The sequence below is a fragment of the Oncorhynchus gorbuscha genome, linkage group LG02 (genome assembly GCF_021184085.1).
Source record: "Oncorhynchus gorbuscha isolate QuinsamMale2020 ecotype Even-year linkage group LG02, OgorEven_v1.0, whole genome shotgun sequence".
Taxonomy (NCBI): domain Eukaryota; kingdom Metazoa; phylum Chordata; class Actinopteri; order Salmoniformes; family Salmonidae; genus Oncorhynchus; species Oncorhynchus gorbuscha.
Window position 1 is genome coordinate 106,490,573 of NC_060174.1, and position 282,500 is coordinate 106,773,072.

Here is a 282,500-nt window from a genome sequence, read left to right on the forward strand (position 1 = left end):
AAACGTAATAATATAGGTGAGTGAAAAAAATGAGGTCTACTATCGAAACGGAATTAACCTCTCCAGAGGAACCATGGGAAATGGCTTTGCTGCTCTAGTCCTCTTCTATCCCGGAGGGACTCCCTCGGCCCTAGAGCTCTGTCCTAATCTCTCTGGAAGCCCTCTCACAGACCCGCGCTTTGGTTCATGCGTAGCTGTTGGCCGAGTTAAACGGGAATATAGAGACAAATGTCAAACTTTATGCCGTGTATTAAACAACAGCAGGATAGAAGCAACGTTAGCTGCAGTGGGATTGGAAATGCGTTAAGCTTCACAGGCCGAAGGCCTACAGAGCTCAATGCGGCGTGTCATACTGGACATACAGAATACAACAGAGCTCGATGCGGCACGGTTAGGCCATGCCGTGTGTCATACTGGACATACAGAATACAACAGAGCTCGATGCGGCATGGTTAGGCCATGCCGTGTGTCATACTGGACATACAGAATACAACAGAGCTCGATGCGGCATGGTTAGGCCATGCAGTGTGTCATACTGGACATACAGAATACAACAGAGCTCGATGCGGCATGGTTAGGCCATGCAGTGTGTCATACTGGACATACAGAATACAACAGAGCTCAATGCGGCATGGTTAGGCCATGCCGTGTGTCATACTGGACATACAGAATACAACAGAGCTCGATGCGGCAAGGTTAGGCCATGCCGTGTGTCATACTGGACATACAGAATACAACAGAGCTCGATGCGGCACGGTTAGGCCATGCAGTGTGTCATACTGGACATACAGAATACAACAGAGCTCGATGCGGCATGGTTAGGCCATGCAGTGTGTCATACTGGACATACAGAATACAACAGAGCTCGATGTGGCATGGTTAGGCCATACAGTGTGTCATACTGGACATATAGAATACAACAGAGCTCGATGTGGCATGGTTAGGCCATACAGTGTGTCGTACTGGACATACAGAATACACCACAAAGTACCAGTAACTAAATATATAGGCCCTAGTGCAAGAAGGCGTGGTTATCCATGTCGTTTGTTTTAACACGGACAGGTATGCGGTTTACGACTGATTCGACAACAATTCGTTTTCACAAAAAAAAAAGTAATTTAGCGAGGCTAAATAAATGTTGGCCTTATTAATTGTATTAGTTTACAGATCCGTCCGTATAGGCCGATGGTCTTGAGCAATAGAGAATGATTTCAATTAATACCTGCATGCCTTCAATATTCAAACCCATCAGCCCCGGTTCTCGTTTGTATAAATGTACACATTTGAGTTTGGATTGCTCCAATATATTTACGTTTTCCGAATGAGGTAGCGTAAAATACAATCTTGATAAGTGACATAGATCTAGTTTTTTTCACATAGTTTTTCTCTTATTTGTAGGCCTTCTCCACTTAGGCATTCTTATTGAGCTTAAAGGGGGCGGCAGGTAGCCTAGTGGTTAGCGCGTTGGACTAGTAACCGAAAGGTTTAAGATCGAATCCTTGAGCTGACACGGTACACATCTGTCGTTCTGCCCCTGAACAAGGCAGTTAAATCCACTGTTCCCAGGCCGTCATTGAAAATAAGAATTTGTTATTGCCTTGTTAAATAAAGTTACAAATAAAAATAGGCTACTCTATTGTGCTCTTGTTTATTTAGGCCTACTAATTGACACTTTGGCAAGGATAATAGATTAGGCCTATTAATAAATAGAACAAAATAACCACATTACAGGGAAATCCTATTTGGAGTAACAAGTTCTACTGAACGCGACAGTAAAATGACTGAAGTCGGTGTTTATACCTATTCAATGATCAACATTCCGTAGAAACGGATTGGTCGATATTCTTTCGGTTTTAATGATTAGTCTCAACAGGAGACACTGGTTGATGTGTCCAATTAGCCTATACATGCAATCAGTAGGAATCATGAAGTAGGCCAGTGTCTGCATGCATACGTTACTGTATATTTTTCTCTCTCACGCGTCTGTATATCGAATGTTTATTTCCAACAGGCCTACAATAATTTGAATACGAATAGCTAAATTGGGAAAGCATAGGAAATACAAGTCAAAATATAAAATGTAAAATAAATGTTCCTGCTGTTTATGCCTAATAAATAAACTAGTTAGGCTACATTTCATTGGGCCACAGTTAATCTGTTTTGTTGTTTATTAAAAAATATATATATATATACTTTTGAAAATGTATTGTAACAAACAGAATCATGTATTAAAATGTTTCTGGTAGAAAACATTTCATGCAGAAAGTGAATATGTTTAAGTAGCTCGACAAGGAGGCCGCTGGCAATAGCCAAGCCGAGCTTCTATTAATGCTCAGCAAACGTTTATTTTCTAGGCTAGACCTATTACTTTGTTTATCGAGCTAAAAACAAGAACGGGCTGCAACTAAAGCAATGTTGAGCGTAAAGTCATGTAAACACAAATACAAATTGGCTCATTTTAGACGAAGGCCTATAAAAACTGAGCTGCGAGCATAAATGACGAAATGTTGCGTTTTGAACAGGTTTAAATCAAATTAAATAACGTATTTATCAGCGGTATATAGTGTGTGGTTTGAAACGGAGGGTAAATATTGTCTAATAGCGTTTAAATATGTGCAGCTGACAAATTAAGCTATTAAAAGCAATATGCGTATCTGCTCCAAGCATAATTGCTTTTAAGTGAGATGTGTGCTTTATTGAGGAATTCTAATGATAGCTATATGCCTACCAAAAAACCTAAAACACATGTTTTATATTATTCTTATTGTATTATCTTTCCAAAATGAATTGTAACTGCTTGCATAGTTTATATTGTTAGTGTCTCATAATATTTTGCCCAACATGTAGAGTAGACTACTATATAAAATAGAAAGTAAAACCTATTAAATATTTTCCCCCACGACGAAATGTCTAGCCTCTATCTTCTTATTAACCATGAATTTAATAAAATAAAATGTTATCCATACATTCCACTAAACATTAATATTCAGAAGCATTTGTTTACGCTGTTCTCAACCTTCCAAAAGGCGGGTTTGTTTGAACACCCCCCTCATGGCATATGCGCATCCTGTATCGAGTTGCTGTCGAGGATTCGCTGGCGTGACGTCACCGAGACACGCGAAAGGTCTCCAGAAGAAAACCCGGAGCAACGCAGGGAAGCTATCAAAGCGCATATTTGGACACAACATATGCCAGCAATTAAGTGGATATGTTTCACACCTGCATGTGGACATATTAACGACTCGTTTTTTCTGTCTTTGCTGGGAATTAACTGGTGAGTAGGCTATTCGAGTTGTGTGGAAAATATATGCCGTTCAATGTGTTTACTATAAGAACGAACGATCAGGCTGTGAGCGTCTGGAGCGATATGCATGAGAGCGTTTGTGTTTGCGCGGCAGTTCTGTAGAGCAGACAGTTGTGTTTTACAAGAGGCATTAGATAGTCTGCGAGATCGCTGAACATAACCATCCAAACGGACTAGAAATCACGCAGTCGTAACACATTGGTGGACTGGTGTAGCCTCTCCTGTTCTTGTCAAGTGGATGCATCGAGGCTTCGAGTATTACGCATTGTCATGACATCTCTTTCAGGGTGGTTACCTGACTGTTGCAGAAGACCAACCTTGTCGGGGTATATAGGGTGTTGTTGGATATTGAAATAAAAATGTTACATTTGATGATATTTTCATAAGTGCATGGATGAGAAGACTTTAGGCTATGTCTGTGTTTAGGCTATGACCGTCTGAAAAATAACGATATCGCGTGAGAGGTACAACGACAGAAGAAAATGCGCCCTCACATCATTAGATGTAATACAATTTTTTTTTAATTCTCAAAAGCCTTTTAGTGAATATATTTTGTGTACGTGCTCTTGAATATGTTACTAATCTGACATATCACAACTCATGTGTGTGAGTGAGTGACATCGGTGTGAAGAATGGGAACCATGTATTACGTCACGATTTATTATGGACATAAAGCGAGCAAAGGGATTCTTGAAGATAAGAGAGGTTGTGTGTATACATCACGATAAAGACGTTTAGGCAACGGTATCTCTGAACGAAAGGTCAACATAAAATCCCATTGGGTAATAAGTGCCGCCAAAAAGGACTCTTATTAATTGAACGTTAAGTTGTGCACGCATTTCTTTCATTATATTTTCAAGTAGCCTAAGAAAAGGGGCAAGTACGTGCACGCTATTGACTTGGACCAATATAGGCCTGTTTTATGCCTGTTTTATAATGATGTATCAATAGAGGCAAGAAGGTCACAATGACGAACCTGTATAAAAGTGTATGATGTTGAATGCACCGTTGTTATTTTTTTTTTTTTTCAGGCATCTGGAATGGAACTGAATTTGTCAAAGAATGTAATCTCGTGCGGAGATTCAGGTACGCGCGCTTCACTACTTCTTTCAGACTTTGGTGACAATTTACTGGTCAAACGTGGTCTATTGTGTATTCATAAAAGATTTGCTAAAGGCTAAAAGAATGCATTGTCAATGCACCATCAGATTATAAACGAACACGGTGTTGAGCACGTATGCCTAGTTTTTATTTACTTTTTATGCGCCATTGACAGTTTCTAAATGCATAATCAAGCCATTATTGTGCCCACAGGCTACACATTATATTTGTGTACGCTTCTTGCATCTTAATAGTTCATGCTTCGTTATGAATGATTTGTTATTTGCTTTGTTATACCTTATTACGCAAAAAAAAATATAGACTACTTTTATTGTTTGTCTAACCGTGGCTTAAATAAACTTTGTCGAAACTATGTTGGGATAACAACATAAAAAAAGAACAACGTTTAGAGATCTAGGATCCTTAATTGGTTTCTGTCGTGTAAGTCGCTCTGGATAAGAGCGTCTGCTAAATGACTTAAATGTAAATGTAAATGTAATGTGTAATAAGGCGGTGAATGTGAAAAACGAATACCCTTTACTGATATTCCATATGAAAGGCTATTTGACACAGACCTTTAACCTGTAGGCTATGCAAACCACACGAATACATTCAAACAGGCATTTTTGCTCATTTATGATCATTATATCCCATACTTAGTCTGTCCAATCTATAAGGTAACGCTGATCCTGGAATTGAATTAACGATGTCATTTGCATTTACGCAATCAACGGGTTGGCTATATTTGATAAAGATATTGATCTTGTAGCCTATACTTTTTATTTGGCCTATGGACTGTTGAAGAGAACATGAGGCAATAGTGATCTAACCTCAATCTACCGCAGGGTAGCCTAGTGGTTAGAGCGTTGGACTAGTAACCGGAAGGTTGCGAGTTCAAACCCCCGAGCTGTCAAGGTACAAATCTGTCGTTCTGCCCCTGAACAGGCAGTTAACCCACTGTTCCTAGGCCCACTGTTCCTAGGCCCACTGTTCCTAGGCCGTCATTGAAAATAAGAATTTGTTCTTAACTGACTTGCCAAGGTAAAATAAAATAGAAATAAAAGGCTGTTATGAACCAATATGGTACAAAGTAGCCTAATATTCATTCATTCTAATATCCATTCGTGAGTGAAATGGAGACATGTCGACTGAAACACTTGTCAGGGTGGTTATTGGGAACTGGTCAGGCCTTTGACCAAGTTTCCACTGTAGATGGCCAAGATATGACGATCACTAAAGTAATAATGTCATTATATCCGTACCTTTTCCAATGACGCAGCCTGTCCAATTACATTCAACCCCCATTTATTTCTTCCCTTTGAATCTAACGTTTAATTGTCTGTTTTCGTTTCCCCGTCGGTAGTTTGTTTCGGTAACGACGAATAGAAGACGATAAAAACAACAACAAAAAGGCCCTGCTTGAATTCCAGTTTTTTCTTGTTTTGTTTTGTTTGTGATGATTAACGACGGTCGTTGAGTTTATTTTCAGTCCTCCGAGAAAATATGACTGTTTATCTTGCCTCTACCATGTAACCCATCTTGGTGAAGGAATTAAAAACTTCTGTAAACCATCCGTTACGCAAGTGCCTTATATTTGAAAGCGCATTATCCGACCACGCCGAGCCAACAATGCCGCAGTCCAATATGAACGTTGAAGGACAAAATTGACATGATTGTCCCTCTTTCACCGTATTTGCACGAGATCAGCAGATTAGCCCTATGACATAGAGGCAACAGCACCAGCCCAGTCTCGCCTCTAACATACGAGCCAAAGCCCAAAGGGATGCTGACTTACATCTCTGTTGGTCATTCACTATGACGAGCATCTTCATTTGGTTGTGCGTAATTGCACGTACTGTAGGCCAATTATGTCACCCCAAGAGCACTCTATAATTGGGCTTTTTAGGTGCCCTCAAAACTATTAGATAGTAGGAACCTACTACTTTAAGGAGTAGAGATTAGTTTGTCATTAGCTTACACGTCTTCATTCGCTGAGACGTTTGGTGTGGCAATGGTGTATGTCCTTGATTTTATGCTCCTATCTCAGTTCTTCACTATTACCAGGATCGAATCCTTTCCATCAACGTTCCAGTCAACTCGGGGGAGTTAAAACGCAATAGCAACATTAATTAAACATGTTTGGATTGTATCTGGATTAGTTTAAATGCAGTTGACCAAGACACACAGCCAAGAGTGCATGAACCAATAAGGACAGATCAGATGCAAAACTACTTCGTTGGTTTATATTATTCTAGCTTTTATATGAGGAACGGGTAGGCCTGCAGGCGTTATTTCGTGTAACAGCATGACGTGCATTCAAGTGCTCCAGAAAACTCATTTTACAAAGCGGTTCAATAACATAAAAACAATATTACATTACTCTGGCGAGGAAACAGAACAAATGAATGGAAAAAAAAGAAAGTGATTGTTGAGAGGTTGCACAATTGCCTTCTGAAAGTCCCCGAAGGAAAGCATTACAGTTCGACGGGGTTCTCATGTCAAAATGTAATGTCATACAATGACCTAAAGCGCTTAGCATTGGCGCCGGCGACATGGCTAGGAGACTGTGCACAGCGGAAGCTACATACGCTACCTGGCCAAAGTCATTATAATACTGCATTGTTATTGGGACCGTTTGGAAGCGAATAAAACAGGACTACCATCAGAGTTACTCATTATTATTATTTTTTTATTGACGATGGATGACAAAACGTTGAATCCATAAAATAATTCACAAAATAAATAATGAATGCAGATATAGGCCTATGTTTTACGCCAATCCAGGTTGACACAGGGAGGCGCGCCTTGCCTCGTCTTCATTCCTTTACATTTACTCGACTATCAAATTAAAAACGCGTTTGCATTGTTTTTGCATATTGTGTTGATAACTACAATGGCAGGTGATTGATAATGGTGTTGATTTCCCAGTATTGTTTACTATTTCCTATGTATTGTAACGCTGCAGCAGTGACAGACATTTCGCTTAAAGGACAGACGAATATGTGCGGTTTATAGGCCAAGGCCAGGGATCATCAACTAGTTTCAGCCGCCGGACGATTTATTCTTGCGCGTTGTGGTCAGGTGCCCGGAACCTAATTACAAATTATTTGTTAACATGCAAAAGGACCAAAAGAAGCAAAAACGGATATAATATTTAACTAAAACAGAATCATGTCAAACATTGCTTACATTTTTATATGATCACAAACTGTATATCTCTCAATTATGTAATACTTTGGAACAGACTTCCAGAATTTAAATAACTTGATGCTGATTTGCTGGTGTTTTTAGAGTATTTTATGGCCAAACATAAACACAAATACTTTGGGGGTCAAACAAGGGCCGCCAGTTGGTGAACTCTTGCCTAGTCTATATAAAGGCTTTCTTAAAAATAAAAAAGAGTTATTTTTTTATTTAAAATATATTGAACTGATTCACAGAAAATCTATTCAAGTGGCCGGGCTCGTGACTGTGTGATGTGACGTTTCATCTCAGTCATGTTTTACCAGCAGGCGCCGCTGATTTACAGTAGGCCTGTATGATTGTCCAAAATAGTCTCTAAACTCAAGCAACTCAACTCGATGCCATTATTTAGGCAATGTGTTTTTTTTATATCAAGTGACATAAGGCTAGCCTATCTGAATGCAAAATATCAATCGTTAGTACCAACAAATGTAATACATTTAGAAACTGTCACGAGACGAATGTATGTGTAGAGGCCTATGGCCTAGTGTATCTGTACGCCATAGGCCACCGTTACTGTTGTAAATGTCAAAAATCGGTCGAGTAAACGAGAATATTCCCAGTAAAAAAAGTTTCTGCAAATATTTTAGTTTATTTACATTATTTTATATTATAATTTCATTTTTTTCGGGGGCTTTAATCCGCTGAGAAATGGTCATTCAGTGTAGTATTTAGAAGGACCAACTGAAAGATTGATAGGGCTGACATTTTTCACATTAACATCTAAAAACAAATAATTGCATAAGACATAGCTGTGTAGTTAGTATATGCAAGTTGTTATAAAACTATAAATAATAGTTAAATCAAAGTTTACAAAATTACAGCCTCAAATAAATATAAAGGTCCTACACGCATCATCATAATTTGGAGCCTACTTTATGCAGTCATTTCTCATGAGGTTGTAATTTTCATAGTTCAGATTATTTGTCTTATCTTTGACAGTTACAAGTAGCGAGAGATATTATTGTAAAGGCTACACGTGAAGATGCCTGAATCAGTGCAGTGACACGCGCGCGCGCGCGTACACAAACACACCACTTCATTCTTTTGACATAAGGTCCACCTCACTTGCTTTTAATCCGTGATTGTTTAGAAGACCTAAAAAAAGGGCCTCATCCATGAATTTATAGACTATTACGGTACATAGTACACTGCTGCTGCATTAAGCTTCTACCATATACATACTTAAGTATAAATTAGGTACTTTCCAATATATATTTGGCCTTGAAAATAACATGGGCAGGTCTATATGCAATGTTTATTCAGCTCCGTTCATATCCGAGACATACATTGTGTGCGTGTGTATATAAGCGCACCCAGCTGTCGGGCCGTTCCATTGCGCTGGAGCATATTTCAAACATGTCTGAATAAAGGGCCCATTTTCTTCCAAACTTTCCAATGCAACGCAACTCGCTGTTGCCTCATGCGCTCCCCTGAGATAAATCCCCACCAAGAATCCTCTCCTGCAGTCAGATTGAATGCTCTTTGTGGGTGGGAGGGACTCCTTATTTCGGGGAGGTTTTAACGCAGAAGATGGGTGGGTCACATCCCTTGGTTCTGCTGCGAGCGCTTCCATTCGGTCACACCGGGCATATCCGCACGAGCGGAAACTGAAAGCATAACGCACTGTCACTGCTGCGAGGAAAAGTGGGTTTGTTTTTCCGGAGAATAAATTCTTGGAAATCTGTTTTTAAAAAGTTTTTTTTTTTTTGCAATGGCAAGTGTTTTGCTACGGATGGAAATCTAAGCATTCGTGTTGAAGATTGAGAAAGCTCGAATATACAGGATTGAATATTTATTTTTAATACGGCATCATTCTTTTCAAGGTGGAATGAATTTGGACAGAATTGCAGAGACCGTGAGACCCCCACCGACGCGCGACATGCAGGCTTCTACGCTTCACTTGCCGAGAACTTCGAACAACACTCGAGAAACGTTAGAGAACTCAAGCAGCGAGTCATCCGATACTGAAATAGCAGGTACATTTACGGTGCAATAACATTGCATTAGGCCTACCTACTATCATTATCGCTAGGTATAATTAAAACACGGCTTTTCTTGTTAAACATTCTACTTATGTGCGTGAGGTTTTCGATAAAAGACACGTAGATATATACCATGCAACGTGCCCAATGCGTTGAGTTTTGGACTAAAATACACAGACCATAGGCTATGTGAAACAGCAGTGTCTCACTGTTAAAACAAACTGCGTTTTTATTTGTAAAAACGTGCAGGAAAAAGTTCAGATAGAATGTGAATTTTACCCAATATGTATGAATGGGAATTCTTCAGCGTCATATTATTAATTTCAGTATTCATTTCCGTAGACTTAAATGTCGTGTCTAAAACGCTTTGCTGAAGCGTTTGCCTATATCACCGCTATTAAAACATTATCGAGCATATTATCAAACAAATACTTTGTCTTTTAACACTTTCCATTGGATAACAAGAAATAGCCTACGGGTTGATGAGTTTTCAAATCGCATTCTTCCTGCTGCAGGATGGTGTGTGTCTTCATCCCACCCCTTCATCAGCTGTAAACTATATCAATATATATATCTCATACTAAAGATATATATAATATATATATATATATATAGTCATACTAAAGAGATCACGAGACGTAGGCCTAAGGATAATATCTCTAACCAATCCAGTCAGCTATTAAAACATGGCGTTTTGTTTTGAACTGACCTCTCGTCTTAAAGTATTGCCCTTCTTACATCTAGCTATTTTCAAGGTATAAAAACAAAGGCGCTAACGTGTAAAGACAAGCATTGGCAAGATAATGGACGTTGGATAAGACTGGACAAACGTTGCAACAAAAGGGAATGTTGGTTTATGCAGGTAGAGGCCGATAAATGTTTAATAGCGCTTCTAAAATAATCAATATTGAACCAGGAGTAAATCTGTAAATGTTTGACGACCACGAGCACGTGATACTTCTTGTGGTCCTTTTTAATAGGCTTTTGAAACTGGTCATTTACTTTAGTGATTTATAGACACTTCAAACACTGCTAGGATTATCCTGCCAGGTATGGCCTGTTATGCGTTTGTGCTGCAGAACTAAACTGTTTTGTAGTTTGTACAAAATTGTACATGCGTTTTTTTTGGGCCTCTAAACTAATGAGTTGAGTTGGAATGAGATTGTACAGAACCACATGGGGGAGGGGCACCCCTCTATGTAAAAATGTAAGAAAGTAATATATAATAATAATATATGCCATTTAGCAGACGCTTTTATCCAAAGCGACTTACAGTCATGTGTGCATACATTCTACGTATGGGTGGTCCCGGGAATCGAACCCACTACCCTGGCGTTACAAGCGCCAAGTCTGGCTCAGTATACGCTACATTACAATAACCATAACTGATATTTTTTCGGGGGGGGGGTTCGCAGAAAAAGAGAGGATTATAGAACACAGAAGTGACGATGGCAACGCAGACGACCCGAAAAAGAAGAAAGCGAGGCGGCAGAGGACTCATTTCACCAGCCAGCAGCTGCAAGAGCTCGAAGCCACCTTTCAGAGGAATCGCTACCCGGACATGAGCACAAGAGAGGAGATAGCCGTGTGGACCAACCTCACCGAGGCCAGAGTCAGGGTAAGTCTCGAGACGCGGTGCGTAAAAACGTGTGTAAAGTCTATTCAGAGGGGAAACATAAAGATGTGAATGAACGGATTCTACAGTGAACTTTTCCGTTGGAACTTGTTCGGGGTTTATTAGTTTACTTCAAGCCTACACTCGAATATCACTTGGATGAATTCGTCGCAATATAATTACCAATGATTACTAACGGTATGACGTGGACCTGACACCATAATTCTCCTCCCCCAAGCGTTTCAACGTTGCTCATTGTAAATCCCCACTCAAACTAACTGGTTCTCCCACCAATTACATTTTCGATAACATCTTTCGGGGGGTGACACATGAACACAAATGTATCCACTTTTGGCGACTTTGCATCTACTATGTTTTAATAAGTGTAGCCTGCACCCCTATATTGCGCCAATTCATTTATAAATATTTATTTCGGTAACAGTTTACTGTTAATAATACAGATATTATTAGTGCTGTAATGTGTATTGTTCGACGACACTCTGTAGACGTGTTACTCTAGAAACCTTTTACAGCAGAAACATGTTTAGTGAAGTGCAATGAGTAATGTCCATACTTACTCTACATATACACCGTTCCTTCGAGTATAATTGCACAGTGAGTCTATTGGAAACCCCCTTTTAGCCTAATTCAACCCAAACCCCCATAAACAAATCGGGTGTTTTTAATTGCAATATAGGCAAGAAACAAGATAGGCTTGAGTTTGTGTCCTAGGCTGATAATTAGGCTTAGGTTCATGTGTACATGTGTCAATATTTTCAGTTAGCAACAAGTAGACAGTATTTCAAAACCCAATAAGCGATGTTAATTTCAGTTTTTCGATGGCTAGAAGATCATATTACTATTATAATAGTTTATTTTATTTTAAGAGGGTCACAAACTCTTATTGACCCCCAATTGCAGTCGATTATCATACTGTATCGTTGACTTTATTAGCCAACAGTACCGAATTACCCACACACTCAATAGACGCATAACATCATTTTTTTTTAATTCAGTGGTCTTGCGAAAGGGCCGAGCAAAAAAACGTATTGATAATACAACTGTTGATAACAATGAATGTGATAATTCGACTAGTAGCATTAGTTAATATGCCTAAAATCTGTTTTATTTTGAGACATAGGCCTACAGCTAAAAGACAATGACGGAGAAGACGTTTCTAATTTATATACCCACGGATGTGTTCTAAACCTATGCCATCCAAAACGTTAACGTCTTAGACAATTTATCAGTAGCCTACAACCGTGTGCCCCGGAACATAGCCACGGCACCCCCAGAAAACCCGGATGTTTCCATGGTAAAGTATTTACGAGGTGTTTCTTATTAGACAAACAGAGCCAATTTGGTCAATATCGATATTCTAGGTTTTCCATCATTCATAGGTTCGTTAGGCCTAGCTATATGCATTTTAAATCTGACTTATGGATTGTATTGTTCATGTGGCAAATAATAATTCAACTTATTATATTAAATTAAATTATTGTTTGAGATATGTTGAATACCTATTTTTTTTCTTTGATATTTAGGTGTGGTTCAAAAATCGCAGGGCCAAGTGGAGGAAGCGTGAACGCAACCAGCAAATGGACCTGTGCAAGAACAGCTACCTGCCCCAGTTCAGTGGCCTCATGCAGCCCTACGACGACATGTATCCCGCCTACACCTACAACAACTGGACAAACAAAGGACTGACACCGGCCCCTCTGTCCACAAAGAACTTCACCTTTTTCAACTCAATGAGCCCACTGACATCGCAGTCAATGTTCTCGGCTCCTAACTCCATCTCTTCCATGACTATGGCCGGAGGTATGGGCCACTCCGCTGTACCGGGGATGCCGACTGCGGGCCTGAATAACATCAGTAATCTTAACGGCATCGGCACCTCTACAATGAACTCAGCCATGTCCTCCTCCGCCTGTCCGTATGGACCTCCCGGTTCCCCTTACAGCGTATACAGAGACACATGTAACTCTAGCCTGGCGACTCTGAGACTGAAATCAAAACAGCATCCAACCTTTGGATACAGCGGGTTGCAAAGTCCCGGGTCTAGCCTTAACGCCTGCCAATACAACAGTTGACCGATCAGCCGCGATGAAAATAATTTGCCGACAGCTGTGGGTCTAGAAGGCCTACCTGCGAATGGGGCGAAAGACAACTAAACTGGATTAGTTGCAGTCATTTTTTCAAATGGATTATGCGGGTTGTATGTGTTTACCATTGAACTTGCACAACAATTTAAATGTTTTTTTTTTCTAAAGTGATGAAGACGTGTTACATTGCAACATTGAACATAAGAAACAGACAAAGGAACATCTGTGTATTTTCGCTTGCTTGCTTTGAGGACTCAAAACAATTTAAAACGTGGCTTGTATACTCCTGGTCTTGGATTAGGAACAAAAAGGCGTATCTAGACTCGGTAGAAAAATAATTATATTGTACATAGCTTATATTGCTCATGCTTTACCGTATTTGCAGGGGGTGCCACGGGCCCGGTTAAATGTGTCTTTTTTTTTAGCGTGAGTGTCATTTTATAGCCTGCTTTGTCTGGAGTATTTTCTCATTTTTACGTGCTGAAAATAGAAATCCCGCATGCTTTAACATCAGTGCAACGTGTTTTGTACAAGTTGATAATTATGTGAGATAAAGCAAAGTCCATTATACTGTATACAAAAGGTGATTGAAAAGTAACTTCATGTGTTTTATGATCTGTTTGAATACAATAAAAGCAGATAGTAGTTTATTTCAGGTATCTATTTAATAAACGGGAAAAGGTATAAACGAACACAAACCTTTTCCAAGTTTATGTAATAAAATGGGAGTTCGAAGTATTATTTTGATTTAATCTTTATTTTGGCAGGGAGTCATGACTCATTCTAGTAAATAGCCCGTGCTAGTAAATAGCCAATACCGGCTTAGAATACATTATTTAATTGATGACAACTCAGACCAATCTTGACCATATTCTGCCAGTCAATGAGCATTCCGACGATTGCTGTCTGTGCTTTTCGTTCGACTGGATATTTCACATTACAGATCTTATTATGTTGACAACGCGCTGTGGTTTGAATGATGTGGGCTGAACCACAGATGAGAAGCAGGCTACTGCAAGAGCATTTAGACCAGGCAACTCCTTTAAGTAATCAAACTCGCTATGATGAAAAGCTGAGACTTGCTACTGGCGAGCGACTTGGCATTTTCCCTCCATTCCAGCTTGGTTTCTTCATCACTTATTTTTGAGCCTAGGCTATTCGTTTTTAGACTTTGTTTTAACTGTCAAGAAAATGCTTCAGCGGGGATATACACTCATACTGGTAGGCCTACGAGTTGGAATTGGATATTGTGAGGCGAAATTCTCACAATATCCAATTCCAGCTCTTAAGCTCAACACACCTTTAATACAGGCCCCGACCAATATAGCCAATTTAAACCGCATCACTGAATAACTGTGATACCGCGAATAATCAGCGAGATTTTACAACGACTGAGTGTTTGAAGTTGTCAAAGCGTGATGGTTTTTCCTCTTGACAGTTATTAAGAGAGGGGATCAATACGATATCTCCAGGTTCACACCTTCAGCCAATCCCATATCTATAGTACTGACCCATTAGGATGATATTCACGCCGTACTATGCTGCAACTACAATGTTTATGTACTTTCAATGATTGATAATATGCCTTTTAGGGGTCATTGCGTTTTAGTCTTTCTTCATTTAAAAATAAGTATATTATTCTACTTATATCAATGCATTATTTTGAATGCAATAGACTATATATATAAAAAATAATCAAATGACTTGTGTAAAATATTATACAAATAAATCAAGATACCTTAAATGACATATTGGCAGAGTTTGCTAAGGGCTGATCAAGTGTTTGACGATCAGATAACACCCATGGGCCTAACCCTTGACAAACGTTTTCCTAACTCAAAACGTGTAAACCAAGCATCGATGGCAATGGGAGTTTCATACACCCGTGGGGATTAGGCTGGCTCCATCGTCATATGGTTACGTTGTTCATGACGTCATAATAAATAAAAACAAACTGTCAAAAAAAAACAAAAAAAAAATTCCAATTAGCCCACAACCCAGTCTTTGTATATCATTGAAGAGCAGATGCTATGAAATGTTTAAATTTTATAGCCTGCAAATTATCAAACAGTTATTTCTATACATACACGAAAGCCATTACTGGGGAGTCTACTTCCCTCTAAACTTATCTTACAACAAGAGTGTCTAACTACTCCAAACAGCGCAAAATGCAATGACAGTCTGTACTTGTACAAAACAGGTTTGCAACTAGTGAGAAGATAGTTCATGACCCACGTATTGACTTGGAGAATGAATCATCCAGAACTCCATATAAAGTCCCCGTGTAACAGATGACGTGTTGTGCCTGTCTGTAGCTGTTCACCAGTAGACAGAGGGGTTACGTGGGCCTCCGGATTCTACAGATAGTAGCCTACCTCACAGTGGCCCCAAACCTAAGTACAGACATGACTATGTGGGCCATCTGGACTGGACTCTCCCTGCCTGGCAGACAGCCTGGTCTGCATCCTAAATGAAACCCATTCCCTACTTAGTGCACTTATTTAAACAGGGTCCTTGGGGCCTCTGGTCAAAAAAAAGTAGCACACTATCTAGGGAATAGGGTGCCATTTGGGATGCACACAGGAGACATTTTGAAAACCATTCTCTGCCAACTCTAGGCCAATGGAATGGACTGGACATCACCATAGCCAACCCACAACAAAGAACTGACAGACAGCTTTATAAAACGTGCCAACATATGTCCTCCTTTTTTTTATTTGAATACCAGTATGCAAATGAACAAGGATTTCAGCTCTCAGTCGGATCCCTGTTCCTGTACCTGTTGTTACGCCCTCATTTTGATTTTCCTCTCTCTCAGTGCTTTCTGTTCCATTTCAATCAAGTCTTCTTCCAGTAAGTCACTCAGAATCAGAACGGCCTCAGAGTACAGCTGCTGCAGCCTGCAAGGGGACAATATTTTTTGTTATATATATATATATATATATATATATATATATATATATATATATAATAATATTATAATAATAATAATATATGCCATTTAGCAGACGCTTTTATCCAAAGTGACTTACAGTCATGTGTGCATACATTCTACGTATGGGTGGTCCCGGGGATCGAACCCACTACCCTGGCGTTACAAGCGCCATGCTCTACCAACTGAGCTACAGAAGGACCTCTTCATCACACTTTAGTTACCTTACTTTTCATAACTATAGCCTCTATAATTACCCATAACTTAAAAGTCATTACAGTAGCTAGATATCAGCACACACACACACACACACACACACACACACACACACACACAACCACACACATATTATATACACACACACACACACACATTATACACACATTATATACACACACACACACGTTTTCTTTACAAATGAGACATCCCCCTTTCATTTGAGCGTACCTAAGGCAGCCTTATTATTCAATGCCTTAAAATCAACTGAATGTGTTTTTGCTATAAAAGACATAAACCGTGTGTGTGTAAAGATGTATGATCTATAGTCATTTAGTTGCAAATTTCTTTAGGATGTGGTTTGATGATTTTGTACCTGAAACGAAATGACAACCAAACCTGTTGGTTGTTTGGATGGTAAAAAGGTGTAGAAGACTGGGTGACGATAGTACATGCTGTTACAAGCCCTACACCAAGACAAGTACTATAATCATCCACAGAAACAAAAATGAAGTAATTACCCAAATCATCATCTTTGCGTCAAAAATATATATATTTTTTTTTTGGGGGGGGACGGGACGAAGTTGACATGTGACATGTCATTTAAGGATTATGGTACTAAGTCTACATCGTTAGGTTAAAGCTAAAAAAAAAAAAAATATATATATATATATATATATATATATATATGAGATTTCATTATGCAAAATTTACATCATTGGATGTATCCATTTCTTAAACGGGATATTCTACATTTACATTTACATTTAAGTCATTTAGCAGACGCTCTTATCCAGAGCGACTTACAAATTGGTGCATTCACCTTATGACATCCAGTGGGACAGTCACTTAACAATAGTGCATCTAAAACTTAGGGGGGTGGGGTGAGAGGGATTACTTAACCTATCCTAGGTATTCCTTAAAGAGGTGGGGTTTCAGGTGTCTCCGGAAGGTGGTGATTGACTCCGCTGTCCTGGCGTCGTGAGGGAGTTTGTTCCACCATTGGGGGGCCAGGGCAGCGAACAGTTTTGACTGGGCTGAGCGGGAGCTGTACTTCCTCAGTGGTAGGGAGGCGAGCAGGCCAGAGGTGGATGAACGCAGTGCCCTTGTTTGGGTGTAGGGCCTGATCAGAGCCTGGAGGTACTGAGGTGCCGTTCCCCTCACAGCTCCGTAGGCAAGCACCATGGTCTTGTAGCGGATGCGAGCTTCAACTGGAAGCCAGTGGAGAGAACGGAGGAGCGGGGTGACGTGAGAGAACTTGGGAAGGTTGAACACCAGACGGGCTGCGGCGTTCTGGATGAGTTGAAGGGGTTTAATGGCACAGGCAGGGAGCCCAGCCAACAGCGAGTTGCAGTAATCCAGACGGGAGATGACAAGTGCCTGGATTAGGACCTGCGCCGCTTCCTGTGTGAGGCAGGGTCGTACTCTGCGGATGTTGTAGAGCATGAACCTACAGGAACGGGCCACCGCCTTGATGTTAGTTGAGAACGACAGGGTGTTGTCCAGGATCACGCCAAGGTTCTTGGCGCTCTGGGAGGAGGACACAATGGAGTTGTCGACCGTGATGGCGAGATCATGGAACGGGCAGTCCTTCCCCGGGAGGAAGAGCAGCTCCGTCTTGCCGAGGTTCAGCTTGAGGTGGTGATCCGTCATCCACACTGATATGTCTGCCAGACATGCAGAGATGCGATTCGCCACCTGGTCATCAGAAGGGGGAAAGGAGAAGATTAATTGTGTGTCGTCTGCATAGCAATGATAAGAGAGACCATGTGAGGTTATGACAGAGCCAAGTGACTTGGTGTATAGCGAGAATAGGAGAGGGCCAAGAACAGAGCCCTGGGGGACACCAGTGGTGAGAGCGCGTGGTGAGGAGACAGATTCTCGCCACGCCACCTGGTAGGAGCGACCTGTCAGGTAGGACGCAATCCAAGCGTGGGCCGCGCCGGAGATGCCCAACTCGGAGAGGGTGGAGAGGAGGATCTGATGGTTCACAGTATCGAAGGCAGCCGATAGATCTAGAAGGATGAGAGCAGAGGAGAGAGAGTTAGCTTTAGCAGTGCGGAGCGCCTCCGTGATACAGAGGAGAGCAGTCTCAGTTGAATGACTAGTCTTGAAACCTGACTGATTTGGATCAAGAAGGTCATTCAGAGAGAGATAGCGGGAGAGCTGGCCAAGGACGGCACGTTCAAGAGTTTTGGAGAGAAAAGAAAGAAGGGATACTGGTCTGTAATTGTTGACATCGGAGGGATCGAGTGTAGGTTTTTTCAGAAGGGGTGCAACTCTCGCTCTCTTGAAGACGGAAGGGACGTAGCCAACGGTCAGGGATGAGTTGATGAGCGAGGTGAGGTAAGGGAGAAGGTCTCCGGAAATGGTCTGGAGAAGAGAGGAGGGGATAGGGTCAAGCGGGCAGGTTGTTGGGCGGCCGGCCGTCACAAGACGCGAGATTTCATCTGGAGAGAGAGGGGAGAAAGAGGTCAGAGCACAGGGTAGGGCAGTGTGAGCAGAACCAGCGGTGTCGTTTGACTTAGCAAACGAGGATCGGATGTCGTCGACCTTCTTTTCAAAATGGTTGACGAAGTCATCTGCAGAGAGGGAGGAGGGGGGGGGAGGGGGCGGAGGATTCAGGAGGGAGGAGAAGGTGGCAAAGAGCTTCCTAGGGTTAGAGGCAGATGCTTGGAATTTAGCGTGGTAGAAAGTGGCTTTAGCAGCAGAGACAGAGGAGGAAAATGTAGAGAGGAGGGAGTGAAAGGATGCCAGGTCCGCAGGGAGGCGAGTTTTCCTCCATTTCCGCTCGGCTGCCCGGAGCCCTATTCTAGAAAAACACAGCTTAGAAATGTTTCCTTAACATTCAGGTTTCTAGGATAAGACAAAAAAAACAACAACATATTTCTGACATATTTCTGATTTGAAAAGTGCCTCCGGTCCATGTATTGAAAAAGACAGTCAACAACAGCAATTCAAACAGAGCTTTTAATGCACATGTAGAATGTTATTTCCGATCCCTCTATCTCCACTTCATGGCTGTCATAAACCTCTCTCTCAAACCTTATTCTCTTCCTACTTTGCACAAACACTCAATTGAGTAAAAAAAAAAAAACTATCTGTCTTTATAACTCTCGTTTACAGTCTGTTTGCCCCTCACAGAAGAATCATTAACCCTTTATAGGAGAGTCTGTTTGGCTGTGACCCAGATAGGACTCTGATTGAGAGAGTGTGTGTGTGTGTGTGTGTGTGTGTGTGTGTGTGTGTGTGTGTGTGTGTGTGTGTGTGTGTGTGTGTGTGTGTGTGTGTGTGTGTGTGTGTGTGTGTGTGTGTGTGTGTGTGTGTGTGTGTGTGTGTGTGTGTGTGTGTGTGTGTGTGTGTGGTTTCTGAGACAGACGTTTGGTGGTGAGCTAGCTCAGTTAACAATACATTTAGTGCTTGGTGTACTGTGTCCCAAATTCCTTCATGCACTATATAGGGAATAGGGTGCCATAGGGCTCTGGTCTATAGTAGTGCACTATTGTAGAAAAGGCCCATGGAGTTGGTGGAATACTCCTTTAATTAATTGCCATTTACTCAGCTGGGCCAGGGGCGCTTTAATTAGGTCAGGTGGAAATGTCCAACAGATCTCAACTCCATAAAAGGAGGAAATTGCCATTGCCTGATCTCGCTGCTTTCTCTTCCCTAAATCCATCTGATCCAGAAGTTCTGTGCGTCCATGAATCCACCACAGACTACCAGTAAATATACCACTTTATGGTTAAAGGAATTCCTGCCTCAGTCTCATACATTCCTCTGTCACCTGACACGTGACCACCTGTTCACCGACACTGTCAGTCATCCTACCTGTCCAGCAACCCACACAGATTCCACTAATCTTTCAACTATATTGTTCAGACTGTAGGGTGCTGTGGGGTGCTGTAGGGTGGCTACTTGTTCAGACTGTAGGGTGCTGTGGGATGCCTACTTGTTCGGACTGTAGGGTGCTGTAGGGTGCCTACTTGTTAAGACTATAGGGTGTTGTAGGGTGCTGTAGGGTGCCTACTTGTTCAGATTGTAGGGTGCTGTAGGGTGCCTACATGATCAGACTGTAGGGAGCCTACTTGTTAAGATTGTAGGGTGCTGTAGGGTGCCTACATGATCAGACTGTAGGGAGCCTACTTGTTAAGATTGTAGGGTGCTGTAGGGTGCCTACTTGTTAAGACTGTATGGTGTTGTAGGGTGCCTACTTGTTCAGACTATAGGGTGTTGTAGGGTGCTGTAGGGTGCCTACTTGTTCAGATTGTAGGGTGCTGTAGGGTGCCTACATGATCAGACTGTAGGGAGCCTACTTGTTAAGATTGTAGGGTGCTGTAGGGTGCCTACTTGTTAAGACTGTATGGTGTTGTAGGGTGCCTACTTGTTCAGACTGTAAGGTGCTGTAGGGTTCCTACTTGTTCAGACCGTAAGGTGCTGTAGGGTTCCTACTTGTTCAGACCGTAAGGTGCTGTAGGGTTCCTACTTGTTCAGACCGTAAGGTGCTGTAGGGTTCCTACTTGTTCAGACTGTAAGGTGCTGTAGGGTTCCTACTTGTTCAGACCGTAAGGTGCTGTAGGGTTCCTACTTGTTCAGACTGTAAGGTGCTGTAGGGTTCCTACTTGTTCAGACTGTAAGGTGCTGTAGGGTTCCTACTTGTTCAGACCGTAAGGTGCTGTAGGGATCATACTTGTTCAGACCATAAGGTGCTGTAGGGTTCCTACTTGTTCAGACTGTAAAGTGCTGTAGGGTTCCTACTTGTTCAGACTGTAAGGTACTGTAGGGTTCCTACTTGTTCAGACTGTAGGGTTCCTACTTGTTCAGACCGTAAGGTGCTGTAGGGTTCCTACTTGTTCAGACCGTAAGGTGCTGTAGGGTTCCTACTTGTTCAGACCGTAAGGTGCTGTAGGGTTCCTACTTGTTCAGACTGTAAGGTGCTGTAGGGTTCCTACTTGTTCAGACTGTAAGGTGCTGTAGGGTTCCTACTTGTTCAGACTGTAAGGTGCTGTAGGGTTCCTACTTGTTCAGACTGTAAGGTGCTGTAGGGTTCCTACTTGTTCAGACTGTAAGGTGCTGTAGGGATCCTACTTGTTCAGACCGTAAGGTGCTGTAGGGATCCTACTTGTTCAGACCATAAGGTGCTGTAGGGTTCCTACTTGTTCAGACTGTAAAGTGCTGTAGGGTTCCTACTTGTTCAGACTGTAAGGTGCTGTAGGGTTCCTACTTGTTCAGACTGTAGGGTTCCTACTTGTTCAGACTGTAAGGTGCTGTAGGGTTCCTACTTGTTCAGAATAAGGTGCTGTAGGGTTACTACTTGTTCAGACTGTATGGTGCTGTAGGGTTCCTACTTGTTCAGACTGTAAGGTGCTGTAGGGTTCCTACTTGTTCAGACTAAGGTGCTGTAGGGTTCATACTTGTTCAGACTGTAAGGTGCTGTAGGGGTCCTACTTGTTCAGACCATAAGGTGCTGTAGGGTTCCTACTTGTTCAGACGGTAAGGTGCTGTAGGGTTCCTACTTGTCCAGACCATAAGGTGCTGTAGGGTTCCTACTTGTTCAGAATAAGGTGCTGTAGGGTTACTACTTGTTCAGACTGTATGGTGCTGTAGGGTTCCTACTTGTTCAGACTGTAAGGTGCTGTAGGGTTCCTACTTGTTCAGACTAAGGTGCTGTAGGGTTCCTACTTGTTCAGACTGTAAGGTGCTGTAGGGTTCCTATTTGTTCAGACTGTAAGGTGCTGTAGGGTTCCTACTTGTTCAGACTGTAAGGTGCTGTAGGGTTCCTACTTGTCCAGACTGTAAGGTGCTGTAGGGTTCCTACTTGTCCAGACTGTAAGGTGCTGTAGGGTTCCTACTTGTCCAGACTGTAAGGTGCTGTAGGGTTCTTACTTGTTCAGACTAAGGTGCTGTAGGGTTCCTACTTGTCCAGACTGTAAGGTGCTGTAGGGTTCCTACTTGTTCAGACTGTAAGGTGCTGTAGGGTTCCTACTTGTTCAGACTGTAAGGTGCTGTAGGGTTCCTACTTGTTCAGACTGTAAGGTGCTGTAGGGTTCCTACTTGTTCAGACTTAAGGTGCTGTAGGGTTCCTACTTGTTCAGACTGTAAGGTGCTGTAGGGTTCCTACTTGTTCAGACTGTAAGGTGCTGTAGGGTTCCTACTTGTTCAGACCGTAGGGTTCCTACTTGTTCAGACTGTAAGGTGCTGTAGGGTTCCTACTTGTTCAGACTAAGGTGCTGTAGGGTTCCTACTTGTTCAGAACATAAGGTGTTCAGACTTGTTCAGAATAAGGTGCTGTAGGGTTACTACTTGTTCAGACTGTATGGTGCTGTAGGGTTCCTACTTGTTCAGACATAAGGTGCTGTAGGGTTCCTACTTGTTCAGAATAAGGTGCTGTAGGGTTACTACTTGTTCAGACTGTTATAAGGTGCTGTAGGGTTCCTACTTGTTCAGACTGTAAGGTGCTGTAGGGTTCCTACTTGTTCAGAGAGGTGCTGTAGGGTTCCTACTTGTTCAGACTGTAAGGTGCTGTAGGGTTCCTACTTGTTCAGACCGTAAGGTGCTGTAGGGTTCCTACTTGTTCAGACCGTAAGGTGCTGTAGGGTTCCTACTTGTTCAGACTGTAAGGTGCTGTAGGGTTCCTACTTGTTCAGACTGTAAGGTGCTGTAGGGTTCCTACTTGTTCAGACTGTAAGGTGCTGTAGGGTTCCTACTTGTTCAGACTGTAAGGTGCTGTAGGGTTCCTACTTGTTCAGACTGTAAGGTGCTGTAGGGTTCCTACTTGTTCAGACCGTAAGGTGCTGTAGGGTTCCTACTTGTTCAGACCGTAAGGTGCTGTAGGGTTCCTACTTGTTCAGACTGTAAGGTGCTGTAGGGTTCCTACTTGTTCAGACTGTAAGGTGCTGTAGGGTTCCTACTTGTTCAGACTGTAGGGTTCCTACTTGTTCAGACTGTAAGGTGCTGTAGGGTTCCTACTTGTTCAGAATAAGGTGCTGTAGGGTTACTACTTGTTCAGACTGTATGGTGCTGTAGGGTTCCTACTTGTTCAGACTGTAAGGTGCTGTAGGGTTCCTACTTGTTCAGACTAAGGTGCTGTAGGGTTCATACTTGTTCAGACTGTAAGGTGCTGTAGGGGTCCTACTTGTTCAGACCATAAGGTGCTGTAGGGTTCCTACTTGTCCAGACCATAAGGTGCTGTAGGGTTCCTACTTGTTCAGAATAAGGTGCTGTAGGGTTACTACTTGTTCAGACTGTATGGTGCTGTAGGGTTCCTACTTGTTCAGACTGTAAGGTGCTGTAGGGTTCCTACTTGTTCAGACTAAGGTGCTGTAGGGTTCCTACTTGTTCAGACTGTAAGGTGCTGTAGGGTTCCTATTTGTTCAGACTGTAAGGTGCTGTAGGGTTCCTACTTGTTCAGACTGTAGGGTTCCTACTTGTTCAGACTGTAAGGTGCTGTAGGGTTCCTACTTGTTCAGACTGTAAAGTGCTGTAGGGTTCCTACTTGTTCAGACTGTAAGGTGCTGTAGGGTTTCTACTTGTTCAGACTGTAGGGTTCCTACTTGTTCAGACCGTAAGGTGCTGTAGGGTTCCTACTTGTTCAGACCGTAAGGTGCTGTAGGGTTCCTACTTGTTCAGACCGTAAGGTGCTGTAGGGTTCCTACTTGTTCAGACTGTAAGGTGCTGTAGGGTTCCTACTTGTTCAGACTGTAAGGTGCTGTAGGGTTCCTACTTGTTCAGACTGTAAGGTGCTGTAGGGTTCCTACTTGTTCAGACCGTAAGGTGCTGTAGGGATCCTACTTGTTCAGACCATAAGGTGCTGTAGGGTTCCTACTTGTTCAGACTGTAAAGTGCTGTAGGGTTCCTACTTGTTCAGACTGTAAGGTGCTGTAGGGTTCCTACTTGTTCAGACTGTAGGGTTCCTACTTGTTCAGACCATAAGGTGCTGTAGGGTTCCTACTTGTTCAGAATAAGGTGCTGTAGGGTTACTACTTGTTCAGACTGTATGGTGCTGTAGGGTTCCTACTTGTTCAGACTGTAAGGTGCTGTAGGGTTCCTACTTGTTCAGACCGTAGGGTTCCTACTTGTTCAGACTGTAAGGTGCTGTAGGGTTCCTACTTGTTCAGACGAAGGTGCTGTAGGGTTCCTACTTGTTCAGACCATAAGGTGCTGTAGGGTTCCTACTTGTTCAGAATAAGGTGCTGTAGGGTTACTACTTGTTCAGACTGTATGGTGCTGTAGGGTTCCTACTTGTTCAGACTGTAAGGTGCTGTAGGGTTCCTACTTGTTCAGACTGTAAGGTGCTGTAGGGGTCCTACTTGTTCAGACCATAAGGTGCTGTAGGGCTCCTACTTGTTCAGTCGGTAAGGTGCTGTAGGGTTCCTACTTGTCCAGACCATAAGGTGCTGTAGGGTTCCTACTTGTTCAGACTAAGGTGCTGTAGGGTTCCTACTTGTTCAGACTGTAAGGTGCTGTAGGGTTCCTATTTGTTCAGACTGTACGGTGCTGTAGGGTTCCTACTTGTTCAGACTGTAAGGTGCTGTAGGGTTTCTACTTGTCCAGACTGTAAGGGGCTGTAGGGTTCCTACTTGTCCAGACTGTAAGGTGCTGTAGGGTTCCTACTTGTCCAGACTGTAAGGTGCTGTAGGGTTCCTACTTGTTCAGACTAAGGTGCTGTAGGGTTCCTACTTGTCCAGACTGTAAGGTGCTGTAGGGTTCCTACTTGTTCAGACTGTAAGGTGCTGTAGGGTTACTACTTGTTCAGACTGTAAGGTGCTGTAGGGTTCCTACTTGTTCAGACCGTAAGGTGCTGTAGGGTTCCTACTTGTTCAGACCATAATGTGCTGTAGGGTTTCCTACTTGTCCAGACTGTAAGGTGCTGTAGGGTTCCTACTTGTTCAGACCATAATGTGCTGTAGGGTTTCCTACTTGTCCAGACTGTAAGGTGCTGTAGGGTTCCTACTTGTTCAGACTGTAAGGTGCTGTAGGGTTCCTACTTGTTCAGACTGTAAGGTGCTGTAGGGTTCCTACTTGTTCAGACTGTAAGGTGCTGTAGGGTTCCTACTTGTTCAGACTGTAAGGTGCTGTAGGGTTCCTACTTGTTCAGACCGTAAGGTGCTGTAGGGATCCTACTTGTTCAGACCATAAGGTGCTGTAGGGTTCCTACTTGTTCAGACTGTAAAGTGCTGTAGGGTTCCTACTTGTTCAGACTGTAAGGTGCTGTAGGGTTCCTACTTGTTCAGACCGTAGGGTTCCTACTTGTTCAGACTGTAAGGTGCTGTAGGGTTCCTACTTGTTCAGACTAAGGTGCTGTAGGGTTCCTACTTGTTCAGACCATAAGGTGCTGTAGGGTTCCTACTTGTTCAGAATAAGGTGCTGTAGGGTTACTACTTGTTCAGACTGTATGGTGCTGTAGGGTTCCTACTTGTTCAGACTGTAAGGTGCTGTAGGGTTCCTACTTGTTCAGACTGTAGGGTTCCTACTTGTTCAGACCGTAAGGTGCTGTAGGGTTCCTACTTGTTCAGACCGTAAGGTGCTGTAGGGTTCCTACTTGTTCAGACCGTAAGGTGCTGTAGGGTTCCTACTTGTTCAGACTGTAAGGTGCTGTAGGGTTTCTACTTGTTCAGACTGTAAGGTGCTGTAGGGTTCCTACTTGTTCAGACTGTAAGGTGCTGTAGGGTTCCTACTTGTTCAGACTGTAGGGTTCCTACTTGTTCAGACCGTAAGGTGCTGTAGGGTTCCTACTTGTTCAGACCGTAAGGTGCTGTAGGGTTCCTACTTGTTCAGACCGTAAGGTGCTGTAGGGTTCCTACTTGTTCAGACTGTAAGGTGCTGTAGGGTTCCTACTTGTTCAGACTGTAAGGTGCTGTAGGGTTCCTACTTGTTCAGACTGTAAGGTGCTGTAGGGTTCCTACTTGTTCAGACTGTAAGGTGCTGTAGGGTTCCTACTTGTTCAGACCGTAAGGTGCTGTAGGGATCCTACTTGTTCAGACCATAAGGTGCTGTAGGGTTCCTACTTGTTCAGACTGTAAAGTGCTGTAGGGTTCCTACTTGTTCAGACTGTAAGGTGCTGTAGGGTTCCTACTTGTTCAGACTGTAGGGTTCCTACTTGTTCAGACTGTAAGGTGCTGTAGGGTTCCTACTTGTTCAGAATAAGGTGCTGTAGGGTTACTACTTGTTCAGACTGTATGGTGCTGTAGGGTTCCTACTTGTTCAGACTGTAAGGTGCTGTAGGGTTCCTACTTGTTCAGACTAAGGTGCTGTAGGGTTCATACTTGTTCAGACTGTAAGGTGCTGTAGGGGTCCTACTTGTTCAGACCATAAGGTGCTGTAGGGTTCCTACTTGTCCAGACCATAAGGTGCTGTAGGGTTCCTACTTGTTCAGAATAAGGTGCTGTAGGGTTACTACTTGTTCAGACTGTATGGTGCTGTAGGGTTCCTACTTGTTCAGACTGTAAGGTGCTGTAGGGTTCCTACTTGTTCAGACTAAGGTGCTGTAGGGTTCCTACTTGTTCAGACTGTAAGGTGCTGTAGGGTTCCTATTTGTTCAGACTGTAAGGTGCTGTAGGGTTCCTACTTGTTCAGACTGTAGGGTTCCTACTTGTTCAGACTGTAAGGTGCTGTAGGGTTCCTACTTGTTCAGACTGTAAAGTGCTGTAGGGTTCCTACTTGTTCAGACTGTAAGGTGCTGTAGGGTTCCTACTTGTTCAGACTGTAGGGTTCCTACTTGTTCAGACCGTAAGGTGCTGTAGGGTTCCTACTTGTTCAGACCGTAAGGTGCTGTAGGGTTCCTACTTGTTCAGACTGTAAGGTGCTGTAGGGTTCCTACTTGTTCAGACTGTAAGGTGCTGTAGGGTTCCTACTTGTTCAGACTGTAAGGTGCTGTAGGGTTCCTACTTGTTCAGACTGTAAGGTGCTGTAGGGTTCCTACTTGTTCAGACCGTAAGGTGCTGTAGGGATCCTACTTGTTCAGACCATAAGGTGCTGTAGGGTTCCTACTTGTTCAGACTGTAAAGTGCTGTAGGGTTCCTACTTGTTCAGACTGTAAGGTGCTGTAGGGTTCCTACTTGTTCAGACTGTAGGGTTCCTACTTGTTCAGACTGTAAGGTGCTGTAGGGTTCCTACTTGTTCAGAATAAGGTGCTGTAGGGTTACTACTTGTTCAGACTGTATGGTGCTGTAGGGTTCCTACTTGTTCAGACTGTAAGGTGCTGTAGGGTTCCTACTTGTTCAGACCGTAGGGTTCCTACTTGTTCAGACTGTAAGGTGCTGTAGGGTTCCTACTTGTTCAGACGAAGGTGCTGTAGGGTTCCTACTTGTTCAGACCATAAGGTGCTGTAGGGTTCCTACTTGTTCAGAATAAGGTGCTGTAGGGTTACTACTTGTTCAGACTGTATGGTGCTGTAGGGTTCCTACTTGTTCAGACTGTAAGGTGCTGTAGGGTTCCTACTTGTTCAGACTGTAAGGTGCTGTAGGGGTCCTACTTGTTCAGACCATAAGGTGCTGTAGGGCTCCTACTTGTTCAGTCGGTAAGGTGCTGTAGGGTTCCTACTTGTCCAGACCATAAGGTGCTGTAGGGTTCCTACTTGTTCAGACTAAGGTGCTGTAGGGTTCCTACTTGTTCAGACTGTAAGGTGCTGTAGGGTTCCTATTTGTTCAGACTGTACGGTGCTGTAGGGTTCCTACTTGTTCAGACTGTAAGGTGCTGTAGGGTTTCTACTTGTCCAGACTGTAAGGGGCTGTAGGGTTCCTACTTGTCCAGACTGTAAGGTGCTGTAGGGTTCCTACTTGTCCAGACTGTAAGGTGCTGTAGGGTTCCTACTTGTTCAGACTAAGGTGCTGTAGGGTTCCTACTTGTCCAGACTGTAAGGTGCTGTAGGGTTCCTACTTGTTCAGACTGTAAGGTGCTGTAGGGTTACTACTTGTTCAGACTGTAAGGTGCTGTAGGGTTCCTACTTGTTCAGACCGTAAGGTGCTGTAGGGTTCCTACTTGTTCAGACCATAATGTGCTGTAGGGTTTCCTACTTGTCCAGACTGTAAGGTGCTGTAGGGTTCCTACTTGTTCAGACCATAATGTGCTGTAGGGTTTCCTACTTGTCCAGACTGTAAGGTGCTGTAGGGTTCCTACTTGTTGACAGTGGTGTCCTGGTGATCCAGGGTGGTCAGGTAGATGTCTATGAAGGACATGCTGGTACACAGGTCCTCCATCACAGTGTAATCAGTGTGACGCAGAGACTTGTTGAACTGTTGCACTAGCTTGGTGAAGTTGCCTGTCTGTATGGAGGGAGGAGAGCAGATCGGGGTTCAAACGCTATTCGAAATCTTTAAAATAGCTTTAGCATTTCCTTTAGCCTGTAATTAATTTGATTGGTTTGGCCAAGGTAGGCCGTCATTGTAAATAAGAATTTGTTCTTAACTGACTTGCCTAGTTAAATATATATATTTTTTATAGTCTAACGTAAACCTAACCCGCATGTCCCAAATGGCACCCTATTCCCTATATAGTGCACTACTATAGCACCCTATTCCCTATATAGTGCACTACTATAGCACCCTATTCCCTATATAGTGCACTACTATAGCACCCTATTCCCTATATAGTGTACTACTATAGCACCCTATTCCCTATATAGTGCACTACTATAGCACCCTATTCCCTATATAGTGCACTACTATAGCACCCTACTCCCTATATAGTGCACTACTATAGCACCCTATTCCCTATATAGTGCACTACTATAGCACCCTACTCCCTATATAGTGCACTACTATAGCACCCTATTCCCTATATAGTGCACTACTATAGCACCCTATTCCCTATATAGTGCACTACTATAGCACCCTATTCCCTATATAGTGTACTACTATAGCACCCTATTCCCTATATAGTGTACTACTATAGCACCCTATTCCCTATATAGTGTACTACTATAGCACCCTATTCCCTATATAGTGCACTACTATAGCACCCTATTCCCTATATGGTGTACTACTATAGCACCCTATTCCCTATATAGTGCACTACTATAGCACCCTATTCCCTATATAGTGCACCCTACTCCCTATATAGTGCGCTACTATAGCACCCTATTCCCTATATAGTGCACTACTATAGCACCCTATTCCCTATATAGTGCACCCTACTCCCTATATAGTGCGCTACTATAGCACCCTATTCCCTATATAGTGCACTACTATAGCACCCTATTCCCTATATAGTGCACTACTATAGCACCCTACTCCCTATATAGTGCACTACTATAGCACGCTATTCCCTATATAGTGCACTACTATAGCACCAACTCCCTATATAGTGCACTACTATAGCACCCTATTCCCTATATAGTGCACTACTATAGCATCCTATTCCCTATATAGTGTACTACTATAGCACCCTATTCCCTATATAGTGCACTACTATAGCACCCTATTCCCTATATAGTGTACTACTATAGCACCCTATTCCCTATATAGTGCACTACTATAGCACCCTATTCCCTATATGGTGTACTACTATAGCACCCTATTCCCTATATAGTGCACTACTATAGCACCCTATTCCCTATATAGTGCACTACTATAGCACCCTGTTCCCTATATAGTGCACTACTATAGCACCCTATTCCCTATATAGTGCACTACTATAGCACCCTATTCCCTATATAGTGCACCCTACTCCCTATATAGTGCGCTACTATAGCACCCTATTCCCTATATAGTGCGCTACTATAGCACCCTATTCCCTATATAGTGCACTACTATAGCACCCTACTCCCTATATAGTGCACTACTATAGCACCCTATTCCCTATATAGTGCACTACTATAGCACACTATTCCCTATATAGTGTACTACTATAGCACCCTATTCCCTATATAGTGTACTACTATAGCACCCTATTCCCTATATAGTGTACTACTATAGCACCCTATTCCCTATATAGTGCACTACTATAGCACCCTATTCCCTATATAGTGTACTACTATAGCACCCTATTCCCTATATAGTGCACTACTATAGCACCCTATTCCCTATATAGTGCACTACTATAGCACCCTACTCCCTATATAGTGCACTACTATAGCACCCACTCCCTATATAGTGCACTACTATAGCACCCTATTCCCTATATAGTGCACTACTATAGCATCCTATTCCCTATATAGTGTACTACTATAGCACCCTATTCCCTATATAGTGCACTACTATAGCACCCTATTCCCTATATAGTGTACTACTATAGCACCCTATTCCCTATATAGTGCACTACTATAGCACCCTATTCCCTATATAGTGTACTACTATAGCACCCTATTCCCTATATAGTGCACTACTATAGCACCCTATTCCCTATATAGTGCACTACTATAGCACCCTGTTCCCTATATAGTGTACTACTATAGCACCCTATTCCCTATATAGTGCACTACTATAGCACCCTATTCCCTATATAGTGTACTACTATAGCACCCTATTCCCTATATAGTGCACTACTATAGCACCCTATTCCCTATATAGTGCACTACTATAGCACCCTGTTCCCTATATAGTGCACTACTATAGCACCCTATTCCCTATATAGTGCACCCTACTCCCTATATAGTGCGCTACTATAGCACCCTATTCCCTATATAGTGCACTACTATAGCACCCTATTCCCTATATAGTGCACTACTATAGCACCCTATTCCCTATATAGTGTACTACTATAGCACCCTATTCCCTATATAGTGCACTACTATAGCACCCTATTCCCTATATAGTGCACTACTATAGCACCCTATTCCCTATATAGTGCACTACTATAGCACCCTATTCCCTATATAGTGCACTACTATAGCACCTTATTCCCTATATAGTGCACTACTATAGCACCCTATTCCCTATATAGTGCACTACTATAGCACCCTATTCCCTATATAGTGCACTACTATAGCACCCTATTCCCTATATAGTGTACTACTATAGCACCCTATTCCCTATATAGTGCACTACTATAGCACCCTATTCCTATAGTACACAGTATAGGGAGGGGGCACCTGGCTCTGGATCAGATTCCTGATCTCGTTCTTCTGTCTCTGGATGATGGCGTGTTTCTTCTGGGTCAGCGAAGCCTCCCGTTCACTTTGTACCTCATTCTCAAAACGCTTAGTTGCGTGCTGGAGAAAACACATGAAAAAGTATTGGATTCCTAGCTAATGGTGAAGACATCAAAACTATAAAATAACATGTATGGAATCAGGTAGTAACCAAAAAAAATAAAAACAAGTGTTAAACAAATCAAAACATTTTATATTTGAGATTCTTCAAATTAGCCACCCTTTGTGTTGATAGCTTTGCACACTCTTGGCATTCTCTCAACCAGCTTCATGAGGTAGTCAACTGGAATGCATTTCAATTAACAGGTGTCCCTTGTAAAACGGGAAGGAAATATTCCACAAATTAATGCATTTGAGCCAATCAGTTGTGTTGTGACAAGGTAGGGGTGGTATACAGATGATTATGGCAAGAATCGCTCAAATAAGCAAAGAGAAATGACAGACCATCATTACTTTAAGACATGAAGATCAGTCAATGCAGAAAATTTCAAGAACTTCTAAAGTTTCTTCAAGTCGCAAAAACCATCAAGAGCTATGATGAAACTGGCTCTCATGAGGACCGCTACAGGAAAGGAAGACCCAGAGTTACCTTTGCTGCAGAGGATAAGTTCTTTCGAGTTACCAGCCTCAGAATGCAGCCCAAATAAATACTTCAGAGTTCAAGTAACAGACACATCTCAACATCAACTGTTCAGAGGAGACTGTGTGAATCAGTCCTTCATGGTTGAATTGCTGCAAAGAAACCGGTGGAAATCTGTCCTTTGGTCTGATGAGTCCAAATTTGAGATTTTTGGTTCCAACCGCTGTGTCTTTGTGAGAAGCAGAGTAGGTGAACGGATGATCTCTGCATGTGTAGTTCCCACCGTGAAGCATGGAGGAGGAGGTGGGATGGTGTGGGGGTGCTTTGCTGGTGACACTGTCAGGATTTATTTAGAATTCAAGGCACACATAACCAGCATGGATACCACATCACTCTGCAGTGATACGCCATCCCATCTGGTTTGCGCTTAGTGGGACTATCATTTGTTTTTCCAACAGGACAATGACCCAACACACCTCCAGGCTAGTAAAGGACACCAATAAGAAGAAGAGACTTGCTTGGGCCAAGAAACACGAGCAATTGACATTAGGCCGGTGGAAATCTGTCCACCGGTCTGATGAGTCCAAATGAGAGATTTTTGGTTCCAACTAGTGTGTTTTTGTGAGACACAGAGTAGGTGAACAGATGATCTCCGCATGTGTGGTACCCAACGTGAAGCATGGAGGTGGTGTGATGGTGCTTAGCTGGTGACACTGTGATTTATTTAGAATTCAAGGCACACATAACCAGCATGGATACCACAGAATTCTGCAGCGATACGCCATCCCATCATTTGTTTTTCCAACAGGACAATGACCCAACACACCTCCAGGCTGTGCAAGGGCTATTTGACCAAGAAGGAGAGTGATGGAGTGCTGCATCAGATGACCCGGCCTCCACAATCACCCGACCTCAATCCCAATTGAGATGGTTTGGGATGAGTTGGACCACAGAGTGACGTAAAAGCAGCCAACAAGTGCTCAGCATATGTGGGAACTCCTTCAAGACGGTTGGAAAATCATTAAATCTGAAGCTGGTTGAGAGAATGCCAAGAGTGTACAAAGCTGTCATCAAGGCAAAGGGTGGCTACTTTGAAGAATCTCAAATATAAAATATATTTTTGATTTGTTTAACACTTTTTTTGGTTACTACATGATTCCATACGTGTTATTTCATAGTTTTGATGTCTTCACTATTATTCTACAATGTAGAAAATAGTAAAAATAAAGAAAAACCCCTAGAATGAGTAGGTGTGTCCAAACTTGAATGGTACTGTTGGTATATATGTACACAAAGTAAGTATTCAGACCCCTTCCCATTTTTCCCCATTTTGTTACAGCCTTGTTCTAAAATGGACTAAAATAACAATTTTTCCTCATCAATTTACAGACATATTTTTTTCAAATGTATTAAAAATAAACAGCAATACCTTATTTACTTAAGTATTCAGTTCATTTGCTATGAGACTCGAAAATTAAGCTCAGGTGGATCCTGTTTCCGTTGATCATCCTTGAGATGTTTTTACAACTTGATTGGAGTCCACTTGTGGTAAATTCAATTGAATGGACATGATTTGGAAAGGCAACACAACTGTCTGTATAAAAGGTCCCACAGTTGACAGTGCATGTCAGAGCAAAAACCAAGCTGTGAGGTCGATGGAAATGTCCTTAGAGCTCCGAGACAGGATTGAGTCAAGGCACAGATCTGGGGAAGGGTACCAAAAATATTCTACAGTCATCACTAGCTGGCCTCCGCCCAGTATCCTTTCCTGAACCTTAGACATTGTCACTCATCAGATACCAGCCAATAATCTACCCTGCAACTTAGAGACTGCTGCCCAATGTACATAAGTCATTAAACACTGGTCACTTTAACAAGGTTTACATACTGTTCACTGAGTACTGCCCCTATACAGTGGGGCAAAAAAAGTATTTAGTCAGCCACCAATTGTGCAAGTTCTCCCACTTAAAAAGATGAGAGGCCTGTCATTTTCATCATAGGTACACTTCAACTATGACAGACAAAATTAGAAAAAAAATCCAGAAGATCACATTGTAGGATTTTTAATTAATGTATTTGCAAATTATGGTGGGAAATAAGTATTTGGTCACCTACAAACAAGCAAGATTTCTGGCTCTCACAGACCAGTAACTTCTTCTTTAAGAGGCTCCTCTGTCCTCCACTCGTTACCTGTATTAATGGCACCTGTTTGAACTTGTTATCAGTATAAAAGACACCTGTCCACAACCTCAAACAGTCACACTCAAACTCCACTATGGCCAAGACCAAAGAGCTGTCAAAGGACACCAGAAACAAAATTGTACACCTGCACCAGGCTGGGAAGACTGAATCTGCAATAGGTAAGCAGCTTGGTTTGAAGAAATGAACTGTGGGAGCAATTATTAGGAGGTGGAAGACATACAAGACCACTGATAAATCTCCCTCGATCTGGGGCTCCATGCAAGATCTCACCCCGTGGGGTCAAAATGATCACAAGAACGGTGAGCAAAAATCCCAGAACCACACGGGGGGACCTAGTGAATGACCTGCAGAGAGCTGGAACCAAAGTAACAAAGCCTACCATCAGTAACACACTACGCCGCCAGGGATTCAAATCCTGCAGTTCCAGACGTGTCCCCCTGCTTAAGCCAGTACATGTCCAGGCCCGTCTGAAGTTTGCTAGAGAGCATTTGGATGATCCAGAAGAAGATTGGGAGAATGTCAGATGAAACCAAAATGTAACTTTTTTGGTAAAAACTCAACTCGTCGTGTTTGGAGGACAAAGAAGACTGAGTTGCATCCAAAGAACACCATACCTACTGTGAAGCATGGGGGTGGAAACATCATGCTTTGGGGATGTTTTTCTGCAAAGGGACTAGGACGACTGATCCTTGTAAAGGAAAGAATAAATGGGGCCATGTATTGTGAAATTTTGAGTGAAAACCTCCTTCCATCAGCAAGGGCATTGAAGATGAAACGTGGCTGGGTCTTTCAGCGTGACAATGATCCCAAACACACCACCCTGGCAACGAAGGAGTGGCTTCGTAAGAAGCATTTCAAGGTTCTGGAGTGGCCTGGCCAGTCTCCAGATCTCAACCCCATTGGGATTTTCAACAATGTTTCTTACAATAAGAAGTGATGCAGTCAGTCTCTCCTCAACTCTTAGACAAGAGAGACTGACTGCATAGTATTAATATCAGCCCTCTGATCACAATTAAGAGCAAAACGTGTCACTCTGTTCTGGGCCAGCTGCAGCTTAACTAGGTATTTCCTTGCAGCACTTGACCACACGACTGGACAATAATCAAGATTAAACAAAACTAGATCCTGCAGAACTTGCTTTTTGGAGTGTGGTCTCAAAAAAAGCAGGGCATCTATTTATTTTATGGCCAGACAGACGTCTCTCCATCTTTACAACATTTGACCCTATATGTTTTGACCATGACAGTTTACAATCTAAGGTAACGCCAAGTCATTTAGTCTGCTCAACTTGTTCAACAGCCACACCATTCACCACACCATACCAGATTCAGCTGAGGTCTAGAACTTAAAGAATGATTTGTACCAAAAATACAAAACTCTTAGCGTTTAGAGATGCTCAGGACCAGTGTATTACTGGCCACCCCATTCCAATACTGCAACTCTATGTTAAGGGTTTCAGTGACTTCCTTAGCCGTGGTTGCTGATGTCTGTACGGTTGAATCATCAGTGTACATGGACACGCAGGCTTTGTTTAACGCCAGCGGCAGGTCATTGGTAAAAATAGAAAAGAGTAGAGAGGGCCTCGAGAGCTGCTGTGTGTTACGCCACACTTCACATGTTTGACATGAGAGGAGCTTCCATTAAAAGAAAGCCCTCAGTTCTATTAGATAGATTGCCATATCGTGGATTCGGAGCGGAGGTTGAAAATACAATTCAAAGGGCTGCACTGAAATCTAACAGTACAGCTTCCACAATCTTCTTATTATCCATTTCTTTCAACCAATCATCAGTCATTTGTGTCAGTGCAGTACATGTTGAGTGGCCTTCTCTATAAGCATGCTGAAAGTCTGTTGTTAATTTGTTTACAGAGAAATAAGCATTGTATTTGGTCAAACACACAACAAAAAAATCCAACAGTTTGCTAAGAGCTGGCAGCAAGCTTATAAACTCAGCAAAAAAAAAAAGAAACATCCTCTCACTGTCAACTGCGTTTATTTTCAGCAAACTTAACATGTGTAAATATTTGCATGAACATAAGATTCAACAACTGAGACATAAACTGAACAAGTTCCACAGACATGCGACTAACAGAAATTGAATGTGTCCCTGGACAATAAGGCGGGGGGGTCAAATTCAAAAGTAACAGTCAGTATCTGGTGTGGCCACCAGCTGCATTAAGTACTGCAGTGCATCTCCTCCTCATAGACTGCATCAGATTTGCCAGTTCTTGCTGTGAGATGTTACCCTAGTCTTCCACCAAGGCACCTGCAAGTTTCCTGAAATTTCTGTGGGGGGGGGGGGGGGGGTCCTGAAAAAGGGACTTTTTTTTTTGTTGCTGAGTTTAGGTCTGCTGTTAGAACCAGTAAAGGCCACTTTACCACTCTTGGTTTGCAGAATTACTTTGGCTTCCCTGCAGGCCTGGGGACAAAGACTTGCCACTAGGCTCAGATTAAAGATATTCCATCTAAATTGTCAATGCCAGGAGATTTGTCATTATTGATCATTAACAATTTTTCCACCTCTCCCAAGCTAACTTCACAAAATTCTAACTTGCAATGCTTTTCTTTTATTATTTTTTTTTTAATGCATTAACATAATTGCTCTCTGTTTGTTGTTGGCATTTCCTGCCTAAGTTTGCCAATTTTGAAATAAATCATTAAAATAATCGGCATCATCAAATGGTTGTGATGAATACGTCATCTGATTCAATGAAAAATGGAGTTGAATGTCTTTCTGTCCATAGTTTCATTTAAAATACTCCAAAGTTTTATTCCATCGTTCTTTATATCATGGATCTTGGATTCATAATAGAGTTTCTTCTTCTTAGTCACATCATTTCAGTCAGCCAATCAGATGTGCAGACAGACTTATTAGTCACTCCTTTTCCCCCCCATCTCTTTCAACCAATACAGTTTTTCAATTCCTCATCAATCCATGGAGCCTTAACAGTTCTAACAGGTGCATGTTTATCAATAATTGGAAGAAGCAATTTCATAAATTAATCAAGTGCAGCATCTGGATGCTCCTCATTAAAATCATATCAGACCAATAAATATTTTGAACATCATCCACATAAGAGTCACAGCCAAATCTTTTGAATGATCTCTTATACACTATTTTAGGCCCAGCTGTTGGAACTTTGTCTTTCCTGCATATAGCCACTATATTGTGATCACTGCATCCAATGGGTACGGATACAGCTTTAGATCAAAGTTCTACAGTATTAGTAGAAATGTGATCGATACATGTGGATGATCTTGTTCCTGAAGTGTTTGTAAAAAAACACCCTGGTATGTGGATTAATAACCAGATTACAGGCATCAGATTACAGGCACCAGACTACCGGCACTGGCTACAGTAAAACGCTTCATTTTGAGCGGACAGCTTGATGAAAACCAGTCAATATTCAGGTCCCCAAGAAAGTAGACCTTTCTTTTAACATCATACACTAACAACCATTTCAGATATATTATTTACATACTGATTGTTAGCACTTGATGGCCTGTAGCAACAAAAAAGAAAAAGGATTTAGATGTGCAAAGTGAACCTGCAACCACAACACTTGACATAAGATCTTCTCTAAGCATTACAGGGACGTGGCTCTGAATATATACAGCAACACCTCTCCCATAAGCATTTCTGTCTCTTCTATAGATGTTATATCCTTGTATTGCTACTGGTGTATCAAATTAATTATTTAAGTGAGTCTCAGAAATGGCTAATATATGAATGTTATCAAGTTACTGATTTCATGAACCTTATTTCTAAGGCTACATATATTAATATGGGCTTTTTTCAACCCTTTCCTGGGTAGCTTATCAGAGATAGACATAGTACTGAAAAGAGCAAGCAAAGCAAGAGAAAAAATATATACATTCAGCAGTCCATTAATCAGTTGGTGTGTGTGTGTGTGGGGGGGGTTAAAGCTATGAACCCAAAGGCTTGGCTCTCTCATCCCTTCCAGGCTTCTGGGAGGGAGGGTGAACAATGAGCCTGTCATAGCAGATGGAAGCAATGTCCCCACACGCTCTTGCAGCTTTCATGGCTGGGATCAGTTCTTTCCTCTTCTGGTGCACAGCTTCAGGATAGTCCTCGTTGAGGAAGATATACGTTCCTCTCAAGTTCTTGGCTCTTTCCAGAACAGCTACCTTGTCCTTGAACCTCAGGACCTTGACCACTATTGGCCTGGGCCCGTCACCTGGGCCTGTCACCTGGGCCTGTCACCTGGGCCTGTCACCTGGGCCTGTCACCTGGGCCTGTCACCTGGGTCTGTCAGCTGGGCCTGTCAGCTGGGCCTGTCACCTGGGCCTGTCAGCTGGGTCTGTCAGCTGGGCCTGTCAGCTGGGCCTGTCACCTGGGCCTGTCACCTGGGCCTGTCACCTGGGCCTGTCACCTGGGCCTGTCACCTGGGCCTGGTCACCTGGGTTTTGGGCCCAGTCACCCTGTCACCTGGGCCTGTCACCGCTGTCACCTGGGTCTGTCAATCTTCCTGTGCCTGTCACCTGGGCCCATCTTCAGTTTGGGCCTGTCACCTGGGCCGGTGGTGGGTTTTCCAGTCCTGTGGGCGCGCTCCACCTCAATCTTCCTGTGGTCCATCTTCAGTTTCTCAGAGATTATTTCCCTCACTTTGTCAGACTCCGTCCAGGTCTCATGTGGAGATTCTGCAATTCCATCCACAACCATGTGGATTTGCTTTCATTGTCCCTGGAGATAATCTGATTTCTCTGTCATTGTTATCATGGATTCACACACAGAACTGATGTCCTCTCTCAATGACTTACAGACTGCTGTCATATTTCTCTTCTGTTTCAACTCATCGAGCTGATCCTGGAAGAACTATGACATCAATGGAAGACGACACTAGGAATAGGCTTTAACGTTGTGATCTTTGACACAAGCAGGGAAATAACTAACAATACTACGTACGGGTGGTGGTGGTGGTTGAACTCATTGAGCTGACCCTGGGAGAACTATGACATCAATGGAAGACGACACTAGGAATAGGCTTTAACGTTGTGATCTTTGACACAAGCAGGGAAATAACTAACAATACTACGTACGGGTGGTGGTGGTGGTGGTGGTGGTGGTGGTGGTGGTGGTGGTGGTGATGGTGGTGATGGTGGTGGTGATGGTGGTGGCGATGGTGGTGGTGGTGGTGGTGGTGGTGGTGGTGGTGGTGATGGTGGTGGTGATGGTGGTGGTGGTGGCGATGGTGGTGGTGGTGGTGGTGGTGGTGGTGGTGGTGATGGTGGTGGTGATGGTGGTGGTGGTGGTGGTGGTGGTGGCGATGGTGGTGGTGGTGGTGGTGGTGGTGGTGGTGGTGGTGGCGATGGTGGTGGTGGTGGTGGTGGTGGTGGTGGTGGTGATGGTGGTGGTGGTGGTGGTGGTGGTGGTGGTGGTGGTGGTGGTGGTGGTGGTGGTGGTGGTGGTGGAACTCATTGAGCTGACCCTGGGAGAACTACAAACTGTTCTTCAGGTTTGGGGCCTCTCCCGTCAGGTCGTCCATTCTTCTATTAGTAGAATCCGCGAGTATTTGGACAAAACACTTGAAGCTATTTTCTCGTTGTTGTAACAACTGCTTGTTGGTCTATTTTTTGTTCGTTTTAAAAAGATCCTTTACGTGTGATAGAGATACACCACTGTCCTCAACGGTACTCCCGCCAGCTTTGGTCTTTGTCACGGTAGCTAGCAACGTTGGTTACCCTGTTACGCCTTGCAGTTCCAGACAGGGAAGGTCATGGGGAAGATTGAAAACAACAAAACAGCAGGGATCTAGACAGCCACAAACCCGGAACAATCCACAGTCCCAGCCACAATTGTTAACCACATCACGGGCTGCGTTCAAGAAAACCCAGCTAGTTTGATATGCAGCTAGCTAGCAGCTAGGCTAGCAGCGACGCCAAATAGCTCCCCAGTACATTTACATTTACATTTAAGTCATTTAGCAGACGCTCTTATCCAGAGCGACTAGTCCTTGGGTCGGCAGGATCACTGGAAAGAGACAAGCAGTCCCAGAAACGGATGACAACTGCGTTGCTGGTTTCAAACTAAGAAGCTAGATAGCAGTGTAGAAGTTAGAAGTGTACCTATGATGAAAATTACAGGCCTCTCTCATCTTTTTAAGTGGGAAAACTTGCACAATTGCTGGCTGACTAAATACTGTTTTTCCCCCACTGTAGATCTTCTGTAAATTCACCCAGTGTAGATACTGTACATTGGCTGCATTTGGATTACTGTTACAGTGCTATTTGGGTTGTTAACCTTTTACTGTACTGGGCTCATCAGAGTCATACAGAGTGTTGCTTGATCGTCTTAAACAAATCTACTTTGAAACTAAATGTATGTGCACCTCATACACGGTTATGGGCTTAACAAAAATATAGACACCTGTACCATGTCAGATATAGAGTGGAAATGTATTACATTTGAGTTTGTATCCCAATATTACATTTTATATACAGATCACAGATGATGACTGAGATATAACGAAACCATTTGACATAGAACCACTGGATTTTCGGGCTGTTTAAAAACAATAGGTTGAATAATTATGAAGTATATTAATAGCATCCCACCCATGAAGCCACTAGGTCACTTGGCTACAGGAAAGAGCTACTTGGATTCGTTCCGACATTTCTTGATTTCGTGTATTTATTTTTGTGTGTGATTATTTGTGTATTTTGACATTTTACTCCATTGTTAAGGAGCTCGTAACATAAAGCATTTCGCTGACCCCGCTATAACATCTGCTAAACGGTGTAAAATTTTGATTTGATTTTAAAGAGGTGGCCTGGTCACTTGCTTTCTCCAGGGCGTCAGCTGTAAATAATTATACGAAGCCCTGCCTGAGAGCTGCCGTCTGGACATCACATCTGACTAAACCCCACGGAGACGGCACAGCACTGAGCTGAGCTGGCCTGGGCCCAGGAAGACAGGATGCATACAAAATGGAACCCTATTCCCAATACAGGGCACTACTTTAGACCAGGCAGCGTACACTATGTATGGGAATAGGGTGCGGTGCCATTTGGGACTCCCAACCTGGAGGACAGGGGGGTTCAACCTGGAGGACAGGGGGGGGGGGGGGGGGGGGTTCAACCTGGAGGACAGGGGGGGTTCAACCTGGAGGACAGGGGGGTTCAACCTGGAGGACAGGGGGTTCAACCTGGAGGACAGGCGGGGTTCAACCTGGAGGACAGGGGGGTTCAACCTGGAGGACCTGGAGGGGGGCAGGGGGTTCAACCTGGAGGACAGGGGGCAGGGGGTTCAACCGTAAGGACAGGGGGCAGGTGGGGTTCAACCTGGAGGACAGGGGAGGTTCAACCTGGAGGACAGGGGGTTCAACCTGGAGGACAGGGGGCAGAGGGGTTCAACCGGAAGGACAGGGGGCAGAGGGGTTCAACCTGGAGGACAGGGGGCAGGGGGGTTCAACCTGGAGGACAGGGGGCAGGGGGTTCAACCTGGAGGACAGGGGGCAGGGGGTTCAACCTGGAGGACAGGGGAGGTTCAACCTGGAGGACAGGGGGGTTCAACCTGGAGGACAGGGGGCAGAGGGGTTCAACCGGAAGGACAGGGGGCAGAGGGGTTCAACCTGGAGGACAGGGGGCAGGGGGTTCAACCTGGAGGACAGGGGGCAGGGGGTTCAACCTGGAGGACAGGGGGCAGGGGGTTCAACCTGGAGGACAGGGGGCAGAGGGGTTCAACCTGGAGGACAGGGGGCAGAGGGGTTCAACCTGGAGGACAGGGGGCAGGGGGTTCAACCTGGAGGACAGGGGGGGGTTCAACCTGGAGGACTGGAGGGGGGGTTCAACCTGGAGGACAGGGGGTTCAACCTGGAGGACAGGGGGTTCAACCTGGAGGACAGGGGGGTTCAACCTGGAGGACAGGGGGTTCAACCTGGAGGACAGGGGGGTTCAACCTGGACAGGGGGACTGGAGGGGGGGTTCAACCTGGAGGAGGACTGGAGGGGGGTTCAACCTGGAGGACAGGGGGGGTTCAACCTGGAGGACAGGGGGGTTCAACCTGGAGGACAGGGGGTTCAACCTGGAGGACAGGGGGGGGTTCAACCTGGACCTGGAGGGGGACCTGGAGGACAGGGGGTTCAACCTGGAGGACAGGGGGCAGAGGGGTTCAACCTGGAGGACAGGGGGGGTTTAACCTGGAGGACAGGGGGTTCAACCTGGAGGACAGGGGGTTCAACCTGGAGGACAGGGGGGGGTTCAACCTGGAGGACATGGGGCAGGGGGTTCAACCTGGAGGACACCTGGGGGGGGTTCAACCTGGAGGACAGGGGGGGTTCAATCTGGAGGACAGGGGGGTTCAACCTGGAGGACTGGGGGGTTCAACCTGGAGGACAGGGGGCAGGGGGTTCAACTTGGAGGACAGGGGGCAGAGGGGTTCAACCTGGAGGACAGGGGGCAGGGGGGTTCAACCTGGAGGACAAGGGACAGAGGGGTTCAACCTGGAGGACAGGGGGGTTCAACCTGGAGGACAGGGGGGTTCAACCTGGAGGACAGGGGGGTTCAACCTGGAGGACAGGGGGGTTCAACCTGGAGGACAGGGGGCAGGGGGGTTCAACCTGGAGGACAGGGGACAGAGGGGTTCAACCTCAGTAGTAGTAGTAACAACAACGGTGGTAGTCCAGTACAGTACGTACCTGGATCTCCATGATGACCACGCCAATGAACATGTTGAAGAAGATGAAGTAGCCGATGAGGATGAAGACGATGGTGAAGATGCGGCTGGAGTTCATCCCCAGGTCGTCAAGGTTCTGCTGCAGATCAGTCCAACCATCCACCTGAAGAGGGCAGAAACAATCGAATAAGAGTTGAAAAATTTCCAGTAGTTTTCCCAAAATGCCCAAGTTTTCCAGAAATCACAGAAGGATGATTCTTGGAATCAAAAGGGAAAATTGAAAACCTGGGAATTTGGGGGAAATTACCAGAGTTTTGTAACCCTAGATGTTAATTATGCATGTTTCCTCAACACGTGCACTAAACAGACCACAACAGACAGCGTGCTGGGATATTTGCGATGAAAGATACTGTTGTAGGAACATAACGTTGACATATTTCATACATGGCAGCACAACAAAATGGCGTGAGAATACGACTGTCAAAAAACTAAATGTAAAATTTTTCAGGTCAGACAGACAGAGGACATTTGGTTCGGCCTACGTCAGACTGAACTGACAGTCTACAGCAGGGGGTTCTTTTACAGCCTGGGACCCAAATGAGAAATTCACCGTTTTCCTGGGACCCAAGCTCATGAAACACCCCCCTTTTTGGGGGGAGGTGTGTACCATAAGCAAGATTTCCACCAGGATAGGTAGGCTATTCTAATTCATACTCACTGTCACTAAACTGAAAAGTGTGAAGAGCGCACAGCCCAGGTCTCCCCAGTTCTCAGGGTCTCCAGTGTTGGGGTCTCCAAAGTAGTAATAACCAATGATGGCAAAGATGAACATCAGGAGAAACATCAGGCCCAGGACATATACCACACTCTTCATGGTCTTGAATAGAGCTACAACCAAGGCCTGTCAATCAAACAAAACAAAAAAACACAACAAAAGAGAACACTAGAAAATCTCAACAAACCTTGACACCTGAGTGACCCCAAGAAATAACTGATTAACATACATGTATTATCCACCGCAAAACCCTAAAAAGGTATACAAAAGACCAAACGTAACAGACACATGTGTATGGCCTAGTATTTTAGCACTAATTGCGTCATTCTCACCTGCAGGCCCCGAATGAACGACACAGTCTTCAGCACGCGCAAAGAGCGAAAAGCGCGGACGATGCGCATGGTCCCCATTGCACTGGAGTCCCCTCCATCAGCGAACATGGGAACGAATGAAATGACCAAAATAATAGCATCGAAAACGTTGTAGCCATTTTTCCAGTAAACCCCTGGGTTAACGTACACCTTCATCAAGAACTCCATGGTGTAAATGGCCATGAAGAATTCGTCTGCAATCTGTTTGATGAAAATAGAGTGAAGGGAGGACTGGATTTGAGTAGAGGACATATTTGCATACAACAACTGCTACAAAGCTTAAGCTTTATGGAACTGTTACATTTTCCCGAAACGTAATTGTGTATGATTCTGTCAGTGTTCGCAATCAGCAAATTACCCACCGCAAAGAATCCAAAAAGTTTGTATTTCATATCATAGTCCGTCTCCAAAGCCATGAACAGAGCGTTGAGGATAATCGTGACCATAATCATACCATCGAACAGTGTTTTTTCAGTAATGTTGGCAATGTAATCGTAGAATTCGGTATCTTTTCTCCTGAATAAAACAATATATATATTACAAAAAAAAATCACAGTAGCCTAGCTAATAACAACACCACATTTCAAAATTAATTAGTCAGAAACATCTGCAAAAAAAAAAAAACATGTTTTAAGTGGGCCAGCTGCATTGACGGGTAAACAGGCCTCAGAGTCAAACAAGTGTGTGTCTGATAAAGAGCTATGACATTAGCCTACACATTCAAACCCGCGGCTGTTGCTGCTGCTCTCCCAACAGCGTCCCAGTCAGAGAATCTTCGGAGCGCTATTTGACTTGCTCCCTTTTGAATGATGAATCTAAAATATCCGCTTCCACTTTCTTTGACGTCTGCATTTTGCTCCATCTTCAGTACCAAACTCCTGGGGTAAAAGCATCGACTCTCGTCGAACTCCTTGGAAAAGGGGAAATAACCAGGTAGTACTCAACAACAATGACCTCACAATGAAATGGAACGTATAAATCATTTTATAAAATTTAAATTACGTTCTTGTTTACACATCACAATTGACACTTCGCTAAGCCCCGCCTAATTATTTTGGGCAACCAATCGCAGCGTTCCGTTGGATAGCAATATCTATAGCCTATTAGCCTCTTAGGAGTTCCCAACAACCGGATGTTCCGGTTTTCAGGAGAAATGGAAAGTGAGCCTGTGACACAACTTCCACTTTTGGACTTCACCAAGGTGACACCCTTGAGGTCTAATAAGAAACTGGAGACTGCTTCGAAGATGTCCAACCTTTGTTTTCAAGCTAATCTACTCACATTTGCAGACAATGTGCAAATAACAGAATTCCATCACCCAAGCTGCATGTAGGCCTATACTCTAATCATTTGATGATTGGAAATAGACTTCTGTTACAAAACACACAAAGGTGTGCCTAATGACATTCAGCGATTGCCATTGATTATGTCTATATTGATTATGTCTATATTGATTATGTCTATATTGTCTATATTGATTAGGTCTATATTGATTATGTCTATATTGATTATGTCTATATTGATTATGTCTATATTGATTATGTCTATATTGATTATGTCTATATTGATTATGTCTATATTGATTATGTCTATATTGATTATGTCTACATTGATTATGTCTATATTGATTATGTCTATATTGATTATGTCTATATTGATTATTTCTATATTGATTAGGTCTACATTGATTATGTCTATATTGATTATGTCTATATTGATTATGTCTATATTGATTATGTCTATATTGATTATGTCTATATTGATTATGTCTATATTGATTATGTCTATTGGTCTACATTGATTATTAGGTATATTGATTATGTCTATATTGATTATGTCTATATTGATTATGTCTATATTGATTAGGTCTACATTGATTAGGCCTACAAAAATTGACGCGTCTTGCCGACAAATTTTTTATTTTGTTCCCTGAAAAGTCAAGATACCTGAAATGTGGCTGAAACTGTACGAGGAAAAGTGGGATGGTCACCCTAAAGCACGGGTCAATTTACTAGACTAGGCTACAATGCGTATTACCATGACCGGTCGCGGTAAAAAATAAATAATGCTCCTTATAGGAAACTATCAAATTACAGTACTTTTGTTTTTAGGTCTGTACTTTTGTTTTTAGGTCTGTACTTTTGTTTTTAGGTCTGTACTTTTGTTTTTAGGTCTGTGTCTATCCAGTTTTGTTTGGGTCGGTTTGTTTTTATTTATTTTTATTTTTTGTTAAGGTGGGAAAATGTCCCCTCCACTAGGCCTACATCACTGCCAGTAGTCTAGCCTGTTTTACACACCTGAACACACGCAGAACAGGCAGCCTACATTCAATTTTAATACGTGAGTTGAATCAAAACATGTTTTACACCATAATTCACGAGTTAATGATTAGAGTCTTCACAGATCATGTGACATAAAACACTACCTTTCTTTGCATACATTAATGACATTTGTGACAGTGTTATTTGTAATTATTAGCATTTAACAATTCAATTAGAAGATTGAACTTAAAACCCTGTACAAATCATGGATCTTGGAGATCTCTGGAGAACTGCGCTGTAAGGTATAGCTATGCCTAGTAACATTTCAATATGTTTTACCCTGAAAACAGTTGTCATGGGAACAAAAATCTAAAATAATGTAGACCTATGCCATTGCAAAATCAAATGCTTCTAACCCTAACGTTAACCTCTAACAGAAAGAATCACCTTATAGGCCTACTGTCATTAACATATAGCCTACTTGTTGGATGGATTGAATGTGCATTGGTGTCTAACTGTAGGTTAGTTATCTAGTGATATTGGTGTCTAGCTGTAGGCTAGTTGTCTAGTGATATTGGTGTCTAGCTGTACGCTAGTTGTCTAGTGATATTGGTGTCTAGCTGTAGGCTAGTTGTCTAGTGATATTGGTGTCTAGCTGTAGGCTAGTTGTCTAGTGATATTGGTGTCTAGCTGTAGACTTGTTGTCTAGTGATATTGGTGTCTAGCTGTACGCTAGTTGTCTAGTGATATTGGTGTCTAGCTGTAGGCTAGTTGTCTAGTGATATTGGTGTCTAGCTGTAGGCTAGTTGTCTAGTGATATTGGTGTCTAGCTGTAGGCTAGTTGTCTAGTGATATTGGTGTCTAGCTGTAGGCTAGTTGTCTAGTGATATTGGTGTCTAGCTGTAGGCTAGTTGTCTCGTGATATTGCTGTTTAGCTGTAGGCTAGTTGTCTAGTGATATTGGTGTCTAGCTGTAGGTTAGTTGTCTAGTGATATTGGTGTCTAGCTGTAGGTTAGTTGTCTAGTGATATTGGTGTCTAACTGTAGGCTAGTTGTCTAGTGATATTGGTGTCTAGCTGTAGGCTAGTTGTCTAGTGATATTGGTGTCTAGCTGTAGGTTAGTTGTCTAGTGATATTGGTGTCTAGCTGTAGGCTAGTTGTCTAGTGATATTGGTGTCTAGCTGTGGACTAGTTGTCTAGTGATGTTGGTGTCTAGTGATATTGGTGTCTAGCTGTACACTAGTTGTCTAGTGATATTGGTGTCTAGCTGTAGACTAGTTGTCTAGTGATATTGGTGTCTAGCTGTAGGCTAGTTGTCTAGTGATATTGGTGTCTAGCTGTAGACTAGTTGTCTAGTGATATTGGTGTCTAGCTGTAGACTAGTTGTCTAGTGATATTGGTGTCTAGCTGTAGACTAGTTGTCTAGTGATATTGGTGTCTAGCTGTAGGCTAGTTGTCTAGTGATATTGGTGTCTAGCTGTAGGCTAGTTGTCTAGTGATATTGGTGTCTAGCTGTAGGCTAGTTGTCTAGTGATATTGGTGTCTAGCTGTAGGCTAGTTGTCTAGTGGTATTGGTGTCTAGCTGTAGGCTAGTTGTCTAGTGATATTGGTGTCTAGCTGTAGACTAGTTGTCTAGTGATATTGGTGTCTAGCTGTAGACTAGTTGTCTAGTGATATTGGTGTCTAGCTGTAGACTAGTTGTCTAGTGATATTGGTGTCTAGCTGTAGGCTAGTTGTCTAGTGATATTGGTGTCTAGCTGTAGGCTAGTTGTCTAGTGATATTGGTGTCTAGCTGTAGACTAGTTGTCTAGTGATATTGGTGTCTAGCTGTAGATTGGTGTCTAGCTGTAGACTAGTTGTCTAGTGATATTGGTGTCTAGCTGTAGGCTAGTTGTCTAGTGATATTGGTGTCTAGCTGTAGGCTAGTTGTCTAGTGATATTGGTGTCTAGCTGTAGGCTAGTTGTCTAGTGATATTGGTGTCTAGCTGTAGGCTAGTTGTCTAGTGATATTGGTGTCATCTCAGCTGATCCAGGACTAGTTGTCAGTGATATTGGTGAAGCTGTAAGTTGTCTAAATAAATTGGTGTCTAGCTGTAGACTAGTTGTCTAGTGATATTGGTGTCTAGCTGTAGGCTAGTTGTCTAGTGATATTGGTGTCTAGCTGTAGACTAGTTGTCTAGTGATATTGGTGTCTAGCTGTAGGCTAGTTGTCTAGTGATATTGTTGATCATCATCAGCTGATCCAGGAAAGAAAACAAATATTGATAGAAAATAAAGCTAAATAAATTGGTCGAGTACTTCTGGCCACAGACGGTACGGAGAACAACAGTGCCCCTACGGTGCACCTGAAAAACAAAGCAATGAGCGCCGTAAACAGCTGACCGACAAAAGTAAACAATGATCAATCCATAGATAAATCTAATACATTGGAACAAAGGTTATTTTCATCAAAGACGCATGGAAAACAACCGGCAAAAAGGAGGAAGTACAAAGGAAAATCTATGCGTTAAAGGAGCTTAGCTGAGAGCGAAATTCAGAACTACTGACTGGACAGCCCCCCACATAGAACTAAATGGTTTAAACCATGACAGCCCCCCACATAGAACTAAATGGTTTAAACCATGACAGCCCCCCACATAGAACTAAATGGTTTAAACCATGACAGCCCCCCACATAGAACTAAATGGTTTAAACCATGACAGCCCCCCACATAGAACTAAATGGTTTAAACCATGACAGCCCCCCACATAGAACTAAATGGTTTAAACCATGACAGAGAGGTGGGGGGTGTTCGTTTAATTTGGAAGCTTTTATTTTCTTATTTACCACTACATTTTAAACAAATAGGATAATGGTTAAATTAGCATTATTTGGAGACGCCCACCCCCAAATTAGACTTTTGTTCCATTTAGGGGAGATAATGTCTCATTCAGGGGAGCTGAACCCCCCCTGGTTCCCCTGTAATTTGCACCTTGTTCGCTTCCACCGATTCATGGGCCACCTATATCCAGGTTGCCTCCGGTTTATATGAACCAACATCACATGCGCACTAGCACTCAGTATGCACAGGGAACGGCGCAAGCAGCGACGATGTCATCACGTCAACCAGAAATATGTCAAACATTGAATGAATTATATTTTTTAAATATCGGCCTCAGCGACACAATTATTTGAATAATTCAATGGATGTTTTGTGAATTGTACATTGTTTCAAATAGCACTTGCACAGCCTGGAGGTGTGTTGGGTCATTGTCCTGTTGGAAAAACAAATGATGGGATGGGTATCCATGCTGGTTATGTGTGCCTTGAATTTCTAAATAAATCCTGACAGTGTCACCAGCAAAGCACCCCACACCATCCCACCTCCTCCTCCATGCTTCACAGTGGGAACTACACATGCAGAGATCATCCGTTCACCTACTCTGCTTCTCACAAAGACACAGCGGTTGGAACCAAAAATCTCAAATCTGGACTCATCAGACCAAAGGACAGATTTCCACCGGTTTCTTTGCAGCAATTCGACCATGAAGGACTGATTCACACAGTCTCCTCTGAACAGTTGATGTTGTGATGTGTCTTCTACTTGAACTCTGTGAAGCGTTTATTTGGGCTGTAATTTCTGAGGCTGGTAACTCTAATGAACTTATCCTCTGCAGCAGAAATAACTCAGGGTCTTCCTTTCCTGTGGTGGTCCTCATGAGAGCCAGTTTCATCATAGTGCTTGATGGTTTTTACGACTCCACTTGAAGAAACTTTAAAAGTTCTTGAAGTTTTCTGTATTGACTGACCTTCATGTCTAAAAGTAATGATGGACTGTAGTTTCTCTTTGCTTATTTAAGCTGTTTTTGCAGTAATATGGACTTGGTCTTTTACCAAATAGGGCTATCTTCTATATACCACCCCTACCTTGTCACAACACATCTGATTGGCTCATAACGCATTAAGAAGGAAAGAAATTACACAAATGAACTTTTAACAAGGCACACTTGTTAATTGAAATGCATTCCAGGTGACTACCTCATGAAACTGGTTGAGAGAATACCAAGTGTGCAAAGCTGTCATCAAGGCAAAGGGTGGCTACTTTGAAGAATCATAAATATAAAATATATTTTGATTTGTTTGACACTTTCTTTGGCTACTACATGATTCCACATGTGTTATTTCATAGTTTTTGATGTCTTCAATATAATTCTAAAATAACCGAAAACAAAAAGGTCAAATATATAACTGCAGTTGCTTACCAAGAGTACATCGAATGTTCCTGAGTGGCCTAGTTACAGTTGTGAACTAAATTGGCTTTGAAAATCTTAGTCAAGACTTGAAAACGGCTGTCTAGCAATGATAAACAACCAACTTGGGCAAATTTGGAAGAGTACAAAAAGAGAATAATTTGCAAGTATTGTACAATCAAAGTGTGCAAAGCTCTTAGAGACCTACCCAGAAAGACTCAGAGCTGTAATTGTTGCCAAAAGTGATTCTAAGTATTGACTCAGGAGTATAAATTAACTATGTAATTCATTTTCAATAAATTTGACTTTGTCATTATGGGGTATTGGATTCAGGCTGTGACAACAAAATGGGGAATAAGTCAAGGGGTATGAATGCTTTCTGAAGGCACTGTAGCTACAAGGGGTATGAATGCTTTCTGAAGGCTCTGTAGCTACAAGGGGTATGAATGCTTTCTGAAGGCACTGTAGCTACAAGGGGTATGAATGCTTTCTGTAGCTACAAAGGCTTTCTGAACTGTAGCTACAAGGGGTATGAATGCTTTCTGAAGGCTCTGTAGCTACAAGGGGTATGAATGCTTTCTGAAGGATAGCTACAAGGGGTATGAATGCTTTCTGAAGGCACTGTAGCTACAAGGGGTATGAATGCTTTCTGAAGGCTCTGTAGCTACAAGGGGTATGAATGCTTTCTGAAGGCACTGTAGCTACAAGGGGTATGAATGCTTTCTGAAGGCACTGTAGCTACAAGGGGTATGAATGCTTTCTGAAGGCTCTGTAGCTACAAGGGGTATGAATGCTTTCTGAAGGCTCTGTAGCTACAAGGGGTATGAATGCTTTCTGAAGGCCCTGTAGCTACAAGGGGTATGAATGCTTTCTGAAGGCTCTGTAGCTACAAGGGGTATGAATGCTTTCTGAAGGCTCTGTAGCTACAAGGGGTATGAATGCTTTCTGAAGGCTCTGTAGCTACAAGGGGTATGAATGCTTTCTGAAGGCCCTGTAGCTACAAGGGGTATGAATGCTTTCTGGTATGAATGCTTTCTGAAGGCTCTGTAGCTACAAGGGGTATGAATGCTTTCTGAAGGCTCTGTAGCTACAAGGGGTATGAATGCTTTCTGAGGCTCTGTAGCTCTGCTTTCCAAAGGCTACAAGGGGTATGAATGCTTTCTGAAGTAGCACTATGCTTTAGGCTCTGTAGCAAGGGGTATGAATCTGAAGGCTCTGATTAAATGTAGGCTCTTAGAAAATGAATGAGCATCATTGGCAAAATGAAGGCACATATGTAAACTAAACCCTTTAAAACATTATACTTACAAATGTTTGTTTTTAATTGATACAGATTTCTGGTACCAAATTAATCTGTTAAAAGTGCACCTTGGAGATTTAGGCTTGTGATTATACAGAAATCATATAATTGTTTTATCAGAATCATACTAGACACAAACAAAAAGCATAATATAGTACTTATGCCAGTAAAGTACAACCGATGAGATTTAAAATGGGTTAAAGTGAATATCCTGCAATTCTACACATTTATCCATGAGGCAGAGAGAACACTTAAACACTTTTAACACTTAAATTGCAGTGCATTTATGTAAAAAAATAATACTTTGAGTGGAATAGTCGAGTCAAACATTGTATAATTGGTGGAGTACTGTAGATGCCAATATCCCTGTCAGCTTCCCAGGCCCATGATGCCTTGGGTTCAGTACATTAACTATATTACATTGTATTACACACACCAACTTACTACAGGGATTTGCTTGGCCAAAAGTAATTTAATCTGGTAGTAACATTCATTTTAAAAATGCCAAGCAATACAAATATTTTTGGTGCTGGCAGCAGACACCCTGCACTACCTCCAGGGACCTGCAGTGGTCCACTTTGAGAACCCCTGGCCTAGGGCAGTGCTCTATTTCATGATTCATTCCAACTGTAAAATAGAATTACATCATTAATGTGCATTTCATTAAAATGATTAGGCCTACACATTAGAGTGAATACATTTTTATTTGAAATAGAAAGTTGTACAACAATCGTGTGACATATACAGGAGGAACATCTACATGGACAAGGTAACTTTGTCAATAAACTTGGCCATCTTGATATCCCGTTTGGACAATCCTCCACAGTCATGCGAAGTTAGTGTTATCTGGACCTGAAAACGAGAGAGAGTGGAAAAAAACAAAGTACGAAGAATGTTTTTTATTTTATTTTACTAGGCAAGTCAGTTAAGAACAAATTCTTATTTACAGTGACGACCTTAACTGGTCTAGGAACAGTGGGTTAACTGGTCTAGGAACAGTGGGTTAACTGGTCTAGGAACAGTGGGTTAACTGGTCTGGGAACAGTGGGTTAACTGGTCTGGGAACAGTGGGTTAACTGGTCTAGGAACAGTGGGTTAACTGGCCTAGGAACAGTGGGTTAACTGGCCTAGGAACAGTGGGTTAACTGGCCTAGGAACAGTGGGTTAACTGGCCTAGGAACAGTGGGTTAACTGGTATAGGAACAGTGGGTTAACTGGTCTAGGAACAGTGGGTTAACTGGCCTAGGAACAGTGGGTTAACTGGTCTAGGAACAGTGGGTTAACTGGTCTAGGAACAGTGGGTTAACTGGTCTAGGAACAGTGGGTTAACTGCCTGTTCAGGGGCAGAATGACAGATTTGTACCTTGTCAGCTCAGGGGTTTGAACTTGCAACCTTCCGGTTACTAGTCCAACGCTCTAACAACTAGGCTACCCTGCTACCTCTGACCTGCTCGCCTCCCTACCACTGAGGAAGTACAGTTCCCGCTCAGCCCAGTCAAAACTGTTCGCTGCTCTGGCCCCCCAATGGTGGAACAAACTCCCTCACGACGCCAGGACAGCGGAGTCAATCACCACCTTCCGGAGACACCTGAAACCCCACCTCTTTAAGGAATACCTAGGATAGGATAAAGTAATCCTTCTCACCCCCCCCCTTAAAAGATTTAGATGCACTATTGTAAAGTGGCTGTTCCACTGGATGTCATAAGGTGAATGCACCAATTTGTTAGTCGCTCTGGATAAGAGCTTCTGCTAAATGACTTAAATGTAAATGTAATTGTATTTATATGACATATGAAAACAAAACAACTAAATGTTCCCCTAAACAAGATCATAGTTACAACACATCCATATCGCAGGTACTGCATTACAGTGCTAGAGGCGTCACTACAGACCCTGGTTCGATCCCGGGCTGTGACCGGGAGTCTTATAGGGCTTAGCATCGTCCTGGTTAGGGTTTGGCCGGTGTCAGGCCGTCGTTGTAAATAAGAATTTGTTCTTAGCCGACTTGCCGAGTTAAATAAAAGGTTGGAATAATAACCTACACATCTATATCAGACTACGCATCCAAGTCATATCATGTGTTTCTCCTTTTATTTTCTTCAGAGCACAGTGGAAAGTATTGTGAAGGCCCAAAAACCTGTAGACACTAATAAAGAGGAGGATTAATGTTGAATTCTTCTCAGCGCAGTTGGTCTGCCACACAGTGACTCAGTGGCTAAAGCTTTAATGCCGAGAGATTTTCAGGGGCACCGTTTTTTTTTGTCATATATCAACTGTGACTTATTTCTACACGAGGGGGGAAAATACACTTATTAGCAGAGATTTTCCTCAAGAAAATGTCCGAACTACTGTTGAAAGCTACTGCTTTCGCCCCCTTGCTCATCAGTTTGACTTGTGTACGATGGCCCCTGAAACATAAAGAAAGGCCCTCCCTGTCGGAAGTTTCACGTAGCAAATTCAACTCAGTTTGTGAAGGATATCAAACCATAGCTAATATAAAATACGTATTCAACAGTTCAACTCTTCAAAATAAGGCAACTATACCTTGTTATAAACGTTGAACCACTCTGGATGGTGGTTCATCTTCTCTGCTTGCAAAGCCACTCGGGACATGAAGCCAAAAGCCTAGGTGAGGGAACCGGGAGAAAACAAGAAGTCAGTAAGCTGCTGGCCTCATGCTTTCTGAAATTCAGGAAGATCTCTCTCTCTCTCTCTCTCTCTCTCTCTCTCTCTCTCTCTCTCTCTCTCTCTCTCTCTCTCTCTCTCTCTCTCTCTCTCTCTCTCTCTCTCTCTCTCTCTCTCTCTCTCTCTCTCTCTCTCTCTCTCTCTCTCTCTCTCTCTCTCTCTCTCTCTCTCTCTCTCTCTCTCTCTCTCTCTCTCTCTCTCTCTCTCTCTCTCTCTCTCTCTCTCTCTCTCTCTCTCTCTCTCTCTCTCTCTCTCTCTCTCTCTCTCTCTCGGCATGTGTGCACTCCAATCAGAGTCATGCATGAAGGGAGTGATTATAGTTTTTCTAATCTACAAAGAAGGGTACAATCCCTCGCTCCTCACCGTGTCCCCACTGTGAATAAATCAGGCAGAGCCATTTCAGAGCAATTTCCCACTGCAATCTCAATTAAGCCCCTAAATACTTCCTCCTCAGTTAATTACATAAACTGAAACGCCATTGTTTACAGGCCATCTCGGCAGCCAGATCTGTAGCTCCACCCACCTACTGACATGACAGGTGTATCTCAAATGACACCCTATTTCTTAGGGACCCTGGTCAAAAGTAGTGTACTATATATATAGGGAATATGGCCCTGGTCTAAAGTAGTGCACTATATAGGGAATACGGGGCCATAGGGCTCTGGTCTAAAGTAGTGTACTATATAGGGAATAGGGGGCCATAGGGCTCTGGTCTAAAGTAGTGCACTATATTAGGGAATAGGGTGCCATTTGGGAGGCATCCGACTAAGCAGAATCAGAGAGAGAGGAAGTCACGTTTAGTCTTTAGTGTGTTGTAACCAATTTGGAGACCTCCTTTTTCTCCCCGGGCATGATGTAACACGATCGGCGAACTTGATCAAATTGGTTATCAAGGAAACCATCTCCTGATCAATTTAAGTAATTGGCATATTCCTGCAACTTGACCCCTTGGCACCAATTTAGGTTTGCAGTCAGTCTGCTTTTTGTCAACTCTCATTGGCAATAATGGAGATTATTAAACAGGCTGCCAGGTCAGGTGTTGTCTAAACATTTCCCCCCCTGTGCTAACCAGAACTAATCTGCACCCTGTGACTGACTGACTAGTCAGTCACAAAACACGATCCTAGGCAACAGTGGCTAGGAAACAGTGGCTAGGCAACAGTGGCTAGGCAACAGTGGCTAGGCAACAGTGGCTAGGCAACAGTGGCTAGGCAACAGTGGCTAGGCAACAGTGGCTAGGCAACAGTGACTAGGGTCGGGTTTCAATGACGGACTCTTTTGGCATAGAGAAACTACGTCACTACCTACTTCACCACCTTATCCGCTTGAATTAAATACTAATTAGTAGCTATCAAGACGGAGTTTATATTATTTACAGAGTGCATTTCACAGATGGCTCGTGTTTGCATCAACTACCTTCACTGCAAAGTTTTGTCCTGCAAAGTTTGGTTTCGAATCGCAATGTTTTTGGCATGTCTGCCTCATGATTTGTTGGGAGACTCTCTAGAATTGTTTTCTCCCTCATCGACGTAGACAGTGACGTACTGTAGTTTCTCTATGCCAAACGAGTCCATCATTGAAACCAGATCTTAGTCACTGTGTCGCCTAGGGTCGGGTTTTCCCAGACTAGTGACTGACAAGTATACAGTAGGTAACAGTCAACCGTGATCATGTTCATTATATCTTAACTAAGTCTAGTGTTCCTTTCAATGACATTCACTGACCAAAAATATAAATGCAACATTTAAAATGTTGGTCCCATGTTTCATGAGCTGAAATAAAAAAATTCTGGACATTTATCTAAAATTGTGCACAAATTTGTTTACATCCCTGTTAAATGAGAATTTCTCCTTTGCCAAGATAATCCATCCACCTGACAGGTGGAGCATATCAAGAAGCATGATCATTACACAGATGCACCTTGTGCTGGGGACAATAAAAGGCCGCTCTAAAATATGCCGTTTTGTCACACAACACAATGCCACAGGTGTCTCATGTTTTGAGGGAGCGTACAATTGTCATGCTGACTACAGGGAATGTCCACCAGAGCTGTTGCCAGAGAATTGAATGTTCATTTCTCTACCATAAACTGCCTCCAACATTGTTTTAGAGAATTTGGCAGTCTGTCCAACCAGTCTCCCAACCGTAGAGCACATTTAACCACGCCAGCCCAGAACCTCCACATCCGGGTTCTTCACCTGCGGGATCGTCTGGAGGGGGGGGCTGAGGAGTATTTCTGTCTGTAATAAAGCCCTTTTGTGGGGAAAAACTCATTCTGATTGGCTGGGCCCTAAAAGGCCCATCCATGGCTACACCCCTGCCCATTCAAGCGAAACCCATAGATTAGGGCCTAATTTATTTATTTCAATTGACTGATTTCCTTATATGAACTGTATCTCAGTAAAAATGGTTGCATATTGCGTTTATATTTAAAATATATATAAAATGCGTGACCTTTTTGTAGGCTATAGAATTGGGCCTGTGTGTGTAAAGGTATGTTGTAAGTTCTGTGGCAAGGAGGGAGGTCTCTTAGGGCAGTAGAAGAAGTGTGCGTCCCAAATTCACCAGAGCGATAGGGTTCCTGTACTACATAGGGGAACATAGAGACACAGCCCAGTGTGGTTTAACCAAGGTCACCCAGAGGTCATCCCAACACCCCTCGGACAAGAGAAGGCACAACCCTCAGCTCCGACTGACACCAAAAGGTCAAGAGGTCAAGGACTCTCCCGCTCTGGACCCTTGTGTTGAACCATCGGAACACACAACGCACCGGCCTGTTGGCCACACTACTACGGCCCACAGACGAGCTGTCAGTTTCTGCTAATTTGACGTGACACAGCACAGACCCCCATCTCAAATAATCAGAAACACCCAACAGACAGGCCAGTAGGCCCTGGTTCCCCACGCACCACTTTTTGACTGGCATTTCTGGGCTATTACCGCCGTGATTGTCATAAAACACTGGATGAGACCATTTGACGTCGGAGAGCTTTTCCCTCGTTGCGGCCGGGGCTGAAACGCAGCTCTAGCTTCAAACACATGTGCCTGACATTTACAGATCGTTTTCCACCGCCTCGCGGTCCAAGGCTTAGGGACGCCTGGATTCTCTGCCAGGAGTAAGTGCATGCAGATTGTGCCACTCACCCCCCCCCCTCCCCACCCGCTCCTCTACTCTCTCTCTCTGGTGATTACATTACCCTCCAAGACCCATCAACACTAACGCTAGCTTCAAAATGTTCATAACTCCACACACACATAGACACAGACAGAGAGAGAGGTCACAAACGGAATGATGGTGCTGATGACCACGCCCCCTTTACATTTCCCCTCCTCTAGGTCGGAAGATACATTCCATTGCCTCATAATTGGCTTCACATTGGCTCTCTCGATGGTACAGTAGTGAGTCAACACTGTGTTGTTGTCAAGGCGTTCAAAGGACACATGATCCATACTAATCCCATGGGATTAACGTTCATAACATCCAACTTTAATATTTCATGAAAATAAACGTAATTCTATAGCTCTAACAAAAGGTGCAGCATAACCTATGAAAAAAAAAAGAATAATTTGGTAAAGCACATATCATATGGAACAAATGTCCATAAAGAAAAGTCAACTCCTATTTATGTAAGGTGTCGTGTAAATTGTCTTCTACTACAGGGTTAACAGACGCTCCATAACTAACAAGTCATTGGCTCCTCCTCAATAGACAGCAAACGTCATGGCCAGCTTGTCTTACCAAGACTGATAGGCCGATTATCTAACCACCTCCGCTTGGGCGCCACACCTCGCAGGTCCCCTCCGGCCGTTTCACAACACGAGCAGCTCATATCAGATCAATGGAAGGATTCCTGCAGTTCCCAGGGAAAGTGCCATTTCATTTTCGAGACGACACAGGGGTGGGGGGGGGGGGGGGTGTACTCCACTCAGCAGATTAAGCAGATTTAGTTGTACAAAAAATTACTCAATACAAACAGAGCCCTTAAATGAGAGGGAGAGGCTTGAGAGAGATTTGGCGGAGAGGGAGGCAGGGAGCACCTCTCAGAATATAAAAACAGGGGATCAGCCTCGTACAGAGTGGCCCTGGGGGATATATCAGCCTCGTACAGAGTGGCCCTGGGGGATATCTCAGCCTCGTACAGAGTGGCCCTGGGGAATATGTCAGCCTCGTACAGAGTGGCCCTGGGGAATATGTCAGCCTCGTACAGAGTGGCCCTGGGGGATATATCAGCCTCGTACAGAGTGGCCCTGGGGGGATATATCAGCCTCGTACAGAGTGGCCCTGGGAAATATCTCAGCCTCGTACAGAGTGGCCCTGGGGAATATGTCAGCCTCGTACAGAGTGGATCTGGGGGATATATCAGCCTCGTACAGAGTGGCCCTGGGGGATATATCAGCCTCGTACAGAGTGGCCCTGGGGGATATATCAGCCTCGTACAGAGTGGCCCTGGGGGATATATCAGCCTCGTACAGAGTGGCCCTGGGGGATATATCAGCCTCGTACAGAGTGGCCCTGGGGGAATATCTCAGCCTCGTACAGAGTGGCCCTGGGGGATATATCAGCCTCGTACAGAGTGGCCCTGGGGGATATATCAGCCTCGTACAGAGTGGCCCTGGGGGATATATCAGCCTCGTACAGAGTGGCCCTGGGGGATGTTGAGGAAGCTGTGCAGAGTGGACCTGGGGGATGTTGAGGGAGCTGTGCAGAGTGGACCTGGGGGATGTTGAGGGAGCTGTGCAGAGTGGACCTGGGGGATGTTGAGGGAGCTGTGCAGAGTGGACCTGGGGGATGTTGAGGGAGCTGTGCAGAGTGGACCTGGGGGATGTTGAGGAAGCTGTGCAGAGTGGACCTGGGGGATGTTGAGGGAGCTGTGCAGAGTGGACCTGGGGGATGTTGAGGGAGCTGTACAGAGTGGACCTGGGGGATGTTGAGGGAGCTGTGCAGAGTGGACCTGGGGGATGTTGAGGGAGCTGTGCAGAGTGGACCTGGGGGATGTTGAGGGAGCTGTGCAGATAGTCAGACAGATAATATCCTCTGGAGCTGAAATGCAAATGTCTTCCACTCACAGCTCATGTCTGCGATCCAGGACAACCACAGATACAAACAAATTATTTTAAAGATATTTTCTGATTTTATTGAACAGATAAGAGGCTGGCTGTGGGGAAAGACAGCGAGGTTGTCAATGGGCAGTAGGCCCGGATTTGAACCTACGCCAACACTGTGGACGCGTGTGCCGCAGGCGGAGGCTGTGGCATTACCGCTAGACCAGCCAGGCCAGAGATAGACAGCTGTATCTCTATGGAGACAACCCTACGGGACAACCAGGCGGCCGGGCCTCCCTGATATTACATAGAAGCGTCTAGACATGCCAGTGATTTAAACCTTTACCAATGGCATCGCCTTGTTGACAAACACACACACACACACACACACACACATACACACACACACACACACACACACATACACACACACACAAAAAGTTTGTGAACTTTGAACTTTGTCTCATTGGCTGAAAATAAAGAGAGAAGATTTCTCATTCCTTAGCGGTTTGGCAGCAGCTCCTTCTGAAGAGAGAATCATCACCAGCCACCTTGTAAGTTTGAACATAACATCCCTTTGGCTTTAATGCGTGGTTACAGCTTTTATAGAGAGATTCTGGGGTCATGTCCCATATGGCACCTGATTCCCCCCCAGAGCTCTGGGAAAAAGTAGTGCACTAAATAGGGAATATGGTGCTATAGTAGTGCACTAAATAGGGAATATGGTGCTATAGTAGTGCACTATATAGGGAATAGGGTGCCATTTGGGATGTAGGCTTGGACTTTTATCAAGGCTCGGAGATAAAAGCTTAAGACTTTTCTCCTTGGTGGATGAAAGAATGTTAAGAGGTTGATGGAATGTGTCATTGATTTAACTCCAGGTCACAGGTCATGGAACAAAACGATATAGCTACTGCCTATGTTGCCTCTTAAATTCAGACATTAAAATACTGTCATTTGTATCCATCTGCTTCCCACTCCTCAATGAGAAACAGATGACTGTTAAATTATTATTATTTTTTTTTTAAATCAAATCAAGGAGTTTAAATTTCTAAATATTAATGACTACAGCTATCAAATTTAAAAAATGCACATACTGTATAAATAATTATATGAGCATCGAAATATAACAAGAGACATTTCCACACGAGACCGTTTGGATGCCAGTCAACAAGCACTGCTTCAGAAAAGGGATTTCAACGTTCAAAGGGATCCGATTTTTCTCCGGCTTGACAAGGAAAATAACTCACATTTACTTCTCTGACTATTACAAAAAAGAATGTGCTGTACTCCACTCTCTGTAGATAAATTACTACTGGTTTTTGTTTCAGCATTATTTATGACAAGACTTCCACTCGCTGCTGTAATCAAAGTTAATAAACATGTTAACTAAAACCCCACTGTCTTGTTTATTCCTGATTGGCAACTGTGAGTGGCACACAGCCTTCCTTCACTGTTCTCCACTGTCCATCCTCTCCGTTTTACACATGAATTAATGGGTAAAATACTAGCTCCCCCTAGAGGACAAGTGTGGAAGTGATCCCTTTATGGAAACGGGATGTGTGACTCATTAAAAACTCATGGGGATCTGATTTCGTCAAGCCCATCACTTGGAGAGAAGTGGCAAATGGAAATCAGTCAGCAAGTCAGTCTTCATCCCCCTCTGGTAAAAGGCCCTAAAGAACAGCCATGGGGGGGAAAAAACGAACAACACAAATTGTGAAAATATATAAGAGAAAAGAGGGAGAACAAGGGAGGGGAAAAAAAATGGACGAGATGTCAAATTGGAACAACTGAAGCTCGTCCCCATTCATCATGAGGCACAAACAAGGAACAGGGAGGGAGGGAGGGAGGGATTGTTCGTGGTTTCCGAAGCAGATGAAACATTTTAACCAATTTGATTGTTTGTGAAAGAAATCATTCTGATCAAAATCTCAATTGCTGCCAAATGCCCCTCTGGTCTGTCTCATGGTAATGTGTTGTGGCATGTGGAGGTAAGAGGAGAGGCTTTAGAGCCAGAGAGGGAGATGGGGGGGTCAGAGCCCAGCCTGTGACTTCAAAAGCAGCAAAGTGTAAAAACAGAATATGTTAGGTGCTAAAACAGCTAACCACTGGATCAACGTCCGCTACGTGGCCTTGAGATGCTTCACTTTACATCTGGAAGAGCAAAAAGAGACAAATTTACACAAAAAAAAAAAAAGATAAAACATGGACCTTGTGAAAAACACAACTTCACATTTCCATGTTCTTGTCTTGGTCCTTGGTTTGAAGGGAGCAGATGGATTTTTAAGGTCTGCTGATTGAGATACATGCATCTGCACTGCTCAAAATATTTTTTAAATTCATTCCTTTACTCATTGAGAAAATGTTGACTCACAAGCAAAGGTGTATAAAAAAACAACAACCTAAAGAACAGAGGCTACTTATCTGGTATTAAGATGAGGTCGAGGTTGGAAACAGGAGTGTCGTTACACAAAAAGTACCTCACACACCTGTAGGCTGTCATTTGTAAATAAGAATTTGTTCTTAACCGACTTGCCTATTTTAATAAAAGATTACATTAAAAAAAATATATGTATATATAATAATTCTCTAAGGGATTACACACTCCAGACAGGACTGATTGAAAAAAAAGGGGGGGTGGGGGGGGGCAAAAACCTGTCCTTCCCTCACTGCACCTGCAACCAATCAGCTACAAAATACACATGAATTTGTCTGTTTCCGATAGTAACTATTCCAGCTGTCTTTCTCCTGATCCTCCGGTAACAAGTCTGAAGTCCACCGCCCCCAAAAGAGCAGTATAACAGGACTAGGAAGTCACTACCTTTAGTGGAGGGAGGGAGAGACACACACACACACACACACACACACACACACACACACACACACACACACACACACACACACACACACACACACACACACACACACACACACACACACACACACACACACACACACACACACACACACCCTGTATCAAACTAAGCGGGATATCGCACTCCAACTGTCTCTACAGAGCTCCTCTACTACAAATGTCATGGAAGGTGTAACCATGACTTTTATTAAGTTCTACTGGCAGGGGGAATAGACTCATAGGTGTAGCAGCGGGTGTCACCTGCAATAACACGTGGAGACGGTGCTATTCCATTGGCTGTAAAGGTAGCTGCCAGTTTACCCTTCCCTGCAGAAACGCAGGGCCATATATATATATATATATATATATATATATATATATATATATATATATATATATTTAACATTGTGACAATAACAGTGGAGCATGGAAATAATAACAGAAAGAAAAGGTTTACATCCTGCTGCATGCAATGGGACATTCACTGCAATGGGACATTCACTGCAATGGGACATGCACTGCAATGGGACATTCACTGCAATGGGACATGCACTGCAATGGGACATTCACTGCAATGGGACATGCACTGCAGTGGGACATGCACTGCAGTGGGACATTCACTGCAGTGGGACATTCACTGCAATGGGACATGGGTCATTCACTGCAATGGATGGGGGCGTAAGCTGACATAGTTGTAATAACATTGACCCTGTTCCGTACAGCAGTGGGGTTTCCAACATACTGACCTAAAACTAGGCTTGGGGGGGGGTCAGAATTAGGTTGATGGTGTTAACTTTATTGTTAAGAGGATGAGAGTGTGGATATGTGGGGGTTAGAGGTCAGAGTTCACACCTGATTAAAGGTTTTGAAGTGGAGCTCTTTGTAGATGGCATCCCGCTCCTCCACCTCTACCCAGCCAGTAGCCTTCAGCTCCATTAGCAGCTGTTCTCTGTCAGCTGGGGGCAACCAGTTGGGGTCTCCAGACTGAAGGGACAACAGAGAGAAAACACAGTGGCTGTATATAGAATCATTTGTAAAACGACATCCCTTTAAGTGACCTCACGGGTGCATTCAGTGAAGTTAAAATGCTCCACAATATTGCATATAGAAATGCAACGAACAGACAGATCAGTTCAACACAATACATTCTATATGGCCAGTTGGGGTCTCCGGTAGGCTGTCAATGTAAATAAGAATTTGTTCTTAACTGACTTGCCTAGTTAAAATAAAGGTACCATTTAAATTCAATTTTAAAAATTATATGAGCATTCTGTTGCGAAGTTCACCTCTGAACCCTGGTCTGACTGATTTCATTAGGTGAAAATCAGTGCTGTAAAGTACTTAAGTAAAAAATACTTTAAAGTACTACTTAAGTAGTTTTTTGGGGTATCTGTACTTTACTATTTATATTTTTGACTTACTTTTACTTTACTACATTCCTTAAGAAAATGTTGTACTTTTTACTCCTTACATTTTCCTTGACACCCAAAAGTACTCGTTACATTTTCAATGCTTAGCAAAGACAGAAAAATGGTACAATTCACACACTAATCAACAGAACATCCCTGGTCATCCCTACTGTCTCTGATCTGAAGGACTCACTAAACAGAGAACATCCCTGGTCATCCCTACTGCCTCTGATCTGGAGGACTCACTAAACAGAGAACATCCCTGGTCCTCCCTACTGCCTCTGATCTGGGGGACTCACTAAACAGAGAACATCCCTGGTCATCCCTACTGCCTCTGATCTGGGGGACTCACTAAACAGAGAACATCCCTGGTCATCCCTACTGCCTCTGATCTGGGGGACTCACTAAACAGAGAACATCCCTGGTCATCCCTACTGCCTCTGATCTGGAGGACTCACTAAACAGAGAACATCCCTGGTCATCCCTACTGCCTCTGATCTGGAGGACTCACTAAACAGAGAACATCCCTACTGCCTCTGATCTGGAGGACTCACTAAACAGAGAACATCCCTGGTCATCCCTACTGCCTCTGATCTGGAGGACTCACTAAACAGAGAACATCCCTACTGCCTCTGATCTGGAGGACTCACTAAACAGAGAACATCCCTGGTCATCCCTACTGCCTCTGATCTGGAGGACTCACTAAACAGAGAACATCCCTACTGCCTCTGATCTGGAGGACTCACTAAACAGAGAACGTCCCTACTGCCTCTGATCTGGCGGACTCACTAAACAGAGAACATCCCTGGTCCTCTACTGCATCTGATCTGGAGGACTCACTAAACAGAGAACATCCCTACTGCCTCTGATCTGAAGGACTCACTAAACAGAGAACATCCCTACTGCCTCTGATCTGGAGGACTCACTAAACAGAGAACATCCCTGGTCCTCTACTGCCTCTGATCTGGAGGACTCACTAAACAGAGAACATCCCTGGTCCTCTCTACTGCCTCTGATCTGGAGGACTCACTAAACAGAGAACATCCCTGGTCCTCCCTACTGCCTCTGATCTGGAGGACTCACTAAACAGAGAACATCCCTGGTCATCCCTACTGCCTCTGATCTGGAGGACTCACTAAACACACATGCTTTGTTTGTAAATTATGTCTGAATGTTGGGAGTGTGCCCATGGCTTTCTGTAAAAAAATAAAAATAAACAAGAAAATTATGCCATCTGGTTTGCTTAATATAAGGAATTTGAAATGATTTATACTTTTACTTTTGATACTGAAGTATATTTTAAACCAAATACTTTTACTCAAGTAGTATTTTACTGTGTGAATTTTACTTGAGTCATTTTCTATTAAAGGTATCTTTACTTTTACTCAAGTATGATAGTAAGGTATTTTTTCCACCACTGGTGAAAATTATCAGATAATGGTTGGTTTAATACGTCTGCAATCAACCACCTGAGAGGTATAAGATATGGTTATAACCGTTTTTCCCTGTACATTCCCTAATCTTTGAGTAGTTTGTACCAGCCAATGACATTATGGGGAACATAGCTACTACTATTAGCAGTGCAACAGGTTGCACGAGAAAGACCCATAAAATGTAACTCAGCAATGTCACTACACCACCTGCTGGAGAAAATAAAGTATGACGTGCCCTTTAGCCACTCCCCCTTCTTCATGACGTACAGTATTTTGCAACAAAGGTGAAAGTGTTACATTGTGGAAACATAGTGATAGTCAAGCTCTTCCACGATAAAGATATATTGTTGTCAATATTTTTGAAACGGTTGCACAATGACACATAAAACGCTATCGCGGTTCTCATTTAAATCGTATTGGGACAGTTTCAGCTGTCACGTTGCAAATCTAACGATGCTATTTGCTGCAATGTACTCAACGACTACTAAATTAGTATTAATAATGTTATCGACCCAGCCAGTAGCACTTACCATTTTGGATATATATCTGGGCAGTAGTACGTTGCCCAGTCTCTGATATGCACACGGCCATACACTGCTAGCCCTGAGAGTAAACATTAACCCATGCATAAGATTTGGTCAACAGATCTATCCTCCTTCCTGTCCCCGCTCACAAGTAGTCAACCAAGCATTTAAAAAATGTCCCACTAGATAGCACAGCCACAAACTCTAAATTGGCTATATCGTCAATAATTATACAATTAAAACGTAGCTTTTTGTTCTTCATTTAAGGTTGTGGTTAGACATACGGTTAGCAGTGTGGTTGAGATTAGGGTAAAGTTTAAAATAACATCAAGAAGATATTGTTTTTTAGAATTGGGCGGGGTTTGTGACTTTGTGGCTGGGGTAACTAGTAGCGACCATTTAAAACGGTGGCTGCCTGTGAAGTTGCCTGATTTAAATAATAAATTAATAAATAAAAACTCTATTGTCCAAGTCCTTTTCAAATTGCAGGTTATTTCAAGGCATAATGTAGGCAAGATTTCAAGAAGTACTCTTAAGGAGCCTACCGTTACTCCTTAACGTCCAAGGACCTTATATGTTATTTTCAGAGGAAGACTGGTTTTTGCAGCCAAAAACAGCAAAATACTCAGAATCGATTCTCAATTGCGATACGGTTCTAGAAACATCAAAATAATTTCATAAATGCTAAATATACAGCTACTGTGTATAGTTTTAACAGGCTTTATCATAGTTGCAGTCAACATTTTTTCAGTGACAACACGTTTCTGGCGGCCTTCCGTTACACACAGGTGTTAACAGCATGCTAGACAGATAATTAGCACAGGTGTCTTCCGTAAACGCGCTGTATTATGGATATATGGGAACACTAATCCTATAAAACAAGTTTGTATCAATTTAACATTTAGTTTTTTGCCTCTGACATAAAATATATGGTCCTTATGCTTCCAAAAAGCGCTGCCTGTATTCAGACCGAGCATCTGGGCTCTTATTTAATTTAACTTATTTTACCGGGTAAATTGACGTAGAACACATTCTCATTTACAGAAACGACCTGTGTAATAGTTACAAGGGAGGAGAGATGAATGAGCCAATTGTAAACCGGGGATGATTAGGTGACTGATGGTATGAATTGGGGCTCTTAACATAACACACCTAAATCCAATGACTCTTTTATGTGTAATGTAAATGAAGAGTCATGATCAAAGGCTAGGTTAAACCCTGCATTTAAAGCATGTTTAATTTGACACTTTTAATCACAACACCGTCAAAACAGTTGCAAATAAACAGCATGTCACGCTGACTCATTGAACATGTGTGTTCAAACATCCAAGGGGTAATTCACTTAGCAAACAATTATGTATATCTATATCACAGTAGCTATGTTACAGCGAAGCCAGCAGTTAACACCGACAACCCGCAGGACTGAGCTGGCGCTGTGTCTTGGGAGGCCGTCTCCAAAATCTGGGTCCGTATTCGTAAAGGGTCTCAAGTGTATGAGTGCTGATCTAGGATCAGGTCGTTCCAATCTTATTCATTATGTGCTGAAGCAAAAACCTGATTCTAGATCAGCGCTCCTTATCTGTGACACTTTCTGAATACAATGTCCAGGTTTACCACACATTATGCCCAACAACTCTCACGTTGAGAAGATATTTTATTCACAGGGCTTACAGTCTCTGGGTTGTAAATATTAGTCCTGGTGCTCATGCTCTTGGCCTGGGATGAGCCAGCGGATGCTGTCAGTCCGTAGGATGGCATAGGTGGTGAAGCCGGAGATGAACAAGATGGAGAACACCAGCAGCCAATCAATACTCTTCACTGGGACATTGGGAAGAGGTCCAGATAAATCCTCCTCTGTTACATTCTGATCTGGGCTCACTTCGAAACCTTTACGAGACAGATTTAAAAACACTTTTAATGAATACCAATGACCTGTCTTTCAAATATTGGAAGTACATTTATGAGAACAAGCAAATGAGCCCCCAAGTTTACATTCTGTCAGGCTGGGGGAAATGCATCAGATGGACAGTGCAGTTAAACTAGATTGTCCTGTTTTTTAAAATGATATTTCCACACTGATTTGATTTATGAGGTCGAAATAGCACTCGAAAATTATGATAATTTCCTTTTTGTGTAAGAGCTGTTTGAAAATGCCTGGAATTTCAGACTGTTTTTTAAATTTTACCTTTATTTAACTCGGCAAGTCAGTTAAGAACAAATTCTTATTTTCAATGACGGCCTAGGAACAGTGGGTTAACTGCCTTTTCAGGGGCAGAACGACAGATTTGTACCTTGTCAGCTCGGGGATTTGAACTTGCAACCTTACGGTTACTAGTCCAATGCTCTAACCACTAGGCTACCCTGTTCGGGTGGGACGGAACTTATGGCCCACATCATGATGTCACAATGTGGTTGATTATAATAGACCAATGACTGTTCATCTGTGTAAGGGGTGGGCTCTAGACCCTCCTATCAGCCGATCAGGGCTGTAAATATCTTAAAATGTGTTTCCTAACGCCCACACAATCAGAATGAGCATTTTAAGGGCCAAAGTTGGCTGATCAAATAATGATCAATAATCAAATAAATGATCAAATTTATTTTGGAGTTATTTTCATTATATAAAACAATGATTCATTAGCAATGATTTTTTAAATAAAATTATAAAGACTGCATGGGGGCTTTAAGGCTTACAACGCCAAATCAAATTGTATTTGTCACATCCACCGAATACAACCTTACCGTGAAATGCTAACTTTACAAGCCATTAACCAACAATGTAGTTCAAGAAATACTGAGTTAAGAAAATATTTGCTAAATAAACTAAAGTAAAAAATTTAATTGAAAAACATTAAGATTACAAAACAACAACGAGGCTATATACAGCTGGTACCGGTACCGAATCAATGTTTGTGGGTACAAGGTAATTTGTACAGGTAGGGGTAAAGTGACTAAACATAGATAATAAACAAAGGGGGGGGGGGTAAATATAAATAGTCCGGATGGCCATTTGATTAATTGTTTCAGTCTTATGGCTTGGGGGTAAAAGCTGTTAATGAGACTTTTAGACCTAGACATGGCACTCCGGTACTGCTTGTCGTATGGAAGCAGAGAGAACAGTCTATGACTTGGGTGACTGGAGTCTTTGAATTTTTTTGGGCCTTCCCTCTGACCCCACCGACTATATAGGTCTTATCCTACACCGTCTTTCATTTTGAAATACTATACATCCAATACTAAATGATAGGGGACTGATGCCTCGTTGCGTTTGTTTACACACCTGTCTGATTAGCTATGAAAGACACCAGAGTCTCCAGGGTTCTGTCAGTCTGGTTGAATCTGGCCATTGGTTTCACACCTTGAAACAGGAGGATGTTGGGAACTGCTACAGTTCCAAACCTTGTGGAGAGACTGGAGAGAAACACGTTACAAAAAGAAAACGTGATATTGTTACGCTCAACACACCGACAGAAAACTAAAAGTGACCTTTCTCATTGTGTTGGATACAAATGAGGACATATTGATACACTGGTGCAGAGCTGCCCTCCTGTAGGTTTTCGCTCCAACCCTGTTCCTGGAGAGCTGCCCTCCTGTAGGTTTTCGCTCCAACCCTGTTCCTGGAGAGCTACCCTCCTGTAGTGAAAACCTACAGGACTAGTTCTCCAGGAACAGGGTTGGAGTGAAAACCTACAGGACTAGTTCTCCAGGAACAGGGTTGGAGTGAAAACCTACAGGACTAGTTCTCCAGGAACAGGGTTGGAGAGCCCTGCACCGGTGTAAAGTATTTTGGCAGTTTACCTGCTATGCTGGGAGGCGTCCAGTGCCAAGAAGTGCATGCCGGGGAAGACACGGGGCAATGCGTTGAAGTGAGGTGCCAGATTGGCAGAGAACTGGCACCAGGTAGTGAAGAACAATACCAGAGAGCACTCTGTGCCGTTTACATTTAGGAACTCCATCAAGTCCTGTAGGGGGGGGTCCCATTGGACATAGATAACAGGTTATCTATGAGGTCTATGGCAGGGGTGTCTATCAGATCCTGAATTGCTGCAGTGTGTGCCAGGCCTTTGTTCCAGTCTCGACTACACCATGATTAGTTAAATCAAGCTAGACTAGAACAAAAACCTACACAAACTGTTGCACCCCGGGACTGTGTTCCAGACACCCGGGCACCCGGGGACCGGGAGTCTGCTCTAGACACCCGGGGACCGGGAGTCTGCTCTAGACACCCGGGGACCGGGAGTCTGCTCTAGACACCCGGGGACCGGGTTTCAACCCCTGTTTCAGGCACCCCAGTTTAGGGAGTATCAAGGCAGTGGGACCTACTATTTCAGGCACACTAGTTCATGTCATGATGCATATAGTTAAACAAACCCAGACATCTGATTACCTGTGAGGCATTTAGGACCTGCACTGTGAAGTTGTCCACCCCTGTTATGTTCCTTTTATCACAGTTGACTTTGTAAGTCTTTGTAGTTTCTGTGGAGTTCTGTTCTTCATTTGTCATGGCGTCTACGTGGACCATCCCCAATATGACTGGTTCCATGGGTTCTGAATTCTTGGACTCCTCTTGGGTCAAAGGTGAGGGACATTTTGCCTCGTCGTCGCAGAGTGGCGAGAACCCTGTCTGAAAGTCTTTCACATTCTTGGGGATCAGTGACTCGATTCCTGCTGGGTTGACAGGTAGTTCGGTTCCCATTACCGCGTCTGCGATCTCTGCAGTCTTGTACTGCCTCTTTGGCTGAGACTCAAGGTCCTCCATTCCCACAAATTTGGGAATATTTTCCATATCAGAGGCCACGTCCTCAGAGAACTTGAATTCTGGTATTTCATCATTCTCTGTAAATACAACAGGTACATATTATTATATAATTTCAGAAGTTAAACTGTAGAAACAACATTATGAAATCAACCTACTAGATGTGTTCCTGTTGGTTCTAATAATTAGACTATTAATCACATGAATACACCATCACTGTAGACGAGGTAGAACGAATAAGAGCCATCATACACATGTATACCACTGATCCAGCTTGCATGTGCTTGCTTGTCAAATACGACCAGAGATTTTGGAATATGTTTCGCCTCTTCCTCTCTGACAACCAACTAACGTTACTATAGCGCTAAATGGTAAAGTTAGAACATTTTGACCTGCACAAGATACTGGGGGGTAAACATGTACCTAACGATGTAACAACAACAAAAATAGCTAGAGCTATGTGACCAGGTACCATTTTGGACTCCTTTACACAAGAGCATGTAGTAAGATAGCTAGCCCGTCAACTTTGCTGGCTTTATAGTTGAAACTATAGCTGTTATAGCTTGCTCGCTAACTAGCTACATTAAAAACAGCTAACACTACCTAACTGCTGGCGTCCCCTTCTCTTACCTTGAGCTGTTACTGACGATGCTTTCTTTATTTCAGAAACATAAATCGTAAAACATACAATACATGTCAACATGAGTCTACTTGATATTCTGGACATAATTACTATTAGCTACAACAATATATTTAATATATATGTTACGGGCATTTATGATAAGTGGAACCAATGTTGTGAGTCGCTGTCGGGAATATCAAGCGATGCACTACAGTAAAACAACTTCCGGGTCAATAGATAGAGAATGCGCATGTTTGATATTGCAGCCGATTTGAAAGGCGAGTCGAGACTGACTGATCTGCAAATCACCTTGCACCATAAATAATTACTCAATATGATTTGTAGATCAGTCAGTCAAACTTTTCCCATGTTTACATCACGGGTTTGATGATCTCGAACATAGGCAAAGACAAGTTCTGACAAATGACTGTATGGTTCTGACTCACAGAGAATGTTGTTTATTTCACTTTTGTATATTATCTACCTCACTTGCTTTGGCAATGTTAACACATGTTTCCCATGCCAATAATGCCCATTGAATTGAATGATAAAGAACCTCTAGTGGCCAAAATACCGCATTGGCTGTGGTATTAGAAAATACTTTTAAAAACTAACCCTCATTGTTCTATCTGTGGTATTAACACAGGCAGCGCTATTGAGGGCTTCCACCATGAAATGTAGTCAACTGGGTAGGACTCCCAACTTCATTTGCTGATCCAACCTGATAGAGTCATGTCCAACTGGGTCATCGGGGGGGGGGGGGGGGGGAATCAGCTAGTGAAGAAAATGGACTACTTCAAATGGAGATTGCATCAGTGGCGCTAGACCATAACGGGAAGTATATAGGGATGTATTCTTTATCATACAATCTTCGGACCATAGAAATAGAACGAATAGAATGGCCTTGGAACCTCTAACCCTGGCAATTTGACTGTTAAAATCATGGGTCTATTCACAATGTCTGCCTGGTATTGTAATGCAATAATTTCCATGGTAATGTAGAATGTTCATTTAAATGATGCTAACTGATGTGGCTTATGCAACGGAATGCATTCTTTGCAATGTCAGTTGAGTTGTTTCAAAAAAATCACAGCACAGATTGATGGGTATACTTCTTGCTTTTACATTGTGCCTTGCTCGTATGGGCAGCGACAGAACAGGAAGCGACACCCACTCGCTGTTTTTTTTCTGATTCAATGAAAGTCAGTGAACTAAGTAGACCAGACGCAGCTGCTATTGCATTGGTGTCTATGGGAGACCCATCCCGTTAAGTAGACCGGAACGGACCATTTTTAATGGCAAACTGCATGGCAAACCAGCTTTGCTATAGGTACTCTCACCCATTCGGAGAATTAACGTAGCAGGTTAGGATAATTAAGTGAAGGTTATGGAAAATGCTCTCCTAACCTGCTACGAAAAGCCACTTCCGGTTGTAGCTTCATCAAAGTGCCGTGTTTTTAGGGAGTCACTTGTGCCGTCATTGATTTGAAAGGGGATGTCTGTTCTAAGTATTCTATTTCTATGCTTTGGAATTGGTCAATACCACAGACGAAGAAGACATTTTGTCAATACTAGGCTGTGTTTGAAATCTTTGTTTGTTTGAATATTTTTGAAATGTTTATATTGTAATGACCTGACTAGATCATAAAGGATATATCATATCCTTTATCATATTATCATATTGTAAAGCATCATCTATTACATACACCCAATGTAGGCTGTATTGCAATGCATCTAATGACAGCCTATCATTCAAGAAATATATTTATAATTAGTTTATTACACAACTTTCAACACTCAACAATCATGCAGGGATAGTAAAACAATTAATACAAATTCCTATCATAGTGATTACAACGTGTTCGTAGCATGGGCCTTACAATTCCATTGAAATAAATACTTGAATGTTCTGAGAAGGAAGTAAAACTTTCTGAGAAGGAAATAAAACGTTCTGAGAAGGAAGTAAAACGTTCTGAGAAGGAAATAAAACGTTCTGAGAAGGAAATAAAACGTTCTGAGAAGGAAGTAAAACGTTCTGAGAAGGAAATAAAACGTTCTGAGAAGGAAGTAAAACGTTCTGAGAAGGAAGTAAAACGTTCTGAGAAGGAAATAAAACGTTCTGAGAAGGAAGTAAAACGTTCTGAGAAGGAAATAAAACGTTCTGAGAAGGAAATAAAACGTTCTGAGAAGGAAATAAAACGTTCTGAGAAGGAAGTAAAACGTTCTGAGAAGGAAATAAAACATTCTGAGAAGGAAATAAAACGTTCTGAGAAGGAAGTAAAACGTTCTGAGAAGGAAATAAAACGTTCTGAGAAGGAAATAAAACGTTCTGAGAAGGAAGTAAAACGTTCTGAGAAGGAAATAAAACGTTCTGAGAAGGAAGTAAAACATTCTGAGAAGGAAGTAAAACCTTCTGAGAAGGAAATAAAATGTTCTGAGAAGGAAGTAAAACATTCTGAGAAGGAAGTAAAACATTCTGAGAAGGAAGTAAAACATTCTGAGAAGGAAATAAAATGTTCTGAGAAGAAAGTAAAACGGTCTGAGAAGGAAGTTTGTTGTCGCAATAAGTTGCTAGAAGATATTGCAACAGATCCACGGGTATCTAGCAGAAACTGTGGCGGGGGGGGGGGGGACAGTAAAAGATAACCCCATGTAAACAGTTTGACATAGAAATTATGAATAATGATCATCAATTTCCAAAATGGGTTAAACAAATCTTCCCAGCCATTCATGGTTTTTTTTTCACCTAAAAAAAAAAATGTCAGTTTCATATTTTTGACTGATTGGATGCAGTGATAGGCCTAAGTAATTACAAGTAAATGATTGCCTCTAATGATACAAGATAAAGGTTCAGATAAATATACAAGATTAATGGTTGACAGGATAAATGTTCAAAATGTCCTCTAACTGAAGTGCAACTAACTCAATGTTATAAATTCATTATTACATTTGATGCAGACGGAATGCAATAAAATGAATACCCACGTGGATAAAACGCTATGTGTTTCACAAACATATTTCAAGCAGAGTGATGAAGCAAGTATGTCAAATAGAGGACTCTGGTATAGAAATCAAGTATACTCTTATGTAACCAGCACTTATGTAGACATGGGTGTAACCTATTTATGAATAACAAGAATATTCACAAAACACCAAAGCAGAATGTACAATCCCCCCACCCCGTTATACCATAAAATAACATTGTAAACTTGAACTAATATATTTATATTTCTTACCAAACATTACTTTTTATAATGTCAATACCTAACCCATCGCAGTAAAGAGAATGGTATGTTACAATACATGTAATGACACAGTAGAACATTATAATATTGTGAATACTGTATGGCAATAAACAGTGAATGCAATATGTCATATAAAACACTGCTACATAAGCACTACCTAAAAGGCTTTTGAATGTATTGCAATGCAAAAATGAAAAGCTCTTCGCTTTTTGACAAGATACGCAACTATTGTTTCTGTGTTCAAAAACTATAACTATAACTTTGATGCGCAAGGGTACATACTGTATACAACTTCAAACAGAAATTGAGTAGCAATTGTATTGATTATACCTGTAGTAGATATAGCAGATTTAAATACATGTTAGCACTACCTAAAAGGCTTTTGAATGTATTGCAATGCAAAAATGAAAAGCTCTTCGCTTTTTGACAAGATACGCAACTATTGTTTCTGTGTTCAAAAACTATAACTATAACTTTGATGCGCAAGGGTACATACTGTATACAACTTCAAACAGAAATTGAGTAGCAATTGTATTGATTATACCTGTAGTAGATATAGCAGATTTAAATACATGTTTTTTTTTCTCTCTCTCTCCCAAATACAAGTTACAGAATGTGATATGTTAAGAGGATTCATTTTTATATTTGTTCAAAATATCTGATTAATTGTTACGGGCTACTCTAGCATGCATTTACTTAAACATCTCAAACTGGAAGGCAGAAAACATCTGATTCTTTGGTTAAGATGATACAACACTGTAGATTGATTTGAACATAGTAGTACCCTATGTCATCATTATTCAATTAAAAAAAAGGAATAATTTATTTTACATCCAAATGCAACTAATCTCTCCAATGGACAAAGCGTAAATTATTGTGTGGGTCTTCAATGAGAAGGCCTCAAGTGTTGTACACAATTCAATAATAAACATGATCATATTTGAATCAAAACAATAGTATTATTTTATAATGTGAAGCAATGTGTTTCTTGTATTGAAAAGCACTATAAACGTTGTTATTATTATTATTCTTCAAGATGGCGATAGAGAATAAATCATAACACAAAACATCGCAAGGACAGCTGACACTATCCTTTGCTCCGAGGTAAAACAGGGGAAAAAAGACCAAGTTAGAGGAAATGTTTCAGGTATTTACAAAACACAATCACCCAGCCCTTCCCATAAGAAGTCGTCCCCCAAAAAAAAAAAATATCCCCTACTCAAAAATACCTTGATTCTCCAAAACATCCCATGGGTTCCACCGCAGAAATCACAACACAAAAAAAACCTTACGAAGCAAGTATGCCTCCATTATTTTAAATGCATGGTAATGTCAATATGTAATTGGGATTACAGTGACATGTACTATATTGATGTGTATTCATCATAGCTATCAAAAACGATCAATAATTCCAATTTAACAGGTAAACAACACTCCGCACCTATGGAGACACTAGTTGATGATTGTCTGATATTCAAATTATAAGGCAAATAAGAATTAAAATTAAAATGGTGTAAAAATGTTGTGTTTCAGTACGAAGGGAACCCAATGAAACGGACTGGAGGATCTCTTCCTGTGAGGAATTGTGCTGTTATATTTGGTGTAGTACTAGACCAACACATACAGACACCACTGTGACACCAGCAACAGGTCACATTCAGTAGTCAAAACGTTATGGAACCTAGCAGATAGAAATAAAACGTTCTGGAACCTAGCAGATAGAAATAAAACGTTCTGGAACCTAGCATATAGAAATAAAACGTTCTGGAACCTAGCATATAGAAATAAAACGTTCTGGAACCTAGCAGATAGAAATAAAACGTTCTGGAACCTAGCAGATAGAAATAAAACGTTCTGGAACCTAGCAGATAGAAATAAAACGTTCTGGAACCTAGCATATAGAAATAAAACGTTCTGGAACCTAGCAGATAGAAACAAGAGCTGACACAATGCCTTATTCTATGTGTCAGAGAGGCGTGTTTGTTCTACATGCAGGTTTTTCTATCTGAACGTTGAACAACGTCCTGCTGAACGCACCCCCAGGCCATGTTAGTCACGTGTAAGACCTATTAATAGAGTGGTTGATATGAAACAATAGTTTGCTCTGCAGCCGTAATAGAAACCATGTCAATACATTCTGAGATACATAGCACCTTCAGGATCTGTTGATTTCAAAACAATAGCCATTTCACAGTATAAAACTATCTACAGAGATTTCATAGTAGGACGGCCTCAATATGTAGCCATTCTGACAGTAACAACAAACACTGACCATCTGCTGTGATTTGTATCAACAATGTTTCAAATTCCCCATGTTGAAATTAAGGGATAGTTCTGTTTTTAATTTTTTTTTTTTACTGTTAACATCAGCATAAAATTCATACTGTATTAGGTAATTGAGAAAAGACACTGCAAACCATAGAGATTGGATTAACAGGAATCTTTTTAGGAGAATTACAGTTCTGTGAAGGAAGTTCAGTGGAAAAGAATATGTTTACTTTCTCATGTCAAACAATAACTACTCTAGTGTACTGTACACCCGCATTTCTTCATCACATAATGTATACGCTATACCTATATCACATACACTGAGAATCTTAGAGGGGGGGGGTGAGAGGGATTACTTATCCTATCCTAGGTATTCCTTAAAGAGGAATACCTAGGATAGGATAAGTAATCCCTCTCACCCCCCTTTAAGATTTAGATGCACTATTGTAAAGTGACTGTTCCACTGGATGTCATAAGGTGAATGCACCAATTTGTAAGTCGCTCTGGATAAGAGTGTCTGCTAAATGACTTAAATGTAATGTAAATGTAATAAAAAAATATATAAAAAAACATTAAGACCACTTGCTCTTTCCATTACCTAGACTGACCAGGTGAAAGCTATGATCCCTTATTGGTGTCACTTGTTAAATCCACTTGAAATCAGTGTAGATGAATGGGAGGAGACAGGTGAAAGAAGGATTTTAAAGTCCTTTAAAGACAATTGAGACATGGATTGTGTATGTGTGCGTGTCATTCAGAGGGTGAAAGGCCAAGACAAAGTGCCTTTGAATGGGGTATGGTAGTAGGTGCCAGGCACACCGGCTTGTACTCAAGAACTGCAAAGCTGCTATGTTTTTCCACATTCAACAGTTTCCTGTGTGTATCAAGAATGGTCCACCACCCAAAGGACATCCAGCCAACTTGACACAACTGTGGGAAGCATTGGAGTCAACATGGGCCAGCATCCCTGTGGAACGCTTTCGACACCTTGTAGAGTCCATTCACTGATGAATTGAGGGCAAGGGGGGGGGGACTCAATATTAGGAAGGTGTTCCTTATGTTTTGTCCACTCAGTGTGGTGTATAAGCTATACTCTATATTACAAAGAAATCTGGTTTGGATAGAAGCATGCACACTGAAGAGGCACATGCCAGTAATAGTACATCTGTACACTCAACCAGGGAAGTGGTACAAACAACCCCTCTATTTGACAGCACTTAGGACATGCAGCCTTTTATTTCTCCAACAAGCCATGAGAAAAGTAGGACTTTACTCGTTGGTCTCCTTTTCCTTGCACGAGGGTTCGCAGAGGCTGCCTTTGTTCATCATAGTGTAGGGGAATGCTGCGGCGCTACACGTACCATAGCCTAGTTTGTTGAGGCGAGACAGGGTCTTGATACTGCCAGGGGGCCTACCAGGGCTGACCTTATATCCCGCTGCCTTGGTCGTTCCCAGGGGCCTCCCTGGGCTGGTCTTGAACCCGGCAGCCTTAGTGGTTCCTAGAGGCCTCCCTGTGCTGGTCCTGTAACCTGCCGATTTAGTGGTGCCCGAAGGTCTTCCTCTCCTTCCAGACCTCCCCGGGTTTTTCTTTTTCTTGGAGTCCTCTGGCTTTTCATTGTTCGTAATTCCAACAGCTTGGGGGTGAGGTTCACTGAGGCCATTCTGCCTCTGACAAGGCATTGGTTTCGGGTTGTTCTGAGGGGGCAAGGGCAGAGGGGGCAAGGGCAGAGGGGGCAAGGTCATGTGCAAGGGAGGGGGAGCTTGGTAGAACTTGTTGGACTGGGCAGTGCATAGGTCAAAGTGACTGGTGGGGTGTCGGCCATCCTCTGCCAGGCATGACGGCCTGCCACTCATGCAATAGTCATTGTTGTTGGTCACCTGGCGTATCATCTTCTGCCGGAGAAAACAATGGGATACAAGAGATGCATTGTTGACAAAATGCTAAAACAGGTTTAATGCTTAGTAGTGCTGCAAGTTAAGAGTAGACACAGGAATCCTATTCCAGTCTCATCCACAAACTAGTCAGTAGTGGCATATTGTGTTTCGGCTGTTCTGTTACAAATCAAATGCTGGTGTAGAATACTGCAAATGAGAGAGAACTTCTGTACTGCACCCGTAATGAATTATTAAACTATAAAAGTATAGAATATCTTGACTCTTGTAATGGTCTATTGTCAACATCCAATGCTAGCTTCGTTGAACGTGCAGGGATGGTGCAGCTCGTCATGATAAAGACTCAATGTTACAATGAGAGTTAAAAATGACTAGCCTTCCCACATCACAGTTGCCTAGTAATGCCTACCCTCTTTTTCAGCGAAATATATTAATCAGTTAGTTGTTCGTTGTATTTTGCAGACAATCCTGGACACAAAAGCTTTCGTTTTCGCAACACATTTAGGAAATCACTTACCACGCGCTCATTTACAAGTAATATTTTCAGAAATGGATGTTTCGATAACATTAAAAACATGGCAAATTAAAGTAATTCATAAAACCAAGCAATTACTGTACCTCGATTGTTTGTGGCTCATGGAATGCAAAGGGTTAAAAATGACAGATCTTCTATCTTCAAATTCTACAGCCGATCCATTTTTCGTAGATCACAATCGATCGATTACTATTACTAAATCGATAACGCCTTTTGTCAGAGGTGCAAGGAAATGTCGTATTTATAGGTTTGTTGTTTCGCGTGAGATGTTTAGATGAGAAACGCAGCCATTGCCATTAAAAATTTATAAGGTACAGGGGACCACTGCGCATGCGCGGTACTCCAAAAGGGAATTGCAGCAACTCCAAGCAAATTATGATTTACATTTTCATCGTGTTTACGCCAGTTCTTGAATACATTCGCAATTGTAATAGCAACTAATTTCCACACAATATCAATTTGTTCTATTATTTGCATGCGCAGTAAAGCTACGTAATACACTATTCCTCCAAAGACCGAAACACTATTTGGAAAGTAGCAAATTGATCAACGGACCATGAAATAGTTCAACCACTTTTTCTGCAGACTAAATAATTTAATCCAAAATAAAAAAAATCAGTTGTGCTGGTTCTTTCCACAGGCTATACGTAATTATTAAGCAATCAAGGTCACAGTACATACACAAACCTCCATTGTCGTTATGGTTAAGATTGAATTATGTCAATAGGTTTTCATCTTGTAGTTCACATATAATATTCCCCGTTTTTTAAGCCACTACAAAACCCAATCATAGCCTGATAAGATTGTCAGTACAATGTATGAACATCAAATCCAGATGTAACACACAAACCATTGGTATATAATGTATCTAACACAGACCAGTGACAACATGTTCCTTACCAACACAATGTTTTATTAGAGAGGGAAAGAAGTAAAAACACATTACATCATTCAAGGGCTGTTAAAAAAAAAAAAAATCAACGCGTGATTCCTTACTTGTTCAGATGACTACAGACCAGTGACCCAAAATACAGGATCTATAACTACGGGGCGGCAGGGTTGCCTAGTGGTTAGAGCGTTGGACTAGTAACCGGAAGGTTAAACAAATCTGTCGTTCTGCCCCTGAAAAGGCAGTTAACCCACTGTTCCTAGGCCGTCATTGAAAATAAGAATCTGTTCTTAACTGACTTGCCTGGTTAAATAAAGGTAAAATCAAAAAAATAAAACTACTTATGCTTAATGTTTAAGGACAAAAATAAGCAAATGTTTCAATGATGGTGGTAGAGAACCCGTTACATTTCAGCTGGTATATTATAGAACGGATATCAGATACATTTTGCGCCGTGAAACCTTAATAAAAAATAAAACAAACCACGACTAAATCTCCACTTAAAGTACAGAGAGGAAACGTAGTCTAAAAGAGAAGGTACTCTCACGAGAACAATCCTACTCTCACGAGAACAATCCTACTCTCACGAGAACAATCCTACTCTCACGAGAACAATCCTACTCTCACGAGAACAATCCTACTCTCACGAGAACAATCCTACTCTCACGAGAACAATCCTACTCTCACGAGAACAATCCCTTCTGGAGGTCACTGGTCTTACATTGAAAAAATATATACTAATACATTCTGAAACAAATATGATGAAACGTTGGAGAAAGAAGGAGTCACTGCGTCTGAGCCCAATCTCATCGTCACTACAAGACCTTGTATCTTCCTTTGCTGGTGGGTTGGTAGGAGTTTTGCTAAAATGAGAGAGAACATTTATTGAGCAATGAGAATTTTTAAAATATTTTTAATACACCCCCCCCCCTCGCTAAGTTAATTACTTTCAGTACTTTTAATACATTCAACTTTTATTACTGGTGTTCATACAATGATGCAACCAACATGTAGACTGACACAAATGATTATAGAATGATTCCCTAGGCCTAGCATCAGTAAATAGATAGACAGATAGACAGATATAGATCTGAGATAACAGAGGACAGAACCATACATATGAATTCTATTTCTATGGCCAGAACTTACTAATCTGATAAGCTCCTCCTTGATGAGCCGAGTGATCTCAGCCTTGGCCTTCGTAACGGCCAGCTCATTTGCACCTGTCAATCAAACACATCAAAATATTACGACAAGTGACATCCATCAACAACAACAACAAAACCACTCACTACTGCTAACATGCAACACTCAACTCTCCAACATTGGTGAAGACTTGGAAGTGGTCATTGCAAGTAGAATAGCCACTTACTCTCAATAGCCAGGTAGATCTTGCGTTCTCCCTCTTTGGGCTCTTTGCCTGGAGGGAAGTAGGTTCCTCTGATGGTGATGGCTGCCTCAGAGTATTCTCCGATCCTCTGGAGGGCCTCCTTAGACGTGACCTTCCACCTCGCAGTCTGGTGGAACACAGGAAACAGACATTTAACATCTTCCTGTTCGCTTAGGCCGTATTTACAAAGCGTCTCAGAGTAAGTCCTGATCTAAGATCAGTTTTTCCCCATTTAGATCATGATGAATAATATTATATGGACAGATCCCTAGATCAGCACTCCTACTCTGAGACGCTTTGTGAGGTCAGTACCACCTACCACTTGTGGGGGGCAGAAATGCCTTCAGGAATATGTGAACTTTCATGTGCCTTAATGTAACGGATGTGAAACGGCTAGCTTAGTTAGCGGGGGTGCGCGCTAAATAGCGGTTCAATCGGGGGGCGTCACTTGCTCTGAGACCTTGAAGTAGTAGTTCCCCTTGCTCTGCAAGGGCCGCGGCTTTTGTGGAGCGATGGGTAACGATGCTTCGTGGGTGACTGTTGTTGATGTGTGCAGAGGGTCCCTGGTTCGCGCCCGGGTATGGGCGAGGGGACGGTCTAAATTTATACTGTTACATTAACACATCTGTAAATACGAATAAAATAGTTAAAATTACAAGCCTAGTTGGTTTAGCCAAGGAACAAGATCCGGAACCTTCCCGCTCGCCCTGATTGGCTGAGATAATGGATGGGCTGGACATGCCGAGAGAGGAGTTTGGATTGGTCTGCCATGTAGCACGCTTCTGTCTATAACATGAGCTGCTCAGTATGTGTAGGTACTCCTAACGCAGCGTTTTTTTAAAGACATGAAGAACTGCAAAGGTGTTGCTAAAAGTGTTCCACTTTCTGGAAAACGAACGTGCTATGCTGACTCTTAAAATGAATCAGACAATGAGGAAATCCCTGATTTGGCAAAGAAGAAAATAAAATAAAAAAAGTTGTCATTGAACCAAACATTGTGGTCTTCTGAAACACGGATCAACAGTGTTGTTGTCGTGGAAGAAATCAGTGAAATGCCCGGTGGAAGCAGAGTATGAGGAAAATTATCCCGTTTGATTGCAAACATTTGGAGGGAGTCGAAAAGAGAACACACACTGTTGTATGGGGGGCAGAAATGTGGGTTCTGTAGCTCAGTTGGTAGAGCATGGCGCTTGTAACGCCAGGGTAGTGGGTTCGATCCCCGGGACCACCCATACGTAGAATGTATGCACACATGACTGTAAGTCGCTTTGGATAAAAGCGTCTGCTAAATGGCATATATATGTATAAAACTCGTCTTTTCAAAATAGGGCAAGGAGCATTTGATTTTTTATTTTACCTTTATTTTACTAGGCAAGTCAGTTAAGAACAAATTCTTATTTTCAATGACGGCCTAGGAACAGTGGATTAACTGCCTGTTCAGGGGCAGAACGACAGATTTGTAGCTTGTCAGCTCGGGGATTCGAACTTGCAACCTTTGGGTTACTAGTCCAACGCTCTAACCACTAGGCTACCCTGCCGCCCCATTCATCCATGTATACAGGTAAGTCTATCTACCTCCATTTTCAGGTATTATATTTGGTCAGAAAGTCATTTTCATTGCAAGGTAAAGCGTACCTGTTGGCTTGCTAGCTACTGTTAGCTGGCTGTCTAACGTTACGTGTTTGATCTGTGTAGTAACATGATTTGTATCTCAGAAATCCATTTGCATTGCTAGTTATAGCCTAACATTGAAACGAGTTGGTTAGCTTTAGCTACTTGCAGATTCATGCATTGTCGTAACGTTATGAGTTGGGATTATGATTATTAATTTAGCTAGCTAGCTACATGTCTAAATAAAAGACTTCACTATGCAAGTGACCATTTCACTGTACTGTTTACACCTTCTGTATCCTGTGCATGTGACAAAAACGTTGGTTTTATTTGATATAGGGTTGTGGTAATGTGAAGAACATGACCTGCACCAAAGTCAAATTAGGATATAAACGTTAGGCAAAAGAAACAGTGTCCAAGTTATAAAATTCTCAGGTAGAAAGCCCAGACTTTAATTTCGTCACACTCAAAACCGTAAGCTATTTTTCTGTAATTAGCTCGCCATTAACTTGTTATGAGACTATTTTCCTGTAATAATGAGTAACAATTTGCTGAAGTGAAGATGATGTTGTCAGTTCTGATATGGTCATTATTTGAACAGGCTAGCCACTTAACGTTAGCTAGCTAGTTAACATGCTAGAAACAAACCAAAACATTGTTTAGAAAGTTGCATTTAGTTGCCTGGTTTGTTAGATTGACATCTACTAAATTCATTTTTAAAACAGATGGGTTTATTGGTTTTAAAAAAATGCAACATATTTTGATATTTTGGACCACCACCAGCCAGCTGATGTCATGCATGTTTCTATGTTTATACTTACTTATAGAATGTTCATGTCACTACGACAACCGTCTACCGACATGTCAATTGTATGTAGAATGAGATGTAGTATGAACCAGCTTTTAGTCTTGGAAATCTTTGGTTGTTTAGTACACTATCGTATCCACTCCGCGAAGCCTCACATGTCAACCCTTAAAGAGATGAGCGAGGCTAAGGCTTAAGAGGGTGTGAACAACGCAGAATGGATGTAGACAAAGCAGAGCTCTCCAATAGGTGTACCAAAACAAGTTCATCAACTTTCAGAGCAGAATTACTTTCCCTTCATTCCTCAACTGTACGAAATGTACGATACCATTTTCTAACTCTTAGTCTCTACTTTAATCTAATGTAAAAATAAAAAAATAAAAAAATTTTTTTTTTTTTTGCTACATAAGACCAAATCGGTCGGTCACAAATACGAATAAGATCAACCAGTTTGTGTTGCCGTAAAAGCTTTGTCCGTCAAGGAACAGACATGGTAAATAGACTGTTCAACTGAAGGAGAATCAGCATGATAAAGTAATGCATAGTTCACATAGCAATGGTGAATACCTTTCATTTAGAGATTCAATGAGTCCTCCACCTACACCCTAGTGTTGAGACCTCCACCTACACCCTAGTGTTGAGTCCTCCACCTACACCCTAGCGTTGAGTCCTATACCCTAGTGTTAAGTCCTCCACCCTAGCGTTGAGTCCTCCACCCTAGCGTTGAGTCCTCCACCTACACCCTAGCGTTGAGACCTCCACCTACACCCTAGCGTTGAGACCTCCACCTACACCCTAGCGTTGAGTCCTCCACCCTAGCGTTGAGTCCTCCACCCTAGCGTTGAGTCCTCCACCTCCACCCTAGCGTTGAGTCCTCCACCTCCTCCCCTAGCGTTGAGTCCTCCACCTACACCCTAGCGTTGAGTCCTCCACCTACACCCTAGCGTTGAGTCCTCCACCTACACCCTAGCGTTGAGTCCTACACCCACCCTAGCGTTGAGTCCTCCACCCTAGCGTTGAGTCCTCCACCCTAGCGTTGAGTCCTCCACCCTAGCGTTGAGTCCTCCACCCTAGCGTTGAGTCCTCCACCTACACCCTAGTGTTGAGTCCCAAATGACAACATATTCCCTATGTAGTTTACTACTATTGACCAGGGCCCATAAGACAATAGTGCACTGTCTAGGGACTAGGAAATAGGGTAAAAGTAGTGCACTATATAGGGAATAGGGTGGCATTTGGGATCCAGGCCCATATAAAACCTGACCTGAGGGAAGTCATTGATTTCCAGCTCCTCTTCGTATCTCTTGACTGTCTCGGCCTGTTCAGCTGCCTGCCTCTCCTCCTCCAGCTTCTCCACAGGGATGTAGTTGAGCTTGGCGTTGATCTTCTCAGCCAGCTGCTCGGCGATGGTCTTCGCCGAGACGGAGGGGGCCATGATGGTGCCTCCTCTCAGGATGGCATTGGTGGCCTGTTGCATCACATCCTGTCCAGAGAGAGCAATGAATTACGTCAGGGTGGAAGGTTGAAGGCTACTAAAAAAAACTCAACACAGAAACACAGACCCACCCACACCCACCTGAGCCTCAGCCCCCAAGTTCTTCTGGGCGTTGATCCTGAGAGCCAGTCTCTTGGCCATCTCCAGTTTCTGGATGTTACCAGCAGAGGGGGCACCTAGGTTGGCTAGGCCCCCTGCTGCTGCAGCCGCAACGGCCGCGGCGCTGGGCGGCCCTCCCCCTGGAGCCGAGAGATCCTTCACCCTCTTCTTGGAATTGAACATGCTCTCGATCTGCTCGTCAATCTGTAAGGACAGGGTGAGATATTGTGTCAATATAGTACGTATTCTATGAGGTTTTAGAAACTTATGGTTTGACCACAATGGATGGGTTGCGATATACATTATCAAGAGTCTGGAACCAGGTGAGTGTTCCCTACATAACCCTAGTCTGGAACCAGGTGAGTGTTCCCTACATAACCCTAGTCTGGAACCAGGTGAGTGTTCCCTACATAACCCTAGTCTGGAACCAGGTGAGTGTTCCCTACATAACCCTAGTCTGGAACCAGGTGAGTGTTCCCTACATAACCCTAGTCTGGAACCAGGTGAGTGTTCCCTACATAACCCTAGTCTGGAACCAGGTGAGTGTTCTCTACATAACCCTAGTCTGGAACCAGGTGAGTGTTCTCTACATAACCCTCTATAACCCTAGTCTGGAACCAGGTGAGTGTTCTCTACATAACCCTCTATAACCCTAGTCTGGAACCAGGTGAGTGTTCTCTACATAACCCTAGTCTGGAACCAGGTGAGTGTTCTCTACATAACCCTAGTCTGGAACCAGGTGAGTGTTCTCTACATAACCCTAGTCTGGAACCAGGTGAGTGTTCCCTACATAACCCTCTATAACCCTAGTCTGGAACCAGGTGACTGTTCCCTACATAACCCTCTATAACCCTAGTCTGGAACCAGGTGAGTGTTCCCTACATAACCCTCTATAACCCTAGTCTGGAACCAGGTGAGTGTTCTCTACATAACCCTCTATAACCCTAGTCTGGAACCAGGTGAGTGTTCTCTACATAACCCTGGTCTGGAACCAGGTGAGTGTTCTCTACATAACCCTCTATAACCCTGGTCTGGAACCAGGTGAGTGTTCCCTACATAAACCTCTATAACCCTAGTCTGGAACCAGGTGACTGTTCCCTACATAAACCTCTATAACCCTAGTCTGGAACCAGGTGACTGTTCTCTACATAACCCTAGTCTGGAACCAGGTGAGTGTTCTCTACATAACCCTAGTCTGGAACCAGGTGACTGTTCCCTACATAACCCTCTATAACCCTAGTCTGGAACCAGGTGACTGTTCCCTACATAACCCTCTATAACCCTAGTCTGGAACCAGGTGAGTGTTCTCTACATAACCCTAGTCTGGAACCAGATAAGTGTTCCCTACATAACCCTCTATAACCCTGGTCTGGAACCAGGTGACTGTTCCCTACATAACCCTCTATAACTCTAGTCTGGAACCAGGTGACTGTTCCCTACATAACCCTCTATAACCCTAGTCTGGAACCAGGTGAGTGTTCCCTACATAACCCTCTATAACCCTAGTCTGGAACCAGGTGAGTGTTCCCTACATAACCCTCTATAACCCTAGTCTGGAACCAGGTGACTGTTTCCTACATAACCCTCTATAACCCTAGTCTGGAACCAGGTGACTGTTCCCTACTTAACCCTCTATAACCCTAGTCTGGAACCAGGTGAGTGTTCCCTACATAACCCTCTATAACCCTAGTCTGGAACCAGGTAAGTGTTCTCTACATAACCCTAGTCTGGAACCAGATAAGTGTTCCCTACATAACCCTCTATAACCCTGGTCTGGAACCAGGTGACTGTTCCCTACATAACCCTCTATAACCCTAGTCTGGAACCAGGTGACTGTTCCCTACATAACCCTCTATAACCCTAGTCTGGAACCAGGTGACTGTTCCCTACATAACCCTCTATAACCCTAGTCTGGAACCAGGTGACTGTTCCCTACATAACCCTCTATAACCCTAGTCTGGAACCAGGTGACTGTTCCCTACATAACCCTCTATAACCCTAGTCTGGAACCAGGTGACTGTTCCCTACATAACCCTCTATAACCCTAGTCTGGAACCAGGTGACTGTTCCCTACATAACCCTCTATAACCCTAGTCTGGAACCAGGTGACTGTTCCCTACATAACCCTCTATAACCCTAGTCTGGAACCAGGTGACTGTTCCCTACATAACCCTCTATAACCCTAGTCTGGAACCAGGTGAGTGTTCCCTACATAACCCTCTATAACCCTAGTCTGGAGCCAGGTGACTGTTCCCTACATAACCCTCTATAACCCTAGTCTGGAACCAGGTGACTGTTCCCTACATAACCCTCTATAACCCTAGTCTGGAACCAGGTGACTGTTCCCTACATAACCCTCTATAACCCTAGTCTGGAACCAGGTGAGTGTTCCCTACATAACCATCTATAACCCTATTGGGCCCTGGTTACTTGCAAGCCCTTAACAATGCAGTTCTAAGAAAAATAAGTTTAAAAATTTAAAATAACTCATTAAAGAGCAGCAGTAAAATAACAGTAGCGAGGCTATATACAAGCCACAGTTGGCATTCTACTCTAAGCTGTAGGAGAGTGTGGAACCTGTACTCACATCCTGGGCCCAAGTCACATGATCAGAACCTGTACTCGCATCCTGGACCCTAGTCACATGATCAGAACCTGTACTCACATCCTGGGCCCTAGTCACATGATCAGAACCTGTACTCGCATCCTGGGCCCTAGTCACATGATCAGAACCTGTACTCGTATCCTGGGCCCTAGTCACATGATCAGAACCTGTACTCGCATCCTGGGCCCTAGTCACATGATCAGAACCTGTACTCGCATCCTGGGCCCTAGTCACATGATCAGAACCTGTACTCGCATCCTGGGCCCTAGTCACATGATCAGAACCTGTACTCATATCCTGGGCCCAGGCTACATGATCAGAACCTGTACTCGCATCCTGGGCCCTAGTCACATGATCAGAACCTGCACTCATATCCTGGGCCCAGGCTACATGATCAGAACCTGTACTCGCATCCTGGGCCCAAGTCACATGATCAGAACCTGTACTAGCATCCTTGGCCCTAGTCACATGATCAGAACCCGTACTCACATCCAGGGCTCCGTCCTCGTCATCAGAGTCCTGCAGACCCAGAGCGGCCTTCTGCAGCTTCTTCCTCTCGTTAGCCAGGGCATGCTCCGTCTCGTCAAACTTGAAGCCCTTCCCCGAGAACCCGCTGCTGCTCTTGATGCTTTTACCCTCCTGGGGAAAGAAAAAGGCGAGAGGGTGTGTTCCATTCACCCGCTGATGACACAGTGCTAGCAGCAATGGGAAATAAGCCAGCGAGAAAAACTGGTCTAATCTTGTTGAATATCGAGTTGAAGAAATATAAAATTTAAAAAAGGACACAGAATATAATATTGTAATTTGTCGCTGACAATCATCAGCTGTAATGCACAGTGTTTTGTTGTTGTTGTTGTTGTTGTTGTTGCTGGGCACACATAGACCGTTTCCACGGCAACGCAGGAACAGCACTACTTCGGAACTTCCTCTTACCGCTTGCCGTTGGTTTTTGAAGGACAGCCACAGCTGCTCCAGCTCCTTGGGCACAGGGGACCCCGAGAGCTCCAGGGCCTTGATGATGTCCCCGGCGTAGCGTGCCTGCTCATCTGTGATGAAGGTGTAGGCAAAGCCCTGGGACACAACAAATCAGGGCGGGGTTTTTAACATTAGGGTTGTAACGGTACGCGTATTTGTTCCTGAACCGTTTCGTTACGGAACCTGGGTTCCGTCCTCGCGGTGAACCCTGAACACTAGGCCTATGCCTTCCACTGAAATGTGTCTTCCGCAGGTGATGCATGCCTCGTGTAATTCTGAGCTGGATTTTTTTTAACCTAACTAGGCAAGTCAGTTAAGAACAAATTCTTATTTTCAATGACGGTCTAGGAACAGTGGGTTAACTGGTCTAGGAGCAGTGGGTTAACTGGTCTAGGAGCAGTGGGTTAACTGGTCTAGGAACAGTGGGTTAACTGGTCTAGGAACAGTGGGTTAACTGGTCTAGGAACAGTGGGTTAACTGGTCTAGGAACAGTGGGTTAACTGCCTGTTCAGGGGCAGAACGACAGATTTGTATCTTGTCAGCTCAGGGATTTGAACTTGCAACCTTCCAGTTACTAGTCCTGTGAGTACAGGTTCTGATATGACTCATGATTATATACTGATTTAGGAATACCAACCCTTTGGAATTTATTGGTGGGGCAAAAAAAATCAGAGTTAATATTTTAGATTGATTGTGGGTTCTATCAATGTAATTATCTGCATCATTTCCAATCCCCCATTTTTATTTTTTAAATAAATAAATACTTATTTTCCTTATTTATCATTATCCATTAACCATCTCTCCCCTAATTACAGTAAAATAATGGACAACAATACTTAGGCTTCTACTTCCAGCTATTAATTTAACGGGCGCGGTATATTTTACATTACCTCTCTTGTATTTATTTGTTTGTTGTTAGTCTCACCCTTCAGCTCCACTCAAACCCCTCCCATCCATCTCAGCTCCACTCAAACCCCTCCCATCCATCTCAGCTCCACTCAAACCCCTCCCATCCATCTCAGCTCCACTCAAACCCCTCCCATCCATCTCAGCTCCACTCAAACCCCTCCCATCCATCTCAGCTCCACTCAAACCCCTCCCATCCATCTCAGCTCCACTCAAACCCCTCCCATCCATCTCAGCTCCACTCAAACCCCTCCCATCCATCTCAGCTCCACTCAAACCCCTCCCATCCATCTCAGCTCCACTCAAACCCCTCCCATCCATCTCAGCTCCACTCAAACCCCTCCCATCCATCTCAGCTCCACTCAAACCCCTCCCATCCATCTCAGCTCCACTCAAACCCCTCCCATCCATCTCAGCTCCACTCAAACCCTCCCATCCATCTCAGCTCCACTCAAACCCCTCCCATCCATCTCAGCTCCACTCAAACCCCTCCCATCCACCTCAGCTCCACTCAAACCCCTCCCATCCACCTCAGCTCCACTCAAACCCTCCCATCCATCTCAGCTCCACTCAAACCCCTCCCATCCATCTCAGCTCCACTCAAACCCCTCCCATCCATCTCAGCTCCACTCAAACCCCTCCCATCCATCTCAGCTCCACTCAAACCCCTCCCATCCATCTCAGCTCCACTCAAACCCCTCCCATCCATCTCAGCTCCACTCAAACCCCTCCCATCCATCTCAGCTCCACTCAAACCCCTCCCATCCATCTCAGCTCCACTCAAACCCCTCCCATCCATCTCAGCTCCACTCAAACCCCTCCCATCCATCTCAGCTCCACTCAAACCCCTCCCATCCATCTCAGCTCCACTCAAACCCCTCCCATCCATCTCAGCTCCACTCAAACCCCTCCCATCCATCTCAGCTCCACTCAAACCCCTCCCATCCATCTCAGCTCCACTCAAACCCCTCCCATCCATCTCAGCTCCACTCAAACCCCTCCCATCCATCTCAGCTCCACTCAAACCCCTCCCATCCATCTCAGCTCCACTCAAACCCCTCCCATCCATCTCAGCTCCACTCAAACCCCTCCCATCCATCTCAGCTCCACTCAAACCCCTCCCATCCATCTCAGCTCCACTCAAACCCCTCCCATCTATCTCAGCTCCACTCAAACCCCTCCCATCTATCTCAGCTCCACTCAAACCCCTCCCATCTATCTCTGAAAACCAGATTTATATCAACAACTCTGTATTTTCTTAATGAAACTCAAAACTACAGTAACTACTGGCATTACATTTTCCCACTGTAGCGAAACCGAACCGTGACCCAAACCAGCAATACATACCAAACCGTTATACCCCTAGTTTGAAATTAATTGTTTCTAGATAACATTATTTTTTTTTACCTTTATTTTACCAGGCAAGTCAGTTAAAAACAAATTCTTATTTTCAATGACGGCCTGGGAACAGTGGGTTAACTGCCTGTTCAGGGGCAGAATGACAGATTTGTACCTTGTCAGCTCAGGGATTTGAACTTGCAACCTTCCGGTTACTAGTCCAACGCTCTAACCACTAGGCTACCCTGCCGCCCCAATCCGCCACAATCAATCAAATGCATATTTTTTTCCCTAATATGGTTGAAGAGGTCCTTGGAGGGGAATAAAAAATTTAAAAAAACATTTTTGCCCAGTAATTTGCTCCATTTTCGTGATCAGAATTCCTGGAATTCTTGATAAACTAGTAACCACAATGAATTAGTTTGATGGACTAATAGGGTATCGTACAGGACCACTACTCACTTTGTTCCCGGCTCTCCCGGTACGTCCAGCCCTGTGGACATAGTCCTCGTAGTGGTTGGGACAGTTGTAGTTGACGACTAGGATCAACTGCTTGATGTCCAAACCCCTGGCTGCCACAGAGGTGGCCACCATTAGCCGACACGCCCCGTTCTTAAAGTCACTGATTACGCTGTCTCTGTCGTACTGGTCAATGCCTACCGTTGAGGGGACGGAGATACACGGACGCTTGTTATCAAACGATACAGTTCAAAACAACGGACATGATAAGGGAGAAATGTTTATCTGCCATGAATAAACACGGTTTAATTAGAAGATATAATAAGGAAAATGGTCGAGGAGACGATGAGCTCAGCCGGGTCACTTTCAAACCCTGGACTAACTGAATGAGCTCAGCCGGGTCACTTTCAAACCCTGGACTAACTGAATGTGCTCAGCCGGGTCACTTTCAAACCCTGGACTAACTGAATGAGCTCAGCCGGGTCACTTTCAAACCCTGGACTAACTGAATGTGCTCAGCCGGGTCACTTTCAAACCCTGGACTAACTGAATGTGCTCAGCCGGGTCACTTTCAAACCCTGGACTAACTGAATGTGCTCAGCCGGGTCACTTTCAAACCCTGGACTAACTGAATGAGCTCTGCCGGGTCACTTTCAAACCCTGGACTAACTGAATGTGCTCAGCCGGGTCACTTTCAAACCCTGGACTAACTGAATGTGCTCAGCCGGGTCACTTTCAAACCCTGGACCAACTGAATGTGCTCAGCCGGGTCACTTTCAAACCCTGGACCAACTGAATGTGCTCAGCCGGGTCACTTTCAAACCCTGGACTAACTGAATGAGCTCAGCCGGGTCACTTTCAAACCCTGGACTAACTGAATGTGCTCAGCCGGGTCACTTTCAAACCCTGGACTAACTGAATGTGCTCAGCCGGGTCACTTTCAAACCCTGGACTAACTGAATGTGCTCAGCCGGGTCACTTTCAAACCCTGGACTAACTGAATGTGCTCAGCCGGGTCACTTTCAAACCCTGGACTAACTGAATGTGCTCAGCCGGGTCACTTTCAAACCCTGGACTAACTGAATGAGCTCAGCCGGGTCACTTTCAAACCCTGGACTAACTGAATGTGCTCAGCCGGGTCACTTTCAAACCCTGGACTAACTGAATGTGCTCAGCCGGGTCACTTTCAAACCCTGGACTAACTGAATGTGCTCAGCCGGGTCACTTTCAAACCCTGGACTAACTGAATGTGTCCCAAATGCCACCCAATTCTCTACATCAGGGCTATTCAACTCAAGACCCTACGATGTCCCGAACTGGCTGCTTTTCTGGTCTACCTGATAATTAAAAATTGCACACACACCTGGTGTCCCAGGTCTAAATCACTCTCTGATTGAACTGTCTTCAAGGTCCAGAGTTGAGTTTGAAGGTGCTACTTTTGACCAGAGGACCAATTTTGTGGGCGGAGCCTCAGACTAAATGACAATAGAACACGGGCGTGTTTGTATGACATTTACCTCCGTGCAGAGACATGCAGGGGTAGGAGGCCTTCATCAGGTCTTTGAGCAGCCCGTCAGCGTGCTCTTGTTTGTCCACAAAGATGATGACCGAGCCCTTCTCCTGGTAATGGCCAAGGATCTCAAGCAGCTTCAGGAACTTCTGGTCCTCCTCAATTACCAGCTACGTGGAGAGAAGACATGATGAGGGGAAACCATTGATGTGTATGTGACTTCAGCTTGATAAGAGAGAAATGGCAGCAAAACATAATTTAACAATTTAACAAGATGACCAATATGGAATATGTAAAAGATGGATGATGGTGCCATTGACAAAATAGGAGACATATTCTTATTCATGGTGAATAGTTAAGGACTCAAGATATTTCCACCTTTCATTTCATTTCATAAAAACATTCTAAAAACATAATTCCACTTTGACATTATGGGGTACTGTGTGTAGGCCACAACATCCAAAATCTAACCCATTTTAAAAATTTAGACAAAAAAAAAAAACTTATTTCACATTTTTGTGTTAAAGGTGTGAATACATTCTGAAGCCACCAAAACAAAAAATATATAAAAATATTTTTTTAAATGCAAAACGTGTAAAGTATTGGTCCCATGTTTCACGAGCTGAAATAAAATCCCAGAAATGGTTCATACTACACAAAAAGCTTATTTATCTCAAATGTTGTGCACAAATTTGTTTACATCCCTGTTAAATGAGAATTTCTCCTTTGCCAAGATGATCCATCCACCTGACAGGTGTGGCATATCAATAAGATGATTAAACAGTATAATCAATACACAGGTGCAAAGGCCACTCGAAGATGTACAGTTTTGTCCCAAACCACAATGCTACAGATGTGTCACATTTTGAGGGAGAGTGGAATTGGCATGCCGACTGCAGGAATGCCCACCAGAGCTGTTAGTATAATGTTAATTTCTCTACCATAAGCCGCCTCCAACGTTGTTTTTTGAGAATTTGGCAGTACATCCAACCGGCCTCACAGACCACGTGTAACCATGCCAGCCCAGGATCTCCACATCCGGCTTCTTAACCTGCGGGATGGTCTGAGACCAGCCACCCGGACAGCTGATGAAACTGTGGGTTTGCACAATCAAAGAATTTCTGCACAAACTTTCAAAAAACCTCCCCAGGGAAGTTCATCAGTGTGCTCGTCGTCCTCACCAGGGTCTTGACTTGACTGCAGTTTAGCATCGTAACGGAATTCAGTGGGCAAATGCTTTTTTTTCTTGAGCGGATGTTCAGGAGGCCGGAACAAAATTACAAATAATTTGTAAAACTGCTAAATTTAAAATCGCAAGAATATTTGAATAAAACACCATTTCCAACTTTTCTTACATTGGTATACGATCTCATACAGTATATACTGTATCTGTGTTATGTGTGGGAAGAGTCTGGAACAGATTTCCAAAATGTTAAATCACCTGGAGCTGATTTTCTAGTGTTTTTACTGTCTTATATCCCAAAAATAAAATAAACTTTTTTTTTTTTGTTCACAAAACTTGAGGAACAAAATAAAATGACTGGCCTGCGGGCCTCCAGTTGCGTAACCCTGCTCTGGTGGGATGGTTTACATATGATATCCTGGTTAGAACAGGAGTTTTTCGTCACCACATCACATGACTGACTAGGAATAACTCCGGGCCCTATTTACAGGGCACCAAAAAAAAGGTTATAGAGATGGAACTCGCACCCTATTCCCGTTATAGGTGCACTACTTTTGACCAGAGCCCTATGGTCCTTGGTCAAAAGTAGTGCACCTATAAAGGGAATAGGGTGCGAGTTCCTTGGTCAAAAGTAGTGCACTATAAAACGGCAACATTTAGGACACACAGAGAATGTAAAAAGGCCAAGTCTTACCACATGTTGCTCCACATCAGAGCACACCACGCTCCTGCCTCCCACCTGAACCTCGATGGGCTTGGACAGTATCCTCCTGGCCAGGGCCTCCATGGCCCGCGGGAACGTAGCGGAGAACATGACCGTCTGCCGGTCTGGACGCACATTGTCCATGATACGCATCACCTGGGGGAAGGAACATTACAGGACAGGATATGACCTATTATTCTGGTGCCCGGGTCAGGTCTAAATAGCTGCGATAACATTGAAATGATGCGTTTTTCCTTTAAAAACCATGTAATGGGAGTCTGTCTACCTGCGGCTCAAAGCCCATGTCGAACATTCTGTCCGCCTCGTCCACGACCACGTACGTGGCTCGCCGCAGGTTTGTGACTCGACCTACACACCCAAGGAAAGTATAGTGACACAGGAAAACAAGTTACTCTCTGGAAAGTGGGCTCACCCAAAGCTTTCACACAAAGTTCCTGAACCTCCTGGTAAATTTACCTCAACAAGCCTAAAAGCAAATTTAAAAATAAAAAAAATAAAAAAATAAAATATTCCCTTTTCCTAAGTCATTAAATATTTCACTTCAATTCACACAACTGCCATTTATTTGTGTTCAGGCCTACTGTTAAGCGGACAGATTATTAGGTTTCTATATTTGTCTCGTCTTGCGTACCATCTCAGGGGCACGAGGAACCTGTAAAAATGTCAGAAAACAGCCAATACAATAAAAGAGATGAGGCCACGTCAAAGCACTATGTTGACCGCCTTTTCACCTACAAAACGAAACAGAGAGATTACCTGGCATGTGCGGAAGGAAAGAGCTATAAAAACTGTGCGTTTTATTACATGATTCTATTTACACACACAGTCATAAAACAATACTGACTTTTAAATACGACTGCAAACATATCCACACTTGTCAGACAACCATGTTCTAACTTTAGGCTTCACATGTTATTCAAATCCATACACGAGTGAAATGTCTGACTTTTTACACGACTAACAAGGAAACTTGACTTGGGATAAAGGTTTGTTGAAAGCTTGACTTACGCCTCTGAACGTGAGGACCACCCACGAGGCAGTATCGGCTCTTCACCTACTTGTAGCTGATCGTTATTTCTTCAGGGAACGCTTCAAAAAGTGGTCGGATATGATTCCCAAGGCGGTCAGATAACGTTGACAGTTTTAGTTTTTTTTTTTTTTTTAAAGGAGGTGCCGACTAAGACTCTCGTACGGAAACATTTCATGCAAAGCAGGACATTTTATATCTCACTTTCTATCTATCTATATTTCTAGACCTTTCTAAGTCAAAATAATTATAACACTGGACATTGCACACACTGCAGGTTTCTCACATATCAGAAATCCCTATCATTATATGTTAACTGGATACAATACACACAAGAGGGCTAATGAGACACGGTGTGTCACTCACCACTGTTGGCACCTAACATGTCAATCATTCGCCCTGGTGTGCACACAATGATCTCTGCTCCCCTCTTCAGCTCAGCAATCTGCATCACAAGCAAGAAACAAACCATTTAAAAAATAAATAAATAACAATATTCAACAACGTACAATCCCGTTTGCCTTTTCCTAACTGATTATAGGGCTTGACATTTACTTTAATAACTACTTGCCCAAAAGCTCAAGGTCACATGTCACCCCCCCCCCCAAAGGTCTGTAACATCATGTTAATCTTTGTATGATGCGAGGAACAACTACAAAATAAAAATGTATTTTCTAATCAATTTAACCTTAGAGAATCCAACAGAATTGGAGGTTACACTATGCCTACTGGGCTTCTCTGTATATTCAAGCCTGTCTTAAAACACCGCACTGCCCCTTTAAAAGGCTCTCCTGGCGCACTGCCCCTTTAAAAGGCTCTCCTGGCGCACTGCCCCTTTAAAAGGCTCTTGAGGCGCACTGCCCCTTTAAAAGGCTCTCCTGGCGCACTGCCCCTTTAAAAGGCTCTCCTGGAAGATGGTTGGCCACACTTGGGAGCTTATCAAACATAGTAACATTACAACCAAATACTTTTTATGTCTTTATAAAATAATTCCCTCCAGGGGCTCGAAATTAAGGGCGAACCGTTGATTTAAAATAATAAGATGGTTGAAAACAGACTCTGGGACGACATATCTAAAATGTATTCACCCACTGCACTTTAAAACATTTTTAAAAGGCAAATGAGGCTGACGCAACAGATCAGACCGTTTAGCTTAAAATGTTGATCAAGTTTTTATTTCTGCTGTGATCTGTTGCATCAGCCTCATCGCTTTAAAAAAAAATAAAAAATAAAAATTAAAACAACTTTATGCAACTAGCAGGAAACTCCAGTTCTCAAAAGCACACTCAAGGGGATTCATGTGACAGATAAAAATATCCTGTTAGAAATTAAGTGGAGATTTAAAGATGCAACAACTAGCACGGGTTGCTAATATGACTATTGATGTAACAACTAGCATGGGTTGCTAATATGACTAGTGATGCAACAACTAGCACGGGTTGCTAATATGACTATTGATGTAACAACTAGCATGGGTTGCTAATATGACTAGTGATGCAACAACTAGCACGGGTTGCTAATATGACTATTGATGTAACAACTAGCATGGGTTGCTAATATGACTATTGATGTAACAACTAGCATGGGTTGCTAATATGACTAGTGATGCAACAACTAGCACGGGTTGCTAATATGACTATTGATGTAACAACTAGCATGGGTTGCTAATATGACTATTGATGTAACAACTAGCATGGGTTGCTAATATGACTAGTGATGCAACAACTAGCACGGGTTGCTAATATGACTATTGATGTAACAACTAGCACGGGTTGCTAATATGACTAGTGATGCAACAACTAGCACGGGTTGCTAATATGACTAGTGATGCAACAACTAGCACGGGTTGCTAATATGACTATTGATGCAACAACTAGCATGGGATGCTAATATAACTATTGATGCAACAACTAGCACGGGATGCTAATATGACTAGTGATGTAACAACTAGCACGGGTTGCTAATATGACTACTGATGTAACCACTAGCACGGGTTACTAATGACGAGAAATATGCATTTGGTTGCCGGACAATAAAATTGTTAATTTGAAACCCAATAAAACATGAGAATATGCCATGGCAACCAGCATTTAAGTGTTTCTAAAATAATTCCCCTCAACATTTCTATTGTCAGATTTCAGCTAGACTACTTTGAAACAAAGACATGTTTCATAAAATTATAAAACGTCTAGGTTTTAAACAATTAAGTTTATGGTTAAAACTTTTTATTTTTAAAAATGCTGACAGCCACCGTCCTTCACTCTCCTGGTCTTATGACTATTTAATCTGAACGAACCATGCCTCCAGTATGTTCGACAGAATCAAGCCTTTTAGACACGAACACAACATATCCTCCATTACATTAGGGAAACATGAATAACGTTAAGCCTATATTTAATATACTTAAAAAGTCTCAAAGTTTGGCATCATTTTATGGCGCCTCCCTCATGTCGGCATCGGTTTGGACATCAGGCTGTGGCCAATGTGCATCTCACCTACACTTTGACATGTATTTTGTACATGAAAAATATATGTGAATATTATACCAAAGTTGGCCCCTCTGATCCAATTCTGATTGGAGTAGGCCAACTGTTTCATTGTGATGTTTAAAAATATATGTATATTGTCCATTCAGACAACTTAAATCTATATTCTTCTTGTCTGACCTTTTTTATTTTAACTTGTCCCAGACAAGAGAACAAGCATTAATGCTGTGTTTTCATGTGTTGCTGCCACGCTATGTTCTTAGGTCTCTCTTCATGTAGTGTTATGGTGGTCTAACTTGTCGTGATGTGCGTTTTGTCCTATATTTTATGTTTAATCCCAGCCCCTGTCGTCGCAGGAGGTCTTTTGCCTTCTGGTAGGCAGTCATTGTAAATAAGAATGTTCTTTAACTGACTTCCTTAGGTAAATAAAAAAATTAAAAAAATGTATGTTGAGCCCTGCATTATTCAAACCTACAACCCAGGATTTCTTTAAATACAATGTAAATTTTTTTTTCCTTTTAAATCATCATGGTAAATCGTAATTTGTTCTACCTGTTCACTAATCCCCGTGCCTCCATATACACACACCACCCTCAGGTTCAGAGGCTTGGAGAACTTCTTGCACTCCTTGGTGATCTGCAGAGCCAGCTCTCTGGTGGGAGTCATGATCACAGCTGAATGGGGGAAGAGAACGGACAGATAGAACTCAAGACAACATACTCTCATCGTCTATTTGCCCTTACAAAATACAGCACCTTCCTCGAACAGCTGTCATATCGTTTTGATAGGACCATTCTGCTCAGCAAATTAAAATTGTGATTTACACATAGAAAGCAGAGACGCCAGCATTCAGGTTAATTTAGGTGTAATTGATATGGGGTTGTATGACCGAAAACTAGTAAAAAATAAGGGGCCCTTACCGATGGGTCCCTCAGCCTCCTCCAGGGGCCTCTGGTCCATGATGTGACGGTACATGGGAAGGAGGAAGGCGATGGTCTTTCCACTGCCGGTCTTAGCGATGCCAATGAGATCTCTCCCAGACATGATGGCTGGAATGGCCTGAGCCTGGATTGGGGTGGGCTTCTCATAGCTGTGTCTGGAGATGTGAAGACAACATCACTTAACACGCCTATCTAGAAGTGTATGGCAAGTGAATCACAGGCGACATCAGCACTGAGTTAAAAAGGCTAGAGCTGCCGCTTTCAAGGAGCGGGAACCTAATCCGGATGCTAAGCCCTCCGACAAACCATCAAAAAGGCAAAGCATCAAACTATCAAGGATTACAAATGGAAACCCGGCCGCGAGCTGTCCAGTGACGCAAGCCTACAAGACAAGCTAGATACCTTCTTCTATGCTTGTATCGATGCTAGCAACACTGAACCATCCATGAGAGCCCCAGCTGTTCCGGAAGACAGTGTGATCACGCTCTCCATAGCCGATGTGAGTAAGATCTTTAAACAGGGTAACATTCACAAGGCTGCAGGGCCAGACGGATTACCAGGACGTGTACTGAGAGCATGCGCTGACCAGCTGTCAAGAGTCTTCACTGACATTTTTAAACTCTTCCTGACCCAGCCTGTAATACCGACATGTTTCATGCAGACCACATTAATCCATGTGCCCAAGAACGCCGAAGTAACTTGCCTAAATGACTACCGACTCATTACACTCTCAAAGCATTTCATGGCTACAGATGTAAAGCTGGTCATGGCTCACATCAACACCATCATCCCAGAAACCCTGGACCCAATTCGCATACTGCCCCAATAGATGACAATCTCCATTGCACTCCACACTACCCTTTCCCACCCGGACAAAAGGAACACCTATGTGAGAATGCTATTCATTGAATACTGTTCAGCGTGCAACACCATAGTGCCCTCCAAGCTCATCACTTAGCTAAAAGACTCAGGGACTAAGCAACTGGATCCTGGACTTCCTGATGGACCGCCCCCAGGTGGTAAGGGAGAGGACACAACCGCCAAGCTGATCCTCAACACAGGGGCCCCTCAGGGGTGCATGCTTAGTCCCATCCTGTACACCCTGTTCACTCACGACTGCGTGGCCACGCACGACTCCAACACCATCATTAAGTTTGCTGATGACACAACGGTGGTGCCTGATTACCAACAACGATGAGATAGCCTTTAGGGAGGAGGTCAGAGACCTGGCAGGGAGATGCCAGGACAACAATAGCCTCTCCCTCAGCATCAGCAAGACAAAAGGAGCTGTTCGTGGACTACAGGAAACGGAGGGCCGAGAATCCCCCCCCCCCAATCCACGGGGTTGTAGCGGAGCCTCTTCATTTCAGGAGGCTGAAAATATTCGACACGGGCCCTCAGATCCTGAAAAAGTTCTACAACTGCACCATTGAGAGCATCTTGACTGGCTGCATTACCACTTGGTATGGCAACTGCTTGGCATCCTACTACAAGGCGCTACAAAGGGTAGTGCGTACAGCCCGGTACATCACTGGGCCCAAGCTCCCTGCCATCCAGGACCTCTATACCAGGCGGTGTTCCAGGACCTCTATACCAGGCGGTGTTAGAGGAAAGCCCAAGAAGATGTGCATCAGTAAGTGGTACTGATGCACCAAGTCTGGAGCCAACAGGACCCTGAACAGCTACTACCCCCAAGCCATGAAACTGCTAAATAGTTAGTTAAATAGTTAACCAATAGTTACCCTGAATATATGCATTGACCCTTTTGGCACCAACTGTTTTGGCTTATCACATACGCTGCCGTTACTGTAAATCATCTATCCTGTTACCTAGTCACTTTATCCTTACCTATATGTACAGTACATATCTACCTCCATTACCTCGTACCCCTGCACATCGACTGGGTATTGGTACCCGTGTGTATATTAGCAAAGTTATCGTAACTGCATTGTTGGAAAGGACCCGTATGTAAGCAATTCACTGTTAAGTCTATAGTCTGTTGTTTACAAAAGTATGTGACAAATAACATTTCGGATTTGATCAACTGCTGATTACATAACAAAAAAATATGTTAAGGTCCTATTCATTTGGACCAATAGGTAACTTATATATGCTACAATGTAAAACTTTGTCTGCGACACTCACCTCTTCAGTGCACTTAGGATCTTCATAGACGTGCCACACTGAACCCATGACTTGATGGGCTTGGGACAACCTTTTCCTTTGACTGCGATTCCCTCCAGGTCCAGCCTGTGGACATTCACCTCTGTATGCATTTATCAAAAGGAAAGGAGTTAGATCAATGATGGGCAACTTTGATAAGGACACACACACAATTTTTGAAAACTCATGACGGGCCGCAGTGGCTCGCAGGTCTGCCTTAATTTCATGCAATTCTACACATTCTGCCGTGGGGGTGTAGAGAAATGTTCGCAAAATATATATATATATGATTTCTGAGTGAGAGTGACTAACAAAGTCAATGCCACCCCCGGCTGGAAATTCGACCATGATTACTACAAGTTTAGATAGCTGTCCGCTAGACTAATTTACCAATCTACCGTTATTTTTTTGCTAACGTGCTAATTGAGTGACTGTCAGTGACTGACAAAAAGAGACAAACTGCTGATGCACAACCACATTTTGAAATTGCACTTGGTATATTCTGTTACTCTCTCAACATTAGGTCGAGACCCCAACCGAGTTCCTAAATACCTATATATATTGAGGGGGGGGGGGGGGATCGATCCGTGGACTCACAAAAGGGGGGGCCAGTTGCCCACCCACGAACAACATTGACACTTGTCATTTAGCAGAAAAAAATCACATTGGAAAATAATGCTTTTTAACCTAGTCATTACATTTGACAGGTCTATCTACCTATATCTATATCTTTTTAACCTAGTCATTACATTTGACAGGTCTATCTACCTATATCTATATCTTTTTAACCTAGTCATTACATTTGACAGGTCTATAAGAGCGTCTGCTAAATGACTTAAATGTAATGTAAATGTATCTATCTATATCTTTTTTAACCTAGTCATTACATTTGACAGGTCTATAAGAGCGTCTGCTAAATGACTTAAATGTAATGTAAATGTATCTACCTATATCTTTTTAACCTAGTCATTGATGGAAATACATTTGACCGGTCTATCTATATCTATACATCTAGGTCTATAGGTTCATTTGCAAAACTATGTGGAATTAAACTTGACTTTACCTCCCTACTCTTCTACATTTGCACACACTGTACATAGAAAACAAATCTATTGTGTTATTATTGACTGTACATTTATGTGTAGCTCTGTGTTGTTGTTTTTGGTCGCACTGCTTTTCTTTATCTTGGCCAGGTCGCAGCTGTAAAAAGAGAACTTATTCTAAACTGGCCTAGTTGGTTAAATAAATAAAAAGGTCAAATAAATAAAAACTGGCCCGTGTAGATATCAAATCAAATTTATTTATATAGCCCTTCGTACATCAGCTGATATCTCAAACTGCTGTACAGAAACCCAGCCTAAAACCCCAAACAGCAAACAATGCAGGTGTAAAAGGTGTTATGTATCTCATTTACACAGCATACAGATACAAAGATTTTGAGAGGAATATATGTCAGACAGAGCGAGAGCTGCTACTACAACACCTGAAACAGGAAATACGCAGGCAGTCTTCATCAGCACGTCACACACCCCTTCGCAATGAGCTGGAGGCCGTACGCATTTTTGAAAAGATACTTAAAATTGTTTGAAACCTGAATGTTTTTACTACATATTATGGAGGCACCTTGCTTTCAAAGTAGCCAAAAAAAATCAGACCCTATCCGTGGAGGCAATTATTTTAGATATCAACTTTATTTCATTGTCCAGTAGTCACAAACACACAATTCTAGTTATATTAGCAACCCATGCTAGTTGTTGCACATTATAGCTCCCCTTCTTTCTACATATCTAACATGTTATTTGAATCTCTGTCACGGGAAACCGCTCGCTTTTTGACAACAGTGTTTTCTGACTTAACTGCATTATGAAACAAACATTGGCACGTAGCCTACTGCCTTGTGCGCATTGCTGCACTTATAAAATGTGAAGATTTTTTTTTTTAAATGTTTTTTTTTTAAACCTATTCTATTGATCAGTTTGTCAAGAAAGAAAGAAACTTTTCCAAACACACTCTGGGACAGTTGTGGGATGATAGATCCAAAATCCATACAACCAGTATGCATATTCTACATAAAAATAAAATAAAATGTTAAAAAGCTAATGAGTCGGATGCAACAGATCAGAATGTTTAGGCTAGTAATTTTGCTATTCGTTACTCATCTTGTTGGCTGAGGAAAAGTTAAAAATGGGGGCATCGGAATTCAGTAAGGACCACAAATGGTTGTATCCTCGATTTGCATGTTCTGTTGAAATTAATTACCATAATCTAAATGTGATTTGTCATTCTGAGCACCGTGGTTGGACGCCCTAATCAGGTTACACACCCAATGGTTATGAGTCCAGTAAATTAAAATGCTGCTGGTCAAATTTCCTGCGCCACAATTTCCTAACGGAATCCCTGCCACACACACATTGGCTCGGTTTGCTTTTGGCAGAACTCTACTAGGCGACCATCTGTGCTCACACTCCTCAAAGTAATTTGCTTGAAAAAGTAAGGAAAAAAATGCAATATTACTGTTGTTTGTCCCTTTTGAGCCACCGTAGCAGATACATAGCCAGATACACTTCCTCAAAATAGTCCAAATTAATCAAAGATACAAATGTATCAATTATTTTTTAATGTATATTTTGTAGAGATCTTAGACGCGCAAATTTACATCTAGCTAAGATGTTTGGTGCAGCATTTCTCAAGTGAAAAAAATGTACATGAAAACTAGTCGTCTCTCATTGAATGACAACAAACACTTCATGTTCTCACTCCTACTTAAGACTAGTACTGTTGACCAATCACTGAAGAAGGGGCGTAGACTTTGGCCACCGAACTTCGACTTGCCTCAAGAAAAACATGTGTGCGCACAAACAGCCAGGAAAAAACGGCACAATGTATTCATGATATACGTGCAAACTGTTTAGACTGGGAAGTATACGGTAAGCTTTACAGTTAGTGCAGTTAACTAAGTTTTACGGGGAAAACAACCACTATCAGTCATTGCAAATAGACCCTTCCACACAAACACATACATTTACATTTACATTTACATTTAAGTCATTTAGCAGACGCTCTTATCCAGAGCGACTTACAAATTGGTGCATTCACCTTATGACATCCAGTGGGACAGTCACTTAACAATAGTGCATCTAAAACTTAAGGGGGGTGGGGTGAGAGGGATTACTTAACCTATCCTAGGTATTCCTTAAAGAGGTGGGGTTTCAGGTGTCTCCGGAACATACATACCCTCTGGAGACATCTTGGCCAGCTCTGGCACCTCTACATAGAAGTCCTTGCGGTACGGTTCGTACTCAATCTTCTGGTGATCCACTGGCTCCAGCACCTTCCTCTGTTTGGTCTGGTAGCCAGTCAGGGCTGTCGCCAGATCCACTTCCTCTTCCTCTGATGAGTACTGGGAAGACAGTGACACAACATGTAGGAACCTGCTCTCTTCAATGAGAGAACTTCTTGAGACTTTTGGACCAAATGGCACCCTATTCCCTACATAGTGCACTACTATAGCACCCTATTCCCTACATAGTGCACTACTATAGCACCATATTCCCTACATAGTGCACTACTATAGCACCCTATTCCCTACATAGTGCACTACTATAGCACCTTATTCCCTACATAGTGCACTACTATAGCACCTTATTCCCTACATAGTGCACTACTATAGCACCATATTCCCTACATAGTGCACTACTATAGCACCATATTCCCTACATAGTGCACTACAATAGCACCCTATTCCCTACATAGTGCACTAACACTTGACCCCATGAGCCCTATACATTTACACAAACAATCACAATAAGAGCATGACAGGACAAAAACGGCTTACCTCCATTGCATCCTGGTCATTCTCCATCAGCTCACCCTTCTTTTTGTGGACATTTGGTCCCCTCTTAGTTTTGCATACGGTGACAACTTTGGATACGTTTACTCCTCCCTTCTAATTGTGTGGAGGGCAACAAAAAAATAAAAAGAGAGAGACAGAGAGAGATACAGAGAGAGAGAGATACAGAGAGAGAGAGACACAGAGAGAGAGAGACACAGAGAGAGAGAGACACAGAGAGAGAGAGACACAGAGAGAGAGACACAGAGAGAGAGAGACACAGAGAGAGAGACAGAGAGAGAGAGACACAGAGAGAGAGAGAGAGACACAGAGAGAGAGAGAGACAGAGAGAGAGAGAGAGAGATTGCATCATACACAAAAAGACCAAAGCAGCACATACTGACAGCAATGTTTCCAATGAGCTAAATACTGTATGTGTGAAGGAAACTATTGGGGGATGGTTTGACTTACCTTGTCATTCCCTTTAGACTGGGGGCCCATGTTGAACTTCTTGACTTCCTCCTTGACCTCCTCCATGTAGGCGTCTAAGGTATCCAGCTCATCCTCTGCTTCCTGCTCCATGGGAGTAACCTCCTCCTCCTCTTCCTCCTCCTCCTCTTTCTTTTCCTCCTTCTCCTCCGGCCCCTTACCCTCCTCGCCTTCTTCAGGCTCTTCCTCGGGAGCTGTCCCTTCCTCATCGTCGTCTGAAAGGAAGAGAAGTCTGGTGAGACCCTGTGTTGGCAGTTATCAAAATCAGTATTTTGAAAGTGGAAACTAATGCATTTTGGTACACATGAACCCCACAACACAACCATGAAAAGTAGAAGCCTGAGCTGTTGTTCCTCACCGTCGTCATCCTCCAGACTCCACTTCTTTCCCTGCTTCATCTCCTCAATCTCTCTCTTGATCTCCTCGATGTTCCCTAGGGCCTTCTTCCTTTGGTCCTCCCTCCACTTCTCCACGCGCTCCTTCCTCTTCCTCATCTCTTCCTCCAGCTTGTTCTGGTCAAAGTCTTGCTGTGGGGACAACACATAAAGAATGCGCAAATATTTAAAAAAACTGTCATATTTCGGTCAAAGCTTCCAAATTGCTGAACAACATCTATAGTGGAATAGGACTCACATCCTCAACGACCTCCTCTTGCTCTTCTTTGATTTTCTTCTTCTCTGCAGAGGCTTCAGGGTTGTCTTTTTCCTTGCTTTTAGACAGACTGGCAAACCAAAACAGACAAGGAAGAACAAGTTAAGGTCGGGTGTAAGTAACATTTATTGGGGGGGGGGGAATATAACCCTTTGGTAAAAACTCACGTCTCTTCAGTTTTCCTGCTCTTGCTGGGGCTTGCGGATTGAGATCTGCGTCCTCGGCTTCTAGACCTTCTATTCCTGTCACGGCTCCTGGAGCGCCTCTTCTCCCGACTCCTAGAGCGTCTGGATCGCATTAGACAAACTCAATAACAATATCAGACCAGGCATATATATATTTCACATTCAAAGACACACCCTTACTCTGATGACTTTGATCACTCTTGGTCTCTGTCTTTCTCACACACAACTCACCTGGGGCGCTTCCTGTCTCTGGACCTTGATCGGCGTCGGTCACGGCTGCGTGACCTCTCTCCCCGCCTGTTGCGGTCCCGGTCTCGGTTTCGTGAGGCAGCCCCATCATCCTTCTTGGAGCGTTTGTCTGGGGAACGGCTCTTTGATCGACTCCCGGACCGACCCCTCGATGCCGACCGTTTCCTGTAATGCCTAACAAACATTGACAGAAATGATTTAAAAACACTTCAAATCACTTAACTAAAACAACTGACATAAATATATATATATATATATATATATATATATATATGTGTGTGAGTTAAAAACGTAGTTAGTGCGAGAGAGTAATGCCGCGTTCGGAACAACTGGGGATTCTGAAATGTACGAGTTCATTACGTTCAAGAAAACTGGGAACTCGGAGAGGGGGGGGAAAAAAGCAAGCTCGGACGGGGAAAACCGTTTCGAACAGTCATCCAATTCAGAATTGCAAGTCGGAAACTCGGCACATCTATGCACAGATCTTTGGCCTCCGACTTTCCCGACCTGAAGATCACGAACGTCATGATTTGACCCCGCACCCCCCCCCGAGTTCCTAGTTGTCTGGAAAACACCATATACACAACTGCACAGCACATGGCCAATGCGTTTTAAATAATTGTGTCGTTTGTGAATGCATTATCAAGTATGTTTACTTTGTCTATTAGGCTAACTAGCCAGCTAGCTAGCTATCGATCACATTCGATGGTCTGTAAACGTTAGCTTAGCTTGTTAGCTAGCGCGTTGGATCAACGTTGCACACTTGATAGCAAGCTCGGCTTTTATTAATCCTTCAAAACAGACAAAAAATAATCATTACAAGAGACCCGTAAACTCCTCACTTACCTCGACTCGCGCCCCATGTTTACGTTGAGTCCACAAAGAGGTTAAATATCAATGTTTTATTGTTAAACTTTGTGCATTTGTTTTCATGCGTGATCACGTTAGCTGTTTCCTGGAACGTAATCAAAAAGTGACGGTTCTCCTCAGATTGCGTAGCTACATTGGATGTGTCCGCCTCTAGTGGTGGGATGATTATTTTAACGTCATTATTGTAGAAATATTGTTACTAAGAAGTTTAAATATATATATATATATTAGCATTTACTCTCCTAGTGCATAAACACATGATAAGACAATAGTTGACATAAACCCAAATTTACAAGGTCAAATGTACAAGGTCACAGGGCGGCAGGGTAGCCTAGTGGTTAGAGTGTAGTGGCGGTAGGTAGTCTAGTGGTTAGAGTGTAGAGGCGGCAGGGTAGCCTAGTGGTTAGAGTGTAGGGGCGGTAGGTAGCCTAGTGGTTAGAGCGTTGGACTAGTAACCGGAAGGTTGCGAGTTCAAACCCCCGAGCTGACAAGGTACAAATCTGTCGTTCTGTCCCTGAACAGGCAATTAACCCACTGTTCCTAGGCCGTCATTGAAAATAAGAATTTGTTATTAACTGACTTGCCTAATGAAATAAAGATAAAAAAAATAAACTGCCTACATCTAGGAGTTTAATGACTGAACAAAAGAAATCAACCAGAAACAATTGAAATGTTCCAAGGTTTTATTTGTTTAACACAGCATATTCATTACAGTGTTGTTTAGCAGAACTTACTGTAAGATGCAACATTCCCATCTCTTTATCTTTGCGTTTGATATTGATTTCAATATTTCACATACAATAAATAAAGCATGAATAAAGCATTTACCTTAAACAAAATTATAATTTTCAAAATTATGAAAATGAATCAAGCCATTCTGACAAACAAGAACACACCAATGAAGTCACGAAGAAAGAAAAAAAAAGTCTCACACCACCTAAAATAATTAGTGCCATGTAGGATGTGGGGAGGCAGGTAGCCTAGTGGTTAGAGCGTTGGACTAGTAACCGAAAGGTTGCTAGATCGAATCCCCGAGTTGACAAGGCAGTTAAACCCACAGTTCCTAGACCATCATTGAAAATAAGAGTTTGCCAAGACTTGCCTTGTTAAATACATTTTTGTTTAATTAACAGATGATGTAGCATGCCACAGAAAGACTGTATTAGTGAGGCTGGGATAACTAGGAGAGCAATACATGACATTTCCACAAATCAGACTTATTCAGCACAGATAATAAACAAGTTTATAAGACCCCACCGCCCGACACTGAATAGCAGTGACAAAACACACTTTCCACAAAGACAATCCAAAGCAATTGTTCTCCCTAGTTCAGATGACACAATCGACCTCTTTTAATAAGAGCTTGCACATGTACAGATAAAGTCAACCATGTCTTTAAAGCATAAAAGGGTGCAAAAATAAAACACTGGAAGACAAGTGCTTCTCCGGTCTTCCATACGAGATAGATTAATTCACTTGAAACAAACAAAATCGCAAAGTAACTGAACCACTTATGTAAACACTGTAGGGAGCTACTTAAACAGTAACTTAAAAGCAGCTCCTATGGACAATATTAATATGTAAGATGTTTAAATATACAACAGATAGGTGCAGTGACATGTGTTGTTTTACTGGATAGTAAAGAGGGCCAGAACACAAATGCATGTTATGTTACCTTGTTCAACCAGTAAGTTCGGTCTTCCTCTCTTATCCACCTGCAGACCCTGCACCTCGAACACCCTCCCCTATGGGGTGTACTGACTCAGGATGGGACATGGTTGGGAGGTAGGGTGAAGGATCACTATCAGGGGTCATGCCCTCCTCTGTCACCCAGAGAGGGGGTGACATTTACAGCGCCATAGCACGGCGACCTCCAGTCCATCAGGGAGTATCAGTCTCTTCTGAACTAAGCAACAGCAGGATCTCGTGACTGAGGATGAAGGTGAAGAAGTAGACACAGAGGTCGGCGAAGACGTCAGCCATCTTCCTGTAGGTGTCCATGAAGCGGTTGATGACCTCAGCGGGGATTCCAGACAGCAGGAGGGCGGCGGTCAGCACTGTGGTCTGCATCTTCTTCTCAACCTGGCGGAAAGTTATTACACATTTATGTATCTATAATAATACTGCACAGGATATGACCACATACATCTGACCCATTTGTTATAGCGGTGCACCATTCACTGCATAGTAACGGTGTAGATGTATCTCAAACCTTTGGAAAATACTTGTACAACCCCATGTAGGCCAGTTCGAGGGTGAGAAATGGTGCAAATATGGACTGCAAAAAGAAGAAAAGAGCACAACCAAGTTAGTGAAATGCCACAGGTCTACTCTCATATCACAATCAGTGCAGCCAAGTCGAAGACAGAATAGGTCCGTGGTATTGAACAAATTCAAAAACCTCAAGGGAAGATGCAACACTTTTCTGATCCGACTCACCAGATACTTGCAGACAAAACCTCTGACAAAGATGGCGAGGAGGACACTGCCGACAAGCCTGAAGAGCCTGAAGGAGTCCAACTCTTCTGGGTCTGACCCAGCTGCATCCTGGGCCTGATTCTCATTGGCGAGTTGGCCTCTGAGCTTCATGGCGTCATCAAAGCGGGATAAATACTTCTGCAACCCTCTGCGTGGGGATTCGGAATGGCTGGGCTCATCAGCAGCCAGCTGGGCCTCTCCCCGTGTCCTTTGTCGGACCCCTGGAGTCACATCCTTGTCTACACCCAGCACCTCGCTGCTGTCTGGCAGGGGAGAGCCTTTCCTCTCTGGAAGATCGCTGTGGGGGTGGCTGCTGCCTACTGCCTCTGGGAGGAATGGAGACAGTCTTGGGGATGAGGATGCTGACCACGGCTTGTTCCTGTCCAAGTCCAGGTGGAACCTAGGCTCTGTGACACGACTTGATGCTCCTGTATGAGACGGCATCGGCAGTTTAATGGATTAGGCTAACTAGACTTCTCTGTGAAGTGAGATACGGACATAGAGATTCTATATATGGATATACACAGTACCAGAATCTTTTTCAAGAGTTTCTTTATTTTTTACTATTTTCAACATTGCAGAAATAGTGAAGACATCAAAACTATGAAATAACACATGGAATCGTGTAGTAACCCCCCCCCCAAAAAAATGTTAAATCAAATTATATTTTAGATGATTTTAGATTCTTCAAAGTAGCCACCCTTTGCCTTGATGACAGCTTTACACACTCTTTGCATTCCCTCAACCAGCTTCATTTGATTTTTCCAACCGTCTTGAAGGAGTTCCCACATATGCTGAGCACTTGTTGGATGCTTTTACGTCACTCTGTGGTCCAACTCATCCCAAACCATCTCAATTGGGATTGAGGTCGGGTGATTGTGGAGGCCAGGTCATCTGATGCAGCACTCCATCACTCCCCTTCTTGGTCAAATAGCCCTTACAGAGCTTGGAGGTGTGTTGGGTCATTGTCCTGTTGGAAAAACAAATGATAGTCCCACTAAGTGCAAACCAGATGGGATGGCGTATCGCTGCAGAATGCTGTGGTAGCCATGCTGGTTAAGTGTGCCTTGAATTCTAAATAAATCAGTGTCACCAGCAAAGCACCCCCACACTGTCACACCTCCTCCTCCATGCTTCACGGTGGGAACCACACATGCAGAGATCATCATTCACCTACTCTGTGTCTCACAAAAGACACAGCGGATGGAACCAAAAATCTCAAAATATGGACTCATCAGACCAAAGGACAGATTTCCACCGGGCTAATGTCCATTGCTCATTTTTCTTGGCCCAAGCAAGTCTCTTCTTCTTATTGGTGTCCTTTAGTAGTGGTTTCTTTGCAGCAATTCGACCATGAAGGCCTGATTCACACAGTCTCGTCTGTTGAGATGTGTCTGTTACTTGAACTCTTTTGAAGCATTTATTTGGGCTGCAATCTGAGGTTGGTAACTCTATTGAACCTATCCTCTGCAGCAGAGGTAACTCTGGGTCTCCCTTTTCTGTGGCGGTCCTCATGAGAGCCAGTTTCATCATAGCGCTCGATGGGTTTTGCGACTTCACAAATGTTCCACATTGACTGACCTTCATGTCTTAAAGTAATGATGGACTGCCGATTCTCGTTGCTTATTTGAGCTGTTCTTGCCATAATATGCACTTGATCACCCCTACCATGTCTCAACACAACTGATTGGCTGAAACGCATTTCAGGAAATCAATTCCTCAAATGAATAATGAAGCTGCTTGAGCGTGTGCAAAGCTCTCAAGACAAAGGGTGGCTACTTTAAAGAAATCCAAAATATATTTGAGATTCTTCAACACTTTTTGATTACTACACGATTCCATGTGTTATTTCATCATTTTGAGGTCTTCACTATTATTCTACAATGTAGAAAATAGTAAAATAATGAAAAACGCTTGAAAGAGGTGTCCAAACTAATATAAACTAACTAATATATATAAATAAATGCACATTTATATTAGTAAGCTTTTTTATATATTACAGAAGGGCACTGAATTGTCATGACTACAGTACATTCCACACTGACGTAAGGTTTCTCTTCAACTCACTGCACCATTATGATCAGCTAGCTCAGTAAGTGTGTACTGTGCAGCTAACATTTAGATGGTAACAAGCTACCGGTAGTTGCCAGTTTCGATGGTAGAGCTGCAAGCTAATAAACGAACAGGCAATGCAATCTGCTTGTCTGATCAGCCAGCAAACCATTTACCATCAGTCAGATTTTCCTTACCATTCTTTTCAGCTTCAGCTTTGGTGAAACCCACGATTCTGTTCATTCGGTCTTCGGAATTCATGAGCAATTTTCGCCTCCGAATTTCTGCTCTTCTTTGTGCAGCAGAAAGACTCGTTTTCTCTTCGGGGGCGTCCATAGTTTCAGAAATAATATGATTATTTGATATATAAGACACACTATTCTCTGATCTGTGTAACCGTGCAAACAAATCCTTAGATTATTACAACAGAGAACAGCGAACACTAAGTGGGACACGTCATAATGGGCCCTATTGTCTGTGTAAGTGCGCACATTGATGATCTCATTCCGCGTTCACGTCCTACCGGAAACTCAGAATATCCGAGTACAAATTAAATATAAGTTATTTGCTTAGAGATTCTTCTTTTTGGTGAGAATTTCCGGCAGACGAGGTGCTGTGTTATGTATTTCTGCCTTTCGCAGGTCGTAGTGTGGATTGCACATTTTGGTCACAAGAAAAGGGGAAAGGCAGAAATACACATTTGAAACATTTTAATTGCACCACCATCTAACCCTGCACCAAAACACAACAGGAGGCTGCTGAGGGGAGAACGGCTCACAATAATGTCCGGAACGGAGCAAATGGAATGGGATCAAACATCTGGAAATCAGGTTTGATGTATTGGTAACCATTACACTATTTCCAATCCAGTCATTACCACAAGCCCATTCTCCCCAATTAAGGTGTCACCAACCTCCTGTGGAGCCTCAACTATCCCCCCAAAAAACAACCACCCATCACACTACTTTAGGCCTAAATGATCCTACACCAGGCTGTCGGACTGGGAGGATGGAACCCCTTCTCTCAAAACTCCCTGTAGATCATCTGCACTAAAATGTCACACCTCAATGTTTCTCTGCTGCTTCAACTGCCTCATCTATCTTCTGTGCTTTCCGCTCCATCAGTGCAGTGCAGTTGATCACCATGGCTATAAACGCAATAAATACTACAACTCATCCCTTCTGGCTCTCCCTCTCTTCAAGCCTACTCACCAGTTGAATCCCTCACCCTTTGGCTATCCTCTACGGTCCTTACTGCTTCAGCATAATGAAACCTTCTTCCCCACTCAACCTCTGGAAATCTCAACTTGTCTCTCTCGTACAGGGCACTTCGGATCTCCAGCTGCATGTGTGCCCTCCACAGTTTACACAAAGTGCTTTCCCAAACCCATCTTCACAATGCCCTCCTGATCTCCTGAGAACAAACCAAGTGGAGTTACTTTTAGGACTCCTGAGTGGCGCAGCAGTCTAAGGCACTGCATGTTGAAAGCATCACTACAGACCCTGGTTCAATTCCAGGCTGTATTCCAACCGGCTGTGATTGGGCGTCCCATAGGGCGGCGCACAACTGGCCCAGTGTCATCCAGATTAGGGTAGACTGTCATTGTAAATCAGAATTAGTCTGTAATTGACTTTCCCAGTTAAAAAAATAGCAGGTAGAAACTCTATATTAAAGCTCAACAAGGACAGGGTATTCTGCATCTCATGAAATGCTGGGCATCACAAACACCAGTAATATTATTTTTCATCACTCAACGCCACCCCAATGATTATTATTTTGAGCGACATGATGCGGGGCACCTGCTCCTGGAGAGCAAAGCACGACACCGGTTGACCCCCAGAACACGTGATGCAGAGCACCTTCTGCCTCTGGACAGACGATGCGCAAAATAAATCAACACAATTCCATTTCTCGAGACTTTGACAAATGTAACAGTTCCCAGTTTGTTCATCACCCAGCTTCATACAACATACGTGTCGGCCAAAAAAACATGGATCCACTTTCTGCAAAAAATCTCACTCCTAACGGTCCATAATCATTTCTGGTTTGTTCATCGGGGCAAAGCTAGGAAGTCTCCACCACACCCGTTGCCACAGGTAAGGTCGACCTCATCTTGGTCAGGCTCAACTTCAGAGCAATCATTACTACCGGCTGACTCCACCTCGAGATCCTTACGGTTCTCAAGAGAGTAGGTAAAAGTAACTCCACTTGGTTTGTACTCAGGAGATGTCCTTGTGTCATCGCACTCCCTACCTTCCTCCCCACCCTACAGACTCCCTACCTTCCTCCCCACCCTACAGACTCCCTACCTTCCTCCCCACCCTACAGACTCCCTACCTTCCTCCCCACCCTACAGACTCCCTACCTTCCTCCCCACCCTACAGACTCCCTACCTTCCTCCCCACCCCACACACTCCCTACCTTCCTCCCCACCTTACAGACTAGAGGAGCTTCTATTAGTCGATTCTGGGAAACTCGGAACTCATGTTTCTTCAACGAACTTCCAAGTCAGAAATGTCCGAGTTTCGATGAGCACATGAACGTGTCATCACCCTTTCAATATAATGCCCGGAGACCAATGGTGTGTTCTCGACATCTCGGAACTTCAACCTAGCTCGGAATTAGGGAATCTCCAACCTCCGAATTCAGTGCGTTCAAAACAATTGGGAGCTAATAAAAAACGATTTCTGACTGGAAAAATGAGTTTTGAACGGTCATCCAACTTGGAATTACTAGTCGTAAACTCGGGCGTCATGCCGCTTTCAAAACAACTGGGAACTCTGGATAAAATTAGCTCGGACTGGGAAAAATCATTTTTGAATGGTCATCTAACTCGGAATTCCAAGTCGGAACTCTACGTCGTGATTTGACCTCGTTTTTTTCCCGAGTCCCCAGTTGTCTTGAAAGCGCCATCGTCATAGAACTCCGACTTCTCTGACATGAAGGTCACTGGACGTCCGGATCCTAAGATTTTTTTCCCCCCATTCTGAGCTCGTTTTTTCCGAATCCCCAATTCGCTTGAACGCACCAAACGTTTATATAGCGCAGAAGACTGGCCAGACACATGCTTGCTCATTCGATTAGTCTTGTGATCGACCTGAAGACGCCTTTCTAAATGTCGAAGTTATGGCTTAGAAATGCTTCATTGGTGTTTAACGTTAGTTATTGGTACACTGCTGCCACTTGAGTCTTGCAATGCTCCTGAACTGGTCATTAACTCCCAAGTAGCTAGATTGGTAGTTGTGGAGGGTTTGGGCCTTGCAGAACCATGCACGTGGGGAACTGGAGAAACGTAAAACCATTCCGGGGGTAAGTTTATGTTTGGCGCGGATGTTACTGAATTAACTGCTAATGCGTAACTAACGTGGTCGATTTTTGACAATTTATGGATGTGATCTAGTAAGACGAAGATTCCTAAACTGTTAGCCATCTGATCCACGAACACGGAAAGCCAGTTTACGCAATGGGAAAGCCAGTTTACGCAATGGGAAAGCCAGTTTACGCAATGGGAAAGCCAGTTTACGCAATGGGAAAGCCAGTTTACGCAATGGGAAAGCCAGTTTACGCAATGGGAAAGCCAGTTTACGCAATGGGAAAGCCAGTTTACGCAATGGGAAAGCCAGTTTACGCAATGGGAAAGCCAGTTTACGCAATGGGAAAACCAGTTTACGCGTTTAGTTGGCTAAATTAGCTAGTCCACACATTTTTGAAATGCAAGTTTTGTTAGTCCTCATGCATTAACCAAATTGTACATCAGTTCTAGATTCGGGAGCCCACTCCTTCTGGACCTGGCCAGGGCGGTATGAACTGGAGCATACCCCATTGACTGCACATAGCTGGTAAATTCATCTGGCTATTGAGGCCTGACTAGTAATAGTCTAGTTGGGTATTCAATGGCAAATTGTTTATCATTTTAAACGAATTGGTGTCTAGTCCTCTGATCCAATGATTTTGAATAGGCACCATGGCCACAGCTGGCAGTGATGAAAGCTTGAATAGGAAGAGTTTGATGCAACAACTGATGATTTCAAATACTTCTGAGCAACAGCTGTGTTAAGAGATCTTCAGTCATGTTCAGGAGATGAATGGTTTTCATACTGATTCTCATAACCCCCCTGTGATTGTTGTGAACAGGAGTGACACCGCCCCAATGAGTTGAGGACTAGAAGACTCAAGGTAAGACTACCACACCCATAAACACCTAGACTTCACTTTGACATTTTATCGTGGTATCTGTCTCGTTGTGATGAATACTAAACTGAAAATCGCTGGAATTACCGTCAGATTGTTTAGTGGTGATAATTCGGTTTTCTGAACCTGACCTGGCAGTTACTTTAATATTTACTTTAGTTTCTTCCCCACTCTTGAGCTGCTTCTGAATAGATGATAGTATTCATATTCTCATAACCCTTGTGATTTTGTTTTTAACAAAAGGTGTTAAACCACCCCAATGGGTTGATGGCAAGTGGTAAGGTAAGCCTATCACGCTGGCGAAAGCCAACACCTCACCTGTCCCATTCTCAGGGTAGCTGTAATTTTGTGTTGTGATGAATACTAAAACTGAAAACAGCTGGAATTACCGTCAGATTGTACAGTGGTGATATTCGGTTTTCTGAACATGACCTGGCTCCGACTGGGAAAAACTGGAACTTTCCTATATAACATTATCACATATTGTAATCTTAGATTCTCTACTTTTCAGGTGGTGTCCCTTTGAATAACACACCTGCAAGTTCTCCCTGGACTGGACGGTAAGGACATTCACTCTGGGCTCAAGCTGCCTTAGCTTGGTCACCTGTGTTTATGCTAAAAAATAATAACAGTGGGTTAACTGCCTGTTCAGGGGCAGAATGACAGATTTGTACCTTGTCAGCTCAGGGATTTGAACTGGCAACCTTTCGGCTACTAGTCCAATGCTCTAACCACTAGGCTACCCTGCCGCCCTTATGATGAATATTAAAGTGAAAATAGCTGGAATTACCTGCAGATTGTATAGTGGTGACATTTGAGCGTTTTTTAATTTGACACCTAGGTTTCTTTCAACTAATTATTTTACATTTACATTACATTTAAGTCATTTAGCAGACGCTCTTATCCAGAGCGACTTCGTCTGTTCGGTTGCCCCTTGCTGATTCTCAGCTCCCATCGATACTTCAGGTGAGTAGTCACTTTCACAATCTGTCAAACCCTATTCTATATCTATGCCGTGTTTCTTTATGGGTCCTGGTGTGGTAATGATGACTACTAAACTGAAAACAGCTGGAATTACCGTCAGAATGTTTAGTGGTGATAATTCGGTTTTCTGAACACATCAAGTGGCAGTTATTGACTTGACCAGAGTTCAATGTATTAAAATGGGAATTACCTCTTTAACAATACTCATACATTTTCAGATTCTCTTCCACGTGGCCGGAGTTTCCAAGATGGCCGGCGGCTTCCTTTCTTCCTCTGGTAAACTTGCCACAGAACTGCCACTAGAGGCCAGTGTTAAGATCAATGATTGATCTTACACATTTATCCTGAGGGCACAATTTCTGCAGCAGCCCTGACTTTAAATGTTATAATAAATACTATGGATAATAAAATGATCAGCACAATAGTTTATTGATCTCTCCAAAGCCTTAGATACTGTTGATCATTCCTTATTGCATAGACTCCTCTAATGGGTTGGGTGAAGCAGCATTTAACTGGTTCCGTAATTACCTGACTGATAGGACTTCATGTATTACTTGCTGATGGTCTACGATCTCTCTGCAGTTCCTCGCGGTTTTGTTTTTATGACTGTTTCATTCTACTGACATGATGGTTTCATTCTACTGCTTGTGGAGGGTTGTTTTTAGACTTGTTTTTGATTTTCATTGAAATGTTTGTTCTGTATGGTAGGACGTTATATAATATATGATCCTATATTTTTGATACATTGAATATTAATATTGTTAAACTGTTATACATGTCTTTTACCTCCTTTGTCAGGAAGTGATCAACTGGAAGGAAGGAGTTGTTGTGTGGTAGCCCATATGGGACTCACCTGGGACATGGATGCCTGAAGACCTAAGGCTCAACATTGTTAATAAATATCACCTGGGAGTATGAGCAGCTGTGTGCAGTGGTTTCCTTTGTCTTTTCCATGTGTGTTCTGCTTTGTTTATTTTGAGGTTTTGCTGACTAATGGTGTTTGTCTGTGACTATAGAAAAGACGGTCAATTCTTTTTATCTTCAATAAATCTGTTTTAACCATGGTCTTTGTTTATCTGCAGTTAACTTGTGCATGAATGTGAAATAATGCTGTGATTTATGTCAGGTCAGCAATGAATTTATCAACATGGGTGCAGGTGTTGGCTCAGAATGCTGTTTCCCATGCTGCAGGATAACATTGCACGGCCCTGGTCCGCAAAGGACCCCGGGAAAGGATTGTACAAATTGACAGTTTTGAAGTCAAATGGCAAATTGTTCACCTCGCAGCAGAATGAGGGGATCTAAAATTTTAAAAAGTAACTAGGCAAGTCAGTTAAGAACAAATTCTTATTTTCAATGACTGCATAGGAAGTGGGTTAACTGCCTTGTTCAGGGGTAGAATGCCAGATTTGTACCTGCAACCTTTCGGTTACTAGTCCAATGCTCTAACCACTAGGCTACGCTGCCACATGGAAGAGTTAGCATTTAATAGAGCTGAGTGCTGAGCTGTAGAAACAGGGTGCCCAATGATGTGAGATTCCAGCTAAACCTGCCAAAGTTCATCTTGACCCTACCAGAATACCAAAATGTTTTCCACTGTCAAGGAGGCTCAAGACTTCTTCGAGGAAAAACGTTAAGCTCAGCAGACATGGGGAAGAGCTGACAGCTCTGGGATTGGCTCAATATTCAGGTATGGTATCCATGCACAAACGCAACTAAGCCTATGGTTATGATGCTTCCCTCCATAGGATGATGAGAACAGCCCTCAGTTTGGTAAAAGGAACACACTTGCATGACATTGGACTTCGTTATATTTTTCTATGGTCCAGGACTTTCAGACAATGGACACTATATTGAAGTGGCATACAGACTGGGGCTGCTTCCTGTTGCGTCACTATGTGGCAATATAGATGGAAGCTATCCCTCTTTTTATTGTACTATGGTTTAGGAAAGATGGCCAGTCCTGTAAGCGCTACCACACAATTTCCTTTTTTCTTCCTGTTGATGGCTGTTTCCCCTCTTACGCTATGGAAGTTATTTCCCAAGGAGAACTTGGCCTACAGGCCACTGATTAGTGTGAGGATCTATATTTGACTGCATTTCTTGTGCAAACCCCTGTCTAATTTGGTTGATTTAGAGCATGGCTCTCCGGCGCAGTTCCTGGAGAGCTACTGTCCTGTAGATTTTTGTTCCAACCCCAGTTTTATCTGACCTGATTCAGTTTATCAACCAGCTAATTATTTGAATTGGGTGCTCTAGATTAGGGTTGGGGCAAAATCCTACAGGACAGTAGCTCTCCAGCAGGTTGGATAGTCCCGGTATGAAGCACAAAGGCTTAATACAAATTTAGGGTTTATTTTGTTTCATTTAAACCCATATAGATAATAATGAGGCTAATGGATCAAGAGCTAATACTCCTTTGCAGAGGACAACAGTGGAGAAGTGGCTACTCTTAGCACACAAGTAGTGAACCTACAGAAGCTACTGTGGAATCCATGCCCCCGGTTGCTGCTCTGACCTGGTGGAAGTGTTGCCTGCCATGTCGGCTCTCCACAGCCGACTGGCCGGGAACTCTGCAGGGATCCCTTCCCAAAAGGGTCTCCCCTGTCCCTGGAGACTGGAGTTAATAGGATGCTCCTGGATGACCTGGATGTTACTCGCCGTGGAAGGCGAAAACAGCGACCTCTGGCAACACGGGCCCACCTTGGCGAAGTTAAGTCAGGGCCGGACACGGACTAGAAATGGATCAAGAGGTTCCGGTGCCTTATTCCCTGGGGGCTAAGACTCCGGTCATTCATCATTCACAATGGATACTACAGCTCGTTCGCGTCCATCGGGCGCCACCGCCCTTCGGTCCTCAAGGGGTTTGCGAAACCACTCAAGGTGAAAGAACCAGCTGTTGTCATTGGCAGCTCTATGGTAATCAACATCTTGGTTCCTGGGGGCAAAAACCCTGTGCTGTCTTGTAGCATGAGTACAGGACATAAAAAAGACTACTTCCAACCGTTCTGCAACAGCTGACGCTGCCGTAGTCCATGTAAGTTCAAACAACAGGAGGGCTCGGTGTAACAGTATAACTTTAGACCGTCCCCTCGTCCATACCCGGGCGCGAACCAGGGACCCTCTACACACAGCAACAACAGTCACCCACGAAGCATCGTTACCCATCGCTCCACAAAAGCCACGGCCCTTGCAGATCAAAGGGAACCACTACTTCAAGGTCTCAGAGCAAGTGACGTCACCGATTGAAAAGCTATTTGTTTCATGCACCACCGCTAACTAAGCGTTCACATCCGTTACATCGGCACCACCGCTAACTAAGCTAGCTGTTTCACATCCGTTACATCAGCACCACCGACTAACTAAGCTAGCTGTTTCACATCCGTTACATCTGCACCACCGCTAACTAAGCTAGCTGTTTCACATCCGTTACATCAGCACCACCGCTAACTAAGCTAGCCGTTTCACATCCGTTACATCAGCACCACCGCTAACTAAGCTAGCCGTTTCACATCCGTTACATCAGCACCACCGCTAACTAAGCTAGCCGTTTCACATCCGTTACATCAGCACCACCGCTAACTAAGCTAGCCGTTTCACATCCGTTACATCAGCACCACCGCTAACTAAGCTAGCCGTTTCACATCCGTTACATCAGCACCACCGCTAACTAAGCTAGCTGTTTCACATCCGTTACATCAGCACCACCGCTAACTAAGCGTTTCACATCCGTTACATCGGCACTGCTGAAATTGGATTACCTCTTAAGGATCTCTTCAGGATCGGTGTCCCACCCATGGGACGGTTGAGCTAATGTGCACTAATGTGATTAGCAAGACGTAATGAACAAGATAATTTCCCGGGACATAGACATGTCTTATATGGACAGAAAGCTTAAACTCTTGTTAATCTAACTGCACTGTCCAATTTACAGTAGCTATTACAGTGAAAATATATATATTGACCACCTTGAGTGGTTTCACAAAGGCACATTTGGGCAGACCTGATACATTTTGAACATAAATACAATGGTTCATTGGATCCGTTTAAACCGTTGCACACACACTGCTGCCATCTAGTGGCCCAAATCTAAATTGCGCCTAGAGTCCAAAATCAGATAATGGCCTTTCTCTTGCATTTCAAAGATACAAAATAAGACAAACTCATGTTTGTTTCATCTGGTAAAAACCAGATCTAATGTGTTATTCTCCTACATTAATGTCACATTTCCACAAACTCAAAGTGTTTCCTTTCAAATTATACCAAGAATATGCATATCCTTGCTTCAGGTCCTGAGCTACAGGCAGTTAGATTTGGGTATGTCATTTTAGGCAAAAATTGAAAAGAAGGGCCCGATCCTTAAGAGGTTTGAAGTATTCAGACCCTTTGCCATGAGACTCGATATTGATAATTCTTGAGATGTTTCTACAACTTGATTGGAGTCCACCTGTGCAAAATTCAATTGATTGGACATGATTTGGAAAGGCGCACACACCTGTCTATTTAAGGTCCTACAGTTGACAGTGCGTGTCAGAGCAAACACCAAGCCATGAGGTCGAAGGAATTGTCCGTAAAGCTCAGAGACAGGATTGTGTCGAGGCACATATCTGGGGGAGGGTACCCAAAAAATGGTTGCATCATTGAAGGTCCATTAGAACACAATGGCCTCCATTCTTAAATGGAAGACGTTTGGAACCACCAAGACTCTTCTTAGAGCTTGCCGCCCAGCAAAACTGAGCAATCAGGGGAGAAGGGCATTGGTCAGAGAGGTTACCAAGAACCAGATGGTCACTCTGACAGCGCACTGGAGTTCCTCTGTAGAGATGGTTGTCCGTCTGGAAGATTCTCCCATCTCTGCAGCACTCCACCAATCAGGCCTTTATGGTTAAAGGGGCAGACGGAAGCCACTCCTCATTAAAAGACAATTGATAGCCCACTTGGAGTTTGCCAAAAGACACCTAAAGACTCTCAGACCATGAGAAACAAGATTCTCTGGTCCGTAGGAAACCAATATTGAACTCTTTGGCCTGAACAAATTCTTATTTTCAATGACGGCCTAGGAACAGTGGGTTAACTGCCTGTTCAGGGGCAGAACAACAGATTTGTACTTTGTCAGCGCGGGGATTTGATAAATCTAAACAAGACCGCATTCCATAGCATGAGTTGATGTTTTTATTCTGAGGTACCAGGGTCGAGATGGCTGCAGTTTGAGGGCTAGACCCTGGTTTCTACACATAATGAGAACAGTCTTTTACACCAGATACTGTCCGCGGTGAATTATTAGTGTCTTTCATACGATTCCTAACCTTGTGACCCATTCCATACATCTGTTGTTTGTCATGAACATTCAGGAGGGTGTATCTTTGGTTTTTAACATGTTTACTAAACTGCCTGCAACCTCTATGACTTTTCCTCCACCAGTGTAGTAGGCCCTAGTTATCATGTTAGCCTCTTGCTCTTGTTCCCATAGAAACCCTGTTGTACACTTATTCACTACCACATTCAGTTGCAGCGATGAATCTGCTGACCCTGTCTTATTCGGACATGTGTGGTCAAACAAGTCACCACTATTTTCAAATTCTAGTCTTTCTAACCATTTATTTAGCTCTTCTCGTCCTTTTTTATCCTTTTTTTTTGTCCTCCTAAACCTGAGCACTCACCTTGTCGCGTCTTCTCCCGATCGGCACTCGACCTTGCCGGTTTACTAATCACTGGCGCTGACAACCATCATTATGCACACCTGGCAACATCGTTATGCGCACCTGTGCCTCATTATGAGATACACCTGGACTCCAACAACTTCACTGATTACCTCCTTTATATCTGTCACTCCCTTAGAATCAATACTGCCTGGGGAATGGAACTATGTTTCATGTCCAGACCCTATTCTCGCTTTGTCTTGTATAGCTCCATGTTCATTGCACTATTAAACTCACCAGCTGTACTCGCCTCATAGCGTCTGATACACCACATACTATACCTATTTTAGTTGTGCGTTCCTCCTTTAGTAAATTGTTTCTACTGTTTTGTTTAGCGTACACGTATAATTTCCAAGTGCAATATTTGTATATTTTATCCCTGTTTTAATGCCCCACACAAAACAAGCAGGACCCTACAGCAAAAGCAAACAACAAACGAAAGCAAAAAAATGTTAACTTCTCATCCAATCCTTTTGCTTCAGCGTCCGACCTCTGCTCTCCCCATTCAAAATGTTTCTTTTTGTAAGGATCCCTTATCCCAAATGTATTTTTGGCACCTCTAGGTCACTGAAGGCATCTACCAGGATTCCTTTAAGCCCTTCACTGGTAGCCTGGCATGTTGGCCTAGTGACAGTGAAGCCTGTGCATGCGTCAAATCACAATTTTAAAAAACGTATTAATCTAAGCGTCCATGCAGAGACTTCCCCATAGGACCGTACTCTTTGTTAGTAATCCTGGAGACCACATTACTCCTGACAAACTTCACACTAGAACTCATTACGTACCCAATGTAATGAAAATAAGTAGTGTTTCCCTGATGCATGGCTCATCACGTTGGCTTCTATGTGACTTGTCTCCTTTTTGTACCTCGACAGCTGGGTGAACACTCCCTCTGCACATTCACAGGAGCGGCAGGTAGCCTAGTGGTTAGAGCAGGTAGCCTAGTGGTTAGAGCAGGTAGCCTAGTGGTTAGAGCAGGTAGCCTAGTGGTTAGAGCAGGTAGCCTAGTGGTTAGAGCAGGTAGCCAAGTGGTTAGAGCAGGTAGCCTAGTGGTTAGAGCAGGTAGCCAAGTGGTTAGAGCAGGTAGCCTAGTGGTTAGAGCAGGTAGCCTAGTGGTTAGAGCAGGTAGCCTAGTGGTTAGAGCAGGTAGCCTAGTGGTTAGAGCAGGTAGCCTAGTGGTTATAGCAGGTAGCCTAGTGGTTAGAGCAGGTAGCCTAGTGGTTAGAGCAGGTAGCCTAGTGGTTAGAGCAGGTAGCCTAGTGGTTAGAGCAGGTAGCCTAGTGGTTAGAGCAGGTAGCCTAGTGGTTAGAGCAGGTAGCCTAGTGGTTAGAGCAGGTAGCCTAGTGGTTAGAGCGTTGGCCCAGTAACCGAAAGATTGCTAGATTGAATCCCTGAGCTGACAGGGCAAAAATGTGTAGTTCTGAACAAGGCAGTGGTGAGTTGTTGATGCGCTTAAACTCAGAGATTTGTTGATGAAAACTAATCAAAAAGTATTTGTTAGTAATGTGTTATCAGTAACTATTTGAACAGGACCATCTGCGATTTTGTATTTTTCGTTTCGCAAGTATCTTTGATATTTCGAAGCATATGAAATTTGCTCCTGTGCAAAATATCTTAATTCTTCAATTATGTTCAGTGTTAAACACTGACTAGTTAAACACTGACTAGTAAAACATGCCAAACATGTAGTCTTGACCAGACCCAAAGTCCAATCAGCAAGCCCCAATCCCCGAGCTGACAGGGCAAAAATGTGTTATGCAGGTGAATGAGGACCCAAAAGCGACTTGGCGAAAACAGAGTCTTTAATCCAGTTTAAGGAAATATGCAATACTCCTAGACAAATCGGAGCGGTAAATAAAGCATAAGAAACAATTTCACTCGTAATCACGAGAACTGACTGGAGACTCGATAATGAACTGCAGGTTGCCTCGGGAAGGCACTTGACCGTAGCAGACTCAGACACCTGCTCACCACGCAGCATCTGAGGGAAACACGACACGACAGGGCGATACAAAGACACAGCACGGTGAACAGTATACAAGGATCCGACAGGACAGAAACGGAAAACAAGGGGAGAAATAGGGACTCTAATCAGGGGAAAAGATAGGGAACAGGTGTGGGAAGACTAAATGATTGATTAGGGGAATAGGAACAGCTGGGAGCAGGAACGGAACGATAGAGAGAAGAGAGAGAGAGAGGGAGAGAGAAAAAAGGGAACGAACCTAAAAAGACCAGCAGGGGGAAAACGAACAGAAGGAAAAGCAAAATGACAAGACAATATAAGACAAAACATGACAAAATGTGTAGTTCTGAACAAGGCAGTTATACCCACTGTTCCTAGGCTACCATTGTCAATAAGAATTTGTTCTTAACTGGCTTGCCACGTTAAATAAAGGCAAAATAAACATTATTGAGGTACAAGTCTTTTTCCCCTGGGATCTATTTATCCAACCACCTCCTGTAGCTCCCTTCAGTAACCACGAGCACAACCGTTCCTTGATTTTAACTGGCGGCTTTATTCTGTAGTTTTAGTCAGAATTATCACCTTCCGTGAGAACTATAAAGTAAATGAAAAATACAGTTAAGCACACTCTTACAACCTTATCTTACGAGTGACTTATTAGCTTGGTATAACTCTGAAGTGCTTACATACATAACAGTTTAACCGGCGTTATAACAGGTTCAGATTAACACATGAATAAAGGAACAAATACCTCATTGGCTGCTTATTACAGAAGGGAGGAAATCAAACTTCACACTTATTATTCCTGGCATGAATTCACACTTCATCCTAACATACTCTTCAACGTTTATGAACTACTCCCGATGACATGAAAACTTAGCTAACGCAGCGCAGGATTGCCTTCCCTCCAAAGGTGTGTTGCTACAATAACGATCCCCGTTACAACAGTATTAGCTACGTAGTTCCGCTTGTATTATCATTTCCCCCACAGCGGACACATAAACAATTCAAACAAAAGACAACGAGATATCCTGTAAGTCTAACTGTCAGTTACACTCCCACCAATCACCGGTGATTTCTGTGAAAGAGGTCTGCAGGTTTCTTGATCGGCTTCCAGGAGGGTGACTGTCTTATGGATGGGCCTCTCCAGATAGGTGGGTTTGGTGATGCATTTACCTCCCTCATCTAGGGTTGAGTCGCTGATCAGTAACTTGAATCTTCTCACCCGGCCATCCTGTCCCGGGTACACTTCTGTAACCTTTGCCAATTTCCACTGGTTGCGTGGTGCAGTATCATCTTGCAAAATGACAATGTCATTAATCCTTGTGTTTCTTCTGTCCTGTCTGACTCCATTTCCGTCTGTGTTGGAGGTTTAATTGTTCTGAGGTATGAGCACTCTCCATAACCTGAGGTACTAGCGTCGGAGAAGTGATGGAGCTCATAACTCTGCACCTCCTTGAAACTTGATGGCAAGTAGCTTCGTTGGATCCTTACTTCAGACAAGTTTTGTAGACCTTGGAGCCAGAATTCCCACTGGGAACTTAGGTCATCTCTAAGGGGGTCATCCCAGTCGATTTTGTCACGACACATCCGCTGCAAGATCTGCTTCCCCACCAGGACAAAGGGTGCCACAAACCCAAGCAGATCATATACAGAGGCTACTGTAGACAACACTCCTCTTCTTGTGAGTGGGCGTTCCTTGACAACTACTCTAAACTGGAACTCGTCTGATGCGACACACCACAGTACACCAAGCGCTCTCTCCATGTGTGGTTCACCCAGAGCCATATCCAGGTCTTTGGCACCCTTGGCACGTTCTTCCTTGGGAATTGTGGCTATAACTTCCTTGCTGTTAGAGATAAACTTGTGCAACCGAAGTTTGCCGATGCTGCAAAGCTCTCTTGCTTCTTTCCCCAGCTGGGCCGCTTCAGCTTCAGACGATACGCTCGTCAACCCATCATCAACATAAAAGTTCCTTTCTATGAACTGGATAGACTTCTCGCTGAAGCTTCCTCGTCCTTCGGCAGCAAGATGTTTGAGACCATAGTTGGCGCAACCAGGAGATGAAGCTGCGCCGAACAAGTGGACCATCATACGATACGCTGAGGGTTGAGACTCTAGATCTCCGTTCTCCCACCAAAGGAACCGTAGATAATCTTGGTCTTCTGCTTTCACATGAAACTGGTGGAACATGCACTCTACGTCACACATGATTGCAACTGGACCCTTACGAAAACGACAAAGGACGCCCAGCAATGTGTTTGTCACCTCTGGACCGGTAAGATGATCATTCAAGGACGTCTCTCGAAACTTAGCTGAGCAGTCAAAGACGACTCGTATCTTCCCAGGCTTTTGTGGGTGATAAACTCCATGGTGCGGGATGTACCATGCTGGATGCTTGTTAATTTCCTCTTTAGAGACCTTCTCAGCATCTCCACAAGCTATAGTCTCTTCCATGAATGCTGTGTAGTCCTTGTAGTACTGCTTGTCTCTCCTTAGCCTCCTTTCCAGGCACTTGAGTCGGTGAACTGCACATGTTTTATTGTTCGGCAGATTGGGTCTTTCTTCCTTAAACGGCAGCGGCATCTCATAATGTCCATTGTCCTTGCGTCTGATGCCCTCTTTCATTTTCTTCAGGAACCGGATATCCTCTTGAGATATGAGGTCCTCTTCTGCAGCTCTCTCGTTGAAGTCAGATTCAAGCGTCTTGATAATGTCCAGTGTTGTGATTACCTCTCTTACATGTGTTCTACAAACATGGTGTACTTGATTTGTGAGGTTGGAAGAAGATTGAAGGCTTGGCATCACCTGTCTAACGATAACCCGATGACTCACTCCAATAGGGTCGCCATAGTCGATACATGGATTTCCATAGCCGACTATGCTCCAGCCAAGATCTGTTCTCTGAGCAAAAGGCTGATTTCCCTTACCAGACACAATTTCTCTTGGAAGGAGAGCCTGGGAGCAGTTGTAGCCAATTAAGAGACCGACATCACAGCTCTGTTGAGGAGCAATCTCCTCTGCAATGTGTTCAAGATGACACCATGCTCTTGCAGTCTCTGGAGTAGGAATATGATCTCTGTTTGCAGGAATAAACTCTCTCGAGTTGGTCGTTGGCAGAGGGATTTTCTTCTCCAAGTAAAACCCTCTAACCTGCAAACCAGACAGCTTCTGGCAGGGCACAGTGGTATTTCTTGAAGCCATTGTAGAGAGTTTCAGTTGGACTGGCTCCTTCCTTGTATTGAGAGCCTTTGTTGTCTCTTCAAGGATAAAAGTGGTGTCACTCTGGGTGTCAAGAAGTGCATACACAAGAACTTCACGATCTGGCTCACTTGTGGTTGACACCCATACTGGAATGATTGTGGAGGTGTGAGTGTTAATGTCCCTTACGACTCTGTTAGATATGGCCTCACTTGACGCTCTTGTCCCCTTATCTCGTGGGGGCTCTGTCTTCCTATCCCTTAACCTTTCTTTACTACGATCTTCGTGCAGGCAGGATGGATGCCTCCTCTGACACGTGTCGCAGGTGTTCCTGTTATCACAATCTTTCGATCGATGCCCAGGCCTTAAACAGCCAAAGCACAATTTATTCTCTTGAACAAACTTCTGTCGCTCTGCGGCGGGCTTATCCATGAACTTCCAGCATTTGTGGAGACTGTGACCTGACTTCTCACAGAAGACACAACTAGTAACAGTATCTTTCTCATCAGAGTTAGTTGCTAATACCCTTGCTCTGGGGTTTTGAATCCTTGGCGTCTTAAGTTTCCCATCTTCACGTGGTTTCAAAGCATGAAGGGATGTTACAGGATTGCAAGCAATCTTGGCTTCTCTCGTGAGAAACTTCACAAACTGACTGAAGCTAGGAAAGATCTCCGTTTCTTCTAAGATGTCTGTGACCTTTCTATTCCATCTTGAAGTTAGCCAATCTGGAAGTTTAGCGAGGATCTTTTGGTTTTCATTACAGTCATTAAGCACCTCCAGGCCCTTATTCTGAGACATAGCAGCTTCACAGCTGCGAAGAAAGTCTACAAGGTCTCTAAGTTCAAGACTGTCCTTGGATCCTATCGTAGGCCATGCATTGAGCTTATCTCTGAAAGACTTGGCGATGAAGAATTTGTTTCCGTACCTTTCTTCAAGAATGGTCCAAGCAGCATGGTAGGCTGATTCTGTTCCTAACATAAAGTAACTTTCGATGGCTTTCTTGGCAGGCCCACCGACATATTTTCTTAAGTAATATATCTTCTCAGTTGTTGGTATGTTCTTCCTGTCTATTAGAGTCTGAAAAGAGACCTTCCAGTCAGTGTACGAGAGAGGCTCTCCATTGAATGTTACTGGTTCTGGTATGGGGAGGCGGCTTTCACTGATTGATTCCGCTAGTAACCTGAACATGGTCTTGGTGCCATCTTCTTGCTGTGTGCTTGTCACAACATGTTGTGGTGAGAGACTGTGAAATGAGCCACTTCTGTGCGTGACTTCTTTCACAGATTTGCAGTTAGAGAGTAGTTCTCTCTTCTCGTCCTCTGAGTTTTCATCTTGCTCATACACTTGCATTCGCGCCTTGGCAGCATTTAGTTTCTTGAGCACTTCTAGGCGCTCTAACTCTCTACGCTTGTCTTCTAGTGTCCTTCGTCTGGCAGCATTTTCTACCTCTAACTTGACTCGCAGCCTAGCTTCTTCTAAGCTGCGTTTCACAGCCTCAGCTTCTTGCTCCGCTGTCCTCTTCTTATCTTCATCTTCGAGTCGCTGAAGCTCTTCTAGTTGGCGTTCTTGCTTAACCATTACTTCTAAAGCTGCTTGATTAGCAGCAACTTCCGCCGCAGCCTCTTGTCTCTTGACAGATGACACGCTTGAGCGTCTGGAGTTGACCTTTGAGTTGCTTTGAGACTGGGAGGAAGCACTTGAGGGCTGATAGTTGAGACTTGACTTATGTGAGAGTTCAGACATGCACAAGGAATTGCTGTCCTTCCAGTGCAACTCTATCTGGTTACTTTGACCTTCTTCCCTGCCTTTTAAATGACACCTTACAGTCTTGATAATAGACATTGTAACTGCTTCACAAGTATCAACTCTGCGTAGTATATCGTTGTCGGGAATGTCGATTTGACGCAAATTTACGTAGACAAGGTTTAGCTCTGTAGAGGTATGGCTAATCTTGTTTAAGAGGTCTTCTAGTAGGTCTTCAGAGCAACAGCCTGTCAGTGACAGTTTTGCTTCCTTTACCAGAGCCTTCCACTTCTCATAGCTGACCCTGAAACGATGTTCGAGCTGTCTCCACCTTTCGTCGCGCAGTTCTCTGCCCTTTTCAGTTAACCTGCGGACCCTCTCACCTTTTCGTGGCTCTTGTTGTGCTATCTCATTAGCAGCCTCTGTATCATCATTCACTGGCCGAAGTGACTCCACACCAGTCTGGGCCTCTTCCTGCTGTTCTGTTTGTTCTGATGAAGGCTCAAAGTTTGCGAGGTGTTGCTGCAGCTGCTCAACTTGACCCACCCCATCTCTATCACCTTTAGTGAAACTACCTCTTTCTGACATTCTAAATCAAGTCAAATCAATTCTAGCTAAGGTTTGGATAAGTGAGTAGGTAATTTATACTCTAATTCACTGTAATTTAAAACTCAGTACGTGGTATAAACATGTATAATGCTTGTAACAAAGGCTTGAACAAACACCTTACCAAACAATTACACTATTAACTTATATGTGAATATATAATTAATAGGTGTACGCTGACCCTTAATCTGAACCTGTTATAACGCCGGTTAAACTGTTATGTATGTAGCTCCCTTCAGTAACCACGAGCACAACCGTTCCTTGATTTTAACTGGTGGCTTTATTCTGTAGTTTTAGTCAGAATTATCACCTTCCGTGAGAACTATAAAGTAAATGAAAAATACAGTTAAGCACACTCTTACAACCTTATCTTACGAGTGATTTATTAGCTTGGTATAACTCTGAAGTGCTTACATACATAACAGTTTAACCGGCGTTATAACAGGTTCAGATTAACACATGAATAAAGGAACAAATACCTCATTGGCTGCTTATTACAGAAGGGAGGAAATCAAACTTCACACTTATTATTCCTGGCATGAATTCACACTTCATCCTAACATACTCTTCAACGTTTATGAACTACTCCCGATGACATGAAAACTTAGCTAACGCAGCGCAGGATTGCCTTCCCTCCAAAGGTGTGTTGCTACAATAACGATCCCCGTTACAACAGTATTAGCTACGTAGTTCCGCTTGTATTATCATTTCCCCCGCACAGCGGACACATAAACAATTCAAACAAAAGACAACGAGATATCCTGTAAGTCTAACTGTCAGTTACACCTCCCATCATTAAACAAACTTCCCCATTGCCATCTCTTGGTCCTCTGTCCATGTGCCCTTTTGGTGGGCCTTAACATGCACTACTATATAATCCCCAGATTTTAGTATACCTGCTATTTTTTTCCCCATGTGGCCCTAGTAATTCCTCTATTTATCCCCTACAATGGAATATCTTCAAATACTACTTCCTGTGCATATTTAGAATCCGTCACTATTTCCTGTACATCTTTGTCACGCCCTGACCTTAGAGATCCTTTTTATGTCTCTATTTTGGTCTGTTCAGGGCGTGAGTTGGGGTGGGTATTCTATTTCCTGTACATCTTTGTTTCACGCCCTGACCTTAGAGATCCTTTTTATGTCTCTATTTTGGTCTGGTCAGGGCGTGAGTTGGGGTGGGTATTCTATTTCCTGTACATCTTTGTTTCACGCCCTGACCTTAGAGATCCTTTTTATGTCTCTATTTTGGTTTGTTCAGGGCGTGAGTTGGGGTGGGTATTCTATTTCCTGTACATCTTTGTCACGCCCTGACCTTAGAGATCCTTTTTATGTCTCTATTTTGGTTTGGTCAGGGCGTGAGTCGGGGTGGGTATTCTATTTTCTGTGTTGTGTATTTCTATGTGTTTGGCCGGGTGTGGTTCTCAATCAGAGGCAGCTGTCTATCGATGTCTCTGACTGAGAACCATACTTAGGCATCCCTTTTTTTTCCACCTGTGTTTGTGGGAAGTTGACTTTGTTTAGAGCACAAAGCCTTTGAGCTTCACGGTTTGGTTTTGTAGTGTTTATTGTTTTTTGTTCGGCGTCATTTTAATTTAATAAAGAAAATGTACGCTCACCACGCTGCACCTCGGTCCTCTCCTTTCAACAGCGGTGACAGTCTTGTTGCTTCTAACAGGGCTTCTACTTCTACTACTTGTGCTGAGCCTATAGCTCTGCTAATGTCTCCACTATTTCCTTTAATTATGTAACCCCATCCAGCGCTTATCTTATTTGCATCAGTACAGTGCATTTGGAAAGTATTCAGACCCCTTGACTTTTTCCACATTTTGTTACCTTACAGCCTTATTCTAAAATGTATTTTTTTTTAATGTACCTAATATACACACAATACCCCATAATGACAAAGCAAAAAGTTTTATATATTTATTTAAAAACAGAAATACCTTATTTACGTAAGAAATTCAGACCTTTTGCTATGAGACTCGAAATTGAGCTCAGGTTTACCCTGTTTCCATTTATCATCTTTGGGATGTTTCTACAACTTCATTGGTTTTATTTAATTTAATCCATTTTAGAATAATGCTGTAACATAACAAAATGTGGAAAAAGTCAAGGGGTCTGAATACTTTCTGAATGCACTGTGTGTAATGAGACATATTTATTCTCTTTAGAGTGGTTTATTGATATTTTAGAGGTGATAAGTTGGACAAATCGGGTGAAAACAGCAGAAAACGTACTTCTCTTCAGGACATGAAGCCATTTCTTCAAAAGTTGTGGGTCCTTGGGTAGGCCGATGTTAGCTTCCAATTGTTGTTGGAGCCAATTCATACAGCCTGGCGCTATTCAGTTTGTGTTTGAGTTACTCATTGTCATCACCTAACATCACGCTCTTCAATTCACTCTCCGCGCGACAACTCAATACTACAGACAATTAGCTGATTCCTGCCAATGACTCCCTGGCGTCAGTTGTTACTATGGCAATTAAAATCGGTGCTGACCATATCTTAAATAAACCTTTTTGACGATCAAAATACTAAATATAGAGATGTTTTTATGTTAAATATATGTTTAAGATTAGTGGATTGAATACATCTATTATACTTACTGCCTAAAGTGTTTCCATTCCCCTTTAAGTGATGCTCTGTTTCTGGTATTTTTCATGATTTTAGAATTTGATGATGTAGGACCTATTGGAATTTATTTCCCAACTGAAGGCCTAAATCCATTATTCACACTTTGCCAATGATTAAATTGTTATTTTGTACCTATATGAATGTCAATCAACTTACTCTGCTGTAAGGACAATGTAATAAAGTTTATATTCACCTTCACCCATCAGTGCATGGGCATTGTACTGGAGTTGTACTGTACTCAAAGTAGCATACAAAGCAGAAATACAATTAATCAGATCAACTCAATGACCACCAGTAGGCTACTGTAGCAGTCTGTATCCACTAGAGCCGTGGTTCCTACCCAGGGGTACCAGGACGTCTGGGGGTACTTGGCCTTTCCCCAGGGGGTACCTGAGAAGACTCATGAGACCATAGGCTGACTGTTAAACTACACATGAGGGAGTACTTCAAGAGTAGAGGATAAACTCTGTCTCCAATGTTACCACAGAAGCTGACCTTTACTCATTATATGATTTACAAGAAGAGTGTAGGTGTGGGGTGGTCACGTGTTTTACAATAAAAAGAGATTTGGTCAAAGACAGTACAGTATGAAGATAAGCAAAAACTGCTTCTCTCCAACAGAAATCCCGACTACACTTGTAGGGGATGTCATGTTGACGTTGGCTAGTGACGCTCAGACGTAGAAGCAAGTCATCGGTCTAACGGTCGTCTGCGCATGTACAGCCCGTCAAATCAAAAGGCAGTCTTTCGATATAAACTTGTTTTTGACGAAAATTAAAACGTGTCACTTTATCACTTTCACGAGGTTGGCGTAATAACATGTTCAACTACTTAAGAAATTGACTCGAATCTTTGTTGAGCCTTTTGATTTCGGGAAAATTCATAACTAAGGAAGACATTTCACACTCATTAACTTCTCAAGCCTCAAACCCCGGCCTCTTCTGTTTAGTCTATTTCACAAGTGTTCCTGGAAATCTTGCGATGTTGCGCCTCTGGGTTTAGAAACTCTGTGATTTGGTCTATAGAAGAGAGTGTCAGACGCCAGTCTACATCTGGGTAGAGATTAATCTCATACTTGCTGGTGTATGTTGAATCCTTGGCTTCTATTTTGAACATCTACGTGTGATTTTATTCTGTTTGACATCCATCGGCAAGCTTCGTTGATTTAAGGTAGGGTACTACCTTTAATATCATATTTCAACGTTAGGCTTAAATGGTTGCTTAGCAAAACCTTTACGGGAAATCATTAAATTGTTGGTAGTTGGTGAAACTGGCACGTCCGTTTGGGATATTACAACGACGAAGAAATTACTTTAAACGTTGTTGTTTTTTTCAATCGGACATCATTGCAACAAAAAAAAAACACTGCCGGATGCTACTCTGTTTTCTTTTATCGCTGCGTTGTTTCACCAAATGTAGATTCTAGCTTGAATTGATCTTTGAGAAATGATCAACAAATTGTGCCTTTCTCCACTTATTGTGGTATACAACTGAGCGATGGGGCCAGGGGAATGTAATCCCTGTCAAATTGACAGTGCTCTAGATGCCAAGACCGACATAATAGTTTTAACCATGCTTTTAATCTATACATTGATTCTTTACATTTACAAACAATGGAGTAAAATCATCGTTTATGTGGGGTTCTAATGGGGTAATGTGATTGTACTAAGCTCATAACGTATTTAAGTTATATTCTTCAAAAATGTATGGTTATTCTGTGTCAATTTAAATGTCCTAAAATGTATGTACAAATCCCAGACTGTAGCTTTTCAAACAAACTGATTCGCACTCAAAGTTGTCGCGTAACGCTTACTTCATTTTCGATGTTTGTATTATTCTCACTGCATCGGGGATAACGTACACAGACGTTTCAGCTAAACAGCCTTCAGTGTAGGTACAACTTTATTTGAATTCAAAACAGCGTTTGTAAAGAACAACAGATGAGCAGCAGGTGGTTCTATTCAGGGTTGACTCATCAGTGATGTATTTTCTGCTCTACCTGTATACAAATTAGTTACAAAGAAACAGAATTATAGGGTTTGGGAGCAGGAATGAAGGGCAACTCAAATCAATCGCACCAGGTGTCCGCTCACCTAAATACACCGTATCAATTCACACAGGACATCAGGCAAAGCCGTTCATAAATATTTGGGGCGAACTCATAAACGATAAGGTCTGATATGGACGGTGTTCTTGTTTAACAGTCTAAATGTGGCGTATATGAAATAGGTGAAGTCTAATGCTTCGTTTACACCATGTGGAGATACAGAATTTAATGTATATATCCACATGGCTTCTCTTTGTAGTAATTTGTTGTCATGGTCACCACATATACGTGGATGAACTTTTTTGATCCCGACGCAACGCAATTCATTAATATAATGATTGTGTTCTATAAAGTGTCTCAACTGGCAAGGTGATATTTTGACTTCTAATAGTGGATTTATGTTCTCCAATACGTACTTTCAAGACGCGGGATGTTCTGCCACTATACATCTTATTACAATAACACTTACATACAGCACCAGTCAAAAGTTTGGACAAACCTACTAATTCTAGTGTTTTTCTTTATTTGTACTATTTTCTACATTGTAGAATAATAGTGAAGAGATCAACACTATGAAATAACACATATGGAATAATGCACTGAGGTAACCATTTAAAAAACAACAAATCTAAATAAATTTTATATTTGAGTTTCTTCAAAGTAGCTACAGTTTCTTCTGTTTTTGTTGATTTATTAATTAACTGGCTTCTGTTCAAGCCTTTAACTTGTTTTGGAGCTTTATCAAGCCAAATATCTGGGTGTCCTCTAACGCAAAAAACGCTCAAGGAGAGAATTTGATTGTCTATCATATTATTCCTGTCTGTGTACTGTATCCCTGATGGAGTGAAAATAATCTGTATATAATAATTTACTGAAGCCTAGCTAGTTTGAGTGTACTGAATTACTCTTGAGATTTAGAAGCACTTGAACGCAATCATGTTGAATTTACACATTCACCAACTTGGAAAGAGACTCAGTGGAAGACAGCATGACTACTACTTTACACACCCAGCACCATTTCACTTGAACGGACAGATGAGAAAATATCTATATTTTTTCACGAACAATATATTTTACATTTTTGTTCAACTTTATTTAACTAGGCTAGTCCATTAAGAACACATTTACAAATGTTTATTTACAGTGTTTGTAGATTATAAACAGAGGCGGTTGTTATATTGTCTCAAGGTATTAAAGAAACAAAGTTAGCCTTGTTTGACCATCCTGCTAAGTGGATCACAAATACCTTAATAGCTTCTACTGAGTCTAAGAACCCACGTTTATCAAAACAAAATGTAGTCGAAGCTGGAACACTTTCTTCAGGAAACAGTACCAAATATACAGTACAAAAAATACTGTTTCGAGAGCAAAAGCATTCACTGTCTGTTTTTTGGTTATTTTCATATCTAATCTCTAAGTCGGAGACCTACAAGATCAACAAGAGAATGGGTGGAGATGCATCAAAAGAGCGAGCGGATCAGGCAGAGAAAGACCGCGATCAAGCAAGAACTGATAAACAGAAAGCGGAGGAGGACAAACAGAACATGGAGAAGGAAAAACAGAACATGGAGAAGGAAAAACAGAAAGCAGAGAAGGAAAGGAAAAAGACAGAAGAGGATAACAGGCAGCTCCTAGCTGAGAAAGTGAGAATGGAAACAGAACAAAAGATGGAAGAAAAACGAAGACAGGAGCTTGAGAACCAAAGACAAACATTAATAAAACACAATAGACAGCGAGAGAAAGATGAAAGGACAAGAATTCAGCTGGAAAATGCAAAAGGAAATCAGAAAACTGTATGAAATGTATCCACATACTAAGAGACAAAGGCATAAACGGTTAAATGATCCACATAATGAATTATTGGACAAGGAACACAATCATTGTATACCTTTAATATCCACAAAAACAATGCCTGTCAATATCTGAGAATCCTCTGTAGCTTTGCAATAAATAGATTCTATTGATGCCTTGTTGTCCCATCTCTTCTCTGACACGTCACACCTGACACAGAAAAATGCAAACAGTTTATTCAGGATTTATTACATTCAGTATTTACATTCAACTCCCTTATAGGCCGGCATTCAATGCAAGGCATGTTTTCTATAAACATGTATCCATACCCAGTATGTTAGCCAGTGGTGTCATTAGGTCTGGTTTTCCAGGGCTTCAGCCCTGAATGTTAGTGGTCCAGCCCCGACCATTTTGATGGTATTTCTAACATTCCAGTCTGATATGAGTTTCCATAACCACACATCAGTTGTGCTATGCACATTTGAGTGACTAAAATAAACTATCCAATATTCTTTGCTAGGCAGTAGCAGGAACTGCAAGAAGGCCCTGATGTGACTCAGTGTCTGCTGTGATTGGTCGAGATATAACAACACAGTGGACCGCTCCTGCCCCTTGACCCCACCCCTACAGCACCGGTTAGATGTCAATCCCATCACTCAGTAAAACACCTCAGCATAACACAACAAATATGGATATTCAGAATTTCTTCCAAAAAGGCACAAAATAAAATAGCAGGTTGAGTAGTGAATGAGGAACAGTCAGAAAAGTCAGTGCAGCAGCAGAGTTAGCTGCAGGGTTGTTGGCAGCTAACTAGTCTCCATCAGCATAAGGGTAGGCTAATGCTAATAAGTGAGCGTTAAGTTTCAGAATCCTAAAGGTGTTGGTTGTGAGTCTGAGTTATTTAACAGTATATTTAGTGAATGGGCAAACTAAGGATGTTGATAGAAGTCATGATATTAGTAAAAGTCGTTTTTTTCCAGCAAGTGTATTTGATGGGTTTCGTTTCTGTAGCTAGCTGAGACTGAAGACATGAGCAACTGTTTTTTTGACAGAAGCACATATCCTCTGACAGCGACACAGCGCCCCTTGTGGACGGAAGCTGAAATTTGGTACAACATAATTAACCCTTTTTAAAATGATCAATGTTGAGGTGGTAGAACTGATGAAATGAAATTAATCACAGGTGTTATAACCTATATCATTCTACATGTAAACATGCTTGGCTCGTGTTATTTCCATATAGGCTATGTAACTGTTTGTAAAGAACTGCCCATTATTAAATTGGTGAAATAATTTCATTGTGCTTTTATTTTTACTCTTTTTTTTCCATTTAGCTACTTATTTAGTCACTTACTTTTTCTATTGTTGTTGCACTGCAGAGAGGTGAACCTGCAGGAAGGGGGAGGGCAGCCTGAAAGAGGGGGGAAAAGATGGCCAGTTTTGTGGTTATATTGTACAGGGAACAAAACATTAAATACACAGGCCTTTAAATAGTGTCCTCAAATGTTATGCAATGGTAGAACTGACGAGGTCTGTTAACTCATTCCATTCCAAAAGTCCATTTTTCTTTGGCTCAAGTCTCTTAATATTCATAAAGCCTAGGGGGCTAATTGTAGCTTCTTATCTGTCGTGTTTGGAGTTGTGTTGCGCTGTTATGTGAACATTTTAAAACGTTTCTTTACAGTTGAGTTGCCCTGGTTGTGTCAGTATACTAGGATACTAGGACAGGGCTGTAACGGTACAGGTATACCTAACAAACCGTTCGGCACGGGGACCTTGGTTTGGTCCGCACTGTGAACCTGAATGAATACAAAATATATTAAAATTAAATATTACAACACTAGGCTATGCTTACACTGTGTTGTATGCCATTGTCCCGTGAGTAAAGCTGAAAAAAACATTGTACATTATTCGCGATGGACAGAGTTGTGGATAAAACATTAATAGTATGTTCTCCACTGCTCAACGAGAATCGCCAAAAAGATGGAATTCAAATTATGTAATAAAAAATGTATGGTACAACAACCAAGAGTCAAAAGGTAGGCTGCTATTTAATCATCTGAACGGTGTTATTTGTAACTGTAGGACAGGAAGAAAGCACATGCAGTGTAGCTAGCTATCTACAGCTGGCAGCACATAAGTAATCATCCATTCGGAGTGCAGCTGCACACGGCCAAGATTGTAATGTCTGTGGTAAATTTGGGCTGACTTTGGATATCCCTATGGGGCTAGTTAGGGACCATAGGTAAATTATACAGTACATGGTAACATATGTTAAAATTCCAATAGCTCCAAATGTCAATGACTTAACCTCAAACCAATTGTATAAATGCCTTTGCAAATATTGAAAGCGTTAATGAGAACTAAAAGGTGTGCAACATGAAAATATTGTCTCCTTTACATTGTGTAATTTATTGACGATCCCTAACTAACCCCGGAGATGGGCTATTCAAAGTCAGGTTGCACACCAGCCAGCTGAAGCTAATTGGTGAACTAATTTTGCTAACTAATCCCACCTGCGAACACACACACACACACGAGACACCCACATGGAACCACACTCTGAAACTAACTCACAGTTGAATTCAGTCATGGCCGCTAGCATTTCTTAATGAACCAAATCTAAAAGGAGACCAAATCAGGAAGGGCAGTCGCCTTTTAAATCTATCTGATGGCATGTTGTACCTCTTCCTTGCTACCTTTCAGAGCCAAGGAGGACTGATGAGAACAGCAGGCCAGTGGAGCACTTAGAACAGCAGGCCAGTGGAGCACTTAGAACAGCAGGCCAGTGGAGCACTTAGAACAGCAGGCCAGTGGAGCACTTAGAACAGCAGCAACCAGTGGAGCGCTTAGAACAGCAGGCCAGTGGAGCACTTAGAACAGCAGCAACCAGTGGAGCACTTAGAACAGCAGGCCAGTGGAGCACTTAGAACAGCAGGCCAGTGGAGCACTTAGAACAGCAGCAACCAGTGGAGCACTTAGAACAGCAGGCCAGTGGAGCACTTAGAACAGCAGGCCAGTGGAGCACTTAGAACAGCAGCAACCAGTGGAGCACTTAGAACAGCAGGCCAGTGGAGCACTTAGAACAGCAGGCCAGTGGAGCACTTAGAACAGCAGCAACCAGTGGAGCACTTAGAACAGCAGCAACCAGTGGAGCACTTAGAACAGCAGGCCAGTGGAGCACTTAGAACAGCAGCAACCAGTGGAGCACTTAGAACAGCAGCAACCAGTGGAGCACTTAGAACAGCAGGCCAGTGGAGCACTTAGAACAGCAGGCCAGTGGAGCACTTAGAACAGCAGCAACCAGTGGAGCACGTAGAACAGCAGGCCAGTGGAGCACTTAGAACAGCAGGCCAGTGGAGCACTTAGAACAGCAGCAACCAGTGGAGCACTTAGAACAGCAGGCCAGTGGAGCACTTAGAACAGCAGCAACCAGTGGAGCACTTAGAACAGCAGGCCAGTGGAGCACTTAGAACAGCAGCAACCAGTGGAGCACTTAGAACAGCAGGCCAGTGGAGCACTTAGAACAGCAGCAACCAGTGGAGCACTTAGAACAGCAGGCCAGTGGAGCACTTAGAACAGCAGCAACCAGTGGAGCACTTAGAACAGCAACACAACAATAGGATATGATGCAGAGACACCAGAAGAGGAAAGACAATGGATATGATGAACCAGGCCAGTGGAGCACTTAGAACAGCAGGACAGTGGAGCACTTAGAACAGCAGCAGCTAGGGGCAAATGGTAGGGAAGAGGAGGATTTAGGTGAGCTAGACACAGACCCAAAACAAAGACACTTAAGAACCTACCTCAATAGTATCCCCTGTAACAAACAAGAACCTGGCCATTCTGGATATTGACAAAAACTAACAAACAAGAAAGACAGCAACCCAGCAGACAAGACACAGAGATAGATGGCAACAGAAGAGTAGATGAGGCACAAAACACAAGAGACAGCAACACAACAATAGGATATGATGGAGAGACCCCAGAAGAGGAAAGACAAAGACACTGTAACAAACAAGAACCTGAGACCGCAACACAACAATAGGATATGATGCAGAGACACCAGAAGAGGAAAGACAAAGACACTGTAACAAACAAGAACCTGAGACAGCAACACAACAATAGGATATGATGCAGAGACACCAGAAGAGGAAAGACAAAGACACTGTAACAAACAAGAACCTGAGACAGCAACTCAACAATAGGATATGATGCAGAGACAAAAATTCCATTTTTTGGGGGGAGCTGAGCACCCAATATCTTCAAATTCTAGAAACTCCCAATGATGTTAGCATGGCTTATAGTTGCATAAATGATGACAATGATATACGGTTTTATTTCTCCATTGTTTACAAACAAGAAAGTAAACCATATATAGCTTCAAAATACTTTTAAAAAACTATCCTGTGAATATCATCTAGAGCGCTGACTGACAGCCCTTCCGGAGGGTTTACCAGCCTCATCCAAAAGCTAAGCTGAATGCAAAGAACAGAGGTGTGGCTGCCGTTTTGCTGAAGAACGATTACAGAGTGAAAACTTTTCTAATCACAATTGTAACATGTCTCCTATTTTTATTTTATTTTTACCCATGGTGCATTACTTCGGTCAAATCTTTATGTGGATTGTTTTAATTAAGACTGTATTATGTCTGTCAGTCATCAACATATACAGTGTCTTTGTGTTTCTGCAGTTCAAGGGTTTTATCCAAAGAAATAAGAGCTCCAGAGACCTCTTCCTGTTCAGAAAGAACAACAAGACTGGTGGACAAAGATGTGAGTGACTCAAATGTTTCCATAACATACTGTATATCAGTGATTTTTACACACGCTGCATTGCCTGGGCAATGAGCAAAAAAAACAAGTAATTTTGTTAACAGCCAAATGATCTGTTGAAAGGTTCTAATACCGGGGCTGCTGAAGTGACCCCAGGTCTGATATGTTTTCAGAACACTGAGTCATGTCTGACTCGGAGACCATCGAGCTAGCCGCTCTGGGCCGACCCTTCCAGCTGGGGATGCTGTATGACTGTCGTAGAGATGTCCTCATCCCAGGTACAGGAAACTATTCCTCTTTGGTTTGGAGGTAATCAATATGCATCATCTTAAATTCATTGACAGTGTTTCCACCATTGAGTTGGATAGAGGGCACACTGTTTCAGCACGGGGAACACCATTGAGGGCTTTCACCATTTTAAAGTAGTTTCTATGGATTAAGGAAGAATCAACAGGAGGGGTCAGCCAATGAAATGCACTTCTGAACAGACATTCCATTACTGCAGATGTCAGTAAAACACCAACCTTGGTATTATACCTGTTCAGACTATACTGTAACACTCCACACAGTAGGTGGTGGTCTGCACCTTTACAGTTTATTTACTAACTGATAATACATTCATAGAAGTTGAAGACATTGGGGACATAATTGTGAACAGAAGCAACCATTTACATTTAAACAGTTTCTCCAGCTCAAAATACGTCTCAGCTAATTAAAATTGTTGATTTACTTGCATGTGACAGAACGCTAAATTGTTGCTGGTCCCATCAGATAACATGGCATATGCTAGCCCTATGCTAACCTCACCAGGTGGCACTAATTATATTCTGTCTGAGCCCACCTTGGGACCCAGATTTAATTCCTTATTTTAACCCAAAGGAAGTCTCTCCCAGTTGAGTACTTCAAATGGTGAAAGTCCTGAATGGAGCTGCCCATGCTAAAACAGGCTTTTGGGCACTTAAGTCCTCTATGATACTGTCACAGAAGCGGTCATTGCAGAGAGAGAGATGATCTTTCTGGTGCAGCTCTATGGTTACCACAGAGTAAGAAAAGCTAGAGGATGCACTTGGGACAAAAGGGTGATGTCATGCAGGTTGTTTTTGAAGTGTTCCTATAGTAGTAATGCTGTCAATGACAAAGATGGCACTTTCTTAATGATTGTATGTGGCACCATTTGTCCCTGTAGGGGAACGTTCTAGATAGAACTCTTTCTGGTTCCAAATAGCAACTTTTATTTGGAGCAAAGGTTCTATTTGACCTGAAAGAAGCTCCAGATAGAACCCCTTTCCAGACTGGTTCACATGGTGCTACAGAGCATTCTTTACTTCTGAGGGTGTCGGTTTTCTAACTGTGGGTTAACACCTAGAATATTTACTCTGAGTTAAATATTTACCCTAAATTAGTTATTTGAATAAAACCATGTTTACATATAGAAATATTTACACGTTGGAGTATAATTTTCTAAATAAATGTTCTTTGGTCATTCTCTTTAAACTGCAGGTATCACTCTCTGGGATTCTGAGATGCTTCAGAAACACATCAATGTCCGTCCACAACCGAACACCGACTTCAAAATCATTACTTCAGACTCAAGTGAAGCCAAGTCAGAAGCTTTGAATGTGTCTGCATCTCTTGAGGCCAGTTTTCTTGGTGGCTTAGTCAGTGTGAAGGGTTCTGCTGAATTCCTACATGACAAAAAGACCTCAAAGCGTCAGTCTAGGGTTTCTCTGCAGTACCGTGCCACCACTCACTTCGAGCAGTTGACCATGGACCACCTGGGGCCAGGAAATGTGAAATACTCGAATGTCTTACAAGAGGGCTCTTCAACCCATGTGGTGACTGGCCTGCTCTACGGAGCGCAGGCCTTCTTCGTTTTTGACCAAGAGGTTTCCTCAGGAGAGAACCACCAGGACATCAAGGGAAACCTGCAGGCCACAATAAAAAAGATCCCTCTCATATCAATAGAAGGGCAGGGAAATGTGAAGATGAGTGAGGAAGAGAAGAAAAAGGCCAATAAATTCAACTGCACCTTCCATGGTGATTTTGCACTAGAAAACAACCCTGTCACCTTTGAAGATGCCGTCAAGGTGTATGCCGGCCTGCCACGTCTGCTAGGGGAGAACGGAGAACATGCTGTGCCCATGACCGTTTGGCTCTATCCTCTCAAGAACCTGGACTCTGCAGCTGCCCAGCTAGTCAGGCAGATCAGTGTTAGCCTGGTGCGTCGTGCACAGCGAATCTTGGACGGACTGGACAATACTGATGTACAATGCCAGGACATGATGAAGGAAGACATGGCTATCAAGTTCCCTGAACTCAAAGCCAAGTTCAACAAGTTCAGGGACTTGTGCTCAGAGTACAAGCTGGTGTTCCAGAAAGGTCTCTGCAAGGTTCTTCCCAACATAAGAGGAGGAGGAATGGAGGAGGAAGAGCTGATAAAAATGCTCAACAGCAAAGAACGTTCTCCATTCCAGAATGACCTCATGATCACATACCTGGACGACAGAGAGAGAGAGATGAATGTTGTCAGCTCTTACCTTGACATAATGAAAGAGGTTCAAGTTGTGTACTCAAGCAGTGAATTGGATGGATTAGTGCTTGATGAAGCTAATGATTATGTAGTGTGTTTTGCATTTTCCTATTTGAAGGAGAAAGAAGAGTATGTGGTAGTCCTGGAGAACTACTTGCTGGAAGAATCTAAGAGTGATTTTTCACAGACACCTTACAACCCCAACGCAGTCGGGAAGACTGCAGCAGAAAAGTGGTTTCGCTCAGGGGAGGTAACGACCCTAACCAGACAAACCATAAATCTGTTCCTAGACTTCAAAGAGTCAAATGAAAGCAGAGAAAATCTTGCATTCTGCATTGCATCAATTCCAAACAAACTCCTCACCGCATCCTCCATCCATGTCTATGAAAGAGGGACACTTTTGAATCCACAGTTTGAGCTGCCATCAAAGCCAGGTGTTCCCACCATCAAGAGTCTGGAGCATGACTGTGTCCACTTGCAAGTCAACCCTCCCAACCTTGGTGTTACCTCTGTGGAGTCATACCAGGTTTTGTACCAGGCTGAGCAGGCTGACTCTGAGTGGACCGAGGTCAAATCTGATCCTACAACTAACCAGGTCACCATCAGTCGTTTGGACCCATACAAAAAGTACCGCTTTAGCTGCAAGGCGGTATGTAGACCTGGTGTGAGCCTCTCCAGTGACTGGACAGAATACGTCAGGACCCGCCCATGTAGCCCCCCTGGACCCCCCACCGAGAAGAGGATAGAATCAGGAAGTATCCGAGTGAACTGGGACATTCCTACCATAGTGGGAGATGATGTTGAAGTCATTGGTTATGTGGTTGAATACAGAAAGAGTGTAAAGACTATAAACAATCAGATGTGGCACACCATCAAAACCACCACTAGAGAGGGTACACTGGAAGGAGTAGAGGCTGACACTGCATACAGCATCAGAGTCTCTGCTAACTGTGGCGAAACAGGGAATAGTCTTCCCAGTCCTGAGACTGTGCTGACCACCCTTGGGGTCTCTGATACCCAACCGAAGACGAGCAAATCAACAGGAGCAAAAAGTGAGGAATTCCTAAAAATATCCCAGAAGGTGGAAAACGGCAACCCCTCAATCCACTGGCTGAATCTGGAACAGAAGTTCGGTGTAAAGGAAAGTTTTAACCAGTACACTTTTGGGAGGAAAGTTGAGCAAGGGAATAACAAGGTGATATTGCTTCTGGGGGCCACAGGTGCAGGAAAAACAACTCTGGTCAATGTCATGATAAACTACATCCTCGGGGTAAAGTGGGAAGACTATTATCGCTTTAAGCTCATCCATGAGGTGACCAACAGGTCACAGGCTGAGAGCCAGACTGTGGTTGTGACATCATATGAGCTCTACAACCAGCCAGGCTTTCAGATTCCTTATTCTCTGACCGTCATTGACACACCAGGGTTCGGAGACACCAGAGGAATTGCTCAAGATAAAATGCTCATCCAGATGATGAAGAATTTCTTGTGTCATCCTTTAGGGATTGATCACATTGATGCAGTCTGCTTTGTAGTGCAGGCATCACTTGTTCGTCTCAGTCACTCCCAGAGATACATCTTTGATTCCATCCTGTCCATCTTTGGAAAGGATGTTGCTGAGAACATCCTGATGCTTGTGACATTTGTTGATGGGAAGCACATACCGGTGCTAGAGGCCATCAAAGCTGCAAATCTGCCCTGTAAGAAAAACAAGAAGGGGCTACCAACCCATTTCAAATTCAACAGTTCAATTCTGTTCTTAAAGGAGACAGAGAGCAGCTCTGAAGAGGATGATTCTGATGATGATCATAAGGCCCAGTGTCCAGAGCAATGGAGGTCAACTTTCAAGGAGATGAAGAAATTTTTCCAAGAACTTGAAAGCATTGAGAGCAAAGATCTGACCCTGACAAAGAACGTTCTGAAAGAACGTGAGCTTCTGGAGAAGACCATGACACGCCTGACCCCTCAGATCACAGCAGGTCTGTCAAAGCTAAGTGAGATCAAAAGCTTCAAACAGTGTCTGGAGAACGAGGACGAGAACATGAAACAGAACAAAAACTTTGAGACCGAGGTAAATGTGCTGCAGGTGAAGAGAAGCAAATTATCCCAAGACTTTGCAACAAACTGCAAGGTGTGCAATTTTACATGTCACACCTGCTGTTTCCTTCCAATGGAGGATGACATCAACAGTTGTGCTGTGATGGATGATGATGGTAACTGTACCATATGTCCAGGAAAATGCTCTTCCACTGACCACGACAGGGAAAAAGTCTTGTTGACATATGAAACAAAGACTGAGAAAAAGACTATCCAAGAACTGAAGGACAACTTCATGAAGGCGTGGGGCAAATCTATGGAAACCAAGGAGATGCTGGATAAGCTTGAGGTTGAGTTTCATAAGATTGAGGACGCGCTGATGCATTTGATCAAGCAGTCTTCTGACTGTCTCAAGAGACTTAATGATGTTGCCCTGAAACCAAGCTCTCTCTCCACTATGGAGTACATTGAGATACTCATTCGCACAGAGGAGGACGAATGCAAGCCAGGCTTCGAGGATCGGATCGTAGGGTTGAAGAAAATGAAGGCAGAGTCTGAGATTCTGGATAAGATTGCAAAAGGAGAAGCTTTACTCCCAAATGAGAGATCATTCTTAAAGGATAAAGAGGATAGAGGGCAGGAGATTCCAACATAAGCCGGATGATGTTCTGATAACATTATCTGGAATCCAAATTGAGTCTCCATTTGAACATCAAACTGCCCAATATTGCAGCAACGTTTGTGTTTACTGGGAAGATCCAACTGATATCTGAGGTTCATTGGATTTGTATTAAAACTCTTAGCCTCTGTGGGAGAAATTATATACATGATTTTGGTAACACAAGAGAAAGATACACTTATGGGTTCATTCCCTGTTCTGGTAAAATGCATTTTCTATTGTATAGGGCAGGAAGCAGTTAAAGGCCATGGGGGTATGGGACACTAAAAATGCAGACACATAGACGCCTAGACCAGCTGGACAAAGATCAGAGGGATAGAAACAGGAGGGGGTCAGCCAAATGACCAACTGATGGATTACAGACATCAATCGCATCACAGGGGAGACACATAAGTCTGTTTGATCTTAGACAACCATATGAAGAGAAGGCGACCAAGGCAGCTGGACACACTAAAAACTAGAGATAAAAAAAGGCCACAGGAAAGGGGGATGTATATTATCTTTTGGTCAAAGCAAGGGTCTTGTCAACATTATAATCTGGCCGAAAGCAGATGTGGGCGTTACTGGGCTGAACAAGCAGGATTGGGATGTAACTGTATTTGCATTGGGGGATGAACTGATGATGTATGTGTGGGTATAAAATGAAGAGTGAAAGAGCTCTGGAAAGGTGTGTGTTCCGCGGACCGCTCAGGCTTATGATACTGGTGTATTAAAAGTCTATATTGATTTTCACAAAGTTCTTGGTTGTGTCATATTTGAACCGATTTGCCACTACACCTCGTGTAAAGCCATATGTTAATTTGTCCACCCCAAGGTAACTGAACAAAAATTAGGGCCTAATTTAGATCTAGATTAAATCAGAGCTACATAGCAAATCATTGTTTTTGATTAGGCAATGTCAGAGGTGCAGGGCCGGCCTTCCATTTAGGCAAGATTGTGGTGGCAATTGGCTGCCGCCCTCCAGTGCCCCTGATCAGCTACAACACCGCCAGCAGCACCCCAGCCACCCGCTCATAGCGTTGCTGCAGTTTCCGCCTCCACCCCATTCCCGCTTCTCCCGAAGTGCAGTCCCACTATCCTTGGTAGCTATGTTGATGTGTGTTTTTATTTGGGATAATCCAATTGTAAAACATTAATAAAAAGGAATCTGCCAATTAAATTATTGTTTTGTATTTTGTGTGTGATGAATACGATTAGTGATTAAGGCAGTAGCCTAACCTAGCCTGTTAATGTTAGCTAGCTACTACTAGTGGAAATAATTTTAGCTAAAAGTAAGCTATAGTAAGCTATATTAAACTATTTGTTACCATGTCTAACATAGAGCCTTATAGTGTGATCAGTATAACATAGAGCCTTATAGTGTGATCAGTATAACATAGAGCCTTATAGTGTGATCAGTATAACATAGAGCCTTATAGTGTGATTAGTATAACATAGAGCCTTATAGTGTGATCAGTATAACATAGAGCCTTATAGTGTGATCAGTATAACATAGAGCCTTATAGTGTGATCAGTATAACATAAAGCCTTATAGTGTGATCAGTAGAGCCTTATAGTGTGATCAGTAGAACATAGAGCCTTATAGTGTGATCAGTAGAGCCTTATTGTGTGATAAATATCATATAGAGCCTTATAGTGTGATCAGTATAACATAGAGCCTTATAGTGTGATTAGTATAACATAGAGCCTTATAGTGTGATCAGTATAACATAAAGCCTTATAGTGTGATCAGTAGAGCCTTATAGTGTGATCAGTATAACATAGAGCCTTATAGTGTGATCAGTAGAACATAGAGCCTTATAGTGTGATCAGTAGAGCCTTATAGTGTGATCAGTATAACATAGAGCCTTATAAATATAGAGCCTTATAGTGTGATCAGTAGAACATAGAGCCTTATAGTGTGATCAGTAGAGCCTTATTGTGTGATCAATATCATATAGAGCCTTATAGTGTGATCAGTAGAACATAGAGCCTTATATTGTGATCAGTAGAGCCTTATAGAGTGATCAGTAGAACATAGAGCCTTATAGAGTGATCAGTATAACATAAAGCCTTATAGTGTGATCAGTAGAGCCTTATAGTGTGATCAGTATAACATAGAGCCTTATAGTGTGATCAGTAGAACATAGAGCCTTATAGTGTGATCAGTAGAGCCTTATTGTGTGATCAATATCATATAGAGCCTATAGTGTGATCAGTAGAACATAGAGCCATATAGAGTGATCAGTATAACATAAAGCCTTATAGTGTGATCAGTAGAGCCTTATAGTGTGATCAGTATAACATAGAGCCTTATAGTGTGATCAGTAGAACATAGAGCCTGATAGTGTGATCAGTAGAGCCTTATAGAGTGATCAGTAGAACATAGAGCCTTATAGTGTGATCAGTATAACATAGAGCCTTATAGTGTGATCAGTATAACATAGAGCCTTATAGTGTGATTAGTATAACATAGAGCCTTATAGTGTGATCAGTATAACATAAAGCCTTATAGTGTGTTCAGTAGAGCCTTACAGTGTGATCAGTATAACATAGAGCCTTATAGTTTGATCAGTAGAACATAGAGCCTTATAGTGTGATCAGTAGAACATAGAGCATTATAGCGTGATCAGTAGAGCCTTATTGTGTGATCAATATCATATAGAGCCTTATAGTGTGATCAGTATAACATAAAGCCTTATAGTGTGATCAGTATAACATAGAGCCTTATAGTGTGATTAGTATAACATAGAGCCTTATAGTGTGATCAGTAGAGTATAGTGATCAGTAGAACATAGAGCCTTATAGTGTGATCAGTATGACATAAAGCCTTATAGTGTGATCAGTATAACATAAAGCCTTATGATCAGTATAACATAGAGCCTTATAGTGTGAACATAGAGCCTTATAGAGTGATCAGTATAACATAGAGCCTTATAGTGTATTCAGTATAACATAGAGCCTTATAGTGTGATCAGTAGAGCCTTATAGAGTGATCAGTATAACATAGAGCCTTATAGTGTGATCAGTATAACATAGAGCCTTATAGTGTGATCAGTATAACATAGAGCCTTATAGTGTGATTAGTATAACATAGAGCCTTATAGTGTGATCAGTATAACATAAAGCCTTATAGTGTGATCAGTAGAGCCTTATAGTGTGATCAGTATAACATAGAGCCTTATAGTGTGATCAGTAGAACATAGAGCCTTATAGAGTGATCAGTATAACATAGAGCCTTATAGTGTGATCAGTAGAGCCTTATTGTGTGATCAATATCATATAGAGCCTTATAGTGTGATCAGTATAACATAGAGCCTTATAGTGTGATCAGTAGAGCCTTATTGAGTGATCAGTATAACATATCTTATATGATCAGTATAACATAGAGCCTTATAGTGTGATCAGTATAACATAGAGCCTTATAGTGTGATCAGTATAACATAGAGCCTTATAGTGTGATCAGTATAACATAGAGCCTTATAGTGTGATCAGTATAACTTATAGTGTGATTAGTATAACATAGAGCCTTATAGTGTGATCAGTATAACATAGAGCCTTATAGAGTGATCAGTATAACATAGAGCCTTATAGTGTGATCAGTATAACATAGAGCCTTATAGAGTGATCAGTATAACATAGAGCCTTATAGTGTGATCAGTATAACATAGAGCCTTATAGTGTGATCAGTATAACATAGAGCCTTATAGTGTGATCAGTATAACATAGAGCCTTATAGTGTGATCAGTATAACATAGAGCCTTATAGTGTGATCAGTATAACATAGAGCCTTATAGTGTGATCAGTATAACATAGAGCCTTATAGTGTGATCAGTAGAGCCTTATAGTGTGATCAGTATAACATAGAGCCTTATAGTGTGATCAGTAGAACATAGAGCCTTATAGAGTGATCAGTATAACATAGAGCCTTATAGTGTGATCAGTAGAGCCTTATTGTGTGATCAATATCATATAGAGCCTTATAGTGTGATCAGTATAACATAGAGCCTTATAGTGTGATCAGTAGAGCCTTATAGAGTGATCAGTATAACATATAGCCTTATAGTGTGATCAGTATAACATAGAGCCTTATAGTGTGATCAGTATAACATAGATCCTTATAGTGTGATCAGTATAACATAGAGCCTTATAGTGTGATCAGTATAACATAGAGCCTTATAGTGTGATCAGTATAATATAGAGCCTTATAGTGTGATTAGTATAACATAGAGCCTTATAGTGTGATCAGTATAACATAGAGCCTTATAGAGTGATCAGTATAACATAGAGCCTTATAGTGTGATCAGTATAACATAGAACCTTATAGTTTGATCAGTAGAACATAGAGCCTTATAGTGTGATCAGTAGAACATAGAGCCTTATAGAGTGATCAGTAGAACATAGAGCCTTATAGTGTGATCAGTATAACATAAAGCCTTATAGTGTGATCAGTATAACATAGAGCCTTATAGTGTGATTAGTATAACATAGAGCCTTATAGTGTGATCAGTAGAGCCGTATAGAGTGATCAGTAGAACATAGAGCCTTATAGTGTGATCAGTATGACATAAAGCCTTATAGTGTGATCAGTATAACATAGAGCCTTATAGTGTGATCAGTATAACATAAAGCCTTATAGAGTGGTCAGTATAACATAGAGCCTTATAGAGTGATCAGTAGAACATAGAGCCTTATAGAGTGATCAGTATAACATAGAGCCTTATAGTGTATTCAGTATAACATAGAGCCTTATAGTGTGATCAGTAGAGCCTTATAGAGTGATCAGTAGAACATAGAGCCTTATAGTGTGATCAGTATAACATAGAGCCTTATAGTGTGATCAGTATAACATAGAGCCTTATAGTGTGATTAGTATAACATAGAGCCTTATAGTGTGATCAGTATAACATAAAGCCTTATAGTGTGATCAGTAGAGCCTTATAGTGTGATCAGTATAACATAGAGCCTTATAGTGTGATCAGTAGAACATAGAGCCTTATAGAGTGATCAGTATAACATAGAGCCTTATAGTGTGATCAGTAGAGCCTTATTGTGTGATCAATATCATATAGAGCCTTATAGTGTGATCAGTATAACATAGAGCCTTATAGTGTGATCAGTAGAGCCTTATAGAGTGATCAGTATAACATATAGCCTTATAGTGTGATCAGTATAACATAGAGCCTTATAGTGTGATCAGTATAACATAGATCCTTATAGTGTGATCAGTATAACATAGAGCCTTATAGTGTGATCAGTATAACATAGAGCCTTATAGTGTGATCAGTATAATATAGAGCCTTATAGTGTGATTAGTATAACATAGAGCCTTATAGTGTGATCAGTATAACATAGAGCCTTATAGAGTGATCAGTATAACATAGAGCCTTATAGTGTGATCAGTATAACATAGAGCCTTATAGAGTGATCAGTATAACATAGAGCCTTATAGTGTGATCAGTATAACATAGAGCCTTATAGTGTGATCAGTAGAACATAGAGCCTTATAGTGTGATCAGTATAACATAGAGCCTTATAGTGTGATCAGTATAACATAGAGCCTTATAGTGTGATCAGTATAACATAGAGCCTTATAGTGTGATCAGTATAACATAGAGCCTTATAGTGTGATCAGTAGAGCCTTATAGTGTGATCAGTATAACATAGAGCCTTATAGTGTGATCAGTAGAACATAGAGCCTTATAGAGTGATCAGTATAACATAGAGCCTTATAGTGTGATCAGTAGAGCCTTATTGTGTGATCAATATCATATAGAGCCTTATAGTGTGATCAGTATAACATAGAGCCTTATAGTGTGATCAGTAGAGCCTTATAGAGTGATCAGTATAACATATAGCCTTATAGTGTGATCAGTATAACATAGAGCCTTATAGTGTGATCAGTATAACATAGATCCTTATAGTGTGATCAGTATAACATAGAGCCTTATAGTGTGATCAGTATAACATAGAGCCTTATAGTGTGATCAGTATAATATAGAGCCTTATAGTGTGATTAGTATAACATAGAGCCTTATAGTGTGATCAGTATAACATAGAGCCTTATAGAGTGATCAGTATAACATAGAGCCTTATAGTGTGATCAGTATAACATAGAGCCTTATAGAGTGATCAGTATAACATAGAGCCTTATAGTGTGATCAGTATAACATAGAGCCTTATAGTGTGATCAGTATAACATAGAGCCTTATAGTGTGATCAGTATAACATAGAGCCTTATAGTGTGATCAGTATAACATAGAGCCTTATAGTGTGATCAGTATAACATAGAGCCTTATAGTGTGATCAGTAGAGTATGATCAATATCATATAGAGCCTTATAGTGTGATCAGTATAACATAGAGCCTTATAGTGTGATCAGTAGAGCCTTATAGAGTGATCAGTATAACATATAGCCTTATAGTGTGATCAGTATAACAAGAGCCTTATAGTGTGATCAGTATAACATAGATCCTTATAGTGTGATCAGTATAACATAGAGCCTTATAGTGTGATCAGTATAACATAGAGCCTTATAGTGTGATCAGTATAATATAGAGCCTTATAGTGTGATTAGTATAACATAGAGCCTTATAGTGTGATCAGTATAACATAGAGCCTTATAGAGTGATCAGTATAACATAGAGCCTTATAGTGTGATCAGTATAACATAGAGCCTTATAGAGTGATCAGTATAACATAGAGCCTTATAGTGTGATCAGTATAACATAGAGCCTTATAGTGTGATCAGTATAACATAGAGCCTTATAGTGTGATCAGTATAACATAGAGCCTTATAGTGTGATCAGTATAACATAGAGCCTTATAGTGTGATCAGTATAACATAGAGCCTTATAGTGTGATCAGTATAACATAGAGCCTTATAGTGTGATCAGTAGAGCCTTATAGTGTGATCAGTATAACATAGAGCCTTATAGTGTGATCAGTAGAACATAGAGCCTTATAGAGTGATCAGTATAACATAGAGCCTTATAGTGTGATCAGTAGAGCCTTATTGTGTGATCAATATCATATAGAGCCTTATAGTGTGATCAGTATAACATAGAGCCTTATAGTGTGATCAGTAGAGCCTTATAGAGTGATCAGTATAACATATAGCCTTATAGTGTGATCAGTATAACATAGAGCCTTATAGTGTGATCAGTATAACATAGATCCTTATAGTGTGATCAGTATAACATAGAGCCTTATAGTGTGATCAGTATAACATAGAGCCTTATAGTGTGATCAGTATAATATAGAGCCTTATAGTGTGATTAGTATAACATAGAGCCTTATAGTGTGATCAGTATAACATAGAGCCTTATAGTGTGATCAGTATAACATAGAGCCTTATAGTGTGATCAGTATAACATAGAGCCTTATAGTGTGATCAGTATAACATAGAGCCTTATAGTGTGATCAGTATAACATAGAGCCTTATAGTGTGATCAGTATAACATAGAGCCTTATAGTGTGATCAGTATAACATAGAGCCTTATAGTGTGATCAGTATAACATAGAGCCTTATAGTGTGATCAGTATAACATAGAGCCTTATAGTGTGATCAGTATAACATAGAGCCTTATAGTGTGATCAGTATAACATAGAGCCTTATAGAGTGATCAGTAGAACATAGAGCCTTATAGTGACTACATGTACTTTTAGATCTCACGAGACTGTGGTGATTTTAGTTGGAGTCATGGGTGAACAGGGAGTACAGGAGGGGCCTGCATGCTGAGTGGTGATTTTAGTTGGAGTCATGGGTGAACAGGGAGTACAGGAGGGGCCTGAGAATGCTGAGTGGTGATTTTAGTTGGAGTCATGGGTGAACAGGGAGTACAGGAGGGGCCTGAGCATGCTGAGTGGTGATTTTAGTTGGAGTCATGGGTGAACAGGGAGTACAGGAGGGGCCTGACCATGCTGAGTGGTGATTTTAGTTGGAGTCATGGGTGAACAGGGAGTACAGGAGGGGCCTGAGCATGCTGAGTAGTGATTTTAGTTGGAGTCATGGAGGGGAGTACAGGAGGGGCCTGACCATGCTGAGTGGTGATTTTAGTTGGAGTCATGGGTGAACAGGGAGTACAGGAGGGGCCTGAGAATGCTGAGTGGTGATTTTAGTTGGAGTCATGGAGGGGAGTACAGGAGGGGCCTGACCATGCTGAGTGGTGATTTTAGTTGGAGTCATGGGTGAACAGGGAGTACAGGAGGGGCCTGACCATGCTGAGTGGTGATTTTAGTTGGAGTCATGGGTGAACAGGGAGTACAGGAGGGGCCTGACCATGCTGAGTGGTGATTTTAGTGGGAGTCATGGGTGAACAGGGAGTACAGGAGGAGCCTGACCATGCTGAGTGGTGATTTTAGCATGTAAATCTTGGTGGGGAAATCAAACACATTTTTTTTAATGCATGCCAGCAAAACCACAACACAACACTAAACAATTCATTAATTGTGTTATAGTGGTGTCAAATGGTGCCCACAAACTGTTAGGGACTACATGTTTTATATATCATTTTATTTAACCAGGTAGGCTAGTTGAGAACAAGTTCTCATTTACATTTATTTTACTACATAAAGCTGTCCCAGAGCTTTCTTTTCAGCACCATGGAGGGAATCCCTTCCACCGCTACACCTGGTTATCAGTGGAGCCTTGTCTGGCAGCAAAACACTTCATTCAGCCTCATTTACTGCCTTTAAAAGAACAGCTGATATGGCTGACTTGCACATTTGTGAAACCTCAAATGTGGTTTCTAATGACAATTGAGATGTACAAACTATGGCATAAGGGAACCATGAGCGGTTAGAGGCAATCAATAATGTTGATTAAGACACTAATGAGCAAGCTAAGACGGACGTAGTCAATATAATTATTGGTTCAGCACTTTTGAAATGTACAGTGACAGAATCCAGAACACGGGCCGTTTCTACAGTATTCTCCCTGCACACCAAGTTATTTATTAGGCTAAATAAAGGGGGCATGTAAGCAGACAATGAAAGCTGTAATAATATTCAATGATGCGATTTCTCTAAAACAGGCTATAGGCTACATGTACCTGAGTGGTTGGGTGCAGTTTCCAGATGAGCATTTCCAGGTGCTCTGATTGGTCGGGAATGGCAGGGCTATGATGAGTGAGGGATAACTAAGATAGGCTGAGCAGTACAACTAACGGGACTCAAGGGAAACTGAAGGGACTGTGAGGTGAAGTTAGGTAGAGAGGATCAGAATGGCCTTCTTTACAGTTACAGTACATACAGAAACACACTCATTAACAGAAAATGTATTGGTGGTTCCCATGTAATGCAGGCAGTCTGAGCACTCCAGGTTTATCATCTTGTAGTGGCCCTCCTTTCTTTTCAGTTAGGGAGCAAATAAACCTACTGAAGCCGTTCGTGTTTGAGCCGATTGTTGCCCCAGACCAGAGTTTGATCTCGTAGCAGTAACAACAGATATGCCGCCTGAAACACCTCAGCTAGAGGGTCGGAGTAGCTGTGACACAACCTGGTGTGAGTGCGGATACTGACAGATATTGGCTTGGGAGTGTTGATAATAGGATATGTAGAAGGGTGAGCCGGTTAAGGATCGATTCAGACAAGGTGGTAAAATTGTACTACAAGCGACAGTTTATTCTGAGTAAAGATATCTGGTACAGCGTAATTACGGCTCTCCCGTTCGCTCGCACAGAACAGCAGGAAAAGAGAGCGAGTTAACCGCTACACACACAATTTATACAGAACAGAAAGTAGGTTGATCCTGGAAGATCGGATCTTTGGATTGGTTCAGCTGGGGTGTAGTCTGTAGTCTTCCGCCATTGGCTCAGTTGTCTGTCCGTCATCGTAGAATCCTCTTCGGGCACACAGTGTTCGGCTAAAAGGGAGATTATGTGTGTAATGTGGGAGCTATCCTGTAGGGGACCCCACAGGCTTTACTTTGAGTTGTAGCCATGTATTTAGCAGTAGGCTGGTCACTTGCATAAGAAATAGCAATTCTTTACAAAACCCTCTCTTCACGTCTCACCAGAGACGTGACACAACCTAACTAGATCCAGACACAAAGAGAAACTTCTCCCAAAGGGACTATGAAATAAGGCACGGTATTAAACAGAAATAGATATATATGTATTACCATCATGTTCTCCATTCAATCCCACTATGTACTAAGTTGGCTACCAGCCACCTAGGAACTTACAACCCTCATTTAACAGAGCGGAGAACAGCTCAAAATAAAAGTAAAATGATTGTCCACATAAGACAACTTTTTCCAGCAGGAAAAAGTTGTGATTCCCTCTCTTCACATCTCCTAAGAGATGTGATATAGTCCAGATACATTACTCCAAGCAAAAACGAAAACATAATCCAAAAAGGAAAAATAGCCTAAACTAGGTAAGTCTGTACGGAAATGGCCCACAAAGAAAAATAATTTCCCCCTCTTCCCATCCCAGATGGGACACGACATACAATGGAGAAGCTTAATCAATAAAAGCAACTGGATCCCCCTCCTAAAATGGCTGCAAAAACTGAAAGATGGGTCTCATGCTCCATACCGTTATCTCGCACCTGGCTCCTGTTATCTAACAAAAAGACCGCTTGTTCTCGCAACACCCCGCTCTGAATGTTCCCTCCCTTCTGTATTTTTCCAGCATGAGAAAGTTCCATGGCCCTGATACTTTTAACAATGTTTCAAATCAGCTAGGTTGCATAACACATACATACATCCACACAAGGCAACAGCAGATAATATTCAATCTTATATATGGTAATGGCTATAATGTAAAATAACCTCAAGGGTGTGAACAAAAATTCAGCAATGAATCATATAACAGTTACAAAGTTTAAACTACCTTCATGTCAAAAGAGAACAGCTCATTCAAAAACAGAACAAAAGAAAATAGTGTGAAATTGAAGTCCCCCTTTTGACACCCGCTAGGGTGTCACTCATTATCCTTTATTTCAGCAGTCATAGCATTTCATGAAAATAATAAAAAGTGTATTATTAATAACAAGTGATATATGCCTTTGTTGTATGCTTTTGTTTCCCCCTTTTGTCACCCACAAGGGTGTCACTTATCAAAAACAGGATAAAACTTTATTGTTATTGACATGTAAGATGTAGGATAAAACTTTGGTCATGGAAAACAGAGTAAAGAATTATTAGAAACCATCTGGTCCTCTCAGCTACTCCTATCCTGTACCAGGTGGGCTCCTTGCCACCCAGGGACTCCAAACCTTCACAACAGGGAGAACAAACATACTGGAAAGAAAACCTATCATACAAATGTATAACAAGGAACTGTGGTGGTGTAAAACATTCTACTACCTCACCCACAGCATACCATGTGTCATCCTCAGTCAGTCCCATCCTCCCTGAAGCCTTCATCACATCTGTAACAGACTTCTTAAAACACAGTATGATGCAAGCGGCACATCACATCAATAACAAATAATACAAGAATTAGGGTCAGAAATCCAGTAACCATCATACCAGTGTACTTCCCAAACCAGGCCAAGAGAACAGACTCCTCCACCCCCCCCCCCCCGTGGACCTCATCTTAGCAGATGGTGCATCAAGCCCGCCTTAGATATACCACCATCTGGACTGGTATTATTAGGAATATACGTGCAACATTGTTTACCGAACATCTTGCAGACGTCCCCCTGACTGGCAAGAAGCATATCCAAGGCAAGTCTATTCTGTCTGGAAACCCCAAATGTGGCCTCAAGCTGTTCAGACATACCAGTGAGTGCATCACGGGAGTAATTCACCAAACGCTGTTGATTATAGTAGATATAATTAATCCATGCAGTCTGTCTAGCATCCACTATGGCTGGACCCATAATAGGTAGTAAGTGCCAGAGTCCATCATTCCTACTCAAGGTCTGAAACTCATGAGGAACCCCCACTGGCACTCCCAACAGGTTAGTGTGTATGTCAACTACATCCTCTGTCCATGGAGCACTACATCTATGTCTCCCATGGGATGGAATGTTTTCAGGTCCCCTGGTTACAGAACTCAGCAGCTGTTCAGCAGCAACATCAACAATCGTCAGTGGAATTATCACTGGTCAGACCACACGTACCTTGCCATTCTCCTCTAAGAATGGGTCTCAGCACTCTTTTGGCTCCACACATCAGCCAGACCACTAGTTTGGTTTAGGCCTGTAACTGGCCAAGTGGAATTAATGGTTATGTTACTACTGCAATCAGCTTCAGGCAATCTCCCATAATCAATGCCATTACCTGTACCCGTGATGCACTCGTAATTGCCCCCATATGCCTCAACACCCCAAGAGGCCCGATGAGGAGGTACTGCAGGAAACACAAGGCTCAAAGAGGAACAGCGGGTTGAATTGGTCTTAACCTGGTAAAAACTTCTCAGAATACACAACCACCCCTCTCCTTCTCCTACAGCAAATGGGTGTGTAGCCAGAACAGGTCTAGCATGACTACAAATAATGCAGTCCTTTCTTCTCAGGGTTTTAGCTGTGTACCTCATATAAGATAGCCACAAATTGTCCCTACCATCAAAACCAGTCCCAGTTCCTAATTGATCAATAGCCGAATAGTCTCTAACATTAATTACCTGAATGGTATTTTTAACACAGTGGTGGTAGAGGAGTGTGTCCGGTTACCTCTGGTCTTGGCAGTACCTTAATAGAAAACACACCCATCATGTCTGTCCTCGTCCTTTGTAGTCCGAGGGTGTGAGTGCCTGCATCAGAGAGCTTAATATTTTTTATGGTTAGTAGGATTTCATCACCTTTACAAAGTTCAACATTGCTCCCAGGTTTCCCCATATCATGGAAAACCTATCCACCTTTGTGGGATCCTCTATGCTATAAGGATACCCTCTTCTCCAATCCTAGAACAGTCCAAAGTCGGTTATCATGTAATCTCTACTCTAACTTCCTGTCTACCTAGATCTAGGGATCTCTTATGTTCATTTTGGAACAAAATACACATCACTTAGCCAGAGCCAGACACATCTTCACTTCTATGAACAAAAACAGGGGTGATAGGACAGGGAGGGTTACTTCATTCGAGAGTTGGCCCCCGGAATTCTGTTAATTCCAGTTCTTCTCCCGAACTCTGTTTATTGTCCGACAGTGAAAAAGTGTCTTATGTCATGTTTTGTCATTTATTATCTTGTCTTGTCCCTGTGCTTCCCATTCTATTCGTTTCCCTCTGCTGGTCTTATTAGGTTCTTTCCCTCTTTCTATCCCTCTCTCTCCCCCTCCCTCTCTCACTCTCTCGCTCTCTCTTCTCTCTATCGTTCCGTTCCTGCTCCCAGCTGTTCCTATTCCCCTAATCAATCATTTAGTCTTCCCACACCTGTTCCCGATCCTTTCCCCTGATTAGAGTCCCTATTTCTTCCTTTGTGTTCCGTTCCTGTCCTGTCGGTTCCTTGTCTAGAATTCACCGTGCTGTGTTTGTGTATCGCCCTGTCGTGTCGTGTTTTCCTCAGATGCTGCGTGGTGAGCAGGTGTCTGAGTCTGTCTGGTTCAAGTGCCTTCCCGAGGCAACCTGCTGTTCACCTGCTGTTCAAGATCGAGTCTCCAGTTTGTCCTCGTCATTTCGAGTGAAAGTTGTGTTTTTTGTTTGTATTTACTTTACTGGATTAAAGACTCTGTTTTCGCCAAGTCGCTTTTGGGTCCTCTTTCACCTGCATGACAGAAGGAACCGACCAAGGAATGGACCCAGCGACTTCAGACGCTCGTTACACTGCCGTCGAGATCCAAGGAGCCATGCTCGGCAGACACGAGCAGGAATTGTCTGCTGCTCGCCATGCCGTGGAGAACCTGGCCGCTCAGGTTTCCGACCTCTCTGGACAGTTCCAGAGTCTACGTCTCGTGCCACCTGTTACTTCCTGGCCTGCCGAGCCTCCAGAACCTAGGGTTAATAACCCACCTTGCTACTCCGGGCAGCCCACTGAGTGCCGCTCCTTTCTCACGCAGTGTGAGATTGTGTTCTCTCTCCAACCCAACACATACTCTAGAGAGAGAGCTCGGGTTGCTTACGTCATTTCACTCCTTACTGGCCGGGCTCGAGAATGGGGCACAGCTATCTGGGAGGCAAGGGCTGATTGCTCTAACAGGTTCCAGAACTTTAAAGAGGAGATGATTCGGGTTTTTGACCGTTCAGTTTTTGGTAGGGAGGCTTCTAGGGCCCTGGCTTCCTTATGCCAAGGTGAACGGTCCATAACGGATTATTCTATTGAGTTTCGCACTCTTGCTGCCTCTAGTGAGTGGAACGAGCCGGCGTTGCTCGCTCGTTTTCTGGAGGGACTCCACGCAGTGGTTAAGGATGAGATTCTCTCCCGGGAGGTTCCTTCAGATGTGGACTCTTTGATTGCTCTCGCCATCCGCATAGAACGACGGGTAGATCTTCGTCACCGGGCTCGTGGAAGAGAGCTCGCATCAACGGTGTTTCCCTGCTCCGCATCGCAACCATCTCCCTCCTCTGGCTCAGAGTCTGAGCCCATGCAGCTGGGAGGGATTCGCATCTCGACTAAGGAGAGGGAACGGAGGATCACCAACCGCCTGTGCCTCTATTGCGGAGTTGCTGGACATTTTGTTAATTCATGTCCAGTAAAAGCCAGAGCTCATCTGTAAGCGGAGGGCTACAGGTGAGCGCAACTACTCAAGTCTCTCCATCAAAATCCTGTACTACTTTGTCGGTCCATCTACGCTGGACCGGTTCGGGTGCTACATGTAGTGCCTTGATAGACTCTGGGGCTGAGGGTTGTTTCATGGACGAAGCATGGGTTCGGAAACATGACATTCCTTTCAGAGAGTTAGAGAAGCCTACGCCCATGTTCGCCTTAGATGGTAGTCATCTTCCCAGTATCAGATTTGAGACACTACCTTTAACCCTCACAGTATCTGGTAACCACAGTGAGACTATTTCTTTTTTGATTTTTCGTTCACCGTTTACACCTGTTGTTTTGGGTCATCCCTGGCTAGTATGTCATAATCCTTCTATTAATTGGTCTAGTAATTCTATCCTATCCTGGAACGTTTCTTGTCATGTGAAGTGTTTAATGTCTGCCATCCCTCCCGTTTCTTCTGTCCCTACTTCTCAGGAGGAACCTGGCGATTTGACAGGAGTGCCGGAGGAATATCATGATCTGCGCACGGTCTTCAGTCGGTCCCGAGCCAACTCCCTTCCTCCTCACCGGTCGTATGATTGTAGTATTGATCTCCTTCCGGGGACCACTCCTCCTCGGGGTAGACTATACTCTCTGTCGGCTCCCGAACGTAAGGCTCTCGAGGATTATTTGTCTGTGTCTCTTGACGCCGGTACCATAGTGCCTTCTTCCTCTCCGGCCGGGGCGGGGTTCTTTTTTGTTAAGAAGAAGGACGGTACTCTGCGCCCCTGCGTGGATTATCGAGGGCTGAATGACATAACGGTTAAGAATCGTTATCCGCTTCCCCTTATGTCATCAGCCTTCGAGATTCTGCAGGGAGCCAGGTGCTTTACTAAGTTGGACCTTCGTAACGCTTACCATCTCGTGCGCATCAGAGAGGGGGACGAGTGGAAAACGGCGTTTAACACTCCGTTAGGGCATTTTGAGTACCGGGTTCTGCCGTTTGGTCTCGCCAATGCGCCAGCTGTTTTTCAGGCATTAGTTAATGATGTTCTGAGAGACATGCTGAACATCTTTGTTTTTGTCTATCTTGACGATAATCCTGATTTTTTCTCCGTCACTCGAGATTCATGTTCAGCACGTTCGACGTGTTCTACAGCGCCTTTTAGAGAATTGTCTCTACGTAAAGTCTGAGAAGTGCTCTTTTCATGTCTCCTCCGTTACTTTTCTCGGTTCCGTTATTTCCGCTGAAGGCATTCAGATGGATTCCGCTAAGGTCCAAGCTGTCAGTGATTGGCCCGTTCCAAGGTCACGTGTCGAGTTGCAGCGCTTTTTAGGTTTCGCTAATTTCTATCGGCGTTTCATTCGTAATTTCGGTCAAGTTGCTGCCCCTCTCACAGCTCTTACTTCTGTCAAGACGTGTTTTAAGTGGTCCGGTTCCGCCCAGGGAGCTTTTGATCTTCTAAAAGAACGTTTTACATCCGCTCCTATCCTCGTTACTCCTGACGTCACTAGACAATTCATTGTCGAGGTTGACGCTTCAGAGGTAGGCGTGGGAGCCATTCTATCCCAGCGCTTCCAGTCTGACGATAAGGTTCATCCTTGCGCTTATTTTTCTCATCGCCTGTCGCCATCTGAGCGCAACTATGATGTGGGTAACCGTGAACTGCTCGCCATCCGCTTAGCCCTAGGCGAATGGCGACAGTGGTTGGAGGGGGCGACCGTTCCTTTTGTCGTTTGGACAGACCATAAGAACCTTGAGTACATCCGTTCTGCCAAACGACTTAATGCCCGTCAAGCTCGTTGGGCGTTGTTTTTCGCTCGTTTCGAGTTTGTGATTTCTTACCGTCCGGGTAGCAAGAACACCAAGCCTGATGCCTTATCCCGTCTGTTTAGTTCTTCTGTGGCTTCTACTGATCCCGAGGGGATTCTTCCTTATGGGCGTGTTGTCGGGTTAACAGTCTGGGGAATTGAAAGACAGGTTAAGCAAGCACTCACGCACACTGCGTCGCCGCGCGCTTGTCCTAGAAACCTCCTTTTCGTTCCTGTTTCCACTCGTCTGGCTGTTCTTCAGTGGGCTCACTCTGCCAAGTTAGCTGGTCATCCCGGTGTTCGAGGCACTCTTGCGTCTATTCGCCAGCGCTTTTGGTGGCCGACTCAGGAGCGTGACACGCGCCGTTTCGTGGCTGCTTGTTCGGACTGCGCGCAGACTAAGTCGGGTAACTCTCCTCCTGCCGGTCGTCTCAGACCGCTCCCCATTCCTTCTCGACCATGGTCTCACATCGCCCTAGACTTCATTACCGGTCTGCCTTTGTCTGCGGGGAAGACTGTGATTCTTACGGTTGTCGATAGGTTCTCTAAGGCGGCACATTTCATTCCCCTCGCTAAACTTCCTTCCGCTAAGGAGACGGCACAAATCATTATCGAGAATGTATTCAGAATTCATGGCCTCCCGTTAGACGCCGTTTCAGACAGAGGCCCGCAATTCACGTCACAGTTTTGGAGGGAGTTCTGTCGTTTGATTGGTGCGTCCGTCAGTCTCTCTTCCGGGTTTCATCCCCAGTCTAACGGTCAAGCAGAGAGGGCCAATCAGACGATTGGTCGCATACTACGCAGCCTTTCTTTCAGAAACCCTGCGTCTTGGGCAGAACAGCTCCCTGGGCAGAATACGCTCACAATTCGCTTCCTTCGTCTGCTACCGGGTTATCTCCGTTTCAGAGTAGTCTGGGTTACCAGCCTCCTCTGTTCTCATCCCAGCTTGCCGAGTCCAGCGTTCCCTCCGCTCAAGCGTTTGTCCAACGTTGTGAGCGCACCTGGAGGAGGGTGAGGTCTGCACTTTGCCGTTACAGGGCACAGACTGTGAGAGCCGCCAATAAACGCAGGATTAAGAGTCCAAGGTATTGTTGCAGCCAGAGAGTGTGGCTTTCCACTCGCAACCTTCCTCTTACGACAGCTTCTCGTAAGTTGACTCCGCGGTTCATTGGTCCGTTCCGTGTCTCCCAGGTCGTCAATCCTGTCGCTGTGCGACTGCTTCTTCCGCGACATCTTCGTCGCGTCCATCCTGTCTTCCATGTCTCCTGTGTCAAGCCCTTTCTTCGCACCCCCGTTCGTCTTCCCTCCCCCCTCCCGTCCTTGTCGAGAGCGCACCTATTTACAAGGTACATAAGATCATGGACATGCGTTCTCGGGGACGGGGTCACCAATACTTAGTGGATTGGGAGGGTTACGGTCCTGAGGAGAGGAGTTGGGTTCCGTCTCGGGACGTGCTGGACCGTTCACTCATTGATGATTTCCTCCGTTGCCGCCAGGATTCCTCCTCGAGTGCGCCAGGAGGCGCTCGGTGAGTGGGGGGTACTGTCATGTTTTGTCATTTATTATCTTGTCTTGTCCCTGTGCTTCCCATTCTATTCGTTTCCCTCTGCTGGTCTTATTAGGTTCTTTCCCTCTTTCTATCCCTCTCTCTCCCCCTCCCTCTCTCACTCTCTCGCTCTCTCTTCTCTCTATCGTTCCGTTCCTGCTCCCAGCTGTTCCTATTCCCCTAATCAATCATTTAGTCTTCCCACACCTGTTCCCGATCCTTTCCCCTGATTAGAGTCCCTATTTCTTCCTTTGTGTTCCGTTCCTGTCCTGTCGGTTCCTTGTCTAGAATTCACCGTGCTGTGTTTGTGTATCGCCCTGTCGTGTCGTGTTTTCCTCAGATGCTGCGTGGTGAGCAGGTGTCTGAGTCTGTCTGGTTCAAGTGCCTTCCCGAGGCAACCTGCTGTTCACCTGCTGTTCAAGATCGAGTCTCCAGTTTGTCCTCGTCATTTCGAGTGAAAGTTGTGTTTTTTGTTTGTATTTACTTTACTGGATTAAAGACTCTGTTTTCGCCAAGTCGCTTTTGGGTCCTCTTTCACCTGCATGACATCTTACCCTTCCGCCGTGCGATATGAATCTGGGTAGCTCTTTCAGCTAGCTGTCACCAGGGGTCTTCTATGGTCCCCAAGCCTCTGGGACTGGATTGAGTGACTTCACCTGTAGTTCACCTGTAATGCATAAAATCCTGGACATACAGGCTTGGTTAACAAACAATTTCTCATATGTTTTATCTGATTATATCTTTAACTTCTATGCCCATTTGTTAGCTACATTTTTTAAATTATTAGTTTCTTATTTTTTTTTAAATTATTAGTTTCTTATCCAATAGTCCCCATCCTATCCTAGACCACAATTTACCCATCCCCCTTTTGATACCTGGCTCTGCCCAGGTATCAACCTTACCTACTCTAAATAATGACTTAGGTAAGATTAGTATAGTATCCTTATGTTCTCACCCGTCTTCCCTGGAACCGTCCTTCCACCACTCGCCTTCTCACACCCAAATCAACTCACTTCGACCGGACCGTTATTCAACCATCCTCCTGCTACCAAGTTTCTGTTGATAATAGGATATGTAGAAGGGTGAGCCGGTTAAGGATCGATTCAGACAAGGTGGTAAAATTGTACTACAAGCGACAGTTTATTCTGAGTAAAGATATCTGGTACAGCGTAATTACGGCTCTCCCGTTCGCTCGCACAGAACAGCAGGAAAAGAGAGCGAGTTAACCGCTACACACACAATTTATACAGAACAGAAAGTAGGTTGATCCTGGAAGATCGGATCTTTGGATTGGTTCAGCTGGGGTGTAGTCTGTAGTCTTCCGCCATTGGCTCAGTTGTCTGTCCGTCATCGTAGAATCCTCTTCGGGCACACAGTGTTCGGCTAAAAGGGAGATTATGTGTGTAATGTGGGAGCTATCCTGTAGGGGACCCCACAGGCTTTACTTTGAGTTGTAGCCATGTATTTAGCAGTAGGCTGGTCACTTGCATAAGAAATAGCAATTCTTTACAGGAGTATGAGTGTGTGAGTTGTAGAGAGATGGTGGCGATACAGTACAAGATCCCAGTGGATGGTGGCTGTTTTACATCCAGTCAGAGGTTCCTGTCAGTCTGGATGGCAAAGTATTGGACTAATCCTTATGAAGGACTTCCTGGCCGAAGAAGTTACTCGACCGGTCAGCAGCAGGTATGCCAGTTAAATAATAGCTGAAATGTTGGTTGATTATAAATTGTTTAAAGCTAAAATCATTAGTGGGTGAGTGCTCAATATATATAGAATCATTAACCTGTGACGATAATTATCATAAACTCAGTTTGACGCGATGGTAACGTATTGGCCTCTTGATTAGATGCCGAAGTTGGAATCGCAGACAGCATCATGATTCATTAAATCTCATTCTAACCCATGATGGGGGCGTGCTCAACATGAATACAATATGATTTAGTTTCGATATCAGACTAATTTTTCTTATGATTTTGTTTGCCGAGCATACAGGCTGGTTATCGCTAGTTCACCCTGCTATGGGCACAAGGGAATATTGGACGAGGAGTACGGCGTGTCTTCCCTGCGTGTGTCGTTTCTTCCATAAGGAGAACACACCTAGAAGCAAGTGGCATTTACATTGACTTTGCGCTGGAATAAAACCAGTTCATTTATTAAATCCAGCCTGCTGTATTATTTTCAAGACATGGGCCTAATGTCTGTGTAAAAATAGTATTCGTTAGCTTGTCCACTATAATAAACAGGTTCAAGGGTACCAAGATAAAACTACTTTCAACACGTACTAACCCCCCTGTCCCTGTTGCTATAGTGACTTCAACTAGCTTTGACTGCCATCTATTGGAAAGGAAAGGTAACTACACGGGGAAGCCAGAGTCAAAGGAGGCTCTAATAATATATACCAATTAGCAGATGTCTTTATACAAAGTGAACTGGGTTACATGGTTGTGGAAACCGATCATAGAAACAGGATTAAAAAAGACATAGTAAATTACAGGGTAATTAAGGTGTTTTTACAAGTTCCAATGAAACAAGAAGAGGATTCACATGAGAGGATTGTGATTGCAAGTCTTGGCCTCATGTACAATATCAATGCAACAGTAGCTTACCTTATAGCTTACCTTACAATCAGCAGTTGCTACATACATTTTTGTACCTAATGATATGTAACCATTGATTCTAGAAGAATGTAACTTAGAACCGTTTGGCCATAATGACCATCATTATGTTTGGAGGAAAAAGGGGAGGCTTGCAAGCCGAAGAACACCATCCCAACCGTGAACCACGGGGGTGGCAGCATCATGTTGTGGGGGTGCTTTGCTGCAGAAGGAACTGGTGCACTTCACAAAATATAAGCTTGTTTTACGCCAATATTTGTAAACAAAGGAAATGTAAACAAACACAATATAGGCTCAAAGCCACAATCAACAGCTTGATCCACTGGATGGGAAGAAGATGTGCCTGTAACTGACAGTTAGACTTACAGGATATCTCGTTGTCTTTTGTTTGAATTGTTTATGTGTCCGCTGTGCGGGGGAAATGATAATACAAGCGGAACTACGTAGCTAATACTGTTGTAACGGGGATCGTTATTGTAGCAACACACCTTTGGAGGGAAGGCAATCCTGCGCTGCGTTAGCTAAGTTTTCATGTCATCGGGAGTAGTTCATAAACGTTGAAGAGTATGTTAGGATGAAGTGTGAATTCATGCCAGGAATAATAAGTGTGAAGTTTGATTTCCTCCCTTCTGTAATAAGCAGCCAATGAAGTATTTGTTCCTTTATTCATGTGTTAATCTGAACCTGTTATAACGCCGGTTAAACTGTTATGTATGTAAGCACTTCAGAGTTATACCAAGCTAATAAATCACTCGTAAGATAAGGTTGTAAGAGTGTGCTTAACTGTATTTTTCATTTACTTTATAGTTCTCACGGAAGGTGATAATTCTGACTAAAACTACAGAATAAAGCCGCCAGTTAAAATCAAGGAACGGTTGTGCTCGTGGTTACTGAAGGGAGCTACATACATAACAGTTTAACCGGCGTTATAACAGGTTCAGATTAAGGGTCAGCGTACACCTATTAATTATATATTCACATATAAGTTAATAGTGTAATTGTTTGGTAAGGTGTTTGTTCAAGCCTTTGTTACAAGCATTATACATGTTTATACCACGTACTGAGTTTTAAATTACAGGGAATTAGAGTATAAATTACCTACTCACTTATCCAAACCTTAGCTAGAATTGATTTGACTTGATTTAGAATGTCAGAAAGAGGTAGTTTCACTAAAGGTGATAGAGATGGGGTGGGTCAAGTTGAGCAGCTGCAGCAACACCTCGCAAACTTTGAGCCTTCATCAGAACAAACAGAACAGCAGGAAGAGGCCCAGACTGGTGTGGAGTCACTTCGGCCAGTGAATGATGATACAGAGGCTGCTAATGAGATAGCACAACAAGAGCCACGAAAAGGTGAGAGGGTCCGCAGGTTAACTGAAAAGGGCAGAGAACTGCGCGACGAAAGGTGGAGACAGCTCGAACATCGTTTCAGGGTCAGCTATGAGAAGTGGAAGGCTCTGGTAAAGGAAGCAAAACTGTCACTGACAGGCTGTTGCTCTGAAGACCTACTAGAAGACCTCTTAAACAAGATTAGCCATACCTCTACAGAGCTAAACCTTGTCTACGTAAATTTGCGTCAAATCGACATTCCCGACAACGATATACGACGCAGAGTTGATACTTGTGAAGCAGTTACAATGTCTATTATCAAGACTGTAAGGTGTCATTTAAAAGGCAGGGAAGAAGGTCAAAGTAACCAGATAGAGTTGCACTGGAAGGACAGCAATTCCTTGTGCATGTCTGAACTCTCACATAAGTCAAGTCTCAACTATCAGCCCTCAAGTGCTTCCTCCCAGTCTCAAAGCAACTCAAAGGTCAACTCCAGACGCTCAAGCGTGTCATCTGTCAAGAGACAAGAGGCTGCGGCGGAAGTTGCTGCTAATCAAGCAGCTTTAGAAGTAATGGTTAAGCAAGAACGCCAACTAGAAGAGCTTCAGCGACTCGAAGATGAAGATAAGAAGAGGACAGCGGAGCAAGAAGCTGAGGCTGTGAAACGCAGCTTAGAAGAAGCTAGGCTGCGAGTCAAGTTAGAGGTAGAAAATGCTGCCAGACGAAGGACACTAGAAGACAAGCGTAGAGAGTTAGAGCGCCTAGAAGTGCTCAAGAAACTAAATGCTGCCAAGGCGCGAATGCAAGTGTATGAGCAAGATGAAAACTCAGAGGACGAAAAGAGAGAACTACTCTCTAACTGCAAATCTGTGAAAGAAGTCACGCACAGACGTGGCTCATTTCACAGTCTCTCACCACAACATGTTGTGACAAGCACACAGCAAGAAGATGGCACCAAGACCATGTTCAGGTTACTAGCGGAATCAATCAGTGAAAGCCGCCTCCCCATACCAGAACCAGTAACATTCAATGGAGAGCCTCTCTCGTACACTGACTGGAAGGTCTCTTTTCAGACTCTGATAGACAGGAAGAACATACCAACAACTGAGAAGATATATTACTTAAGAAAATATGTCGGTGGGCCTGCCAAGAAAGCCATCGAAAGTTACTTTATGTTAGGAACAGAATCAGCCTACCATGCTGCTTGGACCATTCTTGAAGAAAGGTACGGAAACAAATTCTTCATCGCCAAGTCTTTCAGAGATAAGCTCAATGCATGGCCTACGATAGGATCCAAGGACAGTCTTGAACTTAGAGACCTTGTAGACTTTCTTCGCAGCTGTGAAGCTGCTATGTCTCAGAATAAGGGCCTGGAGGTGCTTAATGACTGTAATGAAAACCAAAAGATCCTCGCTAAACTTCCAGATTGGCTAACTTCAAGATGGAATAGAAAGGTCACAGACATCTTAGAAGAAACGGAGATCTTTCCTAGCTTCAGTCAGTTTGTGAAGTTTCTCACGAGAGAAGCCAAGATTGCTTGCAACCCTGTAACATCCTGTAGTCCTTCTGTAGCTCACTTGGTAGAGCATGGCGCTTCTAACGCCAGGGTAGTGGGTTCGATTCCCAGGACCACCCATACGTAGAATGTATGCACACATGACTGTAAGTCGCTTTGGATAAAAGCGTCTGCTAAATGGCATATATTACATCCCTTCATGCTTTGAAACCAAGTGAAGATGGGAAACTTAAGATGCCAAGGATTCAAAACCCCGGAGCAAGGGTATTAGCAACTAACTCTGATGAGAAAGATACTGTTACTAGTTGTGTCTTCTGTGAGAAGTCAGGTCACAGTCTCCACAAATGCTGGAAGTTCATGGATAAGCCCGCCGCAGAGTGACAGAAGTTTGTTCAAGAGAATAAATTGTGCTTTGGCTGTTTAAGGCCTGGGCATCGATCGAAAGATTGTGATAACAGGAACACCTGCGACACGTGTCAGAGGAGGCATCCATCCTGCCTGCACGAAGATCGTAGTAAAGAAAGGTTAAGGGATAGGAAGACAGAGCCCCCACGAGATAAGGGGACAAGAGCGTCAAGTGAGGCCATATCTAACAGAGTCGTAAGGGACATTAACACTCACACCTCCACAATCATTCCAGTATGGGTGTCAACCACAAGTGAGCCAGATCGTGAAGTTCTTGTGTATGCACTTCTTGACACCCAGAGTGACACCACTTTTATCCTTGAAGAGACAACAAAGGCTCTCAATACAAGGAAGGAGCCAGTCCAACTGAAACTCTCTACAATGGCTTCAAGAAATACCACTGTGCCCTGCCAGAAGCTGTCTGGTTTGCAGGTTAGAGGGTTTTACTTGGAGAAGAAAATCCCTCTGCCAACGACCTACTCGAGAGAGTTTATTCCTGCAAACAGAGATCATATTCCTACTCCAGAGACTGCAAGAGCATGGTCTCATCTTGAACACATTGCAGAGGAGATTGCTCCTCAACAGAGCTGTGATGTCGGTCTCTTAATTGGCTACAACTGCTCCCAGGCTCTCCTTCCAAGAGAAATTGTGTCTGGTAAGGGAAATCAGCCTTTTGCTCAGAGAACAGATCTTGGCTGGAGCATAGTCGGCTATGGAAATCCATGTATCGACTATGGCGACCCTATTGGAGTGAGTCATCGGGTTATCGTTAGACAGGTGATGCCAAGCCTTCAATCTTCTTCCAACCTCACAAATCAAGTACACCATGTTTGTAGAACACATGTAAGAGAGGTAATCACAACACTGGACATTATCAAGACGCTTGAATCTGACTTCAACGAGAGAGCTGCAGAAGAGGATATCCGGTTCCTGAAGAAAATGAAAGAGGGCATCAGACGCAAGGACAATGGACATTATGAGATGCCGCTGCCGTTTAAGGAAGAAAGACCCAATCTGCCGAACAATAAAACATGTGCAGTTCACCGACTCAAGTGCCTGGAAAGGAGGCTAAGGAGAGACAAGCAGTACTACAAGGACTACACAGCATTCATGGAAGAGACTATAGCTTGTGGAGATGCTGAGAAGGTCTCTAAAGAGGAAATTAACAAGCATCCAGCATGGTACATCCCGCACCATGGAGTTTATCACCCACAAAAGCCTGGGAAGATACGAGTCGTCTTTGACTGCTCAGCTAAGTTTCGAGAGACGTCCTTGAATGATCATCTTACCGGTTCAGAGGTGACAAACACATTGCTGGGCGTCCTTTGTCGTTTTCGTAAGGGTCCAGTTGCAATCATGTGTGACGTAGAGTGCATGTTCCACCAGTTTCATGTGAAAGCAGAAGACCAAGATTATCTACGGTTCCTTTGGTGGGAGAACGGAGATCTAGAGTCTCAACCCTCAGCGTATCGTATGATGGTCCACTTGTTCGGCGCAGCTTCATCTCCTGGTTGCGCCAACTATGGTCTCAAACATCTTGCTGCCGAAGGACAAGGAAGCTTCAGCGAGAAGTCTATCCAGTTCATAGAAAGGAACTTTTATGTTGATGATGGGTTGACGAGCGTATCGTCTGAAGCTGAAGCGGCCCAGCTGGGGAAAGAAGCAAGAGAGCTTTGCAGCATCGGCAAACTTCGGTTGCACAAGTTTATCTCTAACAGCAAGGAAGTTATAGCCACAATTCCCAAGGAAGAACGTGCCAAGGGTGCCAAAGACTTGGATATGGCTCTGGGTGAACCACACATGGAGAGAGCGCTTGGTGTACTGTGGTGTGTCGCATCAGACGAGTTCCAGTTTAGAGTAGTTGTCAAGGAACGCCCACTCACAAGAAGAGGAGTGTTGTCTACAGTAGCCTCTGTATATGATCTGCGGAGTCAATCACCACCTTCCGGAGACACCTGAAACCCCACCTCTTTAAGGAATACCTAGGATAGGTTAAGTAATCCCTCTCACCCCACCCCCCTAAGTTTTAGATGCACTATTGTTAAGTGACTGTCCCACTGGATGTCATAAGGTGAATGCACCAATTTGTAAGTCGCTCTGGATAAGAGCGTCTGCTAAATGACTTAAATGTAATGTAAATGGTTTGTGGCACCCTTTGTCCTGGTGGGGAAGCAGATCTTGCAGCGGATGTGTCGTGACAAAATCGACTGGGATGACCCCCTTCCAGATGACCTAAGTTCCCAGTGGGAATTCTGGCTCCAAGGTCTACAAAACTTGTCTGAAGTAAGGATCCAACGAAGCTACTTGCCATCAAGTTTCAAGGAGGTGCAGAGTTATGAGCTCCATCACTTCTCCGACGCTAGTACCTCAGGTTATGGAGAGTGCTCATACCTCAGAACAATTAAACCTCCAACACAGACGGAAATGGAGTCAGACAGGACAGAAGAAACACAAGGATTAATGACATTGTCATTTTGCAAGATGATACTGCACCACGCAACCAGTGGAAATTGGCAAAGGTTACAGAAGTGTACCCGGGACAGGATGGCCGGGTGAGAAGATTCAAGTTACTGATCAGCGACTCAACCCTAGATGAGGGAGGTAAATGCATCACCAAACCCACCTATCTGGAGAGGCCCATCCATAAGACAGTCACCCTCCTGGAAGCCGATCAAGAAACCTGCAGACCTCTTTCACAGAAATCACCGGTGATTGGTGGGAGTGTAACTGACAGTTAGACTTACAGGATATCTCGTTGTCTTTTGTTTGAATTGTTTATGTGTCCGCTGTGCGGGGAAATGATAATACAAGCGGAACTACGTAGCTAATACTGTTGTAACGGGGATCGTTATTGTAGCAACACACCTTTGGAGGGAAGGCAATCCTGCGCTGCGTTAGCTAAGTTTTCATGTCATCGGGAGTAGTTCATAAACGTTGAAGAGTATGTTAGGATGAAGTGTGAATTCATGCCAGGAATAATAAGTGTGAAGTTTGATTTCCTCCCTTCTGTAATAAGCAGCCAATGAGGTATTTGTTCCTTTATTCATGTGTTAATCTGAACCTGTTATAACGCCGGTTAAACTGTTATGTATGTAAGCACTTCAGAGTTATACCAAGCTAATAAGTCACTCGTAAGATAAGGTTGTAAGAGTGTGCTTAACTGTATTTTTCATTTACTTTATAGTTCTCACGGAAGGTGATAATTCTGACTAAAACTACAGAATAAAGCCGCCAGTTAAAATCAAGGAACGGTTGAGCTCGTGGTTACTGAAGGGAGCTACAGTGCCGTGCTGCATAAGGCAGCGCAAGACTGGTTCTCTGATCCACACCCATTTGGTGTTGTTTTGAATGTGCACGTCTGTATTCCCAGTCATGTGAAATCCATAGATTAGAGACAATTGTTTTATTTCAGTTGACTGATTTCCTTATATGAACTGTAACTCAGTAAAGTCTGAAATTGTTGCATGTTGCGTTTATATTTTGGTAAAGTATATTTCTATGTCTGGTTGCAACTTTTGCAGATTTCAAAATACAATCCTGGAAAAAATGTAGTTTGGAAAGCAAATGTCTACCGCTGAAAAGAGAAGACTAATCTACATGTTAAAACAATACAAAAAAAGAAAAAGAAATCTACTCCAAATTTCTAGCTAACAGCAGCACTGTTTTTCAAAGTCGCTCATCTTGAGATGGACTATTGCCACAGCAAGAACAATGGCCATCACTGTGGGTAGTCTATGGCTTCATCTCCATCATTAGGTGAGTCAGTGTGCATCATTTATTTAAAAAAAGATTTAAACCCTGGGCCTATGATTTCTTAATCCGGCCTTGTTCACGGGCTGAACTAGAACCAATAATTACAAAAACACAATAATTATTATTTAATGTTTCCTTTAGACAAAAAAAAAACGTTTATGAATTGTTTGATTTCAGACTCAAATCAAATAAACGAGGAACGACCCTTTACTATTTTCTTTACTTGTCATGCAATAAAACATATGAATTGACCAAAAAATCCACAGACCTCTGTGTCCTCATATGTAGTTAAGGCCATGCTTCTATACGCTATAGTCTATGCTACACAATTTCACACAGTCGACTGTACAATACAACTTTAACTCATTACCTTGACTCGTTCTCTGTTCAATCTAATGTGACCCTGCTGTAAATCAAGCAGACAGACGATCAACATCAATCACTTCCTAGGGATGTTAGATCTAATATGGACCACGGCACAATGGACTTCATCGGGTTAACGAAGGAGACAACAAAATATTATGGACATTCCTCGCAAACAATATTTTCCCTCCACTTTGACTGTTGTTGCATCGAGTGCTGTACCACTTAGAAGAATATAAAATATATTTAGATTTAACACTTTGTTGGTTACTACATGATTCCATATGTGATCTCATAGTTTTGATGTCTTCACTATTATACAATGTAGAAGACAGTAAAAAATAAAGAAAAACCCTGGAATGAGTAGGTGTGTCCAAACTTTTGACTGGTACTGTCCATTTTAGATTTGTGTGCCCATGAAAACTATTCACACCGTAACATAAGGAAACCCTAAATGTTAAGTAAGCCTAGTTTCAGTGCATTTCCAAACTCTCCATACAAAGAACTGTCAGAGCAACATCCAGGACTCTTACCGGGATCAAGTTCAACGTCTCATTTAACTGATAAATGTTTAATATATGATAGAACAACAAACACTGCCATGAATGCAATAAATGTAGTGTTTTATGTCACATGATATTGAACAAATTTGTCAAGACACCAACCATGAAAAAGGGTTAAACAGAGTTTGTTAAATTAACTTGTGAATTTTATTGAATGTTCCTTATATCAATTACTTATCAACAGCTGTATCTGTGAGTTGTCCACCGCAGGAAATCATCACTGGTACTCTAGTTTATAGAAAGACCCTTAGGAGATGTCAGAGGTGTTACTGTGTTTCCAGGTATTATACCTATCGCTAGTGCGGACATTGCCATTCGATACACAGAGTCACATTAGCAGAAATCTCATGAATCTGCTTGACAAGTATGAATATTGGAATGTGTGTTGTAATACACAGTACACCTCCATTAGGGTGACATCAATCCTTATTCTTTCATTTAATCATTTTCAATGTGTCATTATTTCTATATAGTCTACACATTCTCCTTCTGAACTTCTAACATGGGTAGTATGGGTGTGGCTTTGTGATAATGACCACAAGAACAGCCACTCAGCGATTTGACGCAGTTACATCTCTGACATTGCATGAACAAAAACAATGATTTTCTATGCAGTTCTGATTTAACCTAGGCCCTAATTTTTGTTCAGTTACCTTGGGGTGGACAAATTAAAATAAGGCTTTACACGGGGCTAAGAGTTTTAATACAAATCCTATGAACCCCACATCTCAGTTGGCACTACTCAGTAAATGCAAACGTTCCTACAACGTTGGAAAGCTTAATGTACAAATGGAGACAAAATGTTGTTTCCAGATAACGTTAGCAGGACAACATTCCATGACTGACTTATGTTGGAACCCCCTGCCATCTATCCATCCTATTTTTCCTTCAGGAATGTTTGCTCATTTGGGAGTACATCTTCTCCTTTGACAATATCGTCTAGAATCTCAGACTCTTTCTTCATTTTCTTCAACTCTGCGATCCGATCCTCAAAGCCTGGCTTGCGTTCCTGCTCCTCTGTGTGAATGATTATCTCAATGTACTCCACAGTGGAGAGAGAGCTTGGTTTCAGGGCAACATCATTAAGACTCTTGAGACAGTCAGAAGACTGCTTGATCAAATTCTTCAGCGTGCCCTGGATCCTCTGAAACTCATCCTCAAGCTTATCCAGCATCTCCCTGGTTTCCAAAGACTTTCCCCACGCCTTCATGAAGTTGTCTTTCATGCCTTGAACAGTCTTTTTCTCAGTCTTTGTTTCATATGTCAACAAGACTTTTTCCCTGTCGTGGTCAGTGGAAGAGCATTTTGCTGGACATATGGTACAGTTGCCATCATCATCCATCACAGCACAACTGTTGATGTCATCCTCCATTGGAAGGAAACAGCAGGTGTGACATGTGAAATTGCATATCTGGCAGTTTGTCGCAAAGTCCTGGGATAATTTGCTTCTCTTCACCTGCAGCACATTTATCTCAGTCTCAAAATGTTGGTTCTGTTTCATGTTCTCATCCTCGTTCTCCAGACACTGTTTGAAGCTTTTGATCTCACTAAGCTTTGACAGACCTGCTGTGATATGAGGGGTCAGGCGTGTCATGGTCTTCTCCAGAAGCTCACGTTCTTCCAGAACTTTCTTTGTCATGGTCAGATCTTTACTCTCAATGCTTTCCAGTGCTTGGAAAAATTTCTTCATCTCCTTGAAAGTTGACCTCCATTGCTCTGGACACTGGGCCGTATGATCATCATCAGTATCATTCTCTTCAGAGCTGCTCTCTGTCTCATTTGAGAACAGAAATGAATTGTTGAACTTGAAATGGGTTGGTAGCCCCTTCTTGTCTTTCTTACAGGGCAGATTTGCAGCTTTGATGGCCTCTAGCACCGGTATCTGCTTCCCATCAACAAATGTCACAAGCATCAGGATGTTTTCAGCAACATCCTTTCCAAAGATGGACAGGATGGAATCAAAGATGTATCTCTGGGAAGGACTGAGACGAACAAGTGGTGCCTGCACTACAAAGCAGACAGCGTCAATGTGATCAATCCCCAAAGGACTACACAAGAAATCCTTCACTTTAAGGATGATCAATTTATCATGAGCCATTCCTCTGGTGTCTCCGAACCCTGGTGTGTCAATGACGGTCAGAGAATAAGGAATCTGAAAGCCTGGCTGGTTGTAGAGCTCGTATGATGTCACAACCACAGTCTGGCTCTCAGCCTGGGACCTGTTGGTCACCTCATGGATGAGCTTAAAGCGGTAACAATCTTCCCACTTTACCCCGAGGATGTAGTTTATCATGACATTGACCAGAGTAGTTTTTCCTGAACCTGTGGCCCCCAGAAGCAATATCACCTTGTTATTCACTTGCTCAACTTTCTTCCCAAATGTGTACTGGTCAAAACTGTCCCTTACACCCAACTTCTGTTCCAGATTCAGCCAGTGGATTGAGAGGTTGCCCTTTTCCACCTTCTGGGAATTTTTTAGAAATTCCTCACTTTTTGCTCCGGGTGATTTGCTTGTCGTCGGTTGGGGATCAGAGACCCTAAGGGTAGTCAGCACAGTCTCAGGACTGGGTAGACTATTCCCTGCTTCGCCACAGTTAGCAGAGACTCTGATGCTGTATGCAGTGTCAGCCTCTAGTCCTTCCAGTGTACCCTCTCTAGTGGTGGTTTTGATGGTGTGCCACATCTGATTGTTTATAGTCTTTACACTTTTTCTATATTCTACAACATAACCAATGACTTCAACATCATCTCCCGCCATGGTAGGAATGTCCCAGTTCACTCTGATACTTCCTGATTCTATCCTCTTCTCTGTGGGTGGTCCAGGGGGGCTACATGGGCGGGTCCTGACGTATTCTGTCCAGTCACTGGAGAGGCTCACACCAGGTCTACACACCGCCTTGCAGCTAAAGCGGTACTTTTTGTAGGGGTCCAAACGACTGATGGTGACCTGGTTAGTTGTAGCATCCGATTTGACCTCGGTCCACTCAGTGTCAGCCTGCTCAGCCTGGTACAAAACCTGGTACGACTCCACAGAGGTAACACCAAGGTTGGGAGGGTTGACTTGCAAGTGGACACAGTCATGCTCCAGACTCTTGATAGTGGGAATACCTGGCTTTGATGGCAGCTCATACTGTGGACTCAAAAGTGTTCCTCTTTCATAGACATGGATGGAGGACGCAGTGAGGTGTTTGTTTGGAATTGATGCAATGCAGAATGCAAGATTTTCTCTGCTTTCATTTGACTCTTTGAAGTCTAGGAACAGTTTTATGGTTTGCCTGGTTAGGGTCATTACCTCCCCTGAGCTAAACCACTTTTCTGCTGCAGTCTTCCCGGCTGCGTTGGGGTTGTAAGGTGTCAGTGAAAAATCACTCTTAGATTCTTCCAGCAAGTAGTTCTGCAGGACTACCAGATACTTTTCTTTCTCCTTCAAATAAGATAATGCAAAACACACTACATAATCATTAGCTTTATCAAGCACTATTCCATCCATTTCACTGCTTGAATACACAACTTGTACCTCTTTCATTATGTCAAGGTAAGAGCTGACAACATTCATCTCTCTCTCTCTGTCGTCCAGGTACGTGATCATGAGGTCATTCTGGAATGGAGATCGTTCTTTGATGTTGAGCATTGATGTCAGCTCTTCCTCCTCCATTCCTCCTCCTCTTATGTTGGGAAGAACCTTGCAGAGACCTTTCTGGAACACCAGCTTGTACTCTGAGCACAAGTCCCTGAACTTGTTGAGCTTGGCTTTGAGTTCAGGGAACTTGATAGCCATGTCTTCCTTCGTCATGTCCTGGCATTGTACATCAATATTGTCCAGTATGTCTAAGATTCCATGTGCTTTATGCACCTCGCTAACACTGATCTCCCTGACTAGCTGGGCCGCTGCAGAGTTAAGATTATTGAGAGGATAGAGCCAAACGGTCATGGGCACAGCATGTTCTCCGTTCTCCCCTAGCAGACGTGGCAGGCCGGCATACACCTTGACGGCATCTTCAAAGGTGACAGGGTTGTTTTCTAGTGCAAAATCACCATGGAAGGTGCAGTTGAATTTATTGGTCTCTCTCTTCTCTTCCTCACTCATCTTCAAATTTCCCTGCCCTTCTATTGACATGAGAGGGATCTTTTTTATTGTAGCCTGCATGTTTCCCTGGATGTCCTGGTGGTTTTCTCCTGAGGAAACCTCTTGGTCAAAAACGAAGAAAGCCTGCGCTCCGTAGAGCAGGGCAGTCACCACATGGGTTGAAGAGCCCTCTTGGAAGACATTACAGTGTTTCACATTTCCTGCCCCCAGGTGGTCCATGGTCAACTGCTTGAAGTGAGTGGTGGCACGGTACTGCAGAGAAACCCTAGACTGATGCTTTGAGGTCTTTTTGTCATGTAGGAATTCAGCAGAACCATTCACACTGACTAAGCCACTAAGAAAACTGGCCTCAAGAGCCATAGACATATTCAAAGCTTCTGACTTGGCTTTACGTGAGTCTGAAGTAATGATTTTGTAGTCAGTTTTCGGTTGTGGATGGACATCGATGTGTTTCTGAAGCATCTCAAAATCCCAGAGAGTGATACCTGCAGTTTAAAGATAATGACCAAAGAACATTTATTGTGAAAATTATACTCCAACGTGTAAATATTTCTACATGGAAACATGATTTCATTCAAATAACTAATTAAAGGTAAATATTGAACTCAAAGTAAATAAAAGCTTGGTCGCAAATGGGTCTTCCAAATGGACACTGACCCCATGCATACTTCCAAACTTGTGGTAAAATGGCTTAAGGACAACAAAGTCAAGGTATTGGAGTGGCCATCACAAAGCCCTGACCTCAATCCTATAGAAAGTAAATATTCTAGGTGTCAACCCATAGTTAGAAAACCTACACCTCCCACCCTCAGAAGTAAAGAATGCTCTGTAGCACCATTTGAACCAGTCTGGAAAGGGGTTCTATCTGGAGCTTCTTTCAGGTCAAATAGAACCTTTGCTCCAAATAAAAGTTGCTACGCAGTGAGGTGTTTGTTTGGAATTGATGCAAGGGACAAATGGTGCCACATACAATCATTAAGAAAGTGCCATCTTTGCCATTGACAGCATTACTACTATAGGAACACTTCAAAACCAACCTGCATGACATCACCCTTTTGTCCCAAGTGCGTCCTCTAGCTTTTCTTACTCTGTGGTAACCATAGAGATGTACCAGAAAGATCATCTCTCTCTGCAATGACCGCTTCTGAGACAGTATCATAGAGGACTTAAGTGCCCAAAAGCCTGTTTTAGCATGGGCAGCTCCATTCAGGACTTTCACCATTTGAAGTACTCAACTGGGAGATACTTCCTTTGGGTTAAGGAAGGATTACATAATTCAATCTGGGTCCTCAAGATGGATCGGACAGAATATAAATCCCTGCCACCTAGTGATGTTAGCATAGCGCTAACTTATGCCATGCTATCTGATGGGACCAGCTACAATTTAGCGTTCTGTCACGGTAAAGCTCCGCCTTATCTCAGTTCACTGGTCACGATGGCAACACCCACCCGTAGCACGCGCTCCAGCAGGTGTATCTCACTGATCATCCCTAAAGCCAACACCTCATTTGGCCGCCTATCGTTCCAGTTCTCTGCTGCCTGTGACTGGAACGAATTGCAAAAATCGCTGAAGTTGGAGACTTATCTCCCTCACCAACTTCAAACATCTGCTATCTGAGCAGCTAACCGATCGCTGCAGCTGTACATAGTCTATTGGTAAATAGCCCACCCATTTTCACCTACCTCATCCCCATACTGTTTATATTTATTTACTTTTCTGCTCTTTTGCACACCAATATCTCTACCTGTACATGACCATCTGATCATTTATCACTCCAGTGTTAATCTGCAATATTGTAATTATTCGCCTCCCTCCTCATGCCTTTTGCACACATTGTATATAGACTTTTTTTAAAAATTTTCTACTGTGTTATTGACTTGTTAATTGTTTACTCCATGTGTAACTCTGTGTTGTCTGTTCACACTGCTATGCTTTATCTTGGCCAGGTCGCAGTTGCAAATGAGAACTTGTTCTCAACTAGCCTACCTGGTTAAATAAAGGTGTTCTCAACTAGCCTACCTGGTTAAAGAAAGGTGTTCTCAACTAGCCTACCTGGTTAAATAAAGGTGAAATAAATAAATAAATAAAAATAAATAAACGTGCAAGTACATCAACTATTTTAATTAGCTGAGACGCATTTTGAGCTGGAGAAACTGTTTAAATGTAAATGGTTGCTTCTGTTCACAATTATGTCCCCAATGTCTTCAACTTCTATGAATGTATTATCAGTTAGTAAATAAACTGTGAAGGTGCAGACCACCACCTACTGTGTGGAGTGTTACAGTATAGTCTGAACAGGTATAATACCAAGGTTGGTGTTTTACTGACATCTGCAGTAATGGAATGTCTGTTCAGAAGTGCATTTCATTGGCTGACCCCTCCTGTTGATTCTTCCTTAATCCATAGAAACTACTTTAAAATGGTGAAAGCCCTCAATGGTGTTCCCCGTGCTGGAACAGTGTGCCCTCTATCCAACTCAATGGTGTTCCCCGTGCTGGAATCCTAACGGACTTAAGACAGGGAATTTTTACTAGGATTAAACGTCAGGAATTGTGAAAAATGTGTAATGTATTTGGCGAAGGTGTATGTAAACTTCCAACTTTAACTGTAAATCCTCCTCTTCCCTACCATTTGCCCCTGGCTGCTGCTGTTCTAAGTGCTCCCCTGGCTGCTGCTGTTCTAAGTGCTCCACTGGCCTGCTGTTCTAAGTGCTCCACTGGCCTGCTGTTCTAAGTGCTCCACTGGCCTGCTGTTCTAAGTGCTCCACTGGCCTGCTGTTCTAAGTGCTCCACTGGCCTGCTGTTCTAAGTGCTCCACTGGCCTGCTGTTCTAAGTGCTCCACTGGTCTGCTGTTCTAAGTGCTCCACTGGCCTGCTGTTCTAAGTGCTCCACTGGCCTGCTGTTCTAAGTGCTCCACTGGCCTGCTGTTCTAAGTGCTCCACTGGCCTGCTGTTCTAAGTGCTCTACTGGCCTGCTGTTCTAAGTGCTCCACTGGCCTGCTGTTCTCATCAGTCCTCCTTGGCTCTGAAAGGTAGCAAGGAAGAGGTACAACATGTCATCAGATAGATTTAAAAGGCGACTGCCCTTCCTGATTTGGTCTCGTTTTAGATTTGGTTCATTAAGAACTGCTAGCAGCCATGACTGAATTCAACTGTGAGTTAGTTTCAAATCAAATCAAATCAAATTTTATTTGTCACATACACATGGTTAGCAGATGTTAATGCGAGTGTAGCGAAATGCTTGTGCTTCTAGTTCCGACAATGCAGTGATAACCAACAAGTAATCTAACTAACAATTCCAAAACTACTGTCTTATACACAGTGTAAGGGGATAAGGAACATGTACATAAGGATATATGAATGAGTGATGGTACAGAGCAGCATACAGTAGATGGTATCGAGTACAGTATATACATATGAGATGAGTGTGTAGACAAAGTAAACAAAGTGGCATAGTTAAAGTGGCTAGTGATACATGTGTTACATAAGGATGCAGTCGATGTTGTAGAGTACAGTATATACATATGCATATGAGATGAATAATGTAGGGTAAGTAACATTATATAAGGTAGCATTGTTTAAAGTGGCTAGTGATATATTTACATCATTTCCCATCAATTTCCATTATTAAAATGGCTGGAGTTGGGTCAGTGTCAATGACAGTGTGTTGGCAGCAGCCACTCAATGTTAGTGGTGGCTATTTAACAGTCTGATGGCCTTGAGATAGAAGCTGTTTTTCAGTCTCTCGGTCCCAGCTTTGATGCACCTGTACTGACCTCGCCTTCTGGATGATAGCGGGGTGAACAGGCAGTGGTTCGGGTGGTTGATGTCCTTGATGATCTTTATGGCCTTCCTGTAACAACGGGTGGTGTAGGTGTCCTGGAGGGCAGGTAGTTTGCCCCCGGTGATGCGTTGTGCAGTCCTCACTACCCTCTGGAGAGCCTTACGGTTGAGGGCGGAGCAGTTGCCGTACCAGGCGGTGATACAGCCCGCCAGGATGCTCTCGATTGTGCATCTGTAGAAGTTTGTGAGTGCTTTTGGTGACAAGCCGAATTTCTTCAGCCTCCTGAGGTTGAATAGGCGCTGCTGCGCCTTCTTCACGACGCTGTCAGTGTGAGTGGACCAATTCAGTTTGTCTGTGATGTGTATGCCGAGGAACTTAAAACTAGCTACCCTCTCCACTACTGTTCCATCGATGTGGATAGGGGGTGTTCCCTCTGCTGTTTCCTGAAGTCCACAATCATCTCCTTAGTTTTGTTGACGTTGAGTGTGAGGTTATTTTCCTGACACCACACTCCAAGGGCCCTCACCTCCTCCCTGTAGGCCGTCTCGTCGTTGTTGGTAATCAAGCCTACCACTGTTGTGTCGTCCGCAAACTTGATGATTGAGTTGGAGGCGTGCGTGGCCACGCAGTCGTGGGTGAACAGGGAGTACAGGAGAGGGCTCAGAACGCACCCTTGTGGGGCCCCCGTGTTGAGGATCAGCGGGGAGGAGATGTTGTTGCCTACCCTCACCACCTGGGGGCGGCCCGTCAGGAAGTCCAGTACCCAGTTGCACAGGGCGGGGTCGAGACCCAGGGTCTCGAGCTTGATGACGAGCTTGGAGGGTACTATGGTGTTGAATGCCGAGCTGTAGTCGATGAACAGCATCAGAGTGTGGTTCCATGTGGGTGTCTCGTGTGTGTGTTCGCAGGTGGGAAGAGTTAGCCAATTAGTTTGCCAATTAGCTTCAGCTGGCTGGTGTGCAACCTGAATTTGGATAGTAAATGTAAAGGAGAACATATTTATACAATATTTTCATGTTGCACACCTTGTAGTTCTCATTAATGCTTTCAATATTTGTATATGCATGTATAAAATGTGTAGTTGGTTAGAGGTTAAGTCATTGACATTTGGAGCTATTGGAATTTTAACATATTTTACCATGTACTGTATATTGTATAATTTACCTATGGTCCCTAACTAGCCCCATAGGGATATCCAAAGTCAACATTTCAACATTTCGATCTTGGCTGTGTGCAGCTGCACTCCAAATGGATGATTACGTGTGCTGCCAGCTGTTTCTAGCTAGCTAGGCTAATTGAGTCTGCATGTGCTTTCTTCATCCCACCATCAACTGCGAAACCAAAATGTTCCCAAACTGGAGATTTAAACAACGGAGGATCCTCCTATTCTGGTTTATCGAGCCCACCAATCACCATCTAGAGTTCCAGGCTGTGCCTCACAAAAGGAGCGTTTCAAATCCCACCAATCACCATCTAGAGTTCCCGGCTGTGAGTCACAGAGGGTGATTTGCCAGTTCATTTGAAATCCGCCAGTTAAAATTGTAATTAATGGAATGAGTTAACAGACCTCGTCAGTTCTACCATTGCATAACATTTGAGGACACTATTTAAAGGCCTATTGTATTTAATGTTTTGTTCCCTGTACAATATAACCACAAAACTGGCCATCTTTTCCCCCCTCTTTCAGGCTGCCCTGCCCCTTCCTGCAGGTTCACCTCTCTGCAATGCAACAACAATAGAAAAAGTAAGTAGCTAAAAGAATAAAGAGTAAAAAATAAAAGCACAATGAAATAATTTCACCAATTTAATAATGGCCAGATCTTTAGAAATAGTTACATAGCCTATATGGAAATAACAGACATGAGCCAAGCATGTTTGCCTGTATAATGATATAGGTTATAAGACCTATGATTCATTTAATCAGTTCTACCATCTCAACAATGCTCATTTTGAAAAGGATTAAATATGTTGTAGTAAAGTTCAGCTTCCGTCCACAGGGGGGCGCTGTGTCGCTGTCAGAAGATACGTGCTTCAGTCAGAACCAGTTAATCATCTCTTCAGTCTCAGCTAGCTACAGAAACGAAACCCATCAAATACACTTGCTGGAAATAACTATTTTTCCTAGTATCATGACTTCTATCAACATCCTTTGCTTTCCCATTCACTAAATATACTGTTAAATAACTCAGACTGACATCCAACACCTTTAGGATACTGAAACTTAACACTAGCTTATTAGCATTAGCCTACCCTTATGCTGATGGAGACTAGTTAGCTGCCAACAACCCTGCAGCTAACTCTGCTGCTGCACTGACTTTTCTGGCTGTTCTACCCTCTCCACCTCATTCACTACTCAACCTGATCGCTTTTTTTGCCTTTTGGAAAAATATCTGAATATCCATATTTGTTGTGTTATGCTGAGGTGTTTTACTGAGTGATGGGATTGACATCTAACCGGTGCTGTAGGGGTGGGGTCAAGGGGCAGGAGCGGTCCACTGTGTTGTTATTATTATATCTCGACCAATCACAGCAGACACTGAGTCACATCAGGGCCTTCTTGCAGTTTCTGCTACTGCCTAGCAAAGAATATTGGATAGTTTATTTTAGTCATTAAAATGTGCATAGCACAACTGATGTGTGCTTATGGAAACTCATATCAGACTGGAATGTTAGAAATACCATCAAAATGGTCGGGGCTGGACCACTAACATTCAGGGCTGAAGCCCCAGAAGCCCAGACCTAATGACACCACTGGCCAACATACTGGGTATGGATACATGTTTATAGAAAACATGCCTTGCATTGAATGCCGGCCTATAAGGGAGTTGAATGTAAATACTGAATGTAATAAATCCTGAATAAACTGTTTGTATTTTTCTGTGTCAGGTGTGACGTGTCAGAGAAGAGATGGGACAACAAGGCATCAATAGAATCTATTTATTGCAAAGCTACAGAGGATTCTCAGATATTGACAGGCATTGGTTTGAAAAGCATTTGGTGACAGCAGCCAGGTAAACAAAAACAGCTAACAGGGTTATTAAACCACTAAGTCATGTGTGTGAACTATCCCTTTAAGCACATCATTTGGGGAAAATAAAACAGGCAGCGCAATTGTGGATATTAAAGGTATACAATGATTGTGTTCCTTGTCCAATAATTCATTATGTGGATCATTTAACCGTGTATGCCTTTGTCTCTTAATATGTGGATTCATTTCATACAGTTTTCTGATTTCCTTTTGCAATTTCCAGCTGAATTCTTGTCCTTTCATCTTTCTCTCGCTGTCTATTGTGTTTTATTAATGTTTGTCTTTGGTTCTCAAGCTCCTGTCTTTGTTTTTCTTCCATCTTTTGTTCTGTTTCCATTCTCACTTTCTCAGCTAGGAGCTGCCTGTTATCCTCTTCTGTCTTTTTCATTTCCTTCTCCATGTTCTGTCTGTCCTCCTCCGCTTTCTGTTTATCAGTTTTGCTTGATCGCGGTCTTTCTCTGCCTGATCCGCTCGCTCTTTTGATGCATCTCCACCCATTCTCTTGTTGATCTTGTAGGTCTCCGACTTAGAGATGAGATATGAAAATAACCAAAAAAACAGACAGTGAATGCTTTTGCTCTCGAAACAGTATTTTTGTGCTGTATATTTGGTACTGTTTCCTGAAGAATGTGTTCCAGCTTCAACTACATTTTGTTTTGATAAACGTGGGTTCTTATACTCAGTAGAAGCTACTAAGGTATTTGTGATCCACCAGCATGACTAAACAGGATGGTCAAACAAGGCTAACTGTAATGTTTCTTTATTACCTTAAGACAATATAACTGCCACCATCCTCTGTGTTTCTAATCTACATTTACATTACATACATCCGCTCACCTAAATACATCATATCAATTCATGAGATGGCCACCAAGGACATCAGGCAACGCCATTCATTCATACATATGTGGGGCCAACTCATAAACTGTATGCAAAGATGGATATGGACAGTGTTCTTGTATAATAGTCTGAAATGTGGCATATAGTAAGGTGAAATCTAATTATTTGTTTAAACCGTGTGGAGTTAAGTAACTGTCTTCTGTTCAAGGTTTTAATGTGTTGTGGAGCTTCATCAAGCCAGGGATCCTCTCCAGAAGAAACGCTCAAGGAGAGAGTTTGATTGTTATAAGAATATTTTGAAGATGAATACACAACGCAGAGGATGAGAGGACAAGAAGTAACGATCAATAGGAGTTGGTTTTCAGTTCAACAGCTGTTTAGAATCTGTGGAATGCGCAAGTGATGAATCCTGAATAAAAATGTGGTGATTTTTCTGTGTCAGAAGAGATCGGACAAATCTATTTATTGCAATGCTACAGAGGATTGTCAGAAGCCAGTTAATACATCTCAACAAAAACTGAACAAACTGTAACAACTTTCAATAATCAAATATATTTTGATTTGTTTAACACTTTTGGTTACTACATGATTCCATATGTGTTGTTTCATAGTGTTGATGTCCTCACTATTATTCTACAATATAGAAAACAGTAAAAAAAAATGAGTAGGTGTCCCGCGCCTTGGACATCTTGGGGAACATAAATCCACGATTAGACGTCGAGATACCACCTCGCCAGATGTGAGACAGTTTATAAAACAAAATCTATCTATTAATTAATTGCGTTGCGTCGGGATCGATTAACTTTTTCGATTCCGACGCAACGCAATTAATTAGATTTAGAGGAGACTGAAAACAAATTAATCAAAAAGAGAAGCCATGTGGCTATAGAAATTAAATGTTGTGTCTCCACACGGTTTAAACGAAGAATTAGACTTCACCTCCTTCCTATAAGCCACATTTAGACGGTTAAACAAGAACACTGCCCATATCAGATGTTTCAAATCGTTTATGAGTTGGCCCCACATATTTATGAACGGCTTTGCCTGATGTTCTTTGTGGTGGGCCATCTCGTGTGTTATGATGCATCTGTGTGCGCTATGCTATCTCCGATGCAGTGAAAATGATTAAAAACACAGAATAATGAAGAAAGCTTTATGCGACAACTAGAGTGCGAACCCATTACACCAGCGAGATTTACGCACCAGCGGAGCCTCTGGGATGATGCCCGATGGTTCTCTTGTGTTCAATAAAGCATCCACATTATTACAGCTATATAGTCGGGGTTTGGTTCGTATATACATATTTAAATTAATGACACAGTAGAAGCAGCAATGTGAAGAATATAACTTATGAATACGTCATGAGCTTTAGTACGATTGTTTATTTTGGGTTCTAATGGGAAAAATACACGTATTTTTACTCAATTGTTTGTAAAGGTAAATTTTGTTGTAAATGTAGTAAAGCAATTTATTGATTCAAAAGATGGTGAAAACTATAATGCAGATATCATGGACTGTCAGTCCTGGCATCTAGAGCACTTTAGAATTTGAGAGGGGTTACATTTCCCTAGCCCCATCCCTGAGCTGTGGACCACAATAACTGGAGGCACTGACAATGTTATTTCTCAAAGATCAATTAAAGTTAGAATCTACATTTGGTGAAACAGCGCCAGCGCCTCTGATATTGTTTCAGTGATGAAACGGAAGAGAGGAGTGACCAGCAGTGGGAATATTTTATGCAATTGTGTCAGATGGAAGAAAGGTGTTCTTCCTTTGAAGTAACGTCTTCTTTGTTGAAATATCCCAAACGGACGTGCCAGTTTCACCAAATGCGGATTGTAGCTTTAATGATTGGACAGTAAAGGTTTTGCTAAGCAACAATTTCGGTCTATCGTTGAAATAAGGGACAGTAGCCTACCTTAAGTCATCGAAGTTTGCCGGTGGATGTCAACCAAACAAAAATCACCATTAGATGTTCAAAATAGAAGCCAAGTACAGCACATACTTCAGAATGTATAGGATGTTTCTCTACCCAGATGTAGACTGGTGTCTGACAACCTGTTTTATCGACCAAATCACAGAGTTTCTAAACCCAGAGGCGCAGCATCGCAAGATTTCCAGGAACGGTTGTGAAACAGACGAAACAGAACACTGCCTGCACATGCGCAGTTCGGCGCAAGATGACCATTAGACCCGATGACTTGCTTCTACGCATACATTTTGCTTGCCAACGTCGCCATGACATCGTCAACAAGTGTAATCGGGGATTTGAATTGGAGAATCATCTTTATCTTATCTTCATACTGTACTGTCTTTGACCAAATCTCTCTTTCTTGTAATACATGTGACCACCCCACCCCGACACTCTTCTTGGAAATCACATGACTGAATGTAAGCCTCTGTCTGCAGTCCGAATTCAAAGGCTGCATTCCAAACACGTAAAAAGCACCCTCTCCCCTCAAATTAAAGGGACACATCCAATCTATTTGTCACATACATGTGTTTAGCATATGCTATTGCGGGTGTAGAGAAGTGGGTTGTTTTTACACGGTCAGCCATAGTAGTACGGCGCCCCTGGAGCAAATGAGGTTTAAGTGCCTTGCTCAAGGGCACATCGACTGATTTTCACCTTGTCGGCTCGGGTATTTAAACCAGCAACTGTTCGGTTACTGGCCCAATGGTCTTACCGCTAGGCTACCTGCCGCCCTGATGACATATCATGACATATGATGGGTTGACACTTGCAGGGCAATGGGCGAGGGAAGAAGGAATACATTTTAAATGGACCCCGCCCTTGCCCAGAAATGTGTCACTAGTTCGTCCCACGGTTGTGTTTTCAGTCATCATGGAACCACCGGTAGCTGTTGTGTGTGCTTTATATGCGACACAGTGAATTTTGATTGCATTTCATATCTTGGCTGAAGACAACACATCTGCAGACATAGAATGCTAGACATCGGAAGATATCAGGTAAATCGAAAACTACAATGTATAACAGTGATGCCAGGTCAAGTTGTATCCTCTAGCTAACGTTTCCAAAAGCTAACCAAACAAAAACATTACTTTTACGATATGCCCTTGTGCTGTCATGTGCATTAGTAGCACAATTTCTAATTTATTTACATACATTTTTACTTATGTTGACCTCTCCATATTGATGTTGGTTTTCCGCTTTGGCAGACTTTTCTTAGCGGATGTATAATCATCACAAATTTAATTATGGGGCGTTTCAGGCCACGGAGTGAACAGAATTGTACGCTCGCAAACTCGATCACAAACGAGGGTTGAGGGGCTAACATTGCCAACTTCCCTTGTTTGACTAATCGTTTGGACCGACAGCAAAGATGGCTACAGGGATTCCCCCAAGGACATAAGGTGAGGGTAAGTGGAGGAGGGTGTGTCTTTTATGTGTTTCCCCTCAGCCCCAAACCCTCAGCTCTTGAATGACACATCGATGGCTCTGAAATAACTTAATTTGACTCTGTGTAAACTGGAAACCACATATCCCGAGGCCGCATTCATTGTAGCTGGGGATTTTAACAAGGCTAATCTGAAAACAAGAATCCCTAAATTCCATCAGCATATCGATTGTGCAACCAGGGCTGGTGAAACCCTCGTTCATTGCTATTCTAACTTCCGCGACGCTCAGTTGGTAGAGCATGGTGCTTGTAACGCCAGGGTAGTGGGTTCGATTCCCGGGACCACCCATACGTAGAATGTATGCACACATGACTGTAAGTCGCTTTGGATAAAAGCGTCTGCTAAATGGCATTTATTATTATTATTATTATTATATAAGGCCCTGCCCCGCTCTCCTTTCGGAAAAGCTGACCACGACGCCATTTTGTTGATCAAATCAAATGTATTTATTTTATATAGCCCTTCGTACATCAGCTGATATCTCAAAGTGCTGTACAGAAACCCAGCCTAAAACCCCAAACAGCAAGCAATGCAGGTGTAGAAGCACGGTGGCTAGGAAAAACTCCCTAGAAAGGCCAAAACCTAGGAAGAAACCTAGAGAGGAACCAGGCTATGTGGGGTGGCCAGTCCTCTTCTGGCTGTGCCGGGTGGAGATTATAACAGAACATGGCCAAGATGTTCAAATGTTCATAAATGACCAGCATGGTCGAATAATAATAAGGCAGAACAGTTGAAACTGGAGCAGCAGCATGGCCAGGTGGACTGGGGACAGCAAGGAGTCATCATGTCAGGTAGTCCTGGGGCATGGTCCTAGGGCTCAGGTCCTCCGAGAGAGAGAAAGAAAGAAAGAGAGAAGGAGAGAATTAGAGAGAGCACACTTAGATTCACACAGGACACCGAATAGGACAGGAGAAGTACTCCAGATATAACAAACTGACCCCAGCCCGCCCTCAGAGCATGCACAGACCAGCTGTCTGGTGTGTTTACGGACATATTCAATCAATCCCTATCCCAGTCTGTTGTTCCCACATGCTTCAAGAGGGCCACCATTGTTCCTGTTCCCAAGAAAGCTAAGGTAACTGAGCTAAATGACTACCGCCCCGTAGCACTCACTTCCATCATCATGAAGTGCTTTGAGAGACTAGTCAAGGACCATATCACCTCCACCCTACCTGACACCCTAGACCCACTCCAATTTGCTTACCGTCCAAATAGGGTCCACAGACGATGCAATCTCAACCACACTGCACACTGTCCTAACCCATCTGGACAAGAGGAATACCTATGTGAGAATGCTGTTCATCGACTACAGCTCGGCATTTAACACCATAGTGCCCTCCAAGCTACGAGACGGACTACAGGGAGAAGGTGAGGGCCCTCGGAGTGTGGTGTCAGGAAAATAACCTCACACTCAACGTCAACAAAACTAAGGAGATGATTGTGGACTTCAGGAAACAGCAGAGGGAACACCCCCCTATCCACATCGATGGAACAGTAGTGGAGAGGGTAGTAAGTTTTAAGTTCCTCGGCGTACACATCACTGACAAACTGAATTGGTCCACCCACACAGACAGCATCGTGAAGAAGGCGCAGCAGCGCCTCTTCAACCTCAGGAGGCTGAAGAAATTCAGCTTGTCACCAAAAGAACTCACAAACTTCTACAGATGCACAATCGAGAGCATCCTGTCGGGCTGTATCACCGCCTGGTACGGCAACTGCTCCGCCCTCAACCGTAAGGCTCTCCAGAGGGTAGTGAGGTCTGCACAACGCATCACCGGGGGCAAACTACCTGCCCTCCAGGACACCTACACCACCCGATGTCACAGGAAGGCCATAAAGATCATTAAGGACAACAACCACCCGAGCCACTGCCTGTTCACCTCGCTATCATCCAGAAGGCGAGGTCAGTACAGGTGCATCAAAGCTGGGACCGAGAGACTGAAAAACAGCTTCTATCTCAAGGCCATCAGACTGTTAAACAGCCACCACTAACATTGAGTGGCTGCTGCCAACACACTGACTCAACTCCAGCCACTTTAATAATGGGAATTGATGGGAAATGTAAAATATATCACTAGCCACTTTAAACAATGCTACCTAATATAATGTTTGCATACCCTACATTACTCATCTCATATGTATATGTATATACTGTACTCTATATCATCTACTGCATCTTTATGTAATACATGTATCACTAGCCAATTTAACTATGCCACTTTGTTTACATACTCATCTCATATGTATATACTGCACTCAATACCATCTACTGTATTTTGCCTATGCTGCTCTGTACCATCACTCATTCATATATCTTTATGTACATATTCTTTATCCCCTTACACTTGTGTCTATAAGGTAGTAGTTTTGGAATTGTTAGCTAGATTACTTGTTGGTTATTACTGCATTGTCGGAACTAGAAGCACAAGCATTTCGCTACACTCGCATTAACATCTGTTAACCATGGGTATGTGACAAATAAAATGTGATTTGACCGTGTAAAAAAAAAAACATTTCTCTACACCCGCAATATCATATGCTAAACACATGTATGTGACAAATAGATTTGATGTGTCCCTTTAATTTGAGGGGAGAGGGTGTTTTTTTACGTGTTTGGAATGCAGCCTTTGAATTCGGACTGCAGCCAGATGCTTACATTCAGTCATGTGATTTCCAAGAACAGTGTAGGTGTGGGGTGGTCACATGTATTACAAGAGAGATTTGGTCAAAGACAGTACAGTAAGAAGATGAGCTAAAAATGATTATCCAATTCAAATCCCCGATTAGCAAGTCATCGGGTCTGCTGGTCATCTTGCGCCGAATTGCGCATGTGCAGGCATTCAAATCAACGTCAGTCTTTCGATATAAAACGTGTTTTTAACGAAAATTAAAGCGTGTCAGTTTATCACTTTCACGAGGTTGGCGAAATAACATGTTCAACTACTTAAGAAACTAGCTCGAATCTAGGTTTTGCCTTTTGATTTCGAGAAAATTAACAACTGAGGTAGATATTTTAACTTCTCTCATTGACTTCTCAAGCCCCAAACCCCGGCATGTTCTGTTTACTATTTCAGAAGCGTTCCTGGATGTCTCGCGATGTTGCGCCTCTGGGTTTAGAAACTCTGTGATTTGGGCAATAAAACAGGTTGTCAGACACAGTCTACATCTGGGTAGAGAAACATCCAATACATTCTGAAGTATGTGCTGTATTTGGCTTCTATTCTGAACATCTACTTGTGATATCTGTCTGGTTGACAGCCATCAGTAAGCTTCGTTGACTTAAGGTAGGCTACTAACCCTTAAATTGTTGCTTAGCAAAACCTTTATATAGCCACATGGCTTCTCTTTGGAGTAAATTGTTGTGAGTCACCTCTACGTGGTGGATGAACTTGTTCGATCCCGACGCAAAGCCAGTCCTCCCTGTTATACAAGAACGCTGTTCATTTCAGACTTTGCATTTTGAGTTAGTTTGAGTTGGCCTAACAAATGTACAGTATGCATGGCTTTGACTGACGTCCTTTGTGGTGGGCTATTTCATGAATTGATGTGAGGTAGCCGCTCCGCTCCGCAAAACCTATAATTCTATATTTGTATACAGGTAGACCAGAAAGGCCACATCCCAGAAGGGCAGATGAGCAGCAACGCTGACTAGAAGCACCCGCTGCTGTTACTTTACAAATGTTTTGAATGGAAATAAACGTGTATCTACACACTGAAGAAGGCTGTAAAGCCGGAAAATCTGTACACAATCCCTGATGCAGTAAAAATAATTGAACATAAAATGATGAAGTAAGCTTTATGGTAATTTACTGAAGCCTAAGTAGCTTGATGTACTGAATAATTATTGGGACTTCTAAAGCACTTGAACTCTATCATGTGGTATTTACACCTTCACCGACATGGAAAGAGATTCAGAGGAAGACAGCATGACTACTACTTTACACACCCAGCACCATTTCACTTGAACAGACAGATGAGAAAATTGATTTTCACAAACCAACATTTTCTATTTCATTGACACTAACTAGGCAAGTCAATTATGAACAAATTATTTACACATTTTTATTCAGGGTTTCTAGATTAGTAACTGAGGCTGGTGGCAGTTATATTGTATTAAGTTATTAAAGTAACATGAAAAAGTTAGCCTTGTTTGACCATCCTGTTAAGTCATGCTGATGGGTCAGAGTTGAGATGTGTTTTTGATCACTAATGCCTCAATAGCTTCTACTGAGCCTAAGAGCACACATCTGTCAAAAACAAATTGTGAAGCAGGCACACATTTATTTCAGGAAACGGTACAATATTACTGTAGCATTCACTGTCTGTTTTGGGGTATTTTCATATCTAATCTCCAAGCAAGTCAGACCTACAAGATCAACAAGAGAATGGGTGGAGGAATAAAATAATTTAAATAACGAGTGGATAAGGCAGAGAGAGACCGCGATCAAGACAGAACTGATAAACAGAAAGCGGAGAAAGAAAAGCGGACCGAAGAGGATGACGGGCAGCTCCTTGCTAAGAACGTGAAAATGGAAACATAACTAAAGATGGAAGAAAAACGTAGGCAGCGACTGGAGAAGAAAATACTGAAATTAATGGACCCCAATAGACAGCGAGAGAAAGATGAAAGGATGAGTGAAGCGGAAAAAAGCAAATGTAAAAAGGAGATCAGAAAAATGTATGAAATGTATCCACATATTAAGAGACAAAGGCATACACGGTTAAATGATCCACATAATGAATTATTGGACGAGGAACACAATCATTGTATACCTTTAATATCCACAATTGCGCTGCCTGTTTTATTTTCCCCAAATGATGTGCTTAAAGGGATAGTTCACACACATGACTTAGTGGTTTAAGCATTTCGCTACACTCGCATTTAACATCTGCTAACCATGTGTATGTGACAAATACAATTTGATTTGATTTAATAACCCTGTTAGCTGTTTTTGTTTACCTGGCTGCTGCCACCAAATGCTTTTCAAACCAATGCCTGTCAATATCTGAGAATCCTCTGTAGCTTTGCAATAAATAGATTCTATTGATGCCTTGGTGTCCCATCTCTTCTCTGACACGTCACACCTGACACAGAAAAATGCAAACAGTTTATTCAGGATTTATTACATTCAGTATTTACATTCAACTCCCTTATAGGCCGGCATTCAATGCAAGGCATGTTTTCTATAAACATGTATCCATACCCAGTATGTTAGCCAGTGGTGTCATTAGGTCTGGGTTTCCAGGGCTTCAGCCCTGAATGTTAGTGGTCCAGCCCCGACCATTTTGATGGTATTTTTTACATTCCAGTCTGCTATGAGTTTCCATAACCACACATCAGTTGTGCTATGCACATTTGAATGACTAAAATAAACAATCACTATATCTGCTAGGTAGTAGCAAGAAGGCCCTGATGTGACTCAGTGTCTGCTGTGATTGGTAGAGATATAACAACAGTGGACCGCTCCCATCCCTTGTCCCCACCCCTACATCACCGGTTAGTTAGTAATCCCATCACTCCGTAAAATCTCTCAACATAACACAGAAAATGTGGCTGTTCAGAATTTCTTCTGAAAGAGAGTCAAAAAGCGATCAGGTTGAGTAGTGAATGAGGTGGAGAGGGTAGAACAGTCAGAAAAGTCAGTGCAGCAGCAGAGTTAGCTGCAGGGTTGTTGGCAGCTAACTAGTCTCCATCAGCATAAGGGTAGGCTAATGCTAATAAGCTAGTGTTAAGTTTCAGTATCCTAAAAGGTATTGGGTGTGAGTCTGAGTTATTTAACAGTATATTTAGTGAATGGGCAAACTAAGGATGTTGATATTAGGGAAAGCGTTTATTTTCAGCAAGTGAATTTGATGGGTTTCATTTCTGTAGACAGTGACACAGCGCCCCCCTGTGGGATAAACCTGAACTTCAACATATGTAACACTTTAAAATGAGCTTTTGTAGTAGAACTGACAAAATGAATCACGTCTTAACATATATAATTCAAGTATAGAAACCGGTAAACATGCTTGGCTCATGTCTGTTACTTCCATATAGGCTATGTAACTACATTTTAAAAAACTGCCCATTATTAAATTGGTGAAATTTCAAATGAAATTTTTACTCTATTTATTAATTTAGCTACTTTGTCTAAAATGTGTCATGACGTTGGCCTGGGGGTAGGTTTATGACAGTCATAAATACCTCTCTCCCCATTTTTCCTCTCTCTACCCTACTAATGTGACATTTGAAAACCCCTTGGTTAACATAGAGATTCTGGGAACATCAGAAGGTGGGAAGAAATGAACTATATTCTGCTAATCCGACCAATTGAACATATGCAGTGGTACTTAATGAATATGAAGTCAGTTCGGTTGTCATCGGAGACAATCTCATCAATGATAAGATGACATAAACTCTACAGTGGAAAGTCTGCACATTGTAGTTATCGGATTCACATGGAATTGTTGTTCAATTTAAATGTTTGAATATAAAAATATTGGTGAAGAGATTAAAGGTAATTTTAGCTTCCAAATGAGAGATTTGGGTTTTCATAAGGTCAGGGCTCTGCTCAATCAGTGGCTTGCCTCTGTGAAGAGAAATGGGTTATAAAACTTTTCCAACACACCCAACTCGCTCCACTATATAAAGCCTTGATGAAACTTTAACCTCCTGTTCCAAGTACGTGAGGTCTGCAGCCTCTGCGTTAAAAGGGCAAATAACTATCTGTTCCGAGGATGTGAGGACGGCGGTCTGATGTCAGAATTGTTCAGATAATAACTACAGAATGAAGCCAACCTCAGCGTGAGCCTTGGTTGCGAATAGTTTGAACTCTGAGTCACTACAGAAGTGATACCTCCTAGCTGTTGAGTTAGCAACAGCAGCTGCAAACGTAGGCTAGGAAAGAACAGACAGAGTATCCCGTCTACCACACAACAACGTTACTACAACGTATCCAATTGACCACCAGAGACATTCTTCAAAGGACAAAGGACTGAGGCCTGGTGCGTGGTGCTGGAACTGGTGCTGGAACTGCTGGAACTGGTGGTACTGGCGCGAGGACACGCACAGGAAGCCTGGTGCGGGGAGCTGCTACCGGAGGACTGGTGTGTAGAGGTGGCTCTGGATAGACCGGACCGTGCAGGCGCACTGGAGCTCTTGAGCACCGAGCCTGCCCAAGCTTACCTGGCTCGATGCCCACTCTAGCCCGGCCAATAGGAAGGGCTGGTATGTGCCGCAGCTGGCTCTGCACCCGCACTGGAAACACCGTGCGCTCCATAGCATAACACGGTGCCTGCCCGGTCTCTCTAGCCCAACGGTGAGCACAGGGAGTATGCGCAGGTCTCCTACCTGGCATAACTATTCTCCCTTCTAGCCCCCCCCAATAATTTTTTGTGGCTGTTTTTCAGGTTTCCAACTGTGTCGCCGTGCTGCCTCCTCATAGTCGCGTCTATTTCATCCTTGGGACGGCGATATTCTCCCGGCTGCGCCCAGGATCGTTTACCGTCTAATATCATCTCCCAAGACCAGAAGTCCTCATATTGCTGCTCCTCACAATTAACAGGGAGAGTAGGCTCAGGTCTGACTCCTGCCTCAGCCACTCTCTCTCTGCGCTCTCCCCCGTTACTTTCGGTTTTCGCTCTGCGTCACCGTGTTTTCCTCTTAGACTCCATTAGCCTGTAGCCCTCTTCGCACTGCTGAAGCGAATCCCAGGCGGGCTCCTGCACCCGCTCTGGGTCGGCCGCCCACCTGTCGATTTCTTCCCACGTAGTATACTCCATGCTTCTGCTGTCCATAACGTCGTCCTTTAGCTCCTGCCAGTTTACACACTGCTCGGTCTGTGAGTGGTGGGTGTTTCTGTAACGTCGTTCGTCTGTTGAATGAAGAGAGTCAGACCGAAATGCAGCGTGTAGGTTACTCATGACTTTAATAAATGAAAACGGTACATGAAATAACTGATATAAGAAAACAACAAATGAAACTAAACTAATTACAGCCTATCTGGTGACTACAACACAGAGACAGGAACAAACACCCACAAAATACAACGTGAACTCAGGCTACCTAAATACGGTTCCCAATCAGAGACAACGAGAATCACCTGACTCCAATTAAGAATCGCCTCAGGCAGCCAAGCCTAACTAGACACACCCCTAATCATACACAATCCCAATTAATACAAACCCCAATACGAATACAACATATAAACCCATGTCACACCCTGGCCTACCCAAACATATAACAAAAACACAAAATACAATGACCAAGGCGTGACATTTTAACTGTCTTTTGTTAAGTAAATAACCTGTTTGTCATTTGCAGGAGAGAACCCAACCTCTTCCTCTAAAAGCTGGAAGAGTTGTTCTGCGACATTAGAGTCAGACGTGGATCAGACCAAACCAGAGAAGCCAAATGACTGCTCCCAGTGTGAAACCTAAAAAGACATTTTAGAAATATATAAACATATAGAAAAGAAGCTCGCATCCGCTACAAGACCATGGTGCTTGCCTACGGAGCTGTGAGGGGAACGGCACCTCAGTACCTCCAGGCTCTGATCAGGCCCTACACCCAAACAAGGGCACTGCGTTCATCCACCTCTGGCCTGCTCGCCTCCCTACCACTGAGGAAGTACAGCTCCCGCTCAGCCCAGTCAAAACTGTTCGCTGCCCTGGCCCCCCAATGGTGGAACAAACTCCCTCACGACGCCAGGACAGCGGAGTCAATCACCACCTTCCGGAGACACCTGAAACCCCACCTCTTTAAGGAATACCTAGGATAGGTTAAGTAATCCCTCTCACCCCACCCCCCCTAAGTTTTAGATGCACTATTGTTAAGTGACTGTCCCACTGGATGTCATAAGGTGAATGCACCAATTTGTAAGTCGCTCTGGATAAGAGCGTCTGCTAAATGACTTAAATGTAAATGTAAATGTGATCTAGGTCCCACTCAGCGAGCTAAGTTAGCTCTGATCCAGGTGCCACTCATCAGTTAGCTCTGATCCAGGTCCCACTCAGCTAGCTAGCTCTGATCCTCATGCCTGTGCTCAGTGTGAGAAGAGTTTCTCCCAAGCAACATTCCTGAAAGTACATGTGAGTATTCATACAGGCGAAAAATGCTACCATTGTTCTGACTGTGGTAAACACTTAACCACACCTGCAAGCTTGGAAGTTCACCAAAGAATACATACAGGAGAGAAACCCTATTGTTGCACCCAATGTGGAACGCGCTTCTCTCAATCTGTAAACCTGAAACAACATGAAAGGATACATACAGGAGAGAAGCCCTATAACTGCCCTGACTGTGGGAAAAGTTTCTCACATGTAAGTCGTATGAAGCAACACCAGCGGGTGCACACTGGAGACGAACCTTACCACTGCTCCGACTGCGGGAAGAGTTTCAATCATGCCAACCACATGAAAACTCATCAGTTAACTCACAGTGAACAGAAACCCCACGTTTGCTCTGTGTGTGGAGGAGCCTTTAAAAGAGCAGGTGGTTTAATAGAACACTAACTTATACACAGCTCAGTGAAGCAAGGCCTTCACTGTTTAGCAAGGCATCAGAGACTGAGTCACATTGGAGAGAAACCTTACGAATGCCCTCAGTGTGGGAAGAGATGTGCCACTTCATCGGATATGAAAAAACACATGCGGGTTCACTCTGGAGAGAAGCTTTACCACTGCGCCAAGTGTGGGAGTGGTTTTGCACCGTCAAGCATCCTAAAGCAACATCTGCGCAGCATGCACACTGGCTAAGAGAGAACACACCAGAAAGATGAGTGTGAAACCTTTTAAAAACTTTGATGACTGTTTCCTACTATAACACACTGACTAGAGTAGTAGGTTAAGGCCCAGTTAAACAGAGACACGTGTTTACACACCCGCACACACACTCATGAAGAGGTTTCACTTTCACACGGAGCACAAAGAGTAATGAACATTGAGAGGGGATTGACTAAAATACATATAAATCATTATTTTAATAATCTCCCATTCATTTGAAGGATAAATACAGTACCAGTCAAAAGTTAACACACCGACTCATTCAAGGGTTTTTCTTTATTTGTACTATTTTCTACATTGTAGAAAATAGTGACGACATCAAAATAACATGGAATCATGTAGTAACCAAAAAAGTGTCAAATATATTTAATATTCTTCAGAGTAGCCACCCTTTGCCGTGATGACAGCTTTGCGCACGCTTGGCGTTCTCTCAACCAGGTTCACCTGGAATGCATTTCAATTCACAGGTGTGCCTTCTTAAATGTTAATTTGTGTAATTTCTTTCATAGTTTTGATGTCTCACTGTCTCTCTTCTGCAATATAAAGAAATAAAGAAACCTGCAATGAGTAGGTGTGTCCAAACTTTTGACTGGTTCTGTATGTTGAATGTTAAAGCTTGGTAACGGGGAAATATACAGTGGAAGATATTCCGCTACAAGACCATGGTGCTCGCCTACGGAGCTGTGAGGGGAACGGCACCTCAGTACCTCCAGGCTCTGATCAGGCCCTACACCCAAACAAGGGCACTGCGTTCATCCACCTCTGGCCTGCTCGCCTCCCTACCACTGAGGAAGTACAGCTCCCGCTCAGCCCAGTCAAAACTGTTCGCTGCCCTGGCCCCCCCAATGGTGGAACAAACTCCCTCACGACGCCAGGACAGCGGAGTCAATCACCACCTTCCGGAGACACCTGAAACCCCACCTCTTTAAGGAATACATAGGATAGGATAAAGTAATCCTTCTCACCCCCCCCCCCCCTTAAAATATTTAGATGCACTATTGTAAAGTGGCTGTTCCACTGGATGTCATAAGGTGAATGCACCAATTTGTAAGTCGCTCTGGATAAGAGCGTCTGCTAAATGACTTAAATGTAAATGTATATTATTGAAGGATAATTTAGAGTCATGCAGTAAAAGGGTTAACAATGTTATGTTTGCTTTAAGGTACAATGAATAACGTTTTTGTTAAGCTTAATGGGACAAGGCCTTAGTAGGTTCATAATGAAACTTTGTAATGATGAAATGGTTAAGTTTGTAGATGTTTTAAAATGTAATATGTTGAGTTGGAGTAAGATAACTTTTTAAAACATTAAAGTTTAATAAAGTACATTAATTATACTAGCTTGGGGGGAAGCGGATGGACATCCTGCTTAGGTGAGGGGGAAAAAGTAGGAGTTAAAGGGGCTGAAAAATCATCTTTTTGAACAAGGGTTGTTAACGTTAGGTGTTAACCACTGGATGCGTCATTGGGGTAGGCGTTAACCACAATGATTTAGCAGAAAGGAAGAATTGAGGGTATGAGAGAGCCATGATTTTTTTGGGGTAAGCTCACAATACCATTACATTTGGAAGAAATTGAACAATGTTCATTAGCACCTCCTTCGCGGGGCTGTAATTTAAACATAGTCATTGCGAACTATTTCAGTCAGAAATGCATCGACGATAGCTAGTAAGTAGTAAGCTAATGATAAAAACAATAGCAGAACTCGCTCCGGAAGCCAACAACCCAGTCAGAAGTAAATTAGAATGTTGGAGGCATAGAGCCTATTGAGGGTATAAAAGAGCCATGATTTTGGGGAAACTTTTTTGAGAAGGTGGTGGTCCACTTGAACATCCACATGCAAACAGAACTGGAGACAAAAATACAGTGAAAGCAATAAGAGCCAGTCTGAACCAGACAGTATTAGCCCAATGCGACGTTCGCCAGTTTCCTTCCCCTTAAACGTTTCCCAATCAGTTGTATAACGTTGGTTCCTTTAGACCCGAGTGGACGAGACCAGGCATTGGTAATCAATGCCAGATAAAGGGATGGTCTGATGTCGCCTCATCATTAGTCCTATACAGACAGACAGACAGACAAGGATACAGAAATACAGCATCAGTTTGCCAGAAGACCTTTCGACTACTGGAAGAAGATATTTGCTTTTATGTATTTTTGTGTGTATTTTTATGTAAATGTATTTTTTTTAAATTATACTCAGTTTTAAAGTACAATTCTAAGAGGATTCTCTTAAGGTTACCCCATTGTGTGATAAAGTAGTTAAGAGTTTTTAGACGCTGTCTGAGGGACTGATCATCCTGAGGGGGAGCCCCAAAAAACTGTTTACAGAGTTATAGAAGACAAGAAACCATTTTTCTTCTTATTAAATATGGTATTGGCACACCCCATTAAGGGCTTAGTTAAGGGTGCTGAAGGTGTCTATCAATTAAACTCACGTTTGTTGTTTGCCTTTCATTGATTGGTGATATTGATTTGTGATTGATCGGGGTTTTTTTTATGCCTGTTTCTGGAATTTTGACTAAATCTGAATTTAATTGGTCTGAAACCCTGTGTCATCAAATAGTTATACAAGAGCACGTCATTTTACTCTGGGTTTGTGAAATAGGTTTGATTAATTGAAGATCTCTTAACAAATTTTCTTGGTTAATCATTTAATTGGCAACCTGAGAAGCTGGTATAATGGAACCTGGGACCCAAACTATAGGTACTGAGTGCATTGGTAGGAGTCGTAAGAGGGGTGATTCTGGGCTAAGCCAACCCAGTCTATAGTGGGCACTCTGTGGTAGTGCTCTGCAGCAGAAGCTCTAGCCTGAACGATCCTGAAGAGGCGCCAGATTATAGAGGGGGGTCGAGGCAGCATAGGCACTAGGCTCTGAGGATAGCCCATTTACTGTAAGGCCCTTACTGTTGAGTCTGAGGAGCAGTCCCTAGCTGTAGACTAGCTCAGTGGTAAGGAGCAGTCCCTAGCTGTAGACTAGCTCAGTGGTAAGGAGCAGTCCCTAGCTGTAGACTAGCTCAGTGGTAAGGAGCAGTCCCTAGCTGTAGACTAGCTCAGTGGTAAGGAGCAGTCCCTAGCTGTAGACTAGCTCAGTGGTAAGGAGCAGTCCCTAGCTAGTAGACTAGCTCAGTGGTAAGGAGCAGTCCCTAGCTGTAGACTAGCTCAGTGGTAAGGAGCAGTCCCTAGCTGTAGACTAGCTCAGTGGTAAGGAGCAGTCCCTAGCTGTAGACTAGCTCAGTGGTAAGGAGCAGTCCCTAGCTGTAGACTAGCTCAGTGGTAAGGAGCAGTCCCTAGCTGTAGACTAGCTCAGTGGTAAGGAGCAGTCCCTAGCTGTAGACTAGCTCAGTGGTAAGGCAAAGCAGCATCTATCAGACTCGAAGGGGTTAACGACAAGGAATAACCAGACTGTGATTGGTTAGGCAGGGTTGAGTGGTTAATCTTGCAGAGGTGGTAATTAAAATGAAACCTCATTCAGTGTCTGCTCCAACTCTGGGATGACTGTCTTGTAGAAGGTTGGCGCGTCATTAAAATGAAACCTCATTCAGTGTCTGCTCCAACTCTGGGATGACTGTCTTGTAGATAGTTGGTGCGTCATTAAAATGAAACCTCATTCAGTGTCTGCTTGTAGATAGTTGGTGCGTCATTAAAATCTCAACTCTGGGATGACTGTCTTGTAGAAGGTTGGTGCGTCATTAAAATGAAACCTCATTCAGTGTCTGCTCCAACTCTGGGATGACTGTCTTGTAGAAGGTTGGTGCGTCATTAAAATGAAACCTCATTCAGTGTCTGCTCCAACTCTGGGATGACTGTCTTGTAGAAGGTTGGTGCGTCATTAAAATGAAACCTCATTCAGTGTCTGCTCCAACTCTGGGATGACTGTCTTGTAGAAGGTTGGTGCGTCATTAAAATGAAGCCTCATTCAGTGTCTGCTCCAACTCTGGGATGACTGTCTTGTAGAAGGTTGGTGCGTCATTAAAATGAAGCCTCATTCAGTGTCTGCTCCAACTCTGGGATGACTGTCTTGTAGAAGGTTGGTGCGTCATTAAAATGAAACCTCATTCAGTGTCTGCTCCAACTCTGGGATGACTTTCTTGTCTCCGATTACTCTCTAAAACACACTCCAGCTCTCTGTCTGGACAATTCATGGTATTTGCAATAGATTCCCTGGTTTACCCAAAATCCCGGCTGGATGATTCCCGGAATCAGGAGGAATTGATTTCCGGCAAGGAAAAATATTATGTAATTATGTTTATTCTCTCTAATTAATCCAAACAACACAAATTAATGCATCTCTAATTGGTCCAAGGGAGGGGGAGGTGCTGACTATTGATTATTAAATAACAACATTTATCATGATGCCAAAAATAAATCATTTTCATGGGGACTCTTTAAACAGGACATTGTTTTTAGCCAAAACAATACATATTTATGCCGGGTAAAGCTATGTGGATGATATTAAGGTTCAGTGGCAGACCCCACCTGTTTTGAGTCCCACTGTTTAGCTTAAAAAAAATAGTACATTTTCCTGTTTTGCATGTTATTTTGGCATTCATACGTGTCACGTCAGTTTGCAAACAATCTAATACATTTTTAAAAAATCATTGAGTTAATTAAGCAATATACAAACATGGTCTCTTTTTTACTTCTAAGGACGGCAGCTCCAAAATGCAGATATTTCAGCCTAGTTCTGTGTTTTCTGTAGGTGTGGGGCAGCCAGCGGAAATACAGAGCGTAGGAGTTGGTAATGTTTTCTAGTTGTGCCGTGATTGGCTCAGTGTTCTGTCACTCATGGGGACACTACGTCACCGGAAAATCTACGGGTAGGCCTCGAACATTCAAGCTCCTTGGGTGCTGCCATAGACTTACATTAGAAGTGCCCATCCAAGAAGGCTCAAGGTCATTGGCCACAGATAAAATTACATCAAATCAAGTTATATCTACAGTAGCTTTGATTGGACTGATCATGTCACCATCATACTTTCAAAATATTAGCTAGCAAGTTAGGCAAGCAGTCATCCTCATGAATCAAAGTCTATAATCTACTGGCAAATACTTTTCAATCCTTGTCATATGAAGAGAAATTAGTTGGAAATCGCAAATTCAACAATGAGTGCTGAGGCGTGACTGCAGCCTCGGGTTTGATCCCAGGCTGTGTCATTGCCAGCCGTCACCGGGAGACCCATTTGGACCTGCGTCGTCTGGGTTACGGGAGGGTTTAGCCGGCCCGGGATTTCCTTGTCTCATCGTACTCTAGTGACTCCTTGTAGCAGGCCGGGCGTCTGCAAGCTGACTTTGGTCGTCAGTTCGACTGTGTTTCTTCTGACACATTGGTGCGGCTGGCTTCAGTGTTAAGCGAGCAATGTGTCAAGAAGCTCTCGGCTCTCGACTTTCGCAGAGTCTGTAAGGGAGTTGCCGCAATGAAACAAGATCGTAATTTCTGGCCCGTGGCGTTGCATGTGTCATGTCTTTACTATGGATTAAATTATATGAAATGTTATTTTATCAAATCAATTCTCTGTAATTAATTTTACCTGATTAAACTAATAATGTAAATTAACTAGGAAGTCAGGGCACCACGGAAGAATGTTTATAGAGCTGTTGTCTTCCGAATAAACTCTTAAAGACCTGGTAATCTTTTATATCAAGAGTAGTCAATTATTAATCGTCACCTTATTCAGTCTCATCTGAACGTCGTAAAAATACACAAACCCTGGCTAACAAGGTGAATCAACAATACAAAATTTGGTTTAATTATTTATTTACTAAATACCTAAATAATCACGCAGAATTACATATACACAGGATGGATCATACATTGATTGCTAATTATGTCATAAAGGAAAACGTCACTAGCGGACGAAACCGATATGATGGCTGGTTACACAAAGAAAGGTGGTTGAGTTTGAATGAAAGAGAGGGAAGACTGAGGAACAAAAGGATTGTGTCTTTATTGGACTTTATGAAGCTATGTTATCGTAAATACAGAATCTTAGGCATTCTAAATAACCGCCCATTCGGAAAAGGAAAATGCAAGAAATATATTTACTCTGAGCTGCGCTTCGATAGATTGGTCAAAGATGGAAGGCTGGGTTGCACAGCAGAGATCTCCCATGTCATTTTGAAGAATATTTCTGAGCGGATAAGTTGTGTGGTAGGATGGATACGTTGTAGTACTCTATCGTTGTGTGGTAGAATGGATACGTTGTAGTATCCTGTCGTCGTGTGGTAGAACGGATATGTTGTTGTCGTCTGTCTCAGACTGTCTCTCAGACTGTCTCAACTGATCTGACATCATATTCTTTAAGTACTAATGGATACTTTCAACTGGTTGGATTACAGAAATATTGTTCCTTTTCCCCAACCTTTTGATGTTACCATACTCTCTCTATGTTAACAAAGGGCTTTCCAGGAGTCCATTCTGTAGAGTAGAGAGAGAAAAGGGGGAAAGGTATTTATGGGGGTTATAAACCTCACCAACAGGGCAACGTCACACGTGAATCTATCTATCTATCTATCTATCTATCTATCTATCTATCTATCTATCTATCTATCTATCTATCTATCTATCTATCTATCTATCTATCTATCTATCTATCTATCTATCTATCTATCTATCTATCTATCTATCTATCTATCTATAATCAGCTAATGTCACAAAGTGCTATACAGAAACCCAGCCTAAATCCCCAAACAGCAAGCAATGCAGGTGTAGAAGCACGGTGGCTAGGCAAAACTCCTTAGAAAGGCAGGAACCTAGGAAGAAACCTAGAGAGGAACCAGGCTCTGAGGGGTGGCCAGTCCTCTTCTGGCTGTGCGGGGTTGAGATTGAACATCTTGGCCATGTACTGTTATAATTGTTCATAGATGACCAGCAAGGTCAAATAATAATAATCACAGTGGTTGTAGAGGGTGCAACAGGTCAGCACCTCAGGAGTAAATGTTAGTTGGCTTAGAGAGAGAGAGAGAGAGAGAGAGAGAGAGAGAGAGAGGGAGAGAGAGAGAGAGAGAGAGACAGAGAGAGAGAGAGAGAGAGAGAGAGAGAGAGAGAGAGAGAGAGAGAGAGAGAGAGAGAGACCGCTGCACCACCTTCCTGTTCAAATGGGCACGGCACAAGGTGAGTCCAAAAATGTCTTGTATGCTGCTGCATATATTATGTAATATTCTTACTTTCTTACAATGTATATTTTTACTTTCTTTCTTCTTTCTTTTTTACTTTACTTTCTTATACTTTAGCTAAGAAAGTAATACTAAGTGTATGTGGTGTAGTAAGCTGTTAGTAGCCCATGTGCCCCTCCCTAATAATTTGGTCCCCCCCTAATTTGGTCCCCCCCTTAACATAGCCTACTGTTCTGACTTGGTGGTGCACATGAAATGTAATCATCAAATATTGAAAGAGCTTTCATTGTGTGCTTATATACCGCCTTTATTTATCTTACGGTTCTGACTTGGTGTACAGGGGGAACACTGGACGAACGGCCCATGTTTTGAATTCTGTCGCTGTACATTTCAAAAGTGCTGAACAAATTAGGTGTATTGACTACGTCCGTCCTGGTTCGGATTGCCTCTGCTCTACGTTACCTTATTCCATAGTTTGTACTTTTCAATTGTCAGTAGAAACCTCTTTTATCTTTAAGCAAGTCAGCAATATCAGCTTTAAAAAAATATAAAATGCAGTAAACTGAACTGATATGTTGCCAGACAAGGCTCCGCTGATAGCCAGGTGTAGCGGTGGTAAGGATCTACACCATGGTGCTGAAAATAAATCTCTGCTACTGGGACAGCTTTATGTAGGCCCTAACAGTTTATAGGCACCGTTTGTCACTGTTAAAGTGCAACTAATGTGTAGCAGCTTGCATAAAAAAAACTCCACAGTAAAAGGCACATGACAGCCCGCTTGGAGTTTGCAAAAAGGCACCTAAAGGACTCTTAGACCATTGGAAACAAGATTCTCTGGTCTGATGAAACCAAGATTGAACTCTTTAACCTGAATACCAAGTGTTGCGTCTGGAGGAATACTGGCACTATCCCTACGGTGAAGCATGGGGGTGGCAGCAGCATCATGCTGTGGGGATGTTTTTCAGCAGCAGTGACTGGGAGACTAGTTAGGATCGAGGGAAAGATGAACGGAGCAAGAGATATCCTTGATATCCTTTATGAAAACCTGCTCAGGACCTCAGACTGGGTTAAAGGTTCACCTTTCAACAGGACAACAACCCTAACCTCACAGCCAAGACAATGCTGGGGTGGCTTTGGGACAAGTCTCTGAATGTCCATGAGTGGCCCAGCCAGAGCCCAGACTTGAACCCGATCGAACATCTCTGGAGAGCCCTGAAAATAGCTGTACAGCGACGCTCCCCATCCAACCCCAAATAAAGGTGTGCTAAGCTTGTAGCGTCATATTCAAGGCCGTAATCGCTGCTAAAGGTGCTTCAACAAAGTACTGAATAAAGTGTCTGAAATCTTATGTAAATTTTATATTTCAGTTTTATTTATTTTGTATTTGCAAAAATGTCTACATCTGTTGTTGCTTTGTCATTATGGGGTATTGTGTGTAGTTTGAGGCGGGGGCACAATTTAATCCTGAAACTACATGAAATAATTCATACAGGAGAGAAACCTTATAACTTCCCTGATTGTGGTAAGAGTTTCTTACAGTTAGGCAGCAAGAAACAAAACCAGCGGATACACACTGGAGAGAAACCTTACCACTGCTTTGACTGTGGCAAAGACTTTACATCATCTGGAAAATTGGAAACGCACCAAAGAACACTGTACACACAGGAAATACATCCTATCCTTGCACACAATGTGGAAAGAGCTTATCTCAATCTGGAAACCTAAAACTACATGTAAAAATACATACAGGAGAGAGGCCTAATAACTGTTCTGACTGTGGGAAGAATTTCTCACATTTAAGTTGCATGAAGAAACACCAGTGGGTACACACAGGGGAGAAACCACACGATTGCTCAGACTGAGGGAAAAGCTTCTCTTTGTCAAGAGACTTCATGATTCACCAGAGAATTCACACTGGAGAGAAACCATACAAATGCCTTTAACTTTGGAAGAGATGCATCACTTCATTGGATAAGATAAAACACATATGTGGATTCACACTGGAGAGAAGCCGTACCACTGCGCCCAGTTTGAATAAGTTTCGAACAGTCAAGCAACCTGAAGCAACATCAGCGCAACACACTGGATGTCATCTTACATTTGATGATGATTATATGACAACAACAATGAAGATGATGATGATGACTAGAACCAAACAATTTGATCATATTACTCCAGTGCTAGCCTCCCTACACTGGCTTCCTGTCAAAGCAAGGGCTGATTTCAAGGTTTTACTATTAACCTACAAAGCATTACATGGGCTTGCTCCTACCTATCTCTCTGATTTGGTCCTGCCGTACATACCTACACGTACGGTACGGTCACAAGACGCAGGCCTCCTAATTGTCCCTATAATTTCTAAGCAAACAGCTGGAGGCAGGGCTTTCTCCTATAGAGCTCCATTTTTATGGAACGGTCTGCCTACCCATGTAAGAGACGCAAACTCGGTCTCAACCTTTAAGTCTTCACTGAAGACTCATCTCTTCAGTGGGTCATATGATTGAGTGTAGTCTGGCCCAGGAGTGGGAGGGTGAACGGAAAGGCTCTGGAGCAACGAACCGCCCTTGCTGTCTCTGCCTGGCCGGTTCCCCTCTTTCCACTGGGATTCTCTGCCTCTAACCCTATTACAGGGGCTGGGTCATTGGCTTACTAGGGCTCTCTCATGCTGTCCCTGGAAGGGGTGCGTCACCTGAGTGGGTTGATTCACTGATGTGGTCTTCCTGTCTGGGTTGGCGCCCCCCCCCCCCCCCCTTGGGTTGTTCCATGGCGGAGATCTTTGTGGGCTATACTCAGCCTTGTCTCAGGATGGTAAATTGGTGGTTGAAGATATCCCTCTAGTGGTGTGGGTGCTGTGCTTTGGCAAAGTGGGTGGGGTTATATCCTTCCTGTTTGGCCCTGTCCGGGGGTGTCCTCAGATGGGGCCACAGTGTCTTCTGACCCCTCCTGTCTCAGCCTCCAGTATTTATGCTGCAGTAGTTTATGTGTCGGGGGGGCTAGGGTCAGTTTGTTATATCTGGAGTACTTCTCCTGTCCTATTCGGGTGTCCTGTGTGAATCTAAGTGTGCGTTCTATAATTCTCTCCTTCTCTCTTTCTTTCTCTCTCTCGGAGGACCTGAGCCCTAGGACCATGCCCCAGGACTACCTGACATGATGACTCCTTGCTGTCCCCAGTCCACCTGGCCGTGCTACTGCTCCAGTTTCAACTGTTCTGCCTTATTATTATTCGACCATGCTGGTCATTTATGAACATTTGAACATCTTGGCCATGTTCTGTTATAATCTCCACCCGGCACAGCCAGAAGAGGACTGGCCAGCCCACATAGCCTGGTTCCTCTCTAGGTTTCTTCCTAGGTTTAGGCCTTTCTATGGAGTTTTTCCTAGCCACCGTGCTTCTACACCTGCATTGCTTGCTGTTTGGGGTTTTAGGCTGGGTTTCTCTACAGCACTTTGAGATATCAGCTGATGTACGAAGGGCTATGTAAATACATTTGATTTGATTTGATGATGATGATGATGATGAATAGTTGCTTTCACTCAGTTTTCCCTGTAATGTAGATGTTAACTTATAGATAACAGGTTATGTTTGTGGACCAGCAAATGTTGAAACATTCGTATAATTGAAGGTTAAATAAATGTAAGATGACATCCTACATTTTATGTTATTTTAGCTAAATAATGGTGCTAAATAAACCTGAATCTGATTTAAACAGAAATTGCCAACCTGCATCAACCTTATTGTATTTAAATTGTTTTGCAGGATGAAATCTCTTGTTTTCAAGGGGTCTATACAGTCTACTAACCGCTATCCTTCAGACAATGGAGGGCCCCTGATTTCTGGGCAGAGAATGGAGGGCCCCTGCTGTCTGGACAGACAATGGAGGGCCCCTGCTGTCTGGGCAGAGAATGTAGGTCCCCTGCTTTCTGGATAGAGAATGGAGGGCCCCTGCTTTCTGGACAAACAATGGAGGGCCCCTGCTTTCTGGACAAACAATGGAGGGCCCCTGCTTTCTGGGCAGAGAATGTAGGTCCGCTGCTTTCTGGACAGACAATGGAGGGCCCCTGCTGTCTGGACAGACAATGGAGGGCCCCTGCTGTCTGGACAGACAATGGAGGACCCCTGCTGTCTGGACAGACAATGGAGGACCCCTGCTTTCTGGACAGACAATGGAGGGCCCCTGCTGTCTGGACAGACAATGGAGGACCCCTGCTGTCTGGACAGAGAATGGAGGTCCCCTGCTTTCTGGACAGACAATGGAGGTCCCCTGCTTTCTGGACAGACAATGGAGGGCCCCTGCTTTCTGGACAGACAATGGAGGGCCCCTGCTTTCTGGACAGACAATGGAGGGCCCCTGCTTTCTGGACAGACAATGGAGGGCCCCTGCTTTCTGGACAGACAATGGAGGGCCCCTGCTGTCTGGACAGACAATGGAGGGCCCCTGCTGCTGTCTGTCACATCAAGATGAACTCAATGAACATCTAATATCCTTATCTGACCTGCTCTGTACTAAATACACAGATTTTGGACTGGTAATCCTTGGCGACTTCAACCGCCTCAATGTCCATGAAATCTACCTTAACAACAGACTGTCAGGTGGTTCAGAAGAACACCAGAGGTGAAGCCATCCGGGACGTTCCATTTCAGCAAGCCATGACTCCCACATCTGATTGTTCTGAATGGTTTCTGTAGTCAGAAACAGATAAGATAAACATTCCTGCCGCATTAAGTTGAAAGACAATTTGAACTCAGAGAAACTAAATTAATTGATTGATTGACACCCAAACTGGCCATTTCAATTTATCAGATTCATATTATATTCATTTATTTTTCACCTTTATTTAACCAGGTAGGCTAGTTGAGAACACCTTTATTTAACCAGGTAGGCTAGTTGAGAACACCTTTATTTAACCAGGTAGGCTAGTTGAGAACACCTTTATTTAACCAGGTAGGCTAGTTGAGAACACCTTTATTTAACCAGGTAGGCTAGTTGAGAACACCTTTATTTAACCAGGTAGGCTAGTTGAGAACACCTTTATTTAACCAGGTAGGCTAGTTGAGAACACCTTTATTTAACCAGGTAGGCTAGTTGAGAACACCTTTATTTAACCAGGTAGGCTAGTTGAGAACACCTTTATTTAACCAGGTAGGCTAGTTGAGAACACCTTTATTTAACCAGGTAGGCTAGTTGAGAACACCTTTATTTAACCAGGTAGGCTAGTTGAGAACACCTTTATTTAACCAGGTAGGCTAGTTGAGAACACCTTTATTTAACCAGGTAGGCTAGTTGAGAACACCTTTATTTAACCAGGTAGGCTAGTTGAGAACACCTTTATTTAACCAGGTAGGCTAGTTGAGAACACCTTTATTTAACCAGGTAGGCCAGTTGAGAACACCTTTATTTAACCAGGTAGGCCAGTTGAGAACACCTTTATTTAACCAGGTGGGCTAGTTGAGAACACCTTTATTTAACCAGGTAGGCTAGTTGAGAACACCTTTATTTAACCAGGTAGGCTAGTTGAGAACACCTTTATTTAACCAGGTAGGCTAGTTGAGAACACCTTTATTTAACCAGGTAGGCTAGTTGAGAACACCTTTATTTAACCAGGTAGGCCAGTTGAGAACACCTTTATTTAACCAGGTAGGCCAGTTGAGAACACCTTTATTTAACCAGGTAGGCCAGTTGAGAACAAGTTCTCATTTACAAATGCGACCTGGCCAAGATAAAGCAAAGCAGTGCGACAACAACAACAACACAGAGTTATACATGGAATAAACAAACGTACAGTCAATAACACAATAGACAAAGTCTATATACAGTGTGTGCAAATGGTGTGAGGAGGTAAGGCAATAAATAGGCCATAGTAGCGAAGTAATTACAATTTATCAAATTAACACTGGAGTGATAGATGTGCAGATGATGATGTGCAAGTAGAAATACTGGTGTGCAAAAAAGCAAAAACGTAAACAAAACATTTACAGATGGGCTATGTACAGCTGCAGCAATCGGTAAGCTGCTCAGGTAGGTGATGCTTAAAGTTAGTGAGGGAGATATAAGTCTCCAACTTCAGCGATTTTTGCAATTCGTTCCAGTCATTGGCAGCAGAGAACTGGAAGGAAAAACAGCCAAACCAGGTGTTGGCTTTGGGGATAACCAGTGAGATATACCTGCTGGAGCACGTGCTACGGGTGGGTGTTGTTATGGTGACCAGTGAGATAAGGCGGAGCTTTACCTAGCAAAGACTTATAGATGACCTGGAGCCAGTGGGTCTGGCAACGAACATGTAGCGAGGGCCAGCCGACAGTGGTGGCTTTCACTTCAGCAGTAATAAATTCATGAACTTCTTTGAGAAAATGATCATGATCATTAGAAAGCAAATTACGGACTCTTCTTTAAATCTGCGTATTCCTCCAAAGCCCAGTTGTCCTGAGTCTGCACAACTCTGCCAGGACCTAGGATCAAGGGAGACACTCAAGTGTTTTAGTACTATATCTCTTGACACAATGATGAAAATAATCATGGCCTCTAAACCTTCAAGCTGCATACTGGACCAACTGAACTACTGAAAGAGCTGCATCCTGTGCTTGGCCGTCCTATGTTGAACATAATAAATGGCTCTCTATCCACCGGATGTGTACCAAACTCACTAAATGTGGCAGTAATAAAGCCTCTCTTGAAAAAGCCCAACCTTGACCCAGAAAATATAAAAAACTATCGGCCTATATCGAATCTTCCATTCCTCTCCAAACATTTTGATAAAGCTGTTTCACAGCAACTCACTGCATTCCTGAAGACGAAAAATGTATACGAAATGCTTCAGTCTGGTTTTAGACCCCATCATAGCACTGAGACTGCACTTGTGAAGGTGGTAAATTACCTTTTAATGGCGTCAGACCGAGGCTCTGCATCTGCCCTCTTGCTCCTAGACCTTAGTGCTGCTTTTGATGTGATCACCACATTCTTTGGAGAGATTGGAAACCCAAATTGGTCTACATGGACAAGTTCTGGCCTGGTTTAGATCTTATCTTTCAGAAAGATATCAGTTTGTCTCTGTGAATGGTTTGTCCTCTGACAAATCAACTGTAAATTTCGGTGTTCCTCAAGATTCCGTTTTAGGACCACTATTGTTTTCATTATATTTTACCTCTTGGGGATGTCATTGGAAAACATAATGTTAACTTTCACTGCTATGCGGATGACACACAGCTGTACATTTCAATAAAACATGGTGAAGCCCCAAAATTCCACTCGCTAGAAGCCTGTGTTTCAGACATAAGGAAGTGGATGGCTGCAAACTTTCTACTTTTAAACTGAGACAAAACAGAGATACTTGTTCTAGGTCCCAAGAAACAAAGAGATATTCTGTTGAATTTGACAATTAATCTTGATGGTTGTACAGTCGTCTCAAATAAAACTGTGAAGGACCTCGGCGTTACTCTGGACCCTGATCTCTCTTTTGACGAACATATCAAGACTGTTTCAAGGACAGCTTTTTTCCATCTACGTAACATTGCAAAAATCAGAAACTCTCTGTCCAAAAATTATGCAGAAAAATTAATCCATGCTTTTGTTACTTCTAGGTTAGACTACTGCAATGCTCTACTTTCCGGCTACCCGGATAAAGAACTAAATAAACATCAGTTAGTGCTAAATACGGCTGCTAGAATCCTGACTAGAACCAAAAAATTGGATCATATTACTCCAGTGCTAGCCTCCCTACACTGGCTTCCTGTTAGAACTACCCATCCCGGATCCGGTATATTTGTCATCAGCAACGCTGAATAGCATAGCGCAACAGTCAAAAAATATTACTAGAAAATATTCATATTCATGAAATCACAAGTGAAATATAGCGAAACACAGCTTAGCCTTTTGTTAATCACCCTGTCATCTCAGATTTTTAAAGCAATACAAGCGTTTGTGTAAGTTTATCGATAGCCTAGCATAGCATTATGTACACTTAGCATCAGGAAGCTTGGTCACAAAAGTCAGAAAAGCAAACAAATTAACCGTTAACCTTTGATGATCTTCCGATGTTTACACTCACGAGACTCCCAGTTAGACAGCAAATGTTCCATAAAGATATTTTTCATATCCAAATACCTCCGTTAGTTTGGTGCGTTATGCCCAGGAATCCACCGGAAATAGCAGAGGACAAAAATTCAAAATTATATCCATAATGTCGACAGAAACATGTCAAACGTTTTTTATAATCAATCCTCAAGGTGTTTTTCAAATATCTATTCGATAATATATCAACCGGGACAGTTGGCTTTCACTAGGACCGGGAGGAACAATGGCCGCCTCTCTCTTTTGCGCAAAAATCACTCGGAGAGCCCCCACCTGTCCACTTACGTAATGTGGTCGTTCACGCTCATTCTTCAAAATAAAGGCCTGAAACTATGTCTAAAGGCTGTAGACACCTTAGGGAAGCCATAGAAAAAATAATCTGGTTGATATCCCTTTCAATGGTCAATATGTAAAATATATCACTAGCCACTTTAAACAATGCTACTTAATATAATGTTTACATACCCTACATTATTCATCTCATATGTCTACGTATTGACTGTACTCTATATCATCTACTGCATCTTTATGTAATACATGTATCACTAGCCACTTTAAACTATGCCACTTTGTTTACATACTCGTCTCATATGTATATACTGTACTCGATACCATATACTGCATCTTGCCTATGCCGTTCTGTACCATCACTCATTCATATATCTTTATGTACATATTCTTTATCCCTTTACACTTGTGTGTATAAGGTAGTAGTTTTGGAATTGTTAGTTAGATTACTTGTTGGTTATTACTGCATTGTCAGAACAAGAAGCACAAGCATTTCGCTACACTCGCATTAACATCTGCTAACCATGTGTATGTGACAAATAACATTTGATTTGATTTGAAAAGGGATGCACAGGAACACAGAGGTTTCAAAATAAGAGTCACTTCCTGATTGGATTTTTCTCAGGCTTTCGCCTGCAATATCAGTTCTGTTATACTCACAGACAATATTTTTACAGTTTTGGAAACTTTAGAGTGTTTTCTATCCTAAGCTGTCAATTATATGCATATTCTAGCATCTGGTCCTGAGAAATAGGCCGTTTACTTTGGGAACATTATTTTTCCAAACATAAAAATAGCGCCCCCTGGCTTCAAGAGGTTAAGGCAAGGGCTGATTTCAAGGTTTTACTGCTAACCTATGAAGCATTACATGGGCTTGCTCCTACGTATCTCTCCGATTTGGTCCTGCCGTACATACACGTACGCTACGGTCACAAGACACAGGCCTCCTAATTGTCCCTAGAATTTCTAAGCAAATAGCTGGAGGCAGGGCTTTCTCCTATAGAGCTCAATTTTTATGGAATGGTCTGCCTACCCATGTGAGAGACGCAGTCTCGGTCTCAACCTTTAAGTCTTTACTGAAGACTCATCTCTTCAGTGGATCATATCTTCCTGTCTGGGTTGGCGACCCCCTTGGGGTGTGCCGTGGCGGAGATCTTTGTGGGCTATACTCGGACTGGTCTCAGGATGGTAACTTGGTGGTTGAAGATATCCCTCTAGTGGTAACTGAGCTAAACGACTACTGCCCCGTAGCACTCACTTCCGTCATCATGAAGTGCTTTGAGAGACTAGTCAAGGACTATATCACCTCCACCCTACCTGACACCCTAGACCCACTCCAATTTGCTTACCGCCCAAATAGGTCCACAGACGATGCAATCTCAACCACACTGCACACTGCCCTAACCCATCTGGACAAGAGGAATACCTATGTGAGAATGCTGTTCATCGACTACAGCTCGGCATTCAACACCATAGTACCCTCCAAGCTCGTCATCAAGCTCGAGACCCTGGGTCTCGACCCCGCCCTGTGCAACTGGGTACTGGACTTCCTGACGGGCCGCCCCCAGGTGGTGAGGGTAGGCAACAACATCTCCACCCCGCTGATCCTCAACACTGGAGCCCCACAAGGATGCGTTCTGAGCCCTCTCCTGTACTCCCTGTTCACCCACGACTGCGTGGCCACGCACGCCTCCAACTCAATCATCAAGTTTGCGGACGACACAACAGTGGTAGACAACGACGAGACGGCCTACAGGGAGGAGGTGAGGGCCCTCGGAGTGTGGTGTCAGGAAAATAACCTCACACTCAACGTCAACAAAACTAAGGAGATGATTGTGGACTTCAGGAAACAGCAGAGGGAACACCCCCTATCCACATCGATGGAACAGTAGTGGAGAGGGTAGCAAGTTTTAAGTTCCTCTGCATACACATCACAGACAAACTGAATTGGTCCACTCACACAGACAGCATCGTGAAGAAGGCGCAGCAGCGCCTCTTCAACCTCGGGGGGCTGAAGAAATTCGGCTTGTCACCAAAAGCACTCACAAACTTCTACAGATGCACAATCGAGAGCATCATGGCGGGCTGTATCACCGCCTGGTACGGCAACTGCTCCGCCCACAACCGTAAGGCTCTCCAGAGGGTAGTGAGGTCTGCACAATGCATCACCGGGGGCAAACTACCTGCCCTCCAGGACACCTACACCACCCGATGTCACAGGAAGGCCATAAAGATCATCAAGGACATCAACCACCCGAGCCACTGCCCGTTCACCCCGCTGTCATCCAGAAGGCGAGGTCAGTACAGGTGCATCAAAGCTGGGACCGGGAGACTGAAAAACAGCTTCTATCTCAAGGCCATCAGACTGTTAAACAGCCACCACTAACATTGAGTGGCTGCTGCCAACACACTGACACTGACACTGACTCAACTCCAGCCACTTTAATAATGGGAATTGATGGGAAATTATGTAAATATATCACTAGCCACTTTAAACAATGCTACCTTATATAATGTTACTTACCCTACATTATTAATCTCATATGCATACGTATATACTGTACTCTATATCATCGACTGCATCCTTATGTAATACATGTATCACTAGCCACTTTAACTATGCCACTTTGTTTACATACTCATCTCATATGTATATATCCACCTCTGGCCTGCTCGCCTCCCTACCACTGAGGAAGTACAGTTCCCGCTCAGCCCAGTCAAAACTGTTCGCTGCTCTGGCCCCCCAATGGTGGAACAAACTCCCTCACGACGCCAGGACAGCGGAGTCAATCACCACCTTCCAGAGACACCTGAAACCCCACCTCTTTAAGGAATACCTAGGATAGGATAAGTAATCCTTCTCACCCCCCCTTTAAGATTTAGATGCACTATTGTAAAGTGACTGTTCTACTGGATGTCATAAGGTGAATGCACCAATTTGTAAGTCGCTCTGGATAAGAGCGTCTGCTAAATGACTTAAATGTAAATGTAAATGTCTGTACTCGATACCATCTACTGTATCTTGCCTATGCTGCTCTGTACCATCACTCATTCATATATCCTTATGTACATATTCTTTATCCCCTTACACTGTGTATAAGACAGTAGTTTTGGAATTGTTAGTTAGATTACTTGTTGGTTATTACTGCATTGTCGGAACTAGAAGCACAAGCATTTCGCTACACTCACATTAACATCTGGTAACCATGTGTATGTGACAAATACAATTTGATTTGGTTTGATTTGATTTGGTGTGTGGGCTGTGCTTTGGCAAAGTGGGTGGGGTTATATCCTGCCTGTTTGGCCCTGTCCGGGGGTATAATCGGATGGGGCCAGTGTCTCCTGGCCCCTCCTGTCTCAGCCTCCAGTACTTATGCTGCAGTAGTTTGTGTGTCGGGGGGCTAGGGGCTAGGGTCAGTTTTATCTGGAGTATTTCTCCTGTCTCATCCGGTGTCCTGTGTGAATTTAAGTATGCTCTCTCTTATTCTCTCTTTCTCTCTTTCTTTCTTTCTTTCTCTCTCTCGGAGGACCTGAGCCCTAGGACCATGCCTCAGGACTACCTGGCATGATGACTCCTTGTTGTCCCCAGTCCACCTGGCCATGCTGCTGCTCCAGTTTCAACTGTTCTGTCTGCGGCTATGGAACCCTGACCTGTTCACCGGACGTGCTACCTGTCCCAGACCTGCTGTTTCCAACTCTATAGAGACAGCAGGAGCAGTAGAGATACTCTCAATGATCGGCTATGAAAAGCCAACTGACATTTACTCTTGAGGTGCTGACTTGTTGCACCCTCGACAACTACTGTGATTATTATTATTTGACCATGCTGGTCATTTATGAACATTTGAACATTTTGGCCATGTTCTGTTATAATCTCCACCCAGCACAGCCAGAAGAGGACTGGCCACCCCTCATAGCCTGGTTCCTCTCTAGGTTTCCTGCTAGGTTTTGGCCTTTCTAGGGAGTTTTTCCTAGCCACCGTGCTTCTACACCTGCATTGCTTGCTGTTTGGGGTTTTAGGCTGGGTTTCTGTATAGCACTTTGAGATATCAGCTGATGTAAGAAGGGCTGTAGAAATACATTTGATTTGATTTGATTTGGTGGTGTATTTGGAGGCAATTTTGTAAATGGCATCGCCGAAGTTGAGGATCTGTTTGGATCGGTAGGATAGTCAGTTATATGAGGTTGTTTGCCAGGGTGAGTGAAGGAGGCTTTGTTGTGAAATAGGAAGCCGATTCTAGATTTAATTTTGGATTGGAGATGTTTAATATGAGTCTGGAAGGGGAGTTTACAGTCTAGCTAGACACCTAGGTATTTGTAATTGTCCACATATTCTAAGGCAGAAGCAACCAGAGTAGTGATGCTAGTCGGGCGGGCAGGTGTGGGCAGTGATTGGTTGAAAAGCATGCATTTAGTTTTACTAGTGTTTAAGAGCAGTTGGAGGCCACAGAAGCAGTGTTGTGGCATTGAAGCTCGTTTGGAGGTTTTTTAAAAACAGTGTCCAAAGAAGGGCCAGATGTATACAGAACGGTGTCATCTGCGTAGAGGTGGAGCAGCGAATCACCCGCAGCAAGAGCGACATCATTGATATATACAGAGAAAAGAGTTGGCCCGAGAATTGAACCCTGTGGTACCCCCATAGAGACTGCCAGAGGTCCGGACAACAGGCCCTTTGATTTGACACACTGAACTCTATCTGAGAAGTAGTTGGTGAACCAGGCGAGGCAGTCATTTGAGAAACCAAGGCTGTTGAGTCTGCCGATAAGAATACGTTGATTGACAGAGTTGAAAGCCTTGGCCAGGTCGATGAAGACGGCTGCACAGTACTGTCTTTTATTGATGGCGGTTATGATATCGTTTAGGACCTTGACCGTGGCTGAGGTGCACCCGTGACCAGCTCGGAAACTGGATTGCACAGCGGAGAAGGTACGGTGGGATTCGAAATGGTCAGTGAACTGTTTGTTAACTTGGCTTTCGAAGACTTTAGAAAGGCAGGGCAGGATGGATTTAGGTCTATAACAGTTTGGGTCTAGAGTCCCTTCCCCCCTTGAAGAGGGGGAGGACCGCGGCAGCTTTCCAATCTTTAGGGATCTCAGACGATACGAAAGAGAGGTTGAACAGACTGGTAATAGGGGTTTCAACAATGGCGGTGGGTAATTTTAGAAAAGAGACGGTCCAGATCGTCTAGCCCAGCTGATTTGTACGGGTCCAGGATTTGTAGCTCTTTCAGAACATCTGCTATCGTGATTTGGGTGAAGGAGAAGCTGTGGAGGCTTGGGCAAGTAGCTGTGGAGGTGCGGAGCTTATGGCCAGGGTTGGGGTACTCAGGAGGAAAGCATGACCAGCCGTAGAGAAATGCTTATTAAAATTCTTGATTATCGTGGATTTATCGGTGGTGACAGTGTTTCCTAGCCTCAGTGCAGTGGGCAGCTGGGAGGAGGTGCTCTTGATCTCCATGGACTTTACAGTGTCCCAAAACTTTTGGAGTTAGAGCTACATGATGCAAATTTCTGTTGGGAAAAGCTAGCCTTACTTTCCTAATTGATAGGTTGTATTGGTTCCTGACTTCCCTGAAAAGTTGCATATCGCGGGGACTATTCTATGCTAGTGCAGAACGCCACAGAATATGTTTGTGCTGGTCGAGGGCAGTCAGGTCTGGAGTGAAGCAAGGGCTATATCTGTTCTTAGTTCTACAATGTTTTGAAATTGACATTTAAGATGGCGAGGAAACGATGTAGGAATGGGCAGTGAGGGACTCCAACTTCTCCAACTCAATGTAAGAAAACCACACCTGGGCAATGTACATGTTACTAATTCTTCAATGTCAACAGTTGTCCACTGTTGAAAACAGATCTCATTTTCAATCTAAGGTTCTTCAAACTTCAATCTGCTGCTCTAAGTGTCGTCTGACCTCCGTTACATCAGGGCATTTATCACTTTTCTGCACCAATCTCCTGCTCTCTCACTCAACCATCAGGTCCGCAAGGGAATGGCAGTCCTTGTCCACCGTTACTGAATTCAGCATTAGAACGGCATGTAGTTGTATTGTACATACACACTGTGTCCCAGATGAGTGGACACATTTTCTTCGCATGTAGACTGCAGAATTTGGAAAAGCCAATTTGATGTTATGAATATTTATTTTTAAAAGTTGCATGCGTAATAAAAAAAATATCTTGAATATTAAAACATACAATCTACCTGCCGTGAACCGCTCAACATTTCCATTATATTACATTCAGTCATCCAACAGACACTCATCCAGAGCGACCCATAGAAGCAGCCAGGGTCAATGCCCCGCCCAAAGGCACAACAACAGATCTCCCACCAAGTCAAAACAAGGACCCGAACCAGCAACCAATCGGCCACCGGCCACCAGCCCAAGTTCCCAACCCTTCAAGATCCCCTCACAGTTCACCCATAGCTGCCCCTCAACCATCCAACTTGATCTGTACCCGGTAAAGTTTTAAAAAATTCACAGGGTAGCTTTGAATGAAATACCACTCAATGGAGCTGTAGTGGACTTCCACCGTCGTCACTAGGGGTGGCAGCGTAGCCTAGTGGTTAGAGTGTAGGGGCGGTAGGTAACCTAGTGGTTAGAGTGTAGGGGTGGCAGCGTAGCCTAGTGGTTAGAGTGTAGGGGCGGCAGTGTAGCCTAGTGGTTAGAGTGTAGGGGTGGCAGTGTAGCCTAGTGGTTAGAGTGTAGGGGTGGCAGCGTAGCCTAGTGGTTAGAGTGTAGGGGCGGCAGTGTAGCCTAGTGGTTAGAGTGTAGGGGTGGCAGCGTAGCCTAGTGGTCAGAGTGTAGGGGCGGCAGTGTAGCCTAGTGGTTAGAGTGTAGGGGTGGCAGTGTAGCCTAGTGGTTAGAGTGTAGGGGCGGCAGTGTAGCCTAGTGGTTAGAGTGTAGGGGTGGCAGCGTAGCCTAGTGGTCAGAGTGTAGGGGTGGCAGCGTAGCCTAGTGGTTAGAGTGTAGGGGCGGCAGTGTAGCCTAGTGGTTAGAGTGTAGGGGTGGCAGTGTAGCCTAGTGGTTAGAGTGTAGGGGTGGCAGCGTAGCCTAGTGGTCATGAGTGTAGGGGCGGCAGTGTAGCCTAGTGGTTAGAGTGTAGGGGTGGCAGCGTAGCCTAGTGGTTAGAGTGTAGGTGCGGCAGTGTAGCCTAGTGGTTAGAGTGTAGGGGTGGCAGCGTAGCCTAGTGGTCAGAGTGTAGGGGCGGCAGCGTAGCCTAGTGGTTAGAGTGTAGGGGTGGCAGCGTAGCCTAGTGGTTAGAGTGTAGGGGTGGCAGTGTAGCCTAGTGGTTAGAGTGTAGGGGTGGCAGCGTAGCCTAGTGGTTAGAGTGTAGGGGTGGCAGCGTAGCCTAGTGGTCAGAGTGTAGGGGTGGCAGCGTAGCCTAGTGGTCAGAGTGTAGGGGCGGCAGTGTAGCCTAGTGGATAGAGTGTAGGGGTGGCAGCGTAGCCTAGTGGTCAGAGTGTAGGGGTGGCAGCGTAGCCTAGTGGTCAGAGTGTAGGGGTGGCAGCGTAGCCTAGTGGTCAGAGTGTAGGGGCGGCAGTGTAGCCTAGTGGATAGAGTGTAGGGGTGGCAGCGTAGCCTAGTGGTCAGAGTGTAGGGGTGGCAGCGTAGCCTAGTGGTCAGAGTGTAGGGGTGGCAGCGTAGCCTAGTGGTCAGAGTGTAGGGGTGGCAGCGTAGCCTAGTGGTTAGAGTGTAGGGGTGGCAGCGTAGCCTAGTGGTCAGAGTGTAGGGGCGGCAGTGTAGCCTAGTGGATAGAGTGTAGGGGTGGCAGCGTAGCCTAGTGGTCAGAGTGTAGGGGTGGCAGCGTAGCCTAGTGGTCAGAGTGTAGGGGTGGCAGCGTAGCCTAGTGGTCAGAGTGTAGGGGTGGCAGCGTAGCCTAGTGGTTAGAGTGTAGGGGTGGCAGCGTAGCCTAGTGGTTAGAGTGTAGGGGTGGCAGCGTAGCCTAGTGGTCAGAGTGTAGGGGTGGCAGCGTATGCCACTTTGTTTACTTTGTCTACACACTCATCTCATATGTATATACTGTACTCGATACCATCTACTGTATGCTGCTCTGTACCATCACTCATTCATATATCCTTATGTACATGTTCCTCATCCCCTTACACTGTGTATAAGACAGTAGTTTTGGAATTGTTAGTTAGATTACTTGTTGGTTATCACTGCATTGTCGGAACTAGAAGCACAAGCATTTCGCTACACTCGCATTAACATCTGCTAACCATGTGTATGTGACAAATAACATTTGATTTGATTTGATTTGATTTAGTGGTCAGAGTGTAGGGGTGGCAGCGTAGCCTAGTGGTCAGAGTGTAGGGGTGGCAGCGTAGCCTAGTGGTCAGAGTGTAGGGGTGGCAGCGTAGCCTAGTGGTCAGAGTGTAGGGGTGGCAGCGTAGCCTAGTGGTCAGAGTGTAGGGGCGGCAGTGTAGCCTAGAGGTTAGAGTGTTGGACTAGTAACCGAAAGATTGCAAGATCAAATCCTCGAGCTGACAAGGTACAAATCTGTTGTTCTGCTCCTGAACAGGCAGTTAACCCACTGTTCCTAGACCAGTTAACCCACTGTTCCTAGGCCAGTTAACCCACTGTTCCTAGGCCAGTTAACCCACTGTTCCTAGACCAGTCATTGAAAATAAGAATTTCTTCTTAACTGACTTGCTTAGTTAATTAAATAAAGGTGAATTAGTGCTTTCAGAAAGTTTTCATACGCCTTGACTTTTAATTTGTTTTCTTGTGTTACAGCCTGCATTTAAAATGGATTATAATTGAGATTTTTAGTCACTGAGTTGAATCTGTGTTTGAAACTCACTGCTCGACTGAGGAACCTTATTGCTAAAGGTACTGCATTGGTGTAAACATACATTTTGGACAACCAAACATATATTGTTTTAGCAAGAGATAGCACTAAGAAAGTAGCAGAAATGTGCAGAAAGTAGTTTTGAACGCATTTTATTGAAGGGAAACAAAAACAGTCTTGAACCTATTTGGCAGCAGAGTGATATATTCTTATATACTGTACAATGAGGAATTCAACTACAAAATATTTTATGAACCATTGCCCCCACCCACAAGGTCTATAAACAACAACAATAAATAAGAATAAGAAACTAAATACAAAGCAAAAACGTGAAGAACATAAATCAATCAACTCTAATTAGCACATGTAGGACAGTATGCAAGTGTGTGTGCCTGGACTTTGCAGATGTATTTCTCATATGTGCAGCACATAGTATTTGTTTTACAGTTCTTCTTTGGGGGGCACACTTGGCATCTCCTCCTCCTGCTTTCCCCAGCTGCAGCCTCAGGTGGATCAGGACAAGATTCAGCCCCATGAACAGCTTTCACAAGCGCTGCAGAGGCTGCTGTGCTGGGGAGGTGCTCCCTTCTTTGAATGTGTGGGGTTACAAGTCTTTCCCAGCTGCTCCAGGAACACCCTCCTCTTGCTCGGCTTATCAGGCATCCAGATAGAATTGATCTTGTTCAAATCATGAAGGCATTGTAAGAGTACACATCAATGATGTTATGGAAGATGACCAGGGGCCAGTGGGCAGTCATCCACCTGCAACTGTAAGTTCCAATCACCTTGTCCAGGTTGTCCACCCCTCCTTTGTTGTGGTTGTAGTCCAGGATGATGGCTGGCTTCCTGTCCTCAAGATCACCGATCTCAGCCATTTTGTGCAGTGTGCTCAGGAGGACCACATTCTTGTTCCTCTTTGGAAGGTAAGAAACTAGAGTGGTGGTGGGGTGAATGCAAACTTTGATGAGAAGGTCTCTCTCCTTGTTGTGAGGAGTGCAGGGGGGAGCTCAGGCTTGTTCTTTCTAACTGTGCCAACCATGGTGATCTTCCTCTTCAGGAGCTGCTGGCTGAGTTCATAAGAGGTGAAGAAATTGTCACACATTGTGCCCCCTCAGTCCATCTGTCACATCAATCACAACCCTCATCCCCTGGTTCTTCTCCGGGCCTCCACTGGTCGGCTTCCCTGTGTAGACTTGCATCTTCCAAGCATAGCTGGATTGTGCGTCACAGGCAACCAATATCTTGATGCCATACTTTGCTGGCTTGCTGGGAATATACTGTGTCGCGATACAAAACCTTCAGCCCTGCCCCTTGGCCGGCAGCAGGGTGCTAGAGGTGGTTAGCGTCCCGTTCCCTGGATTGGACAGGGCACTATAGATACTTCAGGTTATCTCGGTATAACTAGGACCGCTCGCATAACCCTGCCTCTCTTTCTATATCGATACGTTGTCCGCGTGGAGAGGTCTTTTGCCTTGTCACTCTCAACGGTCCAGCTCTAGCTGGGATGTGTGAACCCCAAGAGAGGTCTTTTGCCTTGTCACTCTCAACGGTCCAGCTCTAGCTGGGATGTGTGAACCCCAAGAGAGGTCTTTTGCCTTGTCACTCTCAACGGTCCAGCTCTAGCTGGGATGTGTGAACCCCAAGAGAGGTCTTGAACCCCAAGAGAGGTCTTTTGGCTTGTCACTCTCAACGGTCCAGCTCTAGTTGGGATGTGTGAACCCCAAGAGAGGTCTTTTGGCTTGTCACTCTCAACGGTCCAGCTCTAGCTGGGATGTGTGAACCCCACGTTGATCCTCTAGACTCCTTTTACACCACTAATTGATCCCTGAGTTGTTATTAAGCCTTCTTCCTACCAGTCTCTATATGATTTCCCTCAGGTTGAGTGTTTCCCCTCTGTGATGTATCTAGTTTAAAGTGTGAAGACCTTTAGTCAACTTAGTCTCACTACTCTGCCCGTCGGCTATGTATCGCTTGGATAATACTTTTTAGATAGATCGATAAGACAATTAATGAATCACTACTGGACACACCTTCCTCCTTGCCTTTTAATGGTAACTCATTTTGTCATAGAGTATTGGTCTCCATTTTCCAGTGTCCCGGTAGAGGGGAGTGTCAGAGTTGTTATCTCCCGTGCCGTTAACTGTCTTGGGAGGACATTTTACTCGAGACAAAATAAGACTACCGTTTATTTTTGAAAACACTCTGTTTTTTGTCTTTTACAATCAAACACACTTCAAAATACACAATTTGTTACTCGGTCACACACAGTGTTAATCGAAAACATGCAAATGCCTTAATGCTCTATAAAACCTGGTACAATGATGACACTTATCTCTATATTAATGCTTATAATAGCTCTTTAATTACCTTTGAGAGATGACGGGGAGACCCACGAGATCAGGAGCAGAGTTTAAATCGGTCTGAGTTCTGAGAATTTAGTTTCGGTATCGATTCCTCCTATGAGAGATCGGTGGTTCACTTAAATTTCGAGATTCAAGTTAGTCTGGAGAGATCACCGTGGCGAAAAAACCCAGCCGGAATGTTGAGCTCAATCAGTTAAGATATTATTGCATCAAGATAAACCGAGCACAGGGCAAATGGCGACAAGTACAACTGTCCGATAGGTAAGCGGCACAAACCCGAGTTCCAGCAAGTTAGAATCTATAGATAATTTGAGTCGAGCATTAATGGCTCAAAGTCAAATGGTTGTCTAAATGAATTCAAGATTCAAGAAGGCAGCGCCAATTTAATGGCAATTTCTCTTTATGTACCTTTTGTTTCTCTGCATCGGATCCGTTCCTCGTCTTCTCTGGCAAAGGCAGTGATGACTCATCATCTCAGAGACTATGTCAAGTGCAGTGATGACTCGTCACCTCAGAGACTATGTCAAGTGCAGTGATGACTCGTCACCTCAGAGACTATGTCAAGTGCAGTGATGACTCGTCACCTCAGAGACTATGTCAAGTGCAGTGATGACTCATCACCTCAGAGACTATGTCAAGTGCAGTGATGACTCATCACCTCAGAGACTATGTCAAGTGCAGTGATGACGCGTCACCTCAGAGACTATGTCAAGTGCAGTGATGACGCATCACCTCAGAGACTATGTCAAGTGCAGTGATGACTCATCACCTCAGAGACTATGTCAAGTGCAGTGATGACTCATCACCTCAGAGACTATGTCAAGTGCAGTGATGACTCATCACCTCAGAGACTATGTCAAGTGCAGTGATGACTCATCACCTCAGAGACTATGTCAAGTGCAGTGATGACTCATCACCTCAGAGACTATGTCAAGTGCAGTGATGACTCATCACCTCAGAGACTATGTCAAGTGCAGTGATGACTCATCACCTCAGAGACTATGTCAAGTGCAGTGATGACTCGTCACCTCAGAGAGTATGTCAAGTGCAGTGATGACTCATCACCTCAGAGACTATGTCAAGTGCAGTGATGACTCATCACCTCAGAGACTATGTCAAGTGCAGTGATGACTCATCACCTCAGAGACTATGTCAAGTGCAGTGATGACGCGTCACCTCAGAGACTATGTCAAGTGCAGTGATGACGCATCACCTCAGAGACTATGTCAAGTGCAGTGATGACTCATCACCTCAGAGACTATGTCAAGTGCAGTGATGACTCATCACCTCAGAGACTATGTCAAGTGCAGTGATGACTCATCACCTCAGAGACTATGTCAAGTGCAGTGATGACTCATCACCTCAGAGACTATGTCAAGTGCAGTGATGACTCATCACCTCAGAGACTATGTCAAGTGCAGTGATGACTCATCACCTCAGAGACTATGTCAAGTGCAGTGATGACTCATCACCTCAGAGACTATGTCAAGTGCAGTGATGACGCGTCACCTCAGAGACTATGTCAAGTGCAGTGATGACGCATCACCTCAGAGACTATGTCAAGTGCAGTGATGACTCATCACCTCAGAGACTATGTCAAGTGCAGTGATGACTCATCACCTCAGAGACTATGTCAAGTGCAGTGATGACTCATCACCTCAGAGACTATGTCAAGTGCAGTGATGACTCATCACCTCAGAGACTATGTCAAGTGCAGTGATGACTCATCACCTCAGAGACTATGTCAAGTGCAGTGATGACTCATCACCTCAGAGACTATGTCAAGTGCAGTAATGACTCATCACCTCAGAGACTATGTCAAGTGCAGTGATGACTCATCACCTCAGAGACTATGTCAAGTGCAGTGATGACTCATCACCTCAGAGACTATGTCAAGTGCAGTAATGACTCATCACCTCAGAGACTATGTCAAGTGCAGTGATGACTCATCACCTCAGAGACTATGTCAAGTGCAGTGATGACTCATCACCTCAGAGACTATGTCAAGTGCAGTGATGACTCATCACCTCAGAGACTATGTCAAGTGCAGTGATGACTCATCACCTCAGAGACTATGTCAAGTGCAGTAATGACTCATCACCTCAGAGACTATGTCAAGTGCAGTAATGACTCATCACCTCAGAGACTATGTCAAGTGCAGTGATGACTCATCACCTCAGAGACTATGTCAAGTGCAGTGATGACGCGTACAGCAGGAAATACTTTTATATTTCTTATATGGGCTTCCGTTTATGACAGAGCCTTCTACTCTAGTAGCAACGATTCTAGCAGTTTCTCCCATTCATCTGGGGTGTCGTCGTCGGATAGCTGGGTGGGTGTCTCTTGATTACCAGTCTGTTGAGTTGGGTGGTGGACTGGCGTCCTCTGCTGGAGATTGAGCCCAATCTGATAGATCCGTTGAGTGTGGCTGAGGCAGGGGTTGAGGGGACAACGGGGCCAAGGGGGTAGGAGGGAGACCCCTTTGCCGTTTCACCACAACTGCCAGAAAGCATAGCGACCTTTTGACAAAAGAGATTACTATCAGTAATTAGTATCACATAAATCAATGATATTACAGCAACACATAATAGAATTAACAGTGAAAATCACTTACATTACAGATATAAAGCAATATAAATATACCTCTGAATGGAACCAGTTGCTCATTCACTGTTACTTCAGGCCCAGGGTTGTAGAGGTACGGCAGACGCTCCACCCACTTCTCCCAGACCTCTCTTATGGCTCTACCCACTGCTCCCAGACCTCTCTTATGGCTCCACCCACTCCTCCCAGACCTCTCTTATGGCTCTACCCACTCCTCCCAGACCTCTCTTATGGCTCCACCCACTTCTCCCAGACCTCTCTTATGGCTCCACCCACTTCTCCCAGACCTCTCTTATGGCTCTACCCACTTCTCCCAGACCTCTCTTATGGCTCCACCCACTTCTCCCAGACCTCTCTTTTGGCTCCACCCACTTCTCCCAGACCTCTCTTATGGCTCCACCCACTCCTCCCAGACCTCTCTTATGGCTCCACCCACTCCTCCCAGACCTCTCTTATGGCTCCACCCACTGCTCCCAGACCTCTCTTATGGCTCCACCCACTCCTCCCAGACCTCTCTTATGGCTCCACCCACTCCTCCCAGACCTCTCTTATGGCTCCACCCACTCCTCCCAGACCTCTCTTATGGCTCCATCCACTTCTCCCAGACCTCTCTTATGGCTCCACCCACTCCTCCCAGACCTCTCTTATGGCTCTACCCACTGCTCCCAGACCTCTCTTATGGCTCTACCCACTCCTCCCAGACCTCTCTTATGGCTCCACCCACTTCTCCCAGACCTCTCTTATGGCTCTACCCACTGCTCCCAGACCTCTCTTATGGCTCCACCCACTCCTCCCAGACCTCTCTTATGGCTCTACCCACTCCTCCCAGACCTCTCTTATGGCTCTACCCACTTCTCCCAGACCTCTCTTATGGCTCCACCCACTCCTCCCAGACCTCTCTTATGGCTCCACCCACTCCTCCCAGACCTCTCTTATGGCTCTACCCACTCCTCCCAGACTTCTCTTATGGCTCTACCCACTTCTCCCAGACCTCTCTTATGGCTCCACCCACTCCTCCCCGACCTCCCTTATGGCCACCAGTTTGTCTCTCATACATCTTGCAGGTCTTGACTCACGGTTATCAAATCGTATCATTCTTGAGAAAGTGTGAAAGACTTTCAGTGGCATCGTGGCACAGAAAATCACCATTCCACTCTCTGCATCCCAGAGACTACATGTAGCCTCGCCTCGGGGCCTATACACACCCGCTAAGATTAGCAACCCTATGTAGGCATGCAGGTCCATCTCATCCATCCTTTTCCAGTTGTCTCCATATTTACGGAAACCCTCCAAATGTGGTATCTTTGTACCTGGTGGTGTACAGCTTTCATTGAAATACGAACAAAGGCCATGTTTCATTTTTCTAATGTTGGGGTCATTCTAGGAAAAGTCATCAAATTTCAAGTTGAAAAAATCTTATTTCGGGGGGTTTTCTCTGCTGTTAAACATAGTGGCGGGTATTTTTGGCCCTTAAGACAACACACGGGTTAAATCTGCTTAAAAATGTATGGCAGGACCTGAAAATGGTTGTCTAGCGTTGATCAACAACCGATTTCACAGAGCCTGAAGAATTTTGAAAAGAACAAATTTGCACAATCCAGGGAAGAGACTTCACTCTGATGGTAAGTCAACTAAAGCCATGAAACTAAGTAACATCAGACTCATATACACTGTTTTATATTTATATTTTGTCATAGTAAAGAAGGTATTGGTGTTATGTTGGTGTAGTACACTATATAGTAAAATAATTAATTAGTTATTAACATGTGTGTGTGTGTGTGTGTGTGTGTGTGTGTGTGTGTGTGTGTGTGTGTGTGTGTGTGTGTGTGTGTGTGTGTGTGTGTGTGTGTGTGTGTGTGTGTGTGTGTGTGTGTGTGTGTGTGTGTGTGTGTGTGTGTGTGTGTACGTGTGTGTGTTAGATGTCACCTGGAGAAATACCGGAGTTGACTTCCGTCACCTGTTCAATGAAGAGTACCACTTTGAAGGGGAGAGGTTCGTGGAGGGGCGGAAATTGGCATGACCTCTGTCAAAGTCTGCATCAAGCAAGGAAACATTGAGGCAGCAAGACAGAAGCCTGGAGACAATTTACACACTTTACAGGTGATTTAGATGATTTTCAATATCTCCGTACTCCACAAGACAACAGAGAGTGCTTTTGATGAAATATTTGTTTTGCTAAAAGCATTTAAAAAAGGTTTATTCTCATTAATAAATTAATAACATGGCCTTTGTCATAACACTATTTTAAACAACTTGTCATTGTTATGTTTTCAGGACTCCTACAGTCACAGTAACTGGATAGAGCTGGACAACAGATTTCCTCATTCCAGTCTCATCAGATCAGACGTGTCAGACATCGGCCCTGTTGCAGGTATGGCGATAGTGTGCGTCTGGTTGTGTGTTAAAGAGGGGGAGTCGTTTGAATATGGCTGAATGAGTTTGAAGATGACTAATTGCCAACTGAAACATGCAGGTTGATGTTCCTCTGAAGAAACCAAGGGTTTAACATTCATGTTCACCAACATTCCTTTAAACATTCAACAGTTTTATCAGTAGATGATTTCCAAAGGGAGTAGTGTGCAGAGGATGCCAAGATAGATAAAGAAAGTGTTTACTCAACTCAGATAACATGCCAAAGCAACACGTGACGACAGTGAAAGGTTTCTTGAAAGTCATGGTGGCACGCCACTTCCTGCTTCTCTAGCAGATTAGTAAGAATGTCTCACCACATGTTCAAGAACGCCATGTTCAAGAATGGCCTTTTCCCCTTTATTCAGATAAGAATCTTTCAATTACGGTAGAATGTTGGCTGCAATATCAGTTTAATCCACCAGAAAGAAATATTATGGGTAAAACTCAAAATCACTAATTGATTTAAAAAATATATATATATATTTTGGGATTTAAAAGAAGGTATAATCTTTGTAAATGATATCATAAATAGGACTGGTGAAGGTTTGTCACACATGTAGCTAACACACATATATGGAAATGTCCCAAAATTACAACAGACTAATTACAGCATTACTGCAAAAATGGAAGAGGCAAGTGGAAGGTAAGTAAGGAACTTGTCTGTCGGCCATTAAAGACCAAAATTGGCTGAAGAACTGCCACATTTTGAAGCTAACTCTGCAAATCACACTGCTGGGTGATTTAAAAAGTCATAGTCAATCGATAAATAATATGATAATAATCTTAGCAAAAAATGGTATCTTTAATTTACAATCTATAGAAATTATGAGAATAAAAAGGTTCAGAACTTTTGTGAAACATCACAGCACAGTTGAAAAATATATGGCAAAAATCCATCTAAACTGGATGGTGTTCAGAGATAGATGGAAGGACTAAAAACAAACAAAAGATAACTATTGTAAATTATACAGTGTCCGTAAAATGTATATAGTGCATAGTATGTATAAGCTCGAGGTAGAAGCCTACGGGTTGTTGTCCATTAGTTTACTGCAAATAGGGGAGGGAGGTTTAGGGGAAAATAAGAAAAGAAAATACAGTGCATTCGGAAAGTATTCAGACCCCTTGACTTTATCCACATTTTGTTACCTTACAGCCGTATTTTAAAATTGATGAGTTCTCTTCTGTTAGTGGAGGAAGTAGTTCTGTTAGTGGAGGAACTAGTAAAATCCTCATCAATCTACACACAATACCCCATAATGACAAAACATTTAAAATTTTGCAAATGTATTAAAAATAAAAAAAACGGAAATACCTTATTTACATAAGAATTCAGACCCTTTGTTACGAGACTCGAAATTGATCTCAGGTGCATCCTGTTTCCATTGATCATAAACAGATATCATGTCAATGCAACAGGTGACAACAGTGAAAGGTTTAATGTAGATCATGTTGGCACGGCACTTCCTTGTTGTGTTGTATAAAGAGACCCATCATCTGTGTGAATCATATCTCTTCATAGGAGGACATACGTCTGATCCTGTGGCATAACAAGGTAGGCACTGGTCGTTTGTTGATCTTTGTAGTCAAATGAGCTGTTTGGTTGATAAGGGCACGTGGGCTGTAGTATGAAGGCTGGAAAGAAATGGATAGGAGCACTGTGTGGGATCTGGGTGTGACAGCTCAGGTGTCCTTGGAAACAGATATTGACTGATTGGAACACATTTAGAAGGTATACTTTGCTGCACAAATTAAAGCTTATTAAGACTCCTTCAGTGTATAAATGGATATTATATTTTGCTAATATTTAGAGTTTAAATGGGCTCATATTCTAGTGCTGTGTGTAATTTCAAACTCTGTTGAGGAAAAGTGAATTTATTGTATTCCATGTAGAACATAATTAGAAGTTGTCCGACAGTTGTAAAACTTCTATCTTGGTCCAGTTGATGTTACAAATGTTATTTTCTTCTAAATCACAACATAAAAACCACTAAAGATGTGATGGTGACGGGTTACCTAACAAACACAAGGCGGAAAACAACATGATTTTTTGTGATCTAAAACCAAATACATTATTTACTTAAGTATTCAGACCCTTTGCTATGAGACTCGAAATTGAGCTCATGTGCATCCTGTTTACACAGATAATTCTTGAGATGTTTCTACAACTTGACTGGAGTCCACCTGTGAAACATTCAAATGATTGGACATGATTTGGAAAGGCACACACTTGTCTATATTGTGTCGAGGCACAGATCTTAAACTGAAGCAGTTTGGAACCACCTAGACTCTTTCTACAGCTGGCCACCCAGCCAAACTAAGCAATTGGGGGAGAAGGGCCTTGGTCAGGGTGATGACCAAGAACCCGATGGTCACTCTGACAGAGCTTCAGAGTTCCTCTGTGGAGATGGGAGAAACTTCTAGAAGGACAACCATCTCTGCAGCAGTCCACCAATCAGGCCTTTATGGTAGATTGGCCAGACAGAAGCCACTCCTCAGTAAAAGGCACATGACAGCCCCCTTGGAGTTTGCCAAAAGACACCTGAAGACTCTGAGACCATGAGAACCAAGATTATCTGGTCTGATGAAACCAAGATTGACCTCTTTGGCCTGAATGCCAAGCGTCACATTTTGAGGAAACCTGTCACCATCCCAATGGTGAAGCATGGTGGTGGCAGCATCATGCTGTGGGGATGTCTTTTTAAATGTAAAACTAGTCAGGCTTGAGGCAAAGAAGAACGGAGCAAAGTACAGAGAGATCCTTGATGGAAAATCTGCTCCAGAGCGCTCAGGACCTCCAACTGAGGCAAAGGTTCACATTTTAACAGGAGGTAGCATAGCAAGAGAATACCAACCTAGTTGCATGTTGCTTTGGTTGTATGTGCTTTATACATCTCCTCAACAGCAATAACAGACGTTAGCTAAAACACATACAGTACTGACCCAAAGATACCACGTGTTAATTTGATCCAGTTTCTCACAGCAGGAAAATAATCCTGCAGCAACAGGAAATGTTCATTATTATGTGGATTATAATTTGTCATTTTTTTGTAAGGTACATATTTAAGGTAAGGTACATATTTTTGTTGATACATATTTCATAAGGGCAAATCAAGTCTGAGATTTTAAATTGGATATTAAATACTACATAAGCCTTGAATATTCCATTTCCTGCTATTCAGAAAAAAATCCTTCAAGAACAGAATGATCAAATTAAGATACAGCATCTGTAGGACCAGGCTAGTAGCATACTGACTGGCAGAGAAGAAACATTAATGTAATAACATACAAGATCCTGATGGCAGTTGTGACTCTTCTTAGGAACAAGAACAATGAAACAATGAAAATATATTTCCACTGTCAACAGATATCATGTCAATGCAACAGGTGACAACAGTGAAAGGTTTAATGTAGATCATGTTGGCACGGCACTTCCTTGTTGTGTTGTATAAAGAGACCCATCATCTGTGTGAATCATATCTCTTCATAGCAGACATACGTCTGATCCTGTGGCATAACAAGGTAGGCACTGGTCGTTTGTTGATCTTTGTAGTCAAATGAGCTGTTGGTTGATAAGGGTGTGGGCTGTAGTATGAAGGCTGTTAATTAAAGGATAGGAGCATTGTGTGGGGTCTGGGTGTGACAGCTCAGGTGTCCTTGGAAACAGATATTGACTCATTGGAACACATTTAGAAGGTATACTTTGCTGCACAAATTAAAGCTTATTAAGACTCCAGTGTATAAATGGATATTATATTTTGCTAATATTTAGAGTTTAAATGGGCTCATATTCTAGTGCTGTGTGTAATTTCAAACTCTATTGAGGAAAAGTGAATTTATTGTATTCCATGTAGAACATAATTAGAAGTTGTCCGACAGTTATTTGTTGTGAAGTTAGAATATCATTTACATGTTTACAATCAACTTGGGCAGTGAAAGCAGCTGTGAGTCTTTCTGAGTAAGTCTCAAAGAGCTTTCCATGCCTGGGTTGTGCAATATTTGCCCATTTATTTTTTGTTCAAAATTCTTCAAGCTCTGTCAAATTGGTTGTTGATCGTTGCTAGACAACCATTTTCAAGTCTTGCCATGGACTTTCAAGCAGATTTACGTCAAACCTGTAACTCGGAAACTCAGGAACATTCACTGTCTTCTTGGTGACCAACTCCAATGTAGATTTGGCCTTGTGTTTTAGTTTATTGTCCTGTTGAAGGTGAATTAATCTCCCAGTATGTCACGAGTCCGACCGAGGGTGGCTTCCCTTCCAGGTTGGGAGGCGCCCGGCGGTCGTCGTCACCGGCCTATTAGCTGCCACTGATTGTCTTTCCTCCCCCTCCTTGTATGTTTATTAGTAGCACCTGTTTGTGTTGATTATTTGTGCTTCTTTAGACAGCAGGCCCGCCTGTTTGTTGTGCGGGATTATTCATTGTAACCTTCGGCTCTGTAGTAGAGGAACGTGTGTGTTCCTGGTCGTGCATTTTTCAGTTGTACCTTTTTCATTCCCCGTGTTTGGGGCCGTTATTATTGTGACCCTGTGGTGTGTTGGTGCAATTAAAGAGCACAGCATTGCACTCTCTGTCTCCTGCGTTTGAGTCCACACCCACGACACCCGGAGCATTACACAGTATCTTGCTGAAATCAGACTCAACCAGGTTTTCTTTTAGGATTTTGTCTGTGCGTAGTTCCATTCCGTTTCTTTTCCACCCTGAAAAACCCCCCAGTCCTGAACGATCACAAGCTTACCCATAACATGATGCAGCCACCACTATAATTGAAAATATGGTGAATGGTACCATAATACTGACATGTTTCAAGCAGACCACCATAGTCCCTGTGCTCAAGCACACTAAGCATTACTCAGTAATGTGTTGTATTGGTTTGCCCCAAGCAAAACACTGTATTCAGAACAAAAAGTGAATTGCTTTCTCACATTTTGTACAGTATAACTTTAGTGCCTTTTTGCAAACAGCATGCATGTTTTGGAGTATTTTTATTCTGTACAGGCTTCCTTCATTACATTCTGTCAATTAGGTTAGTATTGTGTAGTAACTACAATGTTGTTGAGCCATTTTCTCCTATCACAGCCATTAAACTCTGTAATTGTTTTTAAGTCACCATTGGTCTCATGGTGAAATCCTTGAGCAATTTCCTTCCTCTCCGGCAACTGAGTTAGGAAGGACGTCTGTATCTTTGTAATGACTGGGTGTATTGATACACCATCCAAAGTGTAATTAATAACTTCACTTTGCTCAAAGGGATACTCAATGTCTTCTTTTTTTAAATGTATACCCATCTACCAATAGATACCCTTCTTTGCGAAGCATTTGAAAACCTCCCTGGTCCTTTGTGGTTGAATCTGTGTGTGAATCTCATTGCTCGACTGAGGGACCTTACAGATAATTGTATGTGTTGGGGTACAGAGATGAGAGACCTTACAGATAATTGTATGTGTTGGGGTACAGAGATGAGGGACCTTACAGATAATTGTATGTGTTGGGTACAGAGATGAGGGATGATAATTGTTGGGGTACAGAGATGAGGGACCTTCCAGATAATTGTATGTGTTGGGGTACAGAGATGAGGGACCTTCCAGATAATTGTATGTGTGGGGTACAGAGATGAGGGACCTTACAGATAATTGTATGTGTGGGGTACAGAGATGAGGGACCTTCCAGATAATTGTATGTGTTGGGGTACAGAGATGAGGGACCTTCCAGATAATTGTATGTGTGGGGTACAGAGACGAGGGACCTTACAGATAATTGTATGTGTTGGGGTACAGAGATGAGGGACCTTACAGATAATTGTATGTGTGGGGTACAGAGATGAGGGACCTTACAGATAATTGTATGTGTTGGGGTACAGAGATGAGGGACCTTACAGATAATTGTATGTGTTGGGTACAGAGATGAGGGACCTTACAGATAATTGTATGTGTTGGGTACAGAGATGGGTACAGAGATGATGGGACCTTACAGATAATTGTATGTGTGGGGTACAGAGATGAGGGACCTTACAGATAATTGTATGTGTGGGGTACAGAGACGAGGGACCTTACAGATAATTGTATGTGTTGGGGTACAGAGATGAGGGACCTTCCAGATAATTGTATGTGTTGGGGTACAGAGATGAGGGACCTTACAGATAATTGTATGTGTTGGGGTACAGAGATGAGGGACCTTACAGATAATTGTATGTGTTGGGTACAGAGATGAGGGACCTTACAGATAATTGTATGTGTTGGGTACAGAGATGAGGGACCTTACAGATAATTGTATGTGTTGGGTACAGAGATGAGGGACCTTACAGATAATTGTATGTGTGGGGTACAGAGATGAGGGACCTAACAGATAATTGTATGTGTGGGGGTACAGAGATGAGGGACCTAACAGATAATTGTATGTGTGGTACAGAGATGAGGTAGTCATTCAGAAATCATGTTAAAGTCTATTATTGCAACACATGTTAAGCACATGTTTAATCATGAACTTATTTAGCATAAATGAATAATAATACAATAAATAAAATAATAACACCATAAAAAAGGTGTTGAATAATTATATGTTTAAAAAATCCACTTTGACATTATGGGGAATTGTCTGTGTTAGGTCAATGGCAAGAAATCTCATTTTATCCATCCTTGAAATTCAGGTTGTAAGAAAACAAAATGTGGTCAATGGTTGTGAAAACTTTCTGAAGGTACTGTATGATTAAACTATAACATTATGATAAGTCATGTTGACTGTCCTCTCCATCCCAAAGACAGGTTTATGATGTCATCAGTCCTGGCCGTTGTCTCTCTCCTCCTCTCGCAGACAGGGGTCCAGGGGTTCCTGGTGCTCTTCTCAGGCAGCTCCATGGACCACCTGGAGATCACCAGGGAAGCCATCTTACAGACCACGGCCAAGGTGTGCATGCAACTGGCCTCGGTTGAGGGAAGAGACTTCACTCTGCCGGTAGGTAAACTAAAGCCACATAACTAAAAACCACATCAGACTCATATACTGTCACTGTTTTATATTTATCATTTTAATTAATTAATAATTTTAAAGAAAGTATTGGTGTTATGTTTTCTAATGTAGTACAGTGTATAGTATAGTAGAATAATGTATTAATTATTAAAATGCGCGTGTGTGTGTGTGTGCGTGCGTGCGTGCGTGCGTGCGTGCGCGTGCGTGTGTGTGTGTGTGTGTGTGTGTGTGTGTGTGTGTGTGTGTGTGTGTGTGCGTGCGTGCGTGTGCGCGTGTGTGTGTGTGTGTGTGTGTGTGTGTGTGTGTGTGTGTGTGTGTGTGTGTGTGTGTGTGTGTGTGTGTGTAGCCCGGACCCCTGACTGCAGAGTCTCTGGCTCTAGTCTGCTCCTCATCAGGCTCTGCTAAGAGTTTCCAGAGTGCCATATCAGATGTCACCTGGAGAAATGCCAGAGTTGACTTCCGTCACCTGTTCAATGAAGAGTACCACTTTGATGGGGAGAGATTCACCGAGGGGTGGAAACTCATCAAAGATGGAATGACCTCTGTCAAAGCCAGCATCAAGCAAGGGAACTTTGAGGCAGCAAGACAGAAGCTGGGAGACATTTTACACACTTTACAGGTGATTTAGATGGTTTGCATTATCTCCTTACTCCACAAGACAAGAGTGAGTGCTTTTGTTGAAATATTATGTTTTGCTAAAAGCATTTAAAAATGTTTTATTCTCATTAATAAATTAATAACATGGCCTTTGTCATAACACTATTTTAAACAACTTGTCATTGTTATGTTTTCAGGACTTCTACAGTCACAGTAACTGGATAGAACTGGGTAACAGATTTCCCCATTCCAGTCTCATCAGATCAGACGTGTCAGACATCGGCCCTGTTGCAGGTATTGCGTGGGCATGCGTCTGGGTGTGTATGTTAACAAGGGGGAGTAGTTTGAAAATGTCTGAATGAGTTTGAAGATGGCTCATTGAGTACAGAGTAGTTTGAAGATAGATGGCTATTTGCCAACTAAAACATGTAGGTTGAATGTTAATTTGAAGAGACAAGCGGTCTGATTGACAGCTGCCTCTGATTGAGAACCATACCAGGCCAAACACAGAAATAGCAAATCATTGAAAAACTAACATAGCCAACCCACCCAACTCACGCCCTGACCATACTAAAACAAAGATATAATGAAAGAACTAAGGTCAGAACATGACAGTACCCCCCACCCCAAAGGTGCGGCCTCCGGCTGCAAAACCTAAACCTATAGGGGAGGGTCAGGTTGGGTGTCTGTCCACGGTGGCGGCTCTGGCGCGGGACGTGGACCCCACTCCAACATATTCCTTCTCCGCCTCTTTACTCGCCTCCGTGGCCTCTTTAACGCGGCGACCCTTTCCGCCAACCTCGGACTGGGGACCCAAGCCACGGGTCCCGAATGGACGAGAGATTCCGGCAGCACCGGACAGGTGAGAGACTCCGGCAGCTCCGGAGTGAAGGGCGACTCCAGCAGCTCCTGACTGGCGGGCGGCTCTGACAGCTCAGGACAGACGGGAGACCCTGGCAGCTCAGGACAGACGGGAGACCCTGGCAGCTCAGGACAGACGGGAGACCCTGGCAGCTCAGGACAGACGGGAGACCCTGGCAGCTCAGGACAGATGGTAGGAAGGAGACTGAGAGGGGGGCTGCCACAGGAGGCCTGGTGCATGGAGGAGGCACCGGATACACAGGACCGTGGAGGCGCACTGGAGGTCTCGAACTAATGGCCTGCACAACCCGTCCTGGCTGGATGGGTACTCTAGCCCGGCATGTGCGTGGCGCAGGCACAGGATATCCTGGCCCGAGGAGACGCACTGGCTGTCTGGAGAGCAGGGCTGGCACCATCCGCCCTGGCTGGATCCTCACCCTAGCCCGGCAGATGCAGAGAGCTGGGATGTAGCGCACCGGGCTAAGCACGTGTCCTGGGGACACCGTGCGCTCCACCGCATAACACGGTGCCTGACCAGTATGACGCCCGCCATGGTAAGCACGGGGAGTTGGCTCAGGTCTCCTACCTGACTTAGCCACACATCCCGTGTGCCTCCCCCAGACCTTCTTGGGACTGCCTCTCGGGCTTCCTTGCCAGCCGTGTTCCCTCGTATCACTGGCTCCCTTTACCTGCTGCCTCCACTCTCCTGGCTGCCTCCACCTGTTCCCATGGAAGGCGATCCCTTCCAGCCAGGATCTCCTCCCAAGTGTAGCAACCCTTGCCATCCAGAATGTCCTCCCATGTCCATTCCTCCTTATATCGCTGCTGCTCCTGGTTACCACGCTGCTTGGTCCTTTTGTGGTGGGTGATTCTGTAACGGCCGTCGTCGGTGGAAGAAGAGGAGGACCAAGGTGCAGCGTGGTACATTTACATTTACATTTAAGTCATTTAGCAGACGCTCTTATCCAGAGCGACTTACAAATTGGTGCATTCACCTTATGACATCCAGTGGAACAGTCACTTTACAATAGTGCATCTAAATCTTAAGGGGGGGGGAGAGGGATTACTTATCCTATCCTAGGTATTCCTTAAAGAGGTGGGGTTTCAGGTGTCTCCGGAAGGTGGTGATTGACTCCGCTGTCCTGGCGTCGTGAGGGAGTTTGTTCCACCATTGGGGGGCCAGGGCAGCGAACAGTTTTGACTGGGCTGAGCGGGAGCTGTACTTCCTCAGTGGTAGGGAGGCGAGCAGGCCAGAGGTGGATGAACGCAGTGCCCTTGTTTGGGTGTAGGGCCTGATCAGAGCCTGGAGGTACTGAGGTGCCGTTCCCCTCACAGCTCCGTAGGCAAGCACCATGGTCTTGTAGCGGATGCGAGCTTCAACTGGAAGCCAGTGGAGAGAACGGAGGAGCGGGGTGACGTGAGAGAACTTGGGAAGGTTGAACACCAGATGGGCTGCGGCGTTCTGGATGAGTTGAAGGGGTTTAATGGCACAGGCAGGGAGCCCAGCCAACAGCGAGTTGCAGTAATCCAGACGGGAGATGACAAGTGCCTGGATTAGGACCTGCGCCGCTTCCTGTGTGAGGCAGGGTCGTACTCTGCGGATGTTGTAGAGCATGAACCTACAGGAACGGGCCACCGCCTTGATGTTGGTTGAGAACGACAGGGTGTTGTCCAGGATCACGCCAAGGTTCTTGGCGGTCTGGGAGGTAGACACAATGGAGTTGTCAACCGTGATGGCGAGATCATGGAACGGACAGTCCTTCCCCGGGAGGAAGAGCAGCTCCGTCTTGCCGAGGTTCAGCTTGAGGTGGTGATCCGTCATCCACACTGATATGTCTGCCAGACATGCAGAGATGCGATTCGCCACCTGGTCATCAGAAGGGGGAAAGGAGAAGATTCATTGTGTGTCGTCTGCATAGCAATGATAAGAGAGACCATGTGAGGTTATGACAGAGCCAAGTGACTTGGTGTATAGCGAGAATAGGAGAGGGCCAAGAACAGAGCCCTGGGGGACACCAGTGGTGAGAGCGCGTGGTGAGGAGACAGATTCTCGCCACGCCACCTGGTAGGAGCGACCTGTCAGGTAGGACGCAATCCAAGCGTGGGCCGCGCCGGAGATGCCCAACTCGGAGAGGGTGGAGAGGAGGATCTGATGGTTCACAGTATCGAAGGCAGCCGATAGATCTAGAAGGATGAGAGCAGAGGAGAGAGAGTTAGCTTTAGCAGTGCGGAGCGCCTCCGTGATACAGAGGAGAGCAGTCTCAGTTGAATGACTAGTCTTGAAACCTGACTGATTTGGATCAAGAAGGTCATTCAGAGAGAGATAGCGGGAGAGCTGGCCAAGGACGGCACGTTCAAGAGTTTTGGAGAGAAAAGAAAGAAGGGATACTGGTCTGTAATTGTTGACATCGGAGGGATCAAGTGTAGGTTTTTTCAGAAGGGGTGCAACTCTCGCTCTCTTGAAGACGGAAGGGACATAGCCAGCGGTCAGGGATGAGTTGATGAGCGAGGTGAGGTAAGGGAGAAGGTCTCCGGAAATGGTCTGGAGAAGAGAGGAGGGGATAGGGTCAAGCGGGCAGGTTGTTGGGCGGCCGGCCGTCACAAGACGCAAGATTTCATCTGGAGAGAGAGGGGAGAAAGAGGTCAGAGCACAGGGTAGGGCAGTGTGAGCAGAACCAGCGGTGTCGTTTGACTTAGCAAACGAGGATCGGATGTCGTCGACCTTCTTTTCAAAATGGTTGACGAAGTCATCTGCAGAGAGGGAGGGGGGGGAGGAGGATTCAGGAGGGAGGAGAAGGTGGCAAAGAGCTTCCTAGGGTTAGAGGCAGATGCTTGGAATTTAGCGTGGTAGAAAGTGGCTTTAGCAGCAGAGACAGAGGAGGAAAATGTAGAGAGGAGGGAGTGAAAGGATGCCAGGTCCGCAGGGAGGCGAGTTTTCCTCCATTTCCGCTCGGCTGCCCGGAGCCCTGTTCTGTGAGCTCGCAATGAGTCATCGAGCCACGGAGCGGGAGGGGAGGACCGAGCCAGCCTGGAGGATAGGGGACATAGAGAGTCAAGGGATGCAGAGAGGGAGGAGAGGAGGGTTCAGGAGGCAGAATCAGGAGATAGGTTGGAGAAGGTTTGAGCAGAGGGAAGAGATGATAGGATGGAAGAGGAGAGAGTAGCGGGGGAGAGAGAGCGAAGGTTGGGACGGCGCGATACCATCCGAGTAGGGGCAGTGTGGGAGGTGTTGGATGAGAGCGAGAGGGAAAAGGATACAAGGTAGTGGTCGGAGACTTGGAGGGGAGTTGCAATGAGGTTAGTGGAAGAACAGCATCTAGTAAAGATGAGGTCGAGCGTATTGCCTGCCTTGTGAGTAGGGGGGGAAGGTGAGAGGGTGAGGTCAAAAGAGGAGAGGAGTGGAAAGAAGGAGGCAGAGAGGAAAGAGTCAAAGGTAGACGTGGGGAGGTTAAAGTCGCCCAGAACTGTGAGAGGTGAGCCGTCCTCAGGAAAGGAGCTTATCAAGGCATCAAGCTCATTGATGAACTCTCCGAGGGAACCTGGAGGGCGATAAATGATAAGGATGTTAAGCTTGAAAGGGCTAGTAACTGTGACAGCATGGAATTCAAAGGAGGCGATAGACAGATGGGTAAGGGGAGAAAGAGAGAATGACCACTTGGGAGAGATGAGGATCCCGGTGCCACCACCCCGCTGACCAGAAGCTCTCGGGGTGTGCGAGAACACGTGGGCGGACGAAGAGAGAGCAGTAGGAGTAGCAGTGTTGTCTGTGGTGATCCATGTTTCCGTCAGTGCCAAGAAGTCGAGGGACTGGGGAGGCATAGGCTGAGATGAACTCTGCCTTGTTGACCGCAGATTGGCAGTTCCAGAGGCTACCGGAGACCTGGAACTCCACGTGGGTCGTGCGCGCTGGGACCACCAGAGTAGGGTGGCCGCGGCCACGCGGTGTGGAGCGTTTGTATGGTCTGTGCAGAGAGGAGAGAACAGGGATAAACAGTACACATAGTTGACAGGCTACAGAAGAGGCTACGCTAATGCAAAGGAGATTGGAATGACAAGTGGACTACACGTCTCGAATGTTCAGAAAGTTAAGCTACGTAGCAAGAATCTTATTGACTAAAATGATTAAAATGATACAGTACTGCTGAAGTAGGCCAGCTGGCAGTGGGTGCGTTGTTGACACTACACTAATCAAGTCGTTCCGTTGAGTGTAATAGTTTCTGCAGTGTTGCTATTCGGGGGCTAGCTGGCTAGCTAGCAGTTTTTACGTTACGTTGCGTTAAAAGAACGACAATAGCTGGCTAGCTAACCTAGAAAATCGCTCTAGACTACACAATTATCTTTGATACAAAGACGGCTATGTAGCTAGCTATGTAGCTAGCTACGATCAAACAAATCAAACCGTTGTACTGTAATGAAATGAAGTGAAAATGTGATACTACCTGTGAATGCGACCGGGTTGTTGAGTCTATTCAGAAGACGTTGGCTAGCTGTTGGCTAGCTAGCAGAGTCTCCTACGTTAAGGACGACAAATAGCTGGCTAGCTAACCTCGGTAAATTAAGATAATCACTCTAAGACTACACACTCTAAACCTAAACACAATTATCTTGGATACGATGATACGAAGACAGCAAAGACAGCTATGTAGCTAGCTAACACTACACTAATCAAGTCGTTCAGTTGAGTGTAATAGTTTCTCCAGTGCAGCTAATCAGTGGACGTTAGCTAGCTGGCTAGTGAAGACTACGTTAGGATGGCGAAATACGATAATTACGCAATTATCTTTGATACAAAGACGGCTATGTAGCTAGCTGAGAAGAAATTGCTAAGATTAGACAAATCAAACCGTTGTGCTATAATGAAATATAATGAAAAAGTTATACTACCCGCGGGAGCGAAGTGCAGATGCGACCACTCGCTCCAACCGGAAGTCCCCTTTTTGTCCATATTTATTAAATGAACACGGAGATAACAAAACTAACAAAGAGAACGACCGAAAACAGTTCTGGCTGGTGCAGACACACAGCAGAAAACAGAAAATAATGACCCACGAAACACAATAGAAAACAGGCTACCTAAATATGGTTCAGGCCAAACACAGAAATAGCAAATCATAGAAAAACTAATATAGACAACCCACCCAACTCACGCCCTGATCATACTAAAACAAAGACATAATAAAATAACTAAGGTCAGAACGTGACAGGTGCCTCATGTAGTCACAACATACTGCCCTAGTAGAGGTGATGTAATGGTGCCTCATGTAGTCACAACATACTGCCCTAGTAGAGGTGATGTAATGGTGCCTCATGTAGTCACAACATACTGCCCTAGTAGAGGTGATGTAATGGTGCCTCATGTAGTCACAACATACTGCCCTAGTAGAGGTGATGTAATGGTGCCTCATGTAGTCACAACATACTGCCCTAGTAGAGGTGATGTAATGGTGCCTCATGTAGTCACAACATACTGCCCTAGTAGAGGTGATGTAATGGTGCCTCATGTAGTCACAACATACTGCCCTAGTAGAGGTGATGTAATGGTGCCTCATGTAGTCACAACATACTGCCCTAGTAGAGGTGATGTAATGGTGCCTCATGTAGTCACAACATACTGCCCTAGTAGAGGTGATGTAATGGTGCCTCATGTAGTCACAACATACTGCCCTAGTATGTAAGTGCCTCATGATCACAACATAAGTGGTGCCTCATGTAGTCACAACATACTGCCCTAGTAGAGGTGATGTAATGGTGCCTCATGTAGTCACAACATACTGCCCTAGTAGAGGTGATGTAATGGTGCCTCAGTAGTCACAAGGTAGAGGTGATGTAATGGTGCCTCATGTAGTCACAACATACTGCCCTAGTAGAGGTGATGTAATGGTGCCTCATGTAGTCACAACATACTGCCCTAGTAGAGGTGATGTAATGGTGCCTCATGTAGTCACAACATACTGCCCTAGTAGAGGTGATGTAATGGTGCCTCATGTAGTCACAACATACTGCCCTAGTAGAGGTGATGTAATGGTGCCTCATGTAGTCACCTAGCCCTAGTAGAGGTGATGTAATGGTGCCTCATGTAGTCACAACATACTGCCCTAGTAGAGGTGATGTAATGGTGCCTCATGTAGTCACAACATACTGCCCTAGTAGAGGTGATGTAATGGTGCCTCATGTAGTCACAACATACTGCCCTAGTAGAGGTGATGTAATGGTGCCTCATGTAGTCACAACATACTGCCCTAGTAGTGAGTAATGGTGGTGATGTAATGGTGCCTCATGTAGTCACAACATACTGCCCTAGTAGAGGTGATGTAATGGTGCCTCATGTAGTCACAACATACTGCCCTAGTAGAGGTGATGTAATGGTGCCTCATGCAGTCACAACATACTGCCCTAGTAGAGGTGATGTAATGGTGCCTCATGCAGTCATAACATACTGCCCTAGTAGAGGTGATGTAATGGTGCCTCATGTAGTCACAACATACTGCCCTAGTAGAGGTGATGTAATGGTGCCTCATGCAGTCATAACATACTGCCCTAGTAGAGGTGATGTAATGGTGCCTCATGTAGTCACAACATACTGCCCTAGTAGAGGTGATGTAATGGTGCCTCATGCAGTCACAACATACTGCCCTAGTAGAGGTCATGTAATGGTGCTTTACATCAAAAGTATTTTAGATCAAGTAGTGTTGTGTAGTAAAGTACCAGGATGTAGTTTATATTGTGAAACCTCTATCCACCAGATAAGGACACGCCCACATGTCGGAGCTGTGTCGGTAAAGACTGCCAGAACAACATCCTAGAAAACATCATCAGAGACAGGAAGCTGACCTCAGGATATTTTGGCCTTGTACCTTTTTTTTCCACCAAACCAAAAGGTAGAGTCAGTCACTAATATGATTTTAATAGGATTTACACCGTGAATTGACCAGAGGTAGCATATCAATAGCATACAAACCTAGTTTCATGCCTCTATGTGCTTTGGTCAAATGTGCTTTATACTACAGCTCCTCAACAGAAAAATGAGAAGTTAGCTAAAACACTTACAAAATAGTCCTTATGATGTCTCATCTTAATTTGACCCGGTTTATCACAGCAGGAAAATAATCCTGCAGAAACAGGAAATGTTCATTATTATGTGGATTATAATTATATATATATATTTTTTAGGGGTTACGTTGGAAATTGGAAATTACAAACTTTAGAAGCTTTTTTAAATCTTGAAAACTCTACAAGTTTGCATGGAAAATTCCTGCAACAAAAAGATTATGAGATATGGAATCTGTAGGACCAGGGTATTAGCATTCTGACTGACGGTCTGAGAATAAACATCAATGTAATAACATACAGGATCCTGACTGCAGTTGTAAGTGACCAGTTGTATTGTCCTGATAATCTCTATTGGTTGGCAGGGAAATGCAGCCATGGGGGATTATTGGACCAGACAAGCAGGCAGGAGCCTACGGGTGGGATCAACAAGGACTCGCTTGAGTCCAACCACGGCAACTGGCACACTGCAGCTGCAGAGGTGGCCGTGGCTGCAACCAGTCAGCTGCTGGAGGATATCAGAGGGGCTGCCGGGGACACAGACTTCCTTCGGTGGGGAATTGTACTTGATCATATAAGCACTGTTGTGAAAGGTCATGGCATCCGGCTAAGATCAGTGCGTTTGGAAAGTATTCAGACCCTACTTTTTCCACATTTTGTTACAGCTTTATTCCAAAATTGATTACATCGTTTTTTTCCATCACAAATCTACACACAATACACCATAATTGCAAAGTTAAAACAGGTTTATAGAGACTTTAGAAAATATCACATTTACGAAAGTATTCAGACTCTTTACTCAGTACTTTGTTGAAGCACATTTGTCAGCGATTACAGCCTCGAGTCTTCTTGGGTATGACGCTACAAGCTTGGCACACCTGTATTTGGCGAGTTTCTCCCATTCTTCTCTGCAGATCCTCTCAAGCCTTGTCAGGTTGGATGGGGAGCGTTGCTGCCCTCTCAAGTGGTCAGCGCGCCACATCCGTGAATTTCCTCTTGTGTGACCAGCGTGCCACGTCCTTCGGGCTCCTCTCCTGTGGAAAGTGTGCAGCCTCCAAGCCACCCGCTGGTGGCCAGCATTCAAACCCCAGGCCTTCCGACAGGCAAAACAAACCCAAACCCTCCAACTGTCCAGAGGGATGATGAGTTTCGCCTTCCTCCTTCGCATGCCGCCCTCCGCCGGAAACTGTTGCTGGAAACTGATGTTCGTGGGATAGCCAGGGCCCATCGACCAACAAATCCTGAACCCAACTTACAGTCCATCCTAGCCCTAGTCCTTTTCTTCAAGCCCATTTATCTGCCTCTGCCCCTGCTGCACATGTCCAACAACTTTTGCACTGCCCAACACATAATGAGATTCCTCTCCCTCTCCCTCTCTCTCTTTCTCACTCTTCTTCTTTCTCTCACTCTCTCAGGATGATGGGGATCTCTAAGAATGGATCTAGAGCTCTGTGTTTTGTGATCGACACCACCGGCAGCATGTCGGACGACATTGCAGCAGTAAGGGAGACGACGTCGTTCATAATTGACAACAAGAGAGGAACGCCAGACGAGCCCTCAGTCTATATCTTGGTCCCATTCAATGACCCAGGTGAGAGATGGGATGAGTCCCGAACGGTATCATCACTCGAATAATTTCTTTCAAAAATGTTTACATTACTTATTTTATTGATTATCCACCGTTTTAAAAATCAGAAGACAGCAGACATTCTTAGGACCGTGTAAATGTCCTTTGTTGAATAAATGTGTATTTGCCTCCCCCTGGTGGTCGGCTGCATCATTACATCCATTTATATCACTTCACTGCTACGTTACGTCAAAGGGGCGGTCCTTCGAAAAACATTTATCCAGCTGGACCGCTTCACACCACAGACATGGCAAAGCAATCACTGATTTTGTCTCGAACAGGCGGATCTTAATACATAGCTTTCATAGCTCTATGATAAAGAATGCGACCTACACACTTCCTTAAACCTAAAACATGTAATGAAGTAATTTTGTGTGGAAGTCAAACATTTGTTTTACATCGGAGGCAGACACATTGCATATGTTCAAAAGGAAAAAATGGATTCCTTCACATAGGCCCTCTCCCCTTGTCTGTAGGAGGGACGCACGCTGCTTCCTTCACATAGGCCCTCTCCCCTCGTCTGTAGGAGGGACGCACGCTGCTTCCTTCACATAGGCCCTCTCCCCTCGTCTGTAGGAGGGACGCACGCTGCTTCCTTCACATAGGCCCTAGGCCCTCTCCCCTCGTCTGTAGGAGGGACGCAGGAGGCCCTCTCCCCTCGTCTGTAGGAGGGACGCACGCTGCTTCCTTCACATAGGCCCTCTCCCCTCGTCTGTAGGAGGGACGCACGCTGCTTCCTTCACATAGGCCCTCTCCCCTCGTCTGTAGGAGGGACGCACGCTGCTTCCTTCACATAGGCCCTCTCCCCTCGTCTGTAGGAGGGACGCACGCTGCTTCCTTCACATAGGCCCTCTCCCCTCGTCTGTAGGAGGGACGCACGCTGCTTCCTTCACATAGGCCCTCTCCCCTCGTCTGTAGGAGGGACGCACGCTGCTTAAATGGGCCAAATGTTGATTTAGACGTTCACAAATGTAACAGATTTTGATCACTAATGTTATGATGTCATGTTTGATAAAGTAATAAATAAGGTTAAATAGTTTGAAAAGGCCTCCTTCTATGACACGGATAACGGATAACGTGTATAAAAAAACGCACACCCAGAAAACAGTTTGTGTGGAGGTGCTGACTAACGGCGAATAAACTATAAACTATCAAAATTAAGAAAATCGCACACTCCCAGCAATGTAATGGGTATTTACCAACGTTTCGGCATCCTACACACATGACATGGACAACGCCTGTGACCTTGTCCTTTCCTATTATTTTTGTGCCACAAGACTTTGGGCCCCTGATGCGGACCACAGACCCAAACGTCTTTAAGGCCCAGATCAATGCACTGAATGCTGATGGAGGAGGAGATTTCCCGGAGATGAGTCTATCAGGACTTCAGGTACAGTGACTGACAAACCTGTAGTGTTGGAGAGGCATGTACAACCAAAATAAGACTGTATATATGTACAGTGGGGAGAACATATACATATGTTTTTTAAATTTAATTTTACCTTTATTTAACCAGGCAAGTCAGTTAAGAACATATTCTTATTTTCAATGACGGCCTGGGAACAGTGGGTTAACTGCCTGTTCAGGGGCAGAACAACAGATTTGTACCTTGTCAGCTCAGGGGTTTGAACTTGCAACCTTCCGGTTACTAGTCCAATGCTCTAACCACTAGGCTACGCTGCCACCCCATGTCATGCAAATGAATTACTTAAAAATCATACAATGTGTTTTTCTGGATTTTTGTTTTAGATTCCGTCTCTCACAGTTGAAGTGTACCTTTGATAAAAAATTACAGACCTCTACATGCTTTGCAAAACAGGCAGTGTATCAAATACTTGTTCTCCCCACTGTATATCTATGAATTTGAATTGTGAATTTGCATTCAAGCTGCCAGTTCAACACAGAATGTATTCCCAATACATTGTAGTGGTGTGCTAGTGTGACTGTATCCCCTGTACTTTCTACAGTTGGCTTTAACTGGTGCACCCCCCTCTTCAGAGATCTTCCTTTTCACTGATGCCCCTCCAAAAGACTTGAATCTAATGGGCACGGTGATCGCTCTAATAGAACGCACTAAGTCAGTGGTGAGTAGCTGGTCCTTGTTATACTCCATGTAACAAGCAACATTAACCGGTAAAATACACATTTTCCTCTGGCTTTTTCATTTATTTTTTATATTTTACCTTTATTTAACTAGGCAAGTCAGTTAAGAACATATTCTTATTTTCAATGACGGCCTGGGAACAGTAGGTTAACTGCCTGTTCAGGGGCAGAACGACAGATTTGTACCTTGTCAGCTCGGGGATTTGAACTCGCAACCTTCCGGTTACTAGTCCAACGCTCTAACCACTAGGCTACCCTGCCGCCCCATTGCCTTTTGGATTTATTGACCTTCACAATCGTTGAGAGAAGATCATCAAATTCCTTGGATTTCTCTCCTTTCTCTGCCCTTCAATTTACACATTGAATTCACAATGTATCCTCCCAATCTCCCAATCTCTCTCTCTCTCTCTCTCTCTCTCTCTACGCAGGTGACGTTCTTCCTAACTGGCTCTTTGGGGCTCCGTCGTAGGAGGGGTATTGACCACGGCCAAGGACAGGTCCAGCACAGTCGGATGGCAGTGTCAGCCTCCCAGCTCTACAGGGAGCTGGCCCAGTCCTCAGGTGGCCAAGCCATACAGGTCACCAAGACAGAACTGCCCAAGGCCACCAGCATCATTGTGGAATCCTCCAGCTCTTCATTGGTAGCCTTGACACCAATAGTAAACATTAGGGTAACGCTAGGTCCACAATGTGAAGGTTGGGATGAGAGAGTTCTAATATCCCATAACTCTTTGCATAAATGTGGAAGAAACTAACTAAACAAAGGGATCAGCGCTGGTCCAAAGATTTGATTTATTTTTATTAAGATGTCCCAACCTTGTTGGACCTAGCCTAGCCCCAATGGCCATGCTCCAAGACGAGGCTTCCGTAGTGCAACAACATGTCACCCTGGGAGAGTTACTCTTGAAAGATGCATCTGCCATTTTTCTCCAACCCGCTCTCTCTCTCTACTCCTCTCCTCCTTTCTTTCTTTCAGGTGACCATTCTACAGGCTGTGCGGAGTCCAGGAAGGGCTGATAATTTCTCCTTCACTGTAGATGAGTCTGTGAGAAACCTGACTGCTTATGTCACAGGAAGCTCCCTCTCCTTCACGCTCACCAGCCCCTCAGGTATTCCAGAGATATTCATTTATCCTTTTTATTTAACCAGAGGAGTCTCATTGACATTAAAATCTCTCATCACAAAGTCAGGTCTCTGTTGAAAGAAAGGTCTTCTGGTCTCAATAGGACTTCCTGGATATTGTATATAAACCAGGCCTCTCCAACCCTTTTCCTGGAGAGATACCCTCCTGTACGTTTTAACTCCAACCCTTTTCCTGGAGAGATACCCTCCTGTAGGTTTTAACTCCAACCCTGTTCCTGGAGAGATACCCTCCTGTAGGTTTTAACTCCAACCCTTTTCCTGGAGAGATACCCTCCTGTAGGTTTTAACTCCAACCCTGTTCCTGGAGAGATACCCTCCTGTAGGTTTTAACTCCAACCCTGTTCCTGGAGAGATACCCTCCTGTACGTTTTAACTCCAACCCTGTTCCTGGAGAGATACCCTCCTGTACGTTTTAACTCCAACCCTGTTCCTGGAGAGATACCCTCCTGTAGGTTTTAAGTCCAACCCCAGTTGTAACAAACCAGATTCAGCTTATCAAACAGCTACTCGGGTGTGCTAGACCAGGGTTTCCCAAACTAGGTCCCGGGGCCCTCCATGTGCAACTCATACTCAAGCTTTGATTATTTGAATCAGCTGTGTAGTACAAGGGCAAATATCACAACATGCAATAAGGGGGAGCCCTATGACTGAGTTTAGGAAACCCTGTAGTAGATTAGGGTTGGAGTTAAAACCTACAGGGAGGTAGTTCTCCGGGAACAGGGTTGGAGTTAAAACCTACAGGAGGGTATCTCTCCAGGAACAGGGTTGGAGTTAAAACCTACAGGGAGGGGGTTCTCCAGGAACAGGTTTGGAGTTAAAACCTACAGGGACTTAGTTCTCCAGGAACAGGGTTGGAGTTAAAACCTACAGGCGTTAGTTCTCCAGGAACAGGGTTGGAGTTAAAACCTACAGGCGTTAGTTCTCCAGGAACAGGGTTGGAGTTAAAACCTACAGGGAGGTAGTTCTCCAGGAACAGGGTTGGAGTTAAAACCTACAGGAGGGTATCTCTCCAGGAACAGGGTTGGAGTTAAAACCTACAGGGAGGGGGTTCTCCAGGAACAGGTTTGGAGTTAAAACCTACAGGGACTTAGTTCTCCAGGAACAGGGTTGGAGTTAAAACCTACAGGCGTTAGTTCTCCAGGAACAGGGTTGGAGTTAAAACCTACAGGCGTTAGTTCTCCAGGAACAGGGTTGGAGTTAAAACCTACAGGGAGGTAGTTCTCCAGGAACAGGGTTGGAGTTAAAACCTACAGGAGGGTATCTCTCCAGGAACAGGGTTGGAGTTAAAACCTACAGGGAGGGGGTTCTCCAGGAACAGGTTTGGAGTTAAAACCTACAGGGACTTAGTTCTCCAGGAACAGGGTTGGAGTTAAAACCTACAGGCGTTAGTTCTCCAGGAACAGGGTTGGAGTTAAAACCTACAGGCGTTAGTTCTCCAGGAACAGGGTTGGAGTTAAAACCTACAGGGATGTAGTTCTCCAGGAACAGGGTTGGAGAACCCTGATATAAAGGTTACATTTAAAATATCATAAACATGCTCTCTATTCAAATCATTAGGGATGTATTTATGTTGTAGCTTGGGGCAAATTCCCATGTTTGTTGCTATGGTGATGTCATCCTACAGGTGTGTCCCAGAGTAGTGGGGAGGTAAATGGGCCTCTGGCAACGATTAAAACCGTGGGGAACTTCCTCACACTGGGGCTGGACAGCCAAGCGGGATTATGGGAAATCAGTGTGTCGTCAACTGTGCCCTACTCACTGAAGGTCGTAGGTGAGTTTGACAACGTTGGCTTTTCTGGAGGGCATATTACACAGAAATTAGGCAAGTTAGCAACCATTTGTTATAGTGTGCTGAACAGTGTGTTACATGGTATTTAGATTCGCAGGTTAAGTGTGTGGGTAACACATTGTTACAGAGTACCTACAACTCTAGTGTGATGATTGTTTATTGACAACTTTTGAGCATATGCTTTTATTCCATGTTCAGAGGTCAAAGAGCTCTTTGACTTTCTCTTTCCAGGTCAGAGCGGCATCGACTTCCTGTTTGACTTTGTGGAGGTGTCACAGGGACCTCATCCAGCCTTCGCTGTTTTAGAGTCCCGTCCTCAAGCTGGTGAGACATTTAAACAAACAGTTTGTTAACAGTTGGAGCACAGTGACACAGGGTGGATATTTACAGGGGCACCACAATGCTGTCTATGTCTCAGTTCCTCCAACGTGGTTCCTAACATTGATGCTGATATAACACTCCTAACTTTTTGTTTTTTACTTACAAGTTTCTAGCTCAGCAATGATGTGATTTGCTACTTATACATTAGCTACATCCTCACCACATTTCTCCGCCCCAGGTGGTAATGCCACCCTGCTGGTGTCAGTGACGGGGAGTGAATCTGTGAGGCTGACAGAGGTGGCGCTGGTTGAGGCCTCGGGGTCAGGGGAGGTCAATGGAACCTTGGAATCAGTCGGCGGCGGGGACTTCCTGGTTACCATGGACAGAATCCCAGCGGGGGAATTTGTTGTGCGTCTGAGAGGAGAGAACAGCGCCACCACTAGGGCATTACCTGACAGCTTCCAGAGACAGTCCTCCACCCGCCTCAGAGCCTCCACTGTTATGGTGATGGTGAGTGCCAAGGTCAAATGTCAAGATTCAGAGTTGTTGAAGTCGCCCTGTAACGCTGGGTCTGGTAATTGTTTCATTTTAACCTGTGATGGTTAGTGTTGGGGGAGGTTTCCTGGGGATACTTGTAGCCTACCAATACTGGGTAGTGAGTACACAGAGCTCCATATTCAGAGAAATGAATGACTAGAGTAGGCAGAACGTTCTGCTGCGTTCTGCCTGGTTTCAGGCTGAGGCAGAACGTTGTGTTGTGTTCTGTCTGATTTCAGGCTGAGGCAGAACGTTCTGTTGTGTTCTGTCTGATTTCAGGCTGAGGCAGAACGTTCTGTTGTGTTCTGTCTGATTTCAGGCTGAGGCAGAACGTTGTGTTGTGTTCTGTCTGATTTCAGGCTGAGGCAGAACGTTCTGTTGTGTTCTGTCTGATTTCAGGCTGAGGCAGAACGTTCTGTTGTGTTCTGTCTGATTTCAGGCTGAGGCAGAACGTTCTGTTGTGTTCTGTCTGATTTCAGGCTGAGGCAGAAAGTGACCTGGAGCCTGGAACACCCTTTTCAGTTCTGTTCACTGTGACAACCAACGGGACAGGCGGATCCTTCACCATCCGGGCCACAAACGACCGGGGGTTCCCCTCCTCTTCCCCTACAGAACTGACGCTAGTGACCGGGGTCAGTGCCAACGGTACAGTGACTCTCACGGCGCCCGCCAACACCGAATCGGGCACGGACGTCACCCTGACTATCGAGGCTGAGTCTCCCGGGGCCACCGACACTAACTATGCTGTTATGCGCCTCACAGTCGTTTCACCGGTAACTCTGATGTTTTTTCTCTGTTCTGGGTGTAGTGGTAGAATTACAGTAGCCTGGGCCCAGATCTGTTTGTGCCAACATTAGCAAGGAATGGAATGATGGCACAAACAGACTGGTACCCAGGCTAGAATTACATCAAGGATTAAAAGGAATTACTAATGTCTTTCCTCCAGGGTTAGTGTTGTAATTGTTTGTAATGTCTTTTTAGATATGTGTCAGACCCCAGATAGACTTGCTAACGTCATGGCGTCAGCTAATGGGGATCCTTATAAAAATGTCATTCTTTCCCCTCCTTTACAGGTGACAGATGTCAGCCGTCCGGTGTGCGATGTGGTCAGCATAACAGCTAATGGGGATCCTTATAAAAATGTCATTCTTTCCCCTCCCTTACAGGTGACAGATGTCAGCCGTCCGGTGTGCGATGTGGTCAGCATAACAGCTAATGGGGATCCTTATAAAAATGTCATTCTTTCCCCTCCCTTACAGGTGACAGATGTCAGCCGTCCGGTGTGCGATGTGGTCAGCATAACAGCTAATGGGGATCCTTATAAAAATGTCATTCTTTCCCCTCCCTTACAGGTGACAGATGTCAGCTGTCCGGTGTGCGATGTGGTCAGCATAACAGCTAATGGGGATCCTTATAAAAATGTCATTCTTTCCCCTCCCTTACAGGTGACAGATGTCAGCCGTCCGGTGTGCGATGTGGTCAGCATAACAGCTAATGGGGATCCTTATAAAAATGTCATTCTGGTTAACAGCTAATGGGGATCCTTATAAAAATGTCCTTTCCTTTACAGGTGACAGATGTCAGCCGTCCGGTGTGCGATGTGGTCAGCATAACAGCTAATGGGGATCCTTATAAAAATGTCATTCTTTCCCCTCCTTTACAGGTGACAGATGTCAGCCGTCCGGTGTGCGATGTGGTCAGCATAACAGCTAATGGGGATCCTTATAAAAATGTCATTCTTTCCCCTCCCTTACAGGTGACAGATGTCAGCCGTCCGGTGTGCGATGTGGTCAGCATAACAGCTAATTGTTCTGACGACTGCAGCCTGTCCATGTGGGAGCTCTCTGCCAACCTGACGGACGGCAACGGGACTGGCATCGAGCACGTCACTCTGCGCCAGGGCAACGGAACCCTCAACACCACCACGGTGATGGGCGCTGGGAATTGGACCGTGACTCTGGCAGCCTACAGCGCCTCCTGCTGTTCCCCGGAGGTAGAGCTGGTGGCGGTGGACGGCGCGGGGAACGTGGGAACCTGTTTCAGGTCCATCAGAGTCACAGTGGATACCACTGTCCAGCCAACAGTCACCAATGCTACCACTAAGAACAGCATCACCGTGACTACACCTAAAGTTGCCACCACCACCACCGCCACCTCCTCCGCCGCGAGCAGCAGCCATCCTCTGTCCCTCTCCTCGTATCTCTGTTTCATCATGTTGGTCTCTGTCACACTCGTTTTGAGCCTCTAGTGTCACGGTGTGACTTCTGGTCTTGAAAGATGTTTAATCATATTCAATAGATTCTCTGTTATAATATTGTCTGGTAACTTTCCATTATTGTGTCAATTCTAATAATAAATGCCGTTTAGCACAAGTGTCTTACAGTAATGCATGCATACATTTTATGTAAAGGTGGTCTGGGAATTGAACCCACTATCCTGGTGTTGCAAGCGCCATGCTCTACCAACTGAGCTACAGAGGTCTAAGGCCGTGTGGCTTTGTCTTTTCGATGGACCTCGTGTCATCTGTGCTGAGTTGTTTGCTGCACCAAAACAAAGTGCCAAGGCGGTCTCTGAAAGGCATCCTGCAGGGACAGTGTACCCCTCTCTCCCTGTCCCCCAAGCCAAGGCAGTCTCTAAAAGGCATCCTGCAGGGCAGGGAGGCAGTCTCTAAAAGGCATCCTGCAGGGACAGTGTACCCCTCTCTCCCTGTCCCCCAAGCCAAGGCAGTCTCTAAAAGGCATCCTGCAGGGACACTGTACCCCTCTCTCCCTGTCCCCCAAGCCAAGGCAGTCTCTAAAAGGCATCCTGCAGGGACAGTGTACCCCTCTCTCCCTGTCCCCCAAGCCAAGGCAGTCTCTAAAAGGCATCCTCTCCCTGTCCCCCCCAAGGCAGTCTCTAAAAGGCAAGGCGGTCTCCCTGTCCCCCAAGCCAAGGCAGAAAGGCATCCTGCAGGGACAGTGTACCCCTCTCTCCCTGTCCCCCAAGCCAAGGCAGAGGCATCCTGCAGGGACGGAGGCTGGGATGAAAAAACACAATAATAATAATATAGGACAAAACACAGATCACGACAAGACAAACAACACTGGATGATGAGAGACCTAAAGACAACAACATAGCAAGGCAGCAGCACATGACAACACAACATGGTAGCAACACAACATGGTAGCAGCACAACATGGTAGCAGCACAACATGGTACCAGAGCAAAGGGCAAGAAGGTAGAGACAACAATTCCTCAGGCAAAGCCGCTACAAGTGCCAGTAAGAGTGTCCATGATTGAGTCTTTGAATGAAGAGATTGAGATAAAACTGTCCAGTTTGAGTGTTTGTTGCAGCTCGGTCTAGCTGCAGCGAAATGCATATGGTATTGATAAGTAATCATAAATAATCATAATGTATGTTGACATCACTGTCATTTCTTATTGGTCTATAGCCATAAAGGCGGGCATTATTAGGTATCAATAAGACACTACTTCCTAACGTTCTCTGCTTAGTTACTCATGAATCAATATGTAAATATTGATTCTCTTTTGTAATGTCAGTCCTCGATAATGTGAGACATATTCCTCCAAAGGCCAATCAAATTAACTGAAGAAGTAAAAACAATCATTTTAATTGGACCATAAACTTCATAGACCTTCTAATGTGTTTGTACTGTCCCTTCAGTCGAATTGCAGCAAGTGTAAAGTGGTGCGTTTTATCGCCCTCTAGCGGCACTACGTGTAGGTGCATGCAGTACATCTCAGCACAACACTGGTCTGGAGAAGCACGCAGCTGTCGAGCCGAAGGAGGACAGATAGTTTGTGACGGAGTGACAGTTTCCGTTGTGTGGCTGACTGACGGAGTAGCACATGGATTTTGTCTGCCTGTTACCCTTAACCAGGATAGTTTAGGAAATGGCTACCAAATTGTGACCGCAGGCTTGTAGGAAAGTCAATTGGTCCATATGGGTCTATCTGTTTGAAAAAGGGAAAAATAAGTATTTAGGCATGTCTGACGGTTTGTAGTAGAATATAGTTCACAATCACCGCAGGTCGTCTAAGTTTTAATGTGAGCTACTATCCCACTCTCCCTCTTCGGGTGCTTGTGTAGAACAGCCTGGCCCGTGACCAGCTGTCCCCGACGTGCGATCCCAGCACAATCTATGGCTCTTCCACCCTCACGCGAGAGATAGCCCGACACGGACAGGACTCTTTCGAAAATAGACCGGACCGCTTTGACCCCCCTCTCCTGTCCCCCACACACACACCCTCCCGTCAAATCCACTCCCTTCTCTCTCCGCTGAGGAGCGTCGTAGTTGTACCCCGCTCCCCGTTCGCCAAGCCCGCACCGACTGTACAAAACTGGACCACAGAGAACCAGATAAAACATTCCAATAAGCGTTACCGAGAACAGAAAACTACCAAGGGAAGGGGGAGAGGAGAATTCGGAGGTCAAACGACAGTGGCGATCCCCATCAAATACCAAGCTGATTGGGTGAGTTGCCTGAATGAATTGCCTTAAACCAGCGGTGTTTTAATATCGTTAATAGTCGTCGATGCAGTTGAATGGACAGCTTGTATCGCATTGCCAGTGTGTGCATAGTAATGCTGGGAAAGTCATAGATTGTGACTGCGCACTTTTTCTCGGGACAGTGGCGAGCTTTAAATTGTGATTGCTGAACTAAATGGAGCACGTTATGCAAGGGAGGGGGGAGGATTTACCCCCCGCTCCTCCCCCTCTCCCTATAGGGGTGAAATTATTAGGCTACTGGTTCAGGTTTCCAGATGTGTTTGTGTGTCCATACGCGCACAAGGAGTTTGTGTCTGTATGTGCCGATATTCTTGTTATTGACATATCAAGGAGATCGGTATCATTATACTCTCTGGGATGATTATGCCCTCTCCCCGGAGCCCCAGGGAGGTAGGGGGGAGAGGGGGTTGGAAAGGACAGTTTGACATGTCTATATTAGGTGACCATGTCATTCTTTCACCCTGTCTCGAGAGCCATGCCATGCGCCAGGGCAGAGCACAAAAAATAAGAGCTGTGGCCTATCGGAACACACACACACACACACACACACACACACACACACACACACACACACACACACACACACACACACACACACACACACACACACACACACACACACACACACACACACACACACACACACACACACACACACACACACACACACACACACACACACAAACCGACAGACTGACTGGAATATTACAAACAAACGGAACTTGTCTACACAGTAATGGAACTAGTTTAATTAACTGCTTGTAAGTCGCTCTGGATACGCACGTTTGCTAGGTGACGACATTTAGAATGTAATGTAAATTACACTTTTATTTCTGGGATATTAACGACCAGGAAAGCTATGCCTATATTTGAACTTTGAACCGTTTGTTTTTAAAGAATAGGCCTAATTTATTACAGTGTTACAAACTATTGAATAACAAGACAAATGTCCCTAAATATATCAGTAACAACGACGGCTCCTTGTTTAAAGAGAACCTATTGTGATGGAGTTGGGTAACTAAGAGGGGATCATGCCTTTGTAGACTAAACATTTCCTGTTAGCATTATGTTCAACAGCGTGGTTTCTACTGGGGTTGAATGGCGGGAAACCCGGTTCCCGAGATTTACCGTCATTTACTGCCCAAAACCACTTCCCTTTCCCGGGATAAATAACTTCAAGGAAAGTGGAAATTATAATAAATTATTTATATGAACAGCATAACGTTAAATGGAATTGTTAAATTATATACAATGTCTACGTTTGGCTTATATCTACGGCCTCTGCATGATGAATCAACGCTTAGGGTGGGGACAGACAGTACAACGCATGTAGACCTGTCATCTCATCTTGTTAACTTTTTTTCAGGGTTGGGACAAACAAACAAATTATAGGGTGGGGACAGACAGTACAACGCTCAGGGTGGGGACAGACAGTACAACGCTCAGGGTGGGGACAGACAGTACAACGCATGTATGTCATCTCATCTTGTTAACTTTTTTTTCTTGAGACAAATCAAATCAAATTATATTAGTCACATGCGCAGAATACAACAGGTGTAGTAGACCTTACAGTGAAATGCTGAATACAACAGGTGTAGTAGACCTTACAGTGAAATGCTGAATACAACAGGTGTAGTAGACCTTACAGTGAAATGCTGAATACAACAGGTGTAGTAGACCTTACAGTGAAATGCTGAATACAACAGGTGTAGTAGACCTTACAGTGAAATGCTGAATACAACAGGTGTAGTAGACCTTACAGTGAAATGCTGAATACAACAGGTGTAGTAGACCTTACAGTGAAATGCTGAATACAACAGGTGTAGGTAGACCTTACAGTGAAATGCTGAATACAACAGGTGTAGTAGACATTACAGTGAAATGCTGAATACAACAGGTGTAGTAGACATTACAGTGAAATGCAGAATACAACAGGTGTAGTAGACATTACAGTGAAATGCTGAATACAACAGGTGTAGTAGACATTACAGTGAAATGCTGAATACAACAGGTGTAGTAGACATTACAGTGAAATGCAGAATACAACAGGTGTAGGTAGACCTTACAGTGAAATGCTGAATACAACAGGTGTAGTAGACCTTACAGTGAAATGCAGAATACAACAGGTGTAGTAGACATTACAGTGAAATGCTGAATACAACAGGTGTAGTAGACATTACAGTGAAATGCTGAATACAACAGGTGTAGTAGACATTACAGTGAAATGCTGAATACAACAGGTGTAGTAGACCTTACAGTGAAATGCAGAATACAAAAGGTGTAGTAGACATTACAGTGAAATGCTGAATACAACAGGTGTAGTAGACCTCACAGTGAAATGATTACTTACAAGCCTCTAACCAACAATGCCGTATAATAAATACAGATAAGAATAAGAAATTAAAGTAACAATTAATTAAGGAGCAGCAGTAAAATAACAATAGTGAAACAATATACAGGGTATTACGGTACAGAGTCAATGTGGAGGCTATATACAGGGTATTACGGTACAGAGTCAATGTGGAGGCTATATACAGGGTATTGCGGTACAGAGTCAATGTGGAGGCTATATACAGGGTATTACGGTACAGAGTCAATGTGGAGGCTATATACAGGGGGTACCGGTACAGAGTCAATGTGGAGGCTATATACAGGGGTACCGGTACAGAATGTGGAGGCTATATACAGGGGGTAAATACAGGGGTACCGGTACAGAGTCAATGTGGAGGCTATATATACAGAGGGGTACAGAGTCGGCTATATACAGAGTCAGTGTACCGGTACAGGATGTGGACTATATACAGACAGGGGGGTACCGGTACAGAGTCAATGTGGAGGCTATATACAGGGGGTACCGGTACAGAGTCAATGTGGAGGCTATATACAGGGGGTACCGGTACAGAGTCAATGTGGAGGCTATATACAGGGTATTACGGTACAGAGTCAATGTGGAGGCTATATACAGGGTATTACGGTACAGAGTCAATGTGGAGGCTATATACAGGGGGTACCGGTACAGAGTCAATGTGGAGGCTATATACAGGGGGTACCGGTACAGAGTCAGTGTGGAGACTATATACAGTCAATGGGGCTATATACAGGGGGTACAGAGTCAATGTGGAGGCTATATACAGGGGGTACCGGTACAGAGTCAATGTGGAGGCTATATACAGGGGGTACAGAGTCGGTACAGAGTCAAGTGTGGAGGCTATATACAGGGGGTACCGGTACAGAGTCAATGTGGAGGCTATATACAGGGGGTACCGGTACAGAGTCAATGTGGAGGCTATATACACCGGTACAGGGGTACCGGTACAGAGTCAATGTGGAGGCTATATACAGGGTATTACGGTACAGAGTCAATGTGGAGGCTATATACACAGGGTGTGGAGGCCAGGGGTACAGAGTCAATGTGGAGGCTATATACAGGGTGTTACGGTACAGAGTCAATGTGGAGGCTATATACAGGGTGTACCGGTACAGAGTCAATGTGCGGGGGGGAACCAGTTAGTCGAGGTAATTGAGGTAATATGTACATGTAGGTAGAGTTATTAAAGTGACTATGCATAGATAATAACAACAGAGAGTAGCAGCGGTGTAAAAGAGGTGGGGAGGGATGCAAATAGTCTGGGTAGCCATTTGATAAGGCATTCAGGAGTCTAAAGGGGGTAGAAGCTGTTTATAGACGCCTCTTGGACCTAGACTTGGGGCCCCGGTACTGCTAGACTATAGTCATTTAATTCAGACCCATAACCATTCAGACCCATAACCATTCAGACCTCATAACCATTCAGATGGTGGTAGACTATAACAGTTATTAATTCAGACCCATAACCATTACCGTGACCCATAACCATTCAGATGGTGGTAGCGGAGAGGACAGTCTATGACTAGGGTGGCTGGAGTCTTTGACAATTTTTAGGGCTTTCCTCTCACACCGCCTGGTATAGAGGTCCTGGATGGCAGGAAGCTTGGCCCCAGTTATGTACTGGGCCGTTCGCACTACCCTCTGTAGCACCTTGTGTTTGGAGGCCGAGCAGGTGCCATACCAGGCAGTGCTGCAACCATGCTCTCGATGGTGCAGCTGTAGAACCTTTTGAGGATCTGAGGACCCATGCCAAATCTTTTCAGTCTCCTGAGGGGGAAAAGGTTTGCTGCAGCATAGCCTATGTCACGTTGTTTTTTAATTGTAAAGATTATATTTTTATTTTATTTCAGCTGCAGAATTTTAAAACTGCCTACTACGAATATCGTTGCATTCAGATGGGGGTAGACTATAGCAGTTATTAATTCAGACCCATAACCATTCAGACCCATAACCATTCAGATGGTGGTAGACTATAGCAGTTATTAATTCAGACCCATAACCATTCAGATGGTGGTAGACTATAGCAGTTATTAATTCAGACCCATAACCATTCAGATGGTGGTAGACTATAGCAGTTATTAATTCAGACCCATAACCATTCAGATGGTGGTAGACTATAGCAGTTATTAATTCAGACCCATAACCATTCAGATGGTGGTAGACTATAGCAGTTATTAATTCAGACCCATGGCCTGGTACTCAGGGCTCTATTGTCCCTCCATCAGGTCCTAATGGTCTGGTACTCATGGCTCTATTGTCCCTCCATCAGGTCCTAATGGCCTGGTACTCAGGGCTCTATTGTCCCTCCATCAGGTCCTAATGACCTGGTACTCAGGGCTCTATTGTCCCTCCATCACATCCTAATGGCCTGGTACCCAGGGCTCTATTGTCCCTCCATCAGGTCCTAATGGCCTGGTACTCAGGGCTCTATTGTCCCTCCCTCCAGTCTGACCATCAATGCAAATGCAATTGAAAATCAAATCAAGCACTTCCTGAGAGCCCTGGCTTTTAGAGTTTGAGCTGAATAGGATCACAAGTTTCTCCTCATAGCTGGTTGATGCATGGAATGAAATGTGTTCCTATAAACCCATGTTGCACAACATTTCTATAGTCTATGCTATGCAATTGCAAGAGAAAAAAAATAGTTTTGATGTCCTGTAGCAGCTTATCTGCAATCAAATGACCAAATCGCCCTCTAGTGGCCTCGTGTGGAATATTATTAATATGTCTCATAATTTCACAGTGTCACCAGAAAAGCACCCCCTCACCATCAGACCTCCTCCTCCATGCTTCACGGTGGGAAACACATGTGGAGATCATCCGTTCACCTACTCTGCTTCTCACAAAGACACAGCGGTTGGAACCAAAATCTCACATTTGGACTCATCAGACCAAAGGACAGATTTCCACCAGTCTAATGTCCATTGCTTGTGTTTCTTGGCCCAAGCAAGTCTCTTCTTCTTATTGGTGTCCTTTAGTAGTGGTCTCTTTGCAGCAAATCTTTGCAGCAATTCACGCAGTCTCCTCTGAACAGTTGATGTTGAGATGTGTCTGTTACGTGAACTCTGTGAAGCATTTATTTGGGCTACAGTTAGGTGCAGTTATTCTAATGAACTTATCCTCTGCAGCAGAGGTAACTCTGGGTCTTCCTTTCCTGTGGTTGTCCTCATGAGAGCCAGTTTCATCATAGCGCTTGTTGGTTTTGTGACTGCACTTGAAAAAACTTTCAAAATTCTTGAAATGTTACATATTGACTGATCTTCAAGTCCTAAAGTAATGATGGACTGTTGTTGCTCTTTACTTATTTGAGCTGTTCTTGCCATAATATGGACTTGGTATTTTACCAAATAGGGCTATCTTCTGTATACCACCCCTACCTTGTCACAACACAACTGATTGGCTCAAATGTAATAAGAAGGAAACAAATTCCACAAATTAACTTTTAACACACCTGTTAAATTAATTGAAATGCATTCCAGGTCACTACCTCATGAAGCTGGTTGAGAGAATGCCAAGAGTGTGCAAAGATGTCAGCAAGGCAAAGGGTGGCTATTTTGAAGATTCTAAAATATAAAATACATTTTGACTTATTTAAAACTTTTTTGGTTACTACATAAATCCATATGTGTTATTTCATAGTTTTGATGTCTTCACTATTATTCTACAATGTAGAAAATAGTCCAAATAAAGAAAAACCCTTGATTGAGTAGATGTTTCCAAACCTTTGACTGGTACTGTATATATAGTGTAACATTGGGATGCAAACTCAAAATGTAATACATTTCAACTCTATATATGACATGGTACAGGTGGCTTATTTTAAGCCCATAACCATGGGTGTGAGTTGTATACCTTTGTACAACACGATAGTTTCATCAGCTGTGAGACGTCTGTGTTGTGACAAAACTGCACATTTTAGAGTAAAATTTTATTGTCCCCAGCACAAGGTGCACCTGTGTAAAGACCATGCTGTTAAATCAGCGTCTTGCTATGCCACACCTGTCAATTGGATGGATTATCTTGGCAAAGGAGAAATGCTCACTAACAGGGATGTAAACAAAATTGTGCAGAACATTTGAGACTTTTTAAAATAATATTTTTGTGCATATGGAACATTTCTGGGATCTTTTATTTCAGCTCATGAAACATGGGACCAACCCTTTACATGTTGCGTTTATATTTTTTGTTCCGTATACATCACAGAAGACTGAAATATAACAAAACCGTTTGACATAGAAACACCAAAAAAAAGTTGATTAATTATCATTATGAAAAATATCGACCCATGAAATAATATTCCACCCATGAGGCCTCAAGGTCATTCAACCACAGGAAAGGAAACCCAATCCTGTGTACGGGTTCAGCAACTCCGGTGTACTTCAACAGCAAAGTTAGTGCTTCTACACCTGCATTGCTTGCTGTTTGGGGTTTAAGGCTGGGTTTCTGTATAGCACTTTGAGATATCAGCTGATGTACGAAGGGGCTATATAAATACATTTGATTTGATTTGATTTGTTGCTTTGAAAAAATGTCATTCCTGTTCATCATGTTAGACTATAACTGTACACTATAAATAAAGATGTTCCTTGAATATTTTTGCCCATGACATATTCTAATATACATTTCAGAGCATTATTATTTACCTATCCCAACATAGGCATGTATTATTTATCCCAACATAGGCATGTATTACATTTACATTTAAGTCATTTAGCAGACGCTCTTATCCAGAGCGACTTACAAATTGGTGCATTCACCTTATGACATCCAGTGGAACAGTCACTTTACAATAGTGCATCTAAATCTTAAAGGGGGGGATACTTATTCTAGCCTAGGTATTCCTTAAAGAGGTGGGGTTTCAGGTGTCTCCGGAAGGTGGTGATTGACTCCGCTGTCCTGGCGTCGTGAGGGAGTTTGTTCCACCATTGGGGGGCCAGAGCAGCAAACAGTTTTGCCTGGGCTGAGCGGGAGCTGTACTTCCTCAGTGGTAGGGAGGTGAGCAGGTCAGAGGTGGATGAACGCAGTGCCCTTGTTTGGGTGTAGGGCCTGATCAGAGCCTGGAGGTACTGAGGTGCCGTTCCCCTCACAGCTCCGTAGGCAAGCACCATGGTCTTGTAGCGGATGCGAGCTTCAACTGGAAGCCAGTGGAGAGAACGGAGGAGCGGGATGACGTGAGAGAACTTGGGAAGGTTGAACACCAGACGGGCTGCGGCGTTCTGGATGAGTTGAAGGGGTTTAATAGCACAGGCAGGGAGCCCAGCCAACAGCGAGTTGCAGTAATCCAGACGGGAGATGACAAGTGCCTGGATTAGGACCTGCGCCGCTTCCTGTGTGAGGCAGGGTCGTACTCTGCGGATGTTGTAGAGCATGAACCTGCAGGAACGGGCCACCGCCTTGATGTTGGTTGAGAACGACAGGGTGTTGTCCAGGATCACACCAAGGTTCTTAGCGCTCTGGGAGGAGGACACAATGGAGTTGTCAACCGTGATGGCGAGATCATGGAACAGGCAGTCCTTCCCCGGGAGGAAGAGCAGCTCCGTCTTGCCGAGGTTCAGCTTGAGGTGGTGATCCATCATCCACACTGATATGTCTGCCAGACATGCAGAGATGCGATTCGCCACCTGGTCATCAGAAGGGGGAAAGGAGAAGATTAGTTGTGTGTCATCTGCATAGCAATGATAGGAGAGACCATGTGAGGTTATGACAGAGCCAAGTGACTTGGTGTATAGCGAGAATAGGAGAGGGCCTAGAACAGAGCCCTGGGGGACACCAGTGGTGAGAGCGCGTGGTGAGGAGACAGATTCTCGCCACGCCACCTGGTAGGAGCGACCTGTCAGGTAGGACGCAATCCAAGCGTGGGCCGCGCCGGAGATACCCAACTCGGAGAGGGTGGAGAGGAGGATCTGATGGTTCACAGTATCGAAGGCAGCCGATAGATCTAGAAGGATGAGAGCAGAGGAGAGAGAGTTAGCTTTAGCAGTGCGGAGCGCCTCCGTGATACAGAGGAGAGCAGTCTCAGTTGAATGACTAGTCTTGAAACCTGACTGATTTGGATCAAGAAGGTCATTCAGAGAGAGATAGCGGGAGAGCTGGCCAAGGACGGCACGTTCAAGAGTTTTGGAGAGAAAAGAATGAAGGGATACTGGTCTGTAATTGTTGACATCGGAGGGATCGAGTGTAGGTTTTTCAGAAGGGGTGCAACTCTCGCTCTCTTGAAGACGGAAGGGACGTAGCCAGCGGTCAGTGATGAGTTGATGAGCGAGGTGAGGTAAGGGAGAAGGTCTCCGGAAATGGTCTGGAGAAAAGGGGAGGGGATAGGGTCAAGCGGGCAGGTTGTTGGGCGGCCGGCCGTCACAAGACGCGAGATTTCATCTGGAGAGAGAGGGAGAAAGAGGGCAGAGCACAGGGTAGGGCAGTGTGAGCAGAACCAGCGGTGTCGTTTGACTTAGCAAACGAGGATCGGATGTCGTCGACCTTCTTTTCAAAATGGTTGACGAAGTCGTCTGCAGAGAGGGAGGAGGGGGAGGGGGAGGAGGATTCAGGAGGGAGGAGAAGGTGGCAAAGAGCTTCCTAGGGTTAGAGGCAGATGCTTGGAATTTAGCGTGGTAGAAAGTGGCTTTAGCAGCAGAGACAGAGGAGGAAAATGTAGAGAGGAGGGAGTGAAAGGATGCCAGGTCCGCAGGGAGGCGAGTTTTCCTCCATTTCCGCTCGGCTGCCCGGAGCCCTGTTCTGTGAGCTCGCAATGAGTCATCGAGCCACGGAGCGGGAGGGGAGGACCGAGCCGGCCTGGAGGATAGGGGACATAGAGAGTCAAAGGATGCAGAGAGGGAGGAGAGGAGGGTTGAGGAGGCAGAATCAGGAGATAGGTTGGAGAAGGTTTGAGCGGAGGGAAGAGATGATAGGATGGAAGAGGAGAGAGTAGCGGGGGAGAGAGAGCGAAGGTTGGGACGGCGCGATACCATCCGAGTAGGGGCAGTGTGGGAGGTGTTGGATGAGAGCGAGAGGGAAAAGGATACAAGGTAGTGGTCGGAGACTTGGAGGGGAGTTGCAATGACGTTAGTGGAAGAACAGCATCTAGTAAAGATGAGGTCGAGCGTATTGCCTGCCTTGTGAGTAGGGGGAAGGTGAGAGGGTGAGGTCAAAAGAGGAGAGGAGTGGAAAGAAGGAGGCAGAGAGGAATGAGTCAAAGGTAGACGTGGGGAGGTTAAAGTCGCCCAGAACTGTGAGAGGTGAGCCGTCCTCAGGAAAGGAGCTTATCAAGGCATCAAGCTCATTGATGAACTCTCCGAGGGAACCTGGAGGGCGATAAATGATAAGGATGTTAAGCTTGAAAGGGCTGGTAACTGTGACAGCATGGAATTCAAAGGAGGCGATAGACAGATGGGTAAGGGGAGAAAGAGAGAATGACCACTTGGGAGAGATGAGGATCCCGGTGCCACCACCCCGCTGACCAGAAGCTCTCGGGGTGTGCGAGAACACGTGGGCGGACGAAGAGAGAGCAGTAGGAGTAGCAGTGTTGTCTGTGGTGATCCATGTTTCCGTTAGTGCCAAGAAGTCGAGGGACTGGAGGGAGGCATAGGCTGAGATGAACTCTGCCTTGTTGACCGCAGATCGGCAATTCCAGAGGCTACCGGAGACCTGGAACTATTTATCCCAACATTGGGATATGCATAGGCACTTTAAGAACTCATGCATTTGTGTAAACCTCATTAAAGCTACAACACTGTCAGTGTTCAACCACAACATGTGATGACAATACAACAGAACAGATTAACCAAAATGACATTTACGCTCACGGGTGACCAAAAATAACTATCTGAAAGCCACATGTCTAGTCTTTTGATATCGCAATAACCCAGCATTAATAAACCTGTACCCAGCATCAATTAAACCTGCACCCAGGTTGGGGTTGTTTGGATGACCCAACTGCTGAATTACAGGCATTGGGTCATAGTGTATCTTCTCAATGGAGGAGGAGAGATCAGTCGGATGATTCACATGATACAGGACCTATATTCATCATGAATTATGAAATTATTGATTAAATTATTAAATGATTGATTGATGGAAATTGCATATCTGAGATTGTCAATCTCTCCCACACCTCCATCTTTGTCTTACCCTCTCCCACTCAACTTTATCTCTCCCCCCGACCCCTCCCTCCCTCGTCTCTATAGCGATGAGTCGCAGCATCGTACGACAGAGTAAGTTCCGACACGTCTTTGGCCAGGCGGTGAAGACGGAGCAGGGCTACGATGACATACGCGTTTCCAAGGTGACGTGGGACAGCTCGTTCTGTGCCGTCAACCCAAAGTTCCTGGCCGTCATCGTGGAGTCCAGTGGGGGCGGAGCCTTTCTCGTCCTGCCCCTCTCTAAGGTCAGTAAAGGAGCAATCCGCAGTTTAAACTAATAGCAAAGCAGTAACCCAACCACTTCTTTTGGTTAACAGCTGAGACACCACCGCCATGGTAAGGCTGGCAGCCTGAGTGTGTGTGTGTGTGTGTGTGTGTGTGTGTGTGTGTGTGTGTGTGTGTGTGTGTGTGTGTGTGTGTGTGTGTGTGTGTGTGTGTGTGTGTGTGTGTGTGTGTGTGTGTGTGTGTGTGTGTGTGTGTGTGTGTGTGTGCAATAATCTCTGTCTCTCTGTGTACTGTCTCTGTCTCTGTGTGTGTGTGTGTGTGTGTGTGTGTGTGTGTGTGTGTGTGTGTGTGTGTGTGTGTGTGTGTGTGTGTGTGTGTGTGTGTGTGTGTGTGTGTGTGTGTACAGTAATCTCTACGCCCCTACTGTCTCTGTCTCTGTCTCTGTGTGTGTGTACAGTAATCTCTGCGCCCCTACTGTCTCTGTCTCTGTGTGTGTGTGTGTACAGTAATCTCTACGCCCTTACTGTCTGTGTGTGTGTGTGTGTGTGTGTGTGTGTGTGTGTGTGTGTGTGTGTGTGTGTGTGTGTGTGTGTGTGTGTGTGTGTGTGTGTGTGTGTGTGTGTACAGTAATCTCTACGCCCCTACTGTCTGTGTGTGTGTGTGTACAGTAATCTCTACGCCCCTACTGTCTGTGTGTGTGTGTGTGTGTGTGTGTGTGTGTGTGTGTGTGTGTGTGTGTGTGTGTGTGTGTGTGTGTGTGTGTGTGTGTGTGTGTGTGTGTGTGTGTGTGTGTGTGTGTGTGTGTGTGTGTGTGTGTGTGTGTGTGTGTGATCCACCCCTATAGGGGTATTCTCTCTTGGGCCAGATTCTCCAAGTGGTTGCTTTGTTCACCAGAGCAAAGTTCTGCACCTGTTTCATTCCACAGGGAATAACACACAGAAACATTAGAACTAAGGGAAGAACACACAGAAACAATAGAACTAAAGGAAGAACACACAGAAACAATAGAACTAAAGGAAGAACACACAGAAACAATAGAACTAAAGGAAGAACACACAGAAACAATAGAACTAAAGGAAGAACACACAGAAACAATAGAACTAAAGGAAGAACACACAGAAACAATAGAACTAAAGGAAGAACACACAGAAACAATAGAACTAAAGGAAGAACACACAGAAACAATAGAACTAAAGGAAGAACACACAGAAACAATAGAACTAAAGGAAGAACACACAGAAACAATAGAACTAAAGGAAGAACACACAGAAACAATAGAACTAAAGGAAGAACACACAGAAACAATAGAACTAAAGGAAGAACACACAGAAACAATAGAACTAAAGGAAGAACAAATATGTTAACAGGAAATAAGTATAGATTAATAAGTATAGATAAATAAGTATAGCTTCATAAGTATAGATTAATAAGTATAGATTAATAAGTATAGATAAATAAGTATAGATTCATAAGTATAGATTAATAAGTATAGATTAATAAGTATAGATTCATAAGTATAGATTAATAAGTATAGATTAATACGTATAGATAAATAAGTATAGATTCATAAGTATAGATTAATAAGTATAGCTTCATAAGTATAGATAAATAAGTATAGATTAATACGTATAGATAAATAAGTATAGATTCATAAGTATAGATTAATAAGTATAGCTTCATAAGTATAGATTAATAAGTATAGCTTCATAAGTATAGATTAATACGTATAGATAAATAAGTATAGCTTCATAAGTATAGATTAATACGTATAGATAAATAAGTATAGATTCATAAGTATAGATTAATAAGTATAGCTTCATAAGTATAGATAAATAAGTATAGCTTCATAAGTATAGATTAATACGTATAGATAAATAAGTATAGCTTCATAAGTATAGATTCATAAGTATAGATTAATACGTATAGATAAATAAGTATAGCTTCATAAGTATAGATTAATACGTATAGATAAATAAGTATAGATTCATAAGTATAGATTCATAAGTATAGCTTCATAAGTATAGATTAATAAGTATAGATTAATAAGTATAGATAAATACGTATAGATTAATAAGTATAGATTAATACGTATAGATAAATAAGTATAGATTCATAAGTATAGATTAATAAGTATAGATTAATACGTATAGATAAATAAGTATAGATTCATAAGTATAGATTAATAAGTATAGCTTCATAAGTATAGATTAATAAGTATAGATTAATAAGTATAGATAAATAAGTATAGATTAATACGTATAGATAAATAAGTATAGATTCATAAGTATAGATTAATAAGTATAGATTAATACATATAGATAAATAAGTATAGATTCATAAGTATAGATTAATAAGTATAGATTAATAAGTATAGCTTCATAAGTATAGATAAATAAGTATAGCTTCATAAGTATAGATTAATACGTATAGATAAATAAGTATAGCTTCATAAGTATAGCTTCATAAGTATAGATTAATACGTATAGATAAATAAGTATAGATTCATAAGTATAGATTAATAAGTATAGCTTCATAAGTATAGATAAATAAGTATAGCTTCATAAGTATAGATTAATACGTATAGATGAATAAGTATAGCTTCATAAGTATAGATAAATAAGTATAGCTTCATAAGTATAGATTAATACGTATAGATAAATAAGTATAGATTAATAAGTATAGATTAATAAGTATAGCTTCATAAGTATAGATTAATAAGTATAGCTTCATAAGTATAGATTAATACGTATAGATAAATAAGTATAGATTAATACGTATAGATGAATAAGTATAGCTTCATAAGTATAGATAAATAAGTATAGATTAATACGTATAGATGAATAAGTATAGCTTCATAAGTATAGATAAATAAGTATAGCTTCATAAGTATAGATTAATACGTATAGATGAATAAGTATAGCTTCATAAGTATAGATTAATAAGTATAGCTTCATAAGTATAGATTAATACGTATAGCTTCATAAGTATAGATTAATAAGTATAGCTTCATAAGTATAGATTAATACGTATAGATTAATAAGTATAGCATTATAAGTATAGATAAATAAGTATAGCTTCATAAGTATAGATAAATAAGTATAGATGAATACGTATAGATTAATAGGTATAGCTTCATAAGTATAGATTAATAAGTATAGCTTCATAAGTATAGATTAATAAGTATAGATTAATAAGTAGAGCTTCATAAGTATAGCTTCATAAGTATAGATTAATACGTATAGATTAATAAGTATAGCTACATAAATATAGATTAATACGTATAGATTAATAAGTATAGCTACATAAGTATAGATTAATACGTATAGATTAATAAGTATAGCTTCATAAGTATAGATTAATAAGTATAGCTTCATAAGTATAGATAAATAAGTATAGATTAATACGTATAGATAAATAAGTATAGATTCATAAGTATAGATTAATAAGTATAGCTTCATAAGTATAGATTAATAAGTATAGCTTCATAAGTATAGATTAATACGTATAGATAAATAAGTATAGCTTCATAAGTATAGATTAATACGTATAGATAAATAAGTATAGATTCATAAGTATAGATTAATAAGTATAGCTTCATAAGTATAGATAAATAAGTATAGCTTCATAAGTATAGATTAATACGTATAGATAAATAAGTATAGCTTCATAAGTATAGATTAATAAGTATAGCTTCATAAGTATAGATAAATAAGTATAGCTTCATAAGTATAGATTAATACGTATAGATAAATAAGTATAGATTCATAAGTATAGATTCATAAGTATAGCTTCATAAGTATAGATTAATAAGTATAGATTAATAAGTATAGATAAATACGTATAGATTAATAAGTATAGATTAATACGTATAGATAAATAAGTATAGATTCATAAGTATAGATTAATAAGTATAGATTAATACGTATAGATAAATAAGTATAGATTCATAAGTATAGATTAATAAGTATAGCTTCATAAGTATAGATTAATAAGTATAGATTAATAAGTATAGATAAATACGTATAGATTAATAAGTATAGATTAATACGTATAGATAAATAAGTATAGATTCATAAGTATAGATTAATAAGTATAGATTAATACATATAGATAAATAAGTATAGATTCATAAGTATAGATTAATAAGTATAGATTAATAAGTATAGCTTCATAAGTATAGATAAATAAGTATAGCTTCATAAGTATAGATTAATACGTATAGATAAATAAGTATAGCTTCATAAGTATAGCTTCATAAGTATAGATTAATACGTATAGATAAATAAGTATAGATTCATAAGTATAGATTAATAAGTATAGCTTCATAAGTATAGATAAATAAGTATAGCTTCATAAGTATAGATTAATACGTATAGATGAATAAGTATAGCTTCATAAGTATAGATAAATAAGTATAGCTTCATAAGTATAGATTAATACGTATAGATAAATAAGTATAGATTAATAAGTATAGATTAATAAGTATAGCTTCATAAGTATAGATTAATAAGTATAGCTTCATAAGTATAGATTAATACGTATAGATAAATAAGTATAGATTAATACGTATAGATGAATAAGTATAGCTTCATAAGTATAGATAAATAAGTATAGATTAATACGTATAGATGAATAAGTATAGCTTCATAAGTATAGAATAAATAAGTATAGATTAATAAGTATAGATTAATAAGTATAGATGAATAAGTATAGCTTCATAAGTATAGATTAATAAGTATAGCTTCATAAGTATAGATTAATACGTATAGCTTCATAAGTATAGATTAATAAGTATAGCTTCATAAGTATAGATTAATACGTATAGATTAATAAGTATAGCATCATAAGTATAGATAAATAAGTATAGCTTCATAAGTATAGATAAATAAGTATAGATGAATACGTATAGATTAATAGGTATAGCTTCATAAGTATAGATTAATAAGTATAGCTTCATAAGTATAGATTAATAAGTATAGATTAATAATAGAGCTTCATAAGTATAGCTTCATAAGTATAGATTAATACGTATAGATTAATAAGTATAGCTACATAAATATAGATTAATACGTATAGATTAATAGATAGCTACATAAGTATAGATTAATAAGTATAGATTAATAAGTATAGCTTCATAAGTATAGATTAATAAGTATAGCTAGATAAGTATAGATTAATACATATAGATTAATAAGTATAGATTAATAAGTATAGATTAATAAGTATAGCTTCATAAGTATAGATTAATAAGTATAGCTTAAGTATAGATTAATACGTATAGATGAATAAGTATAGCTTCATAAGTATAGATAAATATAGTATAGCTAGATAAATAAGTATAGATTAATACGTATAGATGAATAAGTATAGCTTCATAATATAGATTAATAGATAGATGAATAAGTATAGCTTCATAAGTATAGATTAATAAGTATAGCTTCATAAGTATAGATTAATACGTATAGCTTCATAAGTATAGATTAATAAGTATAGCTTCATAAGTATAGATTAATACGTATAGATTAATAAGTATAGCATCATAAGTATAGATAAATAAGTATAGCTTCATAAGTATAGATAAATAAGTATAGATGAATACGTATAGATTAATAGGTATAGCTTCATAAGTATAGATTAATAAGTATAGCTTCATAAGTATAGATTAATAAGTATAGATTAATAAGTAGAGCTTCATAAGTATAGCTTCATAAGTATAGATTAATACGTATAGATTAATAAGTATAGCTACATAAATATAGATTAATACGTATAGATTAATAAGTATAGCTACATAAGTATAGATTAATACGTATAGATTAATAAGTATAGCTTCATAAGTATAGATTAATAAGTATAGCTAGATAAGTATAGATTAATACATATAGATTAATAAGTATAGATTAATAAGTATAGATTAATAAGTATAGCTTCATAAGTATAGATTAATAAGTATAGCTTCATAAGTATAGATTAATACGTATAGATGAATAAGTATAGCTTCATAAGTATAGATGAATACGTATAGCTTCATAAGTATAGATAAATAAGTATAGATTAATACGTATAGATGAATAAGTATAGCTTCATAAGTATAGATTAATACGTATAGATGAATAAGTATAGCTTCATAAGTATAGATTAATAAGTATAGCTTCATAAGTATAGATTAATACGTATAGCTTCATAAGTATAGATTAATAAGTATAGCTTCATAAGTATAGATTAATACGTATAGATTAATAAGTATAGCATCATAAGTATAGATAAATAAGTATAGCTTCATAAGTATAGATAAATAAGTATAGATGAATACGTATAGATTAATAGGTATAGCTTCATAAGTATAGATTAATAAGTATAGCTTCATAAGTATAGATTAATAAGTATAGATTAATAAGTAGAGCTTCATAAGTATAGCTTCATAAGTATAGATTAATACGTATAGATTAATAAGTATAGCTACATAAATATAGATTAATACGTATAGATTAATAAGTATAGCTACATAAGTATAGATTAATACGTATAGATTAATAAGTATAGCTTCATAAGTATAGATTAATAAGTATAGCTAGATAAGTATAGATTAATACATATAGATTAATAAGTATATCTACATAAGTATAGATTAATACGTATAGCTAGATAAGTATAGCTACATAAGTATAGATTAATACGTATAGCTACATAAGTATAGCTATATAAATAAGTATAGCTACATAAGTATAGATTAATACGTATAGATTAATAAGTATAGCTACATAAATAAGTATAGCTAGGATGAGTATACTTGGGCTCCTGAGTGGCACAGTGGTCTAAGGCACTGCATCTCAGTGCTAGAGGTATCACTACAGACCCTGGTTCGATTCCAGGCTGTATCACAACCGGCCGTGATTGGGAGTCCCATTGGCCCAACATTTTTACATGAGATTTTAGTCATTTAGAATACACTCTTATCCAGAGAGACTTACAGTTAGTGCCTTCATATCAAGGTAGCCAGGTGAGACAACCACATCATTCATCTCAAGGTAGCCAGGTGAGACAACCACGTATCACAGTGTTAGTAAGGGAAACGTTCCTCAGTAAAGCAGCTATGTATAAGCAGAAACGTTGGCTAATTAATAAATGTATTGCATCAATATAGCAATAGAACACCATGCAACCTTATTTTTCTTTTCATGCGGGTGTTGGTAACAGGCTGTGTTTGTAACAGGCTGTGTTGGTAACAGGCTGTGTTGGTAACATAGTGTGTTTGTAACAGGCTGTGTTGGTAACAGGCTGTGTTGGTAACAGGCTGTGTTGGTAACAGGCTGTGTTGGTAACAGGCTGTGTTGGTAACAGGCTATGTTGGTAACAGGCTGTGTTGGTAACAGGCTGTGTTTGTAACAGGCTGTGTTGGTAACAGGCTGTGTTGGTAACAGGCTGTGTTGGTAACAGGCTGTGTTGGTAACAGAGTGTGTTGGTAACAGGCTGTGTTTGTAACAGGCTGTGTTGGTAACAGGCTGTGTTGGTAACAGGCTGTGTTGGTAACAGGCTGTGTTGGGGGCTGGTTGTCTCAGGGGTTGGTTGTCTCAGGGGTTGGTTGTCTCCGGGCTGGTTGTCTCCGGGCTGGTTGTCTCCGGGCTGGTTGTCTCCGGGCTGGTTGTCTCCGGGGCTGGTTGTCTCAGTGGTTGGTTGTCTCAGGGGTTGGTTGTCTCCGGGCTGGTTGTCTCCGGGCTGGTTGTCTCCGGGCTGGTTGTCTCCGGGCTGGTTGTCTCCGGGGCTGGTTGTCTCAGTGGTTGGTTGTCTCAGTGGTTGGTTGTCTCAGGGGCTGGTTGTCTCCGGGGCTGGTTGTCTCCGGGGCTGGTTGTCTCAGTGGTTGGTTGTCTCAGGGGCTGGTTGTCTCCGGGGCTGGTTGTCTCCGGGGCTGGTTGTCTCCGGGGCTGGTTGTCTCAGGGGCTGGTTGTCTCAGTGGTTGGTTGTCTCCGGGGCTGGTTGTCTCAGGGGCTGGTTGTCTCAGTGGTTGGTTGTCTCAGTGGTTGGTTGTCTCAGGGGCTGGTTGTCTCCGGGGCTGGTTGTCTCCGGGGCTGGTTGTCTCAGTGGTTGGTTGTCTCAGTGGTTGGTTGTCTCAGTGGTTGGTTGTCTCAGTGGTTGGTTGTCTCAGGGGTCAGTTGTCTCAGGGGCCGGTTGTCTCAGGGGCTGGTTGTCTCAGGGGCTGGTTGTCTCCGGGGCTGGTTGTCTCAGGGGCTGGTTGTCTCAGTGGTTGGTTGTCTCCGGGGCTGGTTGTCTCAGGGGTCAGTTGTCTCAGGGGCTGGTTGTCTCAGGGGCTGGTTGTCTCAGGGGCTGGTTGTCTCCGGGGCTGGTTGTCTCAGGGGCTGGTTGTCTCAGGGGCTGGTTGTCTCAGTGGTTGGTTGTCTCAGTGGTTGGTTGTCTCATGGGTCAGTTGTCTCAGGGGCTGGTTGTCTCAGGGGCTGGTTGTCTCAGGGGCTGGTTGTCTCAGTGGTTGGTTGTCTCAGGGGCTGGTTGTCTCCGGGGCTGGTTGTCTCAGGGGCTGGTTGTCTCCGGGGCTGGTTGTCTCCGGGGCTGGTTGTCTCAGGGGCTGGTTGTCTCCGCGGCTGGTTGTCTCCGGGCTGGTTGTCTCCGGGGCTGGTTGTCTCAGGGGCTGGTTGTCTCCGGGGCTGGTTGTCTCAGGGGCTGGTTGTCTCAGGGGCTGGTTGTCTCAGGGGCTGGTTGTCTCAGGGACTGGTTGTCTCAGGGGTCAGTTGTCTCAGGGACTGGTTGTCTCAGGGGCTGGTTGTCTCAGGGACTGGTTGTCTCAGGGGTCAGTTGTCTCAGGGGTTGGTTGTCTCAGGGGCTGGTTGTCTCAGGGGCTGGTTGTCTCAGGGACTGGTTGTCTCAGGGGTCAGTTGTCTCAGGGGTTGGTTGTCTCAGGGGCTGGTTGTCTCAGGGGCTGGTTGTCTCTTGTGGCTGGTTGTCTCAGGGACTGGTTGTCTCTTGTGGCTGGTTGTCTCAGGGGCTGGTTGTCTCAGGGGCTGGTTGTCTCTTGTGGCTGGTTGTCTCAGGGACTGGTTGTCTCTTGTGGCTGGTTGTCTCAGGGACTGGTTGTCTCTTGTGGCTGGTTGTCTCAGGGGTTGATTGTCTCAGGGGCTGGTTGTCTCTTGTGGCTGGTTGTCTCCGGGGCTGGTTGTCTCCGGGGCTGGTTGTCTCCGGGGCTGGTTGTCTCAGGGGCTGGTTGTCTCCGGGGCTGGTTGTCTCAGTGGTTGGTTGTCTCAGTGGTTGGACTGTCAGGACTGCGGCTGGACCACTCAGGACAAGCCATTCTGGTGTCTTTGGCATTAAATATTTGGTGATATTCCTGCAGAAAATACAACTATATCCCAAGGTTAGATTTTCAGAAGACTGAGGCACGGTTTCCACAAATGTTTTATATGGGCTATGCGCCATTCAAATTGATTTTTATTTACATTTACATTTAAGTCATTTAGCAGACGCTCTTATCCAGAGCGACTTACAAATTGGTGCATTCACCTTATGACATCCAGTGGAACAGCCACTTTACAATAGTGCATCTAAATCTTTTAAGGGGGGGGGGTGAGAAGGATTACTTTATCCTATCCTAGGTATTCCTTCAAGAGGTGGGGTTTCAGGTGTATCCGGAAGGTGGTGATTGACTCCGCTGTCCTGGCGTCGTGAGGGAGTTTGTTCCACCATTGGGGGGCCAGAGCAGCGATCAGTTTTGACTGGGCTGAGCGGGAGCTGTACTTCCTCAGTGGTAGGGAGGCGAGCAGGCCAGAGGTGGATGAACGCAGTGCCCTTGTTTGGGTGTAGGGCCTGATCAGAGCCTGGAGGTACTGAGGTGCCGTTCCCCTCACAGCTCCGTAGGCAAGCACCATGGTCTTGTAGCGGATGCGAGCTTCAACTGGAAGCCAGTGGAGAGAGCGGAGGAGCGGGGTGACGTGAGAGAACTTGGGAAGGTTGAACACCAGACGGGCTGCGGCGTTCAAACGCCCTAATCTCTGCCAGTGACAAGCATACCCATATCATGAGGCTGCCACCACAATACATCTTATTTTTTATTTTTTTATTAATTTGGAAAATGTCCATATAATTTTCTTTCACTTTGAAACTTGTGCAATATGTTGTGTAGATCTGTAGAAAAAATAGATTTAGATTTTTTTTTAAATAGATTTTAGATTTAAATTTAAGGCAGCAAAATGTGAAGACTATGCAATGGGTGTGGAGAAAGTTTTTCTTTGAATGATTTGTAAATGTTTGCATTTGGTTGTCACCTGGAATGTGAGGTTTGGTTGTCACCTGGAATGTGGGGTTTGGTTGTCACCTGGAATGTGAGGTTTGGTTGTCACCTGGAATGTGGGGTTTGGTTGTCACCTGGAATGTGGGGTTTGGTTGTCACCTGGAATGTGGGGTTTGGTTGTCACCTGGAATGTGGGGTTTGGTTGTCACCTGGAATGTGAGGTTTGGTTGTCACCTGGAATGTGGGGTTTGGTTGTCACCTGGAATGTAGGGTTTGGTTGTCACCTGGAATGTGGGGTTTGGTTGTCACCTGGAATGTGGGGTTTGGTTGTCACCTGGGATGATCATCATCATCATCATCACAATCATGTAACGGTTTTCTTGTGGTGAAGGAGAGGCGGACCAAAATGCAGTGTGGTTTCTATTCATAGTTCTTTAATAAAGAAAACTATACATGAATAGACTAACAAAACAATAAACGTGAGAAAACCTAAACAGCCCTATCTGGTGCAAACACAGAGACAGGAACGATCACCCACAAACACACAGTGAAACCCAGGCTACCTAAGTATGATTCTCAATCAGAAGAAACAACTAATGACACCTGCCTCTGATTGAGAACCATACTAGGCCGAAACATAGAAATACCCAAATCATAGAAAAACAAACATAGACTGCCCACCCCAACTCACGCCCTGACCATACTAAATAATGACAAAACAAAGGAAATAAAGGTCAGAACGTGACAAATCAACTGTATTATAAAACATTTTGGGGACGGTTGTGGGAAATTCCATGGGTAACAGAATGACATCATGGGTTCCTCATCTGTACTATACAGAAATGCATCATAATGAATGCCATTCTCTTCACGGTGATAGGTACACAAGGGAGAATAACGTAGAATCCTACGTTGCATGTTTTGGTATCATTCTACACACTGGCTATTATTTTAATGAGCTCCGCCTCTGCAAACAAGACCAAATTTGGTTGGTCCTGACCTGACCAAATCTGTACCAATCACAAGACGTCTATGTTTCACAGGCTTGGACACCACAGCAGTAGAGTACAGTACATTACAGTACAACACAGTAGATTATCATGTACTCTAATCTAATCTCCTCTCCTGAACTATACTCTACTGTTTTCTAAGACGCATTTTCTATCTGTTTGACCAGAAATAAAAGCATTTGTTTATCCCTGCTTTTCAGAATGGAAAATGTTTTAAACATTTATATATATTCTTTAATTTCAGAGAATTATAGCCTAAACTCGTAGCTTTCATTTGACACCAAATGTATATGTTAGTGCCTTATACATGGAAATGCCCTTGTTACAATCCAACCCACTGTAGCCATGTTGTTAGGGGATAGATACATATTGCTGAGTGCTAGGATGTAGAGTGAACTAACTAGATGTCTATTGTTGTTGCTAGGATGTAGAGTGAACTAACTAGATGTCTATTGTTGTTGCTAGGATGTAGAGTGAACTAACTAGATGTCTATTGTTGTTGCTAG

The 282,500-nt window shown here is 43.2% G+C and overlaps 11 protein-coding genes, 4 long non-coding RNA genes and 5 other non-coding genes across 32 annotated transcripts in view; 11 read left to right on the forward strand and 9 right to left on the reverse strand.

Moving 5' to 3' along the window:
- The first annotated feature begins 3,135 nt into the window (after positions 1-3,135).
- Positions 3,136-14,094, forward strand: LOC124015246 (pituitary homeobox 1-like). 4 transcript variants are annotated; one of them, XM_046330330.1, is made up of 5 exons: positions 3,136-3,274; positions 4,336-4,390; positions 9,475-9,627; positions 11,049-11,251; positions 12,793-14,094. In XM_046330330.1, exons 2-5 carry the CDS (start codon positions 4,345-4,347, stop codon positions 13,339-13,341), a joined length of 951 nt encoding a protein of 316 aa, XP_046186286.1. In that variant the 5' UTR covers positions 3,136-3,274; positions 4,336-4,344; the 3' UTR covers positions 13,342-14,094. The 4 variants fall into 4 exon arrangements, with proteins under 4 accessions (XP_046186286.1, XP_046186305.1, XP_046186315.1 ...); XM_046330349.1 differs by lacking the exon at positions 9,475-9,627; XM_046330359.1 differs by lacking the exon at positions 4,336-4,390 and having other exon boundaries at positions 3,138-3,274.
- Positions 14,095-15,858: 1,764 nt separating this feature from the next.
- On the reverse strand, positions 15,859-45,243 carry LOC124015192 (cation channel sperm-associated protein 3-like). Of its 2 annotated transcripts, XM_046330219.1 has the most exons (9): positions 45,151-45,243; positions 44,865-45,058; positions 44,511-44,664; positions 44,110-44,349; positions 43,721-43,903; positions 43,025-43,165; positions 31,527-31,646; positions 28,616-28,761; positions 15,859-16,253 (listed from the first exon to the last, which is right to left on the reverse strand). In XM_046330219.1, the coding sequence occupies exons 2-9, from the start codon at positions 45,008-45,010 to the stop codon at positions 16,139-16,141; spliced, it is 1,245 nt and encodes a 414-aa protein (XP_046186175.1). In that variant the 5' UTR covers positions 45,011-45,058; positions 45,151-45,243; the 3' UTR covers positions 15,859-16,138. The 2 variants fall into 2 exon arrangements, with proteins under 2 accessions (XP_046186175.1, XP_046186184.1); XM_046330228.1 differs by lacking the exon at positions 28,616-28,761 and having other exon boundaries at positions 16,109-16,253; positions 44,865-45,188.
- Positions 45,244-52,622: 7,379 nt separating this feature from the next.
- Positions 52,623-66,063, reverse strand: LOC124015299 (pterin-4-alpha-carbinolamine dehydratase 2-like). Its single transcript, XM_046330457.1, has 4 exons — positions 65,895-66,063; positions 63,375-63,506; positions 54,482-54,562; positions 52,623-52,789 (listed from the first exon to the last, which is right to left on the reverse strand). Exons 1-4 carry the CDS (start codon positions 65,991-65,993, stop codon positions 52,694-52,696), a joined length of 408 nt encoding a protein of 135 aa, XP_046186413.1. The 5' UTR covers positions 65,994-66,063; the 3' UTR covers positions 52,623-52,693.
- Positions 66,064-67,095: 1,032 nt separating this feature from the next.
- Positions 67,096-71,470, reverse strand: txndc15 (thioredoxin domain containing 15). 3 transcript variants are annotated; one of them, XM_046330286.1, is made up of 5 exons: positions 71,275-71,470; positions 70,276-70,724; positions 69,687-69,850; positions 69,169-69,299; positions 67,096-67,775 (listed from the first exon to the last, which is right to left on the reverse strand). In XM_046330286.1, exons 1-5 carry the CDS (start codon positions 71,369-71,371, stop codon positions 67,579-67,581), a joined length of 1,038 nt encoding a protein of 345 aa, XP_046186242.1. In that variant the 5' UTR covers positions 71,372-71,470; the 3' UTR covers positions 67,096-67,578. The 3 variants fall into 3 exon arrangements, with proteins under 3 accessions (XP_046186242.1, XP_046186258.1, XP_046186250.1); XM_046330302.1 differs by lacking the exon at positions 71,275-71,470 and adding an exon at positions 71,117-71,247; XM_046330294.1 differs by lacking the exon at positions 71,275-71,470 and adding an exon at positions 71,068-71,134.
- Positions 71,471-73,032: 1,562 nt separating this feature from the next.
- LOC124015257 (polygalacturonase 1 beta-like protein 2) lies at positions 73,033-75,702 on the reverse strand. The gene is made up of 2 exons (XM_046330373.1): positions 74,883-75,702; positions 73,033-74,668 (listed from the first exon to the last, which is right to left on the reverse strand). Exon 2 carries the CDS (start codon positions 74,035-74,037, stop codon positions 73,093-73,095), a length of 945 nt encoding a protein of 314 aa, XP_046186329.1. The 5' UTR covers positions 74,038-74,668; positions 74,883-75,702; the 3' UTR covers positions 73,033-73,092.
- A 1,957-nt stretch (positions 75,703-77,659) lies between these two features.
- LOC124015280 (UPF0461 protein C5orf24 homolog) lies at positions 77,660-79,554 on the reverse strand. Of its 2 annotated transcripts, none has more exons than XM_046330418.1 (2): positions 79,291-79,554; positions 77,660-78,669 (listed from the first exon to the last, which is right to left on the reverse strand). In XM_046330418.1, exon 2 carries the CDS (start codon positions 78,667-78,669, stop codon positions 78,049-78,051), a length of 621 nt encoding a protein of 206 aa, XP_046186374.1. In that variant the 5' UTR covers positions 79,291-79,554; the 3' UTR covers positions 77,660-78,048. The 2 variants fall into 2 exon arrangements, with proteins under 2 accessions (XP_046186374.1, XP_046186364.1); XM_046330408.1 differs by having other exon boundaries at positions 77,660-78,672; positions 79,291-79,553.
- A 545-nt stretch (positions 79,555-80,099) lies between these two features.
- On the reverse strand, positions 80,100-108,207 carry ddx46 (DEAD (Asp-Glu-Ala-Asp) box polypeptide 46). Its single transcript, XM_046330104.1, has 23 exons — positions 108,063-108,207; positions 107,199-107,390; positions 106,950-107,069; positions 106,765-106,852; positions 106,490-106,658; positions 106,114-106,346; positions 105,649-105,759; positions 105,048-105,213; positions 101,796-101,916; positions 99,630-99,805; positions 99,262-99,383; positions 96,590-96,668; positions 95,462-95,544; positions 95,167-95,331; positions 93,297-93,459; positions 91,783-91,976; positions 89,035-89,172; positions 88,591-88,740; positions 85,479-85,700; positions 85,167-85,385; positions 81,469-81,613; positions 81,246-81,319; positions 80,100-80,959 (listed from the first exon to the last, which is right to left on the reverse strand). The coding sequence occupies exons 1-23, from the start codon at positions 108,077-108,079 to the stop codon at positions 80,912-80,914; spliced, it is 3,195 nt and encodes a 1,064-aa protein (XP_046186060.1). The 5' UTR covers positions 108,080-108,207; the 3' UTR covers positions 80,100-80,911.
- Positions 108,208-108,751: 544 nt separating this feature from the next.
- camlg (calcium modulating ligand) lies at positions 108,752-113,116 on the reverse strand. Its single transcript, XM_046330396.1, has 4 exons — positions 112,814-113,116; positions 110,526-110,992; positions 110,299-110,364; positions 108,752-110,168 (listed from the first exon to the last, which is right to left on the reverse strand). Exons 1-4 carry the CDS (start codon positions 112,950-112,952, stop codon positions 109,968-109,970), a joined length of 873 nt encoding a protein of 290 aa, XP_046186352.1. The 5' UTR covers positions 112,953-113,116; the 3' UTR covers positions 108,752-109,967.
- Positions 113,117-115,591: 2,475 nt separating this feature from the next.
- Positions 115,592-118,855, forward strand: LOC124015334. 2 transcript variants are annotated; one of them, XR_006835134.1, is made up of 8 exons: positions 115,592-115,925; positions 116,374-116,455; positions 116,751-116,792; positions 117,051-117,089; positions 117,319-117,367; positions 117,691-117,773; positions 118,010-118,067; positions 118,590-118,855. It is a non-coding gene; the product is annotated as an uncharacterized LOC124015334 (long non-coding RNA). The 2 variants fall into 2 exon arrangements; XR_006835135.1 differs by lacking the exon at positions 117,051-117,089 and having other exon boundaries at positions 115,594-115,925.
- LOC124016052 lies at positions 116,593-116,659 on the forward strand. Its single transcript, XR_006835298.1, has one exon. It is a non-coding gene; the product is annotated as a small nucleolar RNA SNORD49 (small nucleolar RNA).
- Positions 116,858-116,933, forward strand: LOC124016100. The gene has a single exon (XR_006835309.1). It is a non-coding gene; the product is annotated as a small nucleolar RNA SNORD65 (small nucleolar RNA).
- On the forward strand, positions 117,159-117,234 carry LOC124016092. Its single transcript, XR_006835308.1, has one exon. It is a non-coding gene; the product is annotated as a small nucleolar RNA SNORD65 (small nucleolar RNA).
- Positions 117,561-117,637, forward strand: LOC124016105. The gene has a single exon (XR_006835310.1). It is a non-coding gene; the product is annotated as a small nucleolar RNA SNORD65 (small nucleolar RNA).
- Positions 117,849-117,924, forward strand: LOC124016086. The gene has a single exon (XR_006835307.1). It is a non-coding gene; the product is annotated as a small nucleolar RNA SNORD65 (small nucleolar RNA).
- A 15,565-nt stretch (positions 118,856-134,420) lies between the features above and the next one.
- On the forward strand, positions 134,421-148,234 carry LOC124015128. 2 transcript variants are annotated; one of them, XM_046330087.1, is made up of 4 exons: positions 134,518-134,809; positions 142,171-142,252; positions 142,426-142,530; positions 143,753-148,234. In XM_046330087.1, the coding sequence occupies exons 3-4, from the start codon at positions 142,437-142,439 to the stop codon at positions 147,472-147,474; spliced, it is 3,816 nt and encodes a 1,271-aa protein (XP_046186043.1). In that variant the 5' UTR covers positions 134,518-134,809; positions 142,171-142,252; positions 142,426-142,436; the 3' UTR covers positions 147,475-148,234. The 2 variants fall into 2 exon arrangements, 1 of the variants encoding a protein (XP_046186043.1); XR_006835102.1 differs by lacking the exons at positions 142,171-142,252; positions 142,426-142,530; positions 143,753-148,234 and adding an exon at positions 137,105-137,652 and having other exon boundaries at positions 134,421-134,809.
- Positions 137,053-139,546, reverse strand: LOC124015366. The gene is made up of 3 exons (XR_006835140.1): positions 139,333-139,546; positions 138,832-138,888; positions 137,053-137,687 (listed from the first exon to the last, which is right to left on the reverse strand). It is a non-coding gene; the product is annotated as an uncharacterized LOC124015366 (long non-coding RNA).
- Positions 148,235-186,756: 38,522 nt separating the features above from the next.
- On the reverse strand, positions 186,757-189,825 carry LOC124015343. The gene is made up of 2 exons (XR_006835136.1): positions 189,621-189,825; positions 186,757-187,387 (listed from the first exon to the last, which is right to left on the reverse strand). It is a non-coding gene; the product is annotated as an uncharacterized LOC124015343 (long non-coding RNA).
- A 4,185-nt stretch (positions 189,826-194,010) lies between these two features.
- LOC124015359 lies at positions 194,011-196,171 on the forward strand. The gene is made up of 2 exons (XR_006835139.1): positions 194,011-194,406; positions 194,721-196,171. It is a non-coding gene; the product is annotated as an uncharacterized LOC124015359 (long non-coding RNA).
- Positions 196,172-232,072: 35,901 nt separating this feature from the next.
- On the forward strand, positions 232,073-257,884 carry LOC124015142 (von Willebrand factor A domain-containing protein 7-like). Of its 4 annotated transcripts, none has more exons than XM_046330114.1 (17): positions 232,073-232,213; positions 232,388-232,484; positions 239,282-239,475; positions 239,837-240,109; positions 240,285-240,381; positions 247,692-247,826; positions 248,361-248,547; positions 249,411-249,586; positions 250,900-251,012; positions 251,590-251,706; positions 252,154-252,366; positions 252,702-252,834; positions 254,493-254,639; positions 254,889-254,981; positions 255,217-255,488; positions 255,995-256,288; positions 257,272-257,884. In XM_046330114.1, the coding sequence occupies exons 1-17, from the start codon at positions 232,130-232,132 to the stop codon at positions 257,761-257,763; spliced, it is 3,117 nt and encodes a 1,038-aa protein (XP_046186070.1). In that variant the 5' UTR covers positions 232,073-232,129; the 3' UTR covers positions 257,764-257,884. The 4 variants fall into 4 exon arrangements, with proteins under 4 accessions (XP_046186070.1, XP_046186079.1, XP_046186098.1 ...); XM_046330123.1 differs by lacking the exon at positions 232,073-232,213 and adding an exon at positions 234,045-234,077; XM_046330142.1 differs by lacking the exons at positions 232,073-232,213; positions 232,388-232,484 and adding an exon at positions 234,115-234,254.
- A 1,519-nt stretch (positions 257,885-259,403) lies between these two features.
- The window catches only part of LOC124015327 (coronin-6-like), a 40,846-nt gene continuing 17,749 nt past the window's right edge, over positions 259,404-282,500 (forward strand). Inside the window, exons 1-2 of the mRNA XM_046330507.1 lie at positions 259,404-259,989; positions 270,571-270,770. Coding sequence (XP_046186463.1) covers positions 270,573-270,770 — 198 coding nt within the window. The 5' untranslated portion in view covers positions 259,404-259,989; positions 270,571-270,572. The remainder of the gene's footprint in view (positions 259,990-270,570; positions 270,771-282,500) is intronic.

Bases quoted from the DNA above. Each gene is read 5' to 3' on its own strand.
- LOC124015280 (XM_046330418.1), bottom strand. From the start codon at position 78,669: ATGATACGCCAGGTGACCAACAACAATGACTATTGCATGAGTGGCAGG.
- LOC124015246 (XM_046330330.1), top strand. From the start codon at position 4,345: ATGGAACTGAATTTGTCAAAGAATGTAATCTCGTGCGGAGATTCAG. The intron at 9,628-11,048 runs GTACATTTACGG...GGGGGTTCGCAG, and splicing joins ATCCGATACTGAAATAGCAG to AAAAAGAGAGGATTATAGAA. The intron at 11,252-12,792 runs GTAAGTCTCGAG...TTTGATATTTAG, and splicing joins TCACCGAGGCCAGAGTCAGG to GTGTGGTTCAAAAATCGCAG.
- LOC124015257 (XM_046330373.1), bottom strand. From the start codon at position 74,037: ATGAAACTGACATTTTTTTTTTTAGGTGAAAAAAAAACCATGAATGGC.
- LOC124015192 (XM_046330219.1), bottom strand. From the start codon at position 45,010: ATGGAGCAAAATGCAGACGTCAAAGAAAGTGGAAGCGGATATTTTAGA. The intron at 43,166-43,720 runs GTGAGTATGAAT...TGCCCTCTTCAG, and splicing joins CACTTTTCAGTTTAGTGACA to GTGGATGGTTGGACTGATCT. The intron at 16,254-28,615 runs GTAGGAACCCTA...GTCCCCTTGCAG, and splicing joins CAGGACACCACTGTCAACAA to GCTGCAGCAGCTGTACTCTG.
- LOC124015142 (XM_046330114.1), top strand. From the start codon at position 232,130: ATGACCTCTGTCAAAGTCTGCATCAAGCAAGGAAACATTGAGGCAGCA. The intron at 251,013-251,589 runs GTACAGTGACTG...TACTTTCTACAG, and splicing joins TGAGTCTATCAGGACTTCAG to TTGGCTTTAACTGGTGCACC. The intron at 252,835-254,492 runs GTATTCCAGAGA...GTCATCCTACAG, and splicing joins CACGCTCACCAGCCCCTCAG to GTGTGTCCCAGAGTAGTGGG.
- LOC124015128 (XM_046330087.1), top strand. From the start codon at position 142,437: ATGTCTGACTCGGAGACCATCGAGCTAGCCGCTCTGGGCCGACCCTTC. The intron at 142,531-143,752 runs GTACAGGAAACT...TTTAAACTGCAG, and splicing joins TAGAGATGTCCTCATCCCAG to GTATCACTCTCTGGGATTCT.
- LOC124015299 (XM_046330457.1), bottom strand. From the start codon at position 65,993: ATGCATGGGTTAATGTTTACTCTCAGGGCTAGCAGTGTATGGCCGTGT. The intron at 63,507-65,894 runs GTAAGTGCTACT...TTGTCCCTTCAG, and splicing joins CCAGATATATATCCAAAATG to TCTGGAGACCCCAACTGGTT. The intron at 54,563-63,374 runs GTGTGAACTCTG...TCCCTCACCTAG, and splicing joins ACTTCAAAACCTTTAATCAG to GCTTTTGGCTTCATGTCCCG.
- ddx46 (XM_046330104.1), bottom strand. The intron at 95,545-96,589 runs GTGAGTGACACA...TTGGGTGTGTAG, and splicing joins CATGTTAGGTGCCAACAGTG to GTCGAGTCACAAACCTGCGG. The intron at 95,332-95,461 runs GTAGACAGACTC...TCCTTCCCCCAG, and splicing joins ACATGGGCTTTGAGCCGCAG to GTGATGCGTATCATGGACAA.
- txndc15 (XM_046330286.1), bottom strand. From the start codon at position 71,371: ATGTCCAGAATATCAAGTAGACTCATGTTGACATGTATTGTATGTTTT. The intron at 69,300-69,686 runs GTAAACTGCCAA...GTTTCTCTCCAG, and splicing joins GACGCCTCCCAGCATAGCAG to TCTCTCCACAAGGTTTGGAA. The intron at 67,776-69,168 runs GTGTGTAAACAA...TGTCTCGTAAAG, and splicing joins TTTCATAGCTAATCAGACAG to GTTTCGAAGTGAGCCCAGAT.
- camlg (XM_046330396.1), bottom strand. From the start codon at position 112,952: ATGGACGCCCCCGAAGAGAAAACGAGTCTTTCTGCTGCACAAAGAAGA. The intron at 110,365-110,525 runs GTGAGTCGGATC...TTCTTTTTGCAG, and splicing joins GTTTTGTCTGCAAGTATCTG to TCCATATTTGCACCATTTCT. The intron at 110,169-110,298 runs GTTTGAGATACA...ACTTTCCGCCAG, and splicing joins TGTACAAGTATTTTCCAAAG to GTTGAGAAGAAGATGCAGAC.